Source organism: Ptychodera flava, chromosome 11 (genome assembly GCF_041260155.1).
Source record: "Ptychodera flava strain L36383 chromosome 11, AS_Pfla_20210202, whole genome shotgun sequence".
Classification (NCBI taxonomy): domain Eukaryota; kingdom Metazoa; phylum Hemichordata; class Enteropneusta; family Ptychoderidae; genus Ptychodera; species Ptychodera flava.
This window is the reverse complement of record NC_091938.1, coordinates 24,983,095-25,249,777: the sequence shown is the minus strand read 5'-3', so window position 1 is coordinate 25,249,777 and position 266,683 is coordinate 24,983,095. Positions and strand designations below refer to the sequence as shown.

General features: G+C 38.2%; 12 protein-coding genes across 14 annotated transcripts; 6 read left to right on the top strand and 6 right to left on the bottom strand.

Moving 5' to 3' along the window:
- Positions 1 to 11,887: 11,887 nt before the first annotated feature.
- On the bottom strand, positions 11,888 to 12,259 carry LOC139144439 (cytochrome c-like). The gene has a single exon (XM_070715139.1). It carries the CDS (start codon positions 12,257 to 12,259, stop codon positions 11,888 to 11,890), a length of 372 nt encoding a protein of 123 aa, XP_070571240.1.
- A 458-nt stretch (positions 12,260 to 12,717) lies between these two features.
- Positions 12,718 to 20,485, top strand: LOC139143910 (syntaxin-17-like). Its single transcript, XM_070714515.1, has 7 exons — positions 12,718 to 13,284; positions 14,651 to 14,716; positions 15,082 to 15,289; positions 16,017 to 16,213; positions 17,137 to 17,223; positions 17,803 to 18,906; positions 19,534 to 20,485. Exons 1-6 carry the CDS (start codon positions 13,120 to 13,122, stop codon positions 18,067 to 18,069), a joined length of 990 nt encoding a protein of 329 aa, XP_070570616.1. The 5' UTR covers positions 12,718 to 13,119; the 3' UTR covers positions 18,070 to 18,906; positions 19,534 to 20,485.
- Positions 20,486 to 21,708: 1,223 nt separating this feature from the next.
- LOC139143909 (endoplasmic reticulum resident protein 44-like) lies at positions 21,709 to 50,906 on the bottom strand. Of its 2 annotated transcripts, XM_070714513.1 has the most exons (10): positions 50,732 to 50,906; positions 46,666 to 46,781; positions 35,359 to 35,474; positions 31,637 to 31,824; positions 29,874 to 29,989; positions 28,055 to 28,112; positions 27,530 to 27,646; positions 26,536 to 26,647; positions 24,297 to 24,438; positions 21,709 to 22,943 (listed from the first exon to the last, which is right to left on the bottom strand). In XM_070714513.1, the coding sequence occupies exons 1-10, from the start codon at positions 50,771 to 50,773 to the stop codon at positions 22,715 to 22,717; spliced, it is 1,236 nt and encodes a 411-aa protein (XP_070570614.1). In that variant the 5' UTR covers positions 50,774 to 50,906; the 3' UTR covers positions 21,709 to 22,714. The 2 variants fall into 2 exon arrangements, with proteins under 2 accessions (XP_070570614.1, XP_070570615.1); XM_070714514.1 differs by lacking the exon at positions 46,666 to 46,781 and having other exon boundaries at positions 50,732 to 50,879.
- A 10,341-nt stretch (positions 50,907 to 61,247) lies between these two features.
- Positions 61,248 to 144,088, top strand: LOC139144438 (alpha-1,6-mannosylglycoprotein 6-beta-N-acetylglucosaminyltransferase A-like). Its single transcript, XM_070715138.1, is given in 17 exon segments — positions 61,248 to 61,660; positions 113,022 to 113,274; positions 113,774 to 113,820; positions 114,461 to 114,543; positions 115,900 to 115,989; positions 116,383 to 116,460; positions 122,944 to 123,108; positions 131,107 to 131,180; positions 131,182 to 131,274; positions 131,984 to 132,118; positions 132,682 to 132,815; positions 134,415 to 134,545; positions 135,384 to 135,545; positions 136,214 to 136,360; positions 138,536 to 138,730; positions 139,680 to 139,840; positions 140,354 to 144,088. Coding segments are annotated over 17 exon segments (2,379 nt in total). The 5' UTR covers positions 61,248 to 61,428; the 3' UTR covers positions 140,553 to 144,088.
- A 9,503-nt stretch (positions 144,089 to 153,591) lies between these two features.
- On the bottom strand, positions 153,592 to 162,012 carry LOC139143907 (glutathione S-transferase A3-like). The gene is made up of 7 exons (XM_070714511.1): positions 161,898 to 162,012; positions 161,229 to 161,391; positions 159,545 to 159,596; positions 159,008 to 159,140; positions 154,897 to 155,032; positions 154,659 to 154,790; positions 153,592 to 154,023 (listed from the first exon to the last, which is right to left on the bottom strand). The coding sequence occupies exons 2-7, from the start codon at positions 161,319 to 161,321 to the stop codon at positions 153,901 to 153,903; spliced, it is 669 nt and encodes a 222-aa protein (XP_070570612.1). The 5' UTR covers positions 161,322 to 161,391; positions 161,898 to 162,012; the 3' UTR covers positions 153,592 to 153,900.
- A 1,468-nt stretch (positions 162,013 to 163,480) lies between these two features.
- Positions 163,481 to 168,956, bottom strand: LOC139143908 (glutathione S-transferase A3-like). The gene is made up of 6 exons (XM_070714512.1): positions 168,774 to 168,956; positions 168,088 to 168,139; positions 167,668 to 167,800; positions 165,153 to 165,288; positions 164,915 to 165,046; positions 163,481 to 164,274 (listed from the first exon to the last, which is right to left on the bottom strand). Exons 1-6 carry the CDS (start codon positions 168,864 to 168,866, stop codon positions 164,152 to 164,154), a joined length of 669 nt encoding a protein of 222 aa, XP_070570613.1. The 5' UTR covers positions 168,867 to 168,956; the 3' UTR covers positions 163,481 to 164,151.
- Positions 168,957 to 175,020: 6,064 nt separating this feature from the next.
- On the bottom strand, positions 175,021 to 191,569 carry LOC139143906 (glutathione S-transferase A4-like). The gene is made up of 7 exons (XM_070714510.1): positions 191,421 to 191,569; positions 187,721 to 187,870; positions 179,523 to 179,574; positions 178,587 to 178,719; positions 178,322 to 178,457; positions 177,452 to 177,583; positions 175,021 to 176,208 (listed from the first exon to the last, which is right to left on the bottom strand). The coding sequence occupies exons 2-7, from the start codon at positions 187,811 to 187,813 to the stop codon at positions 176,083 to 176,085; spliced, it is 672 nt and encodes a 223-aa protein (XP_070570611.1). The 5' UTR covers positions 187,814 to 187,870; positions 191,421 to 191,569; the 3' UTR covers positions 175,021 to 176,082.
- Positions 191,570 to 205,866: 14,297 nt separating this feature from the next.
- Positions 205,867 to 214,662, top strand: LOC139144437 (uncharacterized). The gene is made up of 7 exons (XM_070715137.1): positions 205,867 to 206,207; positions 209,538 to 209,568; positions 209,801 to 209,923; positions 210,517 to 210,657; positions 211,326 to 211,445; positions 211,943 to 212,011; positions 212,288 to 214,662. The coding sequence occupies exons 1-7, from the start codon at positions 206,160 to 206,162 to the stop codon at positions 214,660 to 214,662; spliced, it is 2,907 nt and encodes a 968-aa protein (XP_070571238.1). The 5' UTR covers positions 205,867 to 206,159.
- Positions 214,663 to 214,806: 144 nt separating this feature from the next.
- LOC139144436 (integumentary mucin A.1-like) lies at positions 214,807 to 215,145 on the top strand. Its single transcript, XM_070715136.1, has one exon. The coding sequence runs from the start codon at positions 214,807 to 214,809 to the stop codon at positions 215,143 to 215,145; it is 339 nt and encodes a 112-aa protein (XP_070571237.1).
- Positions 215,142 to 215,438, top strand: LOC139144435 (thioredoxin domain-containing protein 2-like). Its single transcript, XM_070715135.1, has one exon. The coding sequence runs from the start codon at positions 215,142 to 215,144 to the stop codon at positions 215,436 to 215,438; it is 297 nt and encodes a 98-aa protein (XP_070571236.1).
- Positions 215,439 to 215,457: 19 nt separating this feature from the next.
- Positions 215,458 to 238,679, top strand: LOC139143904 (uncharacterized). Its single transcript, XM_070714506.1, has 29 exons — positions 215,458 to 216,770; positions 217,422 to 217,829; positions 218,712 to 219,107; positions 219,777 to 220,187; positions 220,855 to 221,280; positions 221,909 to 222,319; positions 222,547 to 222,969; positions 223,440 to 223,703; positions 224,125 to 224,391; positions 224,926 to 225,201; positions 226,167 to 226,436; positions 227,009 to 227,290; positions 227,803 to 227,933; positions 228,399 to 228,506; positions 228,737 to 228,806; positions 229,357 to 229,509; positions 230,023 to 230,254; positions 230,846 to 230,916; positions 231,646 to 231,751; positions 232,877 to 233,002; positions 233,546 to 233,627; positions 233,829 to 233,919; positions 234,537 to 234,604; positions 235,229 to 235,363; positions 235,564 to 235,686; positions 235,868 to 236,016; positions 236,760 to 236,889; positions 237,515 to 237,629; positions 238,033 to 238,679. The coding sequence occupies exons 1-29, from the start codon at positions 215,477 to 215,479 to the stop codon at positions 238,140 to 238,142; spliced, it is 7,128 nt and encodes a 2,375-aa protein (XP_070570607.1). The 5' UTR covers positions 215,458 to 215,476; the 3' UTR covers positions 238,143 to 238,679.
- Positions 238,680 to 239,548: 869 nt separating this feature from the next.
- LOC139143905 (uncharacterized) lies at positions 239,549 to 265,051 on the bottom strand. 2 transcript variants are annotated; one of them, XM_070714508.1, is made up of 3 exons: positions 264,774 to 265,051; positions 247,340 to 252,504; positions 239,549 to 245,445 (listed from the first exon to the last, which is right to left on the bottom strand). In XM_070714508.1, the coding sequence occupies exon 3, from the start codon at positions 245,414 to 245,416 to the stop codon at positions 244,214 to 244,216; it is 1,203 nt and encodes a 400-aa protein (XP_070570609.1). In that variant the 5' UTR covers positions 245,417 to 245,445; positions 247,340 to 252,504; positions 264,774 to 265,051; the 3' UTR covers positions 239,549 to 244,213. The 2 variants fall into 2 exon arrangements, with proteins under 2 accessions (XP_070570609.1, XP_070570610.1); XM_070714509.1 differs by lacking the exon at positions 239,549 to 245,445 and having other exon boundaries at positions 249,341 to 252,504.
- Between the last annotated feature and the right edge of the window lie 1,632 nt (positions 265,052 to 266,683).

The window sequence follows — 266,683 nt, the reverse complement described above, 5'->3', positions numbered from 1 at the left end:
ACGCGAGAACACACTAGTGTTAACAATTTATATCGCTTTGCTTTATCTCACAAAAAGGTATAAACAATCACCATGGCGGTAGTTCCAAGATGGTGAGTCATATTAAGACGGGAAGTTGAATAATGCGGGTGATCAGTTCAAAGGTTTTTGCCAACTTTCGACGTTTGCAGACACGGTCACAGACAGTTTGCGAAAAAAGCAGGTCGACCCATACTAAAACCACTTAGCCCCAAGTACCAGCTCTTTTCTAAACCACCATGATCACAGTGAAATGTTTTAGCACGGAACTTTGAAGCATTACTCTGCAGGACATTTTGACTTCTGCGACCTCACCCCCCCCCCCCTCAACATTGCCTATCCGACACCATAATTAACAGTAAAAATAAGAATAACGAAAATGTGCCGGCGAAACCGTGTGCAGACGTACAATCGTAGCCATACGAATGGCGCATGTGTCCGGTTTCAACACTGTCTGCCGACACGGGCGTAGGCCTAGAAATGTGTTCACTTTCAAAACTTCAGTCTTGATGAAATCTTTGTGAGCATTTGTGGGCTATTTTCAGCTATACTGGTTGCGCGATAATTTCGGGCGAGTTGATTTTCAGGATGAAATGGTTTCAGGACGAGCTGGTTTTTTGAGCGAGAAGGTGTTAGTACGAGGTTGTTTGGTGCAAATTGGAATAGGAGGTGTGTGGCAACCCTAATAACTTGGGGGCGCTGAAGAAGATACGTCCTTGTGATCAATTCGGTAGAGAATTACTAGTTTATTCTGTCGTAGAGTAATCCGTTATAAAACTTCTTTTCTTTGCTTCAGAGGAATATTCATTTTGTTCATATTCTCATATATTATATAGCATATACTAAAGACAAGAAGAGTGTCACATTAAAGGTGAAATCACACTTGTATTACTTCCTGAATTTCCAATTTATGCTGGGTATGGGTCACCACATCTTCGCTGGTCAAGCGGCGTTTTTCAAGTAGGGCGAGGGCGGGGTGCTATGCCGAACTACCAAAAACCTGCGGCTTGAACGAAGGGTCATCTATGGCCCTTCAATTTAAATAATGGAAACTAAACAGTTAATTTCAAAACTCTGCTTTTATAGAGACTGGTGAAACTGTTGACATAGCTGACGAATGCGCATTCTCAAAAGTAGCCCGGGCTGTGAAAATACGAAATTAAGGTAGAACGCGCCTCGGGGACAGACATTCGGGCTCTCAAACTTTTACAATTTTGTCTGATACACCACTTGTGGTGGTTCATTTTAAAGCTCTTGATGTAAGAAAACTTTTTACCGGCTTAGTTTTTCGAAAATAAAAAATTATTTCTTCTCCATAGAGTGAACACAGGGATGGCAGCCATTTTGAATTTTAAATATCGGTAAATCTTGGGTTATTTGTTTCTCTAGTACCAAAATTTGCACGGTGAACCCCGATTTTTATTCCTAATTTAGTAAGAGAATGGCTGAAAGTTTCATTCAGGAAAGGTTTAAGTCTTTCACTTTCGAGGTGTATACTACCTTTAATAGGCTAGGGTTAATGAACTCACTGACAACATAGCACTCTATCGACATGGCATTTAGATGCACCCACGTGTTGTAGTGATGCTGCGAAACAAATGTCTTTTACGTTATCACTGATACCATTATCATATGTTTGGAAAACCAAACGTAAAGTCACACGCTGACTTCGTTGTTGGCAGCTAGGTAAATCATGGCCATAGAACGACCAGGATTACCAGTACTACAGAATACATATGTGGGTATGTCACGGTGCTGTTTGTGTGGGTCAAGGTGCCCCCCCCCCCCGGCACTTTGACCAATAAGGAGGCATCGATGTTTGTTCAGCTGTTGGCGTGAGCAACTTTTGGAATTGGGTTTGAATAAAACATAAATGGCCTCAATATCTGTAAATAATGAAAGCCGGTGTAGAATAACCTCAGGCCAGCAATGCGGGTTACACTTCACTTCTCAATAACGTAAGTCTTTCACTTTCTAAGCTAAGGTCAATAAATATAATTAGTAAATATCCGGTAACCGGGTGCACCAAGGTCTAGACCCCCGTCTCCCAAGCAATTTCTTTCTCATTTTGTCAAAAAGGACGCCAGAAATTACAATTTCTAAGGTTAGGGTGACCCTATTTTTATATTTGTTTCTCATCTCCAGAGGAATACTCAAGCAGGGCGGGCGGGCGAAATAAAAAGAAAAAAATACAAGACCAAAAAAAAATCTCTATTTGTTTCAGTTCAATGTTCTGTCCATTCAGTCGCTGCAATTTCTTGCCTTTCAGCTGCAATTTCTTGCCTTTCAGTTCAATGTTCTCTCATTTTAGTCTCTACTAGTACAATTTTTAAGTACGTTGCAGTGTTTCATCTAGGATACTACACCAGGACAAGTCCCCTCTACAGGAATTTTGAGGGGGATTTTATAATTTGGGGGGATTTGACTGAAACATATACTTTACCCGTAAGTTTTAATGTTGCAATGATGTCACGTGTGATACACATACTACAAGTCATAAATCACTTGCTTACACAATCCAAGCTACTTGCTGCAAACACCATGCTCTATAAGATTTTTTCAAAAGTCAACAAATTTGAATATCACTATTGTGAATTTATAGGGCTTCCAAGAGTAGTGGACGGCTTATTAATATTCATAAGCATTAATATTCCTGAAAAAAAAATGTAGCATATTTTGTATGCTACAGTATTCTGTATGTTTGCTTTTAAGGCTTGAAGTACATTCAAGCATAATAACAACAGCTAGCCATTTCCACTGTACCCGCAAGGGATTTTTTTTTCATTTTGAACTGAACTGTGTGCACTTACACAAAACAAGGACAAATCTTTAGCAGTTATAAAGGAATGTTTTGGTTTTACTGTGCTTATATCATCCCTAACCACTGTAAAGTTTGGATCAACATTGCCCTATACAAACCAGTAAGCTGGATTTTTCTAGTGGCCTAGCTGATCTTGTAGTCAGTGTTTGTTCATTTAGTTCAAAAACTGGACCCATTGACATCACAGCCTTCTTGTGACTTTCATTGCATGCAGTCCCGTCACAGTGCCAATGCCATTCACTGAACTCTGGGACTGAACTGAACACGTACGTTTCTGTAACAGTAAAGTCCAATTTTTGCCACCAGAATTATTTTCATAGTGTTGTGGACTTTCATACCATGCACAAAAACTTCAGTTGTCTCCTTTTCTGAATCGTATAGAGAGAAACCTAATCTAGCTAGGCAAAGTGAAAAACCCAGGCCTAGTCGGGCCTAGTCGGGCCCTCTAGGTTGGCGATCTAAAATTTAAAGCGAATTCATGTGTGCGCCCTCACTAGTATAGATCGCCCGGCTGGCTACACGGTTGCACATGTAAACATATCAATCCCATATGCTTTAAGGCATGTCCGAGTTTACAGTTGTACTGTCTAAAAATGGGCGGAGAACGGCAGGGAGACATTAACCCCAACATGAGCGGTTAATGCTCAGAAATATTTTTTTTATTTGACAGAAAACTAGTTTGTATGCGTAAATACTTCCATGTTCGGCACACAACACGATATGAAGACAGTAACAAGTGAGAACGGCCCCACGCTACGTACGTTCGAGAAAATGGTCCCAGGACATAGAGCATGTCTAGCACTCGTGAATCGTCGCGATGCGAAGTCTGCTTGTACCCGGAAGAGAATTAATCAACTCCGCGTTTGCGGAGGCATGGCAGGCTGCGATCGATGCAAATTGCAAATGGCTATTTCGCCGCACGAATTTCAATAAAACAAATAATAGCAAAAAGCAGAATCGAACCTGCACTAACTATACTCTGTGTTCGGTGGCAAAAAAGTAATCATCAATCGAGGGTACGCAAAGTGCTTGATTTTGGGCGTCGCGACAGGGCCAGCTGAGGCACAATGTACCTTCGCGAAACTCAGTCTCTGCGGGAATTTCCAACGTGTTTGAATTGGCTTTAAATTTTAGATCGCCAACCTAGAGGGCCCGACTGGGCCAGACTAGGACCGACTAGGCCTGGGTTTTTCACTTTGCCATCTTGCTGGGGCAATGAACTTTTGTGAACGTAACTCTCAACTGGCTGACAGGCTTTCATATGCAAAATCAACGTACAGAAATTAACGCATGGTATTGTTTCAACAGCATTTTATTGAACCAGTTCAAAAAGTATCAAAATCGAACTAAAATTAGTTCCTTGCATGTATATGTTCTTGCTACAGTTGCCACACTATTAACGGGTGCCGATAACGGGTCAAATGCATCGAAGTGTGACGCCTATGATATTTGATATGCCATTCCAGCACAGGCGCTCCTTAGCTGGGTAGTCTGCTAAATAGATCGATTTTCGGCTCGATTTATCGATCCCGTAGTCGATATGCCTGCCACTTAGGTTGCAGTGGTGGCAGGCATATCGACTACGGGATCGATAGATCGAGCCGAAAATCGCCCTGTTTAGGGAGCCGTCATTTTTTACGGCCTGGGGGGGGAGGTCGGAGGAATTGCTTTAGAAACCCCAAAATTTTGAGTACCCCCTCCTGCCAAACATGACGTGTTTGAGTAACCCCCCCTCTCTGCTACAGAAATTTTGAGTGACCCCCCCCCCAAACCAAATGGGAAAGTTAAATATCTATACAGTAAAATGGATTGCTGCTGCGACAGGCTCTGTACAGACCCTGATTAAACCCTGTGGTATAGGTCTGTGTTGGAAAGTTTCAATGGCTGTGACAGGGGCTGATGACATGCAGTGTTCTCCCTAGGTTTTTTTACCAGAGGGCGAAGACCACAAGCGGCCCGCGGGGGGGGGGAGGTCAGGAGGGGGAACATCCCCTCCTACCGTTGGAGCTTTTGAAAAATAGAGATTAAAATGGTGTTATTTGGTGGCACTTTGGGAGTATTTTTTTCAGATTTTTTCGTATAAAAAACTCAAAGGAACAGAAATCTGAGACAGTATTCCAAAACTTATATTCCAGTTCACTTAACATGAGGCTTGCCACGTCGAATAGCTGATCATTTTCGTCTGAAGATCACAATAACGTAAAACACATAGTGTAATGAGATTTAGTTTCTACTTGAAACCACCTGTATTATGATATATATATATATATATATATAATATATATATATATATATATATATATATATATATATATATATATATATATATATATATATATATATATATATTATATGTGTGTGTGGGTGTGTGTGTGTGTGTACATATACCGGTATGAACATACATATCTCAAGCATACATATTGCTACTATTATTGTTGTATTAATTCATAACTTCATTAAATGATTCAGTACATATCAACAAAATTGAGTAGCCCCCCTTCTTGTTCTCCATTTTTGAGCAACCCCCCTTGTAGCTTTCGATTTTTTGAGTGACCCCCCCCCTCAGATTCCTCCGACCCCCCGGGCCATAAATAATGACGGCTCCCTTAGCAGACTACCCAGCTAAGGAGCGCCTGTGCATTCCAGCCAGCTCAGTGCACTGCATGCAGTGCTCGATGGGTCGCCCCTCCTATGTATAATTGGCGGCGCCCAGCACACCAAGAGGGCATTTATCTAATCGTCTCAAACGGACGAACTACGAGCTTACCTACGAGCTAATGCAGGTCCCAAAATCGACAAAGTGAGCGTCAAGCTGAGCGTGGAAAAACAAAAACAGCGTCGAGCTGAGCGTTGAAAAAAAAGACAAAATAGGATTCGAAATGAACGTAGAAACATGCCAAACAGAATGTCAAAGAGGGGTTCTGAGTACGGGTGCTAAAATATAGCAAATATGCGAAATAAACACGTAATGACTTGACTGATTTCAGCTTGAATATAGCAAGTACGGGAACGAGTTCAAAACGTCTTTCACGTGCACATGGGTAGGCCCTACTACTGACTTTGCAGCACTATATTTATAACACTGTTGACAAAATCTCAACAACAATAAATTGTGGGTTCATCGTAATTGGTATTGCATGCATTAGTGAATTTTCAAAAATGACATTCATAATTGTATATATTTCAACTTGGGTAGCAAGAAAACCGACGACTCTGAGTGACTGGCATTGGGCGTTCGTTCGTGTGCAAACATCGCATGCAAGTTACAGACGATGGGCGGTACGGTGGGAGTAGGCAATAATAGCGATAAACAAAACAGCCAGTTTAGCCTACCCGGGATATTGTAATACATACGTAATCCACCCTCTGATGTGATTTTCCTCTAATTAACGCCAAATAAATAAATATATTTGTAAAAATACATAATTATTACGTCGACGCCGACTTCATTGACGTCGACAAAGCGACGTCAACATTTATACTACGACTGTAGCTGTGGGTCCATAGCTGTGGTGTTTTCGGACGGGATTCCTGCCTTTTACGGGCTGGTTTTGACTTTTTACGATTTTAACCGTGGCGGGGTTAAAATCGTAAAAGTCAAAACCGTGGCGGGGTTTAAAATCGTAAAAGTCAAAACAGCCCGTAAAAGGCAGGAATCCCGTCCGAAAACACCACAGCTATGGACCCACAGCTAACTACGACTGATGCCTGGAACTTATCTACCGAACTGAGTGTAAGTTTGGAATGTGATGAGTTGGTTTTGAGTGATGTTTTTTTGTTGTTCAGGAGCGCGAACGAACGAATTGAATATAGAAGTATCGAGCATCGATATCTTGTAAGTTGTATGGCTTCTGCAAGTTCCGCGATGACAAACAGGAATATTGACCCCCACAGTGACCTGACTATACCATTATTCAATAGGCGGGGCCGTATTCTCAACAATACACATCAATAATAGTGTGGTTCCGATAATGTGCTTTTTCAAAACTTGAAGTTGAATGCGAGGTCAGAAAAATGTTAGTCTTTAAAATCATTGTTGAGTAGAGGTCATTTTCAAATAGACTGTACAACATGAGGTACACACGGGTGCCACAAAAACACCCGCCAACTCATAAAATCCTTCATATTATTCATTGTACACTGTGATTAACATAATGTGGTGATCAGATTATTTCGAGGTCATAAGCTGACTCGCGAGCCACGCAGGTTTTGTCTGTGAAATCATTGCACTTTCGAATTCGAGAAAGTAAAAAAGATTTACAACGGCGGTAGGTTCAAGTGCATTACAACCAATCGAGGTCTCTTCCTTGATGTTCGGACATTGCAACCTCTTCTTTGGTTCTTCTTTAACAGCTTAATGTTACAATCGACGTCTGCAAAAAAGTCTACCATCGTGGCGTGTAATAAGTCAGATTATCATACATGCTATGCCTGTATTGTCATTCTTCTATTGTTCAGACGGTACTGATATGAACCCATATTTTAACTAGTGAAAATACGAATTATATTTTCACTGTAACCGAACTACTTACAGCGACGCGTACGCGTGACCTTCGTTGGTATATGTGCACATATAAAACAGCTGAGCGAATAAGACAAATGACAATCCGAAACGTCATTTCATAATATGATTATGGTCACAATTCTGTTGTTTGCAGTCACTTCATGGGCATTGCACTTAGGCACAAGTACAGTTGTACCAAAAACATACAAACAAACGTATTGAAAATTTGTATCATTTGCCGACACATGTTATCGTTCACGGCCGGTCCCGTGGCGGTGCAGTGTTTTCGTCTACGTTGCTGAAGATTACATGTAAGATATCGGTTGACAGTGCATCATGATAGAACCGCTTTACGAAAAGTTTCCTGTTGATGAGCTCAAGTATCTGGGCGGTGAATTACATCGTCTACAGCCGTAAATGGGCCCCAAAATTCCAACCGCACTGAAAATACTCGCGACTGACAAGGTTGAAGGTGCACATAATATTTCCGATTTGTACGTGTCAGTGAGATTCACAGGTCATGATCGTGACTGGTGGCACCGGTGCGGCGCGGGTTTCAGATACAATGTAAGATATCTAGAAAAAGTCAAACTTTCGCTTAGGATGTTAAAGGAAGTTGAGTTCTATTTAGGCAAGCCAGGAACGAAAATATACGAGCAGACGACGGAAATACCTTTGAAATGTTTTATTCGTACAGCAGCAAAATCACAACCGAGTTACAACACTACACTACAGCTTACAGTGTACTCACTTCATGTTTTCCCTAATCCGTTTACAAAGGTAAATTTGGCATATTTGACGTCTGAGGACATGTATAATTCTTCGAGATAAAGTGACTGGTACGGGTATTATATCCACTGTGCATTCATAGATGTCGCACAGCTGCGTGCTCCATCTCTCATAAGCTGATCAGCTGTTCATACTCGATCGAGTTTGAAATCAAACGCTGGCGTGGCGCGAGTATTTTGATGCGATTTTGGCGGCCTCATAACTTTCACGCAGGGATGAGGTTATGTATCAAAACACGAAAACACACCCATTTTACACACTCCAGTCTATGTTTTACATCCACCGTCATTTTAAACTAAAAATAAATCTTCTTCAAATCGTGGAAACCTGTGTTGACATCGTAATATTTAAATTTTTCGCTTTAAGAGTGCTCCATAAACCCTCCTTTAAAGTGGAATGGCCCAATAGCGGAATAATATCAAGAAGTGATACGGTTGTCATCACTCCTTAGCAACAAACTTTTTATAAGTACAGCCTGGAGGAAGCAAGGTCGATTTCAAGTTGATTTCGTCGCTAATTTCGGAGCGTCTGTGGGAAAACAGTCATAACCAAAGCATGCATGTATGATAAAGGGGTTATTACACGAAGTTAGGGCGATACCGCGTCGTATTCTCGTGATGTGTCCGTATTTTGACTCGTTGCTGCGCAACTCGTTTTGACTCGTTGCTGCGCAACTCGTCAAAATACGGACACATCACTCGAATACGACGCGGTATCGCCCAAACTTCGTGTAATAGTCGCGCCAGCGGCTTACTGACTACGCATGCGCTTATTCATAATATTATATAGGGCTCAGCCCTTGGTGTCGCGCCAGGGGTTAAGATTGGCAATGTTATTGTATTGATTCATGATAAACTGTAATTGTTACTTCATAAACGTTTATATGACAACTATGCCCAGTTTCCCTCTGATGAAAGCAGTTCACGTACACACGACGTCAAACCCTGCACAGGCTGCAGCAGGGCAGGTATAGATTTTCTGTAGCGTGTAAAAATTTTGGACAAAAATTGGCAATTTTTACAATGATAACAGCCTATGGCGTTAAACAAGGGACGTATTATGCAATAATTATCATTGCAATGGTAACCGCACTGCCCACCTTCCACTTGAAAGCTGAAAACTATAGCGTTCCGTCTAAAAACTTGCAATTTTTGAATCTAATTATTGACACAGGGGGCGCTCTTCTATAATTCAATCCCAGCATTCTTTGCGTATGCCCCCGTTCATATGCACGACAGTTTTCTCCGTTTATCTATATCAACGATACTTTGTATCAGCGACAAGGTGTATAATAACATTTACTGGCTAATAAAAGAGGTATATTTTATAAAAGGCATGTTATATCATGGTAATTTGTTTCGTATTTGTTTATTTACGAGTGCTCAAAAAAAAAAAACATGGCGGCGCCCATCATGAGAAAGAAGGGTACACTTCCGGTTAGTCGCATAGTATATTATGAATAAGCGCATGCGTAGTCAGTAAGCCGCTGGCGCGACTAATATACTATGCGACTAACCGGAAGTGTACCCTTCTTTCTCATGATGGGCGCCGCCATGTTTTTTTTTTTGAGTACTCGTAAATAAACAAATACGAAACAAATTACCATGATATAACATGCCTTTTATAAAATATACCTCTTTTATTAGCCAGTAAATGTTATTATACACCTTGTCGCTGATACAAAGTATCGTTGATATAGATAAACGGAGAAAACTGTCGTGCATATGAACGGGGGCATACGCAAAGAATGCTGGGATTGAATTATACAAGAGCGCCCCCTGTGTCAATAATTAGATTCAAAAATTGCAAGTTTTTAGACGGAACGCTATAGTTTTCAGCTTGCAAGTGGAAGGTGGGTAGTGCGGTTACCATTGCAATGATAATTATTGCATAATACGTCCCTTGTTTAACGCCATAGGCTGTTATCATTGTAAAAATTGCCAATTTTTGTCCAAAATTTTTACACGCTACAGAAAATCTATACCTGCCCTGCTGCAGGGTTTGACGTCGTGTACGTACGTGAACTGCTTTCATCAGAGGGAAACTGGGCATAGTTGTCATATAAACGTTTATGAAGTAACAATTACAGTTTATCATGAATCAATACAAATAACATTGCCAATCTTAACCCCTGGCGCGACACCAAGGGCTGAGCCCTATATAATATTAGTCGCGCCAGCGGCTTACTGACTACGCATGCGCTTATTCATAATATACTATGCGAGTAACCGGAAGTGTACCCTTCTTTCGTGGGCGCCGCCATGTTTTTTTTTTGAGTACTCGTAAATAAACAAATACGAAACAAATTATTATTATATAACATGCCATTTATAAAATATACCTCTTTTATTAGCCAGTAAATGTTATCATGCACCTTGTCGCTGATACAGAATATCGTTAATATAGATAAAGGGAGAAAACAGTCGCACATATGAACGGTGGCATACGCAAAGAATGCTGGATTGAATTTTAGAAAAGCGCCCCCAGTGTCAATAATTAAATTCAAAAATTGCCAGTTTTTAGACGGAACGCCGGGGTTTTCAGCTTGCAAGTGGAAGTTGGGCAGTGCGGTTACCATTGCAATGATAATGATTGCATGATACGTCCCTTGTTTAACGCAATAGGCTGTTATCAATGTAAAACTTGCCAATTTTTGTCCAAAATTTTTACACGTTACAGAAAATCTATAGGCCTACCTGCACTGCTGCAGGGTTTGACGTCGTGTGCGTACGTACGTGAACTGCTTTCATCAGAGGGAAACTGGGCATAGTTGTCATATATACGTTTATGAAGTAACAATTAATTACATTTTATCATGAATCAATACAAATAACATTGCCAATCTTAACCCCTGGCGCGACACCAAGGGCTGAGCCCTATATAATATTAACCCCTAAGAGTGTCGCGTCGTCTCCAGTCTTGACCCGTACGTACAGACTCGTCCGAAAGTCAAAGCCTAAAAGTATTCCTCCGCACTGCACTGAACCCGCTCTCACGACAAAAAAAATAATCATACGAAGTTCACACCCGCTCCTACTTCCGAGTTTCGAATATACACAGAAAATGTGTCTAAGCGTTCGTTTGTCGTAAATTCCTTTCACATAAACAAAAATCTTTCATCCATGGAATACAACATAGTCCTAGGCGTATTAGGTCAAAAGGCATGTGTGACTTATAGCTTGCATACGTCACTCGTAATATGAAGTACAGGCCAGTACTTCTGCTCGTACAATGTCAGTTTCGAGACAATTACATACCTCAAGACGGGGAATAGCGCAATTGCGCAGCCTAGATGAAAAATACATGCTAGGATGATCGCCTCATAGGCGGCGCAAATAAAAAAGTTTTTATTTTAAATTTTCATATCGGAGCTGAAATTTACGGTCGGTCGAGAGATGACAAACACAACAATTAAAAATGTCGCCCTTACGTATAAATAAATCACGGGAAAGGATCGTCTGTTGTTTGACGTTTAGGCTATTCACTGTATTATCTTATTAGTTTATTTTTCTTACAAGTTTGCTCTTGACAACATGTTTATCGATCGTTTGATTGAAAATAAGCCATGAAAACTTGAAAGTTGATGTACTCTGACCGAATTGTATTGATATTAGCGGCGAACCGAGTCCCAAACTTTTTAAAGTTCGTCCAAAGTCCACTGCGTTGATGAATGGACATGAGAACGCGCACGTACCCGAAAATTTCGGCAGTATCGTGACATGGCATTACTAAATGCATCATTTTATAAGAAACTATCAGTCCTTGGTTGCCTCTTTCAAGTATGCGATGAGGTTTCTTCTGTCTTCTTGTGACGGCACCGGTTTGAAGAATAGCTTTGTTCCCGGCACGTAGGCACGGGGATCGGCCATGTATTCATCAAGCGTCTTCTCTGTCCACGTGATGTTTCTCTCCTTCCAATTTTCCTGGTCTCGATATTTGAACCCTTCTAATTCGCCGGCTTTTCGGTCGAACAGGTTCTGTAGGTTAGGGCCAAACTTGTGCTTACCACCCTTCTCGATCGTGTGGCAGTGCTCACATTCTCGAAGGAAAACCTCCCTCCCCTTCACGGGGTCACCTGAGGTCTCGGGAGTGGGTGCGGTTGCAGGCGTTGATGGTTTCTGGCCCATGGTCGATGATTTCTGCACGTCGAAGCCGTTTCAGTCGATGTATCCCAAACGTCCAGGCAGTATCAAGGAAATCTGAGAAAGGACACCTTGGGATCAAGTCCGTAATGGTTAAACCTGAGCTCGGGCACCTGAGGCCTGACGAAGATAATAGACGGACTGTTGAAAGCCACAAACACCGGCAAAATGTCAACAACGCTGGCGCTATTGATTCATGAACTCAGATAACCTCTCCCAGTTTCCTACCGCTTAACTTGCTGTTATTTTTCAAAGTTCATGACCCCATCAGAACATTTAATGTTTTGCAAAGTTTGTAGAAATCGAAGCTACGATTGTCGTAGAGCAAAGGCCAAATTACTGCACTGAAATGTATATATCGGACCACGCATAATGAAAACGTTTCACCGTGGAACAAGAATGTATGTTGAAACAGATGAAGAAAATTATACACACTAGGGGGCATACTTTCCCACAATGCTTTACGTCGACTGCATCTATACGCACTTCCGTGTTAATGTTTATGGTACAGTGACAGACCAGCCAGTCCCAAACCTTTCAGCTGTACCTGCGAAATGATGTATGAGTGAAATAGCCGATCCCCTCTCTGGAAGAAAGAAAAAAGTATCATCCTGCTGGAGCTGCTACCTGAAATATTTAACCGGTATGTTGGACGTCGGAATATGACACGCAACGCGGCCTTTCGTTGAGCTGAGGCGGTGCAGTAGACCTGTGTACTGAAACTGAAACGTTCGTGAGAGTGCATTCGCAAATCGAAAGTAACTGTGAATGCAATAGCTTGTGAACTCTGAACCCAACATCGACAGCGAACGCTCGGTAACCATAGCTGAATTCCAGCAATTGATATGGCATCGTTTGAGTCGAGTGCAAGTCCGAAGATCGTATCCGAAGAAGACGAAATGCCGAAGCAACCGCTCAAGCGACTGGAACATGCCATTCACATGTTTACGAAAGTTGCCATTCCAACAGATTTAGACAGACTGGCCCAACACAGAGGTAACATCGAAAAGGTATGAATTACAACCTAACTTTCGACGTCATTATATAATCTCTGTTCCGTTTTACATTTGGCTGTTGATTAAAACCCGCAAAGTCAATAGGATTTGTTTACAAGTGACTAATGATCATACAAGGCGCATTTCGTCAACACATCATGAATGGTCGTGTTTGTAAACAATCCTGTTATGTTGTACCTGACACGGGCTCTTCACACAATGTATTGAGGAAGCCAGCCTATTCGATATATCAGGCTGGCGTCGCATTTCGCAATTCTTTGCCGGATGTCGCAATGCGTGGTTCAGGTTGCCGTAAGTAGATCAGTAGGTTGAGGGACCGTGGTTCAGTTCGTATGAAGAGTCAGCTCCGCCCGTGACTTTTTCGAACCACGAAAGGCCTAAAAGAAGTCTGAAGCCGCAGCTTTTCTAGCAAGACATTTCCTCATTGTTTGCTGCCATGGATACCGAACGAAAAGCAAACACTGATTTACAACATCATCACGTGTCTTGTGGCACAGTGTTATTATTATCACTATTACATGTATTAGCTAAATAATGGTGGAGCATAACTTTTCATAATAAACTTGTGGTTTCAAAAAAAAGACATAATTAGCATGTCTTTGTTGTGGTTTTCAGCAAGAAGCTTACATAGAATGTGTCGTTCAGCATGTTCAGTTCTCAGTTTGTACGTAAACAATGCTTTAGTATCAGGGTACGGGATCTAATGTTACACAGGTCCTCCATGATGCACATCTGTACATCATGTGGACATCACAGGGGCCGAGTCTGTTACACAGGTCCTCCATGATGCACATCTGTACATCATGTGGACATCACAGGGGCCGAGTCTGTTACACAGGTCCTCCATGATGCACATCTGTACATCATGTGGACATCACAGGGGTCGCTCAACAAAAGTTTCAGGTGATTCTGAATAAATTTACCTTCATTTTAAAATTAAATGAAAATACCAGTAAAAAAGGCAGAGTTCTGTTGCAACACCACAGTACTCTTTTGATTTCCCCTTGGTGTACACACCACAACTGGCCAAAGCAGCTAGACAATAGAGGTCTTTAGGCAAGGTTAATCAGTTCAAATGGCCTTTAAAATGTCCTTGAACAATCAGAAGTGTCAAACAAAGATGATATTACACATGCAGATAAAAACAGTCCTTTGTAATTGACGCTGGTGCAATCAGTTCCATTGAAAGTATCTGTTCAGACTGTGACCTTTATAGATACAGGATTATGATATGGATCTGACAAAACAACACATGCACGGGTTATTTCCTCATTCTTTGCATTCTAGCTCTCAAACCTTTCCTTGAGAATAACAAATTTTCTCTATATCCATTGCAAATTCATTTTTTTCTGTCTTTCAGTACCAAAGATTGCAAGAATGGGAAAAATTAAACGTTGAATTGATAAATGCAAGCAGGACTGTTCAGGTATGTTTATTTACATACATACATAGATAAATACATACATACATACATACATACATACATACATACATACATACATACATACATACATAGATACATAAGGACAGACAGACACCATATACTTACATACATACATACATACATACATACATACATACATACATACATACATACATACATACATACATACATACATACATAGATACATACATATATACATACATGCATGTATTTGTACTTATGCTTATATGCATATGTAATGTTTACATACATATATACATGATACATACATACATACAGAGATACATAAGTATGTACATACGTATGTGTACATAGATTGTATATACATTCTTAATTAATTTCCACAGCAACTGAAAGCAAATGTCCGAGAGATGGAGAAAACAAGGAACCAGATACGGGATGAAGACTTGGACAAATTTGATGCCAGGGTCCTGCCCATCAAGGAGGAAGCCATATCTGCCGTCATGTCATTCATTGATTTACATGGAAGCGATGACGAACCTCTAAGTCATAGAACAATGACAGATAATGTACAAACAGTGGATGGAAGAAATGGTACGAAATGTAAAACATATCGTTTGTCAAGCATCCTCTTTCAGTAATCTGTAGGGTGGTGATCATTTGATTCAATAGCAAATGAAACAAATATATTGCTGGTCGGACAGTAATGCCAAAATTAATTTTAAGTATCATTGAAAAATCGCTCAAAAATCATCAAGGCTGTGTTGTTTTTCCAAGACTTTAAATTGTCACAAAATAATCTGATGCCTGTTATTGCTAATTATGGGAACACATCTCATTTTTACCAAAAATCATACTCATGCAAGAAGTAGCACTGTATGATCTTTGTGTTTTCTGAAGTTCAATAATTTATCTTATTTTCATAGACACAGAAGCAAACACCCATTGTATATAAACATGTCAACTCTGCATATGTGATGGAGCCATGTTCAGCAAGTACATGCTGTATGTTCCAAGAAGACTGGAAATTTTGATCACGTAACATTTGTCACTTAGGGTCAGCGGAACTACCCTGCAATGCTATTCTTACAAAATAGGTGTCACATAATAGGTTTTCAAACTGCGCTTCTTGCCAGTAATCTTCCTTGGCAAAAGATCTAGGGTATGCTATAGATTTTGGGTCTGGTGTGAAATGTTTGTTTGCTGTTTATCTGCCCCAACAATGATACCAGTACAGGAATTCTGTGGAATATGAGTATCTCTTCCGCATGGTATCCCAGATGAAATTGATTTGATCAGTGTGAATGTCTTGCCTTTGCAGCTGTAGGAGAGATGGACAGCGATGAAAGTGAGTCTCATCCTGCGCAACCATGGCAACAAGAGAGGCAGCGAGAACTTCAACAACAAGAGCAGATGATGGTCGTCCAAGAAGCGGAAGCCAAGGAATCCTGGCACACGCTAAGAGGCAACTTGGTGGAGTTAAATTCCATGATACATGATTTCTCCACCATGGTGCATGTAAGTACTCGTTCTGTCTCTCTCTATTGGTTGAGCTCATTCTGTAAAAGTGACACTATCGAAGGTGACAGTGTGCGTCAAATGTGAAAAAAAAAGTTTATAATAGCACCAAAAGTGTTGTGAAATTTGCAAAACAATTGCATTTTTGTCACAAGGTTTGTCTCAGTGGGCCATGGTTCCTCTGACATTTTGACATCACTGAGGAACAGAGGAGAAAATTGTGTCATTAAGAGTTCCTTGTGATTGCGTGTACTGCGATAGGTCAAAGTAAAAAGGAAAAATTTAAATCATGGTTTCATCCAATCCAAACAGAACATTGTACCTAAAAGTCTAATCTGGCCCTCTACTTCTCAAATATTTGTGTTTTTGCAGGAAGTTATCACTGTCTGACCCAGTAATATTATCCAATATATTATGCAACTCTTGGCTTGACCTAAATTCTTTTTCCCTCCATTTGTTGATCAACATTGTTTTAAATTCACAAGTGAAGTGTACGTGGATGTTTGACCCCATGATAGTGTGATTAAGTTTCATTGTTTGTTACCCCTTAGAGCCAAGGTGTTCTATACATATGCTGGTGAGAAGATTACCAAAGGAGCACTTCATTTGTGCAAAGTTGCATGTTTTATGTATATTTATAATTTGTATAATGTTTGCATGAACTATATGTGTGTACCATATGTATGTGTGTGTATGTGCGTGTGTGTGTGTGTCAATAATTTGTTTCTGTAATTGGAAACTCTGCATGTTAATGCTTGATTGATTTTCCCAATTAAGAAGGAGTATGGCTTGAAGTTTTCTCAAGGAATTTGAAAGTTTTAGCAAAAGCCTGAAGCTTTCTTTAAGGCTCATATTTTCCAAATACATGAAAGCCATACTCTCAAATGGGCTGAAAGTGTTGTTCTTGAAATTTTCTGTTTCAGGACCAACAAGAAAAAGTGGACAGTATTGTAGATAATGTCGACAGTGCACACGGCAATGTACAACAAGGTGTTTTGAATCTAGGAGGGGTAAATCAGACAAATTTGTTAAAAGTTTTCTTCTGCATTCTACTTGCCTGTGGAGTGAAATCACTGGCTTGTCTCTTAATCTTGTGGCAGATGTTTTGCATGTAGATACATTTTTCTCATATTTTGCATTGGTTCAGCATGAAAAAAGAGAACAGCTCATCTAACTACAGCAATGGGCAGAATAAGATTACACTTGTGACAACGGCCTGCCAACAATCAAACATTTCCTGTTTGTTTATTACACATATGTATAAACATGCTCGTACACATAGATGCATGCATACATGTAGCTGCATGCAGATGCAGGCACAAGCTGTCTTGAGTTGTGTGAAGAAAATGATTCATGAAGTTGAAGGCAGCTCATTAAGTGTCTGCAAAGAGGCAAATCTCTCACCACACTGCTGACTCCAAGTTCAACACTGATTGGTGATTATCGTACTATATTTCATGGACGCAATGCATTATGAAACCTTTAGAGTCACAAGCAAATTCGGTATTTCAGTATTATTTACATCACAAAGATTCGACCATGAGAATGTACAAAATATTTAAATGTTGCCCTCTTTCATTTTCTCCCAGGCTGCCAAGTACAAAGCAATGATCATTCCAGTTGCTGGTGCCGTTATAGGGGGCGCTGTCGGAGGACCCGTCGGATTGCTTGCTGGGGCAAAGCTTGGCATGGCCGCGGCCGTCGGCGGGGGACTCGTCGGCTTTACTGGTGGCAAACTAATCAAAAGCAGACAGGACAAAATCAATGAAATTGAACTTCAGAACCTATCTTCGACTCAGAGACAGTGGAAATCAACTCCTGAATTGAATTTTGAAGGTGGAAGCCAAGACTCCTGAAAAGAGAGAAACTCGTGATAAACTTCTCCTATCATCAGTCACAATGTCAGGCTAAATCAAACGCTATTGATTATTCTACTGGGGTTGACATCCATAGATATGCCCAGTTTATTCTCTAAAACCAGATATGCCAAGCTTTAACCCTTTCACCACCATGGTTTGTCCCAAATCCATTGTTTTCTATGGTAAAGTTGGACCTGTATACAGGGAACTGGGGGTGAAAGGGTTGAAACTTACAAAAACAGGCCACAGATTTTGACATGTTCCAGACTCAAAATACAACCTTCTTTTTAAAACGTTTCTGTTAATGCTCTAGTGAATGCATGTCATGGATATACCTTGGCGGCATATCGGTACAAAGCATGTACATTTTACACGACAATCGTAATGTAACTTCATGTACATTGTTGGTAATACTACTGTTTATGTATCTCATGGTAAAGTGGATTTGATCTGCACAAAGCTTGCCACCGACACCGCCTGCACAGACATTTACCTTTCTTGCCATGAAACTGTGAAGTTAGGAGAAAAGTGGTGACATGCTGTGCATTTTAAGACAGAATCTTCCCATTGGATGAAAATTTGATGCATGTGTCGAACACATTCACCAATTGGTCTGACTTAGAAACACAAAGACTAGACAAGAACCAATCAGAGATAACCTTACAAGACTGACGGAGGGGAGTTCAGCTGACTTGATTAACGGCTTACATGTAGCAATTTTTACAAAAGTTGTCTGTGATTGTCAATTTGTGTGTTAAATACCAGGTGCACACCAGGTGCATGAATGCTACAATAGACGACAGTAGCTAACTCTGTATGAAGCATTGCACACAGGTTTCACAGCAAGTGAGGCTACCCACAATTCTCCATGATCTGTACACACGGAGATCACTCACTGAACTTAAGCAAATTTCTTCTGTACACAGAACAACTCGGTCCATATTTCAAAATTCTGGCAACATAGTTCTGATAATCATAATTTTGTGATTTCTCACTGTGAATATTGAGAAGATCAAACACTTTTCCGTGGAGGAGATAGCAATTTTGTAATTTTGTCGACATAGATTTTTGACAGCCATACACAATATTTTCAAGGAAACTAAGGGAATAAGTTGCATCTATGTTGGCAAAAGAAAGGGTATTGATTTTTTTTAATGTTCGTAACAAAGGAAATTTGCATGTCTGACAGATGGTATGATGAGAATATCTTAGTTGCTGATAACTTTATCTTGGCAAGTGTGCAATTTTTAGCACCTCCAAACATCGACTTCTCATTCAATTTACTCTTGAATTTTAAACGTAATCAATAATGTTGGAACATAGTTTAAACAAATAATCCTGAACTTAAATTGTAAGTTACAAATTGTTAAGAATAGATAAAATTGAAAAAGCCTTTAGCAAAAAATGTCTGAGTGAACAAATCAAGGGAATTGTGGGTAGCCTCACTTACTGTGCGGACAGGTTTCAATCAATTTATCATGTAGCAGTGTCAAGATGTTCAAGTTTTCATAGAAATTTACTCGATAGAAAATTAAGAGACACACTTGTAACAGAGGAGGAATGCAGTCCTGGAACAATCTTACAAAATGAAAATTCACAGAATGGTTTGCCATCTCCTGTTCAGAATTAACCTTTTCGCAAGTGGTGGGGACAAACTCTGGCACCCACACAAAATTTTAGATATCTTTGAAAAGTGTGCCACTGTCTTCTTAAGATTGATACACTTTTCACAAAGTACTTATTGGACTTGACTTTGAACAGCATTAGCACATTTGGTGAGAACAGCAAGTGATGGCAACAAGCTGGGGACACAGGCCTATAGAGGGCAGTGTGCATCTGCTAGCATGCCATCCAATACTGGTACATGTATTATCAGAGTATTACACAGTGAATTTTTTCTTGAATTTTTTTAACGTCCTTCACTAGATCCATGTTTGGGATATTGTGAGTACTGGTACATACTAAGTGATTTTTTTTGTATATTTATTTATTTTATGGCAATATAGTTGTGGTGAACTCCAAGAGTGAAGATATTCATTCAGAGCATCAGAAATATTAATGATACGTCCAGTAGCCATATTGCTGTATATGACTCTATTACAAAATTCTTTATGATTACAAGAGCCAATTTTTCTTGTCGGTAATGAGTTTATGTATTGTCTGGTTGTGTTCATCTCATTCAGTACGGCGTAAATTTTTCTACTACAATGTGGCTATTTCCTATTGCAATCCATGTAGGACTATTAATATTCTTCTGTCTCCACTATGATGGATTACTGAATGGTTGTCCAAGATGTACGTACAATTTTTAAACAAATCTAAGCATACACACAAATACCATGGTGCTGCATGCTTTATAAGTATGAATATTTGTCAGTTTTTCATCGGTATTAAATGTTGCCAATTTCTTTGACCATTCTTGTCTTTGTGTGTGACAAACAGTCGCTTCAGTAGAGATTGGTTTGCGATTGCAAACGAAAAGGGAAGCATATGGTACAATGCACCATACCTTGTGCAACAAGTGCTGAGGAAAGAGCGCCCTCTATGGTGACAATTCTCCCTTTTTTTACATTCTGCAAACCAATGTCCACTGAGCCTGCTTCTGCCATAACAAGATCTATTTGAAAAGTTCCTCACTGTATTCCAAGTTTCAGTGATGAAAATGAATGTGAACATGTGTACTGGTTAGTGTCTGAAAAGAATCTGCTGATGTGCTGACGATAGCCAATGGACTACACTGTTAATGTAGACTGACAACACACGCACACACAATCACACACACCACTAAAATTGGCGATTGACTCTAGTCACCGGACTTACAGCAATGTTGACAAAAGCAAATGTTATGTCAAGGGCCAGTAGCTGAAACTTTTGATAATTTTTTTCACATTTTTGTTTTACATGTCAACAATAAATTTTTGTTGCACTCCCTAAAGCACCCTCTGCTCAGCTTGTCAACATTGGCATGCTTGTGTATAAGGTGCATTTTAACTGCTGACAAGTAACTTTTGATCAAGACAATTTACTAGTCAAGAACAGGTCAAATTGACAAGCTGAATACTGTGCATCTCAACATGCATTTTGAGGGGTAGAAAATTAAACTGTATTTGACATACAAAACAAAACTATAGGTAGTTAAAATTACAGCCACTGCCCCGTTAAACAGGAACTTCCCTACGAAAGCCAGATTATCGTACTGATTATGTAAAAAAGCCACGCTACTGATCGGACGTGCCTTGTTTGGTCCCAGAATCCCATATATTTTGCCATATTGTCTTGCATATGTGTCTATGAATACATAATGAGTAAACTTAAGTCGAAAACAAACTGTAATTTTTTTTTTTTGTCGGAGAACGCATATCTTTCAAAATGTGTTCCCTGTACGACCATTTGATCTCTCTTTGCATCACGAAAGTGCCCATCATGATTATTCAAATTGATCACACGGTGAAAGCGATGTTATGAGGATTCAAAAACTCCCGCCCAGTGTATGCAAACAGCAACGTCATCAGAAATCCCCCTATTGTGCACCCATGGTCCTGTAACTTCCCGCTAAAAGACAAGATCTGAGCCGTGTGTACAAGCTACATGTATTTGTGCATCTGTTTTAAACAAAAGACACTGACAAAGATGATGTTCAATGTAACTCTTTCTTTATTAAAAAAGAAACTTATCTCTGAAATTAGAAGAATCAACTCCCCACACACAAAAAAAGTTTCATGTTTGACATTTTCATAGATTTTAAAATTATCAACTTACAGCTCTAAATTTTTTTCACAAAATTTGATGAATGAAATAAGCAGCATTATTGGCTTATTACGTGTCTGAACATTTTTTAACAAATTACCCAGATAAGACCTTGTTTGCTGTGCAGTTAAGATGGGGTGAAATTTGACTTTACTATAGCGCCCTCAGTGGCTGAAACGTGCCAAAGTAGTTAGAATATATGAACAATATATTGCCAGTCATGACAACTGTCAATCTACTACTCTGTGGTTAGTTACAGTGATTTGATCAATGCTGCTTTGCATTTTTGATCAAGTCTGTCAGAAATATTTTCCACGAACAGGATGTCTTAGTCATTATTACAAAAATTGCCAGGCTTATAAACATGCATCTATGAGATGATTATATTCCTTGTTCTTCCTCCATACAGGCCCTGCAAGCTTCTGGATTTGACAAAAAGTAACCCTGATTAGATGAAAACAAGACCCTCGTTGCAATTTCATACATTTCAAAGTCGTACTGTTCAGTGGACTTGACACATGCACAGAATTATCAAGGTCATGAATCATCAAGTTGCAAACAAGTGATAAATAATTTGTATTGTATCATTATTTGAGGCTCTATAAAATCCACTCTTTGATTATAAATTATTTGGAAACTAATTATAATCAAGAATTTACTTTCAAAATTAGAAAAAAGTGTATATATTCAAAACTTCAAACAATGCAGGTGCATTACTGTTTGTAAGAGTTTGATTGAATTTCGCAGCAAAACACTGAAACAAGTACTGAGATGCCATAAACCTGGGGAGTCTTTCCACAGAGCTTCTGAAGAACAGTGAACAAAAGAATGGTTGATATCAACACTGAGGGCGCTTTCTTGGGCATTTCTCCTACAAAAAGTCGAGGGCGCTCTCCTACAGCTCATCCTTGAGCAGTGTGTAGCGGTTCTCGCTGGGCTTAAGCTTGACAAAAGTGCTCTCTGGTGGGATTGATGCCTCTTCTTTTTTCTGTTCCTCTGATGACTCCACTTTACCCTGTGTAGGCTTGGATGGTGCAGCTGTTGGGTCTGGCCCATGATGGAATTCCCGATGGAGTTTTCCCGAGTGCAGGTCTGCGATAAATTGTTTCAAAACACCTGGTATCCTGAAAGAAAATTATGGATACATTCAGCGATGCAACATTATTTTCTGTATAAATACAAAATCAATTGGTTTAATGGAGAAACAGGAAAAGAGGCCGGAAGTAATTTCTAAATGATCATGAAAATCACATCTTCAAGCTATTGTGTCCCCTGTGTACAAATGATTGATTTAGAGTCTCCATCTTCAGCTTATACACTCAGCTTGCAAAATGTGTAAACTGCATTGCTATCATTGACGAGAGAATTCTGGTCTGGACTTGAATTTAAAAGTAAATAATAAAGGTGCATTTTACACGAAAACACGCTGTGTTGACAACCTAAATAGTGGATGTTTCAGCAGCAGAACAAGAACTTGCAATTGACATACGAAACAAAAAACACTGAAATAATCAGTCAAAACAGGACAGCTGCTGGTACTTTAAACCTGTATTAACGGAAGTGGTTTTTAGATTTAGTGTAACTTGTTGTATTTGTCAAGTGCACAGTTTTACTGCTAGTATTTGCAGTCTCTTGATAATTTACAGATATTCACAATCAGATTGGTACACATTCTTTCATTTGAAGGAACAACAGCTACTTTTTCATTGTCTTTATTCTATTAAAGGTATACTGTCACCTGTTCCAATTTTGGCACAGTTACCATGGAAAGAGGAAAGTCTAACCAATCACAGATTTGAGCGGGTGGCCGCTTTTTAAAAACAGTGCCCTCACATGGGCATTTTGAATACCAAGGAACACCCCTTTGACCATATATGGACATATTTAGATTACAGGTGACTGTATACCTTTAAAGAAGAGATTTATTTTTCTCCCCTAGGCACTAAAGAGTGTTGAAAAATACAGTAATATTCTTGCCAACACAATGCACTGGGTATGATAGCCAGTGTTATCGTCAACGATGAATTCTTATCAGGTAGGTGTCAACAATACACCTATCCGACACACAAAGAGGCTGTACTGATGAGTTGAGCTATTGGCATTTGTTGGAATGGTGCATGGAGTATGATGAGAAACCATATATTACAAATGGAACTAAAAAATTGGAAAGTACAAAAAAAATTTACGTTTTATGGAGCTGTTATTTACTTTTCAAAATTTGTCTGATGTCACACTCAGCTGCCAAACGTCACCATCAAAACAGAAAGCACAAACATTCACGGTGTATACACAGTTGCATTGATCTCCCCAGGATTTTCTGATAGAGTGGCGGCTAATTTGCATAACAATAAATGTAATTGTTATGGTAATGAGTTTCTATTGTTTACCAAAATTATAGAGTGGCGGCCACCACTCTATAATAGCTCTGGGGAGAACACTGAGTTGCATTGTTGAAAATACCAATGATCTCAACTTACCCTAGTTTACTGATGTCTGGAAATAAGTACATGTGTCTGAAGCTGTCGATTGCCAAGAGAGGCAGGTCTTTTGGTTGTTTGCCGAGATGATGCAACGGATGGGTGAATTTTGTACCGTCAGCTGTTAGGAAATTCACACTACCTGTAAAGTCCAAAATAGAGTCAAAATGACTTCCTGAGCATTGTGGATATAAAAAAGTGAGATCTTCTGCTATATCCTTTGGTACTAATTCAAAAATTTCCATGGGACACAGGGGAATGAAAAAATGTTTCTTTCGCAATATGTCTAAAATTTTGACACTTGATTGGAAAAGGAGCTGTATTTAACTTGAGTATGTTACACATAAAACAGAGCTTTGATTTTCCGTTTGAAATAATTGTTCCTAATATAGTACAATGTAAGACGTGAGCTAGATGAATATTCCACATTGATAATCGAAATCGTTTGCATAAAAATTGAATACCAAAACAATGCTCATTAATTTGCATAAATGAATGCACCTCACATCTTGCACTAATTGCAAAATATGGTGGAAAACAGTAGTGTGCTTCCAGGGGTTTCGTTAAAAGCCGGCCACCGGCCATATGGCCGGCTGTAAGGCGATCACGGCCGCCTGTAATTACCTGAAAATCATGTAATTGTTGTGCCGCTTACAGGAATGAATAGCTGGTAACAAATACAGCATATCGGTAAAAGTTTACAATGATCTGTATCCTTCATGCTGAATTACTTGTTTACAACGCTTTTGCGAGGTTTTCAGTGAAAAGTTTGTGGTCGTTGGTTCGCATAGGTGTATCGTGCGGTACTGGTACAGCTATACAGCACGGAACCCGTCTGTACAACGTACACAGGGTGGTTGGAGGTTAGGGGTCATTGAGCATGTGCAGTAACGCAACATAATGTCGGCCTGGGCCATACGTAGTTGAAATAAACTCAGTTCGGTCGAAATGGAAACAGTTAGACGGGTTGGTTGATTAAGAAGGGTACAATGGATGGCAATTTCTCAGATCATTTTGATACTCATGCGGCGTTTTATGAATATCTCTGAGGAAAGGTTTCTTCTGAATGCATCAGCAATCGCCCACAGCTATCCGTGGCCGCAGATTGTGTTAAACAACGGCTTGCTTGTCAATGTAGTCAACGTTCGCGTTCGTTCTTGGATTTTAATGACTGAGAGCCAAACGTTTGACTTGCTTCAACTCTGTGGGCATATAAATATCAAAACAGAATAAATTGAAGGTGTAAACTTTAGCAGACTGTGACGTTGAGTGGTAGGCTGTAAAAACGGTCCGGAGAGACCGTGCTGTAGCACAGTTGTTTGTGGTTTCATACACCGTACACGGCAATGCAGGAAGTAGGGAAATTGAATTACCAGCCACTGTACACATGTATCGCCAAGTTCGAGACGGATTTCGCGCACCAAAAGCCACAATAATTCTTCCAAAAAACCAACATCGATGGCTCCAAATACATCTCTGAATTCATATTTTCTATGCTCTTTGCGTCAAAGATGATCTCCAATGCATTTTTGAGTGTGGTTTCCGAAGGGACCCATGCTTTCAACATAAAATGAACACTTTTTTACAACAGTCATTCATGATTTGAAAGTAGCGGCACCTTGATTCAGGCTATCTATACTGTTGTCTCTGATCGTTTGAAAAATGCAAATACTTTTTTAAATAAAGTTATCATGTGTGATTGATGTACCGTTTTGTCGAGTTATTATAGCTAATTTGGAACCGTGTCGGGGGGGGGGGCTGCCATATCCAAACATCCTCATGCTTGGACGTTGGTACGGCTTGGCCGCCTGTAATTTTCATTTGGCCCCTGTTTCAAAACTTAGTGAAACCCCTGGCTTCTGAGAAAATTTGCTTCCTATCCATTTGGTACCTGAACAGAGGCCTAACCCAGCTGCTGAGAACGGCAAGATATACAATACTACTAAGAAGACATGGTTGCAGCAATTCTCTCTTCTGATGCTTAATTTTTAAATAAATTTATTTATTTATGCAAAACATTAACAAACACTCTTTTAGTATGCAAATCAACTGATAAAGAATCATTATCAATGGAATATATTCATAAGTCCAAATTGCTGGTATCTAAACAATTTGGTTTGAAAGTATTTTCATAATTCTGTTGTGAAACGATATAATTGAATCCTCTCCCTGACAATATCTACCCCAAAAGGATACTATAAATTTTGACATCTATTACTGACAAAAAAATCTCACCAACCTTTTTCGTGAATAAGTTCTCGAGAGACTATCTGATTGAATGTTGCAACGGTGGCAGAGTCCTCAGGTTTGTGGAACAGAATGACGAACGGTAGACCTTCCTCAGTGAGTTCCTGCAAAGCGCATTGTCAGTGGGTCAATATCAAACGTACGACATAGATTCATTGCATGGTATGACTGGCTGCAGTGTTATTATCAGTCATGGAAATGCTGTTTTCAACGGAATTTCATGTCTGTTCCATAGAAGTCCATTCACACATGAATACAAACATCATTGCTATGATCTGATGAATTGTTTTAATCAATCAAAATTAGCACATCAAACCACATCAGGTGTAACACAAACAGAGCATTCACATTGTCGCGTAGTCACAATGTCCAAACAGTCATGACAGGTGAACCTATAGAGCGCCCTCTACGACCTAGTATTTTGCTTTAACACAATTGTATAAGTGTATTGAGCAGTATGATAAATGCAGTTCTTTCTGAATTGAATGAAACCTTGTGCACCAGTGTTGTAATATACTTATCTGAAGCTTAGCTAAGTTAGAATGCCCCTCAGGGACAGATATTCAGACTCTCATACTTTACAATACATGTATTTTCTTGGTCTGCCACTTACGGGCATTCATTTTGGAGCTCTTGGAGTCACTAAAGTTTTCACTGGCTTACTTTTGTGAAAATCGATAATTTAATTTTACCCCATAGAGTTAAACAAAGGGATGGCAACCATTTTGAATTTCAAGTGTCGGTAAATCTTAGGTAATCTGTGCAAAAAATTATCTCTCAATTTCAAGGAACATACTCCCTAAATGAGTATATTACTAATTTTTTCAATATTATAGATATTGTAGTGATATTGATCAAATGCAATGAAAGTGATACACTTCCAAAAAGGACACAAGTACCTCGGGACTGGTGTACTAATCATGCATATCAAAGTATCAACATTGATGACGCAGCAAACTGATAAGCTTGTCTCGCCATCAACTCACCTCTCCATTTTCAAATGTGATTTCTCTGATCAGTGGAACACACTTATCGTAGGACCATGTGTGCAGCAGATCAAAGTTTGTTAGCGCTCCGAGGTACAGCATATCTTGGTCTTTTGTCTGTGGCAGAAACAGATTAAAATTGTTGATCAAATTGCAATTTCACCAGCTTGAATTTCTTAAATATGTTTTTTTCACTCATGACAACTCCAAATATATGAGAAAGTCAACTACGAACAACAACCAAAAGTAATTGTGATTTTAATATTTCATACATCACCATCCATATTCAGATATTGATTAGCATAAAATGTGTGACTAAACAAATCAAATAGAACTTGTAAAATATACTTTGGTCTGAAAGTTTACAGAAATCAGGCACACTTTCAACTTAACTCATTTTTGGTAAATTTGGACTGTAACCAATCGGAAGAAAAGAATTAACATTCTGAAATCAATGGACAAACTCGCTATGTTTTTATTGAGTGTGATAAACCAAAGTGGGACATTATTTAACCCTGTACTCACCCTTGGTGGCCTGAATAAAATGTTGTTTCCTCCGGTCATTTCAGGACGAAACGTCTCCCTGAAAATGAAAGAGGGAACATACATAAGTGTATACAACAATTTAATGGTGTATTTCCTCTTTTTGTATCAACACTTTTCCTCATGCACAAACAGTTTTATAAAATACGCTTCACAAAATTTCAACTCGGCTAAAGGTCATGTGAACGACATGTGACAGCATTTGGACCAGCACTGCTGAGATGACTGTGGAGACAAAGTATGTATTAGTGAAAATACCTTTTCACTCACATCTGTTACAAACGTTAAATCCTATTTCTATGAAACTTTTCATTTTAATAGCGGTACGACAAACAGTTCTGCTTCGCAGCAGATTATGCTGACACGACAAAAGTCCAGTGGTTCCTGTGTGTCTGATGTCATTGTCCTCTTGGTATGAAGTAGATTGAAAAACCTAATATACTTTGTAGATTATACATTATCACTGTTTTTGCCGGACAGGCACTTCACAGCTGTCTTGGACAAAATCCTGCCTGGTTTATTACCGCTTCAAGATCATGCTTTGGTATAACACTGTTGCTTTCAACGGGAAGTGGAACCTTCATACTGACATCAGTGTATTTGCTCAGGTTTGCCTGATGGTTTAGGAAGCCCCCATACCATTTTTGCAAAGCCCTAGTAAGTGTGCATTGATATAGAAATGAGAACTCCAGTAGCATGGCTGCTAATAATTGCCCCAGTAAATTTTAGCTAAGCACAACCTTAACCGCATACATTGGAGACTGTAGATGGTGAAAGGATAAAAGAGAGATTTTCTTGACAGTTACTCTGCATATTTTCATATCTCCATATTTGGCAAAAAACGTACGTCAATCATATTTATTTGGTGATGTCAGTACATATAGTACTACAAAGTTTTGGTGGTATTGTTTTTTTTCTGTGGGCCTGGCTAAGTAAAAATGAATAATTAATAAAACTGAACAAATTTATTTGACAGTTATAAAACAGAGAAATGACAAAATGGAGCCATCAACATGAAACAACATGTAATGTTTTTAAAGATATTTACTTTTTGTAATTCCTAATTATGTGAATTTTTACCCTGACACAAAAAATATTTGACTAGCATCAGCACTGAAATAAGTCCTCTCTGTCTAGTATTAAACCAGACATTGGTTTCATTATAAGTCTTATCACTGGCATCAAATTGCCTGCCAATGACGCAAACTCCACAAATTGACACTGCAGCACTGATGTAATGATTCCATGACATAAGTCAAGCTGTGGAAATCACATCTATTCACAACAGGCCAAGCTGCTTCCTCAGAGGTCAAAGGTCCTCTGAACTGCCTTGTTTGTTTGTTTTGTTGTGGCAGAGAATCCCTGTTTTTCTGTTCCAGCATATGAGGTTAATGTCGTCTTACATATCTGAGCTAAAGATGACTTCTTGTCCATGCTGAGTTTTTTTCACACAGGATACATCATTGCAGTGTTACAAAATTGAAGATAAGATTTTGAATTTGTCTATTAACCTATCCACACTAACTAATTTTCCAAAATTGTTGTGATCCACTCACAGACAGCAAGATGTGATGAAACTGAAACATTTACACTTCCCCAGTCACCTTCAGCTGAAGACACAACAGCGTGCTGATGTGACCGAAATAAAAGTGAGATTATCATTTGATGTGGCACTGTCGTTTTGTCGGTATTATTCTGATGCCAATGATCACTATTTGACCTTGAAATTACATGTAATTATGCGTGAATTGCCCCAGATTTATAAGCGACAGCAAAGGTTACTTGGTTACATTAAACATACCCAATGCCAGCATAGAAGGCGCAGTCGTCTCGTAATGAACTGGCGACTCGTTGGTAAGTCATGTAATCTGCCGAGTCTTTTCTGTTGAAGAAGGCAATCATGTTTCTCTTCTTTTCCTGAAAAAAATTTAAAGGAAAACGAGAAATGACAAAAAAGTGTATGCTTGAACAACTTTAGGGGGCATGTTAACTTGTCAAACACTTCTTTGCAATGATTTTGCCATGCTGCTTCTTTGTAAGAGAAACTGCGTTTTGGAAATTACACAATTGAACTTTATAAAGTCGCTCACGACTGAGTGACGGCCACTTGAGCTTTCAGTCAAGTGAATAATTCTATAGATAATGCATCCTTTTTAACTGCTGCCCACATGACAATATTTCTTATATGAGAAGTACCGTATTACAGTGCTTCTGTGTGCGTGGGCACTTCACACTTAATCCACTCTATGCCAGACACAAAATGGCAAAATATCACAAGTCATTTAATATCAAAGATGAACGTATTTGACTGAAGGGCAGGACTAAAAATCTAAATTTCAAGGAAAAATATGATTAGTTTTCTTCTCAAAAACATCTGCTCATTTTTTCACCCCATAACTGATTATTGCTTATGGTAATTTTTCTTCTCACATTTAAAAAAAATTTTAAAAATAGTAAATTCATTTGTAATTTTTCATATTATTTTTTGATTTATTTACCATATCTTATGAATTACCCATTCCAGATTTTTCTACCATGTTGAAATACTTTTTGTGAAGAGAAATTTTTTCATCAATTTTTTCCTGTGATACACAGAAGCACGCAAACATTATATGTACATAGAGTCTTATGAAATGTTTCAAGCTTTTTCCTTCCTTTTTTGTTCCCCTTTTGTTTCTCTCCTTTGTTTTTGTCTTCTCTGAGCTGTTGTCTTGGTATGTTGAAATACTTGGGATTTGGTGTATCAATACAGCTTGTCTACGGACATAAAGTTCCCTTCTGTTACTGACGTATGAATTCAAGTTTTTATTTCAATTCACTTCAATGACGTAGTCAGAGATGAAATGAAGCTGGTTAGATATGGTATCAGATGTGAGTGATACGGACAAGAATAACAGATTACGCGGTGACAGGTTACATACAACTATTTGATGATTAATGCAGTGTTTTTACGGAACTTCAGGTATTGTGAAACTAAAACTCAATGAACAACCAAGAAAACTGGCAGAACTTGGACAGACTGGATACAAGAAGGCATGAAATCTGACACATGGATGACCATGTTAATTATATATCATGTATAATATGATTGATAAATATTAATTTTCGCGACATTTTGCCAGATATTTCAACAAGATGTACCTTAACCAATGGAAGATATAGGATGACATTTTTATCCATCAATCCCTTTTTAGCGCGATATTAAATGAATTATACCATGATTGGCAGGATTCTAACTGTGTTGACAGTTATTTGGTAAAGCAATTTTATTACACTGCAGTAATCAAAGGGTTGAATCAATTACATAACAACAGTAATTGCCTGTGTGCTTTGAGTTTATATCAATTAACTTACCAAATATCATGAAGGGAAATCCTTTACGCTTCAAATAGGACTTACTTTACAGCATGAAATGAAAGTGTGTTAACAACGAAAAATGAAATTCTCTGTGCTGCGTATGCAGCAATTAATTTCCCTAGGATTCCATATGAATTTATTCCATCCTAAAATCTGACTTTGGCTATTTCATGACATAGAAGTGAAGATATTACACTGTATACTTACATCAAGTTTGGTTTTGACATCGTCAAGCTGTTCCAACGCTGTTATAGGATCCTGGAGTTGTTGTTTGATAAAGTTCTGGAAAGCGTCCCGCGATCTCTGTCCCCGGTATTCCCGTTTTGCGACGCGGCCATTCCGGAACAATTTCAAGGTGGGATATTTTGATATATGATACCTTGAACTTATTTCCCCTGCACAAAGATAGAGGAGAGGAGAAGAAAAATCAAATATGATTTTCCTTTTAGAGATTTTTTCTTGCTGTTAAGTATCCATTACTTGCAGAATCCTGCAAAGGTAGTTCACTTTATCATACAGGCTAGAAACTCCAAAAGATAATACAAGGGAAGAATGCACGTCCAGAGCATAATATTTTCACAATTCTTTGCCAGTCTACAGTTTGTATGGACTTTTTAAAATTTGCATGAAACATTACGTTTCACTATCTTAATTTTTATGAAAACTGAACATTTACTCCCGCCACCCTTGAAAGAGACAACACTGAGAATGGCAATTTTTTTGAATTTATACTATCATTAACCCTTTGAGCGCCAAAGTCAATTTTTGTCACCTTTAGAAAATATACTCCAGTCAATCTTTTTTCAGATTTTTGTCAAAATTTTGATAACAAATTGTACCCAATGAAATGTGTTGCCCATTTGGGGTAAAATTATCAACAAATTACAGAAAAATTCGTAAAAATTGGTAAACATGTTGCACTAAAATTTTGGTGGGAACAATTATAGCACTCAAAGGGTTAACATAATTCATACACTTTATTGAAATTTGCATAGTGACCTCTATCATTTTTGCCCTTAAGATCAAAAACAGAAGTTTGATAATACCCTGAGCAATAAATGTGTTTAAAACTAATTTTGGAGGCAGGTATTTACTGGTATTAATAAAACCTGTTTCTACAAAACATTATATATGATCACATGGGCAGGTACGAGTTAGTTGCAAATTAACTAAACTATTAGAATACAGGCATGCCCTGTAATAAAATACCAGTGCATGTACATCTACAAGATTATTTATTACCTTGCGTAACTTTAGAAATTAAAGTAATTTCTGTACATCTCATGTACAATATAAAATACACTAAAATCAATTTTTTTTATCATTTTGAGATGAATTTTTGAAAGTCGATGGTACACATATTGCCTTGCAGCAGACAGTGGCAATATTTCATAAACCTTCGACAATATCCCAATTTTGTTAATGTCTTGTATATGACATTCCACTCAGTAATTTAGAAACACATTTCACAACTGAAGTTTTGAAAAATTATGATAGAATATTAATAATACATCAGTTGTGATTGTTTTTCCCTCTGAGCTGTAAAACCATTTTGAAGGCGTCCTGGGCATAAATATTGTCTGGTGCAGTGCAAATTCATATTTAACAAAATGATATCTAAATTTGAATGTATCTAAATTTGAAAATCATCCATGTTGAGAGATTAAAATCAAACGTCCCTAGAGTGTTTGCCACTCACTATTCAACATTCATTATTCATATGTAAATTAAACGACAAATTCCCACAAATATGACCGCTTTCTACTTTATATCACTTACCACTGAATTTCATATTTCAAATGTTGATAAGAATGGCTTATTCATTTACAACTTTGGATTTTTGCATGGTACATGCAAGTCTCAGTGAATGAAAACACAATAGGCAGTGGCTGGTATGTACACTCTTACTCATTGAAAAAAATGTCAATGCACATTTAAAACTAAAAATACCATGTACACAATTTTGTAAAGAATAATTTACATGCAAATATGATAACTATGTTAATATTAGAGTACCAAATTACGATGTTTGGTGATATGGGTTGACATAGACATTGAAAATGCCCTTTTTAATGTCAAATGCAGTTGGAAGATTATGGAAAATTATTCATTTTGAATATAGTCTGCAAATTCACAAAGGTGAATTTTGCAGCAATTAATATAAACTGTTCTTCAAAAATGTGAAAAAGAAATTTCAATGAGGCAGTGTCAAAAACCATTAACACATAAGTCTTGACAGGCTGGCTAACAATCTCACTTTTCTGTGTCTGCGGTCTGCCCTTACAATGTTCAGCATATCACAAACGTCTGTTGTATAATTATCCAGTCGTGTGCGTGTGCAGCAACTATAATTTATTGTGTTCAGAAAATTGGCTGTTTGCATGCCCTGACACGATTGCACAAAACACTGAAAGAAGACACATTGTGATGTCTATGACTGATATCTGTCTAATTATCCAGTTTTTGCATTCCGTTGAAAGATAAATCAAGCTGGCTACGTCCACAAAATTGCAAAAAAACTTCAAAAGCCTGGCAGGAAATTTCGATCACTAGATAATTTTTTAGCTCAAGTGATCAGACAAGAGAGAGCACTACATGTAACTACCATTCTGCATGTTATTACTTATACTGTATGCTGTCTTCCTGTTTAATCCCTGTAATTTGCTTTTGAAATCTAGTTTTGTCAATGCAGGGTTCTCCACAAGGAGGTTTTTAAGGTGTCGACTACCCAAAAATTTTTGAAAAATTTATTTGCATGTCAATAGCCAAACAAAAGAACACATTTTTATGATAAAATAATATGCAAATTATGTATTGTTATGTAAATTGCCAGCCATATTTTTCCAAGCTGTGGGGAGTACTGCAATGGCATGGTTGAACCTGAACACTGAGAAATTGGAGGGAAAGTATTGTTTGTTCCTTGCATAAATTCATCATCTTCCTTGGCAAGGTCATTTTATCCTAACGTTATCGCGTTCAATCTCTTAAATGTAGTGGGACAGGTACGATATCTATCTATAGTATACGGTACATTGCACTCTGATTGGTAGAGTAAGAATTGTAATCCCAAAATTGATTATTCATCAAACTTCACATGCAGCAGCAAATAAACCATGTCAAACGACTGTATACCACGAGATTTTGACCAGTTCATGACATATATGCATGAGCGATAGTGAGTGCATATATGTTGTAAACTTGTCAAATTCGGGTGGTCTACCCATTGCTTAGGTGGCTTACTGCTATTACATTGCACCAGTATATTGAAATTCTGGCGTGAAACGTCTAAATGGGAATTTTTCTCCAGCTTAGAGAGCTACATGTACATGTATTCCTATCCCGCTATATCACCAATATAGCTTTTCATGTCTCGACCAATCAGATCACTGTCTTTGCACTATCAATATACAGGTATGATATTATATCTGATATCTATTGTCATATATTTTTGACAGGGTGCGAACAGCTTGTAACGAAACACTTAAGGTCACTGGATCACTGAATGCAAACACGCAATCACTTGAGCCCAATGGGGGAGATCATAAGGGTTTTGGAAACATGTACATCCATACAACGCAGGCAATAAAAGTGCAGTGTATTGCTGAAATGTTTCACACATCATGACGCACACAGTGAAGGTAACTCATTCATCCCCCCAAAAATTGAAAAAAAAATGAATCTGCAAATCCAAAAAAACATCTTTGTGATATTCACATCCACCTTCATTCCCTCATGGAGAACCTCAATGATCAGATAAACACACTACTGATACAGTGCATGAGTGCAAGTACATGACGTGGTGTGAATCCTGATAATGATTGGATCAGGAGTTCATTGACCATTCAAACACCGTTGGACTTCAAATTCATCAATTTAACTTTGAGATGGCAATTACTGTGGTTGTCACAACTTCAATGTTTCTTACTTACCATTGGCATCGCAGTCTAATTCTCCAAGCACCACTTGATTTGGCGTGGGAAACTCTTTCTTTATGGCAGTTGCAGCGTCAGCAAAGACGGGTTTTAACATCTGACTGAACCGACACCTACGAAGACAAATGGAAAAGGAATCACTGATGTCAGATTTAATGTTTTTAACATTCTTATTCCCTTTGAGATCCACTGTGATAATTGCACAAAGCAATATATGAGTTTCAATTTGCTTACATGAACATGACCTGTAAAACAAAATCATGATTTTTTGTGGCCTTCAGTTCATGTTTGGTTACTTGCAACGGCAACAGAATTCAACCAAAAGTATGGGAGAAAACATCACATTACCATATTTTTGACGATCTGAGAGGCCAGTGGAGGGCTTACAAAAAGTCTTTCCACAGGGTAAATATTGGCATTACATGAACTGATACACATAACCCAGCTACGAAATTTCTATGATATAAAAAACTGAATTATGTAACAAAAATATTTGTATAGCCCTTATAAACATGCATGTTAAATTATATACATGTATGACTAAATGTCCACCTAATACAGAATTATGCTAACCTAATGGTTATTATGCAATTTGTAATTCCCAATTAGCCTGGGAACACAATATCATGTTTTGTATATGTGGGTATAATAGTGGTAGTTTAAAATAGTGTTAAATGTTGTTGTGAACTACTATATGCATGTTTTTTATGTGTACAAATGAAGGATCACCATGGCTTAGAATAACATTACTTGGATATTAGAAATTAAATTTGATGAAATTTCATCCCTGAAAACTAAGAGGTGGTACCGAATTCTGAGTTGCACAAAATAGAGGATGTTGTGACTATGAGTCTTTTTGATTCCCCAGAGAGTAATTTTTCTTTAGAGAAATGAATTAATAATTTATAAATCGTATTATTGATATGGGCTGTTAATCAATGGTGATGTCACTTTGTTTAGAAGTATTGAGTTCATAATTTGTCAAATTGGCCATTTTCATGACCTTACATCTTGATGATTTTGGTGCTACTGTACACGTAAATTGCAACATTTTTCTGTAGGGGGGGGGATATGCAAATTTCGCATTGAAATAAGTTTCGGAGACAACTGAGTGCAGAATTCAGCTGATATGGCTGGCTGATACAGAACATTTGATTAAACTGATTAAGTGCATTAAAACCAATGAAGAAAACCACGAGGTACATTTGTAATGTAGGGGTCATGAATATGTCCAGTTAAGAATGCCGCTCTCTGATCTGCTGCAGTGAAATCAGCTTGTACGCGTTCTCTAGGTGGCCAATCTTATTTACAAAACTGTCTGTACAATAACATTCGAACAGCGTTGTATATTTATTTCTGGAAAAATTACCAGGTAGAATAGTTTACTAAGAATATTATTTTTCATCATTATGGGGCACCTGTCAGTGCATACTGTCTACTGAAGGTTGTGTTTTTTCTAGATCGGATGTTTTGTTGTAAAACAGCTTTGCGCCAAATGTTACCAATGATTACAAACATTGTAACAAATGTTGGGTCCAGGTACACTGATGATCGTCAATCAAAGCAATACGTCATATGAGAGGATTTCAAAATGACAAATAATAACCTCAAAATATTATGCTAACATCATCATTTTACACAAAACCAAAGCACTGTCAAGAAGAATGTCATATGCACACACAGACTATACGAAGTGTGATTTCAATTTTCAAAACATCATTCTCTTTGTGAGGAACTAATTTGCATAACCTAATTAGAGCTGATTCTAACTGATATTACAGTTCTGTCAATTTTAAATTTCAAAACATCATTATTTTGTGAGGGACATTACAGTTTTATCGATAATTAGCAAAAGTAAATATCTATCCAAAATTTTAAGACGACTTTCAAAAATCTTGCACAGAACAGTGAAAATGGTAGTCTGTACCATTAACTGCGAATGTTATAAATTATGAAAACCATAAAAATCACCTGTCAGGGGAATAGCTTATGAAAAACATGGGTATTAAACACATATTATAAATCTGCTTGCGTGTGTGTTGGTAGCTGATAATGTCTTTGCTTGCCATGATTTTAGTAACAAACATAATCAGTCAGTGCCATCACCACATATGCCAACATTTCGGATGCAGGTCATGAATTGAAATAATGGCCAAACATGCCACGCAATCAAGCCACATAATGTCAAAGGTGAAAGAGAGTGTTGAACATGAGTGCATACTTCTCGTAGATCGAGTTGTCATCATTTCTTCAAGGGTCTGTGGCATGATCAATCTCCCTGCCGACACCTGTCCACATATTTGTTTTAATATTACAGTATGAGTATGTAGTATATACATTCAAATACTGCTATACAGTCACATATACTGCCTGTCTTGTTCGTTCTTTCATGTATGTTTTAAACATGTCTGCAAATTCACTTGGATAGTTGGACACATAATTTTCCATGGCTCAGGTGTCATGTGGAAGGCTGACACGGCAGAATTGAAATTTGAAAATAATTTCTTCTCCATCCAGTCAATGCCTCTGGCCGTGCCTACTGCTACAAACAGCCTTTCAATCTTTCAAAGTATATTATTAATCAAAATAAACAGTCATACCGGTATGGTATGAAAAATTGTTTTATTTCCTACATGTGTTTGCTCGCAAAATATTAAAATGAAAAAGTTAATTGACAGTACATGCAAATAGGAGCTAAAGTCATACAAACATTTTAGCAATACCAAACTTATTGACAAGTACGTTGTCATCCACATATAATAAAGGGAAGGGGTCGTATTGCCTGCGGCCTTGCATATGGGACCCATACAATTGTCTGCTGTTAATGCACAGCATATCCCAGCATCCTTTGTGCAAATCCAAAATTTTAAAATGGCAGCTGTACCGAAACAAGCGACTGCACCCAAATCAGCTTCATATTAAACGAAGGGATGCAATTCCTTGGTCCACAAATTTTCGTTCAGCATTTTAATCTCCAAAAATCAGGTCCATTATTTTACATTCACTCAAAAATTTTTTCAAGACTCTGCCAAATCTTTCCATAAATGCAGTGATGCAGTTTCCAGTGATGCAGTTGCATCATGCAACTAAAATTTTGCCATCTTCTGTTCTTTGACCACTGTTTACAAGACTCTGCGTCGACTCAGTGACATGCAGACTGTGGTAATTTTTTTTACTAAATTAGCAATAGCATATCGATGATGCTGTTGAACCTAACCTCTTGGGATACATATTCAATGCTGTTTAAAATGTCTTTTATCAGAGAATCAGTAGTGTTGTGGTGACATGTCTTGCGCACTTCAGTTGAGAAAATTCATGCTTCAATGACTGAGCACTAAAGAACACTCTTCCATAGAGTCGACACAGCAACCTTTGAGGTGCTCAATGGCTAAGGAACAAACTTTGAAAAGTATAATAATGTGGTCAGTGCAAGCAGAATGCTGTTTTAACATTGTTATTAATAGACTTAAGTCTGAGGCCAGAGGGGCTCATAAAAATGAAAAGAGAGAGCACATCAGACTGTCGCACTGAATGTGAGGTGTACGTGAAATTGAAGAAATATACTTTGGCAGACTGTCACATAAATTGTTGAGTTAAAGCGAAAGCCCACAGCTTGGTAAGCCAGTAACTACCGGTACTGTGTACGCCCAAGAAGAGCCAAGCAACTGGTGGGCTTGTCTACAATGTCAAGGACCTAAATGTTTAGAAATGGACTGAAGCAAAGTGGCAAGCCCAGACCAACTTTACAATCATGAAAGTTCTGGTGAATGCGGGACAATTCAACGCTACATTGGCCAACTGTAAAACCCTATTGTGTGAGACATGGTCCCTTTGTTAATACCTACACAATAAATATAAGTTGAACCTTTGAAATAGAATGTTTGATATTAGCAGAACATAAACAAAACGGTAGATATGCTACATTTAGGCAGTACATGAAAAATAATACTGTGTACATAATGTGTCTGAACTGACTGAATGTATCCGAAGAATATCCACTCGATGTATTTGAACTCCCGTGTTTACTGCAGAGATGAATGTTACTGGCCCGCGGACAAGAGCAAGAAACACATTGAGTATGGATGTGCATGTTCAAATAAATAGGGCCCTGAGTATGATGCAAATTTTGCATGTTTTTGTCTGGCTTTAGATAATGCTAATCAAATTTCAATCATCAATGAATGAACTGGTGTGAACTGGAAAGGAGTACCGTACTTTTTTTTTTTTTTTTTTTTTTTTGAGGAGTACCGTACTTTGCTTTTAATAGGGCAGAGACAGTCTGTCTGTTAGCATTATTAGTCATAATTTATAACTATGGAAACATAGATATAAAACAGCTCATATAAAAAGTAAACAATGGTATATAATTTAATCTATTCCTGTATTAACATATAATGTTTTTCAAGTGGTACGACCCACCCTTCACCAAATATGTAGCTGGAATACTTCCAAAAACTATGGGTAAATAGTACATTGTCTGTCAGACAGTCAGTACCACAAATGAGTGATATGCCGTACCTTCTGTGTTCACCATATTTTCTAATTACTTCTGAACAATTATCACCACAGCAGTGCATTTCTATATCTAGCTGCAAGATACAGGTACCTTGGTGACTATAATCTCCATATTGGGATGTATAGATTACACATGATTTCAATGAACTGTCTGGGTATAGCTTACAGGCAGAGACCATACATGCACCAGTGACTGATCTCAATTCCTCTGAAACAAATTTTGCTGTCTTGCTGCATATTTTTCCTTCAGTATAAATTGTTAATTCTTTTATTTTTGTGACAAAATTTTATGAATTTTTTGCAGCCATAATAATATAATTAGCTCTGAAACATAATTATTATTAATACATCAACAACACATGTCAGTCGATGAACAATGCCCAGTTAAATTTCAGTTATTTCCACCATTAATTTTTTCGTTTAGACTTTCAACCATACTCTTACAAAATTAAAGAATAAAAATGTTTGGGTCACCATCTGCGATTCGGTACCAGAGAACCAAATTACCTGACGTTTACCGATAACCGAAATTCAAAATGGCCGCCATCCCTGTCCTAACTCTATAGGGAAAAGTTAAATTTGCAATTTTCCCAAAAACTAAGATGGTGAAAACGTTCCTTACCTGAAGAGCTTCAAAATAAGCCCCAACAAGTGGGTAGACCAGAAAAATATTTTAAAAATTTAAGAGTCCGAATATTTGTCCCTGAGGCGCATTCTGTGCAACAATGGTCAAAAACTTACACATCACAATACTAGTATAACGCCTGCTTACATGCACCTGACAGGTATGCTGTCAGAATGTTGAAAGCACATTCAACTCATGTGAAAGTGATATCTTTTGCCAACCAAACCATTAGTCTACCATGCCCAGTTCCATTCATAGACTGGTTTGTCAGATATGATGGTACTGGAACAGGTGACTCAACCCTGTATCTCCATTCAGTCACAACTTTTGAAATATTTTATAATATTTTTGTTCCGTCTATAAAATCTTGTTTCTTGATCTGATCCAAACATCATGTCGCCTGCCCTATATTCAACTTGTCCATAAAGCCTGATTATATCGTTGGCAAATGAATTTCACTCTGGACTAGAATTTGTTTTTCAATAATAACAACATTGTACCATGATCAACAGTAGAAGGGCTATCCATTCTGTCTACGATTGTAACACAATGCGGTGTGTTGGCACGGCTGGCTAAATACACAGCACTTTGAAGTTCAACATACCAAGTACTTCAGGAGAGAACTAAAAAAATATGTACTAATTTTCAGGAACAAATGTGATGAAGACATTATCATAAGTTGGGGCTATTACCCCAATTAAATGAAGATTTTTACTACGCACCTCCACTACATGACAGATTCTCATGAATATTATCCTATGATGTTTTCATTCTCTAAATTTTCTCTAATTTTGCTGGTCTGTTTTCTTGAACCATTTTGAGCTTGAAAAGTGCGTTACTCAGTATATTGAAAAATTTCAATGGCTGCCACAGTGCGATATTTGCCCAGTTAATTCAACCTCTGAGGTAAACGCTTCTAATTTCCATGGTTCAACATAAAACCAGTTTGTTTTTCTTTTGAGTGATTAAAAATATTAATATGAATAATCAAGTGCCTGCTTTATTGTTCTTCACCACATCTGCTTGGCGAAAATAATCAAGATAATTACTTGAAATACTGTTCTGTGAAAATGGAACTAGGGTCAAAGGTCATGGGGGCGGTAAGCAGCAAATAGAACATATGGTATGGTGATGGATATGCCGTATTGCCCGACTTGAAATGCAAATTGATGCTAAGGGCATGATTATTTTCCATACGGAGGAGTTGAAAAGTGGTGTATTTTGTTTTACAGCCACTGTGTGACACGTACATGTATGTAGCTGAGGTCGTTGCCCGTCAGCCTAATATTAGAACTTTATTGGTATTGACAATATAGTGCTGAGGCAGAACTCTTGCTCACTTTCACTAAGCCCGGGACAGTGCCACATTGCACATTTCAATGATATTGGAAAATCATCCAGCATCAATAGTAAATAAGTCCAGTATAGTCTAAGTATCCTTTAGGGTTTAAAATTAGAAGATATTTTATCACAACTTTGGCTGGATCCCGACAATGTTGACTTGTACCTCAAAATATTGAGTCAAATTTTGATATATTTAGTATTTTGCTCTTTTTTAATAAAAAAATTTAACAACTATTCCTTTAATGCAAAACAGCATACATGCATTCACAACAATCATAGTTTGACAAATAGTCTTTGTGAAAAGGTGACCTAAAAAAGAAGTGTCTCTCTCTCATTCAAAGTGTAAGGGTTATTTTTTGTTCTGAGAAAGTGATCTTTACTGAATCTGTTCAGGAACAAAACAAGCTAATCATTCTACTGGGTAAAATAAGCAGCACACATCAATAGCCACCAACATAGATGCACACAACCACCCAACCTAACTGACTTACTATATCAAACTCACAAACTGATATCATTGGCCTCCGTCCGTCTCAAGAGACGATGGATTGAGTCATGTTGAGCTGGAACAGTGTCTACTATGGCTGTGGAGACCTATCCGTGAGTGGCAGTCCTTGTTACAATTGTTGCAGATAAAATCTGTGCTTTTGGGTGTGGTTAATACTTTTCTCTTCTTGCGTTTTTGTGCCCATGATTGGAAACGATCCTCATCAGCTCTTTTCACACCTGTTTTAACAACATGTCTCCATGTTGAACGATCTGATGCAATGTCCTCCCATGACTCTACCTCAATGTGCGCAGACCTAAGGTCCCTTTTGCATGTATCTTTGTATCTCAAGTGGGGACGGCCTCTTGGACGTGATCCGCATTCAAGCTGGCCATACAGTAGATCCTTGAGAATGCGACCTTTATCCATGCGACACACATGACCGAGCCATCTCAGACGGCGCTCGCTCAGCATTGCAAATATGGTACTAGATCCTGAGCGTCTAAGAACCTCAGAGTTGGTGACCATGTCTTTCCACGTAATGCCCAATATCCTGCGAAGACATCTCATGTGATAGGCATTCAGCTTTTTCTCTTGTCTGGTATATGTTGTCCATGTTTCACTGCCATAGAGAAGGGTGCTTAAGACACATGCCTGGTAAACCTTCAGCTTCGTGTTGGTAGTCAGGTTTTGTGTTATCCCAGACTCTCTTGTTCAGTTTTGACATCACAGTGGCTGCTCTACCAATCCTGCCATGATCTCAGCATCCAGAGACTGGTTGTTGGTAATGAGAGATCCCAGATATCTGAAGTTGTCAACTACAGAGAGCATAGAATCATTGACCAATATAGAGGGAGGGTTTTGGGTGTTCTGGGCCATCACCTCAGTTTTCTTGATGCTGATGGTTAAGGCAAAGTCTCTGCATGCATTGGAGAATTGATCCATGAGACACTGTAGGCCATCTTGTGTATGACTTGCAAGGGCAGCATCATCTGCAAATAACATCTCCCTGATAAGGACACGCGTTATTCTAGTCTTTGCACGCAGACGGGCCAGATTGTATAGTTTACCATCGTGCGAGTGTGGATATATACACCATCAGTAGAGGATTGAAAGGCATGGGTCAGGAGAAGTGAAAAGAATATGCCAAAGAGGGTTGGGGCTAGGACACAGCCCTGTTTTACTCCGCTCAAGATAGGAAAAGGTTTAGATGTATCTCCATCAAAGCTAACGGTGCTTTTCATGTTGGTATGGAAAGACCTGATGATGCTGAGTAGCTTTGGTGGACAGCCTATCCTCTGGAGTAGTCTAAATAATCCACTACGGCTGACTAGGTCAAAAGCCTTTGTGAGATCGACGAAAGCCAGGTACAGTGGTAGGCGCTGTTCTCTGCACTTTTCCTGAAGTTGTCTCACAGAGAAGATCATATCAATGGTGAACGGCCTGATCTAAAGCCACATTGTGCCTCTGGATATACACGATCTGCTAACAACTGCAGTCTAGTGAGGACGACCCGAGCAAACACCTTACCAACAATACTTAGAAGGGAGATTCCGCGGTAGTTGTTGCAGTCGCTCCTATCTCCTTTGTTTTTGAAAAGTGTGACAATCTTAGCGTCTCTCATATCCTGTGTACTTCACCCTCCTTCCAGCAGAGACAAAGAAGTTCATGTAAGTGTGGGAGAAGTGCTGATTTTCCTTGTTTGATTACTTCTGGTGGGATGGCATCATTCCCTGGTGCTTTTCCACAGGCGAGAGCATTAATGGCCTTTTCAAGATCAGGCATAGTTGGCTCCATGTCAAGTTCTTGCATGACTGAGAGGGTTGGAATGCTGTTAATGGCTTCCTCAGACACAGTGTTCTCTGTTGAGTATAATTCCAGATAATGTTCTACCCATCTTTCCATTTGCTTACTGCGGTCAGTTATGACCTCACCCGATTTTGATTTCAGGGGGGCTGTTTTCTTCACATTTGGACCTGTAGCCTGCTTAATGCCATCATACATCATACATGGCTCTGATATTTCCGGTGGAAGAGGCTTGCTCAATGGAGGAGCATAATTGCAACCAATAGTTGTTGGCACATCTCCTGGCTATCTCCCGGCATTTGACTCTGGATTTTCTTAGTAAATTTAGATTTTTTATTATTTAGATATATGGACATGTATTATAATGTACTTCACAAACAATCCACTCAGTTTTGTTGCTGGTGATGAATTACTGTACATTCACTCCATCCATCCATTGTGTGAGTTGAATATAAGAGGGGCTCAGGTGTGTACAGTGAAACACCAAACCGAACTCTTGCTGGCTACAAGTCATGTTTACACTATGATTAACCTGTCTTGAGTAATCAAATCTGATGCTTTCACATCAATCACCTGCTAATGCTAGGTGTAAACACCAACCTATGTATATATGAAATTTGAAAGGAGTATGAAAATTACCCTTGGATGTAAAGGCCTGTATCAGACATCAGATTGTCTTGCTATGAAATTTACTTACTAGATTACAATGTCAATGGAAAACAAAAGGCTATGACACTTCCATAATCCTCTTACAGACTAAAACAAACTTGATCCCTGGGTTGCGTCCCCTACCTTTAATAACACTGCAGATTATTATGTAAATTGTAATAGTGAAGGATTTAAAGTCACTGATATAACATTGTTATTCCGGGATAATCTACTAGATCTCAGGGAGGATATGGTAAGAATGGAGATATGCAAATAGGTTGTCTTTGTATATTTGACGGATTTTCTGAGTGAGAATACTATGCATACAGTTTTCCAGAATTCCAAACTCTTCTAACTTTCCAATGATGAAAATGTTTTTCGGCAAGACAGCTGAACTATGTGTGCAGAATTTTTATCTGTAAAGTTTTGTTGTTTATATTGCAAGACATACTGGTGAGCCTATTAGCCATTTTGTGGATACATTTTGTAAGCCCTGTTAGCATTTTTTGCATTTTGCCTTAAAAAAAAATACCATTTACTTTTAAAAAAGATGGGTTTCAATTCCCTTTAATTTTACCTTGCCATATTATCTGAAAATGTCACTTTTTTCATAAGTTTTTAAAGTCGTCTCCAGACAGTGTACTTGACTTGCAGGTTGAAAACTTTTAGCTGTTAAAATCTAAGTTGTATTACAACTTGTAACAGTTGGTCGCCAATGTTTGAAAAACATTCTGTTGTCACACTTCTGTAACCATTTTTACATAAGTTGCTTTTGATTTCAAACCATCTTATCCATTAAAAATGCAAAAAGATAAAGCTAATGGGGCTCTCAAAGAGTAACATTCAAATCAAGTGTGTGCCACGTGTACTGAATCTATGTCTATGACACTCAAGCAGTGCAGGTACAGTGTCACCAGTGACCTACAATCACTGCTATGAAATCCCGTGTGTGCAGACAAGGGCTTCCATGTGAGCTACATTTACTGCTGTGAAATCCCTTGTATACAGACAAGGGCTTCCAAATGCCTAAATCCTGAATGTCTGCAAGCACTGAAACAATGGCAATGTCATTGACCTGAGATAATCTTCAGAGATCCTCCTGATAATGATGACTTGCACAATCTGTTGATGTGATGGTACCTATCTACTGTACCACTCATGCTGCTTGAAGGTAGAATGCTCCTCAGATATTTGCGAGGGGGAGGGGGCTCTAAAATTTTGCTGATATGCTGCCTGTGGTACTCATTTCAAGCTTACAGAGTGTATGAAATCATCAGTCTTGTTTTTGTGAAAAATCGAAAATCAAATTTTCCATTCAGAGTTAACACAGGGAAAGCAGCCATTTTGAATTTCAAATATTGGCTAATGTTGTGCAATCTATTTCTCTGATACCAAAATTTTCCAGATGTGTTATGACCTGTGATTATCAATTCTAGATTTTGACAGAGAACAGTTTAAATTGCTCGTGAGGAAATTTTGAGCAAAAGTTTAAATCTTTCTGTTTTGAGATGCATACTACCTTAACCCTTTGAGTGCTGTAATTTTTTCCCACCTAAAATTTAGTGCGACATTTTACCAATTTTTTTGAATTTTTCTGAATTTTTTGATATTTTGGACCAAATGGATATCACATTTCATTGGCTAAAGTTTTTTATCAAAATTTTGTCAAAAATCTGAAAAAAAATTGACAGAGGTGTATTTTATAAAGGTGACAAAAATTGACTTTGGCGCTCAAAGGGTTAAACAGTTGCATATTCAAGAATGCATGAGTGTAAATATACTGTACTTCAGTTTATAGGTTTCAATAAAGCTAAGGGAGAGAAAACTTATTTTCACAAGAATGAGTTTTGAAAATATTTCTTCCACCTTGTATACTTACCAATCAGCGTAGAAGTTGACAAAGACGACTTGATTTGAATTGATGATGGAATCAAAATTCTGTTTGTTAAGACTCACAACGCTGGAATTTCCATTTGATGTCTGCAGAAGAATCAACTGAAATAGAGGAAAACAGATTGTAGATTTTTTTTTTCAAATTTTCACAAGAAACTGTCAATGTTTTATGATTTTCTTCTTTCTCTGCACTTGAGAAATCATCAAATTATGACCCTGTCTCCCATGCCAAGACCCTGACCTACCTGTACCCTATACTCCTGTCATATTGCGTTGCCCTTTCTTTGTAACTGTGAACTTGTATTTTTCGTGGAAGTTGAACAGTTCATCAGTGTTCTCCCCAGGATCAAGGGCAAGCATGTCGGAAATTTGCATAAAATTTACATAATTAATTTGCATACATTTACATATATTTAAATACATACACACACATAAAACAGTCACTGCAAATTCTAGTCATTTAATATGCCTTTTATTTACTTACACATTGCTACATGAACATACATATCAGGGGAATACACAATTAAGTTTACAGGTGGCACCATGAACTGCAATAAATTCATACATGAAAACTGAACGGTCACATCTTGCTTTCTTCAGCAGTCCAACTTCAGTTGTAAAAATTCAACTCGTACTCTCATTGCATGGAGAAACATTTGCAATGAAACATTGCGTCACTTGTTTACGAAATTATACAGAGCAACGAAGCCACACAATCAGGGCTGTGTACCCCAGCGAGTTTTTGAGCACATTACGGTCACGGTCCCAATGAATAGAGGGACTGTTACGGTTTACCATAACAGAAAATTCAGACGTATTTACACGATCGAATGATCGTCACCAAAATTTATGAAACCCCTGTCGTTTCAGTAACTTGCCTCCTTAGCGAACCTGAAACGAGACCTGAACTTGAAAACAGCGCGAAACGCTCAAAGCCCACACTTTGACCGCCATCTTGGAAATCGTCTGACCTGTTTACGTCACATGGCACTGTAGACATCATTTCGCGACCAAAAAAGTTAATCCAAACTCATATTTTTAAAAACTTTGCGCGAAATAAAAAAAAGACGACAAGAATGCAAAAGAACGATTGCACGATTAGCCAAAAAACTTGTAAAATGACAGTGACCCCAACATCGAGAAACTAGGTCAAGTCAGCGTAGCGTAATATGACGCACACGTAACGTGTGCAGCCCACGAACTCTACCGTTCTCCTGCTCTGATACTTTCACCGTTTGTCTCAACAACAAGAACAGAAAAATAATTAAAATACAAATGGGCATTCGTAATACTGCCATGGAGATTTCATGTAGACTAACCGTCATCAGGTATAGACGCCTTATAAACCTTTTTTGAGGGTCGCAATTTTGACCGATAGCTTTGACCACCAGCATTTTCACGGCGTCGATGTCACTGTAATCCCCCACGTAACTTGATAAGCGGCCATTGACACGGCGCTCGAACCACATGATCAAAGTCGCGGCCACACCGATGTGCCGCTCGGCCGGTGTTTTTCAACACCTATATACGTGTCAATTGATTAATGTACACTCGTCAATCGACACAAAAAAGTCTATTCCGGACTAAAAACGATGTTGATAAGGCTAGTTTTGGCAGATGTCCCATGCCAATGAATACACTGAGCTGTCAAGTGGGGTTGTCAATCAAGGGTGTCGGGAAAAATCTGAAGCGTCACGGCATTGTAGCAAGCGTCACGGCGGTCAAGGCAAGCGTCACGGAGACGTGATGCTTGAAGGGCCTAGGGAGAACAGTTCATGTCAGCAAATCAAGTGCAATTGCAAACATGAAGATGGTCAAGTTCAATTTTCATACGGTCTCTTTTTCCATTTTCAGCCATATTTATTTCATAAAAATGGGGAATCTTGCACATCAAAAGAGGCATTTTGTTTGGTTGGTCAGATGACACAGGCACTGTGACAGGACACATTTCCTGTGGTATCTTGGCACCTTTTTGCTGTTTTAAACCTTTTGGGGCTATTTTTTAAGCAACCCTTTATTAAATGCAAAAACAATCTTGACTGCAATTGTAGCAGAGGTTGCATGGAGGAAGTTGTCGATTCTCTTCAATGTTTGCAACAGTTGTCAATCCTCTCACCAAAGGGTCGCTGCATGGGGGTAGTCCTTTTACCTCTGTAGTCTATGTTATCATGTGGGCTGTTAGGTGTCCCAGGGTGGGGAATCAAATTCACTGAGGCCATAAGTGAACTGCAGAGTACTGGGAACATAGATGTGTATCAGGGTGACACTGATGATAGTGATACTCACTAGAAGTTCAATCCAGTTTAATTTTGAAATGGTCAGTGGTGTCATAGACATTAGAGAAATGGTGGTGTCAAAGACTAGTTTTAGAGCAGCAAAGTTTTCCAGACTGGTGCCACAAAACTGTACCTAGAACTAGTGAGACTTGTGTGAAGCTACAAAAACCTACTGGCCTAACCATGATGGTACAGTTTTTCACTTATTGGCTAAAAGTACCACAATATATTAATTACGTACACTGTCGATTAATAATGAGTCTAAGATCATAACGTCATTGAAACTGGGAAGAAATGTTTTCATTTAGGCAATTAGACATACTTTAAAATAGTAAAGGAAACGGGTAGTAATAACTTCTGATAATACATCACATAACATTCTGTGGGGCTTTTGATGCTTTTAGTATCTTGAGTATGGGCTAGGTTACAAGGTTGGGTGAATTCCTAGACTTCTTGAAACACTGATGCTCTTATTAATTTGCTGTCATTTGCACAGGGACATGACATACCTACTGTTCTTGGCAAGAATTGCACTTCCACAAACAGTTTTGCAAGTTAAATTTGCTCATTGGAAAATTTTTTTTTCAGGATTTATTGCATATATACACTATTATTAGTAATGATAGAAATAATTCTGTCAGTCTCAATGATGGATTAGCTAATGAACCTTTTCTTTCAGGAAGCATAAATGTTTGAACGATAATGGTAATTTCACTTTAATCCTGAATTAATTAAGGCTGTATGACCCTTTGTCCTTGGCTTATTTTGGCCTGCTTATAAGTGTTTCACTCATTCACACCTATCTCAATGGGTATACATACACATCTGCAGTACTTTATTGGCTTACAGGCTTTCCAGGGTGTAGTCACCAGGTTTTCGGCCATGAGTGAGTCAATATACGTTGTAAGCACCTTGTCTTTATGACAAAGGTTCGGAAGAATGGTGGCACACTCACGCTATTTTTGCGATATTTTACGGAAGTAAATATAGCATATGGAATCCCATATCTCCGCCACATGAACAGCTGTAAAAAGCACGTTGTAATATTTTAGTCTGTCGTTTGGCTGCAAATAGAATTGCTGCACGCTACCACACTTGGCCAGACGTTAAGCATTAATCTTGCTTGTGTCGTAAATTTACCAGTAAACCACAGCGGCACTACGATTCTAGATACCAGTTAACTAAGACTTTTGGAACAGTTCAAAAACATGTCACATTTAGCTATACGGTATTTAATACGATTCCCTCTCAGCGTTGGGAATTTTAAACGTCACTGGCGTAACTTTGAAAGGGTCATTTTCCAAATAAAATTTTCACTGTGAGCCTTTTGGCGATCAAAAAAGGTCTGTAGCAGATACTCATCTTTTAGAGGTATAATATGATCCTTTACGGTACCCCTGTCCAAGCCTAACGACATAGCCTATCACAGCTCGCCACATTGACAGTGTCGCCCGGCCCGTATTTAGTTTACCCCGGAAGTTGGTGACTACCAGTGCACATTTGCACTAAACAAGGAAACGCTGTCTCGCCACCTTCAATGAATGTTTCTTGATTCACGTGAAAAGGTCGTTTGTACGCTCTCTTTTCGATTGCCGTGAGTGCTATATTATTACAGCACATTCGTCACATCGCAGATGAGTTGGGTTTGGCCGGCATAGCAATCAGCTTCGATATCACTCTGTACATGTAGCGAGCGACACGTACCTACCGGGTCAGGCAGCCCAGCATCAACTTTAGTCAGCGCTGCAATGCGTGCGAAACTTGTCAGATACTCACCAGAAGTAAGGCAGATACAACCAAGCTGTACTCCCTCATCATGCCTATATATCCCACGCCTGACGAATCAATCGCTCCAGTGAGAGAATCCCTAGAGTGAGATCCTGATCACACTATGTCGACTCTAATCGGGGGCAACACAGTCTATGAATATGGCGAGGCTTGCAGCCTTTTTCGGCGAATATTTAATTAATCAAATACAGAGCTCCGATACGGTATATTTTTATATTGAATGAGAAATATTATGTTAATTAGTATATACTTAATGTCGAAAAATCACACATTTAAATTTTAGTTTAAATTTTATTAGGGATATTTTCGACAAACATTCACTCACTAGAAAAAATTGATGTACGAGCCTAAAGTTGTGAGTAAGGTCGGACACGAACCGTTGGAGGCGCGCTTATCATCACATCGACCCAGTCCGGCACATGTACAGTGCAAGTGCCAGGTGATGATGACTTTCCGACGACTCTACTGCCATTAAAAAAATTGTCAACTAGCAATTCTATCAATTGATGTTGGTAGTATAACGCCTGTTCGCTTCGTTATCTTTAAAGTAGAACGCACCTCGGGGACAGAAATTTGGGCCTTCAAATTTTATCAATTTTCTTCTGACCTACCTCTTGTGGGGGCTCATTTTGAAGCTCTCGGCAAAAGAAAAGTTTTCATGGTCTTATTTTTCGAAAATTGAAATTTCATTTTTTCCCATAGAGTTAACACAGGGATGGCGGCCATTTTGGATTTCAAATATCGAAAAATCGAAAGTTATTTGTCTCTCTAGTACCAAAGTTTGCATGGTGACCCCTGATTTTTATTCTTGCTTTGGTAAGAGAATGGTTGAAAGTTTCACTGAGGAAAGTTTGAGCAAAAGTTTAAGTCTTTCACTTTGGAGGTGCATATTACCTTAATAGCGAAAAAGAAGAAATAATTTCGCAAAATTGTTGTTTTCGTTAAAATTTTGCAAAAGACTTTTAGAAAAAAGGCAAAACATTCAAAACTGTGTAGTAATCTACACTTTGTCTTTTTTTTTATTATTTACTCAACGAAATCTAACAGGTAGGGGTGATATGACACAGCAATGATAAAAATATGAAGTATATATACATCTTAATAATCACATAATACATACATCTTAATAATTTCGAGTCACAATCGCTGGCTAGGGTATTTCTTTCTTTGGAATACGCTGCCAGAAAAGTTGATTTTGTATCTTCATTACCTCGCAAGTAATCGATTTGTATCGCCGGGTGTGTTTTGAAGTCTCTTGAGGGGAAATTTTAAGGAGTGTTTGTCGAAAAGAAATGGCAATAATATAATATTAGCTTCCTGTTTCTTTTATATTTCATTGTCACGTGACCAGAAAAATTTAACTTAGTACTGGTCCCGAGAACCAAGTTCTCTCATTAGTTTTCTTGTCCACCAACCTCTGCCAACTATAATTTCAATGTCTGGCATAGCTCCATCCAGTCCAGCTATGGCACGCATCATTGGTTTGAAAAGTTTATATTTATTCATGAATAATACTTTTATAACAGATATGTCTATCATAAACGTAATATGTCATTTAAGCCACGGAACTATAAAAAAGTAAATGAGACGAATTAAATGAGAAGGAATCAGTGATCTGATATTATAATAAACATGACTGGAAAATGGTATTATATACAAGAATAGGTTAAACACATACAAGACTGAATGTAATCACTGTTACGGTGCCCGAGAAACTTGAAAGTACTTTTTTGTACTTTCTCTATGCGGTCAGAGAAACCTATTTCCTACCAAGTTGGAGAAGTGAATCACCAAGGATCTTTTTTTTATCAAACCCTTTATGCGGAAAGCTCTTTTACTCATTTCTTTTATGTATTTCATAAAAAATCCATGAATCTTTGACGGAATAGATCGGTTTCAGTGCGGAAGGAGCTTTTATAAGTTACTTTCTTGATTCAATTTTAGCCCAATAATCTTGTTATGTGTAACAAAACAAAAAATAGACTGTTCGTATGACCGTGATACACCTTAAAACGTAAGTAGTGCAGTGATGTTTCTTTTGATACTCTGACACTTTAATGTTTGTTTTTGGATTTCAGGAGATCCTTACTTCAAACGCCTTGGGAATTCTCTAAATCCACTCCTGTGGAGTGTCAATGAAACAGCTGCCGTATCTGAGCAACTGTAAGCATTTATAACGCCAAGAAATATAACATCACTCACATATGCCGATTTCTATTCACAGAATTGGAAACTTGAAATGTCCAACAAGTATATAGACGTTGAAAAACTGAATGTTTAACGGAACTGTTCAAATTATAAATATCAGTGTGGATTAGGTTTTGTTTTTCTGTTCACGCAAAATGATATTACGCCACCTACGGTCAATTTGATTTATTCCTCGCCTCTTTAACATCTCTCATTGCTCACGTTTAGTATGTTACTAAATGTGAGGTAGGTATGTATGTATGTATGTATGTATGTATGTATGTATGTATGTATGTATGTATGTATGTATGTATTTTCAGATAGAATACTTTGGTTCGCAATTCAACAAATGATGAATAATATTTTATGTCATCCAGCTGATCTAACGTCAGTGATATAATTATAAACAAAATCTGGAACCATTTATCGCATTTCATGACATTTGTTTCGAAAAAAGCTAAAATAGTATGAATGCATTTGAATTTTCAAAAGAAAAACAACAAGGAGACCTTGTAACGGGACAGTAGCTGCCACTGTTGTATCAAATACAGTTTCTTGCTGTCTCCCTAAATCATGCTGAAACACAAGATATTAACAAGATTATGAACAAAGCCTTTAAACACTTTGTTGATAATATTAATTAGAGGCCATACAGAAATCAATTTGTCAATGATACAAATGCACAATATACATCGTGACACAGGTTATGTTGACAAGCTGAATACTGGACAGTCCAACATGCCACAGGGAGTAGAACAAGAACGTATTTGTATAAACTAAACAAAAATATCTGCCTACGACTTGGAAATTTTGATTATACTGAACGGGGGTTAATTTTTTAGGGTACTGAGGGGAATCTGAACAAAAATAAGATTTCAATCGCGATTCCTTCAGCCCCTCCCCCACCAGTATTTGTGAATGCAGCCTATGTATGAATGGTCAGTGGAATGAAGGTTGATGGTGGTTGTCGGGCTACGGCATTAAATTGATGCATTGTACTTGCCCATATAAATACAAACCCTTAATATTGTGACTTCAGCATTATAGCATCCAACTTCAGAATTAAACTTAAGATATCTCAATATTTTTAGCAAGTAGTATCTGGTACAGGAAACTTGATATTTTGCCAAGAACAAAAAAAAACCCGTACTTTCAAATTGTGTGTCGCTTTGCCAAAGTGTTAACAAAAAGCAAAAATACAAGCCGAAGAATTGCAACATAGCCTATAAAGGCTTTCAGAAATACAGATATTGTGAGATCCAAGTAGGCATTATTCCTTATGTGAAAGTCGGTATTAAAGTAGGCCGGTTGTATTCCTCGTCCGCAGCATAGCGCCAATCACAGTACAGTTTATCCACAGAAGATATTTCCACGTATGACGCCCTCAACGGCTAAACGCTGCTACGGACATTGCTGCCGGACAAAATAAATTCTATCCTGTTTAAAGCTATTTCATTATATACGTACGGACTTTATTTGTGTTACTTTTTCTCATCAAAACCCATTGAAAATTATTAAATGAATTGTTGCATGGCCCTGGCTCTCCTTAATCTTAATTAGGTTTGTATTCTTGTGTTTGTGAGTTTAGGGGACACTTTTTAGTGTGTGTTTTATTCGAGTAATGAATGGTGTTGTGGAGTCAAAGATGATAAAAATATCAGAAACAAGTGTAAGCACACAGGTTAATTGAAAATGAATAGTCATATAATATGATATTATTTTCGTACTTATTGAATTATGAAACATTGATATCACTAAAACTAAGTTAGTATTTCATCCGGGTTGAGCTTCCTTTCGTGGGAGCAACACTCAATAAAATCGCTGTAAGTGTCTGGGTTGTGTATGACATTGGCGGCAGGCAGGTTGGGGCGTCCAATATACTAGGAGTATACTCCTAGAACACCCCCACACACGTACACACACATATACACTCACATACAGATATTCATACGATGTGATGTCCATTTTGGGCTTAAAACCTAGAATCCGCCGTGTGGTTATATTGTATAAATTCTCCGTCAGACTGCATAATAGTAACAATAGCATCTTGACGAAAATAGTGAGCTCCGACGTATTTGTATTCTCAAAGTTTCATGAGTCTTACAGAAACACCATGTAGTGGCCCCCGGTAGTTGTATCTAGCTGGCCTTTTTGACACAGAAGCTTTAACGCTGATTGCGCTTTGTACCTTTTACTTCCCTGTTTTTTTAACATCCTTTTCTCTCTTTTTATAGTTCCAATTGTCTGATTTTTGTTCTGTTAGATAGGTGTCTACGTGATTTTTTTAGTGTTATATGGGATGTAGTTTACAAATCCTGATTTAAAATAAATAGATAAAAAAAATAAAATAAATGAATATCACGTTTGTTTACAGCTAGCTGCTGGCATATGCCCAGAACGGTATAAATATGGAATTTGGATATACTTATGGAAAATATTAGTTGCCTATGTCAAATTCTTCATCATACATATTTTATTTTTCAAATTTTGACAAAAGGTGTGTGTATATACCATACAGTACAGCTGCAGATTTTGTAAAGACAGCAAACCTCAGACTTATGATCTGGGATTAGGCAGATGGCAGATACATTTACAGACTGATTTGTTTCATCTGCTCAGAAATTATTGATGTTTGTGGCAGAGGCTGCTTCAATCTCGTTGAGACAGAGATACATCATTCAGAAGAGCACATCAGGGTTGTCTTTCCTGTGATTGAAAAATTTGTAAATGTCAACATAATTTAACTCTATTTTGTTGCCCAGAGTCAGTAAGCTAGGTAGTGTATCGGTAATATCACGGTCCCTCCAGGACCGTGGTAATATACATGGCCCTGGTAGGTCAGTATATTGACATACAGCATGCTTTATGTAAGTGTTTCATGTCTTTAAAGTGAATTTTGGTGACAGCGTTGACAAACTGACAGTAAAATCTCTGAATCAAAAGAACATTGATACATTCTTAAAAGAGATTTTGAAAAGTATGATAAATATGAAAACTAACGGAAGTTTTATCTAAATACTAAGTTTAGACATACTATAAGCATAGGGTTTGCAACTATTCCAGTATTCCTCTAAGATAACACCTACACCATACATATGTATACAAATGTATGTGTGTGTATGTGTTTGTGTGTATACATATATATATATATATATATATATATATATATATATATATATATATATATATATATATATATATATATATATATAATACAAATTACTTCATATTATTACTTAAGTTTAATGCAGTGTTCAGACAGATGAAGCACTTTATCTGTCTGAAGATTGCAGGATGCATGAAAATTAAGTAACAGATTTCTTGAAGTAATTTGTGTTTATATATATATGTAATATATATATATATATATATATATATATATATATATATATATATATATATATATATATATATGTATATTATCATTTATTCTATTATCATTGCATCATTGTACGATTTTGGCGATATCAACATCGATTTAAATTTTACCGATAAATTTATTTTCTAATATCGATCATAATCTGCTTAACTTTGGCTATGCTGCCTACTTAACCTAGAAGGCAGCTCTACTCGAATGCAAAAATTTGCAAATTCCTAGAACATGAATATCTCTTGTTCATTGTAAATAAATTTCAAACTTAAAACGCGGAGTTAAGCTTAACACACTGAATTCGAATGATTCACGAGTCAGTGCCAAAGGGACTGTTTTCCAGATAACTGGTGTCTTTTAATAATTTTGGGACATATTAAGAGCTTATGGGGAGCTATTTTTAGTGAGTCAGAAAATACATTTAGCTTTAGAGTAATCCAGTCTATATCTCCACCAGTCACGGGAATTGACACAAAATATAGCGGCAATTCTGGGCAACGTGCACGTGGTCTTCAGAAAAAACTTTGACAAAAAACCCCCCAAAAAACAAACAAAACAAAACAAAAAAATAGCGTATATTTCTCTGCAGAGTCTATGCTAAAATCTGAGTTTATTTTTTTTCTTATACCTCGAGCAAGGCATTAGCCCGGCAAAGTTTAAATGATAGATTTAGCGGTAAATACTATGCGATGCGACATTGGACGAATCTGTACCCGAGGCAAAAGCTTAGGCGGGCTGGGTACTTTGTGAACAAAATGTTAACATGGAATCCGAAAACGAGCAAAATAGCCTGAGATTACGGTAGAATTTGTGTGATGACGTCTTTCTTTCTCGATTCGGTGACACTGCTCTTCTCGCAAACGCTTCAGAGAAATTATCCGTAATATTTGTACTGCTCGCAAAAAAATTCCGAAAGATTCAATAGCGAAGACTGGATGTGATCATGTGTATTGTTTTCCCAATATGTGACAGTCATTTTATGGTGCGCTTTCCATGTATAAATAAGTATTTCACGGCAATTTATCTTTTAAATGTATCAGCAAATGAGTGAGTAAAATACAGATGTCTCATTAACTTCCATTGGTGAAGAATACTACGTTGTTATTGATCTTTAACAACGATTTATAATTGGCGATAATTATGTAGGGAGTGCTTCATTTTGCAAAACATTCTCTGAAACAAACAAACAGACAAAAGAGAACAAATAACATGAAAAAACAACACAAACAAAAATATACCGCTTGTATCCCACATATGTTGGTAGCCTGATCATGATACGAATTACATGCATGGTTTGTCGATGATATTACACAATAGTTAAGCTTACGCGGCAATGTCCATGCGTACGCATCGATCGCACAAGGAAGCAGGAAAAAGCAGGTATAGTGAACAGCATATGACTGTAAACACAATTACTCCAATCGACGACCAGCTATAGGGCTCGACCGTCGGTACGTCCATGGTCTTCGTAGACAGTTGTGTTGTGAAGACCCGGGGAGAGAGTCCTTTACCAGAAGACATATTTCAAATTATCTCTGCCGGCTCTTAATTTAGAAGTGGTAAGTAGTTATGTTGGTCGGTAGGATTCTACAGTGTTAGAGATGTATAATCCATTCCTCTGCAACCCCACTCTTGTAGCTATTGCGCTCTCCTGTTTCGTACCTAGCAGTTTACCAGAGATCAGCCAACCAACGTATAGACTTGTTGATGGTTAACAAGAATTTTTATTTCTTTGATAACGCACCATACATAAGTGCCCGCTTATGATGAAATTACCCCGTTGTATTTATTTTACTATTTGGTCCACTTGTTGTAAATATGATACACATTATGACAAAGAGGAAAGAGTTCATCTCGTCATAAGACAGCTCTAAAATGGTCATGCGGGCACCAATTTGCGTGAAATATTTAGCTCATCAGAACAAGCTCGTAAAAAACCCCGCAATTTTTTCACATAATTATCCGAAAATCGTAAAAATACAATTCCATACTACCCGCAATAGAATCTGATTAAATGAAACATCAGGTGTCGCAAATGACAATCAAAGCTATCATCTTTATAGACGTATACCTGCTGTCCCATTGTACGACGCGCCGCTTCAATTTGATGTACGTTTATTTTACATACAGTTTAATTTTTCATATCCAACATCTCTCAATCAACAAAACGTTGTTTGTCGGTGTTCTTTATTTACTTACAATTGTCAAGATAACCTTCGATATGTTAAGTCAATATGGAGTCAACGACCGCCAAATGCCTTAACCTTCTTGTAAGATTTTGAAAAAAGTCGTGGAGAAAAGAGATGCTTACAGTCTGATAAAAAGTAGGGAATGAAATACCTCCGTAATGGCTGTTGGATGTACAATGAGGTCAAATTTCGGGGGTTTTCGGCGAATTGTTTTTGGCGATGCTTCTGTACCGCCTCTTAGATGGTCAGAACGGTTTTAAATATTTGCAAGAGAGCATAATTTGCATAACAGGGACAAGAGACGGTAGAACATCCCCTCTATAGCCCCATAATCGAAGTTCTCCTGATTATACCCCACCCGTGTAAAACTTTGAATTTGGGTTCCCCATTTCTGTTTTAGATGTTTGTGTAGATTAAATAGTGTTCCTGAAAATCACATTCTGAAAAGTCCCTGAAGGAAAATATCACTAGAGTCACTCTTCCTGGGCTAGTTTTGTTCACCATAATTTAGGCAGCGCCGTCAGTCAAGTCACTGGGGCTGAAAACACAGTCTAGGAGAATAAAACAGACATTTGCTGGTGAATAGTTGGAAGAAGTATTTATTTGTTGATTCGAGACAACCTCGTGGTAACACATTATGATTAGTACTTGTAGAATCTTCAAATCTCACTCTCATTTTGAAATCACTTCAGAGATGTAACAAACTTATGTTACATAGATGTATTTCAAAGTTCAGAATGAGCGATCAAAATCTTAGGATTAAATTATGTCGGAAAATTAAACCTTGAAAATTAAACTTTGAATGAAAGAATTCGTTCAAGGTGTAATACATGAAATAAATGATGAGTTGTATTTTCCTTTGTTATTTTTTTGCAAGAAATACATTTCTGAAAGAACTATAAGGAAGTGACATTGATCTATCAATTTCTCCAAGTATCTCACAAAAAGAAGAGAATATAAAGCAGGTGATATATTGTAATTATCTATCACTTGCTCTCTTCTTGAAGAGTGCGGTTCATGATGCTGAACCCTCCTGTCGCTCCACCGACAGTAGATCACTTCTGTCTATGGTTTCTCCGGCCACAGTCCCTCCATACACCTGTGCTCCAACTACTGAACATGGCTATAATCTGTTTGTATTACCATAGACAGTAGAAGCGAATCTGTCTGTGGTATTACACAGATTGTTTACTGTTTTTCTCCTACTGTATTTGTAATGTATGTACCCTCTGTTAGTATGTGTCGAGTACATTAACGTTAACTTTTGATGATTTTTTCCCACTATTTTTGTTTTTAATGTCAATCCTAATTTCTTCTTCTACTCCCTAAAAGATGTTGATATACACAGTATTCAGCTTGTCAACTTAGCCTGTACATGCGTAAACTGCATTGTTATTGTTGGTAAATGAATTCTGGTCCGGACTAGAAATCAAATGTAAACAATAACAGTGCATTTTACACATATAGACGCTATGTAGACAACCTAAGTAGTGCGTGTTTCAACAATCTTTTGGGAGTACAATAAGAACTTGTGATTGATATACAAAAGAAAAATAATTGAAAAAAACCCATCAAAATTTAGCATTAAGCTTACTGGCCCTTAAAGATTCAAGATTAAAATATTTTGTTTCCTTGTAATCGTACGCGACGTCCATCGACAATACAACAGTCATTTAATAGCTTGTCATTTCAACACGATGTACTTGTCTATTGAAAGTAGCAGGGCTTCGGAGTGAGAGGCTGTAGCCTGCACCCATAAGCTTACCAGAAACTTTTAGCGTGGGGTGGGTGGAGTTTAACCCTCGGGTCTACAGTTGGGGGATGCTCAGATTACGAATATCAATTTTCTAGCTTACAAGAACCCTCTTTCTCCGTTGAATACCTTAGGGTAGTGACGCAATATTGGAATTTACCTGACGTATCAGGTCCCTGTAACGTACGTATGCTGAACAAACAACTAATATTTTGAAACGTTGTTTCGTGTAACCGAGTTGCTAAGCAACTTGACTGTGACCCAAATATCTTGAACTGCGGTGTCATGCACGATCGAAGATCTTTAGAAGGGCTATGCCTTGCCGATTATCCTTTGAAAGGCTCTTTCATTGCTAAATACTGCGACCTAAAGAGAAATTTAAAACGACCTGATACATTAGGGGAAGCGGCACATGAATAATAGCAGTTCGAGAGTTACTGAGGTGAGCCATGCATGGATATTTACATAAACTTAAGTGGTCTCTATTGATAGTTCAGAATATATCGCTAAGGGGCCTTTCAAATGCATAAAATGGCGCAAGAGTATATTGACCCGTTCCGGACATCGTTGGGGTATTCCATTTCATGACGTTCAATGGTAACGCTTTACATTTTCAATTTTCCTCCATAACCTCTCAGATCACTTTCTACAAGCTGTGGCGTCTGTGATAATACATGGAACGAGAGGAAGACGTGTTTCTGATTCTGTTCTGTTTCCGTGTTTCCCCGTAACGTGTATGTGTATATTGTTCAGCGTAAAGTTACACAGCACCCTTTCGCGATTGCGATTGTTTTACTCCGGTACTAATACTAGTTTTCAGTCGGTTTACCGGCAGCAAGCCTGGGGATTTCGGCGATCACCTGTCCTCAGCTCGGACGAATAACATCACCTAAATATCGGAAGGAGGAATTATCCGTTGTCGAGCCAATTTAGAGGAGGCCGCAGACATTGAAACGCGATTTGTGAGAAAGGAAAGCAAGGAATCCCGACGACGTCCACCACAGGTCTGGTTTGTCGCACACCGTACCGCAGTGCAGTGTTATGTTATGTACAAACGTTCAAATTTTGTGGTAACTCTGAACTTGCACGAGCGTATGGCGGACTCACAGATCATCGGCGCCAAAACGAGCCGTCCCCAGTCGCAGTAGTGCAACCTTAGTGTCAGACCACAATCGCCGCTGAAGCCATGAGGAGGCCGCGGTACACCATAAACTCCCGGAAGATGGGACTCTTTTTAGCGTTTTTCTCTTTTCTTTGGATTTGCACATTGACGAACTATGTGTTGTTGAGGAGCAACGACCCGTCCAAGGAGAGCGAGAGACTCAAAGCGGAGATCATAGACAAGAGCAAACAGTACGTTCAAGCACTAGCCAAGGAAAACTCGAACGGTGAAATTGCAGAGGGATTTTCAAGTTACGGTAAGTGGGTGAAATATGTACACGACGATAACAATGGGAGTAGTCGAGACGACAACCGACACGCAGTTCTGAAAGTGAGTGTTGACGCATGTTTTGTCTGGCCCACGCCATGGAAGCAATCTGGTGCTTGCCCACATACATTGGTAATTGCAGTATTATCGTCTCTGTCTTGACGTCCACTTTCCAAATATTCCAAAATAGTACTAACTTTAGAAAACAAAGGCAAATTTTAGTGTGGAAATTTTTACAGAAATCAAACAGGTGTAACAGAGTTTCTTTATAGCAGAACAATTAAACTACCAGGATATTCTTAAGAATCATTAGTTGTAACTTTCGATATATTTTTCTGTATATTGACGTGTTTGCAAAACATTTTCCTGTTCAACTCCTGAAAACACAGTGAAATTGTAAGTGTTCAAGTAGTCAACACAGTTTGTGTTTGTAATGTCCAATTGCTGTTGTTATCACCTTAACTTGAATGAGTCCAGACTACAATTTGTTTTTCAACAGCAACATGGCATACAAGTACACAATGCAGTGTTTACAAGGCTACCGGTAGTACGGAGTATTTCAACAAACTTCGGGGAGACAAATGAAAAACTAAATTTGCTTAGAACAGAAAATAATATCAAAAGTTATAGTGTTTCAAGGAATTAGAGGTACATGTAGCTGCTACCTGCTATTGATAAGCCTGTATCAGTCCCCACTTTTCCAGTTGCATACAGTCAATCATTCGAGCATTAGAAGTTGCGTTCTGTACCATAATACTGGATGCTACCAATGCAACAGGCTTAGACTTTACCTTATTTTAAGGTAGTATGCACCTCGAAAGTGAAAGACTTAAACTGTTGCTCAAACTTTCCTCAAACAATATTTCGACCATTCTCTTTCAAAATCAAGAATAAAAATCGGGGGTCACCATGCAAATTTTGGAAGTAGAGAAACAAATTATTTGAGATTTACCGATATTTGAAATTCAAAATGGCCGCCATCCCTGTGTTAACTCTGTTAAAAAAAAAAAAAAAAAAAAAAAAAAAAAAAATTCGATTTTCGAAAAACTAACCTGGTGGTGAAACGTTTTCTTACACCAAGAGCTTTAAAACGAACCCCCACAAGTGGTAGATTAGAAAAGAATTGAAAAAGTTTTGAGAGTCCGAATATCTGTCCTAGAGGTGCGTTCTACCTTAAGAAGAGGTGGTTACTGCGAGCAACAAGCCTGTCGCTGACTTACCTTAATTTCCATGAAAGAGTGCTGAAATTTATGACAAGCATGTCTCTCATACAACCCAACACCTACACACACACATGTACAAAATATGTAAAATTGGGACCTGTGATGATATATTGTCAAGTCATTACCACAGGAGGGGTGAAATGGGTTTTTTTGTGGCAATATGGAGCAGGAAGTGTTCCGCTTCCAAAGCATATGCCTTTCATGAGAGAAAGATGGTTTTCTGACGTGGCTGTAATTCTTTGCACCATTTCTGTTACGAACCAACATGACTGTCATTGTCATGGTGTTAGTTTACTTGGATTTGAATGACTTCATGTACCTTGAAAGAGCAACAGTGATGTTGCGGCAAGGCATTTGTATCAAGAGAATGGCTGAGATGTTCCGTATGTCCCTTTAGACTTCAGATGTTAACACTGAATACATAAACTGTTGTAAATTTCCAACCCATAGAGTGCAGTCAGTCAGAACTTCCATGGGTTTCAAACGGCAAGAGAAAATTGCCCTAGGCCTGGTCGGTTCAGCTGGGTTAAACCTATGTTTCATATAGGTCATCTTAAAATTATCTCTCACTGTTGTTTGTAGAAGTATGTATCTTAAGCAGTCTGTTAACGACATGGCACTCCCTTCCTCAGAGAAACCTAGTAAAACCTAGTAACATTCCAAACTGCGGTGAAGGCTTTTACATTCAAATCAGCCGGTACCATAGAACCCTCAGACACAAAAGGAGTACAAAGCCAATTGCTGGATACGTTCTCAGTTCAGGCCACATTGAATTTCAACAATGAAGATATTACAGAAACAGAAAGAAAGAACAACGCGATATTGTGTTTTTCTACTACTAGTAGCTGTAAAATACTATACGTCCCACAGAATCTCATATTTTGCATATTAATGGAACTGCTATCATGTTCTATTAATTTGTGTGCAGCATTTATGACCTACAGTGCTTTGTGAAATTGCTGTGTATTGGTGATATATATATGACAGTCTTGATAATGCTTTCAATATCTTCAACACTCGGCTTTCATTTTAGCAGAATGGTATCAACATATAGTTTATATTGGTCTCTGTGAACCCTCAGTTTTGAGATGAAAACAGACAAAGACATCAGACCAAAACAGCCATGGCCTGTTTGGTGTATACATGATCATACCAGACATGATGTACATAATTGCTATTGTAAAAGTGAAAGTGGCAACGTATAGTGTACAGAACAGAAGTAGACTGCATTTTCTTTGTAATAAATTCATGACAAAATCACCGCTGATCTTTTTATTTGCTGTATGATAGCATCAAAATAAGTGGGCTCTCTGATAGGTGCTGTTACATTATTTAAAAGAACTATTTCAATTTCTATAGTCACAGTTAGTCGTATATTACATTTTTTATTATCTCTTGTGTAGCTCATCTCAAGTGATATACTCCAAATAACCTCTGTTGAAAGCAAATATTGAATTTCTTTGAAATTTTGCAGCACTTTTGCCTATCTCTGTCTAAAGGAGAACTTTCAACAGTGAGAAAGGGAGTCTATGAGTTGTGTCCTGTCGATATGTCATGGCAGGAGGTGTCAGCAATGAAAGATATGTCTGAAGGGCTTAGACTCTAATGTCAGCAAGGCTTCAAGCATAGTGGCAGGCTTAAAGTCTGGAATGCCAATTTGTGAAGAGTGGCTTGGAAACTGTCTGTCAAGCCTTGGTGAATGTCAATACCACAGTAGTGTAGTGTCTGGCCAGTCGTAATGTACATGTAGAACATCCACAAACCTGTAGACATGTTGTCTGTTTGTCTTGCTTCCAGAACCCTTAACTTGCGAGCGAGACACTATACCTGTATACAAGTAGGGCCATATTTTTTCCACCGTCTTTCTCGTAGCTGACTGTCATGTTTGCTACCAATGGCTTTTCAAGTTTTGTGTGACCAGTCTATTGATTCTTTTCAGGGGATAGTTTTATTACGTGACAAAACAGCAATATACTCCAGCAACCTTATTTTTACTGTCAGTTTTTGTCAACCTTTTCACTCTGAGCAGTGTTTGCACTGTTACGCCTACATACCACCCTTGCCGTGGGGACGGGCTGGGAGTTTGAACCAACTTTGGGTACATAAAAACGTAGCAAATGGGTGCATTATTCAAATCAGTAGAAACTGTGACCCCTTTAGTCTCTGACAGGAAGTAAATGTGATCGGTTTCAGAATTAGGTAATTCCCTGAACCAGATTTAGATCCCCTGGTTTCACAGTGTCAGCAACTTGTTAAAGTCGCTCAGTTACTGCCGGAATTTAATATGTCTGGTGTTTAATCTTTGAATCTGAAAGCTTGAGTTTTAAATGTATGTCACTTTCTGTTTGATCGCGACAAGATATTTCTTTAAAAGTTTGTCATTCATTGTTCCGAGGATATTGGTAACTGCTGATGTTTTATGGCAGGTGTAGAAAGGAAACATTTTATCAGTATTTATACCAAGTTTTAGAGGAGGAAAATGTGCTCCAGTTCAAGAGTTTATTCTCAAGTGTAACTAAAAAATATTTAAGTTTCATTTTGTGTATCCTGGTCAGCCCAGGGCCCATAATCACCATTTATCGACAATAGGTGCGGGCTGTACTGTGGTGGTTAAAGGGTTCATTTGTGAAGTTTCCTGTCATGAGTCATGACCTATTTCAGACTGATGTTGTAGTAGGTTGGCATGTGGAACAAATGACATAATATGCAGTCAAGTTCATATTCACGTGTTCGATAACATCTTTTAGACCCAGATGACTGTTTTCAGTAGCACATTAATTCGAGTCATTCAGAAATATTTTATTCTTTTTACATAAATATGTTCAGCTCCCATGAGCAGAAAATAGAGCATTGGCATTAAAATATTCAAAATATTGCATATGTTTGCACATGACTTCTATATTACTGTGTGTAGGATGTTCCTTTCGTGCGCTGGCAACGCAGGATTTTAGTAATTGTAAGTAACTGCCGCAATAAAATCATCACTCAATCATATCTCTGATAACAGCTGATACTAAAATTATTGGAAATGTCTACTATCACCCGAGATGTTTTACAATTTGAATATTGACAGTAGATGTGTGGACACACATACATGTACATCATGAATGCAAGACCTCACTAGATCAGGTTAATTAATTACGATGTAATGTAAGTAAAGTGCATGAGAAAATGAACACACTCACTCATCACTGGACTATATTAATCACCTACTCTGACATTTGTGCATGTCTGGATGTGTGTATACATTACCAGTACTTTTCAACATGAGAAATGCCATCAGCGCTATAGCATATGTGGCATGGTCCTATTGGGGGGCACTGTCCCCGAGTCTCCAGACAGAAGAGGCTGGTATGAAAATAGATTAACAGGGCACAGAGGACAAGTATCTCATAAAACAACTGCATCCTATGACCTTATTTTTCAAGCAAAGTTTATTTTTCCTTGCTCATTTGTGTTAGTCTTCAGCGGCTGCTTGACATAAAGGGCATTTCTGTATAAACATTTACATTGTATATAGAGTACAGTGCTGTATCAGCTGCAACCCAGTCATAATTGAGAATTAATTATTGATTCTGAACGAGATATGACATATGCATTTGTGCCAGACTGCAGGGAATACAGGAGGTGATTCTAATACACTGTAAAGGAAATGTTTGAAAAAGGAAGGAAGGCTTAACAAGCTAAGGAAAAATAAAACAAATGATAATTTAGCAAGCAATAAGTTAGACGTATTAAAAGCTTGCCAAAGTATTGTGCTAAGTTTTCGGTTGAATTCCTGTAGAGCATGAACTTGGCACATGTTCATGTGCCTTGTCTCAAGGGCATTACTAGTACTCCGTTGGATGTTACGAGTAATCTGTCATTTGGTAACTAAAACTAAATGAAGGTTTGAGCACCAAATAAGGGATAGATACAATACGACAAGTATGTTTTGGCCATACACCAGGACTAAACTGTTGACAGCTAGTCTAAACAGGCAGACTGTATTTCAGTTTGAAAGGTACCATGCCGAAACTTCACCAAGGACAATCTGTCCCATTCTTAAAATTGCCTGCGTCCATTAGGGCCTGTAGGGTATTGACTTCTTCAGCTGGAACTGACTGACATGACGTGGCAAGTCACGAGAGCTGCTTGTGAACTTGAAGTGCATTCAATAAACATCCATCTTCAGTAGTGTCACATTACCAAACTTTTTATAGCTGGCAAGGTTGTCAGAAGAGGAAATTAGTTTTCATGTTGTCATGCCATAGTTGACTGTGACATGGCTCGGAATGGAACTTGACAGGCTGAGCAATTCCTGATTTCTTTATGTGTAATTCTTCATGTTCGTTTCCCACCCTAAATTGAAACCCAGTCTTGCTTGATGAAAATGGCGGTGCCAACCCATAATACCCAATGAACATCTGGCATATATTTATATTTATATTGTAATTGAAACAATGAAATTATTGATTGATTACTGTTGAGGACAATATTGTACTCTCTTCTATGGAAAATTGTTTTAAAATGTGGCATCTGGAAAAAATATGAGGAAATGACATTACTTTCTAAAATAGCTTTACAATATGTCCGATGGGTTTTCAATATTGTACAGTTGTACATGTGCAACAAACTTTCATGTGTTGTGTATTTTTGAATACACCAACCATATGCACATGTGGTATGCATTGTTATGGGATACCGTGATGAATACCAGTGTTGCAAGATGTGCAGACTTTTGACTACCGCTAATGGCTTTACATGCCTTTTCACTTATCTCGCTGCAAAATACATAGTCGTTGCATTGGCTGTGTCAAGCCTGGGCTTTCAGCCCCTGGCTTCCAGAAAAGCACTGAGCTCGTACCTATCACGTTGGCCTCTGAAATTTTATAATACAAAGCAGAGACCTACTGTGTAAACCCTATCAATTCGACCAGAAAAAATAATTATGATTTTAAATTGTCGAATTATTAGAAAATTAACAAAGCCAAAATAATTTTAGTGGTTGAATTATAAGGGCTTTCAACTTTTTTGACGGTTCATAAGTGATATGCTTACCATCTTGGATGATTGAAAAATATAAAGGGGACTTTCCTGAAGTCCCGACTTTGACATTCTGTGCTGTACATTTTATTGTTGTGTATAGTTCAATTTAAAGTAAAATGTTCAAAACAGTTTGTCATGATTGGTTGGTCAAATTATTAGAGATTAAGAAAGTAGTTACATGTATTTCCATCGGTGGTTTATAATAAGGATAGAATAAAATTACGTTGGACAAAAAAATAGAGTGTTTGAATTAATAGAGTGGTTGCATTGATAGGGTTTTTACGGTATGTAAAGCTGCAGCGTGATGGCCACCAGATATATGCAAGTCTGAACAGACAAAATGTTCTCTTGAACCAGCACCTGCCTTTCAATCCACAAAGGTGACATGTTGAAATATTGCCGTAGAGAGGCCAGTGGCTCATTTGTGACTGTGAGATGAAAAATGTTTCAGGAACTGTTGATTGTCAACCGATTGAGATATCTTTCATTGCAGAAATTGTAGTGTAGAGTCCCTATCAGACATTAACTATTTAGCGTGATTATCTGTAATGTTAGATATGATAAACTGTAAAACCTCAGACAGACAATGCTCAGAATAAAAGGGACTTTAGGAAAGAAAGTATTGAAATTTAAATCGAGCAGAATGCCTAGATCACAAAGTAATGAAAATACCTGTTATATGTACGGTACTGGTAATGTCATTAGGCACAAAAGTTTTCATTAGAGTGACAATAAACCCTTTTATCAAAGATGTGGTAGTTACTTTGCAGTTTTTCACCTTGGACTGAGGTCATGAACCCTGGTAAATGATTATAGGCGTGAATCTGCTTTTAGGTAAACTGGCATGGCACTGATTGTTTGGGAGGGACTTTGAAATTGTGAGTAGTTGTTAGTGTGATGAGGTGTCAGACCTGCAGGCTTTGAAAAACAGTGTTAGATGCCGCTATGAATCAGAAAAAATTGTCTACACCTTTAAAAAGTGAAAAATAAAAGTCTCGGATTAGTAAAACCAAATGAATATTGCTTGCACCCAATAATATCTAGTCTTTGATTGATAATACCACAGTCCCTTCACTCATGACTGTGATAATATATGTACATTCTTTTACTTCAAGGTAAATTGGCTAGTGAGCAATTATAAAATGTTTGATTTATGTGAGATTGAAACATCTCAGATATTTACCACCCCATGACCAACCACAGAGAGTGTTATCTTCAATTTCTTCCAACACCATTGAATAACTGTATCCAACATATCAAGAGTACAGCAAGCAGTGAAGGTGAAAATCATTATCGTAGGAATTTCAGGTCACTTATATTCTATCGCAGCAATTAGCCCTTTAAGCGCCAAAGTCAGTTTTTCTTGCATTTATGAAATGTGCATGCCACCAGTCAATTTTTTTCAGAGTTTTGCCAAAATTTTGATAAAAGACTGCATCCAATGAAATTTGCTGTCCATTTGGTCCAAAATTATCAAGAAGATTTACTAAAAATTCATAAAAATTGGTGATATTTTGCACTAAAATTTTGGTTGGGAAAAAGTACAGCACTCAAAGGGTTAAAATCTACTGATATTTTTGATATCCATCATCCCTGCTGATACTGACAATATTTCTGACCAATGGTTGTCAGAGTATGAGCAGGAGTTTGGTAAGGCAGTCTGTTCTATTTCAGTAGGATAGCTCCTTTCAACACTATTGTTAGCATGGTATCATGTTTTTCTCCAGAGACGAACACTCCAGACAGGACAATGGGGATAAAAGAGCTCACCGTTTTACCCCATTTGCTATTATATATAGATCCACCCACCATATTGGAGACAATTATGATGTGATGTACAAAAAGTTTGGATAGGGAAGGGCTATTGACACGTTCACCCCTAATGTCCTTTGAACAGGTCCACGATCGCCATTGATAACAATAAGTTTGAGCCAAACCATTGTGATGAGAGGGTCAAGGAAAGGGTACACTGGTAGAATTAACATGTATGTCTTGTGTTTATCCAGATCATACTGTTGGTGGCTATTGCAATGTTATGTCCTCGTGTGACCCATGAGTCATGGATCCTGCTTGTGTCTCTGTAATTGTTCCCCCTCACAGCAGTTGGCATACCTGAAATGGACCGGAGCATAGCAGCTATTGTCAGCTATTGTGGAGTTTGGAGTCGGTAGATGTATGATATGATGACCCCTTCACCCCTATTTTCCTGCCAACAGATCCTTGATCCTGATTGATTCAAATAGGTTTAGGCCAAACCATTGTTGAGAAATGGTTAATTGCTGCAAATTAATTATCAGGTTTATTATCTCAAAACAAATTGATTAGCTTGATGAAACTTTCAAAGAAAATCAAAATACTAAACAGTGACCTATAATTAATATCGGTATACATTTAAGTGGTCAATGTGAGAGCCAGGTATTGAGAACTGCTAGTGTAACATGACTAACTTTGCAGTACCCGGAAACGGTTTCATAAGAATGAAGCAAATTCTGCGTATTCAAGCCTATCATCCCAATCATTCAACATCGTATCAGCACAAGACAGCTACACACTACCATAGAAATCCTTGAGGCATTTGACTTGAAGCCACATTTGTTAGGGACAAATGTACCATGTCGGCCTTATTCTGCGTAAAACTAGCAATGTCATTCTGTGGGCCAAATTTAGCAAAGTCATTTGACCTGTTTGGCAGTTATACCCATGCTCTCATCAAAGTGTCTTCATTACGAAGGGACAGTGAACAGCTCATCAAACACATGAGAATTTTACATAGTCCTCAATTTGGAATGGGATCAGCTGGCGTACTATATTACTCAACCACTATTGGAAAGTATTTCTCAGAGGTCGTAAAACTATTCGAGGCCTTTGATAATCATTGTGCCATAAATTACAATTATATTGTTAATTTAATGAAAGTGCTTTTCTTTTTTTTGTATGGAGACCGAGGGAAGAATGACAATGTGCTTCTGGTGTGAGAACAGCAAGCTTTCGTTGCCTCTTGTCAGTTTGCCCCATTGATATGCATTAGGAGGTTGTCTTGCAGAAAAGGCAACTACAATATTATTGAAAGTAGCTTGTAGATGTTCTGTGCAAGTACAACCAACATAATTTTCTTCAGTATAGATGATGGTCAAAAAAACTTAATTTTTGTCTTTAGAAACCGTTCACCAATTTGCCTGGCAATGTTTAAAGTGTTCTCAGCTCCTCTTGTCAATTTTAAAGATTTCAAAAAAAAAATTTCTTTGCATCACGTCTCTAATTTTAGATGCAAGCACAGTCAAATTTTATGTGTGAGAGAGAACTCCTGAAAGTCATTTCGATGACATAGTAGCTGAGAGTCAGTCCCTCACATTACTCACAACGTGCAATAATATCTCAATAATATGTTTGCTGTCTTGTCAGACAAGGACAGGAAGTGATATTTTTGTCATTGATGTTGTAACAGGCAGAGCATCTGTTCACATAGTTAATTTATAACATGAGCTATCTGTATTGATTCTCTGATCTGTAGGTGATGTGACATTTTATTTCAGATCATCTGCTTTTCTGACGAATATAGACCAATGTGCATTAGGAAGTCACAATTGGCATGTGTCACAAAGTGGATTTTAACCCTGTCATCATTGTGGTTTGGCCCAAGCCTATTGTTTTCAGTGGTGGTTTGTGGACCTGTGGACAGGGAATGGGGATGAACAGGATAAATGAAGGGGTGATAGCGTGCTGAACATATACGTGGTGTGCGAGCTCACACGTCTTTACTGTCAAGGCAGATCACCTCCTATATGGAATTACACGGTCCAACATTACAATATGGGACAAAAAATTAATGTTGAAATGTGAATTATTTGCAGATCATAGTCAAACCAACGCACTGTCAATACTGTTCACAAGCTCCTGTACATTCGATGCGTTGCCAGGTTGTCTTTCAAGTACAGAGGAGATGATGGATAAAGATGCAAATATTGTTCAGTGAACCTTTGTACAGCATTTTTCAGCTTGCTCTGTGAAATCACAGTCACAGTCTCCTTGCTGCTCTCAATGCTCCCTGGCAATATAAAAAATTTCTATGTAAAAAAAAATATATATAAAATTTACACAACCTTCCAAGAATTGGAAAAAAAAGAGGTAACTCTTACTGACAGTATGTCACTCCACAAGTAGTTGCTTGAATGTATACGGAAGTGACGCTCTTGAAGAATACCCTGCTACATGTCTTCTTGGCTGCGATCAGTGCTTGCTAAGGGTGCAAATGCCCCGTAAAGGACAGTAGCAGTAGCTTTTGATGATTGTTTTCACTGTGTTAGATGTCAACTACAGTTTCATGTTCTACTCCCCAAAGCATGTTAAGATACACAGTATTCAGCTTGTCGACTCAGTCTGTATGTGTGTAGACTTGCCGCGTTACTGTTGACAAAGTGAATCCTGGTCCAGACTAGAATTCATATGTCAGCAATCACATTTCATTTTACACATACAGACTCTGTGTTCACGAGCTAGGTAGCAGGTTGTGTTTCAACAGGTTTTTTTGGAGTTGAACAAGAACTTGCAATTGATGTACAAAACAGAAATGGTAATTCAGTGTTCGCGCTACCGCTCGCCAGACGGCAAAATGGCGAATTGATTCACTCATTGGCGACTCAGACGGTCAGAACAATCGCCAGACTGGCGACTCAAAATTTGTACGTTCGGTCACTTTGTTCTACGATGTTCTGTTGCATTGCGGTGTTTTGTTTTACTTCTTGGGAAGTCTTCCGCCATAGTACTATCGTACCCATCTAAGTATAAGCCCTGCCACTGTTTTCAGAGTATAATGGGTCGTACAAGTTGGTAAAATTACTTTTCAGATAAAAGAAGCTAATGGGACATCGAAGTTCCCGTGATAGTATCGTGAGCAAAATGGCACGTATACCCAATACATGTACTTGTGCCCCTCCGAAATGTCCCCCGTTACCTAAATAGAATAGTCCCACTCTAGTTACGTCCGCCATTGTTCACGTTCACGCTGTCCTGTTTTCCCGGGAGGTTGTCATAGTCCAAGTCTAAACATGCAATTTCAGTTGTTTTCAGCGATCATCCTTTCATCTGTGAAGAGCGGTTTTACCAGTGACCATTACAATTTTCACTGCTATGCTGTTGTTTTAACAAGACACGGACCGTTTGATCTTGGAAAGTAGAGTTGCTTTTACGTGCAGCCAATGCACATGCCAGTTCACGGGTTCACACCATGCTCTTGAACGTGAATGGCAGCACACATGATGTCTTTGTTCACGTTTATATTTTATCTCAAGGTATGATTCAAGCTGAAATGTCACCAAAATGTCACTTCTATATCGAGGGATTGTGCAAACCAGTTTGATTTAAAACAGCTTTGTAAAACACTGTTTAATTAGCTTGGAAATTGTTACTGAGTTTTGCTGTCTTTTGGCCATGCACGGACGTGTATCAATATCAGTGTGATCATGGCATGCCATGCCACGTTCATGAAGATCTTGAGGATGTTACTCTTTTCTGTATTTTTTTGTACTTCACAATTTCTTTGGTTGACGTTTGAAAGTTCACAAGTGGTGTTCAATAGTCATGCATGAGTTTTGATACGAAGCATTCTTTTTATTGAACTATTAAAGCAGCACTGAGGATACATATGATGATGAGAAAGTGGCAGACCTGAAATATTGTTGGTTATCATTACTCTTGAGTATTTAATGATATCACCTTTGACCCTTCGAGATGAATGTGTGTGACCCTTGACCTCACCTCTCATTAGAAAAATCTGGCTACTTGTGTTCACACTGTATTTAGCCAAAAAGGCTAATCAGCTTGAGTAGCCAGAGCAAACCCTGTAATTTTATGTACGTAATCAAAAGTTATAGCCACTGGCCCTTTAATAGTGCAACTAGGCTACCATTAAGTTAAAACAAATGTGGATGCTACATGTATGTCGATTCAAAAAAAGGCAAAATTTGAAAAAGTGAAATTGGAATGGTCATGCATAATTTATAGGAAGATAGCAGCAATTTCTCATATTGTTTACTTAACTCGTTCCCCAAGAGCAAAATAAATTTTAAAACTGTATAGCATGTTTACTTGATCTAGGTTTAATAAAACAATGTGACACTTCATGCCCTTTGTAACCATGGCAATATTTAAATATTCACCTATGCCAGGCACTTTCAGCATTGCCAAGTTTTGAGGAAAGTGCCAATTAGGATAATGAATAATAGTATTTTCTTCACGCCTGTCTGCAGACAGCTACCTTTGTGTACTGCCATATGTTATTAACATTCCTCAGTGATTTGACCATGTCTATAAATATAATAGGTGTGTAGCAAGATTTGTAGGTGAAAGGGTTATGAAAGTGCCAAATTAGCTGTTATATTGTGCAATTTTAGGATTATTTTTTTTAAAGAGTATCGAAAACAGTTTGTTGGCGGGGGTGGTGCAATGACTTTTTGCTGGCATTGGGTTTTGGTTGTGCTGACTGTTAAAGGCTGGGAAAAGTTTTACTATCAGAAATGTTCCATTGACATACAGAATTGTGGCATGCTGAATAAAGCAGAAGAGGTAATCTATAGGTAACACTGTAACTGCTGTGAAATATGAAGTATTGAATAGACAAAGGGTGGCCAATTTACATAACATTACATAATTTGCATATTCTTTTGTTGTGAAAATGCATTCTTTTGCGTTGTTATTAACATATGAATAGCATGCTGAGGGGTGAGCCATCCCTCAAAATCCCCTGGTGGAAAACATTGCAAAATAATTCAAGAGAAGTACACATCAAGAAATTTTTAAAATTGGAGATCAGTGTACAGGTGTAGGTCTAAGATATCTAGTGTTGGTATTGTTTATGGCTGTACCACTCTCAGGAGAATGATATCCGTGTAACCATTGTGATATCACACCAAGATATCACATTTCATCTGAAACATGAGACAGTTCCTCAGTTAGTTCCCAAAATGGAGTATCTGTTGTTGGAAAGTTGGTTCTTAATACAGAAGTGACTTATCAATGAAGGAAATTACAAGTACTACTGTTGGTGATACAGTAATCCTTGTAAGAATTAACAGCGATTAGGTTTTGTGCTGAACATGATTTTGTTTCCTTGTTGAGTTTACAATCTTCAATGCTAAGCAGTATGTGCACTTGAAACTCGGTTCTGCTTTTCCAAAATTTTGGAATTGCCAATATGGAAGCATTATCATTCCAAAAACCAGAGCATTTCCCAATTTGAATCATTCCATTCCAGTTTTCCATGATATGCCATTAGAAAGTAGATAATGTTTGAACCATGGTGTAATGCTTCAGTATTTTATGTTGAGTCATGTGTATTAAAAGGCATTTCAGTTGACACCGGTGACCTAGTTTTCTTCCTTAGGACTAATAGATGTAGCAAGCATTGAATTCAAATTGATGGCTTGGATGAATTAAGCATGGCGTGGGTAAAAATCTAACAAAGGGAAAAGTGACGTGAGTGTATGCGTGTCTGTGTATTTGGTATCAGCAGACATACTCGCAGTTATTTGATCTTAATTTGCTCATTTACATGTAGGCTGTTGTTCAAATGGCTGATAAAAGGGGTTTGATTGCTCTAGTCCCAGTTTGCTTTCAAAATCGAAAGTTAGCTGATCAATAACAGGCTGTTCAGAGAAAAATTTTCAGAAAGAAATTGAGCAACCGTGTGAATGATATTAATGATTTTGTGATTTCTTTTGCTATTGAGTCAAACAATAAAGTGTAAAGAAAATAGAACGAATGTGCTCACGATCCGCGGGGTATATATTCCCCATATATATATATATATATATATATATATATATATATATATATATATATATATATATATATATATATATATATATATATATATATATATATATATATGGTGTATGTATGTGTTATCTTAGAGGAATAGTTGTAAACCCTGTGCTTACAGTATGTCTTAACTTAGTATTTAGATAAAACTTCCGTTAGTTTTCATATTTATCATACTTTTCAAAGTCTCTTGTAAGAATATATTGAGATCTACTCATTTCTGTAAGCGACTGATGAAGGAACCAGTAACTGGTTTCAAAACGTGGGGTAAAAGAATCACTGATGTTTTATACACACTAGATTACGCCCATGTCTCGCCATGGCTTTGATTAAAATTAACAATACAGTTGTTGATTTTCACATTAACAGCCAAAACACGATTTAAACAGAATACGCACTAAAACACAACATGAAAGGATAGGTGATGTGTGAAGCCACTTTCCCTTTATTACACTTTTGTTTCAGAGATTTTACTTTCGATTTGCCAATGCTGTCACCAAAATTCAGACATGAAACACAGTAATATACCGGTAGCATGCTGTATGCCAATATACTGACCTACTTGGGCCATGTATATTACCAGTACACTACCTACATTGTAACTGGCTGACTCTGTGCAACAAAATAGAGTTAAATTATGTTGACATTTACAAATTTTTCAATCACAGGAAAGACTACCCTGATGTGCTTTTCTGAATGATGTATCTCTGTCTCATCTATATTGAAGCAGCCTCTGCCTACAAACATCAATAATTTCTGAGCAGATGAAACAAATCAGTCTGTAAATGTATCTGCCATCTGCCTAATCCCAGATCATAAGTCTGAGGTTTGCTGTCTTTACAAAATCTGCTGCTGTACTGTATGGTATATACACACACCTTTTGTCAAAATTTGAAAAATAAAATATGTATGATGAAGAATTCGCCGCAGGCAACTAATATTTTCCGTAAGTATATCCAAATCCATATTTATATCATTCTGGGCATATGCCAGCAGCTGTAAACAGACGTGATATTACCACATGGCGGATCCTGGGTTTTAGTCCCAAAATGTATTATACGGCTAGTTTTCAATCGGGTTCGAACTCACAACATATGGCATCCAGTCGCCTAGCGGAGAGGCAACAAGAACCGCTCAGCCAAATCCCCACTCTCATAAATGTAAATTCACATCGTATGAATATTGATGCTGTATGTAGCCATATGATGTTTTTCCTATATTGTTGTTATTTTGTGAAATATTGTCTGTTATTCTCTTTTCAAAATCATGTTGAAACGTGTGATGGTTTAAAATCAACGAAGCCAGTTTTGCATTTCAGTCTGGACTAGACTTTCATTTGTCAAGAATAACTATGCGTATTGTACACAATTGCAATCATAATCATTCTGGCACAAAGAGTTTGTATAGACGTTTGTTGATTGTCAGGGACTTATTGGGAATGACAGAATGAATACGTCACCGTAAAAATTTATTGAAGTAAAGTTTGGCTGTGCTACGTTCAGTTCACAACAAACAGTTCTATTCTGCTCAAATAGCTATCAACCAGTTCTACAGAAATTTCAAATTGGCTATATATGTGTAATTTCTTCTTTGTGTGTCATGTACTAGGAGCGTGGTTCGATACTGATGTTTACTCATTTTGTTGGCTGTAGTTTGATTTGCTTCTAGGCATTCTGATGTGTCCTTTAGTTGCCACCACCGAGGCACATGCAGTTGTAAAGGGCTTTTAGTTGGATTTCCTTCGCAACGTTGACACAACTTGCCATAAATTGTAAATTGCTGTACTATTGCAACGCTCTAATGTGTTGTACTTGCATGTAAAACCATTTGCCATACACTGTGCTAATATATACACAGCAAGCTGCCATTTTATCGATTTATTTTGATAGGTAGGTTTTAACGGTGCCTAAAGACTTACAGTATTCACTTTGTTGTATTGCTGTATTATATCTGGTCTAGTAGTGAAAGGCCGCTTTTTTGTCACCTGCTGTATGGATTTTTTTTTATGTGCCAAAGTTTCTAAAATTTTTCTACAATACCCAAATATAAAAAGTCTTTACTGATTGTGACAATTTATATGTTTAGTAATATGGTAAACGTTAGTGTGCACTCTTAGCCAATATGACGTGCCACCCCCAACTAACTGCCTGTGACGCAAGCACATTTTTTGTATACATGCATGTAAAGATATAGGGTTGACGTAAAGAAATTTCCACAGTTCCTCAAATGTACACAAAGTTCCTAGAAATACATGTTTGTGAGAGTGCCCACTGGTAAACAATATGCCATCTGGAGCTCAATAACTGTATAGCTAAAATATTAATACCCAGCTTGTTTGTTTTATTACAAAATGAACCACTGTGTGAGCCAAATATGTGATAGTCGTTGAATCATATAAAAATTGTAAATACCCAATTTATTGGTTATTATTATCAGATGATATTTGTGTTCAGAATAACATTGACTGAACCCTTATTTGACTTTGAACCTTGTCCTGAATATAGGCTGTCCTCTACCCATACATTCACTTCCTGTATTTCTTTCAGCCATAACTTGATTATGTGTGTGGTGGAGAAGATTGTTGTGGAATATCTAGCAGTATGGATTTAATAATGTCAGATTATGTACAACTACTGTAGGTCCCCATGCATATGATCACTATACAGATTGACACTTGTAGGGTGATATTGTCTTCCCTGACTCAACTCTATTATAAAACTGACACTCGACTGGATTGACATTGTATCGAGAAAATTCTATCTAGAATCACTGTATTTGTGAGAAAGCCTGTTTCACTGCATTTACTCCATAAGGCGCTTTATTCTTTGTTTGCCGTCCGTCTGCTGGTAGGTTTTCAGAGAAATTTAAGAAAACAAACATAATGTTAACACTATATCAAATAAAAATATTATTTTTTCAAAAGAAACCAAATAAAAATTGAGCTTATGTTAATACACTGTTTTTTTTGTCTGGGTTTGTTTTTTTCCTGGCTGGATGGTACGTTTTTCAAAAATCCAAGGATGGCAAACAAAGAATTTTCTTTAAATGGCCTAATAAGACGGAAGTCTTTTTCCAATAGAATCCTATTAGTGTCTTAGGGAGGCTGACCTCATAGGTACGTTTGTGTTAATAGTGGGTCTGTTTTTTTTGATGGGGAATAGGGTATTCACATATTTTGAATTATTTTGTAAGCGGTCACTGTCAGCCAGTATATTACCCAAATTATATTGCCTGTCTTACAGCTGACAAGCACTTTCTGAGGTTGGAAAGGAAATACAGTCATTTTGTTTACTTGCCTGCCACAGTGAAACTAAGACAGGTACAGGCAAGGTTACAGAGGTCAGTGGGGTCACTGTAGTTGCAGGGTCAAAGGTCATTTTAGGTCATGCTATTACATTGCAAATACTGTTACTGCAATATAGCCCAACAAAATATGGTAGTGAAAGTAATAATATACGAAGTTTGCAAATTCCCCTAATATAAATATCATGTGAGAGTAACACTGGTGCAGTAAATGGGGATATTTTAATTTTTCCCCATGATAATATGAAGAACACATGTTCAGTTCGCGTCATGTGGTAGGTCTGTCTATCCATTGCAGTGGAACAGATGTCCAGCTTTAGAAACAGCAAATAATTATTTTGCTTTCTTGCAATTTTGTGAAGGGGAAACAATGTTGTCTTGTGCCTGTTGAACAGTTTAAAACACTGTAAAACATTTCTATACTATTAGTTGCAAAATCTCTGGCCCAGTTCACAAGTCCTCTAAGCACATGAGCATCACAGCTTCTTGCAGAACAATATTTAGCAGTTATTTTTCGTGAAGGCAAATGAAAAAATAAGCATAGACTCTGCTTATGTGGGTGCAAAGTATGATGAGAATTTAATGTACAATTCCTGTATCCTTGGTGCTCAAGCATTGTGATTTGTGAATGCAGCTGGTAGCTCATTAGAATATATTTGGATTATTTCAAGAAGACAACAGAAAATATGTCATTGCTTTCTCCGTCTGTTTTAATATTGGGTTGAAGGTACATGTTTCTTTTCAATCAATCATGTATTTTTAGCCAGGCTTCAAGATACTGAATATCGTAGCTGGCTTCTTTCAAAATCCATTGTGGAGAAAAATAGTCTGATATGCGCCTCAAAAGTGAAAGACTTAAATTTTTGCTCAAACTTTCCTTAAGGAATCGTTCAACCATTCTCTTTCTAAATCAAGGATAAAAATCGGGGATCACCATGCAAATTTTGGTACTAGAGAAAAAAATAACCCAAGATTTACCGGATATTTAAAATTCAAAATGGCCGCCATCCCTGTGTTAACTCTATGGAGAAAAATAAAATTTTCGAATTTCGAAGAACTAGGCCAGTGAAAAGTTTTTTTACACCAAGAGCTTTAAAATGAGCCCTCACAAGTGGTAGATCAGAAAAGAATTGTAAAAGATTGAGAGTCCAAATATCTGTCCCCGAGGTGCATTCTACCTAAAGGATGTGTTAAGAAATAAAAGAGAATGACTTTCAATAATCATACAAGAGGTTAGAGATCTGCTGGATTGAACTCTGATATGCAATCTCAGTATCAGAGATACCCAGTATGTGAACTGTATTCCTATCACCAGTTATTTTAGGTATTTACATGTCTGAACTAGTATTACTGATTGACAATTACATTGCATTTATCACAGATCAATTACCTGGGAACTAAACCCCTTGATAGGCCTGGGCAGAATAAATTGGTATCACAGACTTCAGTGGATGGATTTAATGTACCGATGAAATGTTTAATTTTTTAGAAACTGATGCTTAACCTTTTCCCACCCAAAAATTTAATGAAACATTTTACCAATTCCTATGAATTTTTCTGTAATTTTTTGATAATTTTGGACCAAATGGACATCATTGGATACAGGTTTCTATCAAAATTTTGGCAAAAATCTGAAAAAAAAAATTGGCTGGGGTTTATTTTATAAAGATGACAAAAATTGACTTTGGCGCTCAAAGGCTCAAAGATACCAGTGGCAGACCTTAATAAATATACTGTAATACACCGTGATTCAGAAACCAGTCTGATGTTCACACTATTTGAGCTACTGGGATGTCATGATCATGATAGTGTCAGTGTGTGATGGGTGTTAGAATTCCGTGTGTACATCTATGTACCTGTACATGTACTTTATGCTTTGTTCTGGTGACCGAGCCACGTCATTTGATGGCTTATGTGTCTTGTATGTGTCCGGGGTGTGAGTACACAGTCTGAGCATTTTATGGATGTAAAAGCTTCCCAAATACCATTAAATTTTCTGATTTGATGAGCCGGGCAAACGTCACTTATGAGCACCCATCAAGCTGTCTCTCTCAGTAGATTTTTGTAGCTGTTCACTTATATTGGTTTGTGTGTACAAGATTTAGGGTTTGCATGAACGTGTGCCCTGCAAAAAATATTTAATGTGACTCAGTAACAAGCATATCAACTATACATGTGGTACATACTCTGAACCATGCTAAACGTACACATTTCACAGAAACATGGTTTTGATTTTGACTTGACTTATTAGCCCAAATGAAACAGATAATTAGCCCCTAAGAAACAGATAAATGACGGTAAATAAATTCAAATAATGAAATGAATTTGCGCATGTATTAGACACAGTCCCTTTATTTTCACATTTGACCGTCATTCCTACCATTGCAATAAACTGAATTTGAAGCCTCAGCTGCATAAGAAATTTATGCTGTGAAGAGTTCCTGTGACAGAAATATCTTCCCACATCGACAGACATCAATCTTTGTAAGTTGATAAGCTGAGAATGCATACCAGACCTACCCTGAAAGCATGTATGACATGGAGTAGTACATACATGACATGTACTGCGCTGTGATGAGGGACAATGCACATCGTGCTTAGATATTTGTACTGTCAAACTTAATTATACAAATCATTTCTGATCTACCACTTGTTGGGGTTCATTTTAAAGCTCTTGGTGTAATAAAAATTTTTAATGCCTTAGTTTTTCGAAAATCAAAAATTTTATATTTTTCTCCACAGAGTTAACACAGGTATTGCAGCCATTTTGAATTTCAAATGGTGGTAAATCTTGGGTTAGTTTTTTCTGTAGCACAAAACTTTGGACGATGACTGCTGATTTTTGTTCTTGATCTTGAAAGAGAATGGTTAACAGATTCTTTGAGGAAAGTTTGAGCAACAGTTTAGGTCTTTTACTATCAAGTCGCATTCTACCTGGAAAGAAAAACTGTCACAGTTTAACAGTACACCTGAGCAAAACCTCATGAATAAAGTAAGGAAATGTGTTTTATGGCACAATTAACCTCGTAATGTTACGGCAACAGAAAGCAATATCCTCAAAAATGTGTGAGATAACGTCATTGATGGTACATGAGTCCTTGGAGTAAAGTATTTTTTCTCCTCGAATCTCATATTTCTTGTCAGCTGATATAACACTGTTAATATAATCATCAGGGGACCACTGATGTCTAAAGGTGATGAGAAGGGTGATTCTCCTGGTGTGCTGATCCGACGTGAAGGCTAATGCACATACCAGTTATATACTGTTGTTGCGCCAAAAATTGCAGTACATACTATGAGCATCATAAGTTTACAGTGTCATATCAGTGTTTTCTGGCTGGTTGCATTCTGGTACAGCGGTGCATCCTTACCCAGGGGGCTGCGAAAATTTATCGAAGGCTGTTACTGCTTGTCATACATACTGGTATTTAAGACTTGGCACAATCCCGTATTTATGAAAACAGCATGCTTTATTTGTTTTGTAGAGCACAGTATATTGTAGAATTAGTCGACGATAGTCTCAACTTGAATCCAGCCCAGCAAACCCTAATGCAGAGCCACAAGTAAGCCAGAGATATTCTAACTAATCCATGTCAACGCAAAAAAATCAAAATTATGCTGTCGTGTTATAACTCTCAAAATTTTGAAATTTGTAAAAAATTGTTCAATGCTGTTTGACTGCCCTAAGTCACTCTAAGTAAGATACACAGCCATTTCAAATATGTAAGCGTAAAAATTTTGCGTTTTACAACTTTTGTGTGAAAAATGTCAGAACAATTTCCATACAACAAGCTGAAGATATTTACTTTTAATGACCATAAGTACAGACATATTAGGTTTTATTCACAATTATTGCATTAAATTTTTAATGGCGAATGTTACCATATTTGGACTGCTCTAGATCCCAGCTTTTCAATTATTCATAACAAGCAGTCTATTTCTTTAACCGTAGTGTGGGATATTTACAACGATTCACAGTTACTGCTGTCTGTGGTCTTTAATGAGCTGTCTACGAGTCATTGATGCATATTACTCTACAACTGATGAATAAAATGAATGAGATACAATGTATTCGTGAGAGTTTTCATGTTGTAATTTGGTTGCATCTCACTCCAGGGTCTATGGTTGCATTGCTGTGGTTGCATCGCCATGGTTGCAATCACCATCCGTCGCTGATGAGTTTTGTTTGCCCATCCATCCTCTCTTATCTCCCCCCTCCCCAATCCACCATCAAACTTTTATATCTCCTCCCACCATTAGTATACTTCTATTGTTTGTTGCCAGGGAGCTTCGAGGGCCTAGGACCATAGTGGTATCTTTTGGTTACTTTTGTTTTGTGTGTCTACAATTTCTTGTTCTTCTCCAGGAAGGACTGTTGAGAGTATAGCATTTAGGCTTGTCGACTCAGACTATGTAGACTATAGACTACATTGTTATTGTTGACAAGCGAATTCTTGTTCAGACTAGAATTCAAATGTAAACAATAAGCAATGTATTCTACATGCGTAAATGCTGTACTGATAGGCTTAATCATGATCCTTATTTCAACATGCTGTTGGGAGTAGAAGAACAACTTGCTTTTGACTTATAAACCAAAAATAGTAAAAAAATCATCACAAGTCACAGTCTCTTTAAGAAGCAGGGAAAACGGGGTGATCGCATTGTACTATTAGAAAAGAGAAAATAAATCCATATGTTCATGGCGTTGGTTTTTCAAAACAAAAGTTTTATACAATAATTTGACATACACAAATGTTGATATCAACTGTTTATCTAGCATCTTCGTTTCGTCACATTCAAACTCAAGTTTGACAGAGCTTTAAGCTTGCCGAGCATTGGTGGCAAATTCACCATCAATTATATCTCAGAAAACCCAGAAAGTATGGGAAAAATACAGTTTTTGACTGTAGTCTGCTTGTTAGATGTTGTCATTTGATAATTGTAGGCTGACTGCATACATGTAGGTCATTCACAATTGCGAATGACTTTTCATTCTGAATTTAGATTGTATTAAGAATTAATTTAGCTCAACATCCCCATTATGTACTCTTTGTTCTAAAAAATAGAATTTGCATCCAACCAATTAGATGTTAAACAGGAACATTTTGGAAGTACTAAAATGAATGTCTTACAGTCGAAATGAAATGATATCTAATTGACAAAGTATTTTTTTGAAATTGTCATGTATGAAATATTTCCAGTAGAAAGAACAATATTATCAGTTTAAAAGCATCAGTTAATTGGAAATTAGGCAAATTGCAATTTGTAAAATTTCTGCAAACGACAATAAAAATTGTGGCAGGTTATGATAAATAAAACTCTACAGGACTCCTGATAATTTTTTGCAAATTGCACCTTGAAATAAATTTTAAAAAATGTATGCATCTCCAAATATTTCATAAATGGCATTTACATATAAAAAGGACCTCTATTGTTTTACACACTGAATATAGCTCTGGGTATCAAAATATTTTCACTAGACCACAGCGCCCCAGTTGCATATGGTCAGTTTGATTCATTCCACCTATTTAGGTATTTATTTTCAATTACTTTATTATCCACAAAAAAAAATTGGTATTTATTGGTATTTTTTTCTGATATGGTGACCTTTTGAGGTAAACAACACATGTACAGTCAGTCTATTTCAAAGCTTTTATTGCTTTGTGCGAAAAAAAAAATAGTGTTGGGTGAATTGTAAATGTCATCAGAAGGAAAGAGTTAACAACATAGTATGAATGCCAGACTGAAAATTTCAACCTGTCTACAAGAACAAGTATTTTGCAAATCCTGCCTTTCCATGGTAGTGTCCATCTGAGGCAGACAGATAAGCAATACTGAGAATGGCTGTTACCCAAGGTCTGAGTATATGGAGCTGCTTCCTTGATATTTTAATCAGGTCAGAAATATGCTGTCTGTGTCAGTTTGTGTACGCATTGAGATGTCAGTAACCTTACTGTCAATAAACAATGGACTTGTTTGATTGAGTGAGTGTGCATGTCATGATGTGTGAGCTATGGAGTATCTCTAGTGGCAAATTATCCAGGGCGAGCTCTGCTGTCCAAAACATGCTCTATTTGCTGATAATCTATGGGTAATTTGAAGCCTTTGGTCACATTCCAATACTCTGAATAGGTGTACTGAGCCCCATTGAAAACGTCCAATTGTTGTATCGGCCAGGCCAACCATGGTTTGTAATCTATCTACAGCTGTGGCTGATGGCACATTGTACCTGAATTGCTTCAGTATAGGTATTGCTGTATTGTGCATGCCCACAATGCAACAGGTCTCCTTATGAGTACTGGGTACACAGTGAAATAGGTTCTGCATGGTTGCAGCATTAAAAAAAAATGATAAAAACACCACCGCTTTGACTCAAGTGGCTGTGTCACTACCTTTTGTATTTAAGACTGATTTATGGGTGAAAACTACTGTGTGTCCATTGGGATGTCTGTTACATTGCAATAACGAAATGTACACTATGTAAATTTGTACTGTATCTGTAGGGATATGGATATGGTTTCCTGTGGTATATCAGTGCATTTGCATTTTCACCATTGTTGGTCAGTAAATTAGCTACTATCATCAGATCTTTTCTCACCTAAAGTTCAACTTTATGGTAATTTGATATATTTGCTAACAGGTGGTTTAAACATGTATTTAGGTGTGCATGGCGTTCACAGGCCACAGTCTAGTGTACACCCATCATTCTGAACTCAATGCTGTAGGTATAGACACTAGACTAGCAAACCAGGGCAGTGTCTAGATATATTGAAGGCGCTTGAGCTATGAAGACAGGCTTTTGAAATTTCAAAACCTATTCCTTTGCTGGTTTACATACAATATAAAGGTTGTGCTGTCTCATATTGAAAACTGCTGTGGAAAGTTTAATTTCTGGGATCCTATGTTAAAAAATTTTAAAATAATAATTCACCCCCTCCGAGGTTCAATACAGAGAGTAATGGCCATCTTGAATTTCCAAGGTTGGTAAATTTGAAATAATTTCCTTCTCAAGTCCAAATGTATATATGGTGGTCCAGTTACTTTATTGTTCAATATGTAAATGAATAGCGTCAATGCTAATCATCCACCTTACACAAATATTATCCTAATAATGCTTCAATAACTGTAACATATATTCTATTTTCCATTTTTTCTTGCTTGTTTGTAAAAAACAGTTTCTTCTCCTACTCCCGTAAGTCATCTCAAAACATTTGTTGTTATGTTCACCTTGCAGACATAGCATGTATAGTCTGGTGTTGTTTTTGTCAACGCCTAACCTTCAGCCTTGATTATAATTCATTTGTCAGCAATCACATTGCAAAGGCTACGCAATGTATCATGCTTGTTGGACTAATGCTCCTTGTTTCAACCGAGATGCACTTCAGAGGAAAACCTATAGAAAATTTACTCGTTATCTTGAACAGAAATCACAAAAATACCATCAAAGGTTGTAGCTATTGTCCTCTTAACCTGGTTGTTTGATATTGACCTTGGTTTAACCTCACTTCATTGTTGTGGTACAGATTCATAGAATCTCCATAAATGTGAGGGCATACTGATATTTTCAGCGTGGCGTTACATTCCGTACAATGAATACCCGTGACCACAGAAACAATCTTAACCTGTAGTATGCTTAAAAAGTCGGCCATTTTTCATGAATTTTGTTTGATGCGAGATACTACTTATATTGTTCGAGATGTTGACAGATACTGAATGAATGGGTGACCATGCATATATATCTGCGATGGTTTCATTGATCGTGTCCAAAACCGAGGTCGAATATATACATGGTCACCCATTCATTCAGTATCTTTCTACATGTCAAACAATATGAGTAGTACATGTATCTCGCATCAAACAAAATTCATGAAAAATGGCCGACTTTGCCCCTTTAAGGTAGTATGGGCCTCAAAAGTGAAAGTTTAAACGTTTGCTCAAGCTTTACCCAAGAAAACTTTCAACCATACTCTTGCCAAATCGAGAATAAAAACCAGGGGTCATCATGCAAAGTTTAGTATATAGAAACAAATTACCTAACATTTACCAATATTTGAAATTCAAAATGGCTGCCATCCCTGTGTTAACTCTATGGGGGAAAATAAAATTTTCAATTTTCAAAAAACTAAGAGTCGGTGTTGTGGATGTTAAAATGATGTTCAAGAAAGATGTGAATTAGATAAAAGGGTGTTAGAATGGGTTAGATTTTTCATCAGTGTAACCTTGTGCTCATCGAAGAAAATGGTTTAGTCATTTTGAGGTTCAGCAGAGTGTTTAATTATTTTTTTAACACCATACTTCTGTAAGCCCTTTTACAAGTGTTTGTTGAAGATGGTGGCTTTGAAAAACTCATAAGCAACTATTAGCTGCCATCTTTATATGCCAGGATGATCACATACCAGAGTTCTCCACAAAGGGATTTGAAAGAGTGGGACACCCCGCTGTTTTGTGAGCAGTGTATTCATATGTTAATAACCGAACAAAAACACATTTTCACAACAAAGGAATATTTAAATGTACTCTATATCTTTATGTAAATTTGTTCCCTCTCATGATTTTCAAGGCTGTGGAGAATACTGCATGCAGTTCAAATGGGGACACAGTCATCTATAACGACATTTGTACATATCCCCCCACCCCTATACACTTCTAACACACACACACATCATATACACACACACACACACACACACACAGTACACACAGAAAAGAAACTTTCTAAATGCATCAGCAGACAAGAACACACAACATGTGTAACAGCTGTCTTTCATTTCTGCTTTTATCTCCACTACAATCTGCAATCACATATTCACACACACACCCATGAATAAAAACATCAATCTTTCTTTCTTTTGAAAAAGTCAAATGCTGATTTAAAGCCAGCATGATGATAAAATGAAGTGAATGCTTATATAAAAAGGCATATAATTTAATACACCTAATAATGCAGTTATAAATTCAATATCAATATGCCTTTGAATGAACTCTGGTAATGTCAGCCTAAGTACAACGTATTATAAGGAACACGGGAGTAAGCCATACAAAGACATTCAGAATGATAGTATAGATTAATTGCATTTACATGCTCATGTCAGATGATTGTATTAACCGCTTTGAGCACTGGAATTTTTCCCCCAAAATATCAGGGCAACATTTTACCAACTTTTATGAATTTTTCTGTAATTTTTTCCATGATTTTGGACTAAATGGATATAAATTTTCATGGACTATACTTTTTGACCAAAATTTTGTGAAAAATCAGAAAAAAATTGTCTACAGCTAAAAGAAATTGTAGGTGTTTATATATTTTATAGAGGCGACAAACATCGACTTTGGCACTCAAAGGGTTAATTAGGAAAATAATGATTTTAATCTCACTAGGAGATGATAAAGTATAACAGAAGTGTCTACCATTAAAATCGATTTAATTACACATATTCAATTAAATTATTCTTGCTCTGCACAGCTAATATCAGCCCATGGAATGTTTATATTTTGTGAGAAGCTAAGTGTTCAAAATGTTAGTGTACCTATACATTTTATCATGAAAAATATAATTGTAAGCATCTGGTAGAGATGGTATCATTTACACTCATATGTACTGTGTACAGTAGCATCCCCCATTTGAATTTTGTACAGGCTTCATAAAATTGACAAGGTCACAATATAAACAATCCGGATTACATTTTTGCGACCTCAGAAATAAAGTTAAAGGACCTCCTTTTTGTGCCAAAATTTTGATACATGTCATACTTTTGGTTTCAGCAGCATTTGTCATTATTGACCCTTGACTTCTGGAAGTTTTGATCAAAAATGGCTGATTGTCCGACCTTGTTTGAACTTACTCTATTTGTTATTAATTTGAAGAGCACTGATTAGCATACTAGATAGGAAGGATGTTATAAGACTTATGAGTCGTTAAATTTACCTGATTGGAAAACCAACTGTCTCAAAGTTTCATGTTGATATGATGGTTAAATTTCAAACCAGTCTATGTTGGATCAGCTACAACAGAGTAGAACAGCTGTATTTGTGTAATTTACATCATGACAGAAAAAAAAAAATTATTTACTCGTAAAGATCAGTCAGAGTGCAGTATGTATGTCACTATATATGTCCCAATGGAGGGTCTTCAAGGGCCATTGATGTGGAATTTATGGTTCATCTGTGCTCTAATGTTTATTGTGGTATGGCCACAGTGGATCGGAACATCATGTTTATCCGACATTACTCATTACTCAGCAATGTGTCTGTTGAATATTTTGTAAACGGTTTAATTCACACTGGTATCTTCTGTCCATATTAGAAATTATTTACGATCTTTTTCAAACTTCCCATCATGTTTTATTGATTTAAAGTTAACCCTTTGAGTGCTGTAATTTTTCCCACCAAAATTTAAAAGCAACATTTTTCACTTTTGTGATTTTTTACATAATTTCTTTTTTAATAATTTTGGACCAAATGAACATCACTTTTCATCTACTGCAGTTTTTGATCAAAATTTTGGGGATAATCTGAAAAAAATTTGACAGGGTTATATTTTCTAAAGGTAACAAAAATTTGTCTTTGGCACTCATTGGGTTAAATTTACTTCAGCCTGCATAGCTACAGTTTGGCATCAAAGAATCACCGTCTGAATCAATGTTTCCACTGTTTTTGTTTTTGAAATTTTTGTTTGAATCAGTCACAACTATGTAAGGATATTAGTTTCATATTGCTTCATTATTTATTGTATTCTTTTTCAAGTGAGAATTTACATGTCCTTATACAGAAGTTGTTAAGGGTGATTGTAATTTGATATGTTCAAATTGTGATGAAATCTTCAATTCTTTATTTTTACACCTATTTTTGCCATTTTTGGTCAAGCTGTCTTGCAGTAAGCTATCAAAGATTTCCACCTTCATCAACACATGCGTCACAAATACAGTACATAACACAGTGGGGCTCTATTGGCTGCTAGGTCAATTGTCTACGTTTACAAATTTACTGGCATTGCCAAAACTGTAAAACATTAGCAATAAGTACCTCTCCAGGCTCATAATGGACGAAAGCAAACTTTTCGCGACATAAAGTACGAGGCAGAGCCAAGTACATTGTAAAGTGCAAAGTTTGCTTTCATCCATTATGGGCTTGGACTGGGTACATTATTTCTTAAATATATTATTTGAATGCTCTCACCCCTGTTGTCCTGTTTTTGGATCCATCCACTCTGTTGAATACCACCACAGGGCTGCAATAATGTCTATTGGTAAATGGGTGATATAAGATAAATGGTGTAGAGCTGCATATTGATATTAACATTTACCATTCATAATACAATGTGGTTGATTTAACGTTTATCATGGTCAGAACCTCAACAATATGGAAAGAGGATTTATATGCAGCATTACGCCATTACACAGTCTGTTAACCATCTGGCTTCATGTCTGTTTTACCACACTAGCATGCTACCAGTGTTTACTACACAGAATTGTACAAGTGTGTACTAATGGTACACAGTCATAGCATTCAAAGTCCATCCATTCTGACTCTTTGTAGAACTGCCAATATTGATTTGCAGCCAGGAGCAAAGGCATACTGTGGAGACGGAGGCCAGGCTTTCCCAGCTGACATGCGTCAAGACAAATATATAACACCTGTACTTACATGTATACCTTCAGTTGCAGTAGTCGAAACACTGAAGTTTACAATACTGACAACAAAAATTGTTAATGTTTCAAGAAGATGTAGCCTGTTTTATTTCTAGGAATGATTCTATGGTGTTTGTTTAGACATGAATTTTCATTAATGTTATAAGAAAGATATAGATTTGAGGGGTACTACCGGTACAGTACTCTACCCTTACATATCATAATATTTGTAGCGTGGAAGACTGTAGTGTGAAATTGTGTTCCTGTTTATTGCTGTGGATGGAAGTGTCATGATGCTGTTGACGATACTGGTAGCCAGCCTGTATGTATGCAGGCAGGTTAAAAAAAGAACAGTCAAGGGTCGTCTAATTCTGGCTCTTGCACAAACAGTGGTATTGACTGCAATTGTTCAATTGTCACGAGAACACAGAGTTCGGCTGTATACTGTCTGAATTAATTGTTGTTCTGATGCCTTTGTCAGGTGTGTATTTTGTGTGATTTCCCTAGAGACCGCAACATCATGCTGTGCCCTGTTGCTTACAACAGTCACAACTGAAAGCATTGTTTTTGGCTGTCCCAGTGAAAGCTCAATGATGTATCAAGCCTAGTGTTTGTAGTCAGGTTCTTATAGTGATACTCATGACGAACATATGTTCGAAAATATTATGAATTTTGATTGAAAAACTTTTCAAAATTTTACAAACCCTCAAATGTTACGTGTTTTAAGTCTTCCTTGCTGAAATGTGGTTTTAGATCATAATCTATGATTCTTGCCCTGATGAAAGATCATATGAGTGATTGGAAAAAGCACAATGCAAAAAACACAAATAAGAAATCATGATGTTGCTGTAACTTAAGTTTTTGCTTGTGGTTTTAGCTTCCAAACTGCATTTTCAGTTTCTTTTCGAGCGGTGACAACATGGAAGGTCATGCATTGAGCTGCCTAGGTTACAAAAAAAATTAAAGTACACAAAACAATTCTTTGAAAATATGCAACAAAAAAGTTAATTCCAATGAATATCACACCGAAATAGTAGTACACTAAATATGCACTAGGATGATAAGTAAAAACCTGAGTCTGATTATTTGTCCCTGGGGCACTTTCTACCTTTATGTGGAAATAGAAAATATATAGAAAATTTATAGAAAATACTTAGAGGAAAAATCAGTAGCTAGGTAAAGGTGTAGCTGCTCTATTTATAATACTATATTATTATTTTTTTTTATTATTTATTTAGTTCAGGAATCTATACATCCCATATCAAAAATACATATCTTACTATGGTATAAAAAATAGTAATTAAAAGAACACAGGCAAGTGTGAATATAGATACACATTATAGACAACAAATAAGCAGCCAGACTAGAAAAGCAGCGAGAAAAACGGACGATAAAAAACCCACGAAACATGACCGTTTTAAAAGTTAAAAAGGATTAATTAAAAGGAACCAAGGGGTACTCCCGATTACACAGTATACATTGACTTTCTATACGATTCATTATATTTTGAGACGACGAATGCATGAGACTTCACAATGTGGTTCAGAACACAATTCTTACTATTGTGCAGTCTGATGAAGAAATTATACGATAGTTTGCGTCTGAGAGCATCAAAAGATGGAATGTTGCTTGATACAAACATTCTATTTGCACTGCAGTCACGTGGTAAACTTAAGAGAATGCGAAAAGCATTATTATATGCCACTCTGAGGTTATTCATGTTTTTCTTAGTGTATAACCACCATAAATGGGAGCAATACATATTATTGCAATAAGAACGAAATAGAGAAACTTTTTACATGGTTATTGCAATTTGAGAATTTACGAATCAATGAATTAGCTTGACCATAAAATCTACGCACTTTGCTTATGGAATGATATTTTTCATATAATGAAACATTTTTGTACTGAGTAGGGTGAGGGCCATCCATCGTTCGCTCTCATGGGTATGTTACTACGACTTCAGTCTCCCACTAACTACCTGATTTCGGGAGCATCCTGCTGCTTGGTCAAGAGGCCTTGCCAAGCGAAGATGGGTGATGGCGTGGAACAGGTGTAGCCAAAATTGATAACCTGCTGGCAGTATCCATAACAATAGGGCTATTCCAAAAGTATATATGAATTGTATCACTTGCCTTTGTGTACATTGTTAACACAAGTTACCCGCACACCATGGGAACTTTACATTTTGTACATATGTTACCTCATCAATGAAGCACACAGGCATTTTCATAGTAAAAGAAGAGCTCATTTCATAGGCACCATGCTTTCCAGAAAAATAAATGCTGTTTGTATAGGGCGATCTGTTCATCCAGAGCATGATAGAATCTTTTGTTATATTTTCATGTGTGCTGTACATGCATGTATGCTTTTTCTGCTTCATGTTACCTATTCAGCAACAGATCTGATGTCACAAACACCATATGTTTTTTGTTTCATAATTATTCATACCTTTTTGCTCCCTCAGAAAGAATAACTTTTTCATGCCATGGTGGTGAAAAGATTTAATCATGTGATTATAAGGCTGTGGTACAAACAGAATATCAGAACTTTCTGATAATATGTGTATGCAGAAAAAATTGAAATGTCTCAACTCAATAGCAAATTGTTTTGTTTGTATTACTATATTTCTACAAGGGAAAATGACAATGGCGGTATAATGTTTGTGACCATAGCTTATCGCTGGCATATTGTTGTAGCCTTTGTGTGCACATCTTCAGGTGGAAAAGGTGGGGATAACAGTACACTACAACACAACATCGACCCCTTTAGAGCTTTTCAATAAAAAATAGCAACGACCTGTATAGAGAGCTCTAAACTGAGAAACTGTTCAGCAAAACTCCATATGTGTGAGATTAAAAAATTATTCACAACAGTGTCTGAGGGCTGCCATTCCCAGACAGAAATTTTAAACCACTCAGGGCTTACATGTAGGTACTGTTACACAATAGTAAATGCACACATATTTCATTCTTTAATTTGGTTTCGTAGTTGTTGCCGATATTTCCCATAATTCTTACTGGAAAAACTGAACACTGGCACAAAATACCGGTAGACAGTTATTCCACTTTGGTACATAATTTATGTCATGGTGGATGGATGAGAAATGGCGCAGGTGGTTGAATTTCAAACTCTGACATTTGTAGTCCAAATCAATGTACTCTCCCAAAACCCAAAAGTTGCTGAAAATTGACCAAGCACAAAGCTGCAAAGTCAGATGACAGATGCATGTGGCCTCAATACGGAATTTTGTGGTACTCTGTATTTAGTTTACCTGTCTGTGGGGTGTGTGTAGGCTGGTAGAAATTTCTAACTCTGAGCCAGTTGCAAAAATATGTACCGGTATTTACATTAAGAAAGCTCTCCCTATTATGTGAATGAGTCACAACTGACAATGAAAGTATGTTAAGGTAACCCCAGTTGAATAAAGAACTAAGGGCAGAGAAGTGAACTTTTTATAACTACACATTCAGGAAAGTAGAATGCGACTAGGTGTCAATCCTTTGGACGAAAAATTTTACGATACACTTTCTGGTCTGCTGGTAGTGTGAACTCATTTTGACCAGTGCAGACTAAGTGAATTTCCACCACCTTGTTTGTGACAGTTAAAAAATTCAACTTTTACCACATATAGGGAACATGGATATGGTGGCAATTTTGAATTCAGTTTCAAACCTGTTTTAGTGGTCATCCTTACAGAGCGGTCACCTGCTTACAGTGATAGGGGTCACCTTGAGACAGTCCCAAGCATTTTACTTGCTGAAGGCCGTCTACAGAACAGCCAACTCTCTTATGGTCAGTGGCCATATGTAATTACTCCAATGTGGCACAAAACCTGTGTACTATCGTTGGCATATCTGACTTTGAACGACCTCTGTCAAAAATTCTTATACTGGAAAGCAACAATTAGTATTTTGACTGAATAAATATGTTTTAAATTCTCTCAGAAATCAAGTGACTGTATCATGACTTTTGAAAGATTTATGATATTGAACTGTATTATTGCTGTTATCTTTTCCTTAAAATTCATCACACCACCTATGCCAAAATTATTGCTACACCCAGCCTCTATAGAAAAGGCCACCTCCATATAGTGGTCATTCTTTCCTGGTTCCGTGTGTGACCACTATACACCGGTTTGACTTCATCAGTCAATTTAGGGCAATTTTTTTCACACCTGCCGCTTGTTGGTTATTCATATACATGTTAAATTTGATTCATGATTTTCAATGGTAGACCTTCGGAATTTTTTTCTCAGTTTCCATGGTATTCAGCAATGCAGACGGTGATTTCGAAAACATGGAGTGTAGCCACAGTAACCAGAATGTGTCAATTGAATTCCTTGAGACCAGCAAACAATATTGGCTTAATATGATGACCTCAACAGATATGCACAGCAAATGTATGTTTACATAGAAAATATGCCTAGGTGTCATATATCAAATGCCTGCTATAAGTGATGAAAAAAAAATTTGGCTTAAAGCCCTTTCAGTTTACAATTTGGCTCGGGCCACTTAATGTTGTTTTCCCGTTGTAAAGTTGAAGTAGTGTCAGCAAAGTAGTTCGTTGATTTACGAGAACATGGCATGCAGCAGAAGAAAATAAACTATCAGGATACTATTCTCATACTGTGTGTAATGTCTGCAAAATAATTTAGACCTGATTGAATTTTTACGTATTCACCAAGTATCTTCATGTTTAGCTATATACTGGTATATATAAAAACACCAAACAAATTTAGTGGCTATTCGCCATTTTCGACCAGCTGTTTCCAAAATGCCAATTAATTTTCAAAAAAATTCTAATTCTAAAATTTATCAAAAATCTCCCCCGTATATTGTCTTCCCCATTCACTTTCCCTGGCCTCACATATATATAGCGATGACAATATGCTATTTATTTTAAAAAAATTTTGAACTCACTGCAAAAATAATAAATTAAAATAAAACTGCCTAAAATAAATCATTTTACTTTTAACGTTGCCTTTAAGGCATATAAGGAAATTGATTCTTCCCTGAGTGAACTCAGATCTATGTTTATGAGTTTGGGTTCTCAAAAGCAATCTGTTCCCAGAGTAAATTCCCTCCTTTCGGAAATCTGCTCCATTATTTCCGGATCAGCAAATGCCGCCTGGATCAGTGAATGATGCTGGAACTGCCTACATCATCTGTTTCAAGTCAATTTATATTTCTGTTGTGTGGGAGCTGGCCGTAGGTTGTATGCCTGATCTGAAGGAGTTAGCAATTTTACAGAGTGAACTCAGTCGGCATGTTGGAGACCGAGTCTCCAGTGTACACCGTGAATTTTTATAGAGTGTTTGTAGTGGAGTATGTGGGTACCATCGATTCTGCTGTCTTACCCTATAAATGAATCATGCCGTTTGGCATCCTTTTAGGACCAAAATTGCTAAATGTTAAACGTTTAACATGCGATACGCCGGAAACTATTTGTGATAATGGTTTTTGTGTATGACAAGAAGTGTTTTTGAAAAAACACACACACATACACACAAACAACAGATTTCATCGCCAATTATGTATGTGTCATTTTTGATTGAATGCATCGTCTCTTTGTGGCAGGATTTCCTGTCATTTTCTTGTCTCCCCTGTGATTTACAATGTTTCAAGTTTACACACATGGTCTTGAAAGACACTGAGGATTGGTGACCAACCAGGCATCAAAATGTAATGACGCATGTTGCCATGGGAGCAGTATACCCAATGAAGTTGAAAGAGTGTGTCAGAAATTATGGTAGAACGTGCCTCGGGGACAGATTTTCGTGACGCCGAAAAGTCTCTAGCTTCATTTCAGGTCTCCAGCTTTGCCACCAAAGCTATCCAGAAATTTTCAGGTCTGTAGGCAGACTGTGTGATTGCTTTGTACAGATCTATACCCATTGCAAGTACAATTTCTTTCATAGATGTGTACGGCTCTTAAAAAAGCATGCATCTGCAAAAACTTTCAGTTACAGCACTGTACCAATAGAAGCAATGAATGAATGAAACTTTCAAACATTAAATGTAGAGTTGCCGGAAGAAAGATTTTACAGAGCAAAGATTCCATCTCGCATCGTCTTTGAGAGATCTAGGATCTCTTCAGAAACAGTTTCTGTAGACACTTTTGATACTGTCAATGGAAGAACAAAAGTGCTGCCAGGCATTTTTCTTCTGTCATTGCAAATTTCCTTTCATACACTCATCAGGCGTCACACATTAATACTCTTTCTTGTAGTTATATATATATAGGTTTTAAATTCCAGAGCAAGCTTTATTATATTTTGATCTGAGAAATCAAGTAGAGATAGAGGTTTCTCAAAAAATGGCTTAAAAATCGTTGTTACATCATTATTTTTGAAACTTTTTGTGTTTAGAGAACACTTAGTGTTAAATTTTTCATGGAGAGGAAGAAAGACCTCAGGCAGTACTGAAAAGAAATTTTTCAAATAATATTTAGAAGACAGTCAAATGTAAATCTCTTTCATTGACGACATTTTGAGACCAACTTAGGGTGCCTTTTTGAAAGTGGATGTATGAAAAGTGATCAATGGTAGTTTTCCTGATAAACAAAGTTAGCTTCTCTCATTTTGTGAGAGTTGCTTGTTGCGAGAGAGACACACACCCACACACAGACAGATAGACATATGGATGTACATGTACATGCAGGTTCATGTAGTTCTTCACCCCTATCCTGCCAAGTTCATAAGTTCATGGTCAAGTTCATTAAACTAGTGAAGCACAACATGTCTCACTAATTCTGTGCATTTTAACAAAAAATTTTGAAACCTTAGATACTGTAAAAATTTTTACGTACTAAAGGTTATATATATATATATATATATATATATATATATATATAATATATATATATATATATATATATATATATATAATATATATATATATATATATATATATATATATACACACACACACACACACACCCCAAGTGGGTGAAATAGATATGGGTTTGGCTCAACATTTCCTTTTACAGACTCGGCAGATGGGGAAGTTATACTGTTATGCAGCAAAAGCCCCACTATATTGTTAGATTTACGTAAAAGGATTTCACTCAATTAAAGAGGAAGTTCACCAAGGATGATTTTTACATATGTGCTAGCTTTGTGGTCGCTTACTCCGAAAAGCTATTTTCGACATTTAGACCAACTTAGGGTGCCTTTTGAAAGTGGATGTATGAAAGTGATCAATGGTAGTTTTCTGATAAACTAAGGTTGCTTCTGTCATTTTGCGAAGAGTTTCTTGTTGCAAGAGACACACACCCACACACAGACAGATAGCGTGTGAATGTACTTGTACGTACAGGTTCATATAGTTCTTTAACCGTTATCCTGCAAGTTCATAAGTTCATTATCAGGTCAAGTTCATTAAAAACTAGTGAAGCACTACATGAAGCACAACATGTTCATTTAACAAAAAAATTGCAACCTTAGATATGATTTTTACGGACTAAAGCTTATATATCTCTATAACTATATATATACATATATATATATATATATATATATATATATATATATATATATATATATAATATAATATATATATATATATATATATATATATATATATATATATATATATATATATATATATATATATATATATATATTATATATATATATATATATATATATATATATACACACACACACACCAAGCCAAGTGGGTGAAAATAGATATGGGTTTGGCTCAACACTTCCTTTTACAGACTCGCGCAGATGGGAAGTTATACTGTTATGCAGCAAAAGCCCCACTATATTGTTAGATTTACGTAAAAGGATTTCACTCAATTAAAGAGGAAGTTCACCAAGGATGATTTTTACATATGTGCTAGCTTTGTGGTCGCTTACTCCGAAAAGCTATTTTCGACATTTATAACTTGCAAGATTTTTTACAAAACCAATAGAAATAGTACAGGAAGTTGCCCATGTAATTTGAATCATGGGAAAAAGCGCCAAGCTTGGAGCTTGCATAATGTGATATGGAAGGGACATTTTCCCATCGGTAATGCATTGTTCACTAAAAACCAGGCTGTGCGTACTGACATAATTTTTGTTTATATTGAGTATCCTTGCATGAACAATGAATCACTTATAATAAACTTTCCACTGTCAGATTTGTGTTGCTGTTTACTACTGTGTTACTGTGAGAGGACAATGTGGGGGCCATACCTGTCCAAAGATGTCCCTTCCATATCACATTATGCATCTCCAAGTGGGGAGCTTTTTTTCCCATGATTCAAATTACATGGGCAACTTCCTGTACTATTTTATTGTTTTTTGTAAATAATCCTGCGAGTTATAAATGGTGAAAATATTTTTTCCCGGGTAAATGACCACAGAGCTACCACATATGTAAAAATCACCCTTGGGGAACTTCCCCTTTAATGAAAATTTCAACTGAGAACAAAGTATTTACAAAGTGTTAACAAGCTCTTCACACATCCAGGTATGGGAGAACCAGGAAATGAGAAAGGCACCTTGAAACACCCCCCTCATCACCCAACTTCATCAACTTAATGAAACACTTGAAAGGGGCCAAGACACACTGAAACAGTCATATTTTTCCTAATCATTCTCAAATTGTGATTAATTTGCATCGGAAAGAGAGTAATATAAAGCCAGACGAGAAATTGCATTTATTCCCCAGGAGGAATGCTCACGACTTGTGTCACTCATTTGGCACTTTTAATGGTATTGGAAACAGAAACAGCAGCCAACCACATCAAAGTAATTTCAGTTTGTGTACTGAAGCATTCCGATGACTGGCTTGGGAAAAATAAAAAGATATCACATATGTTACCAGGGTCCTTAAATTGAAAAATGAGATGATAATTCATGAGTGGACAGCTTTGTGATACAAGCAGTACAAAAAAGCATAGAAGGAGACCGTGGTACTGGGTTTCAGAGGCAGCAAATAACTAGACTGGGCTTATTTATACCGTTCTTTGTATGAATTGCTTTTGATAAATGAATGCAATGGAATGGCTGGAAGACGAGCTGCCTGGCATGACTTTGGACTGTTCAATTTCACATGAAAAGGACTGATGTTGATTTACAAGGAGTATATTATTATACTGGGGTTATAAAATACTCTAGGTTTTGTGGGACGTTGGATGCAGGCATCCAGCAGTACAGAGGGGGTTTTATGTCAGCGTGTATTTGATACGTGCCGGTGCAAGGGAACATGATATCATATTCATACCACCCAGGTTTTATCTAATATTTCATGTTCAGATAACAAAAAACAAACACTTGTCAAGCAATTACAACATGTGCCTGCGTTCGTGATAAGGTGACGGAGTGCAGCGCTTGACCATTCCAGTGTGGAAATCTAAATCTCGACTTCCCTAAATGGTGATTGCATCATGGATCAAACACGCTGCATAATTTCTGATGGTGGTTTCACTATTTCATACACTGTAGTTTTTTACATTCGGGTGGGTATGGTCTAAATGATTTTTTTTTCTCTCGATTTTTAAAACTGAAAACAAAGCTTGCTGATGTGTATTATACTGTTAAGGTAGAATGCGAGTCGGACTCTGTAATTTGTAAAATTCTTTTCTGATCTACCACTTGTGGGGGCTCATTTTAAAGCTCTTTGAGGAAGAAACTTTCATCGGCTTACATGTAAACCAAAAAATCTGCTTATGTCACATGCGATATGTTTGCGTCATGGTGCGTCATATTGGCTTCGAGGGCGCACTGCTGTGGATGCAGTGTGGTAAAGTAATAATGATAAAAATAATAACAATAATTTAAAAAAATATTTATAAAAACTAATAAAAATGTCATAAAGGGAAGGGAAAAACGATAATTGATAATTGTATAGTGAAGTCTGTGCAAACCAGATTGTGTCTATACTGTACACCAGAAAACTGCACCTATGCTGAAAATCTCACCATATCCCATGGTGCAATTCTGCAAGGATTTACCAGCATTTCTCTTGGGGACAATGATTAGTTTGGCATTTGATAAATATATTTTGTTATATATGACAAGTAAGTTTATTCATCAGAACTGTGAAACAAGTTGAAAGCTCGTTTGAAATGAAAGAGGGTCATTCTGGCAGATATCTTAAAACCCACTCACAGGTTGAATGGGTCAGACTTGTGTAAGCAAAATGACGAGTCTTGATATGTATTTACCAGAAATATAATCTACCGTCGAGCAGACAGCGGGCAAAATAGCTACGTTGCCGCAGCAAAAGGTGAATACTTAAGACATGCACATCATAAATGGCAAACATGATTGGAGGTGATGGCATGACATAGAGAAATGCAGGAAAAAAGTCATTTGTCCCTCTAGGAAAAAGTCGTTTTGTCGTCCTTGAGCGATCCAAATTTCAGTGTTGCTGCTGTGACATTTGTTAACTGTGAGACGAAAATAAAGACTTTGACTGTCAGTTTTAGTGAATCTTGGTGGTGTCTGTTCTTGGTTGACTCGAAATACATTGTGAGCCATGGATTTTCTCGTATGTCATGTCATTATAACTGGGTATTTGCTGGTCTATTGAAAAATGTTGTGGATAGTAAATGAAACAGGAGTATGTGTGAGCGTTGTACGTGTGTACATACAGGTACCACACCTGTCATACTGTGAGTCGTACTGTCGTATTGAACCCTGGAGCAAGATGTCCCAAAACCTACATGACATACACTCAATATTTGCTCGCGGCAGGAAGAAGCCAACGTACTTCCTGATCACTTCTCCATCCAACTTAATTTGTCGTGCGCAAGACGGACAGACCTTCAATTAACTCTCGGATATTAAAATTCCAGTCGATGCTTCCCAAAAGTGCTGACTGGGTCCTTTGAGAATTCCGTAATCATGATCTGAAAGCCAATTTGGTCCCACTTGAAAAGACTCTCATGAATGCCAATAGTGCAGGGTTATGAAAAGTGTTCCCTCAAAATGTAATTACACACAAGTCAAATAGGAAATGTCTGTGACAGGTCCACGTAGCTGTGTCATGTATATACTGATAAAATCCAAGCCAGGCTTACTAGGAAGAAACCATAATCTGTATGGGGAGGGGAGCTTCAATGAGTAAAGATTTTGCATGCAGTGAAGTATAAAATGCAAAGACATTTAATGTTGTGGAAAACACTTTTTATGTCCGTATTTTTTAAATATTTTCCTTCCGGCTACAAATCAGCTGTGACAGGCCGTCAAAAAAAAATCTGTATGTTGCTGTCATAAAATAACATATTTCTCTTCCCTTCATGATCTGTAACATTGGATCCCAGAGATTTACATCTCGTTGTGAATTCAAAAGACATTCCATTGACTTACAGCCATAGAAGTCACTGACATTTACTCTATCCAGAATACTGTAAATGCCTGTGTGGGCTGTTGCCATGGTAGATGCAAAAGCGAAACTGTCACCATGGCAGCTATTAAATTGCAGTCATTCACGATCTTTCAAACGAAGTTCTAATGCATGTAACTGGTGTTTGATCATGACCGTAGGCAAGAGAGATGTCACGATTTCAAGGCTTCAAGAATATTTTTCTCTTCGTGCATTTTTTTTATGACAAGAGTAGCAGCCTGCTTGAATAAATGTCCAACATTTTCATGAATATGCAAATTATTTAAAATTCCAGATCATATTGAGGTACATGTACATGTACATGTAGTGGGTGAGGAAAAGATACGCTGGTTTTGGTGTTTTGTGGAGTATGTTATGTCGTATACATGATGTTTGATTTTCACAATCAGAATAAATGATCATTGCTACGTGCTTGGTTGAAATACTCCTGAGTTTCTGTGATTTGATTTCATTTATGTAGACTATATAATCCTGGTGTGCGTGTTTCATGTATTTCTATTATTTTATAAAGTGTCCTGACCTGCAGATCATGATAGACTCTGCAGCTGCCCCATCTGTGAAATGATTCACGCAGTTGATACTGCAGACTACGAAATCCATCGCATTCTTATCAAAATAAGTAGCAGGTTTCACCAAAAGTTATACCCTATTCATTTATTAAGTCCCCGCAAGCGGGGACTTTATGGGTTAGGTCATGTCCGTCCCGGCGTCCTTCCGTCCGTGCACCTGTCATCAACGATTTCTGTGGCATCTGTGAAGCGATCGTTTTGTAACTGGGCATAAATGTAGTACCATATGGTCTCTTGATGCACAGTCCTTATTATCTCAAAATAATTCAATTTAGTCACCAAATTACTCTTGATGTCTTTTATTCAGACTTTTTTTCTCTGAATCCGAATCTGAAGCCAATGTTTGGATCATGTAAATACACTGATGACGTAAATCACCGGACTGTACGATTATTTATGGGGGAGACGCTAGCAAAGGTTGTAGTCGATTCCAAAAGGTATTTCGCAGGACTGGTGACGGTTTCGGTTGGTCAGTTTTAGGAGTTTTAGGCGTCAAGCGTTGTCTGTCGTGATGAACGAGAGCCACAGAAAGCTTTAGTAATTTGCAAAAAATGTCATCTCGTCAGTTTTAAACGTCATCGTTGACAAGCACTACGGTTGTTTATGCGGGCTCCCGAAAATAATGGTATGGTCAGACGATTTGAATCGCTGGTGATCACATGCAGTGAACACGTGCTCTGAAATGTGGCTGTTTGACAAAGTTATCTATCTGTTTGGGATCAGACGGTCCGTCATGACGGGACGAAAAAATGAAGGCGGCTTCGACGTCGACTGCATTGGCCACGAATGATGCCGTCCGCAAAGTAATGCAGTACCGAAAAACCGTCATTAATATTCAACTTTTTTCGCCTACTCGGAAGTTGAAAGAACGGCTAGTACGGGATCGAAATAAAATACTCGAGAAAGAACGTCGACTTTCAAAGTCTGAAGGAGCCATGCTCTGCCCGATGGCTATCCCTTGGTGGAGCGTAACGGTGCGAAGGCCCGCGCTGTTTTTGGAGTTTGGTGATGAATGCCGCAAATAACAACGTTGCAGACGGCCTGCTGAAGCAAACAATATTCGTTCGTATAGCCATGACATGCATGTTGATGATGCCGATCATTGACCAATGTAATTTTGTCTTTCATAGTCAGGATGCAAACCTTTCGATAATACAACCAATGATACAGTCGACCATCGCAGAATTACGGACAGTGTTAGATGTAAAGGAATCATGAACGCGAGTTCAGAGAAGAAATCGAAGCCAACCACACGACCTGACATATGCTAATGAGAGCTGCGTCATCCGCTTTGCCTGTGCAAACTCGCGTCGACGCTTCATCGCGCCGAACATTTGATACAGCGAACGGAGGAGCGATTTCCTGCCAACTGTACTACATGTACTAATATCCTATTGTGTCTTGACAAAGTCATAAATGCAAGTAAATACCCAGAGATTGACAATGAACTCCGTGACTACGGTATCGAGGCACTTGAAACTTCATCGATCATCTTGGATCAGACTACGTAAACCGTGAGCACTCACGGCAACGCATTTAGAAACGACTTCAGACAAGCGAAGTTTACGCTGAGAACTCGGAGTCATGTCGTTTGCTAGTTCAAGAATATGCGGAAAGGTTTCCTGCAGTTCGACAATTGACATGTATTGCAGTAGTAATTCCTGTATCCTTGGTTGCATGCGAAAAGGGCTTCAGCTGCTAAAACAGGAGCCCGTAGTAGATTTTCCGACGGCAATGTAGATAATTTGATGTTGCTCTCAATGGAAGGGCCGTGTGTTGCCGATTTCCCGTACGGCAGAGCAAGGGAGATATTTGCCTCGAGGGCTCGCAGAAACCCTAGGAATTCTTAGATGTTGAATGTTATTGACATGATACTCAGAATTCAACATTAACACAATTATCAGTAGTTTACAGCTACTAAACATTCCAAACAATGTAAACAGCGGGGACTGTGTCATCTTTCGATGACTTGTACCCTATTCATTTATCAAAAAGAACTGGTAGGTTCCAAAGCATCCAGACAGAAAGCAGCTGACTGCGCAACAAACAAAATGGACACAATGATGAACGACAGTTGATTCACTTATACAGAACTCAGATTAACTATGAATGTCTCCTGTTTTTTAATCCATTCATGAATGAATAAATACACAAATAAATAAAACAATATAAAATCAACAGTAAGACTATAAATATAATGTTTTTGTGTGATGTTCTTCATCTCTTCTTGATTCATGTATTGAATAATAGATAAATAAATACTGGTAAATAGATAAATAAACAAATAAATAAATAGACAAAAAAAATAAACAAATGATCAATTAATCTAAATGATAAAATCAATCAAAGAAAGAATCAAACAGCTTGTCCCCTCTGTGTATACATTTCACAACCATACTCAATCCCAATACACAGGACACTGCACCAAGCATGCAAGTGTTGTAACATAAGTGCTTTTTGTGATTGTAGATAATAAAAGCTACTATTCAAATGGAAGCAACAAATGCCGTAAACAGTCATTACAGAGTACAATTGGAAGTAATAATGATCCTAAGATTAGCTAGGCATTGAAAAGTCTGTGGAGCAACAATAGGGACTATCTCAGTATCTGTTGTAAGTTTTTACCATAACAAAGCTTGTCATCGGCACAAGTCTATTAGCAGGTCTTAAAAGATGCTGTGTTCCGGTAAGTAGCATAGACCCTAAAAAAGTTGCATGGTTGTAGCCACATCACAGGTTACTGCATTATAGAAAATTCGACCCGACCATTTTTTTTAATGTTTGTATTGATATGCCATATCATATTCATAGGAAATCACTGCTTGAAAGTGCCTGTCTCTACAAAAGGAAGAGAATGTATTGGTGGCGTTGATTGGAGATTTAAAAACATTCCAAACGTCTTGACCATTCCAGGCGTTCTAATTGAGTTGATCAAGTGGGTCTAATCTAAGATAGCTTTGAAATTACAGATTTAAAGATTCAAAAGAAAAAGTCTCCACCTTTCCAGGTGTTGCAGTTGAGCTGATTACGTGAGCCGTACCTCAGATGGAGAATTAATGGGCCAGCGGAGTCTGCATAGGCCTTGAGTAATTCAGAACCACATTGTACATCACATGCGTAGAGCAGTTCCTTCATCCAGTGCTCAGCAAAAGAAATCAAAGAGCAGCGAGTCCTTGACAGCCCCAGCGCTATGCCTCGGCATCAACATTACCGCTAGAACATGCGCTGATCAAATTTAAACAGTCTCTGTGCTATTTGCTCACTTTAGTCGTCAATGCTGTATCTGTTGAATCAGGCAGGGCAGAGGCACCTGGGCCAACATTGTAAAAAAATCTCAGTGTCACCAAGGTTAAAATATCTGCCACTCTCGCTCGTCCGGTATTTTACTCACATGTGAAACCTTTTTTGTGGCTCAGATTTTCTAATCTCCAATGGCGTGCTGGAGTGTATCACCCCATCTTTTATGCATGCGTATGCAGTTGCATGTAATGTTTCCATGCAGTCTGACAGGAACTGTCTCGTTGGATTGCTTGGAAGATGATGATGAAGACGATGTTGTTGGTAAATTAATTCTATGTTGATCTGAAAATAAATGTGTGTGGTATCCTGACACCACATACGTACGTATCAGAACTGATTTCATTTCATGCAGCCATAATAGATGTTGCTGGTATTCTCTTGAAGTCAGTGTTCATGCCTGAGTCAAGGAACTTAAACGTCAGCAAAAAATACTAATATATCATAATTTTTTTGTATCTGTAAGGTTACAACAATTTATCTGTACACACAAAATATACAAGTGCAATGTTATACTGCGCTATATCTTTTTGGATGAGATTCGGTATACTGAACTTGTACTTCATTTTCGGTATTAAAGCTAGAAGTATTGTATCGTGGGTCTACCAAACCTGCAAGAGGGTTATTACAGTAAAATTGATATTTTATGAATGTAATTGTAATTATCAAAAAGCATAAATAATATGAGAATATAAATATACAAATAATTCACACAAAATTACATAGTGAATTTGATTGTTTAAAGAGGCACTCCCACTTGGTAATATTTTTAAAACACATTTTTTTAATGCCAACGGTCGATATTTGACATGGCGACTGCGCGCGGATTGCGAGATATCGATAAAAACATGTCCTCAAAAAGTTAAAGTTTGAATTCCGGTGGCCCACCTGAATTCAGCTTCCGAACATAGAACGTTCGGCACTGGGGCCATTGTCAACTAAGCTATGGAGTACGAGTCTACGCTTACGCTGCTGTACGCCACAGCAGTACCACTCGCGTCGGTTAGCGGTCATGTCCCATGGGAGAAAGCCGAGTCCTACTGACTCGGCAAAAAAAACGAAAAACAAAGTTTGCTGATTCCACCAGAATTCGCATAGGTGACTAGCACAGATAGCTGCGGTTGATACATAGTTTGCATAGTGGCTGCCGCGTGGTATGCCGCGCGGCGGCCACTATGTATTGAACCACGCGTAACTGTGTGGCAGACTACAAAATGTAGTCATCAGAGGCAACTATATTTTACACGTAAAAACTGATATCTATAGTGGTATGTTTAAAAATTTAATACAACTGATTGAGAATAATGAAAACAACAAAAACTAAGGAGAAGTTTTAAAAAAGAATTACCAGAGGTAAGGCATTGATAATGATGTATATAAAGTCATCGCAGTAGGAGGTAAATTAATTGCGTCATTCGAACGTTTTTGGACTCCTTAGAATATCGTCAATCAGCACAACAACACACTTTCGGGGGATTTCGGGTCATAACCAGAAACGATCGTAAAACTTCGGGATGTGAAAAATACGCTCGGGAAATGACATGTTTTTATCGATATCTCGCGATCCGCACGCAGTTGCCACGTCAAATATCGACCGTTGGCATTAAAAAAATATGTTTTAAAAATGTTACCAAGTGGGAGTGCCTCTTTAATATTTAAATAGATATGTATAGATACACAGAAAATTATATTAATCTAAATGTAAATATGTATATAGACAATGTATAATAATACACACAAATACATTAGATTCCTTTTTTAACTCTTTGTTTGTCATGTAAATATTTGGATATCTGGCTGTCTAGATTTGTTCTTTTCATCTCTGATTTCCAATCTCAACATGTTAAAACTTTATTTGTTGTATGAGTTGGTGTAATCTATGGTATTTTTTGAAACGGTATCGTGTTCTTTCTGTGAATCAAATTCCTAGTGTTCAATTTTGTCAACACACTACACAGCCTGCGTGCGTTAAAGAAACTGAAAGTCCAATTTCTAGAGTAGAATTTATTTGTCAGCAATAACATTGCGTACATGTATTTATCGTACATGATGCTGTGTGGTTGTAAGGTGTACAACTACATTTCAAGATACTTTAGAGAAAGGAGTAACAAAGTTGACGTCTTTTCTGTAGCAAAAAATAATGACAGTATTGTCCAGTTCATATCTAAATCCTTTGACATGATAAATGTATCAAGCTGAGATACAGTGTGAGTACTGAATGAGACTTTTTTGAAGTATTTGCATCTTTGATTTTCATAGTTTGTTGCCTTATGTACAAATTTATACCATGCTACATATCGTTTTGATTCATGCCCAGAAAATGTTGGTAACCTATAATTACAATCAATAAAGAAGATTTTGATTTTCAAATGTTGCCAGTAAACTCCTAATGCACATGTCAAGTCTCAGCATGGTGTCGTTCATACGCAGAGTGATCATCATTGATTGGAAAAATGGCAGTAACAGGGAACTGTAACTGAATTTGATCTCTGTGCTTTCGCTTGCTTGACTGAATTTGCCAAAAATTGCCTATTTCCCATCAGGCAAACCACAAAACTGCAATCTACTGTCTTTGATGCTTTGAGAGAAAATGAATCATCTTTGAAGTTTGGTTGGTTCACAGAATGACAAATATTTCAAATACTGTCTTGTTGATTTTCTTGTGTATAGAAATGTCAGAAAAGTTTTTTAACAAAAATTTTCTTTTAATACGAAAATGTCATTCCCACTTTCCAGTGTTTTCAGAAAATGATATAATTGGTAACATTGGTAGATTTGATGATAGTTTGGTTTTTACAAATGTCTAAATAACTTACAGCTTCTTGGAAAGTTCATTTCTTTGCCTTAATATGGTTTATGGTCACCATGTTACTCAACATCTTCAGTACATCTGTGCATCTTTCTCGTATTACTCATCAACATTTGTTATTAAGGTAGAACACGCCTCAGGGACAGATATTTGGCCTCTCAAACTTTTACAATTCTTTTCTGATCTACCTCTTGTGTGGGTTCATTTTAAAGCTCTTGGTGTGAGAAAACTTTCCACCGTCCTAGTTTTTTTGAAAATCGAAAATTTTACATTCCTCCATAGAGTTAATACAGAGATGGCGGCCATTTTGAATTTCAAATGTTGGAAAATCTTGAGTAATTTGTTTCTCTAGTGTCAAAATTTACACAGTGACCCTGTTTTGAAAGAGAATAGTTGAAAGTTTCCTCAAGGAAAGTTTGAGCAAAAGTTTAAATCTTTCAATTTTGAGGCGCATACTACCTTAAGTCTATTGGACAGGTCAAACCGGATACATCTCCAGCTTGGTCTCTCTCAGTGGTGTTTCAGTCCCACCCACTCAATATTGCCATGTTGATGTGTGGATAAAGGATCAATAATATTAGATAATACTGCCAATTCAGAATAAAAATGGCCAATAGTACTGATTAGCGTAATTATAGTTTAATCACACCATAGAGACCTGTCTCTTTTGAAATCCTGTCTGTACAGCTTTACATTATGTTGAATGTGACATGTTGAATGACACAGAAATGAACGTTTGAATCCAGCATTTGAATATCAATAAGGTACAGAGTTCTTTTAAGTTGAATAAAGTAATAAAACCATGGATAGACTCCCAAGGGAAGGCAAATACCCTGTAAACAGAATTCCTGAAAGTTGAAGAGTTGAAAGTATCCCAAATCAAACCAGTATTGGCAGTTTACTGGATTTGTGAATTCAGCTTCACAAAGCGGACAGGGAAATTTAGGTTTCCACTATCATTTTTTTGAAAAAAAAACCCATTTCATTTATGTATGTTTATCTAATCCTAAAAACACAGGTGTTCCTATTGAGTTCTCATGATTTTAACAAAGATTGTCGTACAGTTCCCTGAGCAAAGTACAAGCTACAAGAATGTTTGAGGTTATTTAAGATTTTCATTATAATGAATGAATGTAACACCTCGATGAAATCTTCCATATTGAACATTTTAATCACAATTTTGTACAGATATTGATAAATGTGAAGTAATCAACTGACTGGTGAGAATGTTGCTGCAAGAAAGCTCCAAGTTCATTGCCATCGCTGAATCGTGTAGAGAAACTATACGCTGAATTTCAGTGGCTTCAACGACAGGAAGTATTTTTGCAATGCATAGACAAAAATTGGTCTCTCTTGCTATTGTACTGTCATTCATCACTGTTTTAGTGGGCTTCACGGAATCTGATGACGTTTATGCTACCATCCATGTCCGAAATGTTGTTAGCCTAATTATAATAACGAAATTGTGGTAATAAATCCAGCTGTATTTTATAATTGGCACAACACGTGCAGAATGTACTATTAGTCTGTAGATGGGGACGATTTTGAAGGGACTTCCTTCCCTAACCCAAACCATAATGACTCTCTGAAAGCCTCCAGGTTACCTGTGTGATTAATGCCAAATGCTATCAGTATCCACTCATCCCCACTCTTGCTGAAAAAGGAAGATTTTTACTCTTGACTAATGGCTTTGATAATCCACAGAAGTACAAGATTTTGTCTATGGTCTATGGATAGATAATCATACAGCTGTGTGTTTTTCTCAAGCAAACTTAGTTCACATGATTCTAGGAAAGCAATGACTTTGATTTTGAAGAATCAAAGGTGGGGTTTGTTAAGACTCATAGTGCTGCATATATATATATATATATATATATATATATATATATATATATATATATATATATATATATATATATATATATATATATATATATATATATATATATATATATATACACACACACACACACACACACACACACACACACACACACACATTATTGTGGAATTTACTCTAAGGTGTTGTATGATGAATTTCTTTCATCTGTCCTTCCAGCTATGTGCTTCTTGTGACTACTGTAAATCTTCATCAAAATCTTCTCCATCACTCTAAAGTTTTGAGAGTGGAGGTCTTCCCCAAGGCTAAACTGTCATTGTCTTGAGGTAGTATAATCAAGAAAAAAAATTGGAGGAGGGGCAGCGGTGTGTCACCATGCAATTTCTTTGTATGTGAGAAACCAATATCCTTCTATCTACGGACAATAGAAATTCAAAATTACTGCCATCTCTATGTTTACTCTGCGGGGAAAAATTAATTTTTTTTGATTTTCAGAAAACTATTAAAACTGGTAAAAACTTGACTCTGATGATAAAATTCCTTCAAAATCAAGTACATGACTGTATTAATGTAGTAACATTAATTCTGAAAACCTCATGAAAACTCTTTACTTTACAGCAAGCAGACTTTTGGAGTAAGAGAGCACTTATATGAACTTTGAATATCTTAAATCCTAAACTACTGGCAGAGCTGTTAATATTTATGTCAGAATATCTGTTATAAGAAGCCATTGACTTGAAGAAGGTGAAATTTGCTCTGTAGAATGTTGGAAAAATTGTGCAAATTTTTATGATATGGAAAGGAAAAAACCCGGAAAAGTTAATGGATTTTTTCAAATCAAAATAGCTCACAGGAGTCCAGTTCCTCAGTTGAAAACCTTGAGTCGTTGATTGTGCTGATAATGATGTGGTGGATTTGCATATTCTGCCCCTAAGTTGTCCACCCTTTTCTCGTATTCTGGTTGCGATCTGATTTCTTTACCAGACAGGAAATGATTTGCACTCATTGTGGCCAAATTGACAAGCAAGTTCTTCAAAGATAAATAAAACATGATTGATGGAGATCTCAGTAAAGTAAAGCCATAAATTTTTCATAAGATTTGTCATTGTAAGATACATGTACTTTATCAGCCAGAAAAATGACAGGAAATTTTAATTTAATAAATTATGACTCTCTTTTGTGGCTTTATCATAAATTTTTTATGATTAAAAATAGCCATTTTCCCGATGACATTGTACACTGTAGCTTTTGATGTTAATTTATTCGATGAATTGTCTGTTTATAAAGAAAGCATCCGTTTTTTCATCAAATGTAATTGTACCTTGAGCAGTGAGTTTATTTAATTGAACTGCCAACATGTCACAAGCTTGTCAGTCATTCATAATCGTTGACTGCTTTATGAAAGTTAGACACAGATGAAATCTGTTGATCGATTTTAATTTGTGAAAAAGAACACAAGATCTTCAAACTGTGTGACAGTGCATTATATGGCCAAACATGAACACGATCAATGAAGCACTACTGACACATTCAACTTTTTCAAGTCATCGGTAGAATTTTAGTTTTTCGATAACACTGTATGTGCCTGATCTTCTATCTTCTATTATTTCAATCCTGAAAGTGAAAACTGACAGAAATGATCTGATCTTTTTGGTAAGGCTATTACCAAATACATGGCATACATGTAGTCTGCCGATGACAAAAAATCTGACATATTAGCTCTTTGGTAATTGTGTTTAACCCTTTCACCACAATGGTTTGGCCCTCAAATCGTTATTATCAATGATGATTGTGGACTTCATTACAAGGAATTAGGGGTGAGCAGATTAAATCCTCAGTTGGCAGTGGTAGCTGTCTTTTTGTGGTTTCCAACTGCTAGGTTATAATCCATCGTCATCAAGTAACCAGTGGGGCGAAGGAAACTTTGAGAGCAAGACATTTATCAGGCTGCTTCCAGCATGATTCCAGCAAAGTTTAACGCTATTTGATAGTCTTGTGAATGAAATATTTTATTGCCTTACGAGCGCTCCTCTGCACTAGATGATTTATACCATAGGTATAATTATCAATGAATGGAATGACACAGGCGGTGTAGGAAATTTGTGGAAAATAACAACCGGACATCAGGGCTGATAATGCTACACGTACAATGTACATGTAACCTGCCTGAGTGAGATTACCGTCTATGATAATAATGCCTTGCATACTGTATCCACACACTTTTCCTTTGATCTTGGCAAACCAAACAGGGGAATCATTTCCATCTGTCCATCAGGCAGGGAAGGTAACTGCAAAATTTCCATCTGCCCTGCCAAAAAATTACCAGCCCAGGACAGGTGGTTTTGAAGATGTTTCCTAATTTGATACAGGTAAATGTGTTTTGCCAGTATGAATACAACTCATGGTAAATCTGAACTGTAATCCACTTGTAGGAAACGGATCAGTCTTGTGTAAGCTTCCACTTAATCCACTGTCTCTGTATCTTTTGCAGATTTAAAGAAAACCATGGCAGTACTATTAGATAGTATACTGGGAAGGCTGTCCAAGCTGGAGAAAAAAGTAGACGCGGCCATCAGCAACGGCACGCTGGGTAACAGTCTCAGGAACATATCACAGAGCGAGAGCCAGAACCAGAGTTCGTCCAATCAAAATCAAGTCAATGCAGTTGAACTTGATAAAAATGATAAAGAAAATATTGATCAAAGAAGACGAAGCGGAGAAAGGGAAACCGCTAACAGCAAGAGGTGAGAAGCATTTTTATTTTAAGTTATTTCATGTTTTAGGTTGATGTGTAGATGGTTAGGTAGGTGGATGATATTAATCTTTACGGCCCTGATACAGCTTTTGCGGCCCGAGGTCGTACGGCGGAAGGGCCCAAGCATGCGAGGGCCCGTATGCTGTACGACCAAGGGCCGCAAAAGCCGTATCAGGGCTGTAAAGGTTTTATCATATACCTTATGGAATGATAAATATGTAGTTTCCATAATATTCAACATTGTTTAGGCGATAAAAGTACGTTAATATCAAAAATTCTTCGCCATTTGTGTCAATTTCTCATAAATAAGATGGCCGCTTCCCGTCGTGGATTGACATACACAATGACGTCATTTGCTTAACTGCAGAATTCTAAAACGCGCAAATCAACACGCGTACTAGTACGTGACTAACAGAGATCCAGACTGAAATCGAGGTGTAAGAAGGACAAAAGCGTGATGTCAGTTTCTTGTAATTTATACTGAACAGGCCTGCATTTAGTATACACAGGATTTCACTAGACTTTGGAAAATACGGTAAGCCAATGTCACTAGCATGGCTTCACTGTCACCAAGTGCCACTATGATTTGAGTGAGAAGATATTTCGCTAATCTCGCGCTGGCTTTGTGTACGAATGGAACGTTTGCGGATAGCAACGCGCGTAGTAACCAGAATCGAGATAGTTCAGAAATGCTCGCGATTGCCCATATTTGGGCACCGGGCCGGGGCGTGATACGTAAAAAAATGCACGGATCTGAGGGTGCTTTCTCCCATAGCTTTACACAGGCACGTGAATGTAGGTATATGATAAACTGGCTAAGCTGTCATCATTACTTCGAAGTTCTGTGTATGCCTGTAATCAGCTGTGTGTGAAATCTAACAGGCCGTAAAAAGACACTGTCATACTGTCATGACAGTCATGACAGTATTTCATCTTATTTTTAAGACCTCAAATTTGTCAGTTAAATTTTGCACCTTGATTATAGTATTCAATATGGATCATGGATTCGACACTGTAGGCACGACTGCAGGCACAACATTAGGAAAGGAACTGTTGTCTATACTGTAATAAAACCGTTGGACACCTTTGAATCATATCAAAAAATTTTTATTTCTTGTGATCTTGTAAATCTTACTATATCTTTAATGGATTTTGTTTTTCTGTGCTGCGGTTAGATCTCATAATGGAACCAGATCACGTCTGCAAGTATCAAGAATCTGAGCTCATTGGTTTTGTCCATTGCAAAGGGAAAATTGAGGTAAGACTAGGATGTTCATTTTAGGTGATTTTCATATCCTGACGTGGTTGCCCCAAAGCGTTCAATCAAAATTCATTACTGTGCCTTTGTGTGTCAGCTGGATCCAAAATGTCAAAATAAATGACAAGGTGCCCCACTGAATGCTGATTTGTGAGATTCATTTTGATCTGGTACTCGGAAACCTCCCACTTGTCGTTCACAATTTCTGTTCTGAGAAGACAGCATTATGGGCATAATCTAATTTGAAGATCATTTATCAGGTATAAAATTCTCAATGACGACATCGTACTCCGTTTGACGCAAGGCACCACTTGATTGAACATCGCGACGCACACACATGACAGAAATGTATCAATAATGATGCGCGGAGATAGGACAACCTGCTAGCCTACGTGACCTGACACCAATATGACAGTTAGCGTGTCCATATATTCAGTGAAAAAAGCACTATCTGATATGTTTTCATTGTTCAGGGTCCAGATCAGTTAACCTGCGCTAAAGTAAATGATGGCACAAGCCAATACTACTCACATAGTTGTGGAGGAGACTCCGCTATCCTTCATTTCATGGAGTGACATCAAGTCATGCGTCTAGTAGAAATCATTATCTTCATGCTTTGCTATTTTGCTGAGAGCCATAAGGAAGAGAATTGAAAACCACAGAAAGATGTGCTGTATCAAACCAGCTTGTTAAAATGGTTTACATGCATATTCCTAAGATTCACCCAAGTATATGGATGTTGAAGTGCAATGTCTTATTAGCCTTGAAAATGCAATTCATTAATTGTGTACAACATGGAATGCAGTCGTTGCCATATGAGATCTACGCTGGACTGAAATTCAGTTGTCAGCAATCAGACTAGACTTTACAGAAATACTGACTGTATTTACAAGTTCAGTTGAGCATCAGGTATTTTGACATTGATATTGAGAACAAAACAAGGAAGCTGCATTTGTTGACTGGGCAAAAATACTGGAAATGCATTAATCCTTAACCTGCCAGATACTTTCCCTTCGTCATCTGCCAAGTCAGTAAAAAGTGGTATTGAGCCAAAACCATATGTATTTTCACCCATTTGGCTTGGTATCTTGCAGCAGCTTTAGCCTGTAAAAATCATGTTTACAGTTAGTATCTCTTCAAACCTTAAAGTCTTTGCTAAAATGCACCATATGGGACATGTTTTGCGTGACTAGTTTTAACCAACTTGACCTGATGGTGAAGTATGAACTTGACAGGTAAAGGTTAAAGGTACAACTAATGGAGGTTTAAATGTAGTCTTTCTTGTATAGGTCAATATCAAAACTCAATATTATGACATATGGGGAAATATGATTAATGTTTCCTTTGTGCTTGCAGTGGATGAATAAATATTGGGAGACAGATCCGTGCTACAAACACTATGGTGTGGACGGGTCAGAGTGCTCTGTGGCAGTGTATCTCAGTGAGGTAGGTCAACAACGGGAAATGTTTCATAAAGCTCTCAATAAGTGGTATGATATATGGATATTGGCTTGAAGGTCAATAATATGAATATACACCTACAACTTCTTGAGTAGACAGCAATAAAACAAATATTATAGTACAATAGGTCAATAATATATGTCATGATTATAATAAACGCCTACATCAGATACATGATCAAGTATGTATGTATTAGGCAAACTTTCACGACATGTGACAATTTTTTGTATAATACTGTTTTGATAATATGATTCTGCTCAACTGACATTTATTATTGTTGTTATCCCATCTCACCCTGCATAGGTTACCAGAGGTCAGAGTTCAGAGGTTAAAGTAGATTTTAATATTTAGCACAAAACTATTTATTTTAATTGACAGATTGAAAACTGGTGTCCTGTTTTATCTTGGAGGAAAGGTGTCATCAATAACCTCTTGCAAGATCCAGATGCTGTTCCTGTAAGTGACAGATTGCTGTTTTGTTAAAACAAGTTTTTTTTTCAGCCATGTAACTGGCAGCACTATTTAGATCTGCTGGCATTTGCAGATCAGTGCGACATTGTCTTTGTACCTGCCACAGTTTGTTAACTTAGAAATGCCAATATGTCGTGGTAAACGATGGAAGTCAAACAGTGGCCACTCAGAAAGTGTATTAATTCAGAATGCTACAGTATAATTTATCCACAGAGACTTCAGATTTGATATGATGTAGAAACTTATCTGCCTGTCTACCTAACATCTTATTCATTATGACTGTGAGGAATGATACCTAGGGGTTGGAAAGTATTTTAAATGGCTGTCCACTTCACAGACTGGAGCAATTATTTTATGGGAGAGATTGAATCTGACAAAATCCCTAAACAAGTTACTGTTATGTCCCTCAGTCTGTAAAAAAACATACCAACTTTTGACAGAACATTAGCACATCAAACACCCCTTGTTCACATGATTTTAATAAACAGTATTAAAAAACATAAATTTGCACCAAAATTCAAAAAGCCTCGGTATTTTTACCTTAATGTGACTGACTCTTCATAAATGCAATGCATACAGAACGATGGTTGTGGTCAAAAAGAAGACTGACTCATCAAATCATGGAAGAGATGCTATATCTGTCACTTGTTTCAGCAACCCATGCATTGATAAACCTGCAACAAATTTGTCAAGGTTTAAAACATTCAACAGTTGTTAGATTATCCCTTGCGAAAAATGTTCTTAAGTCTTCTGTAGAGTTCCATGAAATCTTGTTTTTCTTTTTTCTGTAGAACTCTACAGAAAAGGATTGCAAAACTCTGTAAACTTCTGTAGAACTTTCTGTAGAACTTATACAGGTATCCTATAGAATTTTCTATAGAATATTCTATAGAACATCTATAGCATATCCATAGCATATCTATAGAATATCAATACAATATCCATAATCTATAGAGTGCAAAAGAATTCCATAGAGGCTTTTCCATAACGGATCGGTGGCTTACGCTCAAAGGGGCAGGTACCCCCGCTACTTGGAGGCGATTGCTTATGAATCTCCTTTCCTCGAAGCCATAGCTATCATGCTTGTTTGCTGAGCCAGCGTACAGCTACTGCACATCCAAATTGCCAGTAATACATGATCAGCCAGCCCCAACGTGTGCAATTATTCCAAGTACTGATAAATAGTGTCTCTATTGTGTGTGGGAGAACATCATTGATCCTGTTCAAAATTTCCTTCCTCAACTGATCCCTTACTTTGAACTATAACCTTTGACTCATATTGGGATTCTTACGTAATCATTTACATATTTTTGATTTACCTTCTCAATGTATCGTCCTTATGATTTTGCACAAAGCCTCACACAGACACACATACACACACCAAACATGTTGAAAACTCATTCTCTGTTATCACATGACCTTTTCAATAAACGATTTTCTGACTTTCTTATGCAAAAAATAACAAACTTAACATCTCAAGAATTTATTTATTATTTCCCATATACTAAGTGCATGTATTTCATTGTCATCTATGTTTTATGTGTATTAACGTGATATTTTTATATTTTGTCTTTCTGTGTTTCTCTTTTTTTTGTCATTTTGCCACTTCTACTCAGGGACGTGTGGAGAAGCACTGTTATAATATTTCTTCTATGTTGGACTCCTTCACCGTCCCAGTACCAATAATAATATACTATGACAACTGCATGGTAAAGTTGTTTTTTCGTTCAAACATCCGTAAATGTGGTTGCTGTATTTTTTGCCAATGTTGCGAATTTACCGCTGCAAATCCTCGCACTGCATGCTCATCTAAAGACTCCTTAGGCAATCGTATCTGGGGGAAACTGCCAGCATCACTTGTAATTGGCTTGTCAGAGATGGTTATCCAGGTGCAAAATTCATGATTCGATGATCAGGAACATTTTACAAATTGTTTTGTAATATATATATGCAAATGATCATGCTGTAAGTTGCATAGGCAATGAAAATATGCAAATGTAAAAATCACGGTGTTTTCTGCAGATCTCAAACAAAACGGAGAGAAAATGTTCCAAGCCTACCGGTACATATATATCCCCACTGCATAAACTAGATGACTGGTGTCCATGTTTTTTGTCAAACTTTCCTCAAGGAAAATTTAAATTATTCTATTTCAAAATAAGGAATAAAGATGATTCGGGGGTTACTGGGCAGATTTTGTAAATTTGAGAAACAAATTATCAAGCTAATAATTGTCGACACTTAAAATTCAAAATGGCTGCCATTTCTGTGTTAACTCTGTGAGGAAAACTTAAAACATAAGATTTTCACAAAAGTAAGACCATAACACCTCATTCGTTCCTGAGCTTCAAAATAAGCCCATGCAAGTGGTCAGACCAGAAAATATTGTAAATTTGTTAGAGTCAGAATATGTTTGCCTTAGGCGCACGTTATTTTAAATTTACTGCACCTCACACACCTAACATACAGTGCATGCTAACTAAGCTACTATTTCACACTGCTCGTCGCTTTTGAAGCACGTACATGTAACCTCTAATTTATGTGTAAAGGCGCTTCACACCCTCAAAAGTGGTACAAGGAAACCCAGTTCTTGAAAGCAGGCACGGCTGTAATTCTTCAAGAGAAAAAAAAACAAGAAAGATTACAATCTGCCTTGTCAGTTTTCTCCAAACTAGTTGTGAATTCTTGCTCTTTATATACCTCCCTTTCCATATAGAATGCATTAAAATAGGTAAATAGCTGTGAAAAGTTTCTAGTAATGCCGTAAGAGCCCATTTATTCGCAATTATGGCCTTATCTGCCGCAGTTAAAGAACTATATCTTGAGAATGACAGCTGTAGTGTAGGAAAGCGTTTGAAGGAACACTTGCTAAAGCATAGTACTGAGACCCAAGTATAATTTGACAGTGTTAATGTACTGCAAGAAAGAATCGATAAATGTCCATCAGTGATGTAGTGTTGCCTTTTCTCCTGTCGTTTACACTCCTCAACGACCTTAAAATAGTCATACAGGACCCGGTGTTACTGTGCATCAAGCATGTCAAATGTGCTGTTTTGTATCAGAGATACAAGAAAATATTTCACTTTTGTAACAGAAAATTTCGATATCTTACTTCAAAGATGTTTATGAAATATTGATATTTTCATATGACTTTTGGATATTTTGGTTGATGTGCTTCTGTGTATTCAAAAGAAACAAAGTCTGGAAATTCTTCAATTTCTTGCAATGATTAACTTCTGAAGATCAAGCCACGTACCGAGATTTTCCTCTTAGCTCTGTCAATGTTATATTTTGCCTAGTTGCAGTGTTTCTGCTGAGTTGCATAATATCATCACATTGGCTATAGCCGGCAGATATTACTCAACTTGACGTTGATGTTGAGATTTGGCGAGCATACAGCGGAAACTCTGCTGTTTTGTCAATGGCTGATTTTGAGAGTTTCCCCCTGCATAGCACTAGTTTATGGAAGTTTTGCGAAGACTTCTAAATCTGTCTTTTGTGAGTCTAAATACAGAGCCATTGTTGCTTTATCTACCGTTTGTCTACTTCCTACATGTACACTGTATGTACCGGTACCTGTATTATAGATCATGCCATAAACATTGATGGTGAACATCATTAGTGGGTGACCTTGGAAATGGGATGACATGAACCATACATGTATCTTGACCTTATTGTCTCCATTCATTGCCATGTGCTGTTCCTACCCCTCCGCAAAACGTTCATGCTTGCGCTGTGTTTTAATGCATTTATAGCATATTGTTGGGACAGGGCTTTAATAGTCTTTGTATTTTAAATTAGTTCACAATTTTCTAGATTGAGAAGTAAGGTACTCGCAAAAGTACATATTTTAAACAATACTTTTCTCCTTAAACTTTAAACCTGTCTCAGTCATGGAAAATATTGAAATGAGCAATGGCTGTGAAAAGGGCAGATGGGCTTCTAGGGACGGTTTTTAGACTGATTGTTTTGGCATTTGTAATTAAAGGACATGTGGCAAAACATGATTTGAAGCTCTGTTAGCTTTTAACTTCTGATATTCTTTCTGTGTTTGTTCTCTTTGTAAAATATGGTTTCTTGCTCTTTTCCCAAAATTACTTCAAAATTCAGTCAACTTTTCAACACAGCCTGTATGTGTACAGTGCCCAATATTATAAACCGACAACTGAGTTTCAGTCCAGACTTGAATTCATTTGACAATAATAAATTTGCATATTGTATACAAAGTGTGAAATCAGAAACTTTGCATTCTAATTCTGACTTACACTAGGGAGAAGAACTTGAAAATTCACTTGACGATGTTTTATAGGAAAATATAATGAAAATATAAGAGTAACAGCTGTCCATGTACAATAGAAGGCAGTTTCTCATGTTGTAGCAGATATCTACGGTATAGTGCGTGGACCAGCTTGTACTGTGACAGTCTATCATTGGTCACACCCACAGACCTATAATTGCACATCAACAGTGAAGATATTAAAGCCATCTCAAAAATATCAGAGGCATACCATTAAAAATGTCTGATACCAGTGCCCATATTAAAGGAAGCAGTTTTTTCACACTGTCCATTCTGATTCAGAACTTAACTTCAAATTCTTACAAAGACCTGATTCTTCAGACAATTTTCTAGCTGTCTCTTTTTTCCCCGTAGTCTGCAGTCCTTGCTACCCTAAATAGCTTTTGTCATGTGCTAAGGGGCAAACTACATATTGCAATGCATTGTGGGTAAAAAGTAGTTGACTTCTCACCACAGCAAGAGTTTGAGTCAGTGATCTCATAAAAATGGCAAAAAGTTCTGTATTTTTGCAAAACTAGCTAACCAGGTGGATCTTTTAAACTTTTAAGGCATTTCTGGTAAGAATTGCTGAAGAACCTAAAATTTTACTCTGGCTTCTGTAGTCTGTGTTTTAAGGTAGTATGCACCTCGGAAGTGAAAGACTTAAACTTTTGCTCAAAATTTCCGTAAGGAATCTTTCAACCATTCTCTTTCAAAATCAAGAATAAAAATCAGGGGTCACCGTGCAAATTTTGGTACTAGAGAAATAAATAGCCCAAGATTTATCGACGTTAGAAATTCAAAATGGCCGCCATCCCTGTGTTAACTCTATGGAGAAAAATAAAAATTTTCGAATTTCGAAAAACGAAGCCGGTGAAAAGTTTTCTTTCACCAAGAGCTTTAAAATGAACACCCAAAAGTGGTATATCGGAAGAGAATTGCAAAAGTTTGAGAGTCCGAATATCTGTCCCCGAGGTGCGTTCTACCTTAAGTGTAGAAGTACACCATATTGCAAATATGGTCGACCGCCTGAAACTTTTATGATTCGCTTGTAGGTGGCAAAATTGTATTTATGGTACCTAAAATGTTGCCTGTTAGCTTTCCTTCTTCTTGAAGTTTCATTTTTCTTTGCTGTCTGCCATCGACAGATAGAGTGAGTGACAAGTTCACAAGAGATAAATATCAGTCTCCAAACTAAATCAGTCTCCTTTAACCCTTTGAGCACTGCAATTTTTCCAACCAAAAATTATAGTGTGCAACATTTTACCAATTTTGTCAATTTTTCTGTAATTTTTTGACAATTCTGGACCAAATGAACATCACCTTTTATTTGCTTCAGATTTTTATCACAATTTTAGCAAAAATTAGAAAAAAATTGACGGGTGTATATTTTGATATAGGAAACAAAAATTGACTTTGGCGCTCAAAGGGTTAAACTAAGTGTGTTTTTCCTGCTCACACAAAACAATAGACACTTTACCCAAAGCTCAAGTATCTATGTTTGTAACATCTTTGTTTGTGACAATGGTATGACCATTCTTGCAGCTATCTTTTAATTACTAATATTTAAATTGATTTTTACATCTTAAAGGAGAGTGTTAGGCGTGTTGACCTAGCAATATCCATAGGCAACACACTGTCTCGTAACTGAATTTCTGCATACAGATGTATGACTTTGCCATTGTGAACAGTCAGGACTGTACCAATGTATGAAAGGGGAGGGTTTACCAAAGTGTAACTTTTGGAGGCAATACTGTATATCTACGATGAAATACTGAGACTTTCTGTCTCTCACTGCAACTACCTCCCTCCCTCCCCAGCTGCTCCCCCTCTCCCCCTTTAGGAGGTGGGAGCAGATGGGGAGGGAATGATGTAATCCCTCCTACTGTATGTATACTAATTGTTTCTTGTTTATTCTGTAAATCTCAATGTGGTTACCGTGTACTTTTTCAAACTGATTAGCCGATATTCTGAATTTCCTTGATCCCGAACGGAATCACCTCAAAACCATTCTCAACTTTTCACAGCCATTGTTCTTCTGAAAAATGTTGGGACAGCAAAAAACACAAGCTCTTTTTATCACAAGTTTTTTCAACTGATGTGACGGTATCAACACAAATGTGCCAGTAGTATTACCAACCCTTCAAATATGACACAAGATTATAGTGTTTCAGTTGACTGTTTGTTCACAGGCAACGGTGCGGATGGACAGAGGAGGACTCCACGCCCTCATGGAAGGGGAGGAGAAGTTTGCGTGGATTAAGATGAGGATTGACAGAATGTGGGAAAGCAAGTGGGTTCCGGCTGCCAAGGCGCTGTCTGCCAAACAAGATTTAACCAAACGGCTGCAGAAGAGGGTGAGTTTGACCTTGATATCAACCTTCAAAGTCATTAAGATAGCATGTCACGGAGCATCACACATCAATAACATAGTTTCTATCCCAGAGCAATACTGATAGAGCAATACTAATATATACATTACCATGACAAGTGAAGTCAAGATGATGTAAGTCTTAGTATCTGCCGTTTTTGTCAAATGTGTTGAATTGCGCATGGATACCATATATATTATGCGTTTGAAACTCTTTGAATTTCAGAGTTATTTTCCATGTGCCATGCTTTGAATGATTCATGTGGAGTTTGACTGTCTTGTGACCCCAGTGTTTTTCCCTCCGGAAGTTTTCAGTCGGTACATGTGAATATGTGCCATTAAGCAGTTAATAATGTTGTGTTCTGGGAGAATGTGTGCCAAAGTCTGAGGATTCTGATAGGATGCCTGTCTTAGGATCTGATGAGATACCAGCCAGCCCCACAGGCACAGACGGTTCTTCCGACCTGTGGGAGATTCAGACATAATTAGATTGCATAGGAACGATAATGACTTCGTGGGCGATATTCAGAGGAAATATTCTTCTTGTTTCCATTTCATCAGAGTTTCTTTTCACTGGTGGAATATACGATATTACTAATTTTAAATTTTTCATTGAATCTTTTTTTATTCAAAATTGTATTTTTGATCATCCTGAGTTAACAAGTGGGAGTTTAAATGAAACAGCCAAGCAGTATGTTATGTTTGCATGTTATTTCGATGAAAAAGCCAGCAGGCAAAAAGAAAGAAAAATCCAGACATGGTATCATGTTGTGCACCTGATATCAACAACAGAACAGTTTCCGCAAATCCTTCCTAGTTTCAAATCACAAAAGTCACATGCAAAAATCAAAGAGGTAAGCATTATAATACTCTCTACCCGGAACAGAAAGACAAAAGGATATCTGGCAATATTTGTCAGGTATGAATTTTATTGCAAAGCTGACAAAAGTAAACAGGCATATTATAGTGTCTGTCTCCCTCATAGATGGATAATAACCTGCAAGTTTGATTTCTTTTATCTCTGAAGAAACATCAAAGAGCAACTTTTGAAAGGTGTCCTATCGTTGTAAATCCTATCATTGTAAAGGAATGGTGTTGATTAAAATGCACTCATAAATCGTTTTCGGAGAAGTACAGGAAATTAAGAAAGGAAAATAATCTCAGAAGTCTCATCCATTAGGTAGACCAATTATATTCCATTTCTCATGGCGATTGGTTTAATTTAGTCATTGTAAATCAATTTGAAAAACATCAGCATTTCATCAGAATCGCTAAAGAAACTTGATAAACGTGACTTGGGATTTCATTTGTGTTATACACACACGCACAGACACACAGACACTACATATATATATATATATATATATATATATATATATATATATATATATATATATATATATATATATATATATATATATATATATATATATATATATATATATATATATTATATATATATATATATATATTATATATATATAATATATATATATATATTATATCATTGTAGATCAATTTTAAAACAGTTTCATCAGAACGCTCAAAAACTTGTGAAACTGACTGTACAGTTTTGATAGTGTATATACAGATATATATATATATATATATATATATATATATATATATATATATATATATATATATATATATATATATATATATATATATATATATATATATATATATATACATAAATTTTGTGCTATATATACTACATGAGAGCAGAGTTTAAATGAGCATAATACCCTCACTGCTGCTAATTCCATATGAACAGAAAGCTGTGTGGTGTTGTGTCTGAGTAGATTGAATAAAGTATGATGTGTTCTGTGCAGCAGACGTTCACACCTGATATTATTCTTTTGATTTAGCGCAGGTCTATAGATAGATTTGTCACAGTTAAATATAAATACAAGATTTGTCACAGTGAAATTCGCATTTACATTCGCATTTGTATTATAATTTCTAGTGAATGAATAATAAAAAAAAAAAAAAAAAAAAAAATATAAATACAGAGATCAGAAGTAAATTCCTTTGTAGGTGGAAGTGATTGCCACCCATGCTGAGTTATAGAAACTAACTGGCTGCCTTGCTGCAGGGCTCCATTGAAATCTTCACCTTTCCTATATCAGCTTAGATCCATATCATGTTCACGCGCTTATGTATAAGATCAAAGCTTGTCCTCTGGGAATCATGAAAAAATTGATCCTAAATGTCTTTTCTTCATGGAATGTGCATTGGGGAAGTAGGAATGAGTCTGGATTGCTTGTGTAAGTATCAACAGGCGGTCAGAATTTTTGGTGCGTAATTCTTTTTATTTCTGATATCTCCTAAGTGTGCCAGCTGGGACGGATTGATGTGCTGCAGACTCAACAAGTTCCTCTTTGACACAAGAAAATTTTACATATTGCATGTGGCAATATGGGGTTGAAGAAGAGAAATTTCCCAGAATACCAAATTGACCCAAACATTTGAAATGTCAAAGGTCATTTGGCACACTGAGTCCCTGTGGTAAATGTCCTGATTATGTCACAGTCCCTGATTATGTCAATGCCAGCTCATTTCTGTCCATCAACAAGTTTTAATCTGTTGTTTCAATTATGAGGATTATATTTCTGTTGCAGTATATTGAAACTGTTTTTGAAATCTTAGTCCATAATATGTTCCGCTAGTATTTTGTATAATCTGTATGTTGAGAGGTTACATGTAGAATTTAATACGAAAACATTTTAGAAAGATCTGGCTACTGTATGGACATTGCTCCAGGTATTTCCACGTCTGATGTTTTCCTGGACTGAATGTGAAGTACTTTGTTTTGTTCCTTGAGAACAGATCTTATGGCAACTGATCTGTGAAAAATACGGAGGTTAGGGGTCAGTGTAATCAGATTTCTTGCAGACAAAAAAATAGTATTTTAACAAATACTGTAGTATTGGTGGTTTCCAAAAAGTTTTTGAAAATGTCATCACATGTTGCAAAATTGTGAAATTATCGCTCTGTACCATTTTACTGTCTCATCTACCGGTACTACCCCAAGCGTGTTTCCATGGCAACCATCAGGCCCAATCAAGAACCTGTGTGAATACGTATCCACTCTGTGAATGGGTCTTTTGGTCTCGTCGGCAAAGAGAAAGATATATCACATCAAAGGAGAAACAGCTGCCGACATGTTACCATAACACTTGCATGTTTTCCCGTCTGATCAGCAGTCAGGTAGAACAATTTTGCCGCAAAGCAGAGGACGTTAGACATCCATTGAAGACTGTCTATGCTTCCCACTTGTAACTCATCCCATTAAAAGGCAATGTGACTTCCATGTTGTCTGTTGCTCTAGGAAGTCGATCACCTTGATTGGATGAACCGTAAAGACCCTATTAATTTAACCTGTCTATTAATTCGACCACCCTATTTTTTTCTCAAAATTTAATTTTATTTTACCCCTATCAATTCGACCACAGATGGAAATTGGGACTTTCTGAATCACTAATAATTCAACCAACCAATCATGACAAGCTGTTTTGAACATTTTATTTTCAATGAAATACACAGAGCAATACAATGTATAGCACAGAATGTCTAAGTCGGGAAAGTCACCCTTATATTTTTCAATCATCGAAGATGGTAAGCATATCACTTATGAACCGTCAAAAAGGTGAAATGCCTTATAATTTGACCACTAAAATTATTTTTGCTTTGTTAATTTTCTAATAATTCAACTATTTAAATTCATAATTATTTTTTTTTTGCTGAATTGATAGGGTTTTTACGGTACTTTGCATTGTGACATGTCTTCTCCCCAGTTATCCTTTATGACCTAAATGTTGCTGTTGCAATTTTGGTTGAAAAAAAATATGTTTCGACCTAGAATGAGTATTTTTAAAACTACTCAGTGAGCCGGACTGAAATAGAGAATGCAAAAAATACTGCAATATTAAAATATTTTAATATGAACTGAAAAAAATTACAAACAAAGATTTTGTTAAATTTTCAGAAATGATAAAAGTTATTTGTATCAGAGTGTCGCAGTGAAACAAGCCAAGCAGTGTTAAGTCAAGCAGTGTTAACTAGAGTGTCACTGATATTAGGAATGTTGGAGGTGAATCCCCATAAATCTGTGCCCTCCTCTTTTCTCTTCTGAACAAAGGCTAATTTTGCCCCTCTTTGCCCCATCTAAGTACAAGGATGACATGAGCAAATGTCAATCAGAGTACTCCGTACTGCTGCTCTTAAATTTCCCCAATATTTCTGAGTTGACAGGTTTGATTAGACAACTAAAAACAGTTAGTGTTTTGTCAAGTTTTACTGTAAATGATTGAAGTTTATATATTGGAGTCTGTAACATGGACTTGAGACAAATCTTTGCTGTGAAAACCCAGTGAGGTGGTTTTAATTAGCCCATGGGTCAGGAATGCTTATCTCAAGGCTAACAACGGAAGCGTTGTGACTTGTTTTCAATGTCCCCCGAAGCCTTTGATGCTTTCTTCATCTTCAATATCTTGTTCACTGGCTTGGAAGGTGTGAAATGAAGTACTTTCGTGCAGATTGAAAATGGTTGTGTCATATAAGGGTCAAAGGTGAAAATTCCCAGTACTGGTCAAGAGAGCCAGCTAGACCCTTCCTTCATCAAAGAATGATTTTGTTTGAAAATTGTGTTGCGTTACCCCAGGACATGGCAAAAAATTGTATTTTTAAATTTGAAAGGGGAATTTTACCATTAATGGGAAATTTAGATCAGGATTTCGTGACCTCTAGGTGATTTCTCCAAACCAAAGAGAACACTTAGTACACAAGTCCACAAGCAGCAACATTTTATACACTTTCAATTCTTCAAAGCCACTCTCTGATGAATTGTTGAAATGCTGAATTTTTCAAGATGACATGAATGTGTACTCGGTGTGTACCGTGTACCTAGTATGATGATGTGTTGTCCTTATTTCATGTTACAGTGTAGCTGTTTAACATGTACAGTTAACACAGTGATATTGTTCCCATTTGAAAAGTTGGATGTCGACCGATTGGTACAAAATGACAGGATGGAGTCCCAGACTTGAGTTCCCTGTCCAAAAGCTACAGCGCAAAATGTGCATTTGATCAAAACAGTAGCAACTTCAGAAAGAAGAATTGCAATGTGAGGAAGTGAGTCTGTCACAAAAACAGCCTGGAGTAGAAATTTTACCCAAAGAAGAGCTGCTTCCCTTTGTATTGAGAGCTGTAATTTTTCCCACTAAAATTTCAGTATAACATTTTACTAAGTGTTATGAATTTTTCTGTAAGTTACTGATAATTTTGGACCAAATGAACACAACCTTGCAACGGCTAAAATTTTTGACCAAAATTTTGGGACAAAGCTGAGAAAAATTGTCTAAATCTGAAAAAAGTTGATGGCTATGTTATATTCTGTAAAGGCAACAAAAGTTGACTTTGGCACTCAAAGGGTTAAAAAAGAAAACATACATTGTTATGTTTACGGTACATGACATTGTTTTGGCAGTGAGGGAATAAATAACAATAATTAGACCGAAAATATGTAATTATGAGGCAAATTCTCTAATGAAATCTTGTTTTTAATCCCTCTGTCATAAAGAGTTTGTCCCAGGCTTTCATACCAGACAGAGGATTAAAGCCATCCTCATGCACACAGCAAAAAATCACAGCGATTTGCATTAATTTTAAAACGGACTGATGTAGGTCTTAGTAAACTGCACCCGCCACGTTAGTAATGATTGTCTTGTTTACTGCCACCTCACACAGCCAGCAGGCATATCTTCAGCAATCATCGGATCATTAGCAGCGTGTCGTCTGTTTGTAAAGTTTAAATGAATTATGAAGGAATAGCCTACACAGGTGTTCTGACCTGTTCAACAAATATGTCAGCTTGCGTTGGGTTTTTACGTGTCAATGTACATATATCAGCTGATTGCACACAGCTGCCACATCTTCACCTAGATATTACTTCCTCGAAGCTCTCTCCAATAAATGCATCATTAACTATTTCCGGGACTAGAACGCTAACCATTTCTCGAACGAAAACTGCTTCCTCAAATCGCAAAGTAGGTTCGTTAAACCTAAGTATTCAGCCACGAGGCCATTCATCTTCCATGTTGTGCTCAGTGAAGTTAGTCCTCATTAAAATCAATGATCTGTGGGCAGTTTCTTCAGAAATTCTGACGGTACATCTCTGAACAGTGAGGTTTCCGTTACTAAGGCAGGTTAGGGGCTAAACCAATATTTGACACCCTTAAAAAAATTCTGTGCCATTATTTACGACATTTTTTCTACTTCTGCCATCGTGTATAGCTAGCCTCCCATTGATTGATGTTTACGCTGTAGGCTTCTTCACTTCAAACTTTCATACTCCTTAAGTCTCTACAGATGAAATCCTCAAGAGATGTAGGGATTAAGGCTCTAAGTACATGTCGAGAAACACTTCCCAGACGTGCTTGAAATAATGTCACTGAAATTTAGGACAAGGACTGATGTTCTATGTTACGCAAATGCATACCGTGTTTTCTCTATGATGTGATCCAAAATTACCATTTTCTTTGAAATTTTCAACTTGCATATCCGGAGCCATTACTCAGCAACATCAGGACTGATTTTCTTCAAAGGGCTAAAATTTTTGTTCAAGAGACTGCACTGTGCTGTACAAGTACATGTAAATTTGTTTTGCAATACAGTCCAGTATGGCTGACATGCGTTTCCCTAGGACCAGTGTAAAGATTAAGGTAAACATGCAGAGGAGTAAGTAGTACAGGTAGTACCTTCTCCGTGACATTTAAAAGTGTGTAAAGGCAAGAGTATTACAATTCACTGATCAGAACATGCACACACACGATTTCAGTGGTCCAAAATGTCAGACAGCTGCGTTATTTGCTCACCCAAGCATAATAAAATGTGAAACCAGTCATGAAAGTGGTAGGATTCCACCCCTTCATCTTGCTGACAAATTTGTTTTCCAAGTAGATGCTTCTTTGGCAAGAAACGTGCCGTCTTGCAAAAAGTTCTCACCTATGAAGGACGCAGTACTAACCCTATAAGGCAAAACAACCTTAGTTTGTCTCAAAGAAGTGCCCCCCATGTAGCTGTCAGTTGGTCTTCCTCTTTCACAAGTCTGAAAGTAAGTCTTATTGAAGCATCCCCAAGAATTAATCTCTCACACTGTGTACATCTTCACCTTTCAGGCTGAGTTGAAATGCCGTCCTCTTGTCTATTATTAATAGATGTGTACATTCCTCAAGAATGTACTGCTATGTAGCTGATATTATTTGTATCTGGCTAATGAAGCCAACCAGATACTTTGTCGTTACACCCCTGTAACCCAGGTGCATACGGTACATGTATGAAATTCTGATTGTGGGTCTGTGTGTTAATATGAAATGCTGGCCAAACATTGCTCTTTGATTCCAATAGGGATACAATGTGAACGCACATGCACGCTTGTGTGCATGCACCCTATTGAGCATATTGTAGGCCTGATGCGAAGCATTACATGTATAGTCTTGTTGTTTCTATGTTTTTTTCAGGCAATACCACTTTGAATTGTGGTACTTTTTGAATATTTTACACAGTTTGCATCTGTACTCACAAATATTTTTATAATCTGTGAATGGGCAGAAAGGCAAATTTTACAATGGCTTGTGTATGGTGATACATGCGATCTGGCATTGAATTCTATGCCAGTACTGAGGAAAATCTGATATTGCCCCGTACAGCTACAGTACGGGCTCTATCTGTATGTAATCACAGCTGTCACAGACAACCTGTAGAAATTGGCACAAATGGAAAATTATCACACCGTAATTAATGGTCTAATAGTCTACCACAAGATAGCAAAATGGCCATCAATTATGTTTGTTTGTTGGTTTTTTGTTACCTTCAGATATTGATACACTAGGCTTATTGATTACAGTATCAACGTTCAAGATTATAGCAAAACAAACATCATTAATGTGTGTGTTGGTTATTGTTTTCTTGTTTCCACTAGATATTAATCCATCTGGGGCTACTTACCAAAGAGTCTGGTTTCAAGATAGCGGAGACAGCGTTCAGCGGGGTCCCTAGGGGAGCTTGTCCAGTGGAGTGACATCATCGCTGCTCTCTACATCCTGGGCCATGACATCAAAATAACTACGAGCACAGAGGTTCTCAAAACGTGAGTGCACAGTGGAACAGAAATGCGCAGAATGCTGTGAAAAATAAATACCACAATTGCTTGACACTGTGCAAGGCATGAAGAAAGTATTTTTGCAGAATATAAACCCTGTATTACGTAGTGAATGAAACCTCCATGTACATCAGCTTAAGGTAGAATGCACCTTAAGGATAGATATTTGGACTCTCAAATTTTTAGAATTCTTTCCTGATCTACCTCGTGGAGGCTCATTTAAAGCTCTGTGAATGAGAAACATTTTCAGTGGCTTAGTTTTCGAAAATAGAAAATTTCATTTTTCCCAATAGAGTAAACACAGGAATGGCAGCCATTTTGAATTTCAAATATCAGTAAATATTGGGTAATTTGTTTCTCCAGTGCCAAACTTTGCACGGTGGCCCCTGATTTTTATTCTTGATTTGGCAAGAGAATGGTTGAAAGTTTAATTGAGGAAAGTTTAAGCAAAAGTTTTTAAGTCTTTCACTTTCGAGGTGCAAACTACCGTAAGAGTACCAGCCTGTCAGAAAATTCTGTTGAAAGTTTATTCAGAATGTAACAGTGACTCTGATTGGTGAAAATGACACAACTTGCAGTTTCTGTTTGATAGCTGCCCAATCTGATGAAAGCATTGCAAATATTATCTCTTGTCTACAGGGACAGACTATGATCAAGCACTCAAACTGAAGTATGCTTTTTTTTTTTCACTCCTCAGATATATGAGATCCAAAGGAGTTAGCAATAAAAACTGTCCAGTTTCAGGGGTTCGACCCATTGACCTCATTTACATAGACATTGTTGGATTGAAGCAATTTAAGAAAGTTTCAGGACCGTTGTGGAATCAGTTCAGGTATGTGCAGTATTTTCACTCTCCAATAATTCACTTTGCACTCACTTTGTGGAAACTCTACTTATCTTGTCTCTCTGAGGCTTAACCCTTTCACCCCAGTTCCCTGTATACAGGTCCAACTTTACCATAGAAAACAATGGATTTGGGACAAACCACTGTGGTGAAAGGGTTAATGGGGTTTGATTTCTGTATTCATCAAATTGCTTTCCAGATTTCAAGATGTTATCATCGCGTCTACCCGCTTATCAGAATGTTGTGGCTCAAATTTGTTGTTTTCAGTGGCAAAGTTCAACCTGTGTTCTGGATAATTGGATGAAAGGGTGGAAATTTTGATGATCTCCGAGGGATTCCAACTTGTCATCAAAAAGACAGATTAGGAATGGTTGAAACATGAGTGAAGTGTCCCAATTCGCTCAGATTTTTCGCTTTTCCAGACAGTAACACAAATATCCATTGCATTCACAGCGGGTAATACTAACATCAGTAACCTTCTGTGAAACACCACCTCCAGGATGTAGTTAACGAGCAGTTACCATGGAAACCACTTTTTTTTTTCATTTCAGCTGTATGTTGAGGGTGATAGACACATTTGGCACAGAGCCAGCATTTAACCTGGACACCTATGCCAAGAAAGCTGGTACAAAATCTGTCTGGGGAAAATGGGGTCTGAATCCGCTCCAGTTCATGACTATGTTTCGTAAGTATATCCTTGATAACTGTTTTGGAACACTTGGGTGTTACTTTTCTGTCACAGAAAGGAGATTTTATTTTTCTGTCATTTGAAAGTACATTTTATTGGATTTTTCAGCCGATTATGCCAGCAGATGGTAGTTGAAATAACATTAAGATGTAACACTTTTTTGTTTAAAGTTTTGATGATCAAGAAGTGTGGTTTAACCCTTTGAGTGCTGTAATTTTTTCCCACCAAAATTTGAGTACAACATTTTACAAATTTCTATGAATTTTTCTGTAATTGTTTGATAATTTTGGAGCAAATGGACATGAAATTTCATTGGCTACAGTTTTTTATCAAAATTTTGGCAAAAATGTGCAAAAAAATTGACTGGCGTACATTTTATAAAGGCGACAAAAATTGACTTTGGCGTTTAAAGGGTTAAGGTAGAAGACTGCACATAAGTAGTGTAGTGTCTGCCAATTCCATTGACTTACATATGTAGAAATAGAAGAACTTGTCATTGTAATATTGTCATGTTGTAATATTATCATTTTCTTTTCACTTTTACAAAATGACTTGGAATGAGAAGCCATGCTTAGAAGCATATTCAAAAAGTGGTGTGCCACCACACTGTATTGCAAGACAAAATAGCACGGTTGTTTCTCGGCTCAAATACGAAGCTGTGAAAAAAGTGCTGACTCAGCAGTCTTTTCACAAGCACTGTCTTCATCGCTTGATCAGAAAGCCAGTCATTTCTTCATACACTTTCAGAGTCATACGCCAGGAGCATTTGCGGAAAAAAATACACAGAAAAGAAATGGCAATGCTTCGCCTTTCTTTACAGTTGAAATTTTTCATATATGTGTTGGCTGCATAAAGGGATATACTGCATTTCAAAAGAATGTATCCCAAACAATAACACAGGAACAATACCTTTTGCCCCATCAAGTTTCTTATTTACTCATGGCTTTCTACACCATCTTTAATCATAATAAAGAAAATGACAATGTGTATGTTTTTTGCATAGTTATGTACCTTTAAGCCCTAGAGCGCCAAAGTCAACTTTTGTTGCCTTTATAAAATATGACATAGCCAGCAACTTTTTCAGATCTAGACAAGTTTTTTCAGATTTTTTCCCAAAATTTTGGTCAAAAATTGCAGCCATTGAAATGTTATATCCTTATGGTCCAAAATTATCAAAAACTTACAGAAAAATTCATAAAGATTAGTAAAATGTTACACTGAAATTTTGGCAGGAAAAATTACAGCACTCAAAGTGTTAATAAGTTGTCGTATTCAGGAATTCAGGAGAAATATATCCACATAGCTTTTCATCCCTTCTCTGTCAGAAACTGGGATTAAATAAATTCACTCAGAAGGGGGATGTGAGCTCCACATAGCATAACACTTTTGTTATTATTATTTTGCCCACATCACCTTGTAATGATTCAGTCTTTGATAATTACCATGTAATTACATTCTCTCATTAGGCTTGTACTCCAGATAATTCCCTAATTTGTTTTTTGTCATTGAGTGCCGTTTAACGCACATTTTCTGTAACGACCCTGAATTTGATGATTGTGGCATAATTACCGAGTAATTTACTCTCAATCATGCCAGCTCACACTCCAGACAATTCCTTTATGGGTTTTGTTGTCGAGAACTCCATGCACAACGCCAGCGACAGGCAAGTTTTGAAGAAAGAGAAGAGTTTGGCTGTAGTGTACGGAAAGAAAGGAGACATGTGGCAGGTAAGTCTGACAAAGCATAGCGTAGTTCTCATCTGGGTTTTTTGAATCAGCAGAACTCGTAGATAGAGGAAAAATTATAAACTTGAAATAAAATTATATCGTGTGTTTAGATATAGAGTTGATTTATTACATAAAAATCTTGTGTTACCATATCAGATTGCCATGTTCTGTCAGTGCCCATATGAGACCACACATTGCGTGACAACAGATTGCTCATTCATGTTGTATCAAAAACATCATAAGCTTAAAATTTTCCAACATCGACATGTCACAATTCAAACCATGGACAGTGGTTCTACTCCAGAATAAAAAAAGATACATGGTGTTCTTAAAACTTAGTACTCCATAGAGATCAAGTGATGGCCATGATAACAAACCCACATGTACAAATGCATGTGGAAATGTATGTTTCTCTGTTGCATGTTTGCACACAGGGGTATGTTTATACCGTGGCCCATTCAAATTCTGGGTTTATCTCATTACGAGGTCAAAGGCTGTGCAAGGGAGATTAATTGTACACCTGTTACACATTGTTCTATATTTGTACTTGTCCAATTAAACACTGCACAAGTCTTTGTTTCTCATTGACTTTACAATCCATGGAGACGGATTGCTTTCTGGTTTAATCTGATGGTGAATATGCCACTTTAACTTAAGTCCGTCAGGTTCTGGTGTAAGGACTGTTCTCTAACATACTAAGAAAAGTTTTATATTCTTCATTTCACATGAATGCAAATTATGTGTTGATTTTTCCCGTTCCCCATCATTCTTTCACTAACCACGACTGATTATCCTTCGAAATAAAATTTTGTATTTTCCTATACCCTTTGTTGTTCAGGGAGCCAGAAAATACCTGGACATAATACATGAAAAGTTTGAGCTCCATGCAACTGTATATGTCAATCGGTCTGGAGATGATATGTTCTTTGTGCCAAACTATGTTATCAATCATGGAATACTCAGCGGTGATAATGTGCAAAGTCTGCTCAGAAGAGCCAAAGTAAGTCATGAAACCATTTTGAAGTTTACTCTTGCAGATACATCACTTTTTTAGCTCGCATTTTCACACACGTAAGCTATTGTCTGATCAGTGTCTGAGTGTGTGTGTGTGTATCTGTCTGTCTGTCTGTCCACCTGTCTGTTGGATTTATATCTTAAAAACGGCATATCAGATTGGCATAAAATCTGTACATAGATTCTGTTTGGGAGCTAACAGCAAGAATTATTTGTGTTTAGAAATCCGATATTTTCAGAATGACAGTATAATATCTTGTGAATCTTGTTAGCTTGAATGTGCCTTACACACATGTATGTAAAGCATTGGGAGCTTTTGGGATCAGTTGACGGGTAGTGATATGTTTGAAGTAATTTTGCATTTTGTTTTGAAATCGCTGTTCATCTCTATTTCTCTTGTATTGTTGAAACGAGTCTTTTGGGTTTTAGACGAAAAACCTTGTGTAGTTGTGTTACAGTTCCCTGTTTCCAAATCAAAATGAGAAGGCTTATTGCGAGGGACAATGGGGTTTATCCAAAGCACAAATATGAAGGGAACAAAACTGGAGTACTGAGGGGCGAGTACATAGTGTGTGCAAAGTGTCTTCAATACATGGGATGTCTTTTCAAGTTTTGATCATCCAACAATGAACAACACTTCTTTTGTTCTTGCAGTTATTTGTTGGTCTCGGCTTCCCGTATGAGGGCCCAGCACCGCTTGAAGCCATTGCAAACGGATGCGTTTTCCTGAATCCAACGTTCGACCCACCATTAAATGCCAAAAATACTGCTTTCTTCAGGGGGAAACCAACCCTCAGAGAGGTAAGAACAAACTTCCCCATGTTATTCTCAAGTTGGTATGATCCATAATCCATTCAGTTTTACTAAAAAATGGAAAGTGAGAACTAAAAAATGAAATTGTTTAATCACAGGTTGACATGTTCTTTGCAAAACATTAGGGGAAGGCTGCATTAACTTGCATGGTACCTGAAACCCGAGTTCTTGCCTGACCAACTCGGGTGACAAACAGAAGACTTTTAATCCCCAAGGTGTGAATGTTCCATTGTTATGTTTATCTAATCCAGCTGGTGCCATTGTAGTGCCATTGTAGGAAAGGCAAGTCTGTGAAATTGATCCTCTAGGGAAGTCGGGTATTCCTAAGTTAATGAAGGTTTCCCGTAATGGACTTTGTAATCCAAAAAGTAAAAAACTATTTTCTTAAGGTAGTAATAGTATGCGCCTCATAATTGAAAGTCTTAAACTTTTGCTTAAACTTTCCTCAAGGAATATTTCAACCATTCTCTTTCATAATCAAGAATGAAAATCAGGGGTCACTGTGCAAATTTTGGTACTAGAGAAACAAATTACCTAAGATTTAGAGATATTTGAAATTCAAAATGGCCGCCATCCCTGTGATAACTCTATGGAGACAAATAAAATTTTCGAATTTAGAAAAACTAAGCGGGTAGAAAGTTTTCTTACATCAAGAGCTTCAAAATGAACCCCCACAAGTGGTAGATCAGAAAAGAATTGTAAAATTTTGAGAGTTTGCATATCTGTCCCCAAGGCGCGATATACCTTAATTAAAGGAACAAAATCATTGGGTTTTGGTCCCATTTCTTTCAACCTTGTTATTGTTATCGTTTGTATCAATATGGAGAGCTGTTTGCCGTTCAATTTGTTGTTCAAACATTTCAATGTGTGTCAATTTCCAAGTATTTTTAGAAGCATATTAATATGAATATCATTCACATTTCTGCATTTAGAAAGTTTCAATTCTAATTGTGTTCATTGAAAGAAAAAAAAATCTAGAGGTAGTCCAATAGAAGGAAGAACAGGTGAAGTCATAGAAAATAACAGACTTTCAGGTGTAAACTAGGATGGCACTTTCTATATAAATAAAGATGCAAAACCTTAACAAACAGCTTCTTCAGACATTCTCAAGATTGTTTGCCAGTTGTTCTAATAAAGCACTTTCAAAGTAAAGCAAAGGTCAGGTATTGCCAGAAGCAATCTGTTTCGTGGATTCTTCGATGTGGCTGGTTGTGTATTTCCTGTTTGGATGTGTTGTGAAATGAGGATACCAGACGACTTCTACGCTGTAGGCAAACTGCAAAACAGCCAAGAATAATGACGCAGACAGCGTCAGCTTTTAACATTTCGTTAGTATCACAGATGCTCACTCTGTGCTTACGCATTGCCCGTCGTGAAATGTCAAAGGGTGGTGCCCAATCAAAATACACCGACTGTTTCTTAAAAAATGTGGTAATGTCATAAAAACCTATTCAGAGCTGTTTGGGCATCTCGATTTTTGTGTCAGTGTTTAGAAATGCTAATCTCTTGCCCAAGGCAAATGCCTTCACCTTGCTGAATGCACATCCACCTGGAGAAACAAGGCACACCATCTGCCATTTCACTGGCTTTTCAATGTCGTTGTTTTCTATTTTCAAGATATCTTTCCTGCCTCAAATCAAAATATCAAATGGAATGTAGATGCTGTTTTATACTGAGTTTACTTTTTCTAACGTGTTCAATGTAAGCCAACAGCATATAAGGTAATACCAAGAAGCAACTTGGAGGAGAGAGTTATTTCAAAGTTTTAAGAGCAATTTAGACATTATGGATGTACATAGTAACATGTATCATGTCTGTATTCACACATGTACATTATATAGGAAGCTGCAAAAGTCTTGTCAAAATTTCCTCTAAATATTCATGTTTTTCACATTCATCTGAAAAGTATAGCGTCACTCATAATCGACTAGGTGAGGAAAAATTAACCTGTTCAACCCCGATTCCCCATAAATGGGTCCACAATCACCATTGATAACAATGGGTTTGGGGCAAACCATGGTGGTGAAGGGGTTAAGTGTACTCACGTGTGCAGAGGGAAATGGATTTTAGTGGTGTAATTTGAAAATCAAAATAACAAGCTGTACGTGGATTTATTTAGTCTTGACATATGTAACAGTTGATGCGTTTTGTACGATCTTTCAGCTCTCCTCACAACACCCTTATGCAGAGCGCTACATAGGGAAACCCTACGTGTACTCAGTCGACATCGATGACTCGGCAGCGCTACGGGATGCCCTGAGTGAAATCCAGGAATCCAGCGACCTCCTGCCGTATCTTCCGTACGAGTTCACCACAGAGGGCATGCTACAGAGACTTAATGAATACATTGAACACCAGGTGAGAAAAGCACTTCTGACTGAAACACCCCTGTGTAACATTTAAAAAAATTATCTTCTCTCCATTGTTTTTTTTTTGCTGAAAGAGAATACGTTCTATTTTTATAGCTTCAAGGGAACTTAGTTTTATAGATATAATGTATCGAAAGGGGACTTTGATGAAGCATTTTAACATCAAAATTTTATTTCTTCAGTTTTACAGTAAAATGTTTCGATAAAATTTTGAACCATTGTTATTTATTCATAGGGAAAGTGCTGTCGCTCAAAATGGCTAGATATGAGAATTTTGTAATTTGCATATTTTGATTAAATAATTTGCATATTGAATATTGTAATTGCATGTACATCTATGATGCAATGGTGATAACATTTGTGTTGCTTTTATGTAGGTGATTTTTGAATTTATACATGACAGGTTAGAGCTCAAAAATTTAGCTGTGAAATTCAGTTTTGTCATGATACATTGATACATGTTACAGTTAAGTTACCTGTCATTAACAAATTCCCTAAGGCAGAATGCGTCTCAAAAGTGAAAGACTTAAATTTTTCTCAAACTTTCCTCAATGAATCTTTCAACCATTCTCTTACCAAATCAAGAAAAAAAATCAGGTGTCCCCGTGCAAAGTGTAGTACCGGATAAACAAATTACTTCACATATACAGATTTTAATTCAAAATGGCCGCCATCCATTCCTGTGTTAATTCTATGGGACCAAAGAAAATTTTAGATTCTCAAAAGACTGAGATTGTGACAATTTTTCTTAACCCAAGCGCTTTAAATGAGTTCCATGTGGTAGATTGGAAAAGAAAGGTGAAAATTTGAGAGTCTGAATATCTTTCCCTAAGACACATTCTATCACTCAGGGATTCATACATAATCAAGACCAGGGCATATTCTCTGTTACTACAAATACTGCTGTCTTCTAAATACATCATGTGTATACATCACAGAATTTCTGCAAAGAGAATACTGTGCAATGGCCGCCGTTGAGTGCACTGCAGGTGAAGATCTCATCGCTGGATCAGTCATGCAAAGACGTCTGCATGGAGAATGACCTTGTATGTGAACCCACATTCTTCAAAGATATTAACTCAGTGGAGGTCATACAAAGGTGGGTGAAAGGTCAAGTTTATTAATGTGCTTGCCATTTATTTAGTGTTTTATATAGGGCACAAAAATCATATTTATTTTTATTTCTGTCAGGTTGATGTCACATTGATGTGTATGTCATATTTGTAAATTTGTTTTGAAATATTTGCTATAAAAGCCGCTTCTCAAGTTTTCAATTATCCAACACTGGAGGGCACTGTTTGTACTGCCTTCCTTGCCATGGATACAGGTTGCACATAGCGCAGTTCCATAGGATTCCACACGAGAAATTGCACTGCAACGCCAGACAAAAAAAACTATTTGTCTAGAGGTCACAAACAAAGTCATCTGTATGCATTCAACAAAATGGCAATTTTTAACGCTTTTGCAGTTCTGTACCATCGTCATTTTGTACATTGAGTGACTTTACGCCAGTATTCCATGTTTTCTTGATATCACAAAAAGATAAAAAACGAGCGATTTCTTCCCTTTAATTTATAAATCACTCATGGGTGTTTTTGACTTTTCTCTCTAGGGAAGGCAAGATGACGTGTGTGGATCACGTTGCAGTGGAAGACATTTATGTTCCATCATTTACACAGGACAAGCATTGCTTGCAACAGCAACACAGACTCTTATTCAGCTGTGCTGGCGGTCACAAGAACCAGTACCGAGTGTGTCCCTGCAGAGACTACATCAAAGGACAGGTAGCCCTCTGCAAGGATTGCGTCTAGATTCACCATGTGTCCCTCTCGGCGGGAAAAATTAGACCGGGCTGAAAAAGTACAGGTTACAGTTTCACTGCCGTAATTGTTAGAGTTGAAAGAGGGGGAGGGGGTTTAGATCTCTCAGGTCACCCTCTGAAGAAATGAATAACCCCCAACCCTTCTGATGGACACTTATGCAGTGTGTGCATCATATCAAGGAAAGTATTGTGTAGCCCTGACTGATCCGGTAACTAACCGCAGTACATCTTCGGCTGTGTACTTCTGGGTCAGCTGGTGCTTATTTTTGCCGTACACGTTCAGAAAGACAGCGATGGTACTTTTAACTCATCGAGAAAAAAATCAAACTCAAAAAAGTGGAAACCAAATGAAAGAAAGGGAGAAAGAAAAGGAGAAGTAAAGGTGTTCCTGTATTCCTTGGGAGTAATAATGGCAGCTGTGATGGAAGGAGAGTGGAAATGCAGACTCTGAACAACCCGGAAAAATATCACTTTTCTCCAGATTGCGATTTTCTTTTAAAAAAAAAGACCTAAAGTGCACAGATATAGTAAATCTGTGTATGGTATATTTCTCTCCATTATGTCCTTTCGTTATTGCTCACCCTTTCACCGTTTTCTCTTTAGTTCAACCTTGTCCTTGCCTGTATGCACAGTCAGACCTTTGTACTTGAAATAGGGGTGAAGGAGGGTTGATAACGTCCATGACTAGGAAATATTTATACAACCTAATTGTGCTCTGTGGCCATGATGTCAGACCGATTCACTTTGAAATGGGAGGTTTAGAAACTGCAAACTGTTCCAAAATGAATTTATTTTCAGTATCAAAGTCTAATACTCGTTGTATCCCCAAAAAAGTTACTCTTCCCATTCTCGGTGTTGTTCTCATTGCCGTCTGACATTTTCAGGCCCTGCATGCAGATTCTCTGTTAGTTATGGTTTCTGTGGTGGAAAATATTTAGGAGTTTCAAGAGGGTACTTTACCAGGTGTGGTATTTCAATGTTATCCTCTCATTGCCTCCGTAAGTTATTCAGGATTTATCAAAATAGATACTTTTTCCGTCAGCGTAATACAGAATGATCATAAACAGAAACTGCCATTGTTTTATGATGTAAAAGGAAGGTAGTAGTTTGCGCGGAAGTGAAAAGTATGATTTTATGTGTACTCAAGATTCGATTGTTAAACCTTCCTCTTGTATTAAGAGGAACCCTTACTACAAGGTTTGATGTGTGGGTGCAGAGGAAAAAAAAACTTTGCAATTTACGTACAAGTCCATTCCTTTTTCTGCTAGATCAGATATGGTTTTACTTCTTTGTCTACTTTCTCTTATTTCATCTGTGTTTTTGTTTAGAGTAGCGTACGAGAGTAATTTGTTTTTTTCATTTGAACTCAAATATTTACTGGACAGACCTGTTCTGTCTGCTCAAGATGGCTACCAGTTAGGGATTGCTTGTTTGCTCGTGTCATTTTCCTCGGAGGTAAGTTTGGAAATAATGCCATGTTTGAACTCTGTAAAAGCAACAGCTTGGCTTTTGCAATGATTTGTGTTTGTGAATTTATTTATTGAATCAAATTGTCGGGGATTCAGATCAGTGAGAACTGCTGCTAAGTAATTTGTTTTCTGTTTGCACTTATTTTTTTACTCATGACAGACTTTGAACCGAGATGTGACTTCACAAACTGTTGTACTTGAAACATCACATCGGCAATAATAATGTAAATAGTGTGTGTTTTACAAGTGAGAACAAACTTAGGAGCTCATCCATCCTGCTTGGCTAAACAAGATTCAGTTACATGAAGGGTCTTCAGGGATGGCGGATTCGAAGGTCCTGGAGCTCCCTCACATGTCTGGATCTGTGAGTCAGCCATTCTGCAAGCATAGATGAGACGTGTACATTCATTGTAAAATCCCACAACCATTCAGCATTAATTTGTAAACTTTTCTCAAAATCAAATGCATCTTTGCACGATTGTCCAGCCCAAAGCTACAGTGTATTATACCAGTCAGTGCATAAGTATCTGAACGTGAATCAGAATCTGAATCAAGTTTTCTGCAGTGCATCATTGAAAGCCACTGTTGAGGAAATTGAGGGTGTCTTCAAGAGTGAGCCATTCTGTTTAATCCTTTTTATTGAATCATCTGCTGAGCATTGTGCCAAATCTTCAGGGGTACGTCAACAGAGTGAGCCAAAACTTTCAAGTGATTGAGAAAGCAGTGTCATTATCCAATCCAAAGAAATTTGCTGCCGTCCTGGCAACAAAAAATACACAACGCAAAGAATCTTAGTTATTTGTGTGTCGGCCATCAAGTAGATGTCCTGCAATATCTCTAATAAGCCCTTGTTTTCTCTTCAGTTTAAAATATCTCCTTCAAACTGAAATATATACCCTGAAAGTATTGGACACTGGAGAGACGGTACCCTGAAGAAGCTCTTGCAATTATGTTGCGTGACTTAATTTAACAGTTGTAGAATTTGTGGGCTTTCTGCAGACTTTGCAACCTGAAAGCATCATTACAGCCATTCATGTTGTTTGAAATCCATTGTACCATTTTACTATTGCTTTTCAATGCTGGACACTTTCAAAGCATTTTTGACATATTGTCACTTTATTTAAAACTGCCGGATGTAATGCAATTAAGTGAAGTATGGTGTTCTATATGTTGTCGTACAGACAATGTGACTGTCAGTGGGAGTAGGGGGGAGGTAGTGATTTTTAAAACTGATGGTCATTTGTTCGACCTTTGTTGACCTGCCCGTTTCTATGGTAACGGTCGCAAGCAACCACATTAGCAACCCTACAGCTTGGGAAACGAATAAGATAGCATGTTTGAGGGTCGACGACAATACGAAATCATTTTGGATGTGAAAAAAATTTTTAGCAAATTTTAGTGTGTCATAGGTTTTATTGCTAACACTTGCTGTTGTACTTTTTTGTACACACTGCAAATTCACTGCAGTTGATTATATTACTGAGCCACGGCACACGTCATAATTACATGAGTGAGATAAACGGTATGCATACAGTATTTGTATTTAAGTGTGTACATATCTATTTTTGAAATCGAAAAAATTTTGTATTGAAATTCCAGAGATTTTTATGTTTACAGACTGTCTAATATGTATAGTTGTAATCTGATGAAATCTCAGTATTTTAAAAAGCGAGGGGGGAAACTGTTTTCGCAACACTTATGAACAGTTGAAGCAGTGTATATGGGCAAACAAGAGATTTTACAGTGTGTGTGTTTGGGGGCGCTTGTTGTTAGGCCTTTACTTATTGTTCACTTTTTAACCAGGTACATGACTTATGCTCCGTTGTTTAACGTAACCGTGAGTTATTAATTGTAAATATATGAGCACTTTGTTCGTCCATTCCTACCAAAATAGATTTCATTAACTGTAACTTGTTCAAGAAATGAGAGGACAAGCCGTCTTGGCAAATCTGTTCACTTTGTTTTATTGTTATTTGAGTTGTCAGATGCGAAGCACAAGTTTTATATTATCTTCTTCTTCTCTTCCTATCGAATTTGTAATAAAGAAAGGAGCTGATGTTAAAGTACGTATAGTTTAATGAGCCGTTGATAAACCTGCTTGTCGATCGCAATTCGTCAGTGTCGTACAGTAACTGAAGGTAGTTTGCGCTTAGAAAATTGAAAAATTGCTCAAACCCAAAGTGAACTTTAAATCGTTCCCTTTCGGATCCAAGAATAAAAATATAATGCATGGTTCTTCGTGAAAATTTTGGTACTGGGAATCCAAATTAACTAATATTTACCGAAATTTCAAATTCAAAATGGCTGCCATCTGTGTGTTATGTAGGGAGTGGTAAATTTTTGATTTTCACGAAACAAGTCTGTTAAAGGGTTATTTAGTCCATGAGCTTTAAAATGAGCCCCAACAAGTGGTGAACTGAAACAGTATTGTAAAAGTTTGAGTCAAAACATCTGTCGCCGACCGGAGGCAAATTTTACCTTCAATAGGAACTTACATTTCTGATGTGATGCGATTGGTTAGTATCGATCATGTGACCTGGTGCGGAAGGTACAGTCTTTTATACTCACGCTTGCGCCTCCCACAAATATCGACTGCCTATAGTTTTCGTTCAGCAGTTCTCTGAATTTGTCGCGATAAATGACGTCAACTAGTGAGATGATGTTCTAAACCATCAATACTGCATTTTTGGCAGTTTCCGAAAAGATACGGTGTCTGTAGAAATTTTACCACTTTCTACAGTATTAGGAAGTGATTAATTCGCTGGTGAGACCAGTTTTTTCCCAAAATCTGGACATGGTACGTTGAGGTCGCTCGCTTCATGCGTAGCAGATGTTGGCGAAAGTGATCTTGAGCTACATGGGCGTGTGGATACAGTCGTCGGAACTACGCTCAAAGGTCGTGTGGGACCTATACGATTAATGTAAACGCTGTAGCCAAGATACGATGGCGATTGATGAAAGTTAAAACATTTGTGTCATAATCTACATCGTATAATTTAAATATTGCAGCTATGATGATGAGGTGCATTTAAGATATCGTGCACGAAATATATTTGTAAACAAGAAATTCGCACAGACGCAGCTCCGACGACGGTTTCTCTTTAAAAGTTTCTCTTTAAAAATACCACGTTGACAAGTGTTATACACGTGCTGATTGTGTTGTGCTGTGTCATCAGTATATACCAAATATAAAATTTGACGTTCATTCGTTTGAGTGCATTCGGAAGACATTCAAATCGTGACGATTCGTGACATTATTAAAACTGCTGTTGTTATATTAGCTCATATTTGGTTTTATATATAAATACCAAAAAGAGCTTATATGATGAGTCTGAGTGGCGTCTGTGTCTGTATATTTGTGGGTATGTGCGGATGTATGTCCGTCACACACAAAGGCTCCCATACCGCCAAAGCTACCGTCTCAGTATTTGGTGTACAGGTAGATGTAGGGGTTGAGATGTGAATTTGTTCAAATGAACACATCAGTGTCAAAAATGTGCAAATGAGGTAAGAAAAAGGGAAATTCTGCAAATGTTCATGAGTGGTCGCATGCCAATGGCTGAAACAGGATACTCCACTGACCTCTAGTCATTTCCTGTCATTGTTTATGAACTGTTACATATTAACAGACCTGCTCAAACTAAGGGACAGACCATTAGATCTTGGGAGGGGGTGGCCTCAATGAAATTGTGAACATTTTTTTTTACAACTGTAAATTTCTAAAAAAAATTTTTTCCAAATGAGAAAAGCTGTGCTAATATTTTTTACTAAGTAAATTTTCAGATTTATAATTTTTTTTAGTTAGACGCTGTCTGAGATACAATGTACATCCATATCACTAGCGCAAATAAGATTGCGTGCTGTAACTACTTATGGCCCAGTGATTTATATTGCTGATAGATTTCGCGAAATGTTGCAGATCATCTTTTGACAAGCTGAGAAGCTGTTTGCAAAAAATGTGGTGAAATTTCAATATTTGTGTTTTTGGGACAATTTTTGCCCTTTTTTGATCAAAACATCAATTTCTCTGTAGCAGTATGTCAAACTTCTGTCATTCTTGTTGTTTTTCTGGTTGTACTGTGCAGAAATTATTGTCATAACATCAACGTAGAATTTTCCTGCACTGAACAAATAGAAACAACATTTATTGTTGATCTTTGGTACCCATACTGGTACATGTATGTACCAATTCTGATCAAATGTGAGCGACACCGTATAGTTGCGGTATTTTTTTTGTTTTCACCAGCGTGTATTACGTCCGAGGGAAGTGATAAAGACAAATATATGTTAAAGTTTTTTTTTTAAGCTGACGTGTACTCTCATTCATCTGCTTAAAAGTGCCTTTTATGCTCATTGTGATGTTTGTGAATTATGCACATGTAAGTCACTTATCGATACGGATAAGTGTACTCTCTGACATCCTAGTACTTATCTAACTTACCCGGGTTTCATATTCAAGCCCAACGCATATCCACCACGCGTTGACAATGGTTTGCAAGCTGGAACGGCCGCTGAGTGCTAGTTGCCAATACGTCCACAACGCGCATGACGTCTGCCGTCAGCTATACCGCCATGGCCATGATATGACAGCATTCCACTCTATATGCAGATGTCCATTATACCAAACTACCTATTCCATCTAATACATACCAGAGGACTGATTTATTGTACTGCCAACTCAGAGCTTTTTCTGGAAGGACTTTTCCCGAAGAAGATGTAAATAGTTTCATAGAATGAGCAACGACTCGCACGTAATTCGGCCAATTGAAATCATACATCCTTGTATTTGACCCGTCTCGATACATCCCCAGTTTAATAGCTGTCAGTATAGACAACTGTGCTCTATACTTAGCTGTTGAAGGGAAATGTTGTATCGGGCCCTTTTGACAAAGTGACCCATTGGAGCTACGCTTATGTCGATTGGCATCGATGCCATTTTTGATTGGCAAGTGCTGATTTGAAAGCAATTTACTAAAAGAACACGATTGGAACTAATCTGGGATAATTGGATTTTCATATTTTGCAAATTTCTCAAAAGTGTTGGGGGCCATATAGCTGAATGTTGCAATGTCGCAAATTACTCATAAAAACAAGTGTGTAATAATGCTGAGATAGCATTTGTAGATTAAATCGACATTACTTCATCATCCAATTATCCCAAATTAGTTCCAATCGTGTTAAAGCTAGAATGAGCCCCGGGGACAGATGTTTGGACTTTGAAATTTTCACAATTATTTCATGGTCTACTGCTTGTGACTCATTTTCAAGTTCTTGGAGTAAGTAAAGTTTAGTTTTGTGAAAACAAACCAATAATTTCTTAAGCCATTTTGAATTTCAAACATCAGTAAAATATCTGTTTTTCTAGAACCAAATCTGCACGGTAACCCCTGATTTTTATGCATGCCATGTAATGAGAATGATCGAAAGTTTCGTTGAGGAACGTTTGAGCAATGTGTAAATAGTTCAATTTCGAGGCCCGTTCTACCTTAAAGAGGCACTCCTACTTTGTAACATTTTAAAAACACATTTTCTAATGCAACGGTCGATATTTGACATGGCGACTGCGCGCGGATCGCGAGATATCGATAAAAACATGTCCTCAAAAAAGTTAAAGTTTGAATTCCGTTGGCCCACCTGAATTCAGCTTCCGAACATAGAACGTTCGGCACTGGGGCCATTGTCAACTAAGCTATGGAGTACGAGTCTACGCTGACGCTGCTGTACGCCACAGCAGTACCACTCGCGTCGGTGAGCGGTCATGTCCCATGGGAGAAAGCCGAGTCCTACTGACTCGGCAAAAAAAACGAAAAACAAAGTTTGCTGATTCCACCAGAATTCGCATAGGTGACTAGCACAGATTGGTGCGGTTGATACACAGTATGCATAGTGGCCGCCGCGTGGTATGCGCGCATACCACACGCGGCGGCCGCTATGTATCGAACCACGCGTAACTGTGTGGCAGACGACAAAATGTAGTCATCAGAGGCAACTAATATTTTACACGTAAAAACTGATATCTATGTGGTATTGTTTAAAAATTTAATACAACTGATTGAGAATAATGAAAACGACAAAAACTAAGGAGAAGTTTTAAAAAAGAATTACCAGAGGTAAAGGCATTGATAATGATGTATATAAAGTCATCGCAGTAGGAGGTAAATTAATTGCGTCATTCGAACGTTTTTGGACTCCTTAGAATATCGTCAATCAGCACAACACCACACTTTCGGGGGATTTCGGGTCATAACCAGAAACGATCGTAAAACTTCGGGATGTGAAAAAATACGCTCGGGAAATGACATGTTTTTATCGATATATCGCGATCACAGGCACTCCTTAGCTGGGTAGTCTGCTAAGTAGATCGATTTTCGGATCTATTGATCCAGTAGTCGATATCCCCGCCACTGAAACCTAAATACTCACAAGGTGTGCAACACAAGCACTCAAAAAACACACACCCGATTTGTCAACTGGCCGTGCGCTCGCACTAAACATTCAAAACTACACTCCCATATACCTAGTTGGATCACAAATTTTAACCATCTCCTCGAAAATCACGCCAATGAATGTGTTACTCGCGTCATCTTGAAGGAATCGGCCGTGTTTTGAGACCAAGCGCAGTGAAATGCGGCCTGTAGAACGATCTACCAATATGATGTCATTTTTTCCACTGCTGATTGGTTCAATCTTCCCCCTCCACTGTCTATGGTTCAACTATACTTCACCAGTGACGTCTTGCCATGACCTTTGTTTTGGCCGTTGATTAGCCAATCAGTAGTGGAATAAATAACATCATATGGTAGATCGTTCGGCAGGCCACATTTCACTGCGCTTGGTCTCAAAACACGGCCGATTTCTTCAAGATGATGCGAGTAACACGTTCATCGGCATGATTTTCGAGGAGATGGTTAAATTTGTGATCCAACTAGGCATATGGGAGTGTAGTTCTGAATGTTTTATGTGAGCGCACGGCCAGTTGACAAATCGGGTGGTGTGTTTTTTGAGTGCTTGTGTTGCACACCTTGTGAATATTTAGGTTGCAGTGGCGGGGATATCGACTACGGGTCAATAGATCGATCCGAAAATCGATCTACTTGGCAGACTAACCAGCTAAGGAGCCTGTGATCGCGATCCGTGCGGAGTCGCCACGTCAAATATCGACCGTTGGCATTAAAAAAATGTGTTTTAAAAATGTTACCAAGAGGGAGTGCCTCTTTAAAGGGCCAGTAGCTGACACTTTGATAATTTCTTCACACTATTTTTGTTTTTAATGTCAACTTCAGTTTTCTGTTTTACTTACAAAAGCATATAGGGACACGTAGTTTTCAGCTTTCCAACTCTGTCAGTACATGTGTTCACTGCATTGCTATAGTTGTCAAGTGAATTCTGTGGCTGTAACGTTATCTGTTTACTTTTATCGAGTTCGGTAACCGGAATTCTATTACTAACTGTGGGGGTCCTACCTCGGAGAATCGTAAGACGTCAAAAGTCAGTGTCCAGGTGTTCAGTACGAATTCCAATGGATCCCTAGTCGTCGGGGCTGTATCTGGGTCAGTGGGTACATACCCAGAAAAGTTTCAGAGCAACCTCCAATTTTAGCGCCATCAGAGGAAAGAGGCAGAAGAAAATTTTATATCGGGATTCGTGTTAGCATAAATGAAAGGGCGTTCATCAACTTGACTCGTTAAGTCGGGTTTTAGCCTAGAATTATGATCCCGGGTATCCTATATTTGGTTTCGTGAATATTCAGTCGCAGTCAACCAGCCGATATCGAGACATTCTCACCAGAGGCGTTCTTCATATAAAAATGCCATTCTTATGTATTTTGAATAAATTTCAAGTTCGGAGGGGGAATGCGAAAAGCCGTTTTTCCCGTCCAGTAGTTTTCCCATCTCCTCACTTCCCAGAAGTAACCCTCCCGATTTCCCTGTTTTCCGTTGAAAGAGCTCTTGGAGACCATCTGTAGGGTACCTGGCTTTGTTGTATTCATCGACAAACTCACGAAAACATCGAATCATTGTGCCTGCGCGTCCACTTTGCCTTTTCCAAGTTGGCCATGTAAGGGACCGTTCAGATTTTACGGCCGGGGGGACGGCAAAATCCAGGGGGGGGGGTCATCCTATTTTGGAGTCCGCGACGGAGTGGGGGGGGGGGGGTCATCGCTTTTTCACTGGTAGGAAGGGGGGGTCACCACATTTTCAAAAACATAATACCTACAATAATGTTCACTTTATGCCATGGCCATGATCGACCCTCTTTACCGGCGGCCCACTTCAATAAATTGACTTTATGTAATAGCCCATGAACCTCTACGGGCGGACGCGTTTGGTGGCCCACTCCAATTAGGTTTACTTCATGCAATGGCCATGATCGACCCTCTTAACCGGCGGGCCAACTACAATAAATTGACTTTATGTAATAGCCCATGACCATCTTAACGGCCGGACGCCTTCAGCGGCCCTGTCCAGTACAGTTTACTTTATGCAATGGCCATGATCGGCGGGCCACCTTTGGTGGCCCACTAGAATAAAGTTGACTTTACGTAATGGCCCATGACCCTCTTAACCGGAGGGCTGCCTTTGGCGAACCACTCCAATAAAGTTTACTTTATACAATGTCCATGAACATAAGTTGTCTATGGAAATGAAGTTAAAAGTTGCCTTACAGTCGTCCTATTTAACAGACTTTTGCATGGATGTGGCGGAGAAGTTTGTGCACTGGTATCTCTGCTACACGAATAAAGTGCACCGTGTACCAGAGTTCAAATCCAAACCGTGTGGGTAAATTTGACATATGGGTTTTTGTTATTTTTCAGCGGGGGGGGGCATCAAATTTTTTTGTCTGACAAAAGGGGGAGGTCATCTTTTTTCACGAAAAATGCAGGGGGGTCTATATTTTTTTGCGGCGACAAGATTTTGCCGCCCCCCCCGGCCGTAAAAACTGAACGGTCCCTACCAAAATAGAAATCCAACTTTCCCGCGTTCAAACGAGACTATGGCGCGTAATCAAGGCCAATATTCTAACTCCCAATTTTCAACTATACAACTCGACATTCAACATTCAAACTCCCCATTTTCAACTATACAAAGCGACATTCAACATTCAAACTCCCCATTTTCAACTATACAAAGCGACATTCAACATTCAAACTCCCCATTTTCAACTATACAACTCGACATTCAACATTCAAACTCCCCATTTTCAACTATACAACTCGACATTCAACATTCAAACTCCCCATTTTCAACTATACAAAGCGACATTCAACATTCAAACTCCCCATTTTCAACTATACAACTCGACATTCAACATTCAAACTCCCCATTTTCAACTATACAACTCGACATTCAACATTCAAACTCCCCATTTTCAACTATACAACTCGACATTCAACATTCAAACTCCCCATTTTCAACTATACAAAACGACATTCAACATTCAAACTCCCCATTTTCAACTATACAAAGCGACATTCAACATTCAAACTCCCCATTTTCAACTATACAACTCGACATTCAACATTCAAACTCCCCATTTTCAACTATACAAGCGACATTCACATTCAACTATCGAACTCAACATTTGGGATTGCTATTCCCCATTTTCAACTTTCGAACTCTACATTTTCAACTCTCGAACTCAACATTTAGGATTCGCATTCTCCCTGGGCATCCCTAACTTGCTTCATTGTAGTTACCCACTGTTTTCCTTCTGGGCTATGCTACGTCAGAACGCGTCTATAGATACGTCACATGACGTTTCGGAGTTTTAGAGTTATTCCTATGTGATGTTCTAGAGGGTCCAAAAATATGGACCGGAAACACTTGTGATGCTATCAAGATTTACTGCCGACCTCCGCCATCACTTAGGCCTAATTCGGTCGCTATCATGTCGTCTAATAGCCCTGCGTACGATGCTGTGTGTTCCGCTACAGCTAATCGCCTGGTGAGCGGGGCGATTAGCTGTAGCGGAACACACAGCATCGTACGCAGGGCTAGTCGTCTAATCAAGAGCATGCATGCGTGGCTCGCCATGGCTTATTTTAAAATTAACAACTCGCTTGTTAATTTCCACACTATTACAGCCAAAACACAACTCAAACACTAAACTAGCTGTGCATGGCAGGGCTTAGCCCTGCGTACGATGCTGTGTGTTCCGCTACAGCTAATCGCCTGGTGAGCGTGGCGATTAGCTGTAGCGGAACACACAGCATCGTACGCAGGGCTAGGCAGGGCTGTGTGTTAGGCGTCGGCGTGTGTTACCGGCGTTATACGGCCTCCCACCACATGTAGTGGGAGGCCGTATAACGCCGGTAACACACAGCCCAGTGCAATGCAGAGCTAACACTAAACACACAAAGCACATACAAGACGAGATGGCTGATGTGTGAAGCCACTTTCCCTTTATTACACCGTGACCACTATGTTCAACATCATGTATTTCACCTTGAGCGGCTTGCACTAGCTGGACAATACGCTCACTACACATTCAAATGCCACTTAACTGTGACAAAGTCTAACAAGACTCTCACACCTACGTGACACATCTCCCCGTCTGTCGGGCTGGTCAAGGTCAAGTAGCAGCCTAGACAAACTACCACTGACGTGGTCACTAACGAACCCGGTGTCGTCCAAAATTAACTGCGAGGTCACCATATGTTTGGGACTCCCTAACAAAGTGATAAGTAGTTTCATGTAAAATGACACCGACGATTTTTTAAAGTCGTATTTGACTATATGTATGCTAATTTTGGCTTGTGTTCGCTGGCTAGTGGTCTAGGGGGACCTATGACTTCGATAGTTGAAAATGGGGAATACGAATCCAAAATGTTGAGTTCCATAGTTGAAAATGTGGAGTTCGAAAGTTGAAAATTGGGAGTTCGAAAGTTGAAAATGTCGAGTTGTATAGTTGAAAATGGGGAGTTTGAATGTTGAATGTCGCTTTGTATAGTTGAAAATGGGGAGTTTGAATGTTGAATGTCGCTTTGTATAGTTGAAAATGGGGAGTTTGAATATTGGCCTTGATTACGCGCCATACGCACCTCAAATTTCCCGCTCGTTGCAAACTCGACGATACGATACCACAAGTTGTTAAACCACTTGCCATGAGATGTCGCTTGCGCATAGGCCTATATCCATTTCGCGAACAAGAGTCTTTGGTTACGTACAGCTGCATTTATTCGGATCACACTCTCTCCTTACATTTTTTCTCTTGGTTGGGATGAGCGTAGGATTATGGGCAAGCGGTCTACGCATATGTAAGACCTGCTATAAAGGGTGTTTCCATGGCGACTGCTAGACTAAGTCTATGGCCAGACTGGATGTTACCAAGAACGGTTGCAAATTTCGGCAATCTTAAGTTAACTTCAAGACGTCCTTGCCGTCTAAATTGCGAGCTTCGATTATATAAGCAATAATGTATAATTAATTTCCCAGGATAAAACATCGTCGATTGCAGCTTGTGCCCATGTGCGTGGGTTGATAACACCATTGTTTACTTAAGAAAATATTGTAAGCAAAGAGCGCTCGAAATACAATGATGCAATATAGCAGAAAAGAATTATTTTGCAGTGTATGTTTTATTCAACATAGCTCACGTTCATGGTATATATCCACAAGGGGACACAAAGAATGACACTTGCATGAAAGAAGACATCATATTCTCCGTAGCTTAAAAATAATTTGAACTTTCTTCATTACATATTATAGTTTGAAATGAAGAGCCATTGTACAGAGTTTCCACTGTCCTTTGACCTGTGTAACGTATGCAGGAATGTATGCTTAATCATTACATATAGAGTGGTTTATTTGTGTTTGATACGGAATTATGCTTGCAAAGCAACACATGAAAAGCGACACAACCCGAAAGCTAGATTTCACCCCAAGCTCTTTTGCATTCGTCGACATACTCTTGTGTATGGATAGGCTTTCTTTGCGGACCTTCTAAAAATTCTTTGATCCCTGGTAGAGATGAGACTCTGGCCTTGAATTCCTGAAAATGGAACGGGTAAACCACATTGATTGAACAGTCCGGATGGAGCTTCCTACCTTTGTCTCTATATACTATCTGTCCCTTTCTATTTGCGTGTCTATATTCGCCCTACTGTCTGTCTTTCCCATCAACCTCTCGCCATCTGTCTGTCTGTCTGTCCGTCTGTCTGTCCGTCTGTCTGTCATGCATAAATTTCAAACTAGCACGAGGATCTATGAATGTTGTTCTAATGAATACCAGCGATAAAATCGGGACACCAAGAAAATGTTATAAAATTTAGAATCAAATTGACGGCTACATTTCCCGGGTCTTTATTTTACGCAATTAACCACACCCACGAGATTTTGACCAGTTCACGACATTATGTGTAAAAGCGATAGCGAGTGCACATAATCGAGTGGTATACCCGTTGCTGAGGTGGTTTCTTGCTATTATATCATAATATTAAATTGAAATTCTGGCGTGAAACGCAAAAAGGGATTTTTTTTTCTCTCGCTGAGAGCTCGTGCCAGGTTCCAACCTGCTATCGTGCGAATATGACACGGTTATTTTCACGTTTCGGCCAATCAGATCGCAGTATTTGCGCCATCAATGTACTGGTACGATACAATATCTGATATACCGGATCATCTCACCTGAAGTTTAGGATAGCCATCAAGCGAACCAGGTACATAGTCTTCACAGCTTAATAAAGCCTCTAACAGAGTCAGATCGGCCAGAGAGAGGTCGTCACCGACCAAGTATCCAGATTTACTCTCAGTCAAGATCTGTAAATGGAGGACACAATGAAAAATGCCTGTCACTATATAGGCAAAAAGAAAGCTTTTTAACTGGACACTCTTAATCAGTGAAGCAATATAACTAAAGAGATACCTTCTCATATATCGGCCGATATCTCGGTAGTATTTGCGTTTTAATTTTCTCCATGTTTTTGTCTTCATCCGAAACGAATCCGATCCACAGGAAGTCCATCACAAAGTCTCTAGCGCCTTCATTCAGAATGTCGACTCTGGTGACGAGAAAGACGTGACGATTGAGGTTTGGTGAGCATTATTTATAACTGTAGCTTTCACAACTGAACAAGCAATAGCAGTAGAAGGGTACAGTGTTTTCTCTGTATGTTCACTGAAGGGGGCAATTTTTGCGCAATTCATCAAAATTTGGGGGCAGACTTGACATTTTAGGGGGCAGAAACAACAGCAAATTCACAGGTCACTTCACTAAGCGCTTGGGTCACCATCGCATATGGGCGTATTTGATTGCTGTGTTTTGTGCGCGATTTTCGCGCTGTCAGTAAATTTCAAAGGGCAGAAAATGGCTCGAAATTCGCAATTTGCGCAGTTTCGCAGTCGAGAGAAAACGCTGGGCCCATACTCCTCATGGGGCAAATCGGTGGTTTACTGAGGGTACCTTCCATGGTCAAAAGACTAAAACATACACCCTAAGAGAAGGTTGAGTTGTACTCCAGCTTAGCATGGACCAAGAATTCACCAGCCATACCATGGTAGAACAAAATAATGTTTTTTTAAGAAGGTATTTATTTACCCTTTATTTAGAATAAAATGGAATATGTACAAAATTCTTCAAAGAAAATAAATAGCTACTGATCACAATCGATGCACTCAATAACGGAATATACACGGTGAATTTGATGATGAATTCACTTCAAATTTGTCATCCAACCCCCCCCCCCCAAAAAAAAAAACCACAACAAGATGACGACAAGCACAATCGGATACAAATATATACTCTGTATGATAAATGTAGAGTTATGCCACTGTGACAGCATAGCATGGGCCCAGAATGCATCAGTCAAGCCATTATAGACGTAGTAATAGTAGAAGCTGAATCAGTTAAGACAAAAATATGTGTTTACAACATCGACAGGGCAGTGAAAGATAAAGATTCGAAAACATACACACAAAAGGTTGAAGGAAAAATTGTGGTAAATCTGAAAAGAACAGGCGGGAAATGACTACAAATCTGTGTCAACGAAGTAGAAGTGATAATAGCAGCAAACTGTACCACCAGTGGTTCGAAGCTTTATTATCTAATTTGATGGGAACACACAAAAGGGTACCTGTCAGGTGGATTACTAAAAGAATACACGTATATCCAATTATCTCGCCGAATAACTTGACGAAGTCAGGCCGTTGAGCCGCGGGAGAAGTGCTTGAAAAGGGACCAGGCGACAATATATGGAAAATTGTGAATTTGAAAGGAATGTAATCGTGTATTTTTGCAACAGCCTGACCCGCACTGTGTGTCGTGTTAGAACTGCAGAGAAATAACCAGCGTTTGATATGGTTGTGAAATTATTTCTGCAATATCTTACGTACTAGAAGCTGCAGATCAGGGATAAAGTCGTCATATTTTGGTATAATTTCTGTAAATTTTATAATAGGTAAGACAGCAGTTACAATGGAAGGAACCCTGAAAAATGCTGTGATCCACATAGCCTTAAAGCCAGAAAATGACAGTGTAATTGGAGGTATCAACTAAGTAGCGCGCCTAGAGACTATAACTGCTCTAGACTTATACACTTCAAACCTGTCCACGGAGCTGCCATAGCATCACTATGGGTATAAGGCTTACATCAGCATTGCCCCAACTTGCAGAAATGTAGTGATCTACAATTTTTATTTGTAAAAGTAACGAAGAACAATGCTGATCGACATGAAGTAAAATAAGGGGAAAGTGGCTCCACACATCGGCTAGCAACTTTATCTGGTGTTTTGTGTTTCATGTTAAGTTCTACGGTCAAATTGTGGATTAACTCAGTGATTAATTCTGCTGTATTATTTTGTGTTTTGAGTTGATTTTTGGTATTCAAAATTAGCCATGGCAAGACGAACCCCGAGTATTTCCTTCATCAGTCGTTTTCAGTATCTTTCCGTTCGGGCTTTCGTACCGAGGTCTTCTGATAACGATCAGTTTGATCTGTTTAACAACCTCTGAGTTGAGGAAACTTGTTCTCCTTAGTTGTGACTTGTTTCATTGTGCATAATTGAGTGTTCCTGTACACTGGCAACACCTTAAGTGTAACTAAGATCGCATCGTTTTTCGAACTCGCATCGTTTCTATTTCTGTAGAAAGTAGATAGAGTTTTCTGTGTGTTACCCGTTTTTTGATGATCGGTATAAGTGTACGATATAAGTATACGTTATACTGTACAAGTGTACTTTTTAGCTAAATACCAAGAGTATTGCGAAAAAGTTCTTAGCTTATTATATTGTGATTTGGTAAAAATAGTTGACCTTATTTTCCTGACATGAAAGCATCCCATGATTCCTATCGTGAGATGAGACGAAAAAAATGTTGCGCCTTTGTTGACTGGATCACCTTAAGTGTAAGGTGAGTGGAGCATCACTGGCTGAAGTGTAACCGCCGACTTCATAAACTCGGTTTAACTCGGTCACATTAGTAATCGCGAAATACGGTTAACGGTTGCTCCAGTTTAGGTACACAGTGGACTGCCGCTGTGACGTAGGAAAAACTGTGTCACCAGGACCTAACCAAACGACTGTGTCACGAAAGGCCACGATCGATGTTTGTCCAACGAATGGTCGAAGTCCACGAGGTTATGGCCTCCTAGTCTATAGTCTCCAGCTAACGGTAATTTGTTCTTAGAAATTAAGCTGATATACATAACCTAAACAAAAAGCTTGATTTGATAAAAGAGATTTTCATTTCTGAAGCCTGCTACCAAACGGCTGAGACAATCCCGTTAAAAGCACTGGAATTTTGACGTGATGACCACGAGGTCAAATTCACGGGGTCACAGCTTTTTTAGACATTACACAAATTCAGACTGCCTAATAACTAACTTGTGAAACGAGACCTTGTTAAAACTCAGAGGGACGCGTTCTGCCTATAATGTTGAATATAATACGGATGGATCTCAGCAATTATTTTGAAAAATGTTGTGCATTACGACATCAAATATTTTTGAGATTTCATCCTGAAGTGTTCCCGGCATTAGCGTTTAACTTGAAAAAAATATGGAAGGGATGGATCAGAACACGTACCGAAAGATAAGACTAGGTTGCCAATTCAAATTTAAAAGATAAAATAATATGGCGGCGCCAAAATTTCGGCGCCAAAATCTCGTCGTAAGCGACAAGTTATTTGAATATTTCTCTCGTGTAACTCAATACATTTGAAAGTACATTTGAAAGTACATGAATTAACAGACAGGCAATGCATAAAGGTTTCCCTATTTCCCTTGATTTCTCCAACAAATGAGCCACGCTCATGCACTAATACACTTGTCATTGTTTCTCAAATCACGTTATTAAAAAAATGTTAGAGTCATAAATACAAGATATGTCGCCTAACTTCGCACCGAAAGTCCGGGAAAAGGACAAGCCTGTTTGAAATGACAAAAACAGTTTCCTTGTAAGGCAATCCAGAAATCATGCCTCTTGTGTTGTTTTTGAAAAGGATAAAAGCTTATCTGAATCAAATTGTTAAATGGTAAGAATCGGGCCATAGCGTCACAGAAATTTCCCAGTTTGAAGTGACCCAAAGTATCGAGATCATTTATCGTGATGATGACACGCGGCCGCCGGTGACTGGCGAGAGGCTTTGCATTTATAAGCTTGCTCGATACTAGTCAAATTTGTACTTTTATTTGATAATGATTGTATCATTATTTTGGACAACTATCTTTGATAATTGCGTCGCGATAAAAGATGAATAATATAAACAAATTTAGTTTTTTCCATTTTTACAAAAAACTGATCGAGTCAAATACATTGATTTCGTAATTTTACAAAAATGATAACTCTATGCAAATTGTAAGTTTTCTCTGATATGTGTACTCTTAACAAACTAATAAACTAGTACTTAACCCCATACAATCATCCAAAGATATTTCAGCACGTGTTTTACGATGATTTATAAGCTTAATGGAGAGTGTCACGTAACTCCAATTAATATAACCAAATCGATTCAAAGGTTCATGTAAGATACATCGCGTTACCTTATTTTGTCTTCAGGTGTCTTCCCGTCAAGCCCATACTTCTTCGCGATGTAGCGAATTATGGCTTTGGTTTGGACCAAAGTCATTCCATCGATTTTAAGCATAGGCAATTGCATGAAGAAAAGTTCTCCATCTAACGGAATGAAATACAATTAATCCTTTGAATGCAAAAGTCAATTTTTGTCACCTTTGCAAAATATGATGCACACGATTTTGATTCAGTTCAACGCAACTTTTTTCAGATTTTTTCCCAAAATATCAATTAAAAACTAAAGCAAATGAAAATTTGTGTCCTTCTGATATTATCAAAAACATACAGCAAAAATCATAAAAATTGGTAAAATTCTCCACTAAAATTTTGGCGAGAAAAATTCAAGCCTTCAAAGGGTTAAAGTCAAGCTGCAGGAAAGTTAAACAAAATTGAAGTTTCCCGGCTGAAAACGTGTGAGTGCTCAGTAATTTTTTTTTATGAAAGTTGCGAATAGACACTTTGTAAATCGCTAAATATCTATTGATCGTAATTACATACAAACGTACCTGCCCGCAGCTTGTCCAGTTGTTCCTTTTTGGTGACCAGCGTTTCTGTGAACTGACAAAAACAAAGTAAAGTCCAGAGAATGAACAAGAATGCGACATGTGAACTGCATTTAAAGAACAAATGGCAGTTTTGCAGAACTGTTATCGTAGTAACTGACCCTCGACTCGATGAAAGAATGAATGCAAAATCTGACACAAAGTCCAGTGTAACAGTAAAAATGTTGTACCTCAGTGTTCTACCTAAAAGTATACACATTTTGACAGGCCATGAGGGTAACGACATACCTTTGTTACTCAAAAGGGTCGCCCAAAATGATGAATACCACGTGACCGTAAATTAACGAATCACATTTGACGAGGTGTGTTACTGTTATATCTAACCGTGCTACCTAGAATCGTAGAAGAACGGTTTGAAAAGTGCTCATTACAAGATTGCAAATGTGTTCAGCGGAAGAAAGATCTGTCGTGATTTCTATTATTGACCCACTCATCTATTTTTTTGTTTTCATCATCTGCGGCTTCAGCAGCTGTCCTTTTTATGTATTTTGTGTTATGCTTGTTCTGTTTGCAAAATATCCTTTCTTGTTCTGCTAATGAAACAATAGGGCGTCCAACTCATCAATATGGCACGTGGTAAATTTTAGATGTGCAATATCCAGTACAGTTGTCGACTACTAAATTCAGTTGAATAGAATAATTTTTCCATTTGTTCGAAATGTATTGGGTTTGCAATGGTAATACATTGTATTTCGGCATTCTTTTGGGAGAAGAAGAAAGCGAATTAGTTTCTTTGGAACAAAACACGATGAGCAAAACTCAAACCATAGACCCTGGGTCCAGGGTCTATGTCCGCATGTCACTTTAAATTTTGCTGAGTTATTCAACCTTGCATCCCTTGGCTGAGTGACGTTTTACAGGTGGTAAGTGTACTTGTAGAAAATTAGTTTTTATTATATTTCTTCATAAATATAAAGTTGAGTGTGATTAGCGGAAACCAAAACATAGATTTAGCGTCAGTTACAGCCATTGTCACCAATTTTGCTGAGTCATTCAAACTTACATCCCTCACTAAGTGATCTTTTACAGGTAGACACGCTTATGTACAGTAAGTGTATACTTGTGGAACACTACAATGTTCTACAAGTATACACGCTTATGTACAGCAAGTGTATACTTGTAGAACACTACAATGTTCTACAAGTATACACGCTTATGTACAGTAAGTGTATACTTGTAGAACATTACGCTTGTACTGTATCTTCTTCATGAAATATGAAGTTGAGTGTGATTAATCAGTGGACACCAGAACACAAATCTGCTGGAAAACGTGGGCGATTACATTTTTAGAACAACGACGCCACTCAGACCGTAACATATCATGTTTACCAAACAATAATACTTTCAAACCTACGTCCTAGCTTCTTGTCCTTTTACAGTAAGGGAGGAGGGGGTTGTCGGAACTGTGCCCGTACGTACGATGTGCATTATGACAAACATAACTTTATCAGTCGTCAAGGTACGTTTGATACAGTGCTCACATCGGTCGTATGGGTCCCACACAACTTTTGAGCCCAGTTCCGACGACCCCCTCGTTTAAAAAAATAAGGACAACAAGACGTCATTTGTCAGTGTCTGCCTGTGTGTGCTCGTTCCCTCGTACTTTAAAACTAGAAAAGTGACGTACTTTGAGTCCAGCAGCGGCCAAAATTATACGAATAGACTCGCCGTATCCTCTTCCGTTGAAATAAGTAAGGTGTGGATTTTCAGCGGTTGCCATTTTACATTAAGGTATTAGTGCCGAGGGTTTTGTCTTCGTTCGCAGACTTGAGTTTCACGCGAAATGTTACCTGGAGACAAGAAAGTGCAATCAAACGGACACCGAAGAATAAGTGGCGATGTTAACTATTGACTGTTTCGAGCACAGGTGCTTGCAGTGTTGCCAGGATAGTCGAGTCACAGACTGTAAAGTATCTGTCCACGACTGTGGTCGATCAAAGGCCCGGGGACGAAGCGTAGGCCGTAAACCGAACTTCCATGAGGTTCGGCCATTGACCTGACACTTTGATCCCTTTGATCGGCTATCCAGGCAACGCTGCTAGGACTGACTGCGGACATCAATAATGTTACTGCTGTGTGGATCATGATCAGAGATGGCATCACGATTGGTAACGGCAGCTTTCTTTCACATTGTACATGTCGACTTCATGCAACATGATGCTCCAAGAATGAAATACACAGATATGGCATAGAGAGAGGCCCTGGACTGGAGCTTTGAGGCTTCAACCTATGAAATTGGGTCACGCGAGTCCCTTCCATGGTCAAGCCACAGAACAAGGGCAGGTATATACTCTACCTGTTCGAAGGACAGATAGCTAGAGTGAAGCTGCTGAACACCGTGCATCTGTTGGCTACCTGATTCGGACTGAACTCTTGACACGACATGACTTGACTTTAATTCGCTGGGAGGGTATCACCTGACATGACACACGGTCATTCACTGGCTCTTTTGGAGTGTATTGTTGAGAAACACGCAACTGTCGTCTGACATCATGCTTGCGAAATTTTAAATGATTAACATTGCTCAAACAGTGATGGAAAAATCATTATCATTCTGTTCATCGACAGAACAGACACATAATGCTGTACATCCAGTGTGGACCGATCTGTAGCTCAAGGAACGATGTAAATGCCATCAGTTATATACACAGTTACATCAACACATGATTAACGCACCTATTACACAAATTCACTGGTTGACGTAAACTCAAACTTTAAAGGAAGCACAAATCGAGAAGCTCGTGAGAGAGCCCCGAGCCCCAAGTTTTGGTCTCTTCAAAGCACATCTGAGTACATGCAAATGAGACCGGCTGCTATACAGAACTGTACAGTTGATGTACAACACAACGAGGTCACATTTAAATTACAACACACGATAGCAAGGACAGGCCACAGTCATCTGTGATCTATTCCGCTCTGGGTCTATGCGCCCCATAGACGTGTGTACATATGCCTGAGAAGAGTGTGTACATATGCCTGAGAAGGAGAAAGTTCTTCTCAGGCATATGTACACAAGTCTATTGGGCGCACAGACGCAAAGCGGAATAGACCACAGGTGACTGTGGACAGGATCACGATTTGTTGCCGGCCCAAGGGACGGTGCTCATGAGGGTAATATTGATGATGTTTGGGCCGAAGGCAAGGCTGAGCAAATTCAAGACCACATAGCCTCAAAACTGATGACGTCACAAATGCCGTACGCAAAACACAGAAGCCGAGTATTTTGCGGCACTGTCTGACCAAATCTCTAAATCATTTACAAAATTTCCGATTGCCTAGTTTTTGTGTCTGGTGAAGCAAGGTGTAGCAAGCCGCAATTCCTGGCACAAACTGTGCCTCAGCCGACACAAAACAATTTATGAAAGCCAACTTACAGGTTTAAAGGGCTAGTTAGTTCACGGTCCCCAAACACCGTTTGTGGAGGGACCGTGGTTTGTGGAGGGACCGTGTTTTGTGGAGGGACCGTGGTTAGTTTATGTCTTTGCGGCAATAATTCCGTCTCATTTCGGGTAGACAGTAGCCTTTCTGATGTTTCATTCATCAAATTCGCCGTCATGTACAAATTAACACCGAAAGCAGTGGCTAGATTGACCTCTTTTCAAGACTTCATATGCCGAAATCAACACACTGTCATGTAGGGAACTGGTCAGTTTCTTCGTCCTGGGGGCGATTGATTTGGGAGGGGGTCACCACGGCATATTGTGCAAAAGTTTCGAGACTGTCTGGAAACACCTATCCCCAAGTCCAAGTTTGTTGGTGACGAGGCCACTGCTGATGTGAGAGACTGTGAATGCACAACCGGATGAAGAGATGAGTGCTGGTGCCAGTACGTGGACCTTTCTCAAGATATATTAGCATACAATTTAGTAAAATGCTGTACTTTATTCGCTTTGTCAATTGCCGCAACTTTTGTAATGAAAATTTTTTTACATCACTAACGATTGTTGTTCACATCTTCATTTCCTATGGCAAAGAAATATTACATTTCTCACATACAGAACTACAGGCAGCTGTGAGGAAAACTTGAGTTATTTGAAGGCACGTTCACTGCTTTTATGCTAAGAGTCGACCCTCTTCCTGTTTTTTACTGTTTGGAAAGACTGCCGAGGCAGTGCTGTGACCGCGCATCAAGGTACTGTGCAATGCTATGCTACACTGTGACAGCTGACTATATTTCTGAGGGTCTGTACTACAACTGCGTGAATTTGGCATAAATGCTGATAATCACGATCATTCAGGACTCCATTCCAGTAGAGCACTTTGAAAGTATACAATAATGACAGGAATATTAATATTTTATCAACAGTATTCATAAATCAGAAATTTATTAAATGTTTACACTCTTGCTGTGACTAATAACGCCTGATGGCCCTTTGAGCAGACGCATCATTGTACAATCGGCTCTTATAACGCAGTTTGTATTTTCAGAATGCCTATAGTCCGAAAGAAAGTCTGCAGTTCGACCTAGGATCAAGGGTAATGTTAGCTACTTGCTACTCTTTCGTGTAATTACTGACCAAACTTCAGAAACTATCGCAAATTTGCTAAAACTAGAAAAGACCAAAAACTTCCTTGCACTCTGCGACAAATTCTGGTGTAGCAGTCGGTTTTCTCTGAGGACCTTCTAAAAATGCCTTGATTCTGGGTACGGAAGACACTCTGTCCTTGAATTCCTGACAAACGAGAATAGTGCAATAGACCTTGATGTTATATGTAGTGAATGTGAATTTTATAAGACAGGGACAGAAACACATACACACTGCTGTCTCTGTCAGTCTGTCTGTCTATCTGTTTGTATACTCTGTCTCTGTCTATCTCTGTTTGTCTGTGTGTCTGTCTCTGTCGACGTCTCTCTCGTCTCTCTGTTCTCTTTCCCGTCTCCGTCTGTCTGTCCGTCTCTGCCTGTCTGTCTGTCGTCTGTCTGTTCTGTCTCTCTGTCTCTGTCTCTCTCTGTCTCTCTCTTTGTCTGTCTGTCTGTCTGCTGTCTGTCTGTCTGTCTGTCTGTGTCTGTCTGTCTGTCTGTCTGTCTGTCTGTCTCTCTCTCTCTCTCTCTCTCTGTCTCTCTGTCTGTCTGTCTGTCTGTCTGTCTCGCTCTCTCTCTCTCTGTCTCTCTCTCTCTCCCCCACGCTCGCGTTTCTGCAGACTTACATCTTGCCAGTTAACTTACCATGACCTATACTATACTATCACGAAATCAACTCAAACGAACGCACTTCATTACTTCATCGCTCGAAGATCCACACCGCCACCTCGAATCAAATTAACCATTGCATTCTCCTTATCTTGATTTTCTCATATACCGGATCACCTCACCTGGAGATTAGGAAAGCCATCGAGTGAACCTGGAACATATTCTTCGGCGCTTAATAAAGCCTCTAACAGAGCCAGATCGGCCCGTGTAAGGCCGTCGCCGACCAAGTAACCTGACGCACTCTCAGTCAAGACCTACGAAAGGAATTATATTCTACGCTCAACACAGGTATCGCAAAAGGACAAGTGACTTTCGTAAGCAAACGTGGAAGGGCTTAACAAACATAATGATTATACATACCTTCTCAAATATAGGCCGATATCTTGGAAGGGTCTTGGTTTTAATTTTCTCCACGTGTGGATCCTTATCCGGAATGAATCCAACCCGTAAGAATTTGAGGAGGAAGTCTCTGGCACCTTCATATAGCATATCAACTCTGAGAGGAGAAATGACTACAGTCACGAATAACCATAGACTGAAAGATCCATCGCTCGAGGACGCTCCCCTACACTCCCCTGCTCTGGCTGGCTCTTAAAGGTATACAGTCACCTGTAATCTAAATATGCCCATATATGGTCAAGTGGCGTTCCTTGGTATTCAAAATGCCCATATGAGGGCGCTGTTTTTAAAAAGCGGCCACCCGCTAAAAATCTGTGATTGGTTAGATTTTCTCTTTCCATGATAACTGTGGCAAAATTGGAACAGGTGACAGTATACCTTTAAGAGGGGAAGCGTATGGAGCACCCTCGAGCGATGGATCTTTGTCTCGAATAACCATAGCATATCGGTGACGCCTATCAGCACCTTGTCACGGATTTCAGGAAAGAAATAGACTGTAATTTCAAAATGAAATTATTTCTCACAAAGACGAGAGAAGTAAAAGCATGTGGAGAGCTTGAAGAGCCTGTAACTGTAGCTTTTGATGATTATTCGACTATCTTTATCAACCATCGTTTCTTTTTCTACTCCCCAAAGCATGTCGAGACACACAGTATTCAGCTCAACTCAGCCTCTACACCTGTAAAACAACAGCGCTCTTGTTGACAAGTAAACTAATAGTCCAAACACAAAAAATGCGATGCATTTAGCGCGTATAGACGTGTTGACACTTGAAGCTTAGTAGTGTTTCAACATGCTTTTGCAGTAGAACCAGGAACTGTCGTTGATAGCATAGACCCTTAATGTATGTTGATATCAAAAACAAACTCAGTGAAAAACCACCATTCAAAGACATAGCTATCGGCCCTTATGAGAGAAAGAAACCGAAAGGAGAGAAAGCGCTAATGGTTAGCAATAAATACAGAAACACTTTAGGAAGTAAGAAAGGAATCCAATGGTTAAAACCCCAATAATTGCGAATTTTATGCATCATTTTCATGATTTTATTTTCAAACCAAAGTTAGTTCGTGTAAATGTGCTAATTGAAGCAAATTTATAGAAGTATCACGGCTCGCTGATTTGGACCGTTGCCTACGCGTTTTAACACATAATAAACGGGTGCTACACTCATAAAATGGCGCCCCACGGAAAAGTACAAAAAATGCAGTATTTCCCGCACATACACATCGTGATCATAAAGGAAACAAGCACGATGCCATTTGCTTGAATGCACAACACGCGATGGCCAACATTTTGCTTTTGTAATCTTTATTTTCTCTGTCACATGATTAGTTTTTTCAAAAAGGCGGGAAATCCAAAATGTTGTTAAAACGTTTGAATTTACATGCCACTTTCGACACTTATGACAGTGTTATACACTTTTTCAGTCTTTAATGGGTCTTATTCAAAGAAAACTCTTGGAAAACTGAGGATATTTTGAGATCGGTTTATTACACATTCGCAGCTATTGGGGCTTTAATAGTGGTTGGATGGAGTCTGAAAGTCGAATTATCGCATGAATCGGTGATGAAAAGCCGAAACCATGCCTAAAAATATAACTTAGACTATTCGCTTGGCGATAAAAACGAAAATCTTTATCAAAATATATTTAAGGTTCCAAGACAAGAAATTGACCTTTTTAATTGAATTCTCTTGTGCTCAGAACCCCCGTATATTGTATATTTCGGAAAGCCTAGATATAGGCAAAATTGTGGTAACAACAGTGTCACTATTGTTTACATAACTATCACGTGACATGTAATTTGAATAACCTTTCAAAAATCGGTTTTCCCTATGTTTTGTCTCAATTATTCAAAATATCTGACTCAAACTTTCTTGAATGCAAGCTGTCACAACGCTCTTCCAAAGTGTGTCTCAGATTTTTTATATCTTGCTTAGTTTTTTTGGAGCACAATTTTAAAGAAATCGACTAGGATTAAATTCACCGCTCTGGAAGTTTTTCTGGTATAAAAATTGTTTTAGAAGGTTTAAAAAAATTCTGAGACACTCTTTGGAAGATCCTTAGGACAACTTGCACTCACACAAATTTCAGCCACATATCTCAAAGCATTGAAACAAAACATAGGGAAAACCGATTTTTGAAAGGTTATGCAAATTACCTGTCACGTGATAGTTATGTAAACAATGGTGACACTATGGTTACCAAAATGTTCCCCTACACCTAGGCTTTCCGAAAATATATAATTTACGGGAGTTCTGAGCTTATTAACCACTGGAGAATTGTTAACTTAAAAAGGTCAATTTCTTGTCTCGGAACCTTAATCACTGCGTCAGTCGTGCTCTTGAGTGTTCGCTTTGTCTATACATTTGCGCGCACTTGTGTATTGCGACAGACAACAGGAAAATTTCAGTATGCTAGGAAAGAGTACGTTTAAGAGGCCCCTTGGAGATTAAAAATCAAGGCTACCGCCTCTACCTTGTTTTATCCTCGGGAGTTTTCCCGTCCAGTCCATACGTGCTCGCAATATACCGAATTATGGTGCCACTTTGGACCAATTTCATGCCATCTATTTCAAGCATAGGGATTTGCATGAAAAACAGATCTCCGTCTGAAGATGTGAAACATAAAGTCAGTGAAGATTTCAAATCTAAATTGAAATGTCAGATCTAGACAGACGTGAAAACGCAGTAGTTCTGTGTTGTGTGTATCACGCCTCCGAGCGTTTTTTTTTTTTACTTTATTGAGCCAAATGATGAAGTTGGCTACTCGGTAGATGTCATCACATAATATGCATGTACATGTATTTCCAAAGGAGCGACGGGAATTAAAAATAATTAAAATAAATAAAATAGAATTTAAATGTAGTTGATATTTAATCAGTTGATCGTACATTACCTGCCCTAAGCTTGTCCAATTGTTCCTTTTTGGTTACAAGTATTTCCGAGAACTGAAAAAATAAGGTAGAACGAGGGAAAAATCGGTTTCGTCATCAAAATGCGAATGTTAGTTTAGTGTCACTTTTTTGCGGTGACTTAAATGCACTTTAGACAGACATTTGTACTCGAAGTACAAATGAGACTATGAATTATAGTCATATTTAAAACTCATGAAATAACCTCAAAAGAAGCAACTTCTCAATTAGACGTATTCATCAAAGAAATGACGTAAACGACAACTGGTTGGAAATAGGCATTTTTACTCGAAAAGAACACCACAAGGAAACGTTTACTGTGTCTCTCTTTGTTTGTCTGTACGTGCCTTTATTACCTGCATTTTACTCAATAAAAATGCAAAATGAAAACTTTATTAATACCATGGGTATCTATTTCCCCCTCTCTCTGCCTGCCTCTATCTATCCCTGTCTCTGAGTCTGCCTATCTATGTCTGTTTGTCTCTCTGCACCTGTTCGTTTCTGTGGCCGTCTTCTCTGTCTCTGTCTGTCGCTGTCTGTCTGTCTGTCTGTCTGTCTGTCTGTCTGTCTGTCTGTCTGTCTGTCTGTCTGTCTGTCTGTCTGTCTACCTGTCCGTCTCTCCCTCCCTCCTTCTTGCCCGCCCCCCACGATATGATAATTAATGACGTACCTCTATTCCTGCGGCTGCCAGGATCATACGAACTGATTCTCCCAGTCCACGTCCATTCAAATAAGCAAGCGTTGCTTTTGCTCTGGTCGCCATTTTGAACTAATTCGTTAAAACCTTGTTGGTGTTCACAGTATGTGTTGCTTTCCTCTGTCTACTCGACAAAAAGAGTAAATTGGCGAAAAAGTAAGTTAAACCAGAATATTGTAAGGTGAGTCATTTTTCATTCTCTCTACCGTGACCGAGGCCCCCTTCGTTCTAAAAATGTTGTCATCGGACCGTCTCTCGTGACACGAACAGTTGTTAGATGATTTATGTTTTTATTTTGATTTACTTTTAGTTCATTTAATACACAGATGAACTGGCAAACCCACTAACAGAGCTGAGAAACAGAGAAGAACAAAATCAAGAGACAAAAACAAACTGATATAAAACTCAACCACAAAATGAAACAGAAAATACACAAATCAAGGAACAGTACCAATAAAATGACTGGATAATTAAAAAAAAATAATCCCAAACATTTGTTCTTCGTTCGGTGAAGGAAAGTACGAGTGACGTAATGGCCGAGTCACTACGAGTCGAAGACGAGTGGTGACACGGTCATTACGTCACTCGTATTTTCCGCGCTGAACGAAGGATAATAAGGCCAATGTAAGTAAATTCTTTGTTTTGCGTCCACTTAAAATCCTAAAAGGCACGGGGTAAGCGGCTAAAAAACACACACAGAAAATTTAACACAAAATCTGTTTGCCTTTATTGGACAATTTTTGTCAAACCACATGAATACTCCCGATACAGTGTGACACACTGTATGATCACTGTATGCATTTTCATAACAAATTGATCAAAACAAACAGTCATTTTTTGACGTTTGCTTTTCTCTTATTAGTTTTAGATTTATTTCTTGCATTCAAAGTGTCATGTCAATACCATTGCACAGCAACTTGACAGCCTCATCAAATTACTTAAATCTGGACAGTTTGAGGAATTGGTACACTATAACAGTATACAGTTAAGTAGCAGTCTTTTGTCCTCAAGTTCCTGTACGTTTTTTTCAAGTTTCTTGTAATGTCTATGCTCTGATGGAATGTCATAGTTTTGCTGAAAGGTGTCTGTTTTGAAAGAAAACACCAAATAGAAATGGTAACTTGTAGCCTCTGCATTTAATTTTAGAAAGATGGAGCATCAGAGAGAAGAAGAAATTGGTGATATACTTGACAAAATTATTCCCTTTAGCTTCCTCGGGACCATCCGTAAAACCAGCACCTTTCCATCAAATAAAAGCAAGAATTTCGCAATTGTCAGTCTGCACGCACAGACTCATCAGACCCAAATTTAGGTGGAAGGGCTTAAGCTTCACATCTATACTCCTTGCACTTCCAAAGTACCACACCCCAGATTGATTGAAAAGATGAAGTATCATGGCATAAATGGAAATATTCTACAGTGGGTCAAAGCATGATTGACAAATACAAAACAGCGAGTAGTCATAAATGGAGCATCATCTGAATGGAGAATACGTCACAAGTGGTGTCCCAAAGGGTTCAGTTCTTGGACCAGTACTCTTTCTAATCTACACCAATCATACTGGCGGTGAAATTAGTTCTGAACTCAAAAATTTACTGACAATACCAAGACAAATCATCCCTTGCGAAATTGTAGTGATCCTGAAATTCTACAAGCTGATTTGGACAAGCTACAAAAAATGAGTGAACACTGGCGGACGCACATTGGCTACAACAACCCCTTCAATAATTAATACTCAGTGAACAATATTTCACTGGGACGAACAACTGAAGAAAATGACTTGGGCGATCTACTTCATTCTACCTTAAACCTTCAAGCAAATGTGATAAGTTTGCAAAAAAGCAAACAGAATGTTGATCTCATCAAACGATCATTGTCGATCAAATAAAAAAAATGTCATTCTTCGTCTTTACAAGCAACTTGTGAGACCACAGCTCGAACATGCAGTACAAGCTTGGTCACCATGGCTACAAAAGGACATAAAAATCTTAGCACGGCAAATAATACCTAAACACCGACACTACAATTATCAAAATAGACTTAATCAGCTTGGTTTAATAACACTTGAACAAAGAAGAATTCGCGGCGACATGATTCAACTCTAAAATTAGTTATCAAAGGCCATGACCACTGTAACCTTTCACTTGGGTTAGCAGCCGACTCGAGAACTTGAGGACACTGTCCCAAACTTCATAAACTAACCGTTCGACTTAACACAAGAAAGTACTTTTTTCAGCAAGAGTTGTGGACACCTGGAATAAGTTACCAGCCGATGTCATTAATGCAGAAAGTGTGACCTCCTTCAACTTCGACCGCCTACTACAAGTTTGAACTTTCACAGAGGGATTCATTTATACTTTCCCATACCCAAACTGAACAAAAAAGTACGTAAAGGCCTTTCGTTTACAGGACTGATAACTGGTTTATTTTTTGTTTCAAGTTAAAATGGACGAATTAACCAAATTTTTGGCAAACCTAAACCAATTAACCAGGATAGGCCTCAACATTTTCCGATTTTTCCGTCTGCCATACTTTCTGAGTGGTGGTACCCAAGTCCAATCGGCCGACTGAATCTCTCTCTGTTCAAGTCCCGATTGCTCACAGTGACCATGCCTTTAAGTTGCCGTGCAAAGATTTCCTGTTTTTTTAACTTCGATTATTTCCCTGCTTTCATCCATTTTTAATCGTCAAGGCAAAACCACAACAGGCAAAGCCACAACAGACAGCGAGAACGTGAGGCCCCGGCGTGAGGCTGAGAGTATCGACAGGGGTAAATGTGTAGAGAGTACTGTTTTACGTTACTGCATGGTCCATCAGTGAAATCTGACTGCCGTAAAGGAGTGTTTCGTCGCAAAGTTAAAAGCCACGACTTGTTTTTGCGACAAAATAGCGCAACCAACGGCAAAATTTTGAAAGGAAAGTTTGTGTTTTTTTTCCCGAAAAATCTCCAAAAACCTAGGCGCGCGCGGACGCAAAACAAAGAATTTACTTACTTTAGCCTAATATACGTATCACACGGACAGGCCAACAATTCATATTTTGCAAAATTTAAGTTTTCCTCAATAATTTTGCGTTTAAACTTCAGTACTACTTTTGGAATAATATCAATTCGCCGTGGGCGAGTTGTCAATCATTTCTAGTCGTCGGTCGCCTGAGCTAGGAACATAGGGGCTTACGTTCGAGCACGGAGCAAATGCCAGGTGAGCGAACGCAACATGTACCTTCCGCCAAGTTATACACGATTTCAAAGACAGCATATGCCTAGAAATTGAAGTCGGACAAAGTTACGTTATGTTTTGAAAAAAGAAAAATCGACTGAATTATTGACAGAACGCCAAACGATCACTGAATTACTGGTCGCGTTATCTGGAAAATTATTTCTGCATTTATTAAGTACCTACGTTTCTTAATGGCGATGGTTGGCACAACCTTGTTTCTAAGAGGCTTGTACAAAATCCCGTCATCTTGGGAGTTAGAACGTGAAGTTGTGACCAGATGATAATTTCTTACACTGACAAGATCTAAAATGCGGTTAGAAGACCCACGGCGGTTATCTCAGCCGGTTTACACGCCGAATTAAATTTTGCTCATGCGCATTACAAACTGAATTGATTTAAACATATAACCAGGCTCTGAAAATGACATGGACATCTCCTGTAGGAGAAAATGATACATTGGAACAGAATTCAGGTCACTTGCAAAATTATCTACATCAAAATTCTGAACCTTTTACAGTTTATATAGATTTGTGAACCCATAATATCACGTTCGGCTTTGTAACGTCAACACACGGTAACAGGATAATGGTTAGAAAAACCAATCTGTGGGATAAAAAAGATGATATTATGTTATTCGGGCAATTAACACAAACATTATCTAGACGTGTGCCCGACTATGGCAATGAGTTAAAAGGCCTTTTAAATGTGTAAATGATTTTGTCAGAACGTCACTATCTATATAAAAGGTTTCTTGAAACCTTGGCACACATGTTGCACTTACGTAAGGTCAAGTATACGTCCTAAACACACCGTCGAATGGAAACGCCTGCCTTGTGTGCAACTCTGAGTATTTAGACCAGCATAAATTCCGCATTGACCCGTGTCGCACCTCTACCTATGCCGATCGCTTTTGACAAGTGTTGATGCATTGTATAGGCCCCTATCTCAATGGAAATTCATTAGAGCGCGAAAACACCCCGGGTCAACAAGAGTAGAGTTACGAAAAGATGAGTTATATTGATCGTCCTAATCTAGTCCATGGACCAGTATAGGTGAAACCCCTAAATAATTTTAAAGACAGTGTTTTTTTGTTCTTTCTTGTGATTAGTAAAATGCGATCTTGTTTACAACCTTGGCAGTTGTGGGTTTGAGAGTTATGCATTAGGGACCATCTCAGATTGTGGCATACTGACTTCAAAAAGCGAAATTCATTTTTTTACAGGGTGAGGGGCTTTGACCTCCATTCAATTAGTGAACTTCACTTTCGCACTTTTATTTTGTGATCACAAGTTCTTTGTGATCACTCGTGCCAACAAATTTTACATTAACTGTTTCTAGCTCGTTTGTGTCTATAATACAATTTACCGACAGAAACATCATTCATCAAATTATAAAGATAAAACGTGTCATTTTCAAATGTGCTGTAAGTGTCTGCCTGCTCAAACCGCACCTTGTCATTTCACTCTTACTGTGTTGACGAAACAGCACTGAATACTGCAGTCTTCACGAGACACATAATTCTCAGTACATTGTTCTCTCAGGCAGACATCAACATTTGGCACTTTTGAACTTTCGTTCGGGGGGGGGGGGAGGGGGAGGGGGTTATGATCCAAACGAACGAATTTCGTGTCTTGACCTTATGCGACAATCTGAGACGGTCCCTTAGTCACATGGGAAAACCGTAACCATTGACATAAAGAACGGGGAGGATGACACATATTCAACGACAACCGAGGTGTATGTACGCTAGGGCGAATTTTATCATTCGTAATTTTAGCCGCTGTTCAAAAGCAGTCAAACGTGTCCTTTTTAGATTTTTCGCGTTACTGTCCGAACATTTTGTGTAAGTATAGAGTAGAGCAAGTGAATGCATTCAGGGTGGCCTGTAACAACGGAATGCGAATTGTTTTTCAACTTAAATGTGCCTGTAGTAGTAATATATGTGTATAGAGAATTTTGCATTACTCCAGCATGAGGCACTTCTAAGCTTTCGTCTTCATCTTATTTAGAGCAAAAATTCTCTAATTAGTAGTCGTGTAATTTCGATTCTTATCATTTGTCATCTTTTTTAAGCTTTTAACTAGATGAACTTTAGAAGAGTCCTGTATAATTAGTGTTTTTTGCCTTCTTTTATCTGTTTTGTTTTATTTTTTGCGTGAAAAAAAGAAAGTAGTAATAATACAGGGTAACTTGGGCTTTAAAAATATATCTGTTTATAATTATGGTGATTAAAACTATTGTGATTTTTATATGAACGTAAAGCTCATTAAATAAACCACCCAATTAACACACAATTATATTGTTATTGGTATGAAAAAAAATGACGTTCATGACGTCATACTGCTGTGCGTTGTCGCTAAAATAATGCCATATATGTGCACATATACGTAATTGTATGGACGTTTAAATATACGCGGATAGGTTGATATTTTACAGTTAAACAGCAATGTTCTTTTGCACTCCTTAATGCTAGAAAGACAGTTTAATGAAATAGAAATTCTAGACATGTGAAGATAACTCTTTAATCGTTTTGACAGTTACTGTCGAAAAAGAACCCACTCAACCACACTGCCTGCACACTGAAGAACCTCATCTTCCTACTTACCAATTTCAGTAAAGTTTTCTCCAACACCGCCATCCAATAATTCTAAAATAAGGTTTTAAATCCTGGCAAAAATGGTGAATCTCCTGTGATTCGTGCATGAAAAGAAACGTCTCTCCCAAAAACCTTTGCGCATAAAGATCAGGGTGTCCGCCAAATGCTTTTCGGAACAAAAAAAAAATCATATTACGTGCCTCACTAGACTGAAAGATTCGTCGCTTGAGGACACTCTCTACCCTCCCCCCATATCAAATTTTTTTCCGGAAAGCATTTGTTGGACACCCTATTCTCTATGCGGAGATTTTGGGGAGCGTAGAGCCCGCCCTCGAGCGACGATCTTGCAGTCAAGTGCCTCAATAACAGTCACTAAATGATATAATCACATCAAAGAAACTCAATATTTATATGTACAAATATTTTACTTTTCATCAATGCCTCTTGCAGGCCTTCTGTGTAGAATACTTCAGAAATAAAAGTTACATGTTCATGTCGTACGCACATTCACATATTACATATGAAAGATTATCATATTTGAAAAAGAATAATTCTTTCAACACTTTCCGTCTAGTAACGGGCACTCTCCTCAAATATACTAAAAACAGTTTTTTTCTTGTTTTGTTGGAATGACGGCATTTTTATGTAATTACTCATCACAAACATGTAATGTATATCCAAATGCTTTCTATCACATATATAAGCAGCACAACTATCATCAGAGCATGTGGGCATAAAAGGTATTATACGATACCAAGTTACTAAATATTTCAATTGGAACAGCCCGGAGGTGTTTCCTACATAACTACACGTACTGCATATTTACTTAAGGCAGAATGCCTCTGGGGACACATATTTTGACTCTAAAACTTTTTCAATTATTATTCTTTTCTGATCTACCACCTGTGGGGGCTCATTTTAAAGCTCTTGGTGCAAGACCCCCATTTTTATTCTTGATTTGGAAAGATAATTGTTGTATGCTTCGTAAGTCTTTCACTTTCGAGGCGCATATAACCTTAACAGACAATTACTTCTGAACGTCCCGGTGCCAAGATGGCAAAGCAATCTGCATCTAATAAGATTAAAAAATAAACCACGTCTCCAAATTCCCTAGGGTAGGGAGGGGGTAAAATATGCTGGTCCGAAGTATAGTCGATCTAATAGCCAAAAACAAGTCAATAGCGCAGTGACTTTCATTGATACTTGAGTTTTGTTTATAGTTGCCCGTTGTTATTTATTCGATCGTTGGGTCAAAGAAACCACACATATCTTACGTGTAGGTCACACGAAGCGGGTAACGTAACGTTTACAATTGCCGACTTGATATCTGGGATTTCGAAAAATCTACACAACAAAAGAAGATTTGAAAATTAAAGACACTCATTACTTTACTTTTGCGATTCAATTCAATTTGTAAAACAAAAAGTGAAATGAATTTGTACACGTATCATTAAGTTTGGCTCATTAATTATTGTATCAAACCACGGATTCTGTAGCACTCTGTCACATACTCCGGGCTGTTTTTCGGCTTCCTCTGCGGTCCTTGTAAGTAAGCCTCAATCCGGGGCAAAGAAGAAATTTTATTCTTGAATTCCTGAAATCAGTAAACACACACAGGTTTCATATTATTAACCAGCCGACAACAAATCACAGAAAAATAGTTTGCGCGATGTTATCGTACAAGACCTGGGGTGCTTTGGGTTTCCAGGATGTCGATGCGCTCTTGTGTTTGAAAAATGTAAAATAGTATATAAATTGAATATGAGAAACCTGGAGGAAGGTTTTAAAGTTTGTGTATTACTATACAGGTTGGTATGTTGTGCCCCTATGCCAAAGGCCTTTCAACTGAAGTGCCACTGATAGATACGCTCTTCCTCTGGTTAAATTCCAACTGAATCTTTTCAATGAAACAGTGTCATAAGACTTGCACGTGTGTAAGTTTACTGTTCATTAGCCACCAACCTAAAACATGACCATATCATGCGACGTCAAAGAAACATTCGGCCCTTATCTCTTGCTAAACCCTTCTCCTTGCCACAAATGAGAAAATGTGTAACTCTATACACTATGAAATAAAATCTGGGGAAAGTGTACAAATAGCTTGAATATTTACTTCTTTAGACCTACATGTAACCGAACCATAACAGCAAGAAAATAATAATGTGACTGTTATTTAATTTCATTTTTTTTATTTATCTACATCAATAAATGAATGGGTTTTCATGCATCGAATGATAAAACTATGATTGAATGTAGTGTTCTAAGACAGTACATCGGTAAATCCGCTCCGTAATTCAACAAAGAACAGTCCCTTTCTGAGAGGTACTAATCCTTGGGTCCAAGTTTTGTGAACAGGAGTTTTGAAGGGCCCGACCCTCGTACTACAGAGGCACAGAAAATGCGTATTCGGGCACCACCAACTTTACCATATGCCGTGTGTGTACGCCTGAATAGAATACCCCCTAAAGTGACAGTTTACGAATTTTGGCGTATGGAAATTGGAAAACGAGCCTGAAATATCATAAATGCCACAGTCGTGTACGATATGTTAAGTGCGATATTTGACGCAAACCGATAGCAAAGCGTAAAGCAATGGCTCAATCTTAACGTTGGGGGCGCTTACCTTATATATGTTAGAAGGGCTGGAAAGATATTCAGTAATTATGATATTTACTTTGCTCTTAAGTTTTCCACCGTAGTATACGCACGGGTTGATCGATGTGTGGAAAAACGCAATAGGTGTTTGTAGTGATCAGTAATGCCCATTCATAGAAGGCGCGTATAAACTATGTGTGCAACAAGAAATACATTGATACTGGTCTCATTGTTCACCTTACCTGAACTTTAGGATATCCGTCGAGAGAACCGGGCAAATAGTCGTCAGCACTCAACAATGCCTCCAACAACGTCAGGTCGGCCACTGTAAGGACATCACCTACCAGGTATCCCGACGTACTCTCTGCCAAGATCTGGTATATGGAAACGTTACAATGACATTCGATACGTTTAATTTAGAATAATAGTAATGAACACCACATATTTAAGCGATAATGTACCCCTCCCGGTCCATAATGCAGGACAGCAAACTTTGCTTGACATAATGCAGGAGGTACAAATTCGAGTGTAAGTTTACTTTGACCGGGAGGAGGTTCATTACTGCTGTTGTTTCACAGTTTTTGAAATTCCAGTGAAGTTGTAGATGTAGAAAACATCTGGGGCCACAATGCTGGATGATAGGGTACATCATCAGTAATAATCGTGGGGATGGCGTCACAAATGTCACTGGTATTGATAAGGCTTCAGTTTAGTTACCATTCAATCGAGATCGAGGAACGCAGTGACCCTGGCTATGTGCAGCGGCTCTGTCGACAGTATATGAACTTCATAGATCGCCATTATTTATTAATTACAGCAACTGAAGGAGTCTTAAATCAGGGCTGTTCTCTAGCTGATTGGCAGTTTAGACGGTGCATAATGTGGCACGCCAGCAGTGATTAGACACCACTTCGTACAATACTGCAAAACACGTACTTCACGCACGGTTCCAGTTAGAGGCAGGGAGTTTGAGCTTACGGGCTGTGTCGTCATAACGATGGAGCATGCTGTGACTTGTATAACAGACGTATTGTGTCATTTCGTTTATTCTAGAACCAGATTTGACATTAAGTACCCCCAAACACCATTCCAAACTCCCAAAAATACTATACCTTTTCATATATGGGAAGATATCTTGGAAAAGTTTGAGTTTTAATTTTTTCATAGTGCTCTTCGTCATTACTGGTGAAGCCGATCAGAATGAAGTCCCAAAGAAACTCTCTCGCACCTTCGTTCAGTATGTCGACTCTATGGAAAGAAAATACTCTGTTTGAATACAGTTTTAACGCTGCTATCACGAGAAAGAGAGAGAGAGAGAGAGAGAGAGAGAGAGAGAGAGAGAGAGAGAGAGAGAGAGAGAGAGAGAGAGAGAGTTACCTTAGGTTCTCTTGTGGAGTCGCACCTGCCAATCCGTGTTTTTTTGCGATGTAACGAATAATAGCTTGACTTTGAACAATTTTCATTCCGTCTATTTCCAGCATAGGAATTTGCATAAAGAGAAGATCTCCATCTGTTGTGTAAAATTATATAGCAAAGGCAAGTCAACTTACTAAACCAATCAATCAAAATGTTGATGACGTCAAATACTAAAGATGTGATGTTGGCGCGGGTACAATAATGATGAAGTATACACAGCTGCAATTACAACAACTTTAAATATAATAGCACTGTTCAAGGTTACAGGTTCGTTACTAAATATAGCTGTACGCGCCCAAAGTTTATCAATTTTACATATGTGGCTATTTTTGCAGCTTGTACTCTGAGTCGTGAATATATCTTTTAGTATTCATGGTTACACATGTAGTCGCCAACAAAAAGGTATGTTCGTCATTCTTGCCTTCGTAATTTTCAAAAGCGTAATCTAAAAATGCGGATAAATATTTCGTTTTGCATATTAAAGGGACATAAACTGCAACTTGTGGCAAGTTTTTCAGTATTCTGCTTCTGTATACCAACTACCGTGTCTGACCCTAATCCGTTTGTCATGCTGAAATTTCGAGTATTCTTTTGTCAACACAGCTTGTATGTGTGTTGTGATCATTGTTTATTGTTTACCAATGATTCTAGTCCGGACTTGAATACAAATTTCAACAATAACAATGTAGATTATACTCATATAGGTTGTGTTAATATGCTAAATACTTGGCTTTAAATTTAAGTTTAGGGATTCATTGCAGAAAGTGTAGGGAACCCACAAAACAAAAGTTCTGAAAAAATAGCCAAAAGATACAGCTTATGGAGCTTTAATGAGAGAAAATGACGTCACCCGTTAAAACACATTTAGCCCTACCATGAAAAGTTACACATACTTACCCTTTCTGTACTTTTCTAGCTGTTCATTCGTGGTGACAAAGGTTTCTGTGAACTTGCCAAGTAATAATAGATAAATCAATGAATATAATGAAGATACATATAAGTCTACGACAAAGAGATAATCAACTTACAAAGCAACTGGCAAAAACAAGGATACATATAAGGGATGGTGTTCTTTAATACCAAATAACATAAAAATGGTTTATCATTTAAAGTAAGTAGATATGAATGAGTGAAGAAATTAGAAAATCAATCAATCAATCAATCAATCAATAAATAAATAGATAAATTATAAATAAATGAACAAACAAACAAACAAATACAACATATATGTGAAGAAACAGGTAAATGTGTAAACATATAAATATTATAAATGATATATAAACACATGTGGAAATAATTTTACAAGATAATAATAAACGAACGCATAATCAATGAAGTATCAATCAATCAATCAATCAATCAATCAATCAATCAATCAATCAATCAATCATTTTATCTCCCCAAGTAAGTGGTACTCACTACAGTAACACAAATACTGTTAACTTATAACTGCCAATTTGAGGAACAAGGACTGTACAATGATGGATGTAAAGTTGAATAACAGAGTCGGCTATTTCAGGCACTCGCCACAGCTCTCTGCCGACTTTCAACTTCAAACTCTTTCCAGTATCATCTTCTTGCCACTTGCCCTTTGCCTGTCCCGTCAACAGACCCCGAATACAATCAAATACTAATCCCTGCTGGACTTTTTTAATTGCCTAATTATGCAGTGAGAGAATGAAATTTTGCCACCAGCTCATTAAAGAATTGCTCCTCACCCAATGCCCTGCCCGCTTACACGAGAAAAAATGCAGCCAACTCGCAAAGAATTCACGTTTGCACACCCCTTTTTCATAAGAAGCTTTGTAGGCTACCTACGGCGCGCCAAATGTTTCATAAATATTTATCGATTCAGTGCAAAAATAAACTGTCTTTCTCGATTGAAATAAAAATTCGGTGTCATTAAGGAAGGAAATAAGTAAGAAAAGTATAATTAAAAAACAAAAGATAGAAATGTCATTTAATACTTCATTTTAACTTGAGAATATTCTTTAAAGCGTAATTAGGAAATAAACAATTGTCAACGATTTGAAAAAGTCATACATCAATACTTATCGACATACATACACGTATAGTAGTTCCCGTAAAAGGTGCAATGAGTGCTGATTTTACAAAACAAAAAAGTAAAATATGTTATACAGTGGTACGTATACAAAAATCACAAGAAAATCACTAAAAACCACTACTACCAGTCGGAAAAAATATTACAAAAAATTGAAATGTGAACCACATACAGAAAATCATTATAAAAGAATCAGACAACTAAGCCATGCATACATAAAATTATTTATGTACTTAAGAAAATTAAAAAGCAGTACGTCTCATAAAAAACGTATTATAGAAAATCAAAAATATAATATGAGCCACCAGCCGCTTTGACAGTAAAGAGAGAAAATCAGAGAAAATCAGAGAAAAAATTCGGAAGTGATGGCTCTAGACAAAAGTGGACATCATCTACTGAAAAAATTTAAAAAAAATAAAAATAAAAAAAAAATGCCATGGACAGAGCAAATACAAAAAACGTGTGGGCCTGTGAAAAGAAAAAAAACAAATGAGCACTCGCCACAGCAAAAAAAAAAAAAAAAAAAAGAAAAGAAAAAAAGAAAAAAAAAACGAGCACTCGCCACAGAAAAAACCCAAACACGCGAAATTACTATTAATTTATTCAAAACACTCATTGTTCAGCTGGGCATCCGATCACCACGTACTCCAATATTTGACGAAATATTAATTGAGCATTTCAGTGACAACTTTGACATCTTGAATCCTAGCCCTGCGTACGATGCTGTGTGTTCCGCTACAGCTAATCGCCCCGTACGACGCTGTGTGTTCCGCTACAGCTAATCGCCCCGAGCGGGGCGATTAGCTGTAGCGGAACACACAGCATCGTACGCAGGGCTACTTGAATCCTAGCTCTGTTTGGCTGGGCCCTGCCACGCAGAGCTACTTGAAACCGTACTTGATGAAGTGAAGTGGGCAATATCACCTAAAGAACGTCCAGGTTAACAGCGAATAGTTCCAGAGAGTCAAGTTAACTGAGCCAATTTCAGACAGTCCACAGTTCAGATCACGAGCGAGACGTACAACCGCAACCCATGACCCTTCATAGCAACACTGCGAACACATGGATGCCTTAGGTGCGGTATGGCAGGGAGCGAACTGCAGGCCTTCCACCGCTCTGTCATCACCGTTTATATGATTTCTTCACGGTTACGTGTGGTTCGATACATAGCGGCCGCCGCATGGTATGGCCATACCCCGCGGCGGCCGCTATGTATCGAACCACATGTAACCGTGGATTTCTACAATGGAATGAATTCAAATACGATGATAATAAACCACCTCGTTGTTTAGTAATTCCTCGTCCATGTCGTCTATCCTCAAAGATCACCCAAAGCATTAAAAATGAATATAGTTTTTAAGAAATCTGCTGCGTGTTGAGAGAACGTCAATCGTTTTCCGTGTTCGACAAGACGAGCGACGCAACTTTAATTAACATGCACTATGATGCAACCGCGATCCCGCAGGACCTCAGTGCACAAGCCTTACGAGTATGGCGAGAGTGTCCGGCCTTCGCAACGCCAGGCACTCTCACTATACTCGCAGGTCTAGACCGCGTCGACCGGCACATACAAAACATGTCGATCCCCATTGCAGAAAGCTTCATCTCCACACCGTCCAATATATGGAGCTACGATATTTGTGCAGTAGCCTATACATTGCTCTGGGTGGCAGGGCTGTGGAGTTACCGGCGTTATACGGCCTGGCCGTGTAACGCCGGTAACTTACAGCTCTGCCACCCAGAGTTACAGTATACAGAGAAATAGCGTCAGCTTGATCAGTGTTTGTCAAGTCGGGCGCGTTCGCGTTCTACATGTAGGTCCTACTAGTGAAAACGTTGCCTCGGATCTAACAACCTCGAGTGTACATTGAGGCACGCCATGAGCGAGGGGACCGCTTGCAGCCGACGAACCACCACGAGTGTTTTGTCCACTTGTAACTGTTTAATATAAAATGGGACGTAACTTGGACGTCCATGAGATGATATTGAAGACTAGAAGCTAAGGGTTATCGCTGAAATACCCCAAATATCTTGTCCAACATCCGAGTGTGATGATCCAAAACCCTCTGGCATTAAACTGTAACAATCATGCCGTTGAGAATTATTCAATTTACACGTTGGGCTTTTTCTGCGGGGTGTCCCACTCTTGTTTTCTTTTCTCGAACGGGCCTCTTTTTTCTACTGTTTTTTTTTTTTTTTTTTTTGTTAACCTCGTTTTTTTTTTTGGTAACCTCGCTTTGGGGATTTTTTCAAGCTGACCTCGTTTTGGTTTCTTTTCAGCCTCAACGCCATGCCAGCGCGATCTCGGTCGACTTTTCAATTGTGATTCTCTTTCTTTTTTTAGTCAGACCTGATGGTGGTTCGTTTTATTTTTTGTAGTAGTGAAAGTACTAATTTGGTTTTGTTTTTAATCATTTCAATATTTTTTGTGTGTGTGCTTGATTTTTTTTGCTTTTTCCCTTATAATCAGCGTTCATTCCACCTTTATATCAAATACACGTGTATGTACGTCAATAAGTATGGGAGTGTGTACGGCGCGCCAAATGTTTCAAAAATATTTATCGATTCAGTGCAAAAATAAACTGTCTTTCTCAATTGAAATAAAAATTCGGTCTCATTAGGAAGGAAATAAGTAAGAAAAGTATAATTAAAAAAAAAAGACAGAAATGTCATTTAATACTTCATTTTAACTTGAGAAAAAATCTTTTAAGCGTAATTAGGAAATAAATAATTTTCAACGATTTGAAAAAGTCATACATCCATATTTATCGACATACATACACGTATAATAGTTCGCGAAAAAGGTGCAATGAGTGCTGATTTAACAAAAAGAAAAAAAAATATGTTATACAGTGATACGTCCACAAAATTCACAAGAAAATCACTAAAAATCACTACTACCACTCGGAAAAAATAGTACAAAAAATAAAAACGTGAACCACATACAGAAAATAATTGTAAAAGAATCAGACAAAAAAAGCCATGCATACATAAAATTATTTATGTACTTAAGAAAATTAAAAAGCACTACGTCTCATAATAAACGTATTGTAGATAATCAAAAATATAATATGAATCACCAGCCGCTTTGACAGTAAAGAGAGAAAATCGGAGAAAACATTTGGCAGTGATGGCTCTAGACAAAAGTGGATCTCGTCTACAAAAAAATAAAATAAAATAAAATAAAAACGAAAAAAATAAAAAATGCCATGAACATAGATACAAAAAAACGCGTGGGCCTGTGGAAAGAAAAAATAAATGAGGACTCGCCACAGCAAAAAAAAAAGAAAAAAGAAAAAAGGAAAAAACGAGCACTCGCCACAGAAAAAAAACAACAAGCCCTAAATTACAATTATTTTATTCAAAAAACTCATGGTTCACGTTTCCTTCGATCGATGAATCCCCAACAGCGGGGAATCCGATCACCACATACTACAATGTTTGACGAAATATTAATTGAGCATTTCAGTGATAACGTGACATCTTGAAACCTAGCTCTGTTTGGCTGGGCCCTGCTCTACTGGAAACCATACTTGATGAAATGAAGTGGGCAATATCACCTAAAGAACGTCCAAGTTAACAGTGAATAGTTCTAGAGAGTCAAGTTAACTGAGCCAAGATTCCAGGCAGTCCATAGGTCAGATCACGAGCGAGACGTACAACCCATGACCCTTCATAGCAACACTGCGAACATATCGATGCCTTAGGCGCGGTATGGCAGGGAGCCCACTGCAGGCCTTCCACCGAGCCGCACTGTCATCGCCGTTTGGCCTACATGATTTCTACACAGTTTTATATGTATGGTTCGATACATCTGGTTCAAATACCATGATAATAAACCACCTCATTGTTTGCTAATTCCTCGTCTATCCTCAAAGATCAACCAAATCATGATAAAATGAATAGTTTTGAAGAAATCTGCCGCGTGTTGAGAGAACGTCCATCGTTTTCCGTGTTCGACAAGACGAGCGACGCAACTGTACAAGCCTTACGACTACGAGTATGGCGAGAGTGTCCGGCCTTCGCAACGCCAGACACTCTCACTATACTCACAGGGCTAGACCGGCACATACACGACATGTCGATCCCCATTGCAGAAATCTTTATATCCACACAGTCCAATATATGGAGCTACGATATTTGTGCAGTAGCCTATACATAGCTCTGGGTGGCAGGGCAGGGCTGTGAGTTACCGGCGTTATACCGCCTGGCCGTATAACGCCGGTGTAACGCCGATGTTATACGGCCTGGCCGTATCCGGCAACTCACAGCCCGGCCTTGCTGCGGTTCCGTAGCCCTACCACAGGGTACACGGGCTTGTTGTTTATTTGTGTCTGTTTGTGTGTATGTTTGTGTTTGTTTATTTGTTATCTTTAATAAAATAACAGCGAAAAGCTGTTTTGTTAATATTTGTCAATAAAGAGCAGTTTATTTGTTTATTTGTTTGTTTATTTATTTATTTGTTTGTTTGTTGATACGTATTTCCGATGGTTAGGGTTAGGCTTAAGTTAGGGTTAGGGTTAGGGTTAGGGTTAGGCTTATTCACTCCCTCTATATATTGAGACTCAATATATAGAGGGAGTGAATAAGCCTAACCCTAACCCTAACCCTAACTTAAGCCTAACCCTAACCCTAACTTAAGTCAAACCCTAACCCTAACCCTAACCCTAACTTAGGCCTAACCTTAACCCTAACCATCGGAAATACGTATCAACAAACAAACAAACAAACAAACAAATAAATAAACAAACAAATAAACAAATAAACTGCTCTTTATTGACAAATATTAACAAAACAGCTTTTCGCTGTTATTTTATTAAAAATAACAAATAAACAAACACAAACATAACACACAAACAAACAGACACAAATAAACAACAAGCCCATGTACCCTGTGGCCCTACCACTCCCTTTGCTGGTTGTGTTGAGCTACAGTGTACAGAGAAATAGCGGCTGCTTGATCAGTGTTTGTCAAGTCGGGCGCGGGCGCGTTCGCGTTCTACAGGTACTAGTGAAAACGTTGCCTCGAATTTAAACGGAGTGTTTCAACCCGAGTATTTTTGCCTTTGCCACACTCCGTTTAGAGGATAAACCCACGGGATACGTGTGTGGTTCGATACATAGCGGCCGCTGCTAGCTTTGCATGGCAGGGCTGTGTACGTGTTACCGGCGTTATACGGGAGGCCGTGTCACGCCGGTAACACACAGCCCTGCCATGCAGAACTAGGCCGCAGCGTGCTGCGTGGTATGCAATTTTACTATGCATACCCACATGGCGGCCGCTGTGTATCGAACCGCACGTAACCGTGGGCTAGCGGCAAGCCATCGTTTTGTTGGGGTTTAGGCACAGACTGTCTATGATTTGGGGAGGCGGCCCTACACTTTATAGCGAGGGGATCGCTGGTTGCCGGCGTGTAGGCCTACTGTACTAGCAACGGGATCGCCGGCTGCTGGCTTATGACCTCGAGTGTACATTGGAGCGAGGGGACCGCTGGCAGCCGACGAACCACCACGAGTGTTTTGTCCACTTTTAACCAAAACTGGTAACTGTTTAATATGGAATGGGACGTGTCGGTAACTTGGACGTCCATGAGATGATATTGAAGACTAGAAGCTGAGAGTTATCGCTGAAATACCCCAAATATCATGTCCAACATCCAAGTGTGATGATCCAAAACCCTCTGGCATTTAGCCCTGCGTAAGATGCTGTGTGTTCCGCTACAGCTAATCGCCCCGCTCACCACGGGGCGATTAGCTGTAAGCGGAACACACAGCATCGTACGCAGGGCGATCTGGCATTAAACTGTAACAATCATGACGTTGACAATTATTCAATTTTCATGTTGGGCTTTTTCTGCGGGTGTCCCACTCTGTTTTCTTTTCTCGAACGGGCCTCTTTTTTTCTCTACTGAGGTTTTTTTTTTTTTTTTTGGTAACCTCTTTTTTTTTTTTTTTTTTTTTTTGGTAACCTCGCTTTGGTTTTTTTTCCAAGCTGACCTCGTTTTGGTTTCTTTACAGCCTCAACGCCGGCGCGATCTCGGTCGACTTTTCAATTGTGATTCTCTTTCTTTTTTAAGTCAGACCTGATGATGGTTCGTTTTGTTTTTTGGTAGTAGTGCAAGTACTATTTGTGTTTTGTTTTAATCATTTCAATATTTTGTTGTGTGTGTGCTTGATTTTTTTCTTTTTCCCTTATAATCAGCATTCATTGCACCTTTATATCTAATACACTGTATGTGTACGTCAATAAGTATGGGAGTGTGGTATTTCCAAATTTTTGAAAAGTTTATCTTCTCATTACGGTTTAAAGAATATTTTACAATTAAGCATTACATAACATTCTGCCCTTTATTTTCTTCCGTAATTCCATCGAATTTTTATTTCAATCGAGAAAGACGGTTGCACATCATCTTTATCTGTACAGGCACATTCAAATATTTAATGACACGTATTTTCAAATGAATGCTATTTTTATGAAAAGGTACATTAATAAAATGCAATGATATGGACGAAAGAACTTTTTTCTTTATTATTCATACATGTTTAAGACTTTTTTTTTAGAAAGAAAATTTGACAGTTTATTTTTACTCTATGACGATGAATATTTTTGAAACATTTGGCGCGCCGTAGAGTGTGGTATTTCCAATTTTTTGCAAACAGTTTATCTTCTCATTACGGTTTAAAGAGAATTTTACAATTATGTATTACATAACATTCTGCTCTTTTTTGCAGTTATACTTTTCTCGTTTATTTTCTTCCGTAATGCCATTGAATTTTTATTTCAATGGAGAAAGACGGTTGCACGTCATCTTTATCTGTACAGACACATTCAAATATTTAATGACACATATTTTCAAATGAATGCTACTTTAATTTTACGAAAAGGTACATTAATAAAATGCAAGACGAAAGAACTTTTTTTTATTATTCATACACGTTTAAGACTTTATTTTGATTTGACAGTTTATTTTTACTCTATGACGATAAATATTTTTGAAACATTTGGCGCGCCGTAGGCTACCCCTGATCTTACTTCGATTCCAGCGGCAGCCATGATAATACGAGTTCCTTCCCCGCATCCGCGTCCATTGAAATAAACCAGATTTGCTTTGCTGTCGTCTGCCATATTAGTGCTGCCAACTTGACAATACGATGAAAACTCAGGTACTTTTGTTTCTTTTGTCTGAAAGGAAAATTGGAACGTGTTGCAGTCCAGCGCTGCACAGAAGACGGTGAGGGCATCGGCAAACGCAGTCTGCTGAGGTTTGGAGCAACGCTAACACAATATTGAATCTCAAATATTATGAACGATAGAAACCATAAATTGCAGGATGGAACTATTAAAAAGTGCACCGGCTCGGAAGATCGTCAGAATATTTGATGATATAATATTTTTTGCGCGAATCAAACATCATATTCATTTCTTTGTAAGGCCGCATATTAAGGTAATATGCGCCTGGGAAGTGAAAGGCCTAAACATTTGCTCAAACTTTCCTCAAGGAATCCTTCAATCATTCTCTTACAAAATCAAGAATGAAAATCGGGGGTCACCGTGCAAATTTTGGTACTAGAGAAACAAATTACCCAAGATTTACCGATATTTAAAATTCAAAATGGCCGCCATTCCTATGTTAACTCAATGGAGAAAAATAAAATTTTTGAATTTCGAAAAACTAAGCCGGTGAAAAGTTTTCTTACACCAAGAGCTTTAAAATGAACGCCCACAAGTGGTATATCAGGAAATAATTATACAAATTTGAGAGTTCGAATATATGTCCCCGAGGCGCGTTCTACCTTAAAGGGTGTCATTATTTGCGATCGTTTCGATGTAGCCTAACTAAACATGCTTTATAGAGAGGCGATATAACTACTGTGGAATCAAACCTTTGGTTAATTTCCTCCATATATCAACCGAAACCTGGCAAGTTGATCAGACAGTATGAATATATATTGTGTCATGGTAATAGTTCTAAACCCAACGACAACGACTGGCAGGCCATTCATAAGGCCGTTTATCCACTTGTGGCATTCACTTTAAGGTAGTATGCGCCTCGAAAATGAAATACTTAAACTTTTGCCCAAACTTCCCTCAAGTAATCTTTCAACCACGCTCTTTCAAAATCAAGAAAAAAATAATCGGGGGTCACACGCAAATTTCGGTACTGGAGAAACAGATGACTGAAGTTGTACCGATTTTCGAAAAATAAAAATGGCCACTATCCCTTTGTTAACTATATCCATTTTCAAAAAAAAAAAAAAAAAAAAAAAAAAGACGGTGAAAGTATTTCTTACTCCAATGGCTTCAAAATGATTTCCTACAAGTGGCAGATCAGAAAAGAATTGGAAAAATTTAAGAGTCCCCATAGCTGTCCCCGAGGCGCATTCTACCATAAAGCTATAGGCCTAATGCCCATTCATGTTGAGTCTACAGCGTATTGCCGTCAACGTCATTCATAATCGTTTGGTACAATATACACATTTTACCTCGTTCAGTCCACTACGAGTCAGTTTTATTCAAAGTCGCATGCCACCAACCGTATTACAAAAACACACTGCACTGGCACACATATTATCACAGCCGTCAATAATGGCGTATAATAACAAAAGCCTAAACAAGAAAAGTTGCTAAATAACTTGAAAACCGAGGTTAGAAGCTACCGTCACATGTAAAAAAATAAATAAAAAGACCCTCTTCAGAAACTATATGCACGGTACACGCTAACTGTCATGGCTATTAGATTATATCAAGGGATTTTATTAGAGTTCCTGCGAGCTACAGGGACAAATAATGAAAGTACGTTATGTTGTAATCACCTGCGAATTGTTTGCGGCGCTGAGTGTACGAACTTGCTACCGACATGAATAAGTATATTGTGAAATAATCAGGAGTCAAAGAAAAACTAAGCTGTAACTTTGGAAAGTGTAGGGATATCTCGAGGGGGTTTAGGACGCCAGTCCGAATATTAATGTATAATATGGTACACTGTCACGAACACCTTCATAGTTTTGTTGAAATTATTCTATCATGGAGGGGACTGCTAGCGATCGATAAAAATATATGTAACAACGCTGAAGACGAAATAAAGAGCTCAAAGCCGCAGAATAAATTCAAGAAATTTGACTGTAATAAAGGACTGCCCATTAAGACCCAAAATTCACCTTCCATGTAATGCTCTGTATAAGCCTAGGATATGTGTATAAATGTTGCATTACTGCTATGTGCTTGCCATGGGGGAGACACCTGGTGGATTCTGGTAGGGGTGTATCTTGTGTGCTTGGTACGCTACCTGCTTGAAAACCAATGTATTTCGACGTTTCCCGCAGCTTCGAATAATACATTTGGCATCAGCAGACATCGACAAAACGTGACCCACTTTTGAAAAAAACAACCGAAGCCTGCCCGGTTCCTACAACACCTCAAGTAGTAGCTGTGATATCGCAGCGGTACTTGTGGCGTATAAGCTTATATATCGAACGCGCTCGGGTCATTGGGGTCATGTGGCGATGACCCCAATGACCCGAGAGCGTTCGATATGCGCCACTAGTACCGCTGCGATATCACAGCTACTCAAGCAGTATTAAAAGTTGCTCACATCACTTGGCCGGCGCTACGGGGGTGGCAAGAGGACCAAATCGTGTTCCGTACACTCACTCATACAGCTGTCCTGTATGGGCGTGCTCTCGGGAAATTTTGGCAATGAAGATTTTTCGGCTTCATGGCAGTCCTTGAATTAGTGTTTGTAGGAGGACAAAGCTTTAGGCCTAAGGTAGAACGCACCTCAGGGACAGACATTCGGACTCTCAAACTTTTACAATTCTCTTCTGATATACAACATGTGGATGTTCATTTTAAAGCTCTCGGTTAAAGAAAACTTTTCACTGGCTTAGTTTTTCGAAATTCGAAAATTTTTATTTTTCTCCATAGAGTTAACACAGGGATGGCGGCCATTTTGAATTTCTAATATGGGTAAATCTTGGGTAATTTGTTACTCTAGTACCAAAATTTGCACGGTGACCCCCTTTTTTATCCTTGATTTCGAAAGAGAATGATTGAAAGATTCCTTGAGGAAAGTTAGAGCAAAAGTTTAAGTCTTTCACTTTCGAGGTGCAAACAACCTTAAGGTGACCCGTCAAACGCGATTGGTCAGTGCTCATGCTCTCTAGTAGACTACATGCCAATGACAGTTGTGTAGCGTTGCGCTAAATCTTATCATTTAACCTTTCCACACACGAACACCATTGTTAAAATTGACCTCGAAACCAGAGGACATCGGTCAAACCAGAGGACCACGATCAAAGGAGCTATGGCGTCACATAGACTGCGATTTAGGCTACGACTTTTTATTTAGTGACTTCGAAGGTCAAAGAAGTGCTTGTTCGGCAATAGGTGTGTGCTCAGCCCTTCTCTTTGCCAAACGCGCTGATGTCGGACTCTCAAATTCTGGAGAAAGGGCATTATCAGGCACGGGACACCTCATCCCTTGGCACATGAAAACGCTGTTACACTCAGTAAGATCGTCGGCGGGATCATGTGTTGTTTCTATGTAGCAATTGTGTTGAACTTTGAGCGTCTGAACTGAAGTATCATCGACCTAAATTTCAATATCAAAACACGATGCTTACCAGCCGATGACAGGGCCAGTTATCAACTCGTTGGTCATTGGTGTTTCATTAGGAAGGCCAAAAGTTGGCAAGTCTATCGCAATACGAGGGAAATCAACGTTGGCACTTACCACTCAAGTAGTGACGTTCTTCAGTAAGGTTGAAGATAGCTATTGCAAGCTCACTTATTCTCCCTCGGCAACCTTTGATCTGACGCTACGTGCGTATAGTTCTGGTGTTTTGAGACTCAACAGAGATTGTAACCCCTCCCACTAATTATCATAACCAGTGGATTGGGAGGGGGGGGGTACCTTTGAGCCACAAGTTGACCGCTAAGTTCTTAAATGCTGATATCTCAACTGTTTGTCCACATCTGCTTGCGAACACGTTAGGTTAGGTGGTAAAGAATACGCGTTTCCATGAATCTATTCGTGAACGATCAAGATGTGATATTATTAAGATTGATGATGGCACGTAGGAACAAAATAATGATTGCCAAGAAAATTATTCAAAAATCATCATAATCGGAATAATAATGTGATTAATTGCAAAGAAATGTAAACTTTTCGGGTATTTTTTTGTCGAGAATAGTATTTTTTAAAGTTATTTTCGAAAATAATTTCAAAGAGACTTTATTTCTGAATTTTGTTGTCTACAAGTCTATTGCGACTGCACACGCACCCTTTCAGTCAGAGCGCGAATGGTTTCACATCACTTTTCATATTTCACCGTGTTGTCTGCAAAAGCGTGTCTAGGTTTGTCTATGCAGATACAGCTCACCAGTGTCTACGGTTAGATCATACCGTATAACGCGGCATAAAATCAAAGAGTGTTTTTCATGAAGCAAGGCGATGATAAATTTGGTAACATTTGCCACGTCAAGTTTTGCACACTGGGATGCTGCTTTGACCATAATGTACTGCTACAAGATTTTGAAACATTATTTTTCTTGTTACGGGACATTGGAGTGAAATAACTGATTGCCCCTGTGCGATTGTCATTTCCAATGAAAGTACGATTTGGAGCCTAGAGAAACCAAGTAAAAGTTAAATACATTTATATAAATAACATAAAAGCTTTAAGCCTTCAGATATGAATATATGTAATCTTGATCGCAAAATTTTTCAGACCCTTCAGTTGCACATTAAATTTCATCCTCCTAATTCTGTGCGGCAAATGTACATTACTTTGCATGGTGCCATAGAGAATATTACTCTATTCGCAAAAGTTCAAAGTTCAGATCTTAATAAGTGACTGATTGACTGACTTATCGAGTCACGTCTAAGGGACGATTCAGAATTTACTTCCAGGGGGGGGGTGGAGGATTTTCAGGGGGGGCCACCCATTTTTCCCAAGAAAATTTAGGGGGGGGGCAGACAAAAATACCACAATCTTTTAGGGGGGGCCAAGGAAAAAAAACATCAATTCAATATTTGCCCAGAATTTCTGATCTCTACAAAAGAGCACCGTAGACGCTACCTGGGTGACAGATAAACTCAACATGTTTAGTTAAACTCCTTTAGCTGCCAAATTCGGTAATATTCACAGTGGTTTGTTTTATGCATCTACTGCAGTATCTTGTTCTCCTCCCTGAAGCGTTATGAAATGTCCAGTATTTAGCGTGTCAATACAAACCATACAGTGAACAGTCAGGGTTGTTTTTGTTGAAAAGAGATCTCAGATCAAGTCCAGACTAGAATTCATTTATCAACAATAACAATGGTCATTTATGTTCACACTGGTATGTTGCTAAATACAGCATTGGGTGTTCTATGTAGTGATAGAATAACAAACAAATGCTGATACACAGAGATGAACATTGAACAAATGCTAAAAATTACAGCAAATGTCTTTTTAAGGTTGGGTTTACCTTGTAGCTTGTAAAGCAGTTGAAAGTTGCATGATAAAGAAGTGTTAATTTATGCAAATGTATGTAAATCACCTGATTTCTTGGCTTCTTTTGCCTCCCAATTTCAAAATTTCCAACGAATTTAACTCCACTCCGGCTGGGTCAAATTTTCTGAAATTTCACATTATGTTTTTTAAATGCTATATAACACAACAACTATCAATTGGTTTTGTTAATAAAGCTCTTACATTTTTAATGAGGCATTTTGAATAAGAGGCATTTTAATTTTGCTGATCATGATTTTAATCAATTATTAGAGTGTCAGTCTTTAAACCCCTACAATTTTAAAATGAAGATGGATAATGCCAAGTGAAATAGTTGTTTTTTTCTACATGAATACTATCCTTTCAAGTGAAATATTACATTTCAGAAAATACTGTCTAGTTTTCGACTTAAATTAATTTTTATCATTAATACAAAAATTGAGGTTTTTTACCCCAAATATACACCCACTTCATCCTTTGAGTAAACTACTGCTACTGCTACTCTTCTTTTCTGCTCCTTTTTTCTATGTTTCATTCTCATCAATTTTACCCTTTCTAAATTTTTTAAATGTTCTACATAACTTTTTACAGTGCTTACATCTATGGCCGTCTCATCTTCAAGGTGCTTTTCAACGAATAGGTTTTAATGTTGAAAATAAAAATATTATGTATTACATTCAAAAATATATGGTGAAAAATTTACAAAAGGGTTGATTTTCCAATAATCCTGTATGTGCATCCAGAAGATCATGTGGCACTGCACCAATGCTATGGTGTCGGATTGTTGAAATATTGTGTACACAAGAAATTTGCTGTAGTCCAAGAAGTGATCTCAGTGTGTATGAGGCTAGGAGAAATGTGGATAGGCTTACACATTGTGTATTGATGCTAATACTTTTGTGTCCCATTCATTCTGATATGTATAATCAAAGATTTCACAGTGGCGGCTGGCAGAATAGGCAAAAAAACAAATTAACATGTATTGTTTCGTGTCATTTGAAAACATGCGCATCATGACAATTCTAAAATTAAAGTTTGTTAAAAAAAAATTTGAAATATGAATGCTCTGTCAATTTTGAAAAATACTGCTGACAAAATGTGAATTTTGACTTACACAGGGTTATCTGCATTTTAATATGAACATTGGATTGTGAATGGAATGAGCAGAATAACATGTAAAATTCATGTTTTGGATAAGGTGTTTTGTTCAAGAAATGTTCTAAAATATTCCTCAGCATTGTTGCTTTCAGTGGCAGCAACTTAGTTTTATGACAACCAAATTAGAAAAAAAGAGAAAATTAAAAACAAGTTGGCTTTCACCAATTTTAATTCCTAATGTTTAAAACTTTCACCGTGAGTCTGCAAATATTCAGCATCATCAAATGAAAATGTATGCTGAATGTGTGCATGTACATGTACATCTCACTTTCCAGAAATATCTGGATATCTGCAAATGAGATGTACCATTAAACTTCAAGATATATATCACTTTGCCAATTATCTGCTCCTCTGATTTTCTGTTCACCATTTCTAACTGACATCTTTGCTTGTCTTGTGTGCATCATATGTATCAGTGAGACATAACGAAAAAAGTATTCATATTTAGTAATTAACTTTTCTTCAGAAATTTACAACCAGATATGTTTATTGCTACCCTTTCCAAAAGTGTGCCACTTGCAGTCCCTGCAAATCATTCTTTTTATAGTCACATAACGCTGAAATGATTTGTTATATCATCGATTAATGTCCACTAGGCCTTACAGTTCCTGCAACTTGTTAGACTAGATATGTCTATAATGTACCGTATAAGCATGCATGTATATATTAGGGGGGGGGGGGGGCATAGAAAAAAAACAGGAAAGATGAGGGGGGGGGGGCCATAGATTTTTTCTATAATTTACTAGGGGGGGCCATGGAAAAAAATCACCGAGAAAATAGAAAATCCTCCACCCTCCCCCTGGAAGTAAATTCTGAATCGTCCCTAAGTACGGCACATGACATTGTCCTCGTGCTACACTCTAAAGTTATGTGTTCAGTTATTGAACACATATTAGAACGCTTAACTGTAACACTTTTTGAACGCAGTTTAAGTGTTCAGTAAGAAAACTAGAATGCATGTGTTCATGTTTAGAACATATAGTGTCTTTATTTTTGAACGCATTTCATATGTTCAAAATTACATGAAATAGAACACTGTTTACGCTTCAGAACACTGTAACACTTTTTGAACACAATGTAAGTGTGCAGAGTAAGTAATACGGATAGTTTTCAATCGGATTCGAACCCACAACATACGGCATCAGTCGCCTAGCTGAGAGGCCAGAGACAGAACCAGTCGGCTAAATCTCCACTCCCAAAAAAGAGTGGTTCAATAGCCGGCTAAGTTGTTACATTTTTCTGACTGAGACCGCTCAACACGTTGTAGAGTTCGTGAAGCACTCACGCACGCATGCTCACTATCATACATCGCACATACACACTACATCGAAGCGAAGAAACGAATTTCATCGCTTTAACTGGGCGAACGATAACCTCGGGGACAATTCTGTCCACCAGCAGTGTTACCAACCCAGGATAGAAAATACGGATAGTTTTCAATCGGATTCGAACCCACAACATACGGCATCAGTCGCCTAGCTGAGAGGCCAGAGACAGAACCAGTCGGCTAAATCTCCACTCCCAAAAGAGAGTGGTTCAATAGCCGGCTAAGTTGTTACATTTTTCTGACTGAGACCGCTCAACACGGTGTAGAGTTCGTGAAGCACTCACGCACGCATGCTCACTATCATACATCGCACATACACACTACATCGAAGCGAAGAAAAGAAACGAATTTCATCGCTTTAACTGGGCGAACGATAACCTCGGGGACAATTCTGTCCACCAGCAGTGTTACCAACCCACTGGATAGAAAATACGGATAGTTTTCAATCGGATTCGAACCCACAACATACGGCATCAGTCGCCTAGCTGAGAGGCCAGAGACAGAACCAGTCGGCTAAATCTCCACTCCCAAAAAAGAGTGGTTCAATAGCCGGCTAAGTTGTTACATTTTTCTGACTGAGACCGCTCAACACGTTGTAGAGTTCGTGAAGCACTCACGCACGCATGCTCACTATCATACATCGCACATACACACTACATCGAAGCGAAGAAACGAATTTCATCGCTTTAACTGGGCGAACGATATACATGTGTTCTGGAAAGCACTGAGACCACCATGTGTTCACCTAATAATGTACACATAGAAATGTTGTGACTGACAAATATTGTAATGTGGCAAAATGGCATGTTAACTGGCCTGAAATGCATTTGAAATGTAACAACAGACTATAACGTTTGGGTTACAGTTATATTAGAAAAAATGTTGCTTGGTCAATGCTGAGCATTACCGAACACTAGCATTCTATTTGTGATTTACAAAATTTGTGTTTGGACTAACGAATATATGGCCCGAAAATTTGCAACTGTCTAGTAGTATAAACACAAAACGAGATAATTATTAAAATAAACCGTAAGTGACTCACAATATTGCGAGAGAGGGTACTCTACGGCAAAAATACACTTCTGAGGTGTGCCATGTGCTTATCGCCGGGCCACAGTTCACACTTGGTGCCTATTCAATGCCATTTTGCCACGATATACAATACTTACCGTAGCAGTCAAACTCTCTGTGTAAACAGCTATCACACCGTCACAAAATACTGGCAGAACTCAATCGCTAAAATCATAGAATGTGAAAATACCGCCGGCAACAAAATGTGTCGTCTGCAGCAGCGGCGCGGCTTGCATCTAATGTGCGCATGTTCAGAAGGGCCCTCGTGTGACCCGAGGAAGCCCGATTATCCGTGACGTCATATTCGGGACACCCAGGAACACAAGTGTTCATTTAGTTGGTAACACTAGTGTTCTCTGTTTGGCGTTCTGTTAGAATACAAATATTCACAAATTGAACACCAGTGTTCCGGAAGATTTTTGTCTTCACGATTTTATCGAAATAAAGAGTTTAAAGACATTTACCTCCTTTTATTATAAGCAATTAATAAACTTGAAAACATTTTCGGAACTACCAACATGTGCCTTTGATTTCAAAAAGTGTTCACTGACTCGAATTCACATATATACAAGTCAAACAAAATATTTTGTTCGTTTTTTGTTTCAGAGGAGTTTACTGGAGCAGAAAACAAATTAAAGATATCGTGATGTGTGTCTCTCACTAAAAATAATATTGTCTGGATAAAAACACACAACAAACACTGTTGTCAGTTGGTGTTAGAATGGCAGCGGTCTATGGCTGACCACATCCATTCTATTTCTGAACACAAATGTTCAATACTTGAACACACATAACACTTAACTGAACGCATCCGACGCGTCATAAGCGTCCAAACGTTTAGAGTGTAACTACCAAAAGAAATTATATTCATCCTTTATAAATAATGGCTGAAGATATGAAAAAGGCGGCCATGTTGGATCGTGCCCTGAAACAAACTGATTTGTTCATGTACGCCATGTATGAAACTGTCTGTAATGTTTCCCCACAGACGACCACCATATAGTGAAACAATTTAGCTACTAGTTCATAAGAATTGCAAGCCGCAGGCACGAAAATTTAATAAGTCCTAGTCATTGTTTACTAAACTTGTGTTGGTTGTCTTCAATTCAGTCTTGGCAATGGTAGGAAATAATCACACAAATATGGCACAATTATAGCAGAAATAAACAAATCGAAGAAAGAAGGAAAATATACAAAAGTAAGACAAAACAAAACAAAACCGATAGCTGCGCAAACAGTTGGTCCGTATATTGGTGAGTTAATGAATGACGTGTAGAATTTTCATTTTTCCCATTCGGCTGGTTTCCCTTATCATAATTCCGATCACTGTGCGCCTTCATGATTTTCTTTTGAATTGAAATGAGAACACTAAAAGAGATACTCAAGCGACAGTCGTCAATCCCTACTCTTAGCATTGGTGCTTGTTGACATAGGCTATTCACGTCATATAAGTCATTTTTTAAAACTTTGAAAGTTGTGTCTCCTTAATTTGTTCAGGGATGTTCCTTATAAACAATCAAGTGCAGGTTAGTTTTTGTGTCGCTTGCATTAAAACAAGGATTGTATTTCATCTTCTACGACATCGTCGTTTTATATATGAGATGTTCTGCTACAATTTTTTGCTTATGAATGTACTGCTTGAATATTATCAGTACTGCTCTTTTCCTCCCGTACCAACCTTTCCGGCCGCTTTTAAGATATCGAAACAACAAACAAACAAACAAACATACGCATCCACATATCTGGACGACTTCGGCATGACTGTTCTTGTATGCAGTATACAGTGCACACTCCCTTGGTGAACTTCTGGTATCGACGGGGGGATTTTCTCCCGATTTGGAGAAAAATTGACCTCCTGATCAGGAGAATTTCTCCCGATACGGAGATTTTTTTTGAGTAGTTCTGCGCAAGTTAATAGACATTTGCACATTTAGAAAAGTGTACCAGTATGTTCATTATCAAATTTGAGGGTGTGTTTACTATTGTTCCGAAAAAGTTCACCATTGCTTTCTTTGTATATTTTCACATTTATTCGATAATAGTGAAACCCTCTGTAGAAATAGCATACAGCAAATTGTCAGTTTATATGAAAAACGTATTTCTGAAGTGTGGATCAACTCCATTTCTACTTTTTAACGTCGAAGTCACGTCCCGGAACTGTTACACACTTTGGACAAAGTCTACCGATCGGGAGATATCTGTCATTTTTAAGAAATACTGCCATCGAGTTGCTGTATCCAAATAACATTTCTAGGAAGTCTCCAGATCGGGAGATTTTCTCCCGATTGGGAGAGAATCCCCCCTTTGGTCTTGTGTGCCTTGCTGATAAGGTTATCGTATAGCATCTCAAAAGTTAACCAGGGGAGGGCACACTGCATACTGCATACATAATTAACATTGAACCGCCATGACTCACAGAGCGAGGAAACATAGGGCGAGAGAAATGAACAAGGAAAAAAAGCTTGAACACAAAACCAGGTTTAAAAGTATTATTCTCTATTATCTTTCAATTGGCCATTCACGAGCCCCTGTGATCCATGGGTAAACATAAGCGCTCAAAACTGATCCTAATTATCGTTTATCGTTTTCCTTCTTTTCAAAAACAAAGTTAGCTTTCTTGACTGTTTAAAAAGTCTATTACTCTAAATGAATATATGAAAAAGTCGACAAATGTTTTAACGCATGCTGGGATAGTTTCAAGCCAAATCTGTTAGGCCGTGGGCTAGAGGGGGTCTACGTGCACCCCCCCACAGGATAACAAACCTGTATTTTTCAGAAGCCTTGGGATCCCTAGAATACGAAATGGAATTTTAACAGAAAAAATATAGGGATGGAATAGCTGTTATGGTCATGTTTTGAAGGGTACCGCAAAATCACGATTTTCCAAGCCAAATGCATTTTCGTCAAATCTGTCTTCTTGTAAGTCATCTGCTGAGCTTATTTTTTAACATAACCTCACTTGTTTGGTATCATTAGAAAGGCAATTTATTCCTCTTTAAGATGACATATTGCAACATGCAATATATTTTACAGTTTTTGTGAAATGTGACCAAAACTTACCCCATACCCCAAAGTTTAACATTGCAAATTACAGTAAATCTCAAATTCTACCAATTTTTTAGCTAGGCAGAATAAAAAATGCAATTCTTTGTATGAAATTGGTTTTATTTGGTACAGGGACATGTCAGAAATATGAAAAAGATTTTTAACAGGGAAAATATTGGGTCTCTACAGCTGTAACAGTCATATTTTGAAGGGTACCGCAATATTACAGTGTTGCAGATTTGCATGTATTTTTGTTAAAGATGTCTTCATATCAGTCACCTGCTGAGCTTGTTTTTGAATATAATCTAACTTGTTAGGTATCATTAGAAAGATAATTTACTAGTCTTTGAAATGACATATTGTAACATGCACTATCTTGTATAGTATTCATGAAATATGACCAAAACTTACCCCATACCCCAAAGTTTACATTGAAAATTGTAGTCATAGCTAAAATTAAATTCTACCAATTTTTTAGCTAGACACAAAAAATCTGGCCATTTTTGCTATTAAATCTGTTTTATTTGATACAGGGACATGTCAGAAATATGAAATAGACTTTTAACAGAAAAAATATTGGGTCTCTACAGCTGTAACAGTCATATTTTGGAGAGTACCGCAATATCACAGTGTTGCAGATTTGCATGCATTTTTGTTAAGCCTGTCTTCATATCAGTCACCTGCTGAGCTTGTTTTTGAACATAACCACACTTGTTAGGTATCATTAGAAAGATAATTTACTAGTCTTTAAAATGACATATTGTAACATGCACTATCTTGTATAGTATTCATGAAATATGACCAAAACTTACCCTAAACCCCAAAGTTTACATTGACAATCGCAGTCATAGCTGAAATCAAATTCTACCAATTTTTTACCTAGACACAAAAATCTGCCCATTTTTGCTATTAATTGTGTTTTATTTAGTACAACGACATGTCAGAAATATGAAATAAACTTTTAACAGAAAAAATAGTTTGACTCTACAGCTGTAACAGTCATATTTTGAAGGGTACCGCAATATCACAGTGTTGCAGATTTGCATACATTTTTGTTAAACCTGTCTTCTTTTAAGACATCTGCTGAGCTTGTTTTTGAATATATTCTAACTTGTTAGGTACCATTGAAAAGGTAATTTATTCTTCTTTACGATAACATATTGCAACATGCAATATCTTGTACAGTATTCATGAAATATGACCAAAACTTACCCCATACCCCAAAGTTTACATTGACAATTGCAGTCATAGCTGAAATCAAATTCTACCAATTTTTTAGCTAGACACAAAAAATCTTCCCATTTTTTGCCATTAAATCTGTTTTATTTGATACAGGGACATGTCAGAAATATGAAATAGACTTTTAACAGAAAAAATATTGGGATTCTACAACTGTAACAGTCATATTTTGAAGGGTACCGCAATATCAGTGTTGCAGATTTGCATGCATTTTTGTTAAACCTTTCTTCTTTTAAGACATCTGCTGAGCTTGTTTTTGAATATAATCTAACGTTTTAGGTACCATTGAAAAGGTAATTTATTCTTCTTTACGATAACATATTGCAACATGCAATATCTTGTACAGTATTCATGAAATGTGACCAAAACTTACCCCATACCCCAAAGTTTACGTTGAAAATTACAAAGCAAATTACAGCGAATCTGAAACTCTACCATTTGTTTACAATTTATGAACTTTGTATACCAAAGGGCAATGCCTGTATGCAACCTATGAAATCTGTGATTTTGTTAAAAAGTATGTAAAAGTATGTCACAAATATGAAATTAACCTTTAAACAGGAATATAATATGATTTTGCAGCCTTTTGGATCATATTTGGAAGGGTACCCAGGTATCATGGCAAATTTGCCGAAACACATACATTTCCTATACATGGTTTTCCCCCTCCAAAAATGATCCAAATGGCTACTAAATAGTATCCTCTTCCCATTAAAACTTTATTTCATACTTGTGACATACTTTTGTAACAAACAAATCAGATTTCATACAAGAATTGCCTTTTGTATTATGTGTAGCAAAAAATGGTAGAATTTAAGATATTTGCGATTTGAACTTTTGGGGTATGGGGTAAAGTTTGACCATATTTCAGGAAAACTGTGAAGGCCATTGCATATTACAATATGTCATCTTGAAGACGAATAAATTGCCCTACTAATGATACCCCACAAGCCAGGTTATGTTACAAAATAAGCTCGGCAGATGACTTACAAGAAGAATAATTTAACAAAAAAGGTGCCAGTCTGCGGTACTGCAATTTTGCGTTACCCTTCAAAATATGGCTGTTACAACTATACAATCCAAATATTTTTTTTGTTAAAAGTCTATTTCACATTTTTGACATAACCAAGTACCAAATACAACAGATTTAATACTAAAGCAGTGCCCTTTTTATCATGTCTAGCTAAAAATTTGCGGAATTTGATCACGTTAGCTATGACAGTACTTTCTATATAAACCATGGGGTATGGGGTAAGTTTTGGTCATATGTCATGAAAATTATACAGGATATTGCATGTTACTATATTTCATTTTAAAGGCGAGTAAATTACCTTTTTAATGATACCTAACATACCATGTTGTATTCAAAAACAAGCTCAGCAGACAACTTACAAGAAGACAGGTTGAACAAAAACTCATGCGAGTCAACTATATTGTGATTTTGTAGTATACTTCAAAAAATGACCGTTACAGCTATAACATCCCAATATTTTTTCTGTTAAAATATTATTTTATATTTCTAACATGTTTCAGTACCAAGTAAAACAGATTTAATACAAAACATTGCTGTTTTTATTGTGTGTAGGTAAAAACTCAGTAGAATTTGACGTTAGCTATGACAGTATCTTTGGATATACACTTTGGGGTATGGGGAAAGTTTTTGTCATATTTCATAAAAACTATACAAGATATTGCATATTACAATATGTTATTAAAAGCACTACTTAATTACCTTTCTAATGATACCAATCAAGCCAGGTTATAATCAATAACAAGCTCAGCAGACGACTTATAAGAAGACAGATTTAACAAAAACGCATGCGGGTCAGTAATACTGAGATTTTGCTGTAACCTTAAAAATATGACTGTTACAGCTATAGAATCCCAATATTTTTTCTGTTAAAAGTCTATTTCATATTCTTAACATGTCCCCATACCAAATAAAACAGATTTAATACAAAACATTGCCCAATTTTTTATGTCTGCGTAAAAAATTGGTAGAATTTGATTTTAGCTATGACTGCAATTTTAGATGTAAACTTTGGGGTATGGGGTAAGTTTTGGTCATATTTCATACAAACTATACAAGATATTGCATGTTACAATACGTCATTTTAAAGACTAGTAAATTATCTTTTCAATGGTACCTAACAACTTACATTATATTCAATAAAAACCTCAGCAGATGACTTATAAGAAGAGAGTTTCAACAAAAATGCATGCAAGTCAGGAATACGGAGATTTTGCCGTAGCTTTCAAAATCTGACTGTTACAACTACAGAATTCCAATATTTTTTCTGTTAAAAGTCTATTTCATATTTTTGACATATTCCTGTTCCAAATAAAACAGATTTAATAGCATTAATGGGCAGATTTTTTGTGTCTAGCTAAAAGATTTGTAGAATTTGATTTTAGCTATGACTGCAATTTTCAATGTAAACTTTGGGGTATGGGGTAAGTTTTGGTCATATTTCATGAAAACTATACAAAATAGTGCATGTTACAATATGTCATTTTAAAGACTAGTAAATTATCTTTCTAATGATACCTAACAAGTGTGGTTATGTTCAAAAACAAGCTCAGCAGATTACTTATAAGAAGACAGGTTTAACAAAAATGTATGCAAATCTGCAACACTGTGATATTGCAGTACCCTTCAAAATATGACTGTTACAGCTGTAGAGACCCAATATTTTTTCTGTTAAAAGTCTATTTCATATTTCTGACATGTCCCTGTATCAAATAAAACAGATTTAATAGCAAAAATGGCCAGATTTTTTGTGTCTAGCTAAAAAATTGGTAGAATTCGATTTTAGCTATGACTGTAATTGTCAATGTAAACTTTGGGGTATGGGGTAAGTTTTGGTCATATTTCATGAATACTATACAAGATAGTGCATGTTACAATATGTCATTATAAAGACAAGTAAATTATCTTTCTAATGATACCTAACAAGTGTGGTTATGTTCAAAAACAAGCTCAGCAGATGACTTAAAAGAAGAAAGATTTAACAAAAATGCATGCAAATCTGCAACACTGTGATATTGCAGTACCCTTCAAAATATGACTGCTACAGCTGTAAAGTCCCAATATTTTTTCTGTTCAAAGTCTATTTCATATTTCTGACATGTCCCTGTACCAAATAAAACAGATTTAATAGCAAAAATGGCCAGATTTTTTGTGTCTAGCTAAAAAAATGGTAGAATTTAATTTTAGCTATGACTGCAATTGTCAATGTAAACTTTGGGGTATGGGGTAAGTTTTGGTCATATTTCATGAATACTATACAAGATAGTGCATGTTACAATATGTCATTTTAAAGACTAGTAAATTATCTTTCTAATGATACCTAACAAGTTAGATTATATTCAAAAACAAGCTCAGCAGATGACTGATAGAAGACAGGTTTAACAAAAATGCATGCAAATCTGCAACACTGTGATATTGCGGTACCCTTCAAAATATGACTGTTACAGCTGTAGAGACCCAATATTTTCCCTGTTAAAAATCTTTTTCATATTTCTGACATGTCCCTGTACCAAATAAAACCAATTTCATACAAAGAATTGCATTTTTTATTCTGCCTAGCTAAAAAATTGGTAGAATTTGAGATTTACTGTAATTTGCAATGTTAAACTTTGGGGTATGGGGTAAGTTTTGGTCACATTTCACAAAAACTGTAAAATATATTGCATGTTGCAATATGTCATCTTAAAGAGGAATAAATTGCCTTTCTAATGATACCAACCGAGTGAGGTTATGTTAAAAAATAAGCTCAGCAGATGACTTACAAGAAGACAGATTTGACGAAAATGCAATTTGGTTGCAAAATGGTGATTTTGCGGTACCCTTCAAAACATGACCATAACAGCTATTCCATCCCTATATTTTTTCTGTTAAAATTCCATTTCGTATTCTAGGGATCCCAAGGCTTCTGAAAAATACAGGTTTGTTATCCTGTGGGGGGGGGGGGTGCACGTAGACCCCCTCTAGCCCACGGACTATGTATAAAAAGCCATTATCTCTCTCCGAAGTAGACTTAAACGTAAGATGAAAATAACATTCTAAGTAATGCTGACAAAGCGTAACCCATTGACAAATATCTTCGGTTTATTTCGTTCCTAAGAGTACTTTTTTATCTTTCATATCACATGGTGGTACAATCTTATTCCTCGATGTTCATGTCCACTGCTTAACATAATAGGCATTGCTTCTGTTTGTTAGTTCACACACCGTCCCTCTACCCATTATACTCCAAAGCCATTTCAAGTCCAGTTTACCCCAAGGCATTTTATCACGTGTTACGAGCGTGCTGATCAGTTTAGCTGATGGCCCTCACACCACAATCCCCTAAAAACATGCATGGTTCCATTATTAACATGCGCCGGGAAATATGGTTGGTCAGTCGGGAACTGTTTCAATGTTTTAAAACTTTTTCAATAGGGTGCGGCTCTTTCAAACAGCAAAAATTGGTAAAATCAAGCGAAGTTTAAAATAAGAGAACAACTTTGAAGGGTCGGGGAGTTTTAAATAAGGTAGGTTGGTTTACCACTGCCGGAAACAAACCATCGAAAACATTAAGGATGTTACAATTCCAGTCGACCGTATCACGCTTGGTAACTTCCTCGACGTAGTGAAATTTCATCAATGGAAAGCGTCTCCGACCCTGTCTTTGTAGTTGGGGCGATGTGGGCCATGTCAAACAATAGGGGAAATCCTGAATCGGGCTGGGAACTTAAAGTAATCCGGGACATTCCTTTTATCCGCCCGATTACGCAACTGCTCTGCTTTTGTTCCAGAAATTCTCGTCTTCATAAAAGGATTCACCCCCTCACATCACGTGACTGACCAAATCGCTTGCACTGATGCCGGCAGACTTCCTTCAGCACCGGTCTTAGGAATAAGCTTTGCCACTCCGCGTAGAGACACCGTCCTGACAAAATTCACATCACGAAACAGCCTATGGCAGTTCCCTTGTGATTTTAATATTTGGTAAAACTACTCTCCGAAATACCTCTAAAGTGCTATAGATACTTGTTCATTACCAAACTGCTATGGGCGTTGTCTGACCTGAACTCACACACTACATTTTGAGCTGTCACGGCGTCTACTGTACCGTGCATTGCTAACTTCAAGATGATGGCACTCCGATGTAAATTACAGCTCGCTACTATTTTGGTACATGTAAGTACATTTCCTCATTTACTCCTATGTCACATTTCTGTCACTGGGTGGTCTTTCTTAACACTGTACACGTCAAATGTATCATGCAGTCACGTTGGTTTTAATTCCATAATATCTATAGCTGAAATGAAAATATAGTCATGTCGAAGGGTAGCTAACTAAACTTGGACCGAATTATGAGCTTTGCACTTGATTGAAAGATGCAACAACCATAAACAAATTTGCATGTGAGAACGATGATTAACTGTAACTCCATGATACGGTGAAAGCTATACAACTATAAGGACGTGGGCGTGGTCGAATTTTACGACCATTCCCGTAAAACGGCAACGTGCACAGGGAGAAATACAACGAAACTAACGCAAATCGCAATTTTCACGGCTTAGATGTTTAACGTTTGACGGAAGTTATAAAATTTATCAATAACTTCTAGCTTATTGCACAAATTATTGCACAAGTACGATAATTATAATATTAATTGTCACGCCCCTGGTTTGAATTTGAAACTGTTCTTAGACTTCACCCTTACGTGGTCATAGATTCCAGCTGCGAAAATATCTATTTCAAAAAAACATGCTTATTTTCATTGAAGTACGAAGATGCTCATACTTTTTAACATTTCAGAGCCCTGCCGTGTGATTGCACAAAACGGTTGATCTTTCTTAGTAAATGCCCTCCTTGAAGTAGGTCAAACCACATTAGCCGACATAAATATCATAAATACATTACGTGTATAAAATAACTGCTCTCCAACACCAATTATTGTGCTGTGCATTGCATAAGCGTTCGAAATTCAAGTTCAAAAGTCATGAATAGACGGAGGTCACGATGTGTTAACGATGTGTTGTCCAAGTACATTACGATGTAATTGTTCTGTCCGGAAATAATTTGATGTTCATTTACATAAATACATATCATGGACTCTGCTTACCACTGGGTTCATGAACAAACAAAAGATTTGTTATAAATTTAACGGTAGACTAACTGTTAGTTTCTTCAAGCGCATTGACAACTTTGATCTAAAACACTTCGACGTGTGCGAAAGTCGACGAAAACCAAGACTTTTGTACATACACATTGTCCGACGCGTTCGACCATGTCCCGGTGGCACTGCAATACACGTACATGTATGTACCGCGGTTTCGACCCTAGCTTGCCCGTATTAAACTTTTTAACAAATAAAGTTTTGATAAAATGTAGACTTTTGACCCGCTTTTTTGCTTCAAGCACGATTTCGATCAACCATTTCGTAGGAGATTTATAGTTTTGATGCTAGTATTTGAACCGAAATGTACACTTTTGACTCCCTATTGTGCGGAAATTTTACAACTTGTGCTCCATAGTTAGAACTTTCCAGTTTACATCTGTACCCCAGTCAGGGGTGAGTGCCTCCGGCCATGTTGATCGCGTTCAAGAGTCGATTCAGACGCTACATGTAGATCTCCTTGTAACCCAGTAATGATGCAAATTCCTGTTTTCTTTTCATCGATACAATTCATAAATGCTTGTCTTGTTGCGCCCTGTTTAACAAACGGGAGCCAGCTACTTTGTCAGTAACGCGTACAGAGGTGAAGAAATATTGACTTACTTGGCGAAAGTATCTCCACGTAGCATCTCCCCATTGTCTGTATGCAAGTCCCTTCTACAAACAAATTTAAAGCTAGATCTATTTTTAAGTCTTCTTTTGTAGATATGACAAAATGGAAAAATCGCATTTCCAGTATTTCGTTTTGTAAAAGGTATCGAACAAAATTGTTTATCATTTCTCCAGTTTGTATGCATATTTGGTGTTATATGATGTTTATATCGGTGATGTAACGCGTGAATTGAGGCGTCTACTAGTATATGCTGATTGGAACTTTTGTTCCATGTATGTGACTCACTTTAGAAAAAACAAAACACGCAACACGCCCGGTTGTGTAAGGAGACTGTGATTCAATGGGTGCATTGGTGTGAAAGGAACTGCCTATAATTTCAAAGCCACCGTAAGACACTGTCCGATTATGTCGTATTCCAGTTTGCACGTAGCTCGTCTGTCTACCAGTTCGAGTTGTCAGGTTTCCCCAAAGTTGCTTATGAGACTGCCAATATAGATCTTCAAGACTACAGGCCCTCTCCACAGAATCACAGCCTATGCGGCATATGGTTAATGGCAAATACCCGCTTCCTCTCCCACACAAAAGTCCATTGGCGAATGTAACTATTGTGGGACTTATGAATGAGTGTTGCACTATTTGTTAAAGCTTCACTGTCTGTTACAAGGAGTAGATGATCCCATTGACGAGGATTGGACGGGTGGCGGGGGGGGGGGGGAGAAATTGAAGTCGTCGTGGCAAGGTTTCACGTCTATCTCACACCGATCAGTGTAGCAAAGTTGTCCAGGTATGCTGAGAGTCAAATAAATGATGGCACCGTCGCAGCAAACCAGTTACAAAATTGGCAATACAGATACACTCCCTTTAGAGCTTGCACGACACGAGACTTTTTGACGTTGAGGAACTTTCAGCGGAACTTGACCCATGGAATTAAGAATAATTAATGTTTGAGTAGAATAAGTCCGTCTGAATTTCTACCCAGGTACTGCTCAAATTTTCTGATGACAGTGAGACGAAACTTTCTTGCGTTTGTTAGACAATTATAGACTTGTTATTTGAATTGGGCAAACTTTTGTTCACACAATGGATAGGTATTGTCATTTGAATGGCATTTGGACAACGTAACAAGTCCATTTTGGAGAACATAACAAAAGTCACGGCTGAGGGAACTTTGAACGAGAAGTAGATATTTGAAAGTGAGTGAAATATTCAGGAAATTATGTTCCCCATCGTTGATTCCAGAGACTCGTTTGTTCCTACGAGTAGTTGAAGCCATGTGGATAGATAAATAAAGACAAATCGTGTTTTAACACAAAAATAAAATGAATATGTCAGTTTTCTTTCATATTTGATGGCGGTTGCCATTTTAAATATTTCACACGAATCCGGAATAGGCAGATGATGAACAACGACTTTAATTTTTATCATCATGGTCGATTGCCAACTTTCCCACTGACTGTAACTTTAGTAAGGAAAGAAAGCGTAACTCTGCCTCTGTCTGTTTTGGAGAGCACAACCCAACAAGTCAAGCCGCGTGAATCAAGTCGTTCAAGGTATGCTCACCATATGAAAGCGTGTAGATTTCTGCAGGCCATACAGAATTAACGTCGGCGGACCACTTAATGTGTGCCGCCGGTATATGCTAATGATCTACTTTGACCTCTACGCAACCTTTGCGCTGTCAATTAGACTTGTCAGTCGTTTATGCGTCTTTTCTATGCTTTTTATTTTGCAGATTATCTGTATAGCTATTCCGTCGCACGCAGGTAAGTCTCTTGTTTTCTGTGTTTCCATACTACACCATTCTTTATCACAATTACGGTGTAACAGTAGATCAAGACTGAGTACAAAAGTTAGCAAAAGTAGTATTTCAAATGTGAAAATGTTTGTAAAGCCTCCGTGGGACATAAATTGTAATTCTTATTATGTCAGTCTTATGCTCTGAGCCAGCGTATTAGATGATTAGACTATTTCAACATATTTTTTTTCACCGTTCAGCAACTCTATGTGACAACTCATGTCTGTTCAAAAACGATTTTGTTTGCGACGACGGCGGTCCGGGCTCTACGAATAAATATTGCTACCTCGGTTCCGATTGTAACGACTGCGGACCACGCGAAGGTAAGTCTGTTATAGTTCATTATAATTACTAAGCTGCCCGCGCCAACAGTTTGAGACTCTTTCACGGACGGCATGCAATACAGCATAAATAATTTTGTGGTCAATTTGAATTATTATTTTTGACAGAATTTCAAAAATCCTGCTTTGATAACTTTTCACCGCACCGATCGAACAGCAGACGACATAAATTAATGTGCGAGGCTACACCTTGTCACCGCATAGAACGGCATAGCACACTGCATATCATACCGCACACACACCTACCACATAACATCACACCACATATACCACACGACAAGTCACACCTTTCCACATGATACCATACCATGCAGTTTGATGGGATACCATATCGCACCCTTTCACATACCCCACCACACCACCATAACACACAACACCATACCACTCGTGACTCCATACAACGCAATTTAAGACTATTCCCTGCCATACACTACCAAACCGCACTACACCACACAGCACTTCACCATACCATACAACTCCTGACCATACATGTCTATATCACACTTATATGATAGAGTACTCAATTTACCTGCCATTGAGCACAATGTCATTGAAGGTAACATCTTTTTGAACAGTGACAACTGCAGCGCCTCCAACAACAACTCCAACAACTCCTGCCACAACTCTACAGCAGGCGATCTCAACAGTTACTCCGACCTCGGTATCTTTGGCAACTACCGCAATCACGACTGCAGTCGGTCCATCAACGCTCTCTTGTAAGTTTTTTAACCGCAAATAATTTTTCAGTGTTGCGGAAGAGCAAATTGACATGTCAAGGCTTATTCTTTTGAGATTACGATACCATACTTCATAGATGTGTACTTGGATGCTGCAAAATGTCCAAACGTTTCGAAAAACGTGTTAAAAGTCGTAATGTTTTGTTGTACTTGACATTCAAGGTTGTATCAAGCATCGTCATTGCAAAGTGGGCATTATTTGAGTAAAATCCAAATAGCCTTTGCAATCACTTTGTGACGATACACTTTGGAATATTTTGGCGGGAAAGAACAGTCTTTCGATTAGGCCATTTAAAGGAAATTCTTTGTTTTTTTGCCGTCCTTGAATTTTTGAAAAACCGATCAGCCACCCAGGGAAAAAACAAACACAGACAAAAAACACAAGTGTATTAACATTAGCTCAATTTTCATTTGGTTTCTTTGTAAATATAATATTTTTATTTATAGTAGTGTTAACATTGTGTTTGTTTTCCTAATTTTCTCTGAAAACCTACCAGCACGCGAACGGCAAACAAAGAATTTTATTTAAGGCGCCTTAAGGCATGATCGCAAGGTTCAATGTTCAAAAGTTCGGATTCAAATACCAACCTCGCGCGTATTCCGACTTATCTCTCTTCATCTCTCGTGCCTTTATTATTTTTATCCAGACATTTGTAGAAACACCTGTGTGTTCGCGTCGGACAACATCTGTGACGACGGTGGCCCCCTTTCGGTCAACAAGTTCTGTTACTATGGCACTGATTGTGCAGACTGTGGACCACGACCAGGTGAGCTGTGATGGTTCATTGTTGTACTTAACAACATAACATGTTTTCTAATTTCAGCAGATTTAGTTATAGGATTGGAACTATTTCGGGATAATTGGATTTTCATATTTTCCAAATATCTCAAAAGAGTTACGTGCCGTATAGCTGAATGTTGTAATATTGCGAATTACTCATAAAAACAAGTGTGTAATGTAAAAAGAAAAGCAGATGAGATTACTTTGTAGATGAAATCGACATTACTTCACCAGCCAATTATCCCAAACTAGTTCCAATCGTCTTCAGTTGTATTCTTGAAGTTTACAACCCTTTGCTTTAATTCCTCCATAAAAATGTGTGTGGATAGCATAACTTTGGGATGCTTCAAAGGAACATACAGACAAATGAGGTCTTGGACGCAATGAACTTGTAACTTCTACATAACCTTCCGCAAAAATAGAAACAAAAATATGGTGATCCATTGAGAAAAGTGACCAATCAGATACCTTTTTTTTCAGCAGTTGTAACAACAGTTGCAAATGGACCGACAACTATTGCCATGCCGACCACTAAGACAGCAACAACAACAGGTAATTTATGTGAATTTTACATTTATATACACTGCAAAATCCGCCTGTTTCTAAATATGCATTTGTCAGCATGTCTATGGTGGTGATGCATTTGTTATTCGGTTTAATTAAGCAGATGTAATGACATTGAACACGTTGATTAGTTTCAAATAACGGTTATTCACTCACCTTTGCTGGTAATATGGTCTCTGCGATCATTTTGGCCGACGATTTCTCCACTCAAAACCGATGACCAGTAAATCGTGCTGTATGCGATCAACGTTTTTTTATCTGTAGTCCCTGTCACAACAACCCCGAAGGTAACAACGACGATGCCCACAACAACAGACACAGAGACATCAAGTGAAATGGCAACTGAACCATCCAGCGCACTGTCAACAACTGATGATTATACAGACGAATATACAAGCGTTGTTTTTATGACAACTGAAAGTGTGTCGACAAATGCGGCCAGCTCAGAGCATTTGACTGAAACAGGAACTTTTGTGTCGGAGGAAGTGTCATCGCAACATACAAGTACTGATGTTACTTCACAAGAAATTACATCAGAGGTTACAAATACTTTAGTTGTAAGGGAAGAAATTGCAACGAAACCTGAAAGTTTTTATGCAAGTACACAGGAGATGACGACACAAATGGTAAGTACTGCTGTTACAACACAGGAAATGACGTCACTGCTCTCAAGTACTGTAGGTGCAAAAGAAGAAATGACAATGGACTCTAGCAGTACTAATGTGCGTTCAGAGGAAATGGCATCACAGCCTGCAAGTAGCGTTGTCATGACAGAAGAAGGGACAACCGGACCTGGTAGTACCCATGTAAGTACAGAGGAAATGACATCACAGCCTGCAAGTAGCATTGCCACGACAGAAGAAGTGACTACCGAACCTAGTAGTACCCATGTAAGTACACAGGAAATGACATCACAGCCTGCAAGTAGCGTTGTCACCACAGAAGAAGTGACAACCGAACCTAGTAGTACCCATGTAAGTACAGAGGAAATGACATCACAGCCTGCAAGTAGCGTTGTCACCACAGAAGAAGTGACAACCGAACCTGGTAGTACCCATGTAAGTACAGAGGAAATGACATCACAGCCTGCAAGTAGCGTTGTCACCACAGAAGAAGTGACAACCGAACCTGGTAGTACCCATGTAAGTACAGAGGAAATGACATCACAGCCTGCAAGTAGCGTTGTCACCACAGAAGAAGTGACAACCGAACCTGGTAGTACCCATGTAAGTACAGAGGAAATGACATCACAGCCTGCAAGTAGCGTTGTCACCACAGAAGAAGTGACAACCGAACCTGGTAGTACCCATGTAAGTACAGAGGAAATGACATCACAGCCTGCAAGTAGCGTTGTCACGACAGAAGAAGTGACAACCGAACCTGGTAGTACCCATGTAAGTACAGAGGAAATGACATCACAGCCTGCAAGTAGCGTTGCCACGACAGAAGAAGTGACAACCGAACCTGGTAGTACCCATGTAAGTACAGAGGAAATGACATCACAGCCTGCAAGTAGCGTTGTCACCACAGAAGAAGTGACAACCGAACCTGGTAGTACCCATGTAAGTACAGAGGAAATGACATCACAGCCTGCAAGTAGCGTTGCCACGACAGAAGAAGTGACAACCGAACCTGGTAGTACCCATGTAAGTACAGAGGAAATTACATCACAGCCTGCAAGTAGCATTGCAGCGACAGAAGAAGTGACTACCGAAACTGGTAGTACCCATGTAAGTACGGAGGAAATTACATCACAGCCTGCAAGTAGCATTGCAGCGACAGAAGAAGTGACAACCGAACCTGGTAGTACCCATGTAAGTACAGAGGAAATGACATCACAGCCTGCAAGTAGCGTTGCCACGACAGAAGAAGTGACAACCGAACCTGGTAGTACCCATGTAAGTACGGAGGAAATTACATCACAGCCTGCAAGTAGCATTGCAGCGACAGAAGAAGTGACTACCGAACCTGGTAGTACCCATGTAAGTACGGAGGAAATTACATCACAGCCTGCAAGTAGCATTGAAGCGACAGAAGAAGTGACAACCGAACCTGGTAGTACCCATGTAAGTACAGAGGAAATGACATCACAGCCTGCAAGTAGCGTTGTCACCACAGAAGAAGTGACAACCGAACCTGGTAGTACCCATGTAAGTACAGAGGAAATGACATCACAGCCTGCAAGTAGCGTTGCCACGACAGAAGAAGTGACAACCGAACCTGGTAGTACCCATGTAAGTACGGAGGAAATTACATCACAGCCTGCAAGTAGCGTTGCCACGACAGAAGAAGTGACTACCGAACCTGGTAGTACCCATGTAAGTACGGAGGAAATTACATCACAGCCTGCGAGTAGCATTGCAGCGACAGAAGAAGTGACAACCGAACCTGGTAGTACCCATGTAAGTACAGAGGAAATGACATCACAGCCTGCAAGTAGCGTTGTCACGACAGAAGAAGTGACAACCGAACCTGGTAGTACCCATGTAAGTACAGAGGAAATGACATCACAGCCTGCAAGTAGCATTGTCACCACAGAAGAAGTGACAACCGAACCTGGTAGTACCCATGTAAGTACAGAGGAAAGTAACCCATGTAAGTTCCACGACAGAAGAAGTGACATCCCAGCCTGCAAGTAGCGTTGTCACCAACAGAAGAAGTGACAACGAACCTGGTAGTACCCATGTAAGTACAGAGGAAATGACATCACAGCCCGCAAGTAGCGTTGTCACCACAGAAGAAGTGACAAACGAACCTGGTAGTACCATGTAAGTACAGAGGAAATGACATCACAGCCCGCAAGTAGCGTTGTCACCACAGAAGAAGTAACAACCGAACCTGGTAGTACCCATGTAAGTACAGAGGAAATGACATCACAGCCTGCAAGTAGCGTTGTCACAACAGAAGAAGTGACAAGCGAACCTGGTAGTACCCATGTAAGTACACAGGAAATGACATCACAGCCCGCAAGTAGCGTTGTCACGACAGAAGAAGTGACAACCGAACCTGGTAGTACCCATGTAAGTACAGAGGAAATGACATCACAGCCTGCAAGTAGCATTGAAGCGACAGAAGAAGTGACAACCAAACCTGGTAGTACCCATGTAAGTACAGAGGAATGACATCACAGCCTGCAAGTAGCGTTGTCACGACAGAAGAAGTGACAACCGAACCTGGTAGTACCCATGTAAGTACAGAGGAAATGACATCACAGCCCGCAAGTAGCGTTGTCACGACACAAGAAGTGACAAACGAACCTGGTAGTACCCATGTAAGTACAGAGGAAATTACATCACAGCCTGCAAGTAGCATTGCAGCGACAGAAGAAGTGACAACCGAACCTGGTAGTACCCATGTAAGTACAGAGGAAATGACATCACAGCCTGCAAGTAGCGTTGTCACCACAGAAGAGTGACAACCGAACCTGGTAGTACCCATGTAAGTACAGAGGAAATGACATCACAGCCTGCAAGTAGCATTGTCACGACAGAAGAAGTGACAACCGAACCTGGTAGTACCCATGTAAGTACAGAGGAAATGACATCACAGCCTGCAAGTAGCGTTGCCACGATAGAAGAAGTGACAACCGAACCTGGTAGTACCCATGTAAGTACAGAGGAAATGACATCACAACCTCAAAGTACAGTGGATAAAACGCAAGAATTCATGCAACCTATGAGTACGGATGTACTAACAGCGGAAACAACGGCTACAATGGCAAGTACCATCATTACCACAGAGGAAGTGACATCACAACCTCAAAGTACTGCATATGGTACAGATGCCCTCACAAAGCCAGCTAGTGCTGATTTCACTACAGAGGAAATTACAACAAATTTGCCACTTACAATAATTACGTCACAGGAGATGACACAAAGTACTGCAGATACAACAGGGGAATTAACAGAACCTACAACTACTAATGAAGCAACGGGCATGGCGACAAGGTTTGCCAGTACTGTTGTTACATCACAAGAAATGACATCACAACATTCAAGTAGTATTGTTACTGATGAAATAATGGTTCAAGTAGGAAGTACTGATGTAACTACGGATGGAATGACGTCAGAACCGACAAGCAGTGTTGTTACCACTGATGAAATTACATCACAACCTGTAAGTACAATGGTTACAGCAGACGATATGACGTCAGAGGAAGCAAGCACAGTGGAAATATCAAGCACTTTTACTGTGACCGGGGAAATAATATCGCAACCTCAAAGTACTTTAGGTGTAACAACTGAAATGAGCAAATCTTCAAGTACCGAGGTAACTATAACTACTGACGAAATAAGGGAGACATCGGACAGCAGTTTTGTTGCTTCACAGGAAGTAAAGTCGACACCTCCTAACACTGTAGTCACAACAGATGAAATAACATCGATACTGACAAGTGCTGATGTAGCCACAGCCGAGCTGTTTGAAACCAAACAAGAAATGACATCACAGCATGCAGGTACTATGGTAACCACTGAAGAAACAGTGTCACTTACCGCCAGGCCAAAAGGAATTACATCAGAAACGGAGATCACCGTTATTACTACTGAAAGTTTCACTTCAACAGTGGAAGACATGACGACAGAACTTGGCGGCGTCACAATAATAACAGAAGACATATCCACTCAAGCTATCGGTGATATGGCTTCCACAGAGGAAATGACGTCAGAACAAGCTCGTACTACATCCAGCACAGAGGAAGTGACGACAGGATACACCACCATTGAGGTTACCACGGTAGTGATTCCAGGTTCGTGACTTGTTTCTTGCACTTCCTGTCATGCTCGTTGAATATACTTCCCTGTTGTAGTTATGATATAGAGTGATGCAGTTTAATAATAATTACTTTGATTTCGACCAGAATGCTTACTAGTTGTAGCGTATTGTCACGCAACAAGGTGCATTAAAAACGTTGGGTAAACTCATGCAAAATGTTAGGTATAACGCTTGCTCAAAGAGGGGAACCTCAATGCACTTGGGAACCACGAGATCTCGGAAATTGTTGCTCAGAATGATGTTGATGCGTATTTCCAATTACTATTTCACTGTTCCTTCAAAATCACAGCAGTCTCAGTGTACATGACGGTCAGTCCCTAAGTATTAATTAACTACTGGCTTTACTGGAAACACACCCTTCTAAAACAGAATAAATGCAGGATTTTCCGAGAAATGCGTTATAATAAATTAAATTAAAAAAAATAATCTGATGGTAATTTTTGCTCTGAATTGTTATCATTGTGTCTGCGTATCCTCATAGGAGAAAATGCGTTATGTTGTTCCAATAACAACTACATGTATAAATTGTTTCACGCAGTTGCCCATTTATGATACTGTTAATTGATTTAAATCGAATTTAGCAAAGTGTGGTAAATATGATAAATATTATTAATTTCATTGACAGATGTAGAAATCAGTTCAGTTTCCCTCTCACTTGATCCCGGATTCACTCTCCGGGAATGGTCCGATCCAGTTCGCATGGATTTTGATCTAACCGCTGCCCTGCATCCCAATACGTCTGCGGTACATGGTTCTGGCCTGTGGCAACTTTTCGTTTCCCTCTCGGATACCCCTGAACCGTCGAACAAGACGTATCTGGCACCTGTTGATGTCAGCCCTGAACAACGTGACCAAAGCGGTATTCCTGGCGGGGAGTTGCTTTTCAACGGCTCGCACGTCTCCCTTGACTTGAGGGGACTGATATGTCCTGAAATGACCCACGTGTGCGTCGAGATACAGAGGGATGCCAGCAGTGAGGTAACATTTTCCGTTGGCGGGGAGAGAGCAGCGTGTTTAGCCGTGCCTTGTAGAGGTAAGTATACCCTTCTCTGGACCGTTCATTCCACTTTAAATTCATCTAAACCATCAATGGTAAAAGTATAATACCACAGGGAACCCAGAAAATCTGGTTGTTGTTGTTTTTGTTGTTTGTACTGTTGTTTATGTTTACATTATTTGTGTTGTTGACCAATAAAATTAAGCGAACATATCTACTGTGTTGTTGTGTCAAACGTAATATAGATGTCATCAGAAACACTACAAGTACAATATCATTATTTGACCCGATGCAATTCTCTCCCAAAGTACACTTTCTCTTTTATACGTTTGGAGAGAGTTTCACTGGGTCAAATAATGATCGCGTCCTTGTAGTGTTTTTATATGACATCTACATTACGTTTGAAACAACAACAACACAAAAGTTATCTTCGCTGAATTTTATAGGTCAACAACAACTAATACAGATAAACAACAATACAACCAAAAACAACAACAACCAGATTTCTGGGTTCCCTATGATAAAAGCATCACCATTAGAACAAAGTGTAATCTGATAGCAGGGTTTTGACTCTCAGATTTTGCGCCAAACCATTTTTGGCAAAAGCATTCACTTTTGTAGCCGTCCTCCCGATGTTCGGTTCCATCACATGACCTGCAACTATTTCTCTCAACATAAATCCCAATATTCCTTTGGAAGTAGTGGTTTAAAAGCAATTTCAAAGGCCCAGGGCCATTTCACTTTTCCTCGAATAGAAATGTCTTCAAGAGAAAGCTTTTAGCGTTTACTGGTGACGTAGGTGGATGCTTCGCCGGATTATGTTTTCCAAAACAAATATTCTTCGGACTGCGGTCCCTCTACACGAAGCACCGTGTTCAGACTAACTTACTCGGCCAACTATTTCACGACTTTCCGTAGGTGTAGAATTCACAACGAGCGTCCAGTTGGAAACCATCGTCCGAGAAGGTGTCTCCGCTCAGCCAGTCATCTTCAATCTCACCTTGGACCCTGATCCGAGAGCTGGTAGCATCGAAGGTACCGACCTGTTCAAGGTGACGTCATTCTTTAGCCTGTCAAGCGTTGGCTCTCCGACTGAATCAAGTCTAGGGCAAACCGTACACAACGTTACGCACCTTCAGTCACTGTACGCCGGTCTCCCCATGACCTTGGAACTTGTCGGTTCTTTGAACATGACCGACAAAATGTGCAGAGATATTGGACACTTCTGCGTTGCAGTCGAAAAGAATGGAGAAGCGACAGTAAATTTCACCTTTTCTGACGATGTAGTAGTTTGTATACCAGCTATCTGTAAAGGTAGGTTAAATCAACGCCCCTGCCAAAGTCGAGTTACTTTTAGTGTCGAAAGTCGTGATAGGATCGGCGGATATTTCGACAGCTGACAGAATCAAAGTTGTCCTCGTGATTCGCAGTTATTGACATGAACCTGATTCTAATAGTAATGTTGATTTTCCATTGAGGAATTCTTTTGAACATGGATCGTAATCTGTCATTTGTGCTAAATAATAGTTAACACGATTCGAACTAATTTGGATAATTTGATAGTGAACTAAAGTCGGTTTAATCTTCAAATGTAAGCTCATCTGCTTTTTTCTTTAAGCAAATTGAATGCACTTGTTATTATGAGTAATATGTAATATTGCAACATTCAGCTATAGGGCACTCAACACTTTTGAGAAATCTGAAGAATATAAAGATCCAATTCTTCCGAATTAGTTTCAATCGTGTTAGTTCCCGGTTTTATACGGTTACTTCTTTCACTACACTTGCCAATTGTGTCTTTACGACGGTAAAGTTGCAATATTTTTCAGTCTAGACAGTTTTGTAGGACATTTTGGCAGAATCACTTGATAAGCGGGTAAAGTGCAGTTAACCCATATGAAATCTGTAATCCGCCTGTTGTGCTGACATATAACAGAAAATTCATTTCTGAAACAATCACGTACATTTTCTGTTTTTTTAAAGGAGTTGATATTACAGACACAAGACTAGCGCTCAGAGCGGGTAAAGATGTCAACGAACATTCATCGGGTCACCAGTTCAGCATGGATATCACATTGATAGCGAGCGCAGACTTCGGTAACGCCGTCGGAACAAACCTCTGGAACGTCACTGTGTACGTGAGTCCCGTCAACAACGCCACTGAGCTGCGATTCGCCGAAACAGTTGCCGAAATCCCTACAAGCATGCGCAGTTTGAGCCTCCTCGGAGGCAGCAATGCAGTCTTACAGGGCGTCAGCGCCGAAGTTGACCTTACAGAAGTTGACTGCCGGTACCTGAAGTTTGTCTGTGCGGAAGTGTCGCGTGGTTTACTCTCAGTTCCGGAATTTACTCTCAGCGGAAGTTTACAAGAATGTACAGAAATAACATGCAGAGGTGCGTTTCATATTTTTCCTTGTCGTATTTTCATGTCGTTTGTTCAGAGGGACAAGTCATCAATCATTCTCGAAAGATAGAATTAGAAAAACCTGTGAAAACCTTGTTTCTTGCGGCTCTTGGTGTCATCAGAACAAGTGTGTTTGAAATTTTTGAGTGACGATACGATAGCTATATTCAAAACTTTCGCAATTTGGCGGGTAGAATTTATCAGTGCACTGGAAGTTCCCCGAGATAAAATACATTAACTAGTCCAGTAAAACTATTTTCTCGCCACTCTCGAGATCCTCTTACGTTAATCTCGATCAATCTTGGAATTGCAAATTTCTTTAAGACGAAAATATTTTGACTATTCCTGTGATCACAATACACAGACGATGTTTTGCGAACCTTTAAGAGCCGTTTTGCGTTTGGTGTGCAAAATTTATCAATTTAGTTCCCTGAAATAAAATATATTTACTATTCTTGTACAATTTCTAGACCCTAGGAATCTTTACATGTGCCTATTAATTCTCCTGATCAAGAGACACAGACAATGTTTGACTATCTTCGAGAGCAACATGTATTCAATTATTGAACAGAGAAGCTTACATTTCTTTAAAATACTGGGACACGTCAAAAATAGATTACCTTTTCGTTACTATGCATTTCATTGATTATGATACAGGTGTTGAGATCACAAACACGGACATTGAGATAACCCAGGGAGATTCCTTCGTAGAAAGATCGGGACTTCATCAGGTGACCTTCGACCTTACACTTTCATCCAATCCTATCACTGCTAGCATATCAGGTGACCGACTGTGGGAAGTCGATGTTTTTCTCACCGAGGCAGAGTTTGACAGCGAGAATGCAAAAGTCAGTAGTACCCCGGCGCTTGAGCTCGACACAGAGGGCGCAGATCTTTCAGCCGGGATTCCGCTGACGCTGGGTGGGATAGAAGCATTTCTCGACTTCAGTACGATCACATGCAGTGACTCGCTCTACGTTTGTGTCACCTTGTTCCGAGGCAGGAACGCAAGCCCCTATTTTACGCTGACGGGGAATCCAGATTCCGGTATTCTTACGGCATGCCAGCAAGTATCATGTACAGGTAAGGGGACAATGGAGAATCTTCTGAAAAACACATTTATCACTAAAAACCAACTAATTAATCAATCATTCAATCAATCATTCATTCAATCAATCAATCAGTCAATCAATCAATCAATCAATCAATCAATCAATCAATAGATAAATCAATCAATCAACCAATTGAATCAAGCAAGCAAAATAAAATATACAAATGAAACCCCAAAAGATATACTTTTATCGTTGTGTAAAAGTTTAAAGTTTTTCATATACTTTGCAATGAATTTACGATTCTTTCGACATTCAGACGTGATTGGTCATGTGATGACATACTTCTAAAACAGTAAAGATGTTCCATAAAATTATTTGAAAGTTTTAAAATAATAGATCTTCTTTATACGTATTCGAAAATACATATTATCGGTAAATGTATTTTTGATATCACAGTATGCAGAGTTTTGGAATTCTTGACAAACCCTGTCATTGTTGAAGTCAAGAAACGTACGATTAGAAACAATTTTCCAGTTTATTGAATTCAAATATCTAGTGATTTATCGTACACCTTGGAGTTTCTCAGACTTATAATCAACATGGAACTTTTTGTGCCATTCTCTATTCAAATACTAATTATCAAACCTTGTTCTCCCAAGGCCTGATTGTGACAGCCACCAAGATATATCTTGCCCCAGAAGTGTACGTTCTAGAGTATACTGACAGCCAGGCCGTTAACTTTGACGTCACGCTATCAGGATCTCAAGAGGGCGCGAGCATTACCGGCTCAGATTTGTGGAGTTTAACAGCTCAAGTGATCGCCTACGACGGAACTCTACTGGACCAGAGTATCGGAATGATCCCTGCGGATCAGACCAATTCAACACTGGCCGCTGGGGGCGATCTGACACTTTCCAACATCGAGACACTTGTCTCACTCGGAAATGAAAAGTGTTCGCACATTGCTGAAGTTTGCGTCATTGTTGCGAAAAACAGCATTGCAGAACCTGATTACACTTTGGAAGTTGAAGAGTCTATGCTCAGAAACTGCACTGATGTTTCCTGCCGAGGTAAGAGAGAGAGAGAGAGAGAGAGAGAGAGAGAGAGAGAGAGAGAGAGAGAGAGAGAGAGAGAGAGAGAGAGAGAGAGAGACTCGTATCGTGCTAACACCTGTTAAACACCTTCAGCAACAATAGGACAGGCTAAGTTGTTCTCTGAAAAGAAGATACATTGATTCGTCCGAGAATCATGTTGATTTTGTTTATGCATTGTTGTTTACTTTCTATTTCGTTATTAGGAGTTCTAGTAACACAAGTTGTACCAACGATTGCCATCGGAAATGTAATTGCTGAAGGCGACACCGATCACAGCATTACCGTTGACGTCACGATGACGTCATCTCCACTAGGGACGGGGAGAACTGGGTCTGGAAGCTGGCGTTTCGTAATCTTCCTAACAAACAATGTCAACTCAGGGGACAAACTGGTCCAGGTAGCTCCAGCTATAACCGCGGAACAGGCTGAGACTGAACTAGCTTCGGGCGGATCGGCAAGCATCGTCGGTCTTCGGGCCGACTTCGACACGTCGTCTTTGCGATGTACCGACTATAGTCATATCTGTGTCACTTTGAACAAAGGAATCCGACCAAATCCAGACTTCACACTCTCTGGAACACCAGATAACGATGCTTTCACTGGATGCGTTGAAATCAGCTGTGAAGGTCAGACATACATAATTTTTTGCCATCAAAGTTATTCTGAAAATTTCTACGGAGAGGTAAAACTTTCACAAACATTCTCCCTTCTCCATTTTATATTTTGATGTATGTATGTATGTATGTATGTATGTATGTATGTATGTATGTATGTATGTATGTATGTATGTATGTATGTATTATGTATGTATGTATGTATGTATGTATGTATGTATGTATGTATGTATGTATGTAATTATGTATGTATGTATGTATGTATGTATGTATGTATGTATGTATGTATGTATGTATGTATGTATGTATGTACGTATGTATGTATGTATGTATGTATGTATGTATGTATGTATGTATGTATGTATGTATGTATGTATGTATGTATGTATGTATGTATGTTCTGCGTATTTTGCGCCCATTACGTGTCGTGACGTTTACGTCCACACACTTAAAATGCATTTCTCTTTATTTCCTGAATTTAGCGTTGAAATTCGACTCCACTGTGACTGCACTGAATACGACATGGATTGACTTGTCTTGGAACGAGCCTAGTGGTGACTTCAATAATTATTACGTAATCGTTTCACCACGAGATGGTCTATCATCTCCCGTGATACTACCGTCGAATACAACCACTTTCCGTCTGGAAGATTTGACACCAGGACAGGAATATAGAATTGAGATAAACATTGCGGAGGACGGCTCCCTTAAAGGCACCCAAGGAGAGATTTTGTCTCAACGAACAGGTCGGTGATATTAGAAATATGAAATGTTTGGTTCAAAAAGTTTCGTAAGAGCTTAGTCCGCTGCCTAGTTCTTCAGCACACTCTCTGTCAGCATTCGTTACTTGGTGTTGAATCAAACCAACGAGAGAAATACATACAAATTACAGCTTAATGGAGATTTAATATTTCGAGTTTTCTTTCCAATGCTAAATGGGTCAGTGAATATTTTGTTGATTAAAAGATGAAGTAAAAGACAAACGTAACACAGAAGAAATAACATGAGGGTTAGAAAGAAAGTTAAAATAATTATACGGCCATGTCTCCTACTAATGGAAAAAATAAACCAAAACACAAAACAAAACAAAAAACAAACTGATGCATATTAAGAAGTGTGTCTTTTTTCATTTTTTGCAACCATGAACCTTTTCTTTTTTCGATGCAGTCCCTGAAGCGGTGACAGAATTTAGCGTTACCGCTGTTGCCTCAACCTCCATCGACGTCAGTTGGGCAAATCCAGGCGGTGTCTTCTCTCAGTACGACATCACCTTTGATCCTGTCCACGGGTCAACGCCTGGAACGTTCGTACTTCCAGCCGATCAAGACTCTTTCTCGTTCCAAGGCCTCACACCGATGACGGAGTACACAGTAACCATAGCAACCATTTCGGGGAGTTTGAGGAGCGAGACAATTACAACGAAAGCCGTAACCGGTTAGTCAAATCTTTCTTTGAATCCGCGCATAGTCATCAATCTCTGGTTCTCACCTTGATTGGTGTCGAATTGCTCATCCTTTGTTTGTTGGAGAGGGCGCCGTCTGGTGTTACAACTGCCGCTATGCAAGTGTTGTGGGCTTGCAAATCTGGCATGCTACCTTCAGCGCTCTCTGTTGCTACTGAAAATCCTTGTCAGCGTTATTTAAAGTTTAAAGTTTGTCATTATTCGAACTGGTTTGTACGGACGGTTAACTTCTAGGTATATGCAAGGAACTGACCAATAAAGATGGTGAAAATTCAAACCTACCCCGTGGATAGCGGAGACTGTGCCCGTGTCAATGGATAACCACCTTCTCTGCTTTGCATTTCATGTAATTTGGGTAGTGTGCATTCATATTATCATATGGCCATATTCGCCATTCCTAAAGACATTTTGGGCACACACTCACACAATGGAACCAAATGATTCAGTGTCAAAACGTCCATTCAGGTAGCCTGAGCATGGTCTTGTATATCTGCTTGAATATGCAGATTCCATCCGCCCAACAATACAAGTGACGTCATTCTCCACAAGCGCCATCACCGTAGGGATAGCAGTAAATGACCTCATAACCCATGGCAACATTGAGCTGTCCTACTTCCCAACTGACGCACTACCCAATCCCATCGAACTCAACATCAATGCGTCGGAGTACACGATAGCGAATCTGGTCGCAGGCAGGCGGTACAGTATTCAGGCGAAGATCGTTGCCGACGTTGGGGGCGCACAGGTGTCAAGCACCTCGGCCACCGCTTCTCAGCGGACAGGTATGGGATGAAGCCAACTTATTACATTACCAGTAGTGCACATGTGCATTTTGAATCTTTGCTTCATGTGACTTATATGTCAATTAAAGTGCAGGTTGAATCTTTTGCTTCATGTGTATGAAACATCGTTAAATTTTGTCAAGGCCACAGTAAATAAATTCGTCAACGACAACATATGGAAAATACGAGAATTTTAGAATACCAGGCCGCTCGACGACGGGCTATCATGTACGATGCTCTAGTAGAGGGACAGTAGCTGTAACTTTTAATGATTGCAGCTATTTATGGTAGTATTGTCGACTACAGTTTTCTCTTGTACTCCCCAAAGCTTGTCAAATCGGTGTATACATGTGTAAACTGCATTGTTATTGTTTAAAAGTGAAATTTGATCAGGACTAGAATTCTATGTATAAATTAACAGTACATATTACACATGTAGACGCTGTGTTTATAAGCTAAATAGTAGGTATTTCATCATGCTTAAAGAGGGAAAACAAGAACTGGCATGTTGACAAGCAAAACAAAAAGAGTAAAATCAGTAGTTACAGCCACCCGGTCTTTTAAAGGGACACAGTCGTCGGAACTGCGCCTGTGCGAGTTTTTGTTTACAAACAATGTATTTCATGCCTGATATCAAGAGGCACCTCATCATCATAGTTGCAACTTTTAAATTATACGATGAAGATTACGACAGACATGTTCAACTTTCATCAATCACCATCGTACCTTGGATACAGTGTTTACATTGGTCGTATGGGTCCCATACGACCTTTGAGCGCAGTTCCGACGACTGCACCCCTTTAATGAATGTTGGGGCTAATATTTTCATCAAAATGCTTTGATGAAAAGCATTTTGCTTTCTCTTATTCCTGTTTCTTGTATTTAGATGCAACTATCAATTATCATGAAATTCAGTAAATTTTCTGAAACTCTCTGATAAACATTTCCGTTTTTTGTCATTTCAGAGCCGGATTCACCCGGTGCGCTTAACCTAACCGAGGCCACTGAGAACTCTATCGCCATTGCTTGGGGTCCGACCAGTGGCGACTATGATTACCATAGGGTATTTGTCTCTCCAACCCCACTCAACGTCCAGCTACCGATTTGGGTGCCATTCGGTAGTCCCGAAGAGACCCGAGTAACCGGTCTGAACTCTGCGACGACATATACATTCACTGTAGCAACGGAAAGTGGAGGACTAATCAGTACATCCGTATCTGCAACGTTTAATACAGGTTGGGAAACAATTCTTCATCACTGAAATTGATTTGTTTTTCAAAGATTTAATTTTTGTTTCACTGCTCATATTTGATCCAGTAGCGTATATTAGCGATACCGTTCTGTATTTTATTTTCTTATAAACGATCGTGAGTCATCGATAGAAAAACTTCACCATAATATCTTGAGACACAAAATGTCGCCCTCTGGAGCTGATACACGAGACGGGGTAGGAATCTTCGTCGAAAATTTGCCATGCCTCATTTCAAGGTTCTTCAAGCCCACTGTGCGATCTGTCAACCGTTAAAAAGAATCTGGTAGTTGGGGAAAAGGCGAGTTAAAGATATACTGTCACCTGTTCCAATTTTGCCACAGTTACCATGGAAGAGAAAATCTAACCAATCACAGATTTTAAGCGGGTGGCCGCTTTTTAAAACAGCGCCCTCACATGGGCATTTTGAATACCAAGGAACGCCCATTTGACCATATATGGGCATATTTAGATTACAGGTGACTGTCATGGGCGAATGCTTGGAAATGCAGGTAGATATTATTAATGAGTTACCTTACAATACCTATTTCGTTTCAGTACCTGCACCGCCTGGCCCTCTATCGTCCGGTGAAGTGACCTCGCGAAGCATAAGCGTCTTTTGGAGTGCTGCACCCGGCGGGCTTACCTTAGCCTATGTCGTAACTTATGCACCGACTTACGAGGGCATCACGGCACAGTCTCCGAGCGTCACGACCAACGACACAAACTTTGCCGCGACGGGTCTGAGTCCGTATACACTTTACACGTTCTCAGTCCGAACGGTGCTGGGGGTCTTAATCAGCAGAGAAGTGAGAATCGTGCTGAGGACGCTGCCAGACGGTACGTAACTATGGAATTTTCCCATTTAACCCCCCCAAAACCAAACAAACCCCCCCAAAAAAACCAGCAAAAACAACACATTATTCCAAATGGATTTGAGCAAGCACTTCAACCTTCCTACATCAAGGGAAAAGGATATTCCTCGGTAACAAGTGATTAACCCTTTGAGTGCTGTAATTTTTCGCACCAAAATTTAAGTGCAACATTTTAACAATTTTTATGAATTTTTCGGCAATTTGTTTGATAATTTTGGACCAAATGGATATCACATTTAATTTGCTACAGATTTTTATCAAAATTTTGGCAAAAATCTGAAAATTTGACTTGGGTACATAAAGGCGACAAAAGTTGACTTTGGCGCTCAAAGGGTTAATCGGCCAACTACGGCAATATTCAGTACCGCTTCATGGCTACAATATCCACAGTTTTAGCTCATAGACCGTCATTCCTCCATGAACTACATCCAGCTCACATTGTAAAGTAGCAATTCACCATCTGAAATCTCTTAACAGTTCCATCCGCCGTGTCGGTGTTCAACATTACCATCGATTCGCCGTATCAGGCAACCTTCAGCATCGGGCTACCGGACGAGCCGAGTGGCGTCATCAGCCTGTATGTGCTGACGGTGACAGGTTCAAAAGGGGTAAGAGAAAAATTATGAAACTAGGATAAAAGTTCATTATGTAGCTATCCTATCCGTGAAATTTAAATATTGCGAAAAATTTCCCATCTATCATTGATTTGAATGAAAGCAGTTCGAGCGAGCTTCTTGTCTCCTTTTTTGTTGGTGATCATTGAATGAAACTTGGCACCTGTGGCATGCCATTACCCCATAAAGCGGTTTGTTTGGACAAAACTATGAAGTGAGCCAAGGGCTTTGCTTGTAGGGCTTATAATTTGCAGAATATACATATACTGTAGTTTTTCATCGATGGTTCATAGATATTGCATCCATATTTTCTGAGTTCAAGTTAATCCTTTCTCTACCATGGTTTGGCCCAAATTCCTTGTTATCAAAGTGCTCCCGTTGACAGGGAATGAGGAGTGCACAGGTTTAATTATCTATGCAACAATCACCAACAACACGTGATATTTTGTCGTTGTACAGGGCGAGGCTAATAATACACTGACGATTGAAATAGAACCCAGCCTATCTGGTGACGTCACAGTATACCAGACAGACCAACTCACCGCTGGATTCACCTACAATGTCGTGGTAAGTCCGACAACGACAAGGTAAATAAAGCGATCGTAGAGATAACACGTTTTTAGAAAATGTCGGCAAACAAAAGATTGACAAATATCTGTTTTGTTTGATGGAAAAGGTAAATATTATAATGGCTGTGAGATAAACATCGTGTTTATGAAGTTTTTGAGAAAGGTAAAGAAGCAGAGAGCGGGTCCATATGAACTCCTTTGCTGATTTCATTTGTTATTCCACGACAGGTACAAGCACAAAATGCGGAAGGCCTTGGACCTGGTTTGAGGAGCGGTGTCTTTACCATGCCGATTTACGGTAAGTTGCAGTATTAAAGTTGTATCCGTTTCGCTGTAAGGACAAATCAAGATATGTGCATTTCCTGCGGCATGTCTCCAACCAATGCTTACGTTTCCTTTTTAGTTATTTTTCTTGGCGCGCTGTGACCACACAAATCGTCAAAATATAGCCAATCGCTGTCAGGCTTTGAAAATGTGAAAGTTTGCTATCTGAGGGTTGAAATTAGTGTGATCGATCATCCATGAATCAATCCATCCATCAATCAATCAAACAATCGAGAAATTTGAAAAGCGCTATATCAAATCCGAGGTAAATTATCTAGGTTGCTGAAAAGGAAACTATAATGATAACTTTTATAATTGTATTTATGAGAGTTACTTAACCCCGATCCCATTGTAGACCGATCCTATACAGAGAAGCCGTCCATGCAAAATGATCATACCCAAAAACAAATAATTTAATAGCGACCTAATTGATTTGTTCATGGTCTGAGTGTTAGATATCATCGATTCTTCATCGTTATGAAATTTTGACAAGACTGATTTTTTGTTCGTTTTCTTTTCTCCAGCACCACCGCCACCCGACGAATCACAGGTCAGTGAAGCGTCTCGATTCCTCGAATCGTCATCCTCTTCTATTCGTATTCAAATAACTGATGACATATTCGATAACCGAAATGGTGAGGTCACCAGTTATGTTGTCTTGGTAACGGAGGATGGAGGTAAGTAGCCCGCGAGTCCGTCATGAATAGGCAAGCTAAACGTGAATTCCAATCTGCACTTAAATAGTGCATGCTCGCTTTTGTAACTCACATTCAAATTATTGTACCCGAAGTTGACCAATCGACTGTCCGGAAATTTACGATGCATTAAGCGCTCTGTTGTCACATAAATTGTCACAGAAAAAAACGTTTCTACAAGACATGGCGTACTTTCGCTGTTCTAGCCTGCACCTGGACTAAATGAACATATCACCGTCTTGTTCTTGTGAAAATTAAAATGTGATTTTACCCATGGAGTTTAGAGGTTATTTTGAATTTCAAAGTCGCTAAATTTTATTTAATTCGTTTCTCTAAGATTAAATCTGCAAGATAGGCCCCTGGTTTTGTCCCTGATTATGAAATAGAATGATTTAATATTTACTTTGGGAAAATTTGAAGAAATGTTGCAAATCTTTAGCTCGACGCGCGTACTGCCTTAAAGTTTCTTCAATTACACGGCGTTTAATTTACTAGGCGAGAACCAGGCGGTGCCAGCCAATCCGCTGACATATAACGATGTCAAAGACTTGGATGTCTGGCCTCCGTACCAGACCAGCGCTCCATTTAATCCATTCGGCAGTTCGGAGTCCAAGAAAAGACGAAGAAGAGAAGTCACTCAAGTGTCGTATTACGTCATCGGGAGTGAAGACTGTCGTGAGGGGCAGACGTATTGCAATGGACCTTTAAGGCCAAGTTCAAAATACAGGTGTGTAACTGCGCACTCTCGTACCTTGCTTATCTTTCAGAGACAAAGAGTCAATTGACAGCAATATTACTATGCATACCTGTAACCTATAAGAATCGTGCTCGATGCATTTGCTTTCTCAACTTCGTGTTTCTTTCACTCTAGATTCAGAGATACTGTTTTGATCTTAAGGCCAGAGTAATTAAATTATTTCTTTTGCGTGCACTCAGAATCTTGAAAGGCTAGTGGTTTAAAAAACAGGACAAGTTAGATACGCAAGTTGCACATTTACTTGATTGTTTCCAGGTAATATGAGTATGCATTCGACAACCAAAGCCGCAGAACTTCTTTTTCGCGTCCATGATTGACAGTACTTTACAATGATACATTTTACAAAATGTTTAATACGAAGTTTTGTATACAGAAAAGTTACACGGGAAAGTCATATTCAAATTTACACTAAAAAAAAACAGGGACGCAAAACAAAGAATTTAATTACCATCATTCGACCCTTCGACCTACGTAGTAATAACTTCTCGTCATCAGAAGAGAAATTGCACAACCACTTAACATATTTAATCTCGTTTTGGTCGCTTTGTGTTTGATATGTAGGTATGCATTCCGTGGTTTTAACGAGCTCGGTGACTACACGGATACCCCGTGGTCTTCTCCTCAAGAAACTGGTAAGTGAAAGTGACGGTGAATTATGTTCAGAGTGGCAGTGAGAAAATTAAAATCTCTCGCATCGATACAGTGTGAATTCAGTCTTTGCTAGTTAATTATTTCTTCAGCGTCAATAAACGGAAATGCGCGGTACCATGCGGAAGGCACAATAATAATGATATGATAACTGTTATGACGTGTCAAGATTTTGTGAAATTAACACTCTTACACGATCTGTGATGCGAAAACAGAACAGAAATATTTGGTGTTTACAGGACATTTTTAGCATATCGATCTTGAAAGGCCATGCAAAATAAATGAACAAATCATAATAAATAAATAAATAAATAAATAAATAAATAAATAAATAAAATCAAACTAGAAAGATCAAATCACAAAGAACGATATTTTTGTAACAGGCCATAGTCAAGCGATATTCTTATTTTTGTTACTGCAAAAATAGCAATAATTGCGGTTGTTGTCTGAGGTTTTTGCGAAAGCTTATATCAACACGATTTTAACTAATTTTGGAGAATATGATATTGTAGCAATGTTGATTTAACATCAGCAAATTTAAGCTCAGTACATTAAATTCTTCTTTTTGCAATTCACTTTTTTATGGGTAATTCGTAATATTGTAACTTTCAGCTAGTGGGCACCTAATACTATTGATAACTATGAACAATTAAAAGACCCCATTCTTCCAAATTAGTTCCAATCGTGTTAATCTCCTTTTCTGCTTTCTACAGGTATTGATCCACTCTGGATATTGTATGCTGTCGTTGGGGGCGTCGTCGCCATTGGAGTCATTCTAGCAGTATGCTTGTGTTGCTATCGATATGCAAACAGGACAACGTAAGTTGTTTTATGTCGTGAAATTTGAGCTTGTTTCCCCTTCATATTTTTTCCGCTAGGATATTGACAGCACATGAAAAAACAATTTACCTACGAAAATGATCACAATCGGTTGTAGCTATTTATGTTATGTCAATTATTTCTTGTCTGTTTGTAAAAGAAGCGATCTGGTTCTATTTCCAAAATCGTGATGCTTAGTATTAAAATCGTCAACACAGCCTGTATGAGTTGAATGTCCAATATCGTTATTAACCCTTTGAGTGCTGTAATTGTTCCAACCAAAATTTTAGTGCAACTTTTTCACAAATTTTTATGAATCTTCTGTAATTTATTGATAGTTTTGGACCATATGGACATAACATTTCATTGGCTACGGTTTGTTATCAAAATTTTGACAAAAATCTTAAAAAAATTAACTGAACTATATTTTCTTAAGGAGACAAAAATTGACTTTTGCGCTCAAAGGGTTAACAGCTGAATTTTAGTCCGAACTACAAATCATTCGTCAATGATAACATCGCATATTGTACACAAATGACCCCCACAAGTGGTAGACCAAAAATGTAAAAGTTTAAGAGTCTGAATGTCGGTTCCCGAGGCGCATTCCGCCCTAAAAGCTAGAGTCTCCCGTTGGCTTTTGTGGCAGCAATTATTCTAGTGACGTTGATCAAAGAGAAAAAGAGATTGACAGAGGGATGTACGCTTACGCGCGGAAACGGACAATATAAAATGCAGAAATAAACAACAGAAAAAAAAGAGCATTAGCACGGAATTTAAAAAGAAATGTCATGTAATTAATCAGAGGTACACATTACACACATTCGCCACCTCTGTCTCTCTGTCTCTGTCTACCTGTCTCTCAGTGAACATGTCAATTTTTACAGTGTCTTTGTTCAATACTGATAGCAAAACATCTTCTACTATGATGATCTCTAGTAGGTTATATCATACGAAAAAAGTTACCAATTATTTTCTTACTCCTTCCCAAAACACAGCACAATAGCTCTCTGCAAAAAAAGCGACGAGTCAGTACGAAAGGGCGACTAATTTGTATCGCTGTACCTCTAAGTAAACGTCTGGACTTCATAGGTACTCATCACTGCCATTGTGATTTGTTTCTCACAGGAAAGGTCCACCCCCACCTTACTCTGTCAATGGCTATGTCAACGATGGCTTCCTTCCTGTAAGCGATCTCACGAAGAGTTCGTCAACGCTGCAGACTCTCTCGATAAAGAGGACAAAAACATCCAGGTCAGTTACGAGAATCAGGAAGACGTGTAATATTGATTATAAGTCTATTCGTTTATCCTCTTTAAGATTTTTTCGTGTGGCAAAGTTAGCGAACATTGAAAGAACAGATCTACCATAAAGCGATTATACCTGTAACAATTGTTTTCGAATACAGGTACATTTCTACTTCTTCTCCCGAGAGTACGTTGTTATAAAAAGTGTTATGTTTTTACAATAGGGTACAAAACAACTAAAAATACAACAGATATTACAGCCAATTGAACTTCAACTTGCACAGTACAAAATAATCGTTGATAGAGTGTGCACATGTTTTTTCTCGCATTTACACATGTAGCATGACATATACATACATACATACATACATACATACATACATACATACATACATACATACATACATACATACATACATATACATACCTACCTACCTACCTACCTACCGATAAACCAACACACCGATGAGGGCGTACACAATAACGAAAACATTAAACTACAACGCCGTTCATTCATACAGTATCTATACTCCCATTCTACTTATTTCAGACCGATTCCGTTGACGGTGTTCAGAGAATATGTCAAACTACAAAGTGACGATCATCGCAAGGGATTCGAGGACGAGTATGACGTAAGTAGCACTCTGATGGAGACTTAAAAAAGAAATGTCTTCATATTTCGTAAATTATCTGGCTCACTTAATGAACAGTATACATATTATCTTACACGTGTCATAGACTACAAATTTCGTCAAAATGGCATTTCCCATATCATTGATATCGTTTAGCTTTTAACATTTATTTTCTTATCTTCCGCCATTTTACTTTGACAGGAACTCAGAAGACTGACACGCAACAAGGCGACACACATTGGTCAACTCCTGGAAAACCGACCTAAAAATAGATATGCAAATATTTTACCCTGTGAGTATATAAGCTCATTGCCTTTGGTCCGAATACATCAGAATGGAAACCTTCGGGAAGTATCGAAAAAAATACAAATAGCTCCTAAAGACATCACGTTTCTGTGACGTTGATTTTTCGTGCTTAAAACTATGAATACTGTTGCTTTCTTGTGAAAAAGATAAAGATCTCGTTTATTTAAAGAGACAAAAGCTGCAACTCTCACTAATTTTGGAAGATTCGTACATTCTCTTCTTCTCTCGCAAAAGTATTTTGCGAAACACGATTTTTGGCCTCGCAAACATAGAGTACAAAGTACAATATGCCATGCTACCCCAGTTGTCATCAATAACATCGGACATGACATACAGTGGCATATCGGCATGACTTTTTGAGTGTAACATACAGAAACAGTATTTTACTGATAGAACAAAAATATGAGAATATACAAAAGTTACAGCTCTTGGAACGTCAATGTCTTTCATACTGTACGGTACAAGCCTGCCGGTGCATGCTTGGTACGCAGCATTTCCATAGTTCAAATGAACTTTAGCTAACAACCGAGCAGTTGCTTAGTTTTACTCGTTTAATTTAATTTATGCATATTTATTATGTGATTGATCAAACTTTACTTACAGACGACCACAACAGAGTTAGGTTGAGTGGGCGTGGTCAAGAAGATTATATCAATGCGAGCTATATAGCGGTAAGTCCTATATTAGAAACCGGCATATCACGGTGAAATGGGAGAGTAGAGAGACAGAGGGACGGAAGAACAACTATGCCACAAAGTTTATATGAAAACATCAGTAGATATTAATGGATTTTTACCCAAAATTTTCTGAGAAATGAGGGAGCACTATTTTAGGAATTTTTTTACAGTTTTTTTTTATTTTTTCATACCAGTTTACGTCAACATAAGCTTAGTGTTTCCTTAATTTTAGTTTCCTACAAGTATTTCTACACTCATCTTTATTCGCTGCATGGTAATTTTAATATTTAGGTTCCTACGGAAAAAAACTTCAAATTAACAAAAAATCAATTCCATAAACATCGAGCCGGAAAAGTTCACCCTTCTCTAGGAATTAATGAAATGAAATCGACGCAAAACTCTTATTTTGCACAAAAGCCTGCAAAAGCACGCGCCATTGCAATAATGTCAAAATGAAAAATAATTTATAGTCATTTTTACTTCAAAGCTATGAATTTTAAGTCATTTGTTTTTTATATTTTCTAAGATGTTATCACGCAAATGTGTCACCTATTCGATTCTATGTTACGAATAATACTTTTAAGCTATTGTACGATATACATTTCTTTTCGCTCATAGGGTTCGCACGGGCCGTGTTCATACATAGCGGCGCAGAGCCCACTGGAGGAAACAGTTGACGATTTTTGGAGAATGGTCTGGCAGGAGAAGGTATCCACTATCGTCATGATGACGCAATGCGTCGAAGGGGGAAAGGTAAATAATACAGGCATTCATCTTTACTCCTCCAGATCAGTAACCATATCATTGCACTGTCTTCTGATAGCTTGAAAATCATTGTACGAAACAGAGGGCGCTGCATGGTTGCATAGTTTGTTCCCCGGAATAATATTTTGGTGTACTCACTATCGATGACATGTTAGAAAGACAAATACTCTTTTTCTCTAATCAAACAGGCTAAATGTCACCCATACTGGCCAGCAGATGACACACCCAGAGATTACAGTGGTATCGAAGTACGGGTCACTCTCAAAACTACACTCCCTGAGTGGAAGATGACAGATTTAAGCCTGGAGAAGGCAAGTAAAGTCATAGTCATTTTTCTCTGTAACTCCGACACAATTATCTGTTCTGAAATAATTTTGCTTTTTGCTTTTGTCTATTTATTTCTGTTGTGATTAGGTATAATACGAACTCGTGACACGGTTTACTTTCTAAAACCTTATGCGTACTTATTTTTGTCCTTCTTATTTGCTCCAGAATGGAGAAGTGAGAAGTTTGAGGCAGTTTCAATGCACCTTGTGGCCAATCAGCGGCTCCCCTCACGAAGGCGAGGCTATCATGCGCCTTGTACAGACAGTTCGTTCCCAAATCACTGATGTCAATAGCCCTCTGTTGGTACATTGCAGGTAAGCGTCCAAAGCGATTGATAGTGCATCAGATGTCTTTAAAATTCCATTTTTTTCACAAGTATAAGCATGTCAACGTTTCATTGAACGAAATATTCGACTTTAGACGAGATATAAATATATAACAAAGTGCAACGAAATGTTGTTCGACCGTACCCACAAACACAAACTAGTCAAAGTCTTGAACCCCCGAAGCCTATCTTTCATCTAGAAACTTTCGTTAAAAATGGCGTCAAACTGAAACACGTCTATGTAAATAAGGCAGCTAATAAAACAAAGATTCATTTAATATAACAGCCTTAAAATTCTCTCAATGTAACCTTACCCTATCCAACGACACACCCTTGTTTGAGTCGTCTGCATGTCTTTATGGCCATCGAGAATGTCTTTCACTTGAAAGCCAAGCTAACCTTTAAATAGCGCCTTTCACGGTGACAGGTTTGTTACTAAATATAGCTGCACGCGCGCGACATCAGACACAGCTGCTTGAAATGCGGACAAATTTCATCAATGTTGTATGCGTAGCTATTTTTGCAGTTTGTACTTTGAGTTGTGAATATGTCTTTAGTATTCATTGTTACACTAATAGTCACCTACTAAGATGTATTTTCGTCATTCTTGTATGCGTAATTTGCAAAAGCGTAATCTAAAAATGCGGACAAATATTCATTTTTGCATATTAATGAGAATAGTGACGTCAATTGTGAACAGCCCTATCAATGCCGTGTTTTGTCTCTCTGTAGTGCTGGAGTCGGTCGGACAGCCGTCTTTATCGCATTGGATCGACTTTTGGAGAATCAATCAAGTACTGTAGATATATTTGGTACGGTGGCGAACATGAGACGACAGCGACCAAATATGGTGCTAACACAGGTGAGGCGTCGTCAATACCGAAGATCTTCGCTTGTGCAGCGATACAATGCTTGTTTACAGTGTACTTACGCGCAATAATGTAGTACTTACAGCACCTAGGAATAGAATAACGACCATCCAAGTCGCAAGAAGCTTTTTGGCAAAATTAAGGTCGCCTCTGATTTCAATACAGAGAATTGCCCTTTTTACACTAAAATGTACGGTACATTCTGCTTCTCCCGTGTCTCTCAGTAAAGGCCGCCACGGGACAGTTTGTTACCTTTGTACCTTGTGGGAAAATGATCTTGTTATAAAGGGGTATGATTATCTTATGTACAAGCCATCGGGTGGATTTCGTGACTGTGTTCGAGCAAAATGTAAATGTCTGATCTTGTCCGCGCTTCAGTCGTAAATGAGTGTTGTGAATTTATCTGATATTACTGCCTGTGACATTTGTTACGAGCGAATTGAGAATTTTCGAAAACGATAAATAAATTCGTTCGCCTTTGTCGACGCATATTTGAAATGATGCAAACGGCCGTAAAGTCTATATGATTTCATGTACTTTTCTGTCCTCCAGAGGGACTTAAAGAAAGATAAGCTGTAATTAATCATCGTTGATTTGTTTTCTATTTGATTTTTGCAGAGCCAATACGAATTTTTGTATTACTCATACCTTCAAACATTGAGAGAAGTAGACGTCGATTCAAACTGGAGTTTCAGACGAAAAACCGGCGAGAACTGGACGCTGACGTCACAGTGTAAGTTAATCATGACGTCACGATTTTGACAGTGGACTGAGCATCAACTTATTACAGCTCTGACGTTCACATTATAAAGGCAAACCTGTATGAACATAAATTTCGTGTTTTCATGTTTTCGTAAACGTCAAGGGAACGGTGCCCATTTTGGCAATCTTGAAACTTGTCATACAAATATACTTCTCGCTTGGCTTTGTCATTTATAAATGATAGATGCAAACATACAGTCATAATTTTGTGGACAAAGATACATTATTGAAGCCAATGTCAATTGCAGAATTCCACAGTTCAATCTTCTTGCATCAAAATATTCTTCTCAAATAGCTGCAATTGATTCAGTCAACGCTATCAAAAGAAATCGCATTCGTGAAAAATGACGTCATTTTCACGATTTCATCCTCAGATGCAGATATCTCGAGTACGGGAAGAAGGTCAACAAGAGGGAATGGAAGAGCGCAGGGCACGGTGAATGGAAACGAGCCTGTGTATTTTATTCCTTACGAGTATGCTTAAATCTTGATGCACTTTTCAATTACAAATTAATTGTTGTTCGTGAAACTAGACCATGAATCGATCATGTCAGAGCGCAATCTGTCCTTCAACTGTTCTATAATCGCCGCTGGGGGCGCACTTTGGCACACAACGTCTGCTCTATCACCGAAGTGGTGTGGCGAGGACTGATTAAACACTAGCATTCGGTTCCCGCGCCATGCGGACTGCGCCGAAGGCTGTTGTACTTTGAGCAAATTACTCAAAGAAATGTGTGCTGGAAAATCAGGTGGAAGTAGGTCACTGAAAATTGTCACCACTCAAATTGTCAGGAAAAGCATGCATCGAAACAAATGGTTATACAATGAAGCAATTTGATCATTCATGTTGCCAATCAACAGCGTCAACTTAAACTTTATTTACCCGGGAACATTTCTTTTTCTTTACTATTTTAACAAAAATATTTAAACATAATTTATTAAAAACTATACGTCTGGAAGTTTTGTTTTTAAAAGATGTAAGCTTAATAAAGTGGATAACTCTTGGCCCTTCTAAACTTGACTGTTGACTGTAAGTTTTATTTGTCTAAAGTAGAATATGCCTCGGGGAGGACTTTTTAACAAATCTTTACTGATGATCTACCACTTGTAGGGACTCATTTTAAAGCCGTTGGTGTAGAAAAATTTTCAGAGTTTTAATTTAATTTTCCCAAATAGAATTAACAAAGGGATGGCAGCCAGAGTGAATGCCAAATATCGATGGGTTAGGAAAAAACATCCACATTTTCAGGTAAAATGCGGCGAAGCAGACGACTACCGGCAACTTTGGCACAATTTGTCTATCAAAGGTTCCTATTTGATGACCATTACTACGATAGAGTGAGTTCAAATGTTTGGAAATTATGCGGGGATTGAGTAACCACATTGCTTGAACTTAGAACCAATCACATGCCTTGTATTATGAACAACTCCCGCGGCTTTAAGAAATATGTTGTCAGTTCATAGATACCCTCACGTATCGCTTAACACCGTCGTATATCTGAAATTGTGTCAGTATTCCCAGGCGTACTGTTACTACATACACTCAGAGGCCAGCACTCACGTTGCAAAATTGTATGATTGACCGATGTTTTGTGACCAATGTTTTGTACTTTGTTTTGAATTCTCGCATCCATTCCAGTCAGAGAAGAAAAAACCTCGAGACAGGAAGTTTTATTTTTCTCAAAACCTCTCAGGAAAATTTAAACACTCAGGGGCAAAACTTTGTAATCCCTCTGTGTATCCTGACTTTCAATTTATATCGCAGACTGACCTCTATTGATAGTCTGGTCCCCTGCCCCATTTTTACCGCTGGCTGCTCTGCTCACGAATATAAGAGCAGCGCAGCCAGCGGTAGAAATGGGGAAGGGGACCGGATAACACTCTCCGTGCTTTGTTTATGTTTACCATGCATGTGATAGGGTAACGATCAGAAAGTCTACAGCTTGTTTTCAACAGAAACATTTCTCTGTAATTTTGTCATGCAACATTTGGACCGGGAAAGGTCGGTAAAAACTGTTAAAACAACACACTCCGGAAAATAATGTCTTTGCTAAAATGTGTATTGTAGTGGATCATTTTAAACAGCCGCGACGTAGAATTTTTTGATGTTACAGAATGCGTCACGGGACACTCAAAGTTTTACCTTATCGGAACGATTGAAATATTTATTTCAGTGCCGACTACACACTTCGAAACATGTTAATTCAAAAATACATCTGAATGCTGAATCAATTAACGCCTTTACCTCTGACGTAATCAATATGTATCGAGCAAACTCTAATGAGCTTCCATATGTTTTCGGTCTTTTACGGGATAATCTCGTTATTTTTTTCCAAGGGCGATATTAATATATAAGGGTCAATTTCCATAATTGTATGAATGTAGTATTAAATGCATGAAGTATAGATATTTTCGAAAGAATATGTGAATTTTGCGGGCAAACGAATGAGCTTTGTACATAAGTAATTTTACTTGACCGGGTTGTCCTCTGCAATGCTTGCTTGAGATAGAACGCGCCTCGCGGATACAAATTTGGACTCTCAAACTTTTACAATTCTTTTCTGATCTACCACTTGTGGGGGTTCATTTTAAAGCTCTTGGTGTAAGAAAACATTTCACCGACTTAAATTTTCGAAATTCGAAAATTCTATTTTTCTCCATAGAGTTAAAACAGGGATGGCGGCCATTTTGAATTTTAAATATCCGTAAATCTTGGGTTATTTGTTTCTCTAGTACCAAAATTTGCACGGTTACCCCTCGATTTTTATTCTTTATTGAAAGAGAATGGTCGAAAGATTCCTTACGAAAAGTTTGAGCGAAAGTTTAAGTCTTTCACTTTCGAGGCGCATACTACCTTAAAATTAATTGCGACCTGGAGTCTATATTCGATGTATCTACTTGGTCCGTATGTTGTTGCTTCTCTCACACTGAATCAACACAGTGCAAACAAACGGCGTCTGCTCGGCTAGTTTTTCAAGGCCAAAAATAATCACAATGTAATAAACGCAAACCAGTGAATCGGAGCCACGCATGTGGTCATTATGTTTAAAGTGGTCATTAGGATCTGACGTATAATGAGTAAAGAGCATATGAAAAGATGGGGTGAATGGACTCAATAATTATGCATCTACCAGGTGGAGTGTGACGCAACACATTGAATACAGCAAAATAGTGCACCGTGACGCGACACACATGCGATGACGTCACGGATGGGCACAGTGATATAGCGCAAGTAAACCCAATGAAAAACACCACCAACATGAAATAAATATTTGAATTTCGCTCATAAAGACGAATCCACTTCTAATCAACAAGATTTGTTGGTGAACATAAATGCCGAGTGTACGCAGAAGGTATGGATGGCAATCGGTCGACATTCTTCTGGTCAGTTGGACCTAACAGATGTTATAAGCAAAGCAAAAACGTATACACGTAATTGTAATAGCCTGTCCTAACTGTTGGACCTAGACTTTTGTAAAATGTAAAAAATGTTAACTCTTCATAGAGACCGAGAGCTGTGCTTTCTCTGTACACTAGTGTTGGGTTCCAAACGTATAGTTTAGCAATTATTATGCGCCACGTGTCAAAAGAGGACTCGCTGACCGTTCTCCATGATGTTATCCGACGGCGTCATGATGATTAAATTTTGTATCCAAGAAAATGAAAACATATATCGAGAGATGATCAAATTAAACTCGTAAAGGTCTTGTTCGCATTTTCCCTTTGTAGCAGCACTTCGAGGAAAATGTTCGATTGAAACGTGCCTTGCAATTGGATTACAGCCAATGCAAATTTGGGCGTTTTTTAAATAAACACGGTATAATTTGTGACCGCCAGTACGCTATGGGTTTAGAAAACAACACAGTACCAAATTCTCTCTGATTAACCTATCTCTTAGATGAAATACAGCGAGGAAATCCCACCCTTGGTTTATTACAGATTTGTCGTAAGCCTCTGATACCATAGTTCTTGTAGCTAAGCTTGAACACTATGGTATCAAAGGCTTACCTCTTTACTGGATCAAACATTACCAATTTTCAAGGAGTCAGTTTGTTGGCGTCGATAGTGTACAATCACAGAGAAAGAGTATAACCTGTTACATTCCTCAGGGTTCAATTCTCGGACCTACTTTATTTCTTTTGTATATTAATGACATCCATCTATCGGCTAACACTTTTGAATTTTAGGTTACACTAGCTTAGACGATTCAAACTTATACCATTAAACGTAAATCAAATCTAATTGACTTTGATAATGTCAATAAAAATCTAAAATGTGTAATTGACTGGTGCGATGCCAATAGATTGACAGTCAACCCAAATAAAACATATTTTGTAGTTAAGCAAAGAACAGGACCGAAAAATTTAAATTTTAGGGTGTGCTTAAAATCAAGAGCACGGTGGAAAAAGCACCATTTGTCGGTTTGGTAGTGGACAGACACCTCAGGGCATCAGCAAATTTATAAGGTAAAAGAAGTCTGCAAAGTAACATGTGTTTTTTTACAAAATACGTCACATTGTTCTACAATATGAACTAGTCATAATGACTAGTGTATGCATTTGTGCTTCCACACATAATGTATCCATTAGAAGTCTGGGGTAACACGTACCCTACACATTTGCATGATATATTTCTAATTCAAAAGAAATTGGTAAGAATAACTTTACACTTAGTCATCAGAACGCCTCTTCAGAGCTATTGTTCAGAAAACTTGTTATTACATAGACATATGTAAAGAACATAAACTACAGCTTGGTCTTTTTCTACTCTTACAAACTGCACATTTTCCTTTGCCTTGATCGCGCTGTATTCATGTTTGTTCAAAGTAACAATTACATGTCTTTCTTTGTTCTTCTCTCAGTTTCTTTATTTGTTTATTTATATAATCTATTTATTCATTCATTTTTTTATTTATTTGGTTTATTTTTTGTGAACAGTTTTGCCTAATTATTCAGTGCGAGATCAATACTGTAAGGCGAGGACGGACTCGACTACTAGTTGCTTGTTGACAAATATTTTCCATCTGCCCTGTTCCTACTTTCCTCATTGTTCTTATGTATGTAAAAATCTATGTTATTACATGCCTTATATATCGAACGTTGCGTGCTCCATGGGATTCAATGGTAACTCGTAGATGATGTCACGGGTCGCATAGTCATCACTTGACTGAAAGTGAACCGGAACTATTCTCAACTTGACAACTTTTGGATTTAAACATTTCGAAAATTCATGTTTTGCATAGGAAATCCCGTTTTTGGAAAATTTTGCATAAAAAATTGATAAACCGCATAACAGTCGTTTAAATATATCAGTGCACCATTCGATGATGAAAATCGTTCCATTTTTAACAGATTTTCGTCTAAGATGGTATCATTTGCCAAGAAACCTAAATATTTTGGGTGAAAACTGTGTAAGAGAGGCATTTAATAAAAACATTATAGTCCAAACAAGGGATTATGTACCCTCGTGGCAAGAGACCATTTGCCCTCCTTACGTCGGACAAATGGTCACCTACCCTCGGGCACATAGTCCCATGCTTGGGTTATAATTAAGCAATAAAGCACACCCAGCTACGTTTACCACGAGATTTTGACCAGTTCACGACATATATGCACGAGCGATAGCGAGTGCATATATGAAGTGAACTTGTCAAAATCGAGTGGTATACCGTCGCTGGGTGTGATTTATTGCTATTATAGAAATAACGGGCGACGCGCTGACCATTAACGTTTATTTATGGGCAAGGGCGAGAGGAAAGCCAAAAATTAACGGGCGAGGCTTGCCGAGCCAGTTAATTTGGCTTTCCTCGAGCCAGCGCCCATAAATCAACGTTAATGGTCAGTTCGGAGTCTGTTATTTCCATCATATTACCAACGAACTGGAGAAAACCGTCAAAATTTGCGAAAATTTTCGGAGTGAACCACAACTTGGCCCCAGATATGAGCAATACGCGACGCACTGTCACGAGCGCTGTAAAATATTGGCCAATCTGGAAATATTTTAAGAAAAAAGTATCTCAACTTGGCCCACAAGTGCTCCATTTTATTTTGATTGATTATGAGTTACGTTTGAGCTGTAAAGTTACGATACTTTGAGTTGTTAATCTTATTATTCATATTCACGGGCACATAAACAGACCATTACTGTGTATTTGTGGTTAGTCACGTGGTTCAGCTCGACCAATCAAAATGCGACAGGCAGGGCATGGTAATATAATATATCATAACTGTATATTGACATTCAGGCGTGGAACGTCATAAACGAATTTTTGCTCAAGCTGAGAGCTCGCGCGTATGCCAGCCGTGGTATATCGCCCATGAACCACGGTTCTTTTCGTGTCTCGACCTATCAGATCACAGTATTTGCACCATCAATACACTGGTATGGTGTAATATATGATATTGCCAAAAAAGGGGAAAAACTGTTTCTGTGTTTGTAACAATGTCGTCACTCCTGGGACGTTGATAGATAAATAGTACACAACACAACGGCGTTAAACTTCACAGTTTTAAAGTGTGGCATGTGAAAAGACATGACTCTGATTGCAAGTATTGTCTATTCTTTAACAATGGCCATATATTTTTCTCTTTGCTTGCTGTATATATACATCGCAGTTTCATACAATTTTATATCCCATATGTTTCTCCTCTGAATTTCCCGTAGTTCAAACGCACTTATGTCGTCCTTTGGCCTTTTGGGATTTAAGTTCTTATGAATTTCCTGCTCGGGACATTGAATACCCATCATGTAACATAGCATGTCTTGGGAGGTCTTGAAGTCTTCTAAGACTCCAACGTAGGCGATATGATCTTCCAAGTTTCGCTTCGCCGTCAGGAAGTGCTCTTCCGTCACCACCGGTGCTCCCTTGGCGTACGATTCACAAGCGCCATCGCGGGGCTCGAAATCGTCGTCGATTTGCCGATGATCCCCGAACTGCAGCAGTCGGACGAAGAAGTTGTCGAAGAAATGCTCTTGTTTGTCCTCGGTTTTCTTCAGGAAATCTGTCAGGTTTTTGCTCCCTCTAACATCGGCGTTTTTATTTCGGAAATTGCGAAGGAAGTGAAACTGGGAAAGAAACCTGTCCACAGGGTCGCGAAACCAGGCAAAATACAGGAACGGCCGATTCGAGGGAGCAAAATAGTGCAAGCCATAGACACGTTTGGAAATCATAAATATCTGTGACGTCATCTTCGCCGATAGACTGTACGCTAATTTGAAAAAGTTCAAACAGTGACGAATGTCGTGGGTATTTCTTACACCGCCAGCCATCTTGAAGACTAAATTGTTGACGGACGTCCCGCCGCATTTGGGTAGATGAAGAAAGGCGACACTGGCATTTTTGTATTTGTAGTGGCTCTCAATTCCTTTACTATACTTGTAAAAGTTTGGCAGAGGCTCCGCACCCTTGCGATGAGGTTTCAAACAGTTCCACAGAATGTCGTGTAACTTTGGACAAAACCACCACGACTTTGATGAACCATTCACAGCAAGTCCGTCATAATATGTCTTCAGCGCTGATTTACAGATGTCGTCTTGGGAAGTTACATTCACTCGCTGACTGTCCCCTTCAAAAAGCGCCGTCATTTGCTTAGTACGTTTCCCTCCAAACGGTGGCGCCATGTCAGATTTGGCGATGGACGTCTCTATCCAGTCCTTTCTCCAGCGTGTGGCGAATAACATATAAAAAGCCCCCACTGCCAACATGGCAAGAGCGAGCGCTTGCCACCTCCTGAGCTGTGAGTCAATCGTGCATTTCATGTTGTTGCTCTAGTAGTGTCTTCGCAAGACTAATGGGAACAAAATGAAACAGAGTTGAATCAGATAATAGTAGAAGTGCGACACTTTTTTTTTCGTACAGGACTTCACTCAGTGCGTGTATCTTACCAGGGAGGAGTGGCACTGGTAGCGCAAGTAGTGGCGGCGGCCTGAGTAATAGTGCACTGCTGAGGGCCCCGTAGGGGTTTCTGACTTAAGGTTCCAAGACAAGAAATCGACCTTTTTAAGCTAACAATTCTCTAGTGGTTAATAAGCTCAGAACCCCCGTAAATTATATATTTTCGGAAAGCCTAGATACAGAGCAGCATTGTGGTTACCATAGTGTCACCATTATTGACATAACTATCACGTGACAGGTAATTTGCATAACCTTTCAAAAATCGGTTTTTCCTATGTTTTGTTTCAATGCTTTCAGATATGTGGCTGAAATTTGTATGAGTGCAAGCTGTTCCAAGGATTTTCTAAAGCGTGTCTCAGAATTTTTATAAACTTTCTTAAACAATTTTTATGCCAGAAAAATTGCCAGAGAGGTGACTTTAAACCTAGTTGATTTCTTTAAAATTCTGCTCAAATAAAAACTAAGCAAGATATGACAAATCAGAGACACTCTTTGGAAGAGTTTTGGTAACAGCTTGCATTTCAGCAAGTTTCAGTCAGATATTTTGAAGTATTGAGACAAAACATAGGGAAAACCGAATTTTGAAAGGTTATGCAAATTACCTGTCACGTGATAGTTATGCAAATGACAGTGACACACTGGTTACCAAAATGTTTCCCTATATCTAGGCTTTCAGAAAAGGCATAATTTACCGGGGTTCTGAGCTTATTAAGCACCAGAGAATTGTTAGTTTAAAGAAGTCAATTTCTTGTCTTGGAACCTTAATGGTACGTGCTGGCGAAGTTCTGCTGGGGTTAACTGCCCAACCCGGGCCAATAAAACACTGGGAGTCGTGCATTACAGCTCTCTGCCATTCGGCTTACATTCTTTAATGGTTAAATACAGCATTCAACAGGATCTACTGCAACATGAGCCTACTTCTAACCAGCTGAAACCTAGACGCTCCTACTTTGGAGGAACTCAGCAAGGGAGTGCTTAGCTGTTCATCCACAGCTGTGGTGTTTTCTGGCGGGATTCCTGCCTTTTACGGGCTGGTTTTGACGTTTACGAGTTTTACACTTCCACCACAGGTATGGGAACTTCAATACATAAACGTCCAAATCCGCCCGCAAGCACCCTGTGGGCGTTTGTTCGACAATATTTCGCAAAGTTTACAACCATATTACAAATTGCCAACACTCATCGATAGGTTGGTTATTAGGGACTCACCACGACTAGAAATCCGCTCAAAATTCAAATGTCATTTCTTTCTAGTTTTACCCGACATGGCTACCCGGAGACCGCCATTTTTCTGGCGTAAAACGAGGCTCAGTGCACTAGCACGTCACTGCAGTCATGTTTTACGCTTGAAAAATGGCGGTTTCCGGGTAGTCATATCGGTTAAAGCAAGATAAAAGGTGATATTTCGGTGACTTTTGAGCGGATTTCTAGTCGTGGCTAGTTCCAAATAACAAAACTGCTGATGAGTGTTATCAATTTGTAGTTTGGATGTAAACTTTGCGAAATATCTTCGAACAAACTTCCGCACAGAGTGCTGGCGGGCGGATTTGGACGTTTGTCTATAGAAATTCTCATAGCTGTGGTGGAGGCGTAAAAGTTGCAAAGGTCAAAATCAGTCCGTAAAAGGCAGGAATCCCGTCAGAGAACGCAACAGCTAGTGTCCGGAATGCCAAATAGGCCCAGTGGAATTTATTCAGCAACGGCAGCAACACCAGAGTTTAGGGTGGTACTCTGGGAACAGGATCGAGCAGCATACAGCCATAAATCAAGTCCGTAACTGGACTTACCCCTCCGCTCGCTCAGCTGGAATCTGGTATCATTGGGGTTGGCTGTCGGCACATCGGCCGCTGGAACCTAAAGCCCTTCGGGGCTAAGTCAGCAGCTGCTCAGGATTCTGCTAGCCCTGCCGCCGGGACGTCCGAGATGTCTGGTACTCAGTAACTCCGTTCTACCAGTCTCCCAATCTCAAACTTAGAGTTTAGAGATTTCCTCTACTGCTAGGCATAGCAGCATCCTTCCCTTGCGGTCTAGTAGCGCCCTGTTGCTAACTCGACAAAATCATGGAAACTATTGGCTTAAGTATGACTCTTCTAGCCAATCAGAAGCTAGTTTTGCTCACGAACAAAGCCTTAAGCCAATAACATTCAATATTTTACTCATTATGATTGCCTAATCTGTATATTAATATCCCTACTTAATATCATCTCAATATTGATACTGCCACGTTGGCAAAACAACTGTCAGAAGAAGTGACAATTAAGTTACTACACATGCTAAGACAAAGAGACGCACTGGAATGCAGTCCGGGCATGTCATCGGATATGTCTACTGACCTCTTAGTGCATGTAGCAAGGACAGTACGCTACTCGCTACTATAATTAAAACAATTAACAGGCACTTATCTAATTAAGAATCCATAACAAAGACGATTACACATCCAGAATTGTCACAAAAGTATAGGAAATGATAGTGCGTGTCCATTTTTTACAAGCTACTCTCTCATCACAGAGAACCCAGATATCTGGTTGCTGTTGTTGTTTGCATTGTTGTTAACGTTTATATTAGTCATGTTGTTGTTGTTGGCCAATACAATCTACGGACATAACTATTGTGTTGTTGTTGCTTCAAACATAATGTAGACGTCATACGAAACAAAACAAGGACACTATCATTATTTCACCCACTGCAAATCTCTCTTAAGTACACTCTCTTCCTGTGAAGAATGTCTTAAAATGTTTGGGAGACGATCGAAAAAAAAAATATGGGAATATGCGCTGCTCAGATGAGTATGTCAATGTATTACCCTTGAAAAGCTGTTAAATATACGTAACTGCAGTACTACATATTAGATCGTGTTACCATTTCAAATCTCCTGGTTTATATCGCAAAGGGATATGGGAAATACATAAATACGTAAAAGGCTACGACCTTAGCAAGTCATAAAAGTTTACGATGTTAGAAGATAAATGAGCTGTAGTTTTGCCTTCACTCGATATCCACGTACTTGGGGTTTCACGTCGGACCTTGGTGACGTGTAATTGAAAGATCGCAAGGGTGATAGTTACAAAAGGCATTATTTTAGAAGCGTATCTCGGGTTTCCACCAGACTGGCATGATCTAAATAACGATTATCCATCGGCTCCAGAAGGTACAGGTTAAAATGAGATTCTTTCACATTGTTGAAGACAGACCCAGGCATAAAATCAGTCCATTAACAGGCTAAATTTGTGGATGAGGGGAACTACAGAGTTTAGTACAGGAATTTAGAACTGTAAAATCGCAATAAAAGCTACTTTTCAAATGGACTACGTATTTTGCAATAAGAGTGCGCAAAATGAAATATTATCAAGAGTGTTTCCCTTTTTCCTGAATCCACATTGTGCTTCAACTATCTCATTGTGTTCATCGAACCACTTACCAAGTCTACCAGATATTATATCTGTATAAATTTCATTAATGACATTGAGTAGCATGATACTACGATAGTTACCCGGAAAGTGTCTACTTCCCCTCTTGTACACTGGATTTATCAAACCTAATGCCAACAACATGAGTCAACAATATTTACCAGACAATTTGCTGCATCTGCAGGCTTACTGTGAGCAATATTCTCGTAGAAAGTAAGACAAAAACTATCAATAGCTTCTGAGTTGAAATTCTGGCTGTAACGCTCCTTTTTTCTTAGGATTGCATTTGGACTTTAACTATTTTGATTCTGAGCGTGTATATTTGGGTGAAAATAATCTACACTGCCTTGAACTGTTAACGTGAACTCCAGAGGCATATGGTTCGATTCGATTCGGCTATTTACTCCAAAGTCAACAAGTTTAGAAAAAAAACAACATATGCAGTTATTAAAAAGTAATCGTTAACAAATGTTCCATTACTTGCAATATATGTAAAGTCACCAACCTCCTTATCACGATGTAATCTTCCATTTACAATATAATAACTTACACGTTAACAAAACCAAAGTAATTGTAAACCATCACTATTATCACCGTTATATATATATATATATATATATATATATATATATATATATATATATATATATATATATATATATATATATATATCTTGTGATGTTACTTGGAGGATATCATTAGGCTCTGTGGAGTCCTTGGACTCATCAATAGGAGGGTATCCACAATACAAGTCGATGTCATCTCTAGCATTACTCATTCTACTATTAAAGTCTTCAGCTATGATTACATTACAATTATACTGGGATTTATATTTTATTAGATCACCTTCAAAAGTATCGATGAAGTCTTTATCTGCAAATTTTGAACCTTCTGGTGGTCTATACACCCGCTATTATCAAGATTAGACGCCCTTTACTTGTTAATAAAGACCAAGCAATATTTTGTGAGCAACTGTGGGAGGGGATTTCAATCTTAAATCATATGGATTGTTTTCTCCCAAAGAAAATAGAGATCCCCTGACGCTCTACCATATTTCTTTTTCCGTACTCCTGAAACTTGCACACTTTATAACCATCTATAGACAAGTCATTTTGGTTTCAATTTCAGGTTGTACGCAGACGATTCAAACTTATTTTCGTACAATTAAACGTAAATCAAATCTCACTGACTTGGATACTGTCAATGAAAATCTAAAATGTGTGATTGACTGGTGCGATGCCAATAGATTGACAGACAATGAAAATAAAAGGAATATTGTAATTATAACAGGCAACAGGAAGTTGAATGTCAGGGTGTGCTTAAAATCAAGAGCACGGTAATTAATGAGGTGGAAAACGCACCATTTGTAGGTTTTTGTAAGTGGCCAAAAACTTCTCTTGGTATCAGCAAATTGATAAGGTAAAAGAAATTAGCAAAGTAACATGTGTTTTTTACGAATTACGTCACACTGTTCCACAATATGAACTAGTTATGCTGTAAATGCATTTGTACTTCCACACATAATGTCTCGATTAGAATTCGGAATTAACACGTATATACCCTTCATATTTGCATGATATATTTCTAATTCAAAAGAAATTGGTATGAATAATTACATTAGTCATCGGAATGCCTCTTTTAAGCTTTTATTCTAAAAGCTTGGTATATTAGACATAAACAACATAACCTACAGCTTGGTGTTTTTCTTCACTTAAAACTGCACTTTTTCCTTTGCCTTGATCGCGTTGGATTCATGTTTGTTTAATGTATCAATTATACTTTTTTTCTTTGTTCTTCTTTCAGCTCCTTTATTTGTATATTTATATAATCCATTTATTCATTCATATTTTCATTTACTTGGTTATTTAATTTTTTGTGAGCAGTTTTGCCCAATTACTCAGTGCGAGATTAATACTGTAAGGCGGGGACGGACTCGACTAGTTGCCTGTTGACAACTTCTTACGTTTCCCCTTTTCCAACTTCCTCATTGTTCTTATATATGTTAAAATCTGTGATATTGCCATAAAAGAAAAAACAAAATTCTCTGTGCTCGAGACAATGCTGTCACTCTTCGGACGTTGATAGATGGCATGGGTGCACATACCGTGCACAGTTTATTGTTTATTTAAGGGCTCTAGCCCATGTAGAAAGGGAAATTTAGTCAGTAGTGTCCATGTGACATGAGAATACATGTGAAAAAGTTAATGACGTGGATAGATAAATAGTGCACCACACAACAGCGTTAAACTTCATAGTGTCATAGTGTGACATATAAAAAGACATGACTCTGATTGCAAATATTGTCTATTCTTTAACGAGGGCCATATATTTTTGTTTTTGCTTGCTGTATATCTCCAGCGCAGTTTCATACAATTTTATGTCCCATATGTTTCTCCTCCGAATTTCCCGTAGTTCAAACGCACTTATGTCGTCCTTTGGCCTTTTGGGATTTGAGTTCTTATGAATTTCTTGCTCGGGACATGGAATACCCATCATGTAACAAAACATGTCTTGGGAGGTCTTGAAGTCTTCTAAGACTCCAACGTAGGCGATATGATCTTCCAAGTTTCGCTTCGCCGTCAGGAAGTGCTCTTCCGTCACCACTGGTGCTCCCTTGGCGTACGATTCACAAGCGCCATCGCGGGGCTCGAAATCGTCGTCGATTTGCCGATGATCCCCGAACTGCAGCAGTCGGACGAGGAAGTTGTCGAATACATGCTCTTGTTTGTCCTCGGTTTTCTTCAGGAAATCTGTCAGATTTTTGCTCCTCGCAACATCGACGTGGACGTTTCGGAAAGTGCGGAGGAAGTGAAACTGGGAAAGAAACCTGTCCACAGGGTCGCGAAACCAGGCAAAATACAGGAACGGTCGATTCGAGGGAGAAAAATGGTGCAAGCCATATACACGTTTGGAAATCATAAATACCCGTGACGTCATCTTCGGCGATAGCCTGTACGCTAATTTGAAAAAGTCCAAACAGTGACGAATGTCGTGTGTATTTCTTACACCGCCAGCCATCTTGAAGACGAAATCATTGACGGACGTCCCGCCGCATTTGGGTAGATGAAGAAAGGCGACACTGGCAGTTTTGTATTTGTAGTGGTTGTCACTGCCTCTCCTATCGATATAGAAGTTTGGCAGAGGCTCCGTACCTTTGCGATGAGGTTTCAAACAGTTCCACAGAATGTCGTGTATCTTTGGACAAAACCACCACGACTGTGATGAACCATTCACAGCAAATCCGTCATAATATGTCTTCAGCGCTGATTTACAGATGTCATCTTGGGAAGTTACATTCACACGCTGACTGTCCCCTTCAAAGGGCGCTGTCATTTGAATGGTACGTTTTCCCCCAAACGGTGGTGCCATGTCAGATTCGCCGATGGACGTCTCTTTCCAGTCCTTTCTCCGGCGCGTGTTGTCAACTCTTCGCATTAACATAAAAGCCCCAACTGCCAACATGACAAGAGAGAGCGCTTGCCACCTCCTGAGATGTGAACCAATCGTGCATTTCATGTTGTTGCTCTTGTGGTGTTTCTGCAAGTCTAATGAGAACAAAATGAAACAAAGTTGAATCAGATATTAGCACAAGTATAAGTGCATGCCTATTTTTTACTACCTACCGCGCCCTCATCACAGGGAACCCAGAAATCTGGTTGTTGTTGTTGTTGTTGTTGTTGTTGTTGTTGTTGTTTGTATTGTTGTTTATGTTTATATAAGTCGTACTGTTGTTGTTGACCAATAAAATTCAACGGATATAACTATTGTGATGTTCTTTCAAACTTAATGTAGATGTCATAAGAAACACCACAAGGACACTTTCGTGGTACTGGTGTACGTCTGTGTCAAGGGGATCTCCTCATTTGCAGATCTTGTGAAGCTGAAAGATTTCCACGCACCACCAACAGTAGAAAGACGAACAAAGGCAAGATGGCGGACAATGGAACTCCAACCCAAATGTCAAGTATTGAAAGCAGACTTGAGACATTATGCAAGAAAGTTGACAGCCTTTCGTCGATGTCCAGTACACTGCAAGAACTACAACAATCGGTAAATTTTATGAACACTTTCTTTGACGACTACAAAACACAAATGCAAGAACTTATTACAGTGAACACGGCATTGCGTAAGAAGTTGGAAGTAACTGAAAGCAAACTGAAAGCAGCGGAGGAAGAAATCGATGATTTACAACAGTATACCAGGCGAAACAATCTAGAAATTCACGGTATACCGGAAACGCAAGACGAGGACACTGACAAAATTGCAATGAAAGTGGCAAATGCAGTTGGTGTATCCGTGGCAGAGAGTGACATTGACATTAGTCACCGCTGCCTAAAAGGCAAGGACAACATACCTCACCATCATTGTTCGATTTACTAGAAGAAGTGTGCGAAATAATCTATACAAATCCAAGAAACATCTACGTAACAAGAATGCGTCAGACATTGGACTACGTTCTCCGGTACAACAGAACTCGCGTATCTACATCAATGAACAGCTCACCACCAAGAACAAGAATTGTTTCACGAAGTCAACAATAAAAGGAAAACAGCGAGATGGAAGTACATTTGGACACAAAACGGACACATATATCTCAGGAAAGAAGACAGCTCCCCTGTTGGAAGATGAAATCATATGAAGATCTTCATCACATCAAATAATGTGGACGTCAGTATGTTTGTTTTATTATTTAGCTTATGTCTGAAGACTTTATTGTAAAACGCAATTGTACATCACTAAGCGTAGACAAATTTAACGCCAATGAGTTTTGTACAAGAATTCATGTTCATTTTACACCTGAATATCCGATCACTGGCTAAGCATTTTGATGACCGCGTTGCATTCTTGAATATCTTAGACCAGAAGTTTTTATTTGTGGCTCTCACAGAAACTTGGTTGCATCCCAATTCAAATCACAGTCTTTACAAGTTACCCTCATATAATCTAGTTACTTGTAATCGTGAGGGATCTCATAGTGGTGGAGTGGCACTCTACATACACGAGTCTTTGTCTTTCAACCGCATAAAGTCATGTAAAATTCAGCATTGCGAGTCAGTCTTTATTGAAACGATCATTGACAACAAAAAAGTTGTTTTAGGTGTAAATTACCGTAAGCCAAATACTCCGTCTAGTGAATTCATTGACAGTTTTGAAGAATGCCTCGACCAGATGTCAACCAAAGCGAGGGATTGTATTATTCTTGGCGATGTAAACATTGACACATCTGTTGAGTCTCCATCTGCTGCTCAATACGTCACACTTTTGAATACGTACAATTTTATGCAAGTAATTGACACCCCTACTAGAGTCACGAACACTTCAAGTACTGTCATTGATCACCTAATAACAAAATGACGGCTTGTTTCATTGATTGTGGCGTTGTACTCTCTGATATTTCTGATCACTACCCTATCTTTGGTATTTTTAAACACCTCAATCATGTATTTAGACCGCATCATAGAACTAAGAAATATGATTTTAAGAACTACGATACAAATCTTTTCTTGGCTGATTTGAGTGATGTATCCTGGCAGTCTGTGTACGAATGCGAGGATCCAACTGATGCATATGCAAATTTCCATAGCATCTTTTATGACGTTATGCAGAGACACCTCCAGGTGATTTCAGTTCGTAACAGGCAACAATGTATCAAAAAACCTTGGCTTTCTAGGGGTTTGCTTAAGTCCATCAACACGAAACATAAATTGTTTAGTAAAATGAAAAATAATCCTTACGATGAAAATGTTAAAAATAAGTACACATTGTACAGAAATCTACTGACGAAGCTACTTAAATCAGCAAAGAAAAAATATTATACCAATCTGGTAATTAGTGCAAATGGGAACACCAATAAGACATGGAAAGTTTTACATGAAATTTTGAACAATTCCTGTACAAAATGTACCCCAGACAAATTGCATACAAATAGACCCGACCAGCCTTGTCTGTCGGATAGTGTTGATATTGCTGAAGAGTTTAATGAGTATTTTACCATTGTAGGGCCAAATCTTGCTACGAAAATTCGTAACAACGGGGATTTTCGTCAATATCTAAAAGGCGACCATCTTAATTCTTTTTTCTTTCGCCCGGTCTCTGAAAATGATGTGTTCAATGAAATTAGGAAGATAGACCCCAATAAATCCATCGGGCAAGATATGATTTACCATAGGCTTGTAAACCATGCAGCACATATTATTTCTTATCCATCGGCACATGTAATAAATTGTTCTTTAAGCCAAGGCATCTTTCTAAACGACTTTAAAGTTGCCAAAGTCATACCAGTCTATAAAAGGGGCTCTGTTACGAATGTTGGAATTATCGGCCTATCTCTGTTTTACCAGTCTTCAGTAAAATAGTTGAATCTGTTGTTAAAAACCAACTCATCACTTGCTTGGAGAAGTATGATATTCTTCTCAAGACTCAATTTGGTTTTCGCAAAAAACATAGTACAAAACTTGCCTTGGCCGATTTGATCTCTGATATAATGGAAAAACTTGACGATGGTTTCACAACTTTTGGGATTTATATAGACCTTAGAAAGGCTTTTGATACAATTAATCATGACATTATGTTACAAAAATTAGACTATTCTGGTATAAGGGGTTGCCTTTACACTGGTTCAAAAGCTATCTTTCAGAACGTAAACAAACCGTCAATATAAGCAATGTATTTTCGTCATATAGGTCAATTGAATGTGGGGTTCCACAAGGGTCTATTCTTGGTCCTATTTTATTTTTGTTATATATAAATGATATTGTAAACTCTACTGATATTTTCGATTTTCGTCTATTTGCTGACGATACAAATATGTTCAATTTATTAAAAACACAAGTGTCATCAACCTTGACCAGATTAATGTTGACTTTCAGAAGGCCTGTGACAGGTGCAGTGCAACAAGCTCACTGTTAATGTAGAAAAAACAATTTTATGTTAATTAAAACACCCCAGAGGCTGGTAAATACAGAGGGCAGCTTGAGTGTGGATGGAAATATGGTCGCGAATGTCTCGTCGACAAATTATCTAGGGTAATTTTAGACCAGCACTTGACTTGGAAGGCTCACATTGATAAAGTTAGGAAATTAATCGCCCCGATGGTTGGAAATATTTCTAAAATTTGTCATATCGTCCCCAAAGAAATTTTGCTTTTGCTTTATAATTCCATGATTTTACCCCATATTTGTTACTGTATTGAAATCTGGGGAAACATTCAGTTCTTTACTCCAACCTATCCTAATTTTACAGAAAAAGGTTGTCCGCCTTATCACATTGTCTGCTGCGCGAGCTCATACCGCCCCTCTATTTCAGCAACTGGAATTCTCAATGTCCATAAGCAATGTGAATTTAATATTTGTACTTTTATCTTTGACCTTAAAAATAGTCATTTCTCTTATTCGGTACATCGTTACCTCGATCCAGTGCCTCATAGTTATTCAACACGTCTTAAAACTGGTGAAAACTTCTATATTCCTAAGGTTAATCTTACTTTGAGCCAACATAATTTGAAATATGCTGCAACTATGCTATGGAACAAACTTCCAGATTCTATAAAAAAGTTAAGTGAAAGAAAGCATTTCAAAAGACTGGCTACTTGCCTGTTGATACTATTTTCCCCAAAAGTTGTGGGGTTTTCTGGTCACGTTGTCTTGTTGTTTTATGATCTGTCTCATATCATTTGTTTCCCGTAATATATTTTTTGATCTCTACCTGATATGAAATATAGTTTGCAATTATTGGTATAGATTTTTCTGTCCATATCCACAGATGTACACCTTATGTTATCTATATAGTATAAACATTAGGGCCACAACTCGACTAGTTCAGAAGAACTATATTGTGGTCCCGCTAGGAATACCTGCTAAATTATAGAACATAAATTTAGCAATTGTACTTTATCTTTATTTTTTTCCATGTGTCTTTTGAGTGAATGTAAGTTTATATTTCTAGCGAAATAAACTGAAACTGAAACTGAACTGACACTTTCGTTATTTAACCGACGCAACTCTCTCCAAACGTACACAAAAAGTTTGGAAGACTACTGAAAATAATATGGGAATATATCAAGATGAGTATCAGTACTACACACCAGATCTATCACAGGAAATAAGGCTAAAATGATCAATATGCAATTGAAACCATTAACACACATCAATACTTATTAATATGTATCAATTGATTGGAAAGGAATGATTGAGAGAATTTTCTATATGTTGAACGGATATGAGAAAATGAGAAATACGTGAAAGACTACGACCCGAGCAAGTCATAAAAGTTTACAATACTTGGAGACAAATAAGCTGTAGTTGGGCCTTCACTCAATATCACGTACTAAGTCTTGAAGTTTCACGTTGGACAATGATCAAGTGAAAATGAAATATCATAAGGGTGATAGTTACAAAGGCATTATTGTAGAAGCATATCTCGGGTATCCACAAGACTGGCATAACGTAACGAATATTCATCGGCTCCGGAAGGTGTCAGGTTGAAAATGAGATTCTTTCACATTATTGAAGACAGACCCAGGCATAACATCAGCCCATTAACAGGCTAAATTTGTGGATAAGGGGAAGTACGGAGTGTAGTATAGGAACTTAGAACTGTAAAATCATTTTGTCTTAAAGAGAAACAGAATTGTACAATTCGGTCTATGACGTTGCCTGAAATACTCTTGAAGGTAAGCAGGCTAAATATAGTTTAGGGCTCGAAATTAACTTTTTTCCCTGGTAGTCCACTTGGGCTACCATTTTCTGAAGTTGGTAGCCCAGTGACAATGGCTGGTAGCCCATGCATATTTTAGTTTAGGGATTTTTTTTCATTAACAAGAGAAGAAAAAGCTATTTTTCAAGATTCTGCCCATGAAGTGAATTTGTTAGACATTTGATGTGAATACTTGCACACCTTTATTACCCAAAGGAAACTGGTATAATTGACGACAGTGACACTAAAACGTTTGGTGACCTATCATTGTATTGACAACCCATTCCATTCTCAGAGTTGCATGCCAATCTGATGGTCGTCATGGCAATGACCACTACCTTCTCAGCAGGGCTAAAACAAACCATAGGCTTTCTGTAGTAGGGACGAGTTTGTGATTGATACCTTTTGATCAAAATGCAATGAGAATACGTTTTCGTTGGCTATCGTTTTCTGTGCCTTTTATCCTAGTACATCGGTTGAGATATTGAAACTTTCTTGGAAAGTTTCATCGCAAGGTCGTCTTTGTAATTTGCAAAACAAAGTCATAGTCTGGCCTTACTGTGTCCAGCTGGGTTTGACTGCATTTAGCTCGTCCAAAAGTGAAAGACCGGACATGGCACGCCGAGTACTGACTGAATTTCATGTCCCAGGCTTTGGTAGTCCATGTGGGCTACCATTTCAGGGACTTTGGTAGCCCCAGGGAAAAGTTGGTAGTCTGTGGACGCGGGACTACCGCTAATTTCGAGCCCTGTAGTTTATGATTACATAGGTACATAGATAGATAATACATAGATAGATAGATGCATCGATAGATAGAGAGATAGAAATATAGATAGATAGGGACATAAAGACAGACAGACTTACATAGTAAGATAGACAGATAGATAGATAGATAGATAGATAGATAGATAGATATAGAAAGATAGATAAATAAATAGATAAAACCTATAAATGATATTTATTTAGTTCTACAGGCCATTGGCCTTCATGTACAGTGTATCTCCATATCCTACAGAAAGAACAATAGTCACTTGAGGTGACATCTTAAATAACACAAAAATATTTTTATAAAGGGTTAACTATTTTCATCGAGATGATTCTGGCGCTTTTTAAGAGAATAAAAGACAGACGTTTCTAGGTTCTCTAAAGTGTTGGGATTTTCTGACTGTAATAGTGGGCGAGTCAGAAAACCCGGACCGAGACGAGTCGAGACGAGACCAAAAGACCTCCTATCTTACTGATAGAAAAGTTACGGTTTTTTTGCACAAAGGCAGCATCTGTACCAATGCCACGGGAAAAAAAGGACGTTGATCCACTTCTGTCTTAGTCAAAGAAGTGATATCCCACCCCTACCATCGACTAATGCTTGTTCATTTTCGTACATTCTAGTCAGTGGTTACATAGTTCTCCGAATTTGAATCTCAATCTGAGGCTGCCTCAGATTCCACACACATAACATACATGTACTATAGTATCGGTAATGTAGAAAAATGGTGCAGAGCCACTGTAGGTGCCGACAAAAGTTGGCTATTGACACGCGGGACGTTTTTCTTCATAATTCACCACATTTTAGTGAAATAAACTGCTCTTCTTCCACGTAAATGAAGAACACATTGTTCTGCCATGTAGTAATTACAAAATAAGTTCTAATACGTCGGAAAATCATATTTTTGCAAAGCGCTAGCGAAAGCCGTCACGCACGGTACGTCGTACGCGTTCACCGTGTCACTCTAGCATAACCACGGTCCTGCATACGCGTATTTTTGCCGATTGGTGATACTTATTTGGTACAATGCCACCTTTAGTGATGATGAGGTCCGTTTTGCATTGTAAAAGTCGGAAAATCATAGTTGCAATAGCATTACCTCTTATCCACAGTTGCGAGTGGAGTGATACGTACCGGCCGCGTACTATGCATAGAATACGCGGTGGCCGGTACGTATCACTCCACTCGCAACTGTGCTCTTATCCTCATATTTCGGCTTTTCCTTTGCAATTAAAAGAACCGTGGACGACGACTTTGTTCATTCTTACGAACAAAATGGCAGAGGAAAACATTCTGAGAAGCATGAGGAAGTTTATGTCGCTAAAATCAGGTAAAATTTGGCTAAAAAAGTCCCGCGTGTCAATAGCCAACTTTTGTCTATTGACAGGCACCTGTCAATAGCCACGGCATAAAATTAAAGCTATGAGCTCCCAGTTTACTTTCCTATAATGTGTTTATAAATGGTGAATCTAATTTCTAAAAAATGATTACTTAAATCTCCTGTTTGTATGTTTTCTAATACAAGGTTACCTATTTTGAATTCACAGTAGATATCATAGTAGAATCTGAATCTGGCGCTTATCGCTTAGGCCAAAATGCCGACGTCGCATCGCAGTTCGCATGTTTCGAGCTCGCCTTGAACTCAAGTTGAAAAAACCTCAACAAATCTTTTTTCAGTTGTTCCAATCGTTGATTGTGCTATCTCTTGCTTTGTGCATCGATCTTTGACACTCTCAACAAACTGCAAGCTTTCTGTAGTATTGTATATATGATGTATTTACAACGCCTGGCCTGAGGGGTCATTATGGTCTCGTCTCGACTCGTCTCGGTCCGGGTTTTGAGACTCGCCGTCGTAGTGGGACGAATTTCCATTCTTTCACCGGTGCGTTTCATCTAGGTACCGCAACTCAGCGTATGAGACGCACACATTTCATGTACAACACAAACGATAAGCTTGGGTATCACTGCACGTTTGAAAGTCACCGACTCATTGATTAATTACAGTAAACCAGCATGGAGCAGCCGCTCTGTCTAGACTGAGAGATACACTTGATCTACAATGTGTGGCTTTTTAGTTAGTTTCTGTTGAGAATACCTTCACCTCTTGAACTCTTAGCTGAAATTGTAAAAGAAACAGTTACATTGTAGATCAAGTCTAGTCAACTGTTTATCTTTCAGTCTAGACAGCGGCTGCCCCATGCTGGTTTACGGTAATTAATCGACGAGTCGGTGGCTTTGAAATGTGTCCGTGATATGTACATGGATTGTGTCCGTCTCATACGCTGAGTTGCGGTACCTAGGTGAAACGCACGGTAAGTAATAAACTTGACAAATCCAGATCAAATGTTCTGATAGTTCGGACATGCAAGAGTAAAGTGATATTCATGCTCAATATTGTTGCAACCAAATGGACATAGTCTCTTTTCACGTAGAATTCTCTACCCTTTTCAATGAGCTTTGCCAGCTGTGTAATAACACAACAATGTGATAACAATCTAAGACGCGATAATCCATTTCGGTGTACAATGTTTGGGGTACATTTACGACATTTTTCACGTGTCAAGTGAAGTTCAATTTGGAGTAAGTATATAACTTTGAACTTTGGTATATATCAGAGTGCCACTCGTGCATCACGATGTCACAACATCTCTGTTTAAATTGTTGAAGAAAGACAGCACTATTGATCACTTGTTGGTTCAAACAAGCCTCAACTTAAACATTTTAAAGAGCAAGTTTTTAACGTAAAGTGCCCAGCGATAAAAACCTTTCTGTACTCTATCATATTGATATTCATAACAATCTCTGACAATTTCTGAGCAGTCAACCTGACATACGTAAAATTTGCATGTCTTTATAAACTATGATGGGATTAATTCCAAGTTATCCCCCTTAGAGCAGAAATTGTAGTATTCATATTAAACCCTAAATAGACTTACACGATTTGTGATGAATTTCTTTTCAATTTCTACACAATCGTGGATTCCATGCATAGCACTTCCATGGAGAAAAACAGGCAGGATCTTACAATCAAAACTATGGAATGCTGAATCAGGTTGAACTCCATTGTATTTTTAAAGCGTTTTTGTCTAAACTAAACAGAGCTTTCCTGGCTTGAAAAGCAATGATGTTTTTGTGTTTGATACCAAATACCAGAACTAGAAAATATAACACCCGAGTAACTATATTTTGGAACAACTTCAATCGTTTGGCCTTGCCAGAACCATTTCTCAGTGTTCTTCAAATCCCTGCTTTACGGAACACAATTTTAGTGTTTTGGCAAGATTCACTGTAAGTCTCCAATCTTTACAATAACCCGCCAAGCGATTCAGGAGACGCTGCAAACCAATGGGAGTACTTATAAACAAATAAAATCATTTGCATATGAAAGATACAATAATTTAAACATATTAGAATACACGAAAGTTTCAGTACCTTGTTTCAGTGCGTCCTCAAGGTCATTTATATCAAAACAACACAAAAGGGGCAGATAACAGATCCTTGTGCATCAATATAAATGTCAAAATAATATGTGATGCCTTGGGGTTTTAACAGCCGCTTTCACATGAGAATACATGGAAAATTTCCCCCTCATACCAGTTTTAGCGATTTAATTAAAATAGTGAATAATGGTGTATCATGTCAAACGCTTTTTTAAAGTCTATAAAAGCGCAATAAAAGGTACTTTTCAAATGAAATACGTATTTTTCAATAAGACTGCGCCAAATAAAAATATTATCGGGAGTGCTTCCTTTTTTTCCTGAATCCACATTTTGCTTCAACTATCTCACTGTGCTCATCAAATCACTTAGTAAGTCTACCAGATATAATAATTGTGTAAATTTTACTGATGACATCGAGCAGCATGATAATACGATAGTTACCCGGAATGTCTCTACTTCCCTTCTTGTACACTGGCTTTATCAAACCTAATGCCCATTGTTCAGGAAACCCAGCACTATGCAATGTCTTTGCAGGTGCATATTTCCAAATTTCTGCTGGAATCCCATCTTGTCCATCAGCCTTGTTATTCTTTAATCTATGCATACTGTATTTCATTTCCATCATGACTTGAATAGTAAACAACTGAACTTTCCAAATCTTCCAAGCCCAATTCAACCACAAAATTATAAATTAAAGAGTAAAAATATTTCATGCCTTCCACTTCAGCTAGATCTGGATTAAATAAGTTTTGAAATAATTAAAACAGTCCCCCTGGGATATTTTACTTGATTGGATTTGTGTTTCAACCTTTGTCAGAATAATTTTGAATTTGGTTTAGTTGCAAGCTGTTCGAATATTCAATCTGATGTTTCTTTTCCCGTTTACTTTAAAAGTTTCCTGCTAATTTTCCCCGCCTGAGGCGTGTGGTCTTCACCGATAAGGTTTTGTATTCCTTTCGGTAATTATGCCGCAGATCTGAAGAATTTTCTCGTTGTTTGTACCGGAGAAATCTCATTATGGACGGCTGTGGATGATTTAGCTCTGATATCGCAACGGTGCTAGTGGGCTGTCGAACGCGCTCGGGTCAAGCGTCACCGCCACAGTACTGCTTCGAGCCAAGCCATAGGCTTTTTTGGTATTTTACTACGACACAGATCGGTGTCGCCGATTTACCTCGCAAAATAATGAAATATATTCTTTTGAATAAATAAATTTGTATCATCTTTATCATTGACTATCTAAGACTCATTCTCTATGCCTGTTAACTCCGTCACGATAAGAACATGTATGTTCAACCATTTTCCCGTGAACCGTCGACGGTTTCTGCGACATTTGCTCCCTCGCGCGTACAACGCCTGAATACGTTGGAGGTCAAAAGTTCAAATTCGAGCAGAAACCGTCAACGGCTCACCGAAGTACGGTCAAAAATACGTGTTGTCACAGTCGGGATAGTAAGCAGGAGTAGGAGATAAGTCGTTCATAGTCAGTGACACAGGTACAGGTTGATTTATTCAAAGATTTATCAATTTTATTATTTTCCGACCTAAATCAACGACACCGATCGGTGTCGTAGTAAACTACCAAAAAAGCCTATGGGTTGGCTCGCAGCAGTACTGTGGCGGTGAGCCTTGACCCAAGCTAGTTTCACAGTTGCATGGGGCTTACCATTTCGTATGATAGCTCAATTTAGAACACAGTTCTATCTAGGGGTTCACTGAGCATAAGTTACTAAGTACTTTCTCACTGCCCCAAGCTAGTTTCACAGTTGCATGGGGCTTACCATTTTGAATGATAGCTCAATTTCGAACACAGTTCCATCTAGGGGTTCACTGAGCATAAGTTACTAAGTACTTTCTCACTCCTATGAACGCAAAATTTTCAAACAATTCTGTCCCGGTACTTCAAAACTCGGAAATTACGACAGAGTCAAAGCACCACGAGGTTACTCTACAACGCCCTCAAGCATATATATATATATATATATATATATATATATCCATTACCTTAAACATCTGCTTCGAAGTAAAGCAGTGTCAACCAACTGTAATGCCACGCCATGTAACAACACAGCACAGCACAACACACCACACCAGTTTACGCAACACCACACGATATCACACCACACCACAGCATAACAAACTCTTGTCATACCATGTCATACATTTTATCTTAACCGCACAACATCACCAACTTGAACAATCCTTTTCTCGTAAAAAGGCACGATACGACACTGCATCGCGAGGAGTAGTCTGTTATCACAAATTATCATCCAAAAGCATTAAGCTTACATATTAATAACTTCTATCGCATTATGTTCACATTTCAAACTCATTTAAATTAACACGTACATGTTACCAAAAGACGTGCGGGGTAAAAATGATACGTGCATGAGAAAGTTTCCGGTGAACTAAATTATAACAAAATTTTCTGTACTCTCAGAACAGAAGATTAGTTTGTGGCATAAAAAATCGTCACCTGGTTGGTTCTCGTATGTTTTTCTTGATACAGAATACAACAATAACCACAAGAACCCAGAAATTTTGTACAGGGAATCGAACACACTTGTAAGCCTAAATACTAAAATCTACTGCAGTGTTTGTAATTGTCAATTCAGATCAAAACGTAACAGATGGTCGATAAAAACGGAGCTAGCCTGGCACACAGGTTATTTTGGACGATATGTCCGTCGCGCACTAGGGCGAGGAAAATATTCAAACAGACTAGTATGTGTGTTACTGGTTCAGAGAACGTCCAGAGTGTTTGGGATTCTCGTGACATTTCTTTCCACCTGACGATGACAGATATATTCTCTTACACAGTAAGTATCGACAAGCTTAAACATCGACAGTAGAGTGAAAAATAATGTCGTCAGAAAATGTGGGCATGAGGAAAGCAGTCGTTACATAGACTCACCTCACAGGGATGGATACGGCTGTAAGCAGTCAACGGTCCAGGAAAAACTAAACCTTCATGCTGGACAATTCAGGAATATGATGTCTTCACTTCGCCGAGCATTGGCGACTCGCTGCACGTTGCATATTCACGTAAATTAATTACCGGCTATAGTGTGGTGTATTTAATGCGTGTACGATGAAAATGCGCATCTGTCTGTTGGGTTAATCAGCAGTGTAAATGTGACTATTATGGTCAGAGGTGGCGTCAGCTGGTATACACCTCGCCAAAGGTGACTGGCAGTGGTGAACGGAATCGTTCGGAAGCTCCATCCGCTGAAAAGTGCACGCTTGTTTCCCAACTCGCCTCTTGATGGCGCTGAACCTATATAAACTTATTTTTATGGAACCGTTATTTATGTAATGCTCGCTTTGCTTTTAGTCAAGAGGATCTAAATACCAAAGTAGGAGAAATTTGCAACTTTTTTTTATTCAAGGGAATCGCGTCAGGTATTTTTTTACTGCATCGTTTCAAACGCAAATCTGGGAACCATTTTGCCCTCGTCTTTGCTTACTGCTAGAATTATCATTCCGTCTTCAGAGGCATTGTCGCAAATTTCGAAACATCAAATTGAAAAGTCCGTAAACCGTGATGTCGTTAAATTTCAAGCCGCCTGAGGAGACTAAATATTGAATGCCGAAAATGGAATATCTATTTAACGTTTCGACGGGTGTATTTAAGGTCTTTAGTTACTTTTGAGTAACTATCTGTGAGTGAAGGCTCAACATTCTATGTACATGCTCTACGGTTATCGCGTTTTCCAATGCCGTCGCATTTTGTTATTGCGAACCAGCTGTTGCATCTCAGCTCTATTAAGTCAATGACCCCGTACCATATGCGCATACTCAGATGCACAATTAAAGAATATATGATTGAACGATCAAAGAAACATGATGTGATGAAGAAATGTACATTACGCTCTTCGAGGGCGAAGCAATAATACCGCTATCTGTTATTTACGTTCTGTGCGCCTCTTCTTCCGTCTGAAAATTGCAGAGGTGCATGAAACTTAGGTTACACTGAGATATAATTTTGCCCTATCAATGTGGTTGTGCCCGCAGTGCACGCGAGCCAATTTGCCCACCCGTTGTGCGGCGCTACAACGATGTCGACGTCTAAAGACCTTTATACACCCGTGCAATAGGTTGCGCTTAGAAACTTCGTCTTCTAATCCATTGTGCGACATACTAAATGTCGGTCACCTCTCTGACGGGAAGTGCTTCCTGGACTGCTTCTAAAGTAAAAGCGTGTTGCTTGTCGTAATCGTAAGCTTTGAGCATTGTAGGCCATGGCAGAGACAGTGCTGCGTTATCACGATCGTAATAGTGACAAATCGTCTGACAAAATTGACGTGAAATGGTGTCAGCTTCTCCAATGTGCCAGATGGTAGAGACTATCCTGGTTATACTGCTGTTCGTCGTATGGTCAGGGTAGGTTTTAAATAGTAAGCAAGATTTTTCTGCCGAAACCAAGTCAGGAGTTTCAAAGGTTAAGACTAAATGGTATATATACATGTACGTGATCAAAATGAAATTTTTTAGTCATCGAAAATGTTCTTTTACCCCCGGATATAGTCGCAATAACTAGCCGGCACTAGGTCGCTCATTCCTCGTTGACTTTCTCAACCTCGTACATGTATACTTTGCGGTCATGGATTCCATATTGACGGAATGTCAAATGCCACATTGACAATAAAAACAAAACTTTAAATTCGACAGGGGTTGTCGTCGTCTTGCATTCGGTACTGTGAGAGAAACACTACGAGTAACTGATACTACAGACGTGCCGCAGAAGGGCCTGCCCGACGCATGCGCAGACTTTGGTCACTCATACAGTGTGGAATTATTAAAATACAACCACACATATTATTT

Coding starts and splice junctions, on each gene's coding strand:
- LOC139143909 (XM_070714513.1), bottom strand. CDS start 50,773: ATGATGAGGGAGTACAGCTTGGTTGTATCTGCCTTACTTCTG. Junction 29,990..31,636: donor ATGTCAAAACCAAACTTGAT/GTAAGTATACAG, acceptor AATTTTTTTCAG/GAAAAGAAGAGAAACATGAT. Junction 22,944..24,296: donor CCAGACATCAGTAAACTAGG/GTAAGTTGAGAT, acceptor ATTTTCTTTCAG/GATACCAGGTGTTTTGAAAC.
- LOC139143908 (XM_070714512.1), bottom strand. CDS start 168,866: ATGGCGACCAGAGCAAAAGCAACGCTTGCTTATTTGAATGGACGTGGA. Junction 167,801..168,087: donor ATTGGACAAGCTTAGGGCAG/GTAATGTACGAT, acceptor TCACATCTTCAG/ACGGAGATCTGTTTTTCATG. Junction 165,047..165,152: donor ATCGGCCTATATTTGAGAAG/GTATGTATAATC, acceptor TTCCTTTCGTAG/GTCTTGACTGAGAGTGCGTC.
- LOC139143906 (XM_070714510.1), bottom strand. CDS start 187,813: ATGGCAGACGACAGCAAAGCAAATCTGGTTTATTTCAATGGACGCGGA. Junction 179,575..187,720: donor TGGCTGCCGCTGGAATCGAA/GTAAGATCAGGG, acceptor TTACTTGGCAAG/TTCACAGAAACCTTTGTCAC. Junction 177,584..178,321: donor ATCTTCCCATATATGAAAAG/GTATAGTATTTT, acceptor TCCATATACCAG/ATCTTGGCAGAGAGTACGTC.
- LOC139144435 (XM_070715135.1), top strand. CDS start 215,142: ATGACATCACAGCCTGCAAGTAGCGTTGTCACGACAGAAGAAGTGACA.
- LOC139143904 (XM_070714506.1), top strand. CDS start 215,477: ATGACATCACAGCCTGCAAGTAGCATTGTCACGACAGAAGAAGTGACA. Junction 227,291..227,802: donor GCTGAGGACGCTGCCAGACG/GTACGTAACTAT, acceptor ATCTCTTAACAG/TTCCATCCGCCGTGTCGGTG. Junction 227,934..228,398: donor CGGTGACAGGTTCAAAAGGG/GTAAGAGAAAAA, acceptor GTCGTTGTACAG/GGCGAGGCTAATAATACACT.
- LOC139143905 (XM_070714509.1), bottom strand. CDS start 252,475: ATGAAATGCACGATTGGTTCACATCTCAGGAGGTGGCAAGCGCTCTCT.
- LOC139144437 (XM_070715137.1), top strand. CDS start 206,160: ATGATGGCACTCCGATGTAAATTACAGCTCGCTACTATTTTGGTACAT. Junction 206,208..209,537: donor TCGCTACTATTTTGGTACAT/GTAAGTACATTT, acceptor TTTATTTTGCAG/ATTATCTGTATAGCTATTCC. Junction 209,924..210,516: donor CGACTGCGGACCACGCGAAG/GTAAGTCTGTTA, acceptor CTTTTTGAACAG/TGACAACTGCAGCGCCTCCA.
- LOC139143907 (XM_070714511.1), bottom strand. CDS start 161,321: ATGGCAACCGCTGAAAATCCACACCTTACTTATTTCAACGGAAGAGGA. Junction 155,033..159,007: donor ACACCTGAAGACAAAATAAG/GTAACGCGATGT, acceptor TCTCGTCACCAG/AGTCGACATTCTGAATGAAG. Junction 154,791..154,896: donor ATCGGCCGATATATGAGAAG/GTATCTCTTTAG, acceptor CTCCATTTACAG/ATCTTGACTGAGAGTAAATC.
- LOC139144439 (XM_070715139.1), bottom strand. CDS start 12,259: ATGGGCCAGAAACCATCAACGCCTGCAACCGCACCCACTCCCGAGACC.
- LOC139144436 (XM_070715136.1), top strand. CDS start 214,807: ATGACATCACAGCCCGCAAGTAGCGTTGTCACCACAGAAGAAGTAACA.
- LOC139143910 (XM_070714515.1), top strand. CDS start 13,120: ATGGCATCGTTTGAGTCGAGTGCAAGTCCGAAGATCGTATCCGAAGAA. Junction 13,285..14,650: donor ACAGAGGTAACATCGAAAAG/GTATGAATTACA, acceptor TCTGTCTTTCAG/TACCAAAGATTGCAAGAATG. Junction 16,214..17,136: donor ATTTCTCCACCATGGTGCAT/GTAAGTACTCGT, acceptor TTTCTGTTTCAG/GACCAACAAGAAAAAGTGGA.